The sequence below is a fragment of the Mauremys mutica genome, chromosome 12 (assembly GCF_020497125.1).
Source record: "Mauremys mutica isolate MM-2020 ecotype Southern chromosome 12, ASM2049712v1, whole genome shotgun sequence".
Classification (NCBI taxonomy): domain Eukaryota; kingdom Metazoa; phylum Chordata; order Testudines; family Geoemydidae; genus Mauremys; species Mauremys mutica.
The window spans coordinates 3,711,665-3,921,040 of record NC_059083.1 but is presented as its reverse complement, the minus strand read 5'-3'; the positions used below and the strand labels follow the sequence as shown (position 1 = coordinate 3,921,040).

The 209,376-nt window shown below is 69.8% G+C and overlaps 16 protein-coding genes and 1 long non-coding RNA gene across 31 annotated transcripts in view; 11 read left to right on the top strand and 6 right to left on the bottom strand.

Annotated features, from left to right (window-relative positions):
- Positions 1-3,423: 3,423 nt before the first annotated feature.
- ZBTB12 (zinc finger and BTB domain containing 12) lies at positions 3,424-5,048 on the top strand. Its single transcript, XM_044982682.1, is given in 3 exon segments — positions 3,424-4,261; positions 4,264-4,335; positions 4,370-5,048. Coding segments are annotated over 3 exon segments (1,260 nt in total). The 5' UTR covers positions 3,424-3,634; the 3' UTR covers positions 4,931-5,048.
- Positions 5,049-7,337: 2,289 nt separating this feature from the next.
- EHMT2 (euchromatic histone lysine methyltransferase 2) lies at positions 7,338-25,009 on the top strand. The gene is made up of 28 exons (XM_044981927.1): positions 7,338-7,423; positions 7,988-8,042; positions 9,814-10,098; positions 11,132-11,388; positions 12,169-12,241; positions 12,429-12,526; positions 12,605-12,781; positions 13,475-13,579; positions 13,698-13,809; positions 15,437-15,538; positions 15,617-15,762; positions 17,089-17,232; positions 17,377-17,600; positions 17,738-17,923; positions 19,317-19,399; positions 19,523-19,629; positions 19,732-19,854; positions 19,946-20,047; positions 20,268-20,372; positions 20,679-20,833; positions 21,723-21,890; positions 21,974-22,118; positions 22,444-22,521; positions 23,154-23,269; positions 23,438-23,524; positions 23,636-23,714; positions 23,964-24,139; positions 24,518-25,009. Exons 1-28 carry the CDS (start codon positions 7,400-7,402, stop codon positions 24,696-24,698), a joined length of 3,693 nt encoding a protein of 1,230 aa, XP_044837862.1. The 5' UTR covers positions 7,338-7,399; the 3' UTR covers positions 24,699-25,009.
- Positions 25,010-26,880: 1,871 nt separating this feature from the next.
- On the top strand, positions 26,881-46,757 carry SLC44A4 (solute carrier family 44 member 4). The gene is made up of 21 exons (XM_044981931.1): positions 26,881-26,977; positions 29,087-29,135; positions 29,714-29,787; positions 30,059-30,137; positions 30,800-30,899; positions 31,489-31,620; positions 31,744-31,804; positions 34,005-34,110; positions 34,988-35,071; positions 35,529-35,641; positions 36,057-36,179; positions 36,912-37,011; positions 37,492-37,584; positions 38,030-38,132; positions 40,252-40,511; positions 41,596-41,690; positions 42,691-42,794; positions 43,285-43,358; positions 44,133-44,298; positions 44,515-44,599; positions 44,676-46,757. Exons 1-21 carry the CDS (start codon positions 26,932-26,934, stop codon positions 44,780-44,782), a joined length of 2,154 nt encoding a protein of 717 aa, XP_044837866.1. The 5' UTR covers positions 26,881-26,931; the 3' UTR covers positions 44,783-46,757.
- On the bottom strand, positions 46,745-54,510 carry LOC123345219 (ciliary rootlet coiled-coil protein 2-like). Its single transcript, XM_044981932.1, has 11 exons — positions 54,392-54,510; positions 51,309-53,079; positions 50,798-50,926; positions 50,582-50,680; positions 50,356-50,508; positions 49,649-49,777; positions 48,969-49,148; positions 48,271-48,447; positions 47,495-47,674; positions 47,207-47,315; positions 46,745-47,059 (listed from the first exon to the last, which is right to left on the bottom strand). The coding sequence occupies exons 2-10, from the start codon at positions 52,188-52,190 to the stop codon at positions 47,217-47,219; spliced, it is 2,028 nt and encodes a 675-aa protein (XP_044837867.1). The 5' UTR covers positions 52,191-53,079; positions 54,392-54,510; the 3' UTR covers positions 46,745-47,059; positions 47,207-47,216.
- A 3,551-nt stretch (positions 54,511-58,061) lies between these two features.
- Positions 58,062-66,500, bottom strand: PPT2 (palmitoyl-protein thioesterase 2). Of its 2 annotated transcripts, none has more exons than XM_044981941.1 (9): positions 66,359-66,500; positions 62,921-63,117; positions 61,832-61,985; positions 61,174-61,269; positions 60,732-60,839; positions 60,564-60,647; positions 59,591-59,675; positions 58,972-59,026; positions 58,062-58,286 (listed from the first exon to the last, which is right to left on the bottom strand). In XM_044981941.1, the coding sequence occupies exons 2-9, from the start codon at positions 63,086-63,088 to the stop codon at positions 58,143-58,145; spliced, it is 894 nt and encodes a 297-aa protein (XP_044837876.1). In that variant the 5' UTR covers positions 63,089-63,117; positions 66,359-66,500; the 3' UTR covers positions 58,062-58,142. The 2 variants fall into 2 exon arrangements, with proteins under 2 accessions (XP_044837876.1, XP_044837877.1); XM_044981942.1 differs by lacking the exon at positions 66,359-66,500 and adding an exon at positions 63,814-63,905.
- Positions 66,501-68,676: 2,176 nt separating this feature from the next.
- On the top strand, positions 68,677-83,927 carry LOC123345220 (carnitine O-acetyltransferase-like). 2 transcript variants are annotated; one of them, XM_044981934.1, is made up of 14 exons: positions 68,677-68,764; positions 70,420-70,722; positions 71,116-71,234; positions 71,765-71,818; positions 72,413-72,578; positions 73,006-73,171; positions 73,662-73,840; positions 74,132-74,232; positions 74,900-75,019; positions 75,303-75,425; positions 76,207-76,342; positions 77,189-77,251; positions 77,576-77,713; positions 82,684-83,927. In XM_044981934.1, the coding sequence occupies exons 1-14, from the start codon at positions 68,699-68,701 to the stop codon at positions 82,930-82,932; spliced, it is 1,983 nt and encodes a 660-aa protein (XP_044837869.1). In that variant the 5' UTR covers positions 68,677-68,698; the 3' UTR covers positions 82,933-83,927. The 2 variants fall into 2 exon arrangements, with proteins under 2 accessions (XP_044837869.1, XP_044837868.1); XM_044981933.1 differs by having other exon boundaries at positions 72,997-73,171; positions 82,684-83,926.
- Positions 83,928-86,227: 2,300 nt separating this feature from the next.
- PRRT1 (proline rich transmembrane protein 1) lies at positions 86,228-97,339 on the top strand. The gene is made up of 4 exons (XM_044981947.1): positions 86,228-86,289; positions 93,431-93,855; positions 94,095-94,265; positions 94,691-97,339. The coding sequence occupies exons 1-4, from the start codon at positions 86,271-86,273 to the stop codon at positions 94,865-94,867; spliced, it is 792 nt and encodes a 263-aa protein (XP_044837882.1). The 5' UTR covers positions 86,228-86,270; the 3' UTR covers positions 94,868-97,339.
- Positions 97,340-101,062: 3,723 nt separating this feature from the next.
- Positions 101,063-107,126, bottom strand: FKBPL (FKBP prolyl isomerase like). Of its 3 annotated transcripts, none has more exons than XM_044981940.1 (2): positions 107,033-107,126; positions 101,063-102,182 (listed from the first exon to the last, which is right to left on the bottom strand). In XM_044981940.1, the coding sequence occupies exon 2, from the start codon at positions 102,086-102,088 to the stop codon at positions 101,168-101,170; it is 921 nt and encodes a 306-aa protein (XP_044837875.1). In that variant the 5' UTR covers positions 102,089-102,182; positions 107,033-107,126; the 3' UTR covers positions 101,063-101,167. The 3 variants fall into 3 exon arrangements, with proteins under 3 accessions (XP_044837875.1, XP_044837873.1, XP_044837874.1); XM_044981938.1 differs by lacking the exon at positions 107,033-107,126 and adding an exon at positions 103,442-103,486; XM_044981939.1 differs by lacking the exon at positions 107,033-107,126 and adding an exon at positions 102,710-102,779.
- On the top strand, positions 103,633-105,594 carry LOC123345227. The gene is made up of 3 exons (XR_006572754.1): positions 103,633-103,700; positions 103,858-103,947; positions 105,322-105,594. It is a non-coding gene; the product is annotated as an uncharacterized LOC123345227 (long non-coding RNA).
- Positions 107,127-107,278: 152 nt separating the features above from the next.
- On the top strand, positions 107,279-117,264 carry ATF6B (activating transcription factor 6 beta). 3 transcript variants are annotated; one of them, XM_044981930.1, is made up of 16 exons: positions 107,279-107,412; positions 108,042-108,118; positions 108,307-108,388; positions 108,810-108,901; positions 108,999-109,140; positions 110,342-110,518; positions 110,645-110,832; positions 111,374-111,559; positions 112,628-112,719; positions 112,939-113,103; positions 113,178-113,285; positions 114,108-114,195; positions 114,431-114,507; positions 114,622-114,733; positions 115,010-115,094; positions 116,287-117,264. In XM_044981930.1, exons 1-16 carry the CDS (start codon positions 107,328-107,330, stop codon positions 116,520-116,522), a joined length of 1,992 nt encoding a protein of 663 aa, XP_044837865.1. In that variant the 5' UTR covers positions 107,279-107,327; the 3' UTR covers positions 116,523-117,264. The 3 variants fall into 3 exon arrangements, with proteins under 3 accessions (XP_044837865.1, XP_044837864.1, XP_044837863.1); XM_044981929.1 differs by having other exon boundaries at positions 108,307-108,424; positions 114,437-114,507; XM_044981928.1 differs by having other exon boundaries at positions 108,307-108,424.
- Positions 117,265-117,340: 76 nt separating this feature from the next.
- On the top strand, positions 117,341-147,241 carry NOTCH4 (notch receptor 4). 5 transcript variants are annotated; one of them, XM_044981925.1, is made up of 24 exons: positions 117,341-117,542; positions 125,639-125,714; positions 125,827-126,095; positions 126,728-127,066; positions 127,877-127,999; positions 129,044-129,280; positions 129,825-129,980; positions 130,549-130,848; positions 131,338-131,536; positions 131,613-131,758; positions 132,713-132,865; positions 133,041-133,129; positions 133,477-133,630; positions 134,172-134,284; positions 134,462-134,886; positions 135,400-135,756; positions 136,277-136,440; positions 137,666-137,885; positions 137,985-138,045; positions 138,223-138,352; positions 144,743-144,996; positions 145,440-145,587; positions 145,881-145,978; positions 146,315-147,241. In XM_044981925.1, the coding sequence occupies exons 1-24, from the start codon at positions 117,341-117,343 to the stop codon at positions 146,612-146,614; spliced, it is 4,713 nt and encodes a 1,570-aa protein (XP_044837860.1). In that variant the 3' UTR covers positions 146,615-147,241. The 5 variants fall into 5 exon arrangements, with proteins under 5 accessions (XP_044837860.1, XP_044837859.1, XP_044837858.1 ...); XM_044981923.1 differs by lacking the exon at positions 117,341-117,542 and having other exon boundaries at positions 123,222-125,714; positions 144,746-144,996; XM_044981921.1 differs by lacking the exon at positions 117,341-117,542 and having other exon boundaries at positions 123,222-125,714.
- Positions 147,242-147,415: 174 nt separating this feature from the next.
- Positions 147,416-156,925, bottom strand: GPSM3 (G protein signaling modulator 3). 3 transcript variants are annotated; one of them, XM_044981946.1, is made up of 5 exons: positions 156,885-156,925; positions 153,114-153,335; positions 152,711-152,894; positions 151,223-151,413; positions 147,416-148,020 (listed from the first exon to the last, which is right to left on the bottom strand). In XM_044981946.1, exons 2-5 carry the CDS (start codon positions 153,330-153,332, stop codon positions 147,874-147,876), a joined length of 741 nt encoding a protein of 246 aa, XP_044837881.1. In that variant the 5' UTR covers positions 153,333-153,335; positions 156,885-156,925; the 3' UTR covers positions 147,416-147,873. The 3 variants fall into 3 exon arrangements, with proteins under 3 accessions (XP_044837881.1, XP_044837880.1, XP_044837878.1); XM_044981945.1 differs by lacking the exon at positions 156,885-156,925 and adding an exon at positions 153,860-154,123; XM_044981943.1 differs by lacking the exon at positions 156,885-156,925 and having other exon boundaries at positions 153,114-153,497.
- On the top strand, positions 155,988-164,631 carry PBX2 (PBX homeobox 2). 2 transcript variants are annotated; one of them, XM_044981937.1, is made up of 9 exons: positions 155,988-156,189; positions 157,030-157,103; positions 159,318-159,565; positions 159,694-159,884; positions 160,485-160,620; positions 161,072-161,120; positions 161,653-161,741; positions 162,919-163,005; positions 163,794-164,631. In XM_044981937.1, the coding sequence occupies exons 1-9, from the start codon at positions 156,056-156,058 to the stop codon at positions 163,884-163,886; spliced, it is 1,101 nt and encodes a 366-aa protein (XP_044837872.1). In that variant the 5' UTR covers positions 155,988-156,055; the 3' UTR covers positions 163,887-164,631. The 2 variants fall into 2 exon arrangements, with proteins under 2 accessions (XP_044837872.1, XP_044837871.1); XM_044981936.1 differs by having other exon boundaries at positions 155,991-156,189; positions 161,072-161,225; positions 163,794-164,630.
- Positions 164,632-166,749: 2,118 nt separating this feature from the next.
- RNF5 (ring finger protein 5) lies at positions 166,750-170,326 on the bottom strand. Its single transcript, XM_044983166.1, has 6 exons — positions 170,110-170,326; positions 169,550-169,568; positions 169,228-169,340; positions 168,293-168,347; positions 167,658-167,766; positions 166,750-167,076 (listed from the first exon to the last, which is right to left on the bottom strand). Exons 1-6 carry the CDS (start codon positions 170,244-170,246, stop codon positions 166,985-166,987), a joined length of 525 nt encoding a protein of 174 aa, XP_044839101.1. The 5' UTR covers positions 170,247-170,326; the 3' UTR covers positions 166,750-166,984.
- Positions 170,327-177,005: 6,679 nt separating this feature from the next.
- Positions 177,006-198,014, top strand: AGPAT1 (1-acylglycerol-3-phosphate O-acyltransferase 1). The gene is made up of 7 exons (XM_044983165.1): positions 177,006-177,131; positions 192,073-192,259; positions 192,948-193,081; positions 194,514-194,689; positions 194,988-195,083; positions 196,554-196,626; positions 196,873-198,014. Exons 2-7 carry the CDS (start codon positions 192,075-192,077, stop codon positions 197,031-197,033), a joined length of 825 nt encoding a protein of 274 aa, XP_044839100.1. The 5' UTR covers positions 177,006-177,131; positions 192,073-192,074; the 3' UTR covers positions 197,034-198,014.
- Positions 198,015-201,308: 3,294 nt separating this feature from the next.
- EGFL8 (EGF like domain multiple 8) lies at positions 201,309-206,911 on the bottom strand. 2 transcript variants are annotated; one of them, XM_044983437.1, is made up of 9 exons: positions 206,765-206,911; positions 206,074-206,213; positions 205,561-205,683; positions 205,029-205,141; positions 204,846-204,941; positions 204,371-204,535; positions 203,528-203,604; positions 202,964-203,126; positions 201,309-201,512 (listed from the first exon to the last, which is right to left on the bottom strand). In XM_044983437.1, exons 2-9 carry the CDS (start codon positions 206,154-206,156, stop codon positions 201,463-201,465), a joined length of 870 nt encoding a protein of 289 aa, XP_044839372.1. In that variant the 5' UTR covers positions 206,157-206,213; positions 206,765-206,911; the 3' UTR covers positions 201,309-201,462. The 2 variants fall into 2 exon arrangements, with proteins under 2 accessions (XP_044839372.1, XP_044839373.1); XM_044983438.1 differs by lacking the exon at positions 204,846-204,941.
- Positions 206,912-208,634: 1,723 nt separating this feature from the next.
- LOC123345812 (complement C4-B-like) overlaps positions 208,635-209,376 on the top strand; it is a gene marked incomplete at its 3' end in the record, with an annotated part of 4,246 nt that continues 3,504 nt past the window's right edge. Inside the window, exon 1 of the mRNA XM_044982868.1 lies at positions 208,635-208,760. Coding sequence (XP_044838803.1) covers positions 208,696-208,760 — 65 coding nt within the window. The remainder of the gene's footprint in view (positions 208,761-209,376) is intronic.

The window sequence follows — 209,376 nt, the reverse complement described above, 5'->3', positions numbered from 1 at the left end:
ATTAGTGAGCCCCGAGCCAGCCCCGCGGCCCCGCCCCCGCTGGGAGAGAACCCAGGAGTCCGGGCCCCCCCCATCTGCTCTAACCACCAGACCCCCCTCCCCGCCCCCGCCCGGAGAGAACCCAGGAGTCCGGGCCCCCCCCATCTGCTCTAATCACCAGACCCCCCTCCCCGCCCCCGGCGGGAGAGAACCCAGGAGTCCGGGCCCCCCCCCCATCTGCTCTAACCACCAGACCCCACTCCCTGCCCCCGCCCGGAGAGAACCCAGGAGTCCGGGCCCCCCCATCTGCTCTAATCACCAGACCCCCCTCCCCGCCCCCGGCAGGAGAGAACCCAGGAGTCCAGGCCCCCCCCCATCTGCTCTAATCACCAGACCCCCCTCCCCGCCCCCGCCCGGAGAGAACCCAGGAGTCCGGGCCCCCCCCATCTGCTCTAATCACCAGACCCCCCTCCCCGCCCCCGGCGGGAGAGAACCCAGGAGTCCGGGCCCCCCCCCATCTGCTCTAACCACCAGACCCCTCTCCCTGCCCCCGCCCGGAGAGAACCCAGGAGTCCGGGCCCCCCCATCTGCTCTAATCACCAGACCCCCCTCCCCGCCCCCGGCTGGAGAGAACCCAGGAGTCCAGGCCCCCCCCCATCTGCTCTAATCACCAGACCCCCCTCCGCGCCCCCGCCCGGAGAGAACCCAGGAGTCCGGGCCCCCCCATCTGCTCTAACCACCAGACCCCACTCCCTGCCCCCGCCGGGAAAGAACCCAGGAGTCCGGGCCCCGACCCCGTCTGCTCTAACCACCAGACCCCCCTCCCTGCCCCCGCCGGGAGAGAACCCAGGAGTCCGGGCCCCCGCACCCCCTCCCTTCAGAGTGGGAGATGGGGGAGGTGCACGTGTGGGGGGGTGGTTTCCATGGTGATTTTATGGGTAAAAAAATTCCCTCGTCCCCCCCCGCCCATCTGGTGGTTGGCGCCGCGTGATGACGTCACCGTTCTTAAAGGGGAGGATGCGAGGGGGGGCCCCTGGAGGGCGAGGTAGCTACCAAATCCCCCAGTGCCCCAGCTCCCACAATGCACCGGGGCTGCCCCCCTGTCGGGGTGTGCGTGGGGGGGGGGGGGTCGGGGCCCTGCACCCCCCCCTTCCCGGGGCATCCCAGGGACGGTTTGGGGGGCAGCAGGACGCAAGCTCCAGCAGAGCCTGTGGGTCCCAGGCCCCCTCGGCCGTGTCCTGGGGGGCAGGGAGCTCAGAGCCAGCCTGGGGGTTCGCTGCGTCCCCCCACCCCCCTCCTGGCTCAGCCCAGGGACCTTCCCATCCCCCGCGCAACTCCCCAGGTCAAATCCGCCCGGCTCCCCGGTGTGTCACCCCCCCACCGACCCCCGGACCCCACGGTGCACCGGGACAGCGTCCCCCACGCAGCCCCATTTCCCACGGTGCACCGGGGCCGCCTCCCCACAGGCCCCCCCATTTCCCACGGTGCACCGGGGCCGCCTCCCCACAGGCCCCCCCATTTCCCACGGTGCACCGGGGCCGCCTCCCCACAGGCACCCCCCATTTCCCACGGTGCACCGGGGCCGCCTCCCCACAGGCACCCCCCATTTCCCACGGTGCACCGGGGCTGCCTCCCCACAATCCCCCCCATTTCCCACGGTGCACCGGGGCCGCCTCCCCACAGGCACCCCCCGATCCCAAGGTGCACCGGGGCCGCCTCCCCACAGGCACCCCCCATTTCCCACGGTGCACCGGGGCCGCCTCCCCACAGGCACCCCCCATTTCCCACGGTGCACCGGGGCCTTGTCCCTCCAAACACCCCATATCCCATGGTGCACTGGGGCTGCCTCCCCACAGGCACCCCCCATTTCCCATGGTGCACCGGGGCCTTGTTCCCCCCCACGCACCCCTGTATCCCACAATGCACCGGGGCGGTGGAGCTGCCAATTCCCCCCTTGTTCTCTCCTCTCCCATCGCCGTTTACTTTTCATCTGGCGGACAATAATCCCTCCCGCCGGGCCCTGCCCCTTTAAGGGCCCCTCGCCTCGCCTGGCCCCTTTAATTCCCTTTCTCTGGAGTTGGCTCCTTGTGCAAAAATAGAAAAAAAAACCCCAAACCCCCAAAGCGAAGCGAGGGGCGGAAATCCCGGGGGGCGGGACCCGCGGCCGCCTGCAGGTGAGGGGGGGCCGCCAGGAGTGGGGGAGGGGCGCGGGGGGGGTGCACTGGGGGGCAATGGGGCACAGGGGGAGGGTGCAGTGGGGGCGCAAGGGGTGGGTACAATGGGGGTGGGTGCACTGGAGGGGCACAGGGGGGTGGGTGCAGTGGGGGAGGGGCGCAATGGGGCACAGGGGTGGGTGCAGTGGAGGAGGGGCACGGGGGGAGTGGGTGCAGTGGGGGAGGGGCGCAGGGGTGGGTGCAGTGGGGGAGGGGCGCAGTGAGGCACAGGGGGGTGGGTGCAGTGGGGAAGGGGCACAGGGGTGGGTGCAGTGGGGGAGGGGCACAGGAGTGGGTGCAGTGGGGGAGGGGCGCAGGGGTGGGTGCAGTGGGGGAGGGGCGCAGTGAGGCACAGGGGGGTGGGTGCAGTGGGGAAGGGGCACAGGAGTGGGTGCAGTGGGGGAGGGGCGCAGGGGGTGGGTGCAGTGGGGGAGGGGTGCCAGGGCCACTTTGCAGCCGCTCAGGTGGGTGCCTGGCCCCCTGGACGTGGGGCGTGCGGAAGGCTGGCGGGGGGGCTGGCGGGGGGCTGGCGGGGGGCCGGCGGGGGGGCCGGAGGGGGGTGAGCGGGGGGCGGGGGGCAAAGGGGGAGCATGACGGGGAAAGGGGCTGTCTGGCTGCTGCTAACTCCGTCCTTCCTGTCTGCCTGCAGCCCGGCCGGGCCTCTCGCCGCCCCCCTGCCGGCCCCCCAACTCCCCCCGGCTCCCCCTTCCAGCCCCCCTGCTGCCACGCCACCCCCCAGCTCCCCCCGGCTCCCCCTTCCGGCCCCCCCGCTCCCACACCACCCCCCAACTCCCCCCAGCTCCCCCTTCCAGCCCCCCCGCTCCCCCGCCCCCCCCCACGTCCCCCCGGCGCCCCCTGCCCGCCCCCCTGCTGCCCCGCCCCCCCCCCACTCCCCCCGGCCCCCCCTGCCCGCCCCCCCGCTCCCACTCCTCCCCCCAGCTCCCCCCGGCTCCCCCTTCCTGCCCCCCTGCTGCCACGCCACCCCCCAACTCCCCCTGGTTCCCCCTTCCGGCCCCCCCGCACCCACGCCCCCCCCCACCACCCCCCGGCTCCCCCTTCCAGCCCCCCTGCTGCCACGCCACCCCCCGGCTCCCCCCGGCTCCCCCTTCCAGCCCCCCTGCTGCCACGCCACCCCCCGGCTCCCCCCGGCTCCCCCTTCCGGCCCCCCAGCTTCCACAGGGTCCCTCTTCAAGTCCCCTGAGCCCCCCAGCTCCCCCAACTCCCCCTGGCTGCCCCTTCCAGCCCCCTAACTCCCCCTTCTGGCCATCCAGCTCCCTTTCCCCCCCACAACTCCCCTGGCTCCCCCTTCCAGCTCCTCCTCCACCCCACAACTGCCCCCATCTCCAGCTTCCAGGCCCCAGCTCGTCCTCCACCCCACAACTCCCCCTTCCAGGCCCCGCAGCTCCCCCGCGCCCCCCCGGCTCCCCTCCCAGCCCCCCGCCATGGCGTCGGGCGTGGAGCTGCTGCGGTTCCAGCTGCCGGGGCACGAGGCGGCCACGCTGCGGAACATGAACCAGCTGCGCTCGGAGGAGCGGTTCTGCGACGTGACCATCGTGGCCGAGAGCCTGAAGTTCCGGGGCCACAAGGTGATCCTGGCGGCCTGCTCCCCGTTCCTGCGCGACCAGTTCCTGCTGAACCCCTCCTCCGAGCTGCAGGTCTCCCTCATGCACAGCGCCAAGATCGTGGCCGACCTGCTGCTCTCCTGCTACACCGGCGCCCTGGAGTTCGCCGTGCGCGACATCGTCAACTACCTGACGGCCGCCAGCTACCTGCAGATGGAGCACGTGGTGGAGAAGTGCCGCAACGCCCTCTCCCAGTTCATCCAGCCCCAGATCGGCCTCAAGGAGGACGCCCCCCCGGCCAAGGGGGGCGCCGCCCGGGCGCCGGCCGGCCCCTCGGCCCAGGAGCGGGCCCGGCACCGCCTGCCAGCCTGGCCCCTGAAGCTGGAGCTGGAGGAGCTGGAGCTGAAGGACGAGGAGGAGGAAGAGGACTACGGGGACGACGACGGCGTCTCCGACATCTGCATCGTCAAGGTGGAGTCGGCCCTGGAGGTGGCGCAGCGGCAGAAGAAGCAGCAGGCGGCGGCGGTGGCGGCCTGGGCCAAGGAGGGGGCCCCGCCGCCCGGCTGGGCCAAGGAGCAGCAGCAGGAGGCCCAGGTGAACTCCACGGTGGCCGAGGGGCCGGCGCCGCCCGAGCCGGCCCCGCAGGGCGTGGTCAAGGCCTGCTACAGCCTGGCCGAGGACGCCGAGGGCGAGGGGCTGCTCATCTTCCCGGGGGGCACCTACGCGGAGGAGGGCGGCGGGCGCCCCGGGGCCGGGCGCGGGGGGCCGGCGGGCCCCCACCCGCTGCGCAGCATCCGCTGCGCCAAGTGCGAGGAGGCCTTCCAGGGGGTGGAGAAGCTGGTCTTCCACATGCGGGCCCAGCACTTCATCTTCATGTGCCCGCGCTGCGGCAAGCAGTTCAACCACAGCAGCAACCTCAACCGGCACATGAACGTGCACCGGGGCGTGAAGTCCCACTCCTGCGCCGTCTGCGGCAAGAGCTTCACCCAGAAATCCACCCTGCACGACCACATGAACCTGCACAGCGGGCAGCGCCCCTACCGCTGCTCCTACTGCGACGTGCGCTTCGCCCACAAGCCCGCCATCCGCCGCCACCTCAAGGAGCAGCACGGCAAGACCACCGCCGAGAACGTGCTGGAGGCCAGCGTCTCCGAGATCAACGTCCTGCTGCCCTAGGGGCGCCGGGGCTCCTGGGTTCTCGCCCCGGCTCCGGGAGGGGAGTGGGGTGTAGTGGTTAGAGCAGGGGCGCTGGGAGCCAGGACTCCTGGGTTCTCTCCCTGGCTCTGGGAGGGGAGTGGGGTGTAGTGGTTAGAGCAGGGAGGCTGGGAGCCAGGACTCCTGGGTTCTCTCCCCGGCTCTGGGAGGGGAGTGGGGTGTAGTGGTTAGAGCAGGGAGGCTGGGAGCCAGGACTCCTGGGTTCTCTCCCCGGCTCTGGGAAGGGAGTGGGGTGTAGTGGTTAGAGCAGGGAGGCTGGGAGCCAGGACTCCTGGGTTCTCTCCCCGGCTCTGGGAGGGGAGTGGGGTGTAGTGGTTAGAGCAGGGAGGCTGGGAGCCAGGACACCTGGGTTCTCTCCCCCGCTCTGGGAGGGGAGTGGGGTGTAGTGGTTAGAGCAGGGGGGCCTGGGAGCCAGGACTCCTGGGTTCCCTCCCTGGCTCTGGGAGGGGAGGTGGGTCTAGTGGTTAGAGCGGGGGGGGGGCAGGGGCTGGGAGCCAGGACTCCTGGGTTCTCTCCTCAGCTCTGGGAGGGGAGTGAGGGCTGGTGGTTAGATCTGGGGGTGTGGGCTAGGAGCCAGGACCCCTGGGTTCCGTCCCAGGCTCAGGGAGGGGAGGGAAAGGGAGGGGGGCTACTAGGTTAGAGCCGGGTGTGTTTTCCCAGCAACCAAAGAACGGACGTCCCGGCGGGAATTGGAGCCCAGGATGCGCCGAGCGAAAGGCCGCGGGCGGGGGGAATCTCCAGTAGCTGGTAGTAGTAGGCTTTTATCCATCTCTCCTTTCCGCCGGCAAGACGGGTTAGCACCCTTCAGCTGGCCGAGCGCAGATTTAGCCACTAGGAATTAGAGGGGGACGGGCGGGGATGGGGCACGGGACCTGGCCTCTCTGGGGGGTGTCGGGTCCCCTCTGGCCCCAGGGCGGGGGCTGCTGAGGCGGCTGTTCCCCTCTGGGGGGCGCCGGCGCTGGGGCTCACCCGCCACGTCCACAACCAGTTTTTAGATCGTTTAAAGCTTTTTTTTAATTAAAAAGAAAGAAAAGAAAAAAGTGTCAAAGTTGTTTTATTTGGGAGTGGGGGCTGGTGGGTTAGAGCAGGGGGGGCTGGGAGCCAGGACTCCTGGGTTCTCTCCGGGCTCTGGGAGGGGAGTGGGGGCTGGTGGTTAGAGCAGGGGGAGCTGGGAGCCAGGACTCCTGGGTTCTCTCCGGGCTCTGGGAGGGGAGTGGGGGCTGGTGGGTTAGAGCAGGGGGGGCTGGGAGCCCGGACTCCTGGGTTCTCTCCCAGCTCTGGGAGGGGAGTGGGGGCTGGTGGGTTAGAGCAGGGGGGCTGAGAGCCAGGACTCCTGGGTTCTCTCCCCGGCTCTGGGAGGGGAGTGGGGGCTGGTGGGTTAGAGCAGGGGGGGCTGGGAGCCAGGACTCCTGGGTTCTCTCCCCGGCTCTGGGCGGGGAGTGGGGGCTGGTGGGTTAGAGCAGGGGGGGCTGGGAGCCAGGACTCCTGGGTTCTCTCCGGGCTCTGGGAGGGGAGTGGGGGCTGGTGGGTTAGAGCAGGGGGGCTGAGAGCCAGGACTCCTGGGTTCTCTCCCCGGCTCTGGGAGGGGAGTGGGGGCTGGTGAGTTAGAGCAGGGGGGGCTGGGAGCCAGGACTCCTGGGTTCTCTCCCAGCTCTGGGAGGGGAGTGGGGGCTGGTGGGTTAGAGCAGGGGGGGCTGGGAGCCAGGACTCCTGGGTTCTCTCCCCGGCTCTGGGAGGGGAGTGGGGGCTGGTGGGTTAGAGCAGGGGGGGCTGGGAGCCAGGACTCCTGGGTTCTCTCCGGGCTCTGGGAGGGGAGTGGGGGCTGGTGGGTTAGAGCAGGGGGGGCTGGGAGCCAGGACTCCTGGGTTCTCTCCCCGGCTCTGGGAGGGGAGTGGGGGCTGGTGGGTTAGAGCAGGGGGGGCTGGGAGCCAGGACTCCTGGGTTCTCTCCGGGCTCTGGGAGGGGAGTGGGGGCTGGTGGGTTAGAGCAGGGGGGGCTGGGAGCCAGGACTCCTGGGTTCTCTCCCCGGCTCTGGGAGGGGAGTGGGGGCTGGTGGGTTAGAGCAGGGGGGGCTGGGAGCCAGGACTCCTGGGTTCTCTCCCCAGCTCTGGGAGGGGAGGGGAGTGGGGGCTGGTGGCTTAGTGCAGGGGGGGCTGGGAGCCAGGACTCCTGGGTTCTCTCCCAGCTCTGGGAGGGGAGTGGGGGCTGGTGGGTTAGAGCAGGGGGGGCTGAGAGCCAGGACTCCTGGGTTCTCTCCCCGGCTCGGGGGGCTGGGTGGGGGACGTTCCCAGGGAAGCGCCAATGGGGATCGCTGGGGGGCGGGAGGGGGCGGGGTTTGCTGCGCTGGGGGCGGGGCCTCGGGCTCTCCGGCCGCCCCGTTGGTGACGTCACTGCCGGGCGCTGCCGCCGCGCGGCTGCCGGGACCGAGCCATGGAGGCGGCGGGAGCGGGCGAGGTGGGGGAGGGGCGGAGGGGCGGAGGGACCCAGGCGTCCGGGGTGGGCGGGGCGAGTCTGTGTGAGCCCGGGGCTAATGGGGGGGCGGGGTCGGGCCCCAGCGCGGGCTGGGGGGCAGTGGGGGGGGTTGCTGGCTGGGGGGGCCGGGCTGGGGGGGCCGGGCTGGGGGGCAGTGGGGGGGGTTGCTGGCTGGGGGGCCGGGCTGGGGGGCCGTGGGGGGGGTTTCTGGCGGGGGCGACGGGCTGTGGCGGCCTGGATGGTCCGCAGTGGGGGGCCGGGCTGGGGGGCAGTGGGGGGGGTTGCTGGCTGGGGGCTGGGCTGGGGGGCAGGGGGGGTTGCTGGCTGGGGGGGCCGGGCTGGGGGGCAGTGGGGGGGGTTGCTGGCTGGGGGGGCCGGGCTGGGGGGCAGTGGGGGGGGTTGCTGGCTGGGGGCCGGGCTGGGGGGGCCGGGCTGGGGGGCAGGGGGGGGTTGCTGGCTGGGGGCCGGGCTGGGGGGGCCGGGCTGGGGGGCAGTGGGGGGCCGGCCGGGGGCACTGGGCACCTCTGACCCCGTCTCTCTCCGCAGCGGGACGAGCCGAGGGGGGCGGCGCTGGTGGCGGAGAAGGAGCCGGGAGAGAAAGGTGAGTGGGGGGGGGCAGTGCCCCCCACGTGCCCCCCGGCGCCGGCCCTGGGAGCTGCAGACTCGTGGGGCCGGGATATCGCCCCGGCCAGGGGGCGGCGCTGGGGGTCCCAGGGGCTCCCGGCCCCATGGCTGGGACGCCTGGCCCCAGGGGTGAGGTCCTGGCTGGGGTAACGGCACCGGCCCCTTACGGGCTCCCGGCTCCGCCCCTGCACCGGTTACAGGGCCCCCGCGCCCCCCCTTTCCCTGCGCCCCCCTGACCCACGGCCCCCCCGATCCCCTTGGGGTTCCCGTCAGCCCCGCGCCCCCATGACCCACGGGCCCCCCGATCCCCTTGGGGTTCCCGTCAGCCCCGCGCCCCATGACCCACGGGCCCCCCGATCCCCTTGGGGTTCCCCTCAGCCCCACGCCCCCATGACCCACGGGCCCCCCGATCCCCTTGGGGTTCCCGTCAGCCCTGCGCCCCATGACACACGGGCCCCCCGATCCCCTTGGGGTTCCCGTCAGCCCCGCGCCCCCCTGACCCAAGGGCCCCCCGATCCCCTTGGGGTTCCCGTCAGCCCCACGCCCCCATGACACACGGGCCCCCCGATCCCCTTGGGGTTCCCGTCAGCCCCGCGCCCCCATGACGCACGGGCCCCCCGATCCCCTTGGGGTTCCCGTCAGCCCCGCGCCCCCATGACGCACGGGCCCCCCGATCCCCTTGGGGTTCCCGTCAGCCCCGCGCCCCCATGACGCACGGGCCCCCCGATCCCCTTGGGGTTCCCGTCAGCCCCGCGCCCCCATGACGCACGGGCCCCCCGATCCCCTTGGGGTTCCCGTCAGCCCCGCGCCCCCATGACCCACGGGCCCCCCGATCCCCTTGGGGTTCCCGTCAGCCCTGCGCCCCCCTGACCCAAGGGCCCCCCGATCCCCTTGGGGTTCCCGTCAGCCCCGCGCCCCCATGACACACGGGCCCCCCGATCCCCTTGGGGTTCCCGTCAGCCCCGCGCCCCCATGACCCACGGGCCCCCCGATCCCTTTGGGGTTCCCCTCAGCCCCGCGCCCCCCAGACACACGGGCCCCCCGATCCCCTTGGGGTTCCCGTCAGCCCCGCGCCCCCATGACACACGGGCCCCCCGATCCCCTTGAGGTTCCCGTCAGCCCCGCGCCCCCATGACGCACGGGCCCCCCGATCCCCTTGGGGTTCCCGTCAGCCCCGCGCCCCCATGACGCACGGGCCCCCCGATCCCCTTGGGGTTCCCGTCAGCCCCGCGCCCCCATGACGCACGGGCCCCCCGATCCCTTTGGGGTTCCCCTCAGCCCCGCGCCCCTCAGTCACGGGCCCCCCGATCTCCTTGGGGTTCCCGTCAGCCCCGCGCCCCCATGACCCACGGGCCCACCTATCCCCTTGGGGTTCCCCTCAGCCCTGCGCCCCCATGACCCATGGGCCCCCCGATCCCCTTGGGGTTCCCCTCAGCCCTGCGCCCCCATGACGCACGGGCCCCCCGATCCCCTTGGGGTTCCCCTCAGCCCCGCGTCCCCCTGACCCACGGGCCCCCCGATCCCCTTGGGGTTCCCCTCAGCCCCGCGCCCCCATGACCCACGGGCCCCCCGATCCCCTTGGGGTTCCCCTCAGCCCTGCGCACCCGGGGCCCCGCGGGGCGGGCTAGGGACAGACCGGCCCCTCCCCTTGCTTTGGGGGGTTGCCCCCACCAGCGTCAGCCCCACGGACGAACATGGGGCTGCTGAAACATGGACAGTCCCCCCATCTCTCCTCTTCTCCCCCCCAGGTCAGCATCCCATGGGGCAGGTGCCCCCCCGGGACCTCCCCACCGGTGCCGGGCTCCCGCCAAGGGCCCTGGGGCCGGAGGAGAAGTGGAAGCCGGGCCGGGACGGGGAGAGCAGTGGGGGAGGGGACGGGGAGAGTCCCCCCACAGAGAGGAACAGCGGGGACGAGGTGGTGAGGACCCAGGTGTCCGGGAGCCCCAAGGAGGTGGCTGGAGCGTCACCCGAAGAGGAGGGGACCCCAGCAACTGTGATGGTCACACCCGGCTCAGGGAGCAAGGGGCTGCCAGGTGAGTGGGGGGGCCAGGGGGAAGGGTCCGTGGGGTGGTGCTGGGGGGGAAGGAAAAGGTGCCGGGGGCTGTGGGTCCGAGAGGAGCTGGGGGGGCTGCGGATCAGAGGGAGGGGAGCAGCCCTGCGAGGAGGACACCAGGGGGCTGCGGGTCTGGGGGAGGGGAGCTGGGGGGCGGCGGGTCAGGAGTGAGGGGCCCTGGGGGGCTGCGGGTTGGGGGGAGTGAGGGGCCCCGGGGGAGAGGAAGGACACCGGGGGGCTGCGGGTCGGGGGGAGGGGAGCTGGGGGGCGGCAGGTCAGGAGTGAGGGGCCGCAGGAGGGAAGGACACTGGGGGGGCTGCGGGTCAGAGTGAGGGGCCCCGGGAGAGAGGAAGGACACCGGGGGGCTGTGGGTCGGGGGCAGTGAGGGGCCCCGGGGTGCTGCGGGGGGAGGAGGGGCCCCGGGGGGCTGCGAGTAGGGGGGGAGAAGGACACTGGGGTCTGCGGGGTGGGGAGATTGAGGGGCCCCGGGGTGCTGCGGGGGGAGGAGGGGCCCCGGGGGGCTGCGAGTCGGGGGGGAGAAGGACACTGGGGTCTGCGGGTTGGGGAGAGTGAGGGGCCCCGGGGGGCTGCGGGTCGGGGGGAGGAGCCCCGGGGGGCTGCGGGTCGGGGGGGAGAAGGACACTGGGGTCTGCGGGTTGGGAGTGAGGGGCCCCGGGGGGCTGCGGGTCGGGGGGAAGGAGGGGCCCCGGGGGGCTGTGGGTCGGGGGGGAGAAGGACACCGGGGGGCTGCGGGTCGGGGGGAGTGAGGCGCCCCGGGGGGCTGCGGGTCGGGGGGGAGAAGGACACCGGGGGGCGGCGGCTTGGGGAGAGTGAGGGGCCGCGGGGGGCTGCGGGTCGGGAGTGAGGGGCCCCGGGGGGCTGTGGGTCGGGGGGAAGGAGGGGCCCCGGGGGGCTGCGGGTCGGGAGTGAGGGGCCCCGGGGGGCTGCGGGTCGGGAGTGAGGGGCCCCGGGGGGCTGCGGGTCGGGAGTGAGGAGCACCGTCTCTCCCCCAGGCCACGCCAGCAAGACGCTGCCCTCGTCGCCCAGCAAGGCCGGCGGGGGGCCGAGCCGCGCCAAGATGTCCCTGACGGGCACCAGCAAGTCGCCCCCGTCGGTGCAGAGCCTGGCCATGCGGCTGCTCAGCCTGCCCGGCGCCCGCCTGCCCCCGGAGGGGGGGCCCGCGGGGGAGCCCGCGCCCCCCGCCCCCCCGGACCCCAAGCCCAAGGTCCACCGGGCCCGCAAGACCATGGCCAAGCCCAGCAACGGACAGGTGGGTTCTAGTGGGGCAGGGGTGTCGTCCCGGACGCCTGGGTCCCCTCGCGCCCCTCCCTTGGGGTGTCGTCCCGGACGGATGGGTCCCCTCGCGCCCCTCCCCTGGGGTGTCGTCCCGGACGCCTGGGTCCCCTCGCGCCCTTCCCCTGGGGTGTCGTCCCGGACGCCTGGGTCCCCTCGCGCCCCTCCCCTGGGGTGTCGTCCCGGACGCCTGGGTCCCCTCGCGCCCCTCCCCTGGGGTGTCGTCCCGGACGCCTGGGTCCCCTCGCGCCCCTCCCCTGGGGTGTCGTCCCGGACGCCTGGGTCCCCTCGCGCCCTTCCCCTGGGATGTCGTCCCGGATGCCTGGGTCCCCTTGCGCCCCTCCTTGGTGTAAGTCCCCCCAGGGTGTCGTCCCGGACGCCTGGGTCCCCTTGCACCCCTCCCCAGCGTAAGCCCCTCCCCTGGGGTGTCGTCCCGGACGCCTGGGTCCCCTTGCGCCCCTCCCTGGCGTAAGCCCCCACAGGGTGTCGTCCCGGACGCCTGGGTCCCCTTGCACCCCTCCCCAGCATAAGCCGCCCTAGGGTGTCGTCCCGGACGCCTGGGTCCCCTCATGCCCCTCCCCAGGCTAACCCTCCCCCGAGGTGTCATCCCAGCTGCCTGACCCCATCCTCTCACCTCCACTGCAGCCCCTAAGGACAGTGTCTCGGACGCCTGGGTTCCATCAGCGCCTTAGGGAGGGGCTGCTCCAGGTTTCAGCGCCGTGTCTGACCCCCCCCTCCCCCCCAATCCTGTCCGCAGGTCCCCGAAAAGCGAGTCTCTGAGATGCTGCATTTCCGAGTCTCTGACGACCTGCGGAGCATCGAGGAGCCAGGTATCCGGGGGGCTGCGGGTCGGGAGTGAGGGGCGCTGGGGGGGCTGCGGGTCGGGAGTGAGGGGCGCTGGGGGGGCTGCGGGTCGGGAGTGAGGGGCGCTGGGGGGGCTGCGGGTCGGGAGTGAGGGGCGCTGGCGGAGCTGGGGGGCATCTCCCGCCCCCCCTCGTTCATTCGCTCTCCCCCCAGAGCCGGCCAAGCGGCAGAAGCTGGACTACAGGACGGATTCGATTCACAAGCGGCTCCCGTCCTCCCTGCACAGATCCAGCCCCCGGGCCAGCACCGAGGTACGGCCCCACCCGGACGCCTGGGTCCCTCCCTCCCTCCTGGGGCGCGGTGCAGCTCTGACCCATTGTCCTCCCCAGATCACGGTGACGGAGGAAATGGCGGCTCCGCCCAGCGAGTCCCGCCCCCTGGGGGACCCCTCGGGGGCCCGGGGTGCGGGGGGGCCCCTGGAGGAGTGGGAGACCGAGGTGGGCGAGGACTTCAGCCTTTTCTACGACAGCTACTCCGTGGACGAGCACGGTGACTCGGACAGCAAGGTGGGCTGGGCTGGGCTGGGCTGCACACACGGGGACCTGGCGCTCAGATGCGGCTGGCTCTGGGGTGGGGCGCGGGGGCTGGTTATCCGGGGACCCCTGGCCCTGCCCTGAGGTGCGGCTGGCTCTGGGGTGGGGCGCGGGGGCTGGTTGGGTGGGGACCCCTGGCCCTGCCCTGAGGTGCGGCTGGCTCTGGGGTGGGGCGCGGGGGCTGGTTGGGTGGGGACCCCTGGCCCTGCCCTGAGGTGCGGCTGGCTCTGGGGTGGGGCGCGGGGGCTGGTTGGGTGGGGACCCCTGGCCCTGCCCTGAGGTGCGGCTGGCTCTGGGGTGGGGCGCGGGGGCCGGTTGGGTGGGGACCCCTGGCCCTGCCCTGAGCTGCGGCTGGCTCTGGGGTGGGGCGCGAGGGCTGGTTGGGTGGGGATCCCTGGCCCTGCCCTGAGGTGCGGCTGGCTCTGGGGTGGGGCGCGAGGGCTGGTTGGGTGGGGACCCCTGGCCCTGCCCTGAGGTGCGGCTGGCTCTGGGGTGGGGCGCGGGGGGCTGGTTATCCGGGGACCCCTGGCCCTGCCCTGAGCTGCGGCTGGCTCTGGGGTGGGGCGCCCTGTGTTCGGGAAGGGGAGTCGCTGCTCATTCGGGGCCGGGGCCGGATGCCTGAATTGGCTTCTCCCCCCAGCTGAGCTTTTCTCTTCTCGTGTCCAGTCGGAGGCCGACAGGGCAGGGGAACAGATGAGCGAGGAAGAGGAGGAGGAGGAGGAGGAGGAGGAGGATGACGAAGACGAAGAATCCGGGACCATGTCGGACAGGGTGAGCCCCCGGGGGGGGGGCAGGATGGGGGGCCGGGGGGGGCAGGAGAACTTCCCCCCTTCTCTTCCCCCATGACCGTTCCGTGTTCTCGCCCCCCCCCACCCGGCTCCGCCCCCAGAGCGCCTCCAGCACCAAGCGCAAGGCCAAGAAGCGCTGGAAGAACGACAGCCCCTGGGTCAAACCGTCCCGCAAACGCAAGAGGAAGGAGGCTCGGCCCAAGGACGGGCGAGGTGAGGGGGCCCGTGGCGGCGCGTGGCGGCGCGTGGCTGCGGAGCCGAGGCGGGTGGCGCCGGCGGAGAGAGGAGGGTCTGGGCTTGGCGGCGGTACCGGAGCCGTGTCCGGAGCCCCCCTGGCCTGGGAGATATTCCCCACCCCCCTGCTGTGTTCCCCCCGGGCGGGATTCCGTGGTGGTTTCGGTGCCTGCTCCCTCTCCGGGCATGGGGACGCCAGGGCGGTGCCGGCGCCAAGCCGGGGCTTTGGGCTTCCTGGCGGCGCCGGCGCCTCGTTCCTGCCCCAAACGGTGCCAGAGAAAGGGGCCAGCGAAGGCGGCGCTGGGATCCTGGGGTGAGGCCGGGGGGCGCCTGGGGGGGTGTCGGCCGGACCCGGGCAGGAGGGGAACCGGCGGGCTGGGATCCGGGGGTGAGGACGGGGGGCGCCTGGGGGGGGGTGTCGGCCGGACCCGGGCAGGAGGGGAACCGGCGGGCTGGGATCCGGGGGTGAGGCCGGGGGGCGCCTGGGGGGGGGTCGGCCGGCCCCGGGCAGGAGGGGAACCGCCGGGCTGGGATCCTGGGGGGAGGAAGGGTGGCGCCTGGGGGGGGGGTGTCGGCCGGACCCGGGCAGGAGGGGAACCGGCGGGCAGGGATCCGGGGGTGAGGACTGGGGGCGCCGGGGGGGGGGGGTGTCGGCCGGACCCGGGCGGGAGGGGACCCGGCGGGCTGGGATCCGGGGGTGAGGATGGGGGGCGCCGGGGGGGGGTGTGTCGGCCGGACCCGGGCAGGAGGGGAACCGGCGGGCTGGGATCCGGGGGTGAGGCCGGGGGGCGCCTGGGGGGGGGGTCGGCCGGACCCGGGCAGGAGGGGAACCGGCGGGCTGGGATCCGGGGGTGAGGCCGGGGGGCGCCTGGGGGGGTGTCGGCCGGACCCGGGCAGGAGGGGAACCGGCGGGCTGGGATCCGGGGGTGAGGACGGGGGGCGCCTGGGGGGGGGTCGGCCGGACCCGGGCCGGAGGGGAACCGGCGGGCTGGGATCCGGGGGTGAGGACGGGGGGCGCCTGCGGGGGGGTGTCGGCCGGACCCGGGCAGGAGGGGAACCGGCGGGCTGGGATCCGGGGGTGAGGCCGGGGGGCGCCTGGGGGGGTGTCGGCCGGACCCGGGCAGGAGGGGAACCGGCGGGCTGGGATCCGGGGGTGAGGCCGGGGGGCGCCTGGGGGGGGGGTCGGCCTGACCCGGGCAGGAGGGGAACCGGCGGGCTGGGATCCGGGGGTGAGGACGGGGGGCGCCTGCGGGGGGGTCGGCCGGACCCGGGCAGGAGGGGAACCGGCGGGCTGGGATCCGGGGGTGAGGCCGGGGGGCGCCTGGGGGGGGGGACGGCCTGACCCGGGCAGGAGGGGAACCGGCGGGCTGGGATCCGGGGGTGAGGCCGGGGGGCGCCTGGGGGGGGGGTCGGCCGGACCCGGGCAGGAGGGGAACCGGCGGGCTGGGATCCGGGGGTGAGGCCGGGGGGCGCCTGGGGGGGGGGTCGGCCTGACCCGGGCAGGAGGGGAACCGGCGGGCTGGGATCCGGGGGTGAGGCCGGGGGGCGCCTGGGGGGGGGCAGCCGCGGCTCCCTGCACACGTGTCCCTGTCGCCCCCTCGGCCAGGTGTCAACGGGGTCCCCGCGGCCGGGCACAGCGAGTACACGGAGGTGCCGCTGGGGTGTCTGGAGCTGCCCGGCGAGGGGGCGCTGTCCCCCAACAACGCAGGTGAGACCCGGCCCCCCTCTGCTTCCCCCCAACCCGGCCGCCATCCCCCCTCCCCCACTGACCGGCTCCCCCCCCCAGGCGTGTCCAACGAGACGAGCTCGCTGGAGACCGAGCGCTTCGAGGAGCTGCCCCTCTGCTCCTGCCGCATGGAGGCCCCCAAGATCGAGCGGCTCAGCGAGGCCGCCCGCAGCCACTGCATGGCCACCGAGAGCGCCGACGGGGAGGTGAGGGGCGGGGGCGGGGCCGGCGGGGAGGGGAGGGGCGGGGGCAGGGCCGGCGGGGAGGGGGTGGGGCTGGCGGGGAGGTGAGGGGGCGGGGCTGACGGGGAGGTGAGGGGGCGGGGGCGGGGCCGGCGGGGAGGTGAGGGGGCGGGGGCGGGGCCGGCGGGGAGGTGAGGGGGCGGGGGCGGTGGGGAGGTGAGGGGGCGGGGGCGGCGGCGAGGTGAGGGGGCGGGGGCGGGGCCGGCGGGGAGGTGAGGGGGCGGGGGCGGGGCCGGCGGGGAGGGGAGGGGTGGGGGCGGGGCTGGCGGGGAGGTGGGGCGGGGCTGGCGGGGAGGTGAGGGGCGGGGCCGGTGGGGAGGTGAGGGGGCGGGGGCGGGGGCGGCGGGGAGGTGAGGGGGCGAGGGCGGGGCCGGCGGGGAGGTGAGGGGGTGGGGAGGTGAGGGGGTGGAGCTGACAGGCAGGGGCGGGGCTGACGGGGCAATGAAGAGGCGGGGCTGACAGGCAGGGGCGGGGCCGACAGGGCGGTGAGGGGCAGGGCCAACGGGGCAGTGAGGAGGCGGGGCTGACAGGCAGGGGCGGGGCCGACAGGGAAGCACAGCTGGTGGGGTGATGTGGCCACAGAGTGTTTGAGACAGGAAGGGACCCCTTGCCCGGCACTGAGCTGCGGCTGGCTCTGGGGTGGGGCACGGGGGGCTGGTTATCTGGGGATCCCCAGCCCTGCACTGAGCTGCAGCTGGCGCTGGGGTGGGGCATGGGGGGCTGGTTATCTGGGGACCCCCAGCTCAGCACTGAGCTGCGGCTGGCTCTGGGGTGGGGCACGGGGGGCTGGTTATCTGGGGACCCCCAGCTCAGGACTGAGCTGCGGCTGGCTCTGGGGTGGGGCATGGGGGGCTGGTTATCTGGGGACCCCCAGCTCAGCACTGAGCTGCGGCTGGCTCTGGGGTGGGGCACGGGGGGCTGGTTATCTGGGGACCCCCAGCTCAGCACTGAGCTGCGGCTGGCGCTGGGGTGGGGCACGGGGGGCTGGTTATCTGGGGATCCCCAGCCCTGCACTGAGCTGCAGCTGGCGCTGGGGTGGGGCATGGGGGGCTGGTTATCTGGGGACCCCCAGCTCAGCACTGAGCTGTAGCTGGCTCTGGGGTGGGGCACGGGGGGCTGGTTATCTGGGGACCCCCAGCTCAGCACTGAGCTGCGGCTGGCTCTGGGGTGGGGCACGGGTTGTTTGGGATGGGAAGGGACCCCTTGCCCAGCGCTGAGATGCGGCTGGGTGAGACTCTGGGGAGGGACGGGACCCTGGCGTCCGGGCTGACCTCCCATCCCCCTCCCCAGCTGAGCGGCTGCGGCTCCAGCGTGCTGAAGCGGGAGACCATGCGCCCGTCCAGCCGGGTGCCCCTCATGGTTCTGTGCGAGTCCCATCGCGCCCGGATGGTGAAACACCACTGCTGCCCCGGCTGCGGGCACTTCTGCACGGCCGTGAGTGCGGGGGGGCCGCGGGTCGGGAGTGGGGGGCGCCGGGGGTGCCGGGGGGCCGCGGATCGGGAGTGGGGGGCGCCGGGGGGCACTGAGGGGGCGCCGGGGGGCCACGGGTGGGGACTGAGGGGCCCCGTCTCCCCGCAGGGCACCTTCCTGGAGTGCCACCCCGACCTGCGGGTGACCCACCGGTTCCACAAGGGCTGCGTGTCCCAGCTCAACGGGCTGATCTTCTGCCCGCACTGCGGCGAGGACGCCTCGGAGGCCCAGGAGATCACCATCGCCCGGGCCGACACCTCTACCCCCGCCCCCCCGCCCCCCGGCCAGGAGCCCCCCGACGCCCCCGGCCGCGCCGACACCACCCAGCCCAGGTGAGCCGCCGCGGGGCGCGGGGGGGGCGGAGAGCGCGTCAGTGGGGGGGGGGAGGGGCACCGCGGGGGCCAGGCCGGGGAGGGGGTGTCTCGGTCTCTGACCCCCCCACCCTGCTGCCCCCTCCTCTCCCGTTCAGCGCCCGGATGCGGGGGAAGGGCGAGGGACGCCTGGTCCCCCACGACCCACTGGCCGACGGGATCGACAGCTCCGGGGGGCCCGTGCTGACCCTGCCGTCGGGCGCCGCCATCTCGCCGCTGGGGCTGGGCCCGGGGCCGGGCCGCGAGCAGCTCGAGAAGGCCTTGATCGTGCAGGAGGCCGAGAGGTGGGACCCCCAGACCCTCCGCCCGCTTCCCACGACCCTCCTGCTCTCTGTGATCCCACTGCACCCACCAATACACCTGTCCCCGCCTCAGCCACTGAGATCCCACTTCACCCACCAATACACCTGTCCTCACCCCAGCCACCGAGATCCCACCGTACCCACCAATACACCTGTCCCCGCCCCAGCCACCGAGATCCCACGGCACCCACCAATACACCTGTCCCCGCCAGAGCCACCGAGATCCCACGGCACCCACCAATACACCTGTCCCCGCCCCAGCCACCGAGATCCCACTGCACCCACCAATACACCTGTCCCCGCCTCAGCCACTGAGATCCCACCGCACCCACCAATACACCTGTCCCTGCCCCAGCCACCGAGATCCCATCGCACCCACCAATACACCTGTTTCCGCCCCAGCCACTGACATGCCACTGCACCCACCGATACACCTGTCCCCGCCCTAGCCACTGAGATCCCACCGCACCCACCGATACACCTGTCCCCGCCCTAGCCACTGAGATCCCACCGCACCCACTGATACACCTGTCCCCGCCCCAGCCACCGAGATCCCACCGCACCCACTAATACACCTGTCCCCGCCCCAGCCACCGAGATCCCACGGCACCCACCAATACACCTGTTTCCGCCCCAGCCACTGACATGCCACTGCACCCACCGATACACCTGTCTCCGCCCTAGCCACTGAGATCCCACCGCACCCACCAATACACCTGTCCCCGCCCCAGCCACCGAGATCCCACTGCACCCACCAATACACCTGTCCCCGCCCCAGCCACCGAGATCCCACGGCACCCACCAATACACCTGTCCCTGCCCTAGCCACTGAGATCCCACCGCACCCACCAATACACCTGTCCCTGCCCCAGCCACTGAGATCCCACTGCACCCACGAAGATCCCACTGCACCCACCAATACACCCGTCCCCGCCCCAGCCACCGAGATCGCACGGCACCCACCAATACACCTGTCCCTGCCCCAGCCACTGAGATCCCACCGCACCCACCAATACACCAGTCCCCACCCCAGCCGCTGAGATCCCACCACACCCACCAGTACGTTGTCCTGCCCCTTGAAATCCAACACAATCCTCCCCCTGGCATCCACCATCCTCCCAACCCACCTCTCTCTCTGCCGCCTGGTATGGCCCATCTGTGACTCATGGCACCCACTCATTTCCCCCCACCCACACACGTCCCTGTGGTCCCAGGGAAACCACCAGTCCATCTCCCTCTGGCCCCCCAGGGCTCCCTCCGCCACACACCTGTGATCCCACCGCACCCACCAATGCTCCGTCCCGTGGCCTCCCCTTCCCTGTGCGTCCCCCGCCAGCCCTGCCACTGACCCCGTCTTGTTCCCTCGCTCCGCCAGGCGGAAGAAGCTGCGGTTCCACCCGCGCCAGCTCTACCTCTCCGTCAAGCAGGGCGAGCTGCAGAAGGTGCTGCTGATGCTGCGTGAGTGGGGGCCCCGGGGAGGGGGGCTGGGGGGGGATGTGGGGGCAGGGAGGGCGTGTGGGGCTGTGACCCCGCTCCCGGCTCTGATCCTGGTCCCCGATTCTCTGCCTCCCCCTCCCCCAGTGGACAACCTGGACCCCAACTTCCAGAGCGACCAGCAGAGCAAGCGCACCCCGCTGCACGCCGCCGCGCAGAAGGGGTACCTGGAGATCTGCCACGTGCTGCTGCAGGTGGGGCGGCGAGGGGGGCGGGGCGGGGGGGCAGGGGGATTCCTGCCTGGCAGGGGGCGAGCTCAGAGTCTGGCTGTTAAACCCCCCCCCCCCCCACCCCAGGCTGGCGCCAACATCAACGCGGTGGACAAGACGCGGCGGACGCCGCTCATGGAGGCCGTGGTGAGCAACCAGGTGGAGACGGCGCGGTACATCGTCCGCCGGGGCGGCTGCGTCTACAGCAAGGTCAGCGCGGGGGGCGCAGGGCGGGGGGCGCAGGGCGGGCGGGGGGCTTCCTGCCTGCCAATCACAACATGGTCTCCCCCCCGCCCCCCAGGAGGAGGATGGTTCGACCTGCCTCCATCACGCGGCCAAGTGCGGGAACCTGGCCATGGTCTCTCTGCTGCTGGCCACGGGGCAGGTGGACGTCAACGCCCAGGTGAGTCGGGGACCCAGGCGTCCGGCTGCCAGCAGGGGGCTCTGCCCGGGCCGTCAGGGCTCCCCATGGCCCCAGGCGGGCACTAGGGGCGGGGGCAGCCGGGCGGGGAGCAGGGGGCTCTGCCCGGGCAGTCAGGGCTCCCCAGGGCGGCGCTAGAGGCGGGGGCAGCAGGGGGCTCCCCCCCGTCCGGCAGCGCTGACCCCCGTGCTCCCCCCGGCAGGACAACGGCGGCTGGACCCCCATCATCTGGGCTGCGGAGCACAAGCACATCGAGGTGATCCGCATGCTGCTGACCCGCGGCGCCGACGTCACCCTGACGGACAACGTGAGTGGCGGTTTCTCGCTCCCCCGGCGCTCTCGGGGTCTTGGCTTCTCAATGCCCCCCTGCCCCACAAATCTGTACCTGTCGCTGTCTCTGCATGTGTCTGGTTCCAGGCTCCCTCCACGTCTCTGTCGGTTTCCAGGCTCCCCTCCCAGTCTGTGTATTGGTGTCTTGGCTCCACCCCTAGCACTGGCCGCTGTCTCTACTGCCCCTCGATGTGTTTGCTGGTTTCCAGCCCCCCCCCCCGCCCCCCCCCGGTCGGAGCTGGGTTTGCTGGTTTCAAGGCTCCCCGTAACCCCTCCCCCGCAGGAGGAGAACATCTGCCTGCACTGGGCCTCCTTCACGGGCAGCGCGGAGATCGCCGAGGTGCTGCTGAACGCGCAGTGCGACCTGCACGCCGTGAACTGCCACGGGGACACGCCGCTGCACATCGCCGCCCGCGAGAGCTACCACGACTGCGTCATGTGAGCGCGGGCTGGTGGTTAGAGCCGGGGGGGCGGCGCCTGGACTCCTGGGTTCTCTCCCAGCTCTGGGAGGGGAGTGGGGCTGCTGGGTTAAAGCAGGGGGGGCTGGGAGCCAGGACTCCTGGGTTCTCTCCCGGCTCTGGGAGGGGAGTGGGGGCTGGTGGTTAGAGCAGGGGGGCTGGGAGCCAGGACTCCTGGGTTCTCTCCCAGCTCTGGGAGGGGAGTGGGGGCTGGTGGGTTAAAGCAGGGGGGGCTGGGAGCCAGGACTCCTGGGTTCTCTCCCCAGCTCTGGGAGGGGAGTGGGGGCTGGTGGTTAGAGCCGGGGGGAGGGGGAGGGGAGCCTGGACTCCTGGGTTCTTTCCCAGCTCTGGGAGGGGAGTGGGGCTGCTGGGTTAAAGCAGGGGGGGCTGGGAGCCAGGACTCCTGGGTTCTCTCCCAGGCACTGGAAGGGGAGTGGGGCTGCTGGGTTAGAGCAGGGGGGCTGGGAGCCGGGACTCCTGGGTTCTCTCCCCAGCTCTGGGAGGGGAGTGGGGGCTGGTGGTTAGAGCAGGGGGGGCTGGGAGCCAGGACTCCTGGGTTCTCTCCCCGGCTCTGGGAGGGGAGTGGGGGCTGGTGGGTCAGAGCAGTGGGGGCTGGGAGCCAGGACTCCTGGGTTCTCTCCCCGGCTCTGGGAGGGGAGTGGGGGCTGGTGGGTCAGAGCAGTGGGGGCTGGGAGCCAGGACTCCTGGGTTCTCTCCCCGGCTCTGGGAGGGGAGTGGGGGCTGGTGGGTCAGAGCAGTGGGGGCTGGGAGCCAGGACTCCTGGGTTCTCTCCCCAGCTCTGGGAGGGGAGTGGGGGCTGGTGGTTACAGCGCAGGACTCCTGGGTTCCAATCTCCCCCCCCCCCCCAGGCTGTTCCTGTCGCGAGGGGCTGACCCCGAGGTGCGGAACAAGGAGGGCGACTGCCCCGTGGACCTGACGCTGGAGAACTCCGAGGTCTGGTTCGCCCTGCAGCTGAACCGCAAGATCCGGCAGGGCATCCTGAACCGGGCGCTGCGGACCGAGCGCATCATCAGCAGGTGGGTCTGGGCCCGGGGTGGGGTGGGGGGACGAGGGGCCCCAGCTGGCCAGCTCCGGTCTCACCCCTCCTGCCCCTCCCCAGGGACGTAGCCCGCGGCTACGAGAACGTGCCCATCCCCTGCGTCAACTCGGTGGACGATGAGCCGTGTCCCGACGACTATAAATACATCTCGGAGAACTGCGAGACCTCCACCATGAACATCGACCGCAACATCACACACCTGCAGGTAGCCGCCCCGGCGGGCCTGGCAGCCCGGAGCTGCCCATCTGGAGAGGGGAGCCTAGAAACCGAGAAATGCAGAACATTTTTGGAGGGAGGAGAGCATAGAACCTTGCAAATGCAGTAGGGGGGGGGGGGGGGCTAGAAACCGACAAATGCAGAATTGTTTTTTGAGGGGGGAGCCTAGAAACTGGCCTGCGGTGGCTTGGAGGGGAAATGGGGTTGCTGAGAAACCAGGGAAGGTGCAGACTGGGTGGGGGTGTCTGGAAACTGACAACTGCGGTGGGGGTCAGGCCCTGCTAAGCTGTGTCCCCCCCCCCCCACTTCTGCAGCATTGTACCTGCCAGGACGATTGCTCCTCCAGCAACTGCCTGTGCGGCCAACTCAGCATCCGCTGCTGGTACGACAAGGTGAGACACACACACCCCCCTTCCCGGGTAACTGCACGGTCGGGGGGGCATGAAACTGGCATGTCTGGATGCCATGGGGGGCCTGGAAACTGCTACATTGACACTATGGGGATGGCGGAGAGCCTGGAAACTGCCATGCCAGACCCCATGGGGGGGGCGGGGGGGGGCTGGAAACTACTTGGATTGGGACTGATAGACACTGAGGGTATCCTGAAAACCACCAAATATGGCAGTGGAGGGCCTGGAAACTGACGAGAATATGGGGGTGGGGGAGCCTGAAGGCAGACAAATAGAGCCATGGGGCTGGTAGGAGGGAGGAGCTTAGAAACTGACTCTCAGATGAGAAGAAGGAGCGGGTAGCCTGGTAACTTCCCCATTGGGTGTGAGGGAAGCCCAGAAACTGACTGTGCAAACATGTGATGGGGGAGCCATGAAACTGACGGGACGGGGGAGCCTGGACACTGTCAAATGAAACTGACAGATTCCCCCCCTCTCATAGGCTGCATGGCTGCCTCAGCCCCCCTAGAATATTCAGACCCCAGTTCCCATGGGCCTTCCCCCACTCCCCCACCCCATCTGGGGGAGGCAGAATTTGGGAGCTATTCAGAGATTATGACCCCTCCTCCCCTCAGGATGGGCGCCTGCTCCAGGAATTCAACAAGATCGAGCCGCCCCTCATCTTCGAGTGTAACCAGGCGTGCACCTGCTGGAGGAACTGCAAGAACCGGGTCGTCCAGAGCGGCATCAAGTGAGTCCCCAGGGAGGGGGCATCACCCCCTATTCCTGAGAGTCCAGTAGCAGGGAGTTCCCCAGGCTAACAGGAATCAGTGTTAGGATTGCTGGGCTGGAACTGGTGGGCTGGGGTGTCATGTGGCAGGGAGTTCCGCGGGTTAACAAGAAGCTTCTCCCCTGGCAGGGTCCGACTGCAGCTCTACCGGACGGCCAAGATGGGCTGGGGGGTGCGAGCCCTTCAAACCATCCCCCAAGGGACCTTCATCTGCGAGTGAGTGAGCCGGGGCGGGGGCACGGGGGGGGGGACCAGCTCGGCTGGGGGGCGGGGGCAGGGCTGGGAGTCGCCGGGACGTGACGGCTCTGCCCCCCCTCCCCGCCGCAGGTACGTGGGGGAGCTGATCTCGGACGCGGAGGCCGACGTGCGGGAAGATGACTCGTATCTCTTTGACCTGGACAACAAGGTGCGGGGGCCCGGATGCCTGGTGCTCGGGGGGGGGGGTGCTGGGAGCCAGGACGCCTGGGTTCTCTCCTGGCTCTGGGAGGGGGTGGCGGCTGGGAGCCAGGACACCTGGGTTCTCTCCTGGCTCTGGGAGGGGGTGGGGGCTGGGAGCCAGGATGCCTGGGTTCTACTCTGAGCTCTGGGAGGGGAGTGGGGGATAGTGGTGAGAGCTGGCGGCCCGGACTCCTGGGTTCTCTCCCCTCCCCCGCAGGACGGCGAGGTGTACTGCATTGATGCCCGTTACTACGGCAACGTGAGCCGGTTCATCAACCACCTGTGCGAGCCCAACATCATCCCGGTGCGAGTGTTCATGCTGCACCAGGACCTGCGCTTCCCCCGCATCGCCTTCTTCAGCAGCCGCGACATCCGCGCCGGCGAGGAGCTGGGGTCAGCCGGGGGCGGGGCCGGGGGCGGGGCTGGGGTCAGCGCCGGGGGCGGGAGCTGGGGTCAGCACCGGGCGGGGCCGGGGGCAGGGGTGTGGGGAGGGGCTGGGGTCAGTCCTGAGCTGGGGTGGGGCCAGGGGCGGGGCCTGGTGAGTATGGGCGGGGCTGAGGAGATGGGGGTGGGGCTGGCTGGGGAGTGTGGGAGGGGCTGGGGTGGGACCAGGGGCGGGGATGGGGCGGGGCCGGGTGGGCGCTGGGGGAGGAGATTGGGGCAGGGGCTGGTGAGTATGGGAGGGGCTGAGGAGATGGGGCGGGGCTGGGGCAGGCCTGTCGGGGGGGTATTGTCCCCCCCAGTGACACCCCCCCCTCCGTGCCCCCCCAGGTTCGACTACGGCGACCGGTTCTGGGACATCAAGAGCAAATACTTCACGTGCCAGTGCGGGGCGGAGAAGTGCAAACACTCGGCCGAGGCCATCGCGCTGGAGCAGAGCCGCCTGGCCCGCCTGGAGGCGCACCCCGAGCTGCTGCCCGACGTGGGGGGGCTGCCCCTGCTGGGCCCCTGAGCCCCCCAGGGACCCCGATTCCCGCCCCTGAGCCCCCCGGGGGATACTCCCCACCCTGCCCCTGCTGGGACCCTGAGCCCCCTGGCAGAGCCCCCTACACTGTTGGGTCCCGGAAACCCCTAGACGACCCCACCAGCCACACTGGGCCCCTGAGCCCCGTTCCTGGGGCTCCCCCAGGGCTCAGCCGCCAGCGACCCCTTGGCGGTAACGGCAGCGCTGCAGGAACCCCGGGGACCCCCCGGCTCGGGCCCTTTTTAACTGTAACGTCCTGGGGGGCTGAACCCAATAAACGCCGGCGCCGCCGGGAACACGGCCAGGGTGTGCGTTGTCCGTGCGCTGCCGGGGGGGTGTGCGACCGCTGCCCCCTGCTGGGGGGGGGGTGTGCACGTGCAACCGCTGCCCCCTGCTGTGTGTGTGTAACCACCACTCCCTGCTGGGTGTCTGTGTGCATCTGCGATCGCCATCCCCTGCTGTGTGTGTATGTGCAACCGCCGTGCCCTGCTGTGTGTGTGTGTGTGTGTGTGCGACCGCCGCCCCCTGCTCTGTGTGTGTGTGTGCGCGTGCAATCACCGCCCCCTGCTCTGTGTGTGTGTGTGTGTGTGCGTGCACACATGCAACCGTCGCTCCCTGCCGGGGGTGTGTGTGCGTGTGCGACCGCTGCTCCCTGCTGGGGGTGTGGGTGTGCACGCGATGGCCCCCCCCTGCTGGGGGGTGTGTGCGATCAGTTGGTGCTGAGGGTGAGGTCCAGGGCTTTACCTGGTTGTGGGTTTCCCTGCGGTTGCTGAGGTCAGTTGTGGCTGTGTGAGATTTGTGGCGGTGTCTCGAGTGGGTGTTTGTGTGTCAGCAGATTGGGTTGTGGTGTCCCTGGGTGTGACTGTCACGGAGTGTGGGGGAACCAGGCCCTGCACCCCCGGGCTCCCTGCGATTCCCCAGGACTCTCAGCCAGCCAGCAAAGCAGAAGGTTTATTTAGACGACAGGAACACAGGCCAGGACAGGGTCTTGCAGGCCCAGATAACCGGATCCCCCCAGGAGGTCCATCTTGGGGGCCTCCCAGCCCCCCCCCCCTCGGGGATCAGAGCCCGGTCTCCCTGCTCCCCTGTTTCCCCAGCCCACAACAGTCTGCCCCCCCCCTCCGGCCCCTCCTCTCTTCTCCGCTTCCTTCCCGGGCCAGGAGGTCACCTGACCCCTTTGTCTCCCACACCTTGAGATGCACCTTTGCAGGGAGGGGCCGGGCCATCCGTTGCTAGGAGACAGTGTCAGGCATTCGGCCTTCTGCTTTGCTAGATACTTAGGGGCCTGCCCCCAGCACTCCCAGCCCCCAGTGCGACCAGTCCCACTTCGTCCCAGGGACCCTTTGCGCTGGGTGCGATTGTGTGTCTGTGGCCTGCGGCTGTTGCAAGGGTTGTGTGTGGTGCTGTCTGCTTTGTCTCACCCACGTGTCTGCACACACGGCTGGGGGGGGGGATTTGTGCTGTGCCTGCCCGGGGCGGCGGGGCAGGTTGTGGTGTCTGCCGGCCAGGGGAGGCTGTTTGCCTGGTGGGGGTTGCAGGTTCAGGGTTGTCGTCTTGTGTTCGAGTTACGTTGTGGTGTGAGTGGGGGGTGAGGACTGGCTGCTTGTAGGCCTGGCGGTGGGGCACTGTGTTGCTACCCCCTTTTGCGGTTGTGTCTGGGTGATTGCGTTGGGGTGTGAGGTCCGGGTGCATCTGTTCGGTAGTGTTTGTGCGTCAGGTGAGTGTGATTGTGGGAGGGGCGTTGATGCTGTTGTGGGCGGTTGCGAAGTTGGGTTGGGGTGTTGGCTTGGGGTTGTGATGGCAGGGGCTGAGTGTGATTGTGTGTCGGGTTGTGTCAGTGACGGAGTAGGGAGTGGGGTGGATTGCACATTGTCGGGTTGTGTTGGTGTGGGGGGTGTCGGGGATGGGTGGGGTGTGGGTTGGGGTGTCGGGTTGTGTTGGGGGTGTCGGGTTGTGTTGGTGTCGGGTTGTGGGTGTGTTGGGGTTGAGGTTGGGGGCTGAGTCCTTAAGCTCAAGGGCCCGGAGATGGACGTGGCACCTGGGCAGGTGCGAGGGGGCGTGGCCTGGTACGCAGGGGGCGGGGCTTGCGGTCAGGTGCAGGGGCGTGGCCCGGGGCAGGTGTCTGTGACGTGGGGCAGGTAACCGCCGGCCCCGCCCCGCCCCAGTTCCAGCCGCAGCCTCCGGCCGCCGCCACAGGTGCCCCCGCCCCGCCCCGCCCGCCATGGGCCGCCAGGACAAGGGGGAGCGGCCGGACCCGGCGCCCTACGGTGAGGGGGGGCCGCGGGGGGGCCCAACCTGCCCCCATGGCGCGGGGGGGCCGCGGGGTCTCCCCAAAACCGGGCAGCGTCACTGGGGGGGAGCAGCGCGGGGGGGCCGGGACCCGAGAGTCTGACCCTGCCTGGGGGGGCCCAGGGGGGTCCCCCCCCGCTGGGTCTGCGGGGCTCAGGGGAGACAGCGGCGCGGGGCCGCCCGGTCCCCCCCCCCCCGGGCCAGCCCCCCCCGGGGACAGGCCCGTTCCCGGCCCGGCTCGGCACCGCGGGCGGGTTTGTTTGCGGTGCCCGAGGAACTAGGAAACAAACTCCCCAGCCCGGGGGGGCCGGGGGGGGTCGGGGGCTCCGCTGGGGCTGGACTGACCCCCCCGGGCCGTGTGCTGGGGAGGGGCCCCCCTCACCCCCCCTCACCCCTGGGTGTCCGCTGGGGGGGGTCTGCCCGGAAACCCCCGTTCAGTGACCCCCCCCATCCCCCCCCCGTTCTCTGCCAGCCTCACCTGCCCCCCCCCATGCCGGCCCCGGCCCCCCCCTTCACCTGCTCACCCCGCTCATGTCGGGCCTGGGCCGGCGGGGGCTGCGGGTCGGGAGTGAGGGGCACCGGCTGGGCTGGGCTGTCAGGGGGGCAGACAGGGGATTGGGGGGCAGGGCTGGGGGAGGTTAGGGGGCAGACAGGGGATTGGGGGGCAGGGCTGGGGGAGGTTAGGGGGGCAGACAGGAGATTGGGGGGCAGGGCTGGGGGAGGTTAGGGGGCAGACAGGAGATTGGGGGGCAGGGCTGGGGGAGGTTAGGGGGGCAGACAGGGGTTTGGGGGCAGGGCTGGGGGAGGTTAGGGGGGCAGACGGGATTGGGGGCAGGGCTGGGGGAGGTTAGGGGGGCAGACGGGATTGGGGGCAGGGCTGGGGGAGGTTAGGGGGTGCTGAAGCTCCATCCTGGCTCCCAGCTGGTCTAGAGTCGGGGTGGGGGAGCCCCGGATGGAGCTGGACCTTGTGGTTTCGAGTGGGGCAATAAGGAAGTGGGGGGGGGGATGGGTGCACTGGGGGTTTCCCCACTGGGGGGCGCTGTCCTGGCCGCTCCCTGGCCCCACCCGGCCCTTATCTCTCCTAATTGCTCCTGATGGCTCAGCTCCTATCAGGCCTGGCCCTGACCCCCCCCCCCAATAACCTTGACAGCCCCCCCCCCCCGCGTCACTCGCACCCGCTGACTGGGAGAGCGGCTGGGAGCTTCCTGCAAAGGGAGGCAGGACACCTGGGTCCGATTCCCCCAGATCCACTCTATACCCACCCCCCGCACAGCCAGGGAGAGAACCCAGGAGTCCTGGCTCCCAGCCCCCCCTGCTCTAACCCACCAGCCCCCACTCCCCTCCCAGAGCTGGGGAGAGAACCCAGGAGTCCTGGCTCCCAGCCCCCCCTGCTCTGATGCACCAGCCCCCACTCCCCTCCCAGAGCTGGGAGAGAACCTAGGAGTCCTGGCTCCCAGCCCCCCCTGCTCTGACGCACCAGCCCCCACTCCCCTCCCAGAGCTGGGAGAGAACCCAGGAGTCCTGGCTCCCAGTCCCCCCTGCTCTAACCCACCAGCCCCCACTCCCCTCCCAGAGCCGGGAGAGAACCCAGGAGTCCTGGCTGCCAGCCCGCCCTGCTCTCACCCCCCAGCCCCCACTCCCCTCCCAGAGCCGGGAGAGAACCCAGGAGTCCTGGCTGCCAGCCCCCCCTGCTCTAACCCACCAGCCCCCACTCCCCTCCCAGAGCTGGGCAGAGAACCCAGGAGTCCTGGCTCCCAGCCCCCCCGCTCTAACCACCAGCCCCCACTCCCCTCCCAGAGCCAGGAGAGAACCCAGGAGTCCTGGCTCCCAGCCCCCCCTGCTCTAACCACCAGCCCCCACTCCCCTCCTGGAGCCGGGAGAGAACCCAGGAGTCCTGGCTCCCAGCCCCCCCTGCACTAACCCACCAGCCCCCACTCCCCGCCCAGAGTCGGGGAGAGAACCCAGGAGTCCTGGCTCCCAGCCCCCCCTGCTCTAACCACCAGCCCCCACTCCCCTCCCAGAGTCGGGGAGAGAACCCAGGCGTCCGGGCTCCCAGCCACCCCCCTCTGACCGCCCTCTCTCTGCAGGGGAACAGTGTAAATATGATCCCTCGTTCCGGGGCCCAATTCGGCAGAGGTGAGTGACTCCCCCCCTCCCCCCCCGTTCCCGCAGCCGGCGCAGCCCCCGGGACCTCGCTGTCAGCCCCCCCCCCACAGGGCCCCCCCGACCCCCCCGTTCCCGCAGCCGGCCCAGCCCCCGGGACCTCGCTGTCAGCCCCCCCCCGCAGGGCCCCCCCCGTTCCCACAGCCGGCCCAGCCCCCGGGACCTCGCTGTCACCTCCCCCCCGCAGGGCCCCCCCGCCCGCCCCGTTCCCGCAGCCGGCCCAGCCCCCGGGACCTCGCTGTCCGCCCCCCCCCCGCAGGGCCCCCCCCAGGGCCCCCCCCCATTCCCGCAGCCGGCCCAGCCCCCGGGACCTCGCTGTCACCTCCCCCCCGCAGGGCCCCCCCTCCCCCCCCGTTCCCGCAGCCGGCCCAGCCCCCGGGACCTCGCTGTCAGCCCCCCCCGCAGGGCCCCCCCTCCCCCCCCCGTTCCCGCAGCCGGCCCAGCCCCCGGGACCTCGCTGTCAGCCCCCCCCCGCAGGGCCCCCCCGGCCCTTTCCCCCCAGTCCCGGCTGCGCTCATTTGTGTCCCCCCCTCATTCTGCCCCCCCCCCAGGAGCTGCACCGACATCATCTGCTGCGTCCTCTTCATGGGCTTCCTGGCCGGCTACATGGTGGTGGGAATCCTGGGTGAGTGACCCCCCCCCGGGGCCTGGCCGGGGGGGGTCAATGGGTCCCTGGGGGCTGGGGTAGGAGTGGGGAGGGGGTTGGTGGAGCCGGGGGGGGCTGGGGTTGGAGGAGTGGGGAGGGGGTTGGTTGGGGGCAGCAGGGGCTCAGCGGGGGGGGGTCGGTGGAGCCGGGGCAGGCGGGGGGGGGGCTCGGAGGGCAGGCGCTCGGGGGGGCAGGCGGGGGGGGCTCGGGGGGGATCCCCACCGTGGCTCAGTTCGCCCCTTGCCCCCAGCCTGGCTCTACGGGGACCCCCGGCAGGTGATTTACCCCCGGAACTCGACCGGCTCCTACTGCGGGATCGGCGCCAACGCGTGAGTGACCCCCCCGCCGCAACCCCCCCAGCTCAGCCCCTCAGCCCCCGCCCTGCCCCCGCCGCCGCGACCCCCCCGGCTCAGCCCCTCTGCCCCCTCCCTGCCCCGCCACGACCCCCCCTCAGTCCCTCTGCCCCGATCCCCCCTCCCTGCCCCTGCCCTGACCCCCCCCTCAGCCCCTCCCCCTCCCTGCCCCCACCCCGACCTCATCGCCCCTCCCCGCCCCGACCCCCCCCTCAGCCCCTCCTCGCCCCCTCCCTGCCCCCAGCACGATCCCCACCAGTGCGATCCCCACCTCATCCCCCCTCTCTGCCTCCACCTCATCCCCCTCCCTTCCCCCCGAACCCCCTTCTGCCCCCTGATCTCCTCTCCTGACCCTCCTCTGCCCCCCCACTGCCCCTGACCTCATCCCCTCAGCTCAGCCCCCGGCCCCCTCCCCGCCCCGACCTCATCGCCCCTCCCTGGGACGTGTCATCCCCAGGGGGCTGCGTATGGGGGGCGCCCACTGGCTCTCACCCCTTCTGCCATCTTCGATCGGCCCCCCCACTCCGGCCTTCTGCTCCCCCTCGCTCTGCCCCCCCATCTCCCTTCATCTCCCATCTCTTCCGTCCCCCTGGCTCCTTGCCTCATCCCCCTCTCTCTGACCCCCCCTCTCCCCCCAGGGGCAAACCCTACGTGCTGTATTTCGACCTGCTCCAGTGCGTCACCTCCCTCAACGTCCTGGCAGCCGCGATGAACGGGCTGCAGTGTCCGACCACGCAGGTATGGCCCGGACGCCTGGGTCCTCGCCCGGGAGCGCTCAGGGGAGGGGGGGCTGGGGGCCAGGGCTCCTGGGTTCTCTCCCGGCTCTGGGAGGGGAGTGGGGGCTGGTGGGTTAGAGCAGGTGGGGCTGGGAGCCAGGACTCCTGGGTTCTCCCCCGGCTCTGGGAGGGGAGTGGGGGCTGGTGGTTAGAGCAGGGAGGGCTGGGAGCCAGGACTCCTGGGTTCTCTCCCCGGCTCTGGGAGGGGAGTGGGGGCTGGTGGTTAGAGCAGGGGGGGCTGGGAGCCCGGACGCCTGGGTTCTCTCCCGGCTCTGGGAGGGGAGTGGGGGCTGGTGGGTTAGAGCGGGGGGGCTGGGAGCCAGGACTCCTGGGTTCTCCCCCGGCTCTGGGAGGGGAGTGGGGGCTGATGGGTTAGTGCAGGGGGGGCTGGGAGCCAGGACTCTTGGGTTCTCTCCCCGGCTCTGGGAGGGCAGTGGGGGCTGGTGGTTAGAGCAGGGGGGGCTGGGAGCCCGGACGCCTGGGTTCTGTCACTTCCATTCGCCCCCCCTAGACGTGACCCCCGCTGTGTGATGTTCTCTGATGTGCCCCAGGTCTGTGTCGCTTCCTGCCCCGACGCCTTCTGGGTGGTGCCGCCCGCGGGATACCTGCCTGGGGCGAAGCCGGCGGCCGTGCTGAACCAGACCTGGTGTGACCCCAGCCTGAACCTCTCCGACACCAGCCTGGTGCGTGCGACCCACCGGTGCCCCTCACTCCCGACCCGCAGCCCCTGCCAGCCCAGGGCTCCCTCTAGTGGCCAGATTTGTCCCGGCGCCTGATCTAACAAACATTCAATGTCTCTTCCTCAGACAGTGTCGGAGATTCTGAACCGCGAGCTCTGCCCTCGATACACCATCGCATCTGTGCCAAGTGAGCCCGGACGCCTGGGTTCTCAGCCAGCCCTGGGAGGGGAAGGGGAGCTGGGAGCCAGGACTCCTGGGTTCTCTCCTGGCTCTGGGAGGGGAGTGAGGGCTGGTGGGTCAGAGCAGGGGGGGCTGGGAGCCAGGACTCCTGGGTTCTCTCCCTGTCTCTGGGAGGGGAGTGGGGGCTGCTCTGTTGCCATCCAGTGGACACAATGGGAACTGCACCCTGTGTCAGATGCCCCCCCCCACCCCCCCGCGTAGATTTAATTAACAGCCTCGTAGGACTGTAGGGAAGGGGCCTCGGGAGGGGTCTGGCCCGGCCCCCTGCACGCAGGGCAGGACTCAGTGTTCTCCAGCCCCTCCCCGCAGGCGTCTGCCCAACCTGCTTGTAGCCCCCCCCGACGCGACCCGGCCACTTGTTCCAGCCGGAGCCTCCCGCACGCCCAACGTCCGGCCTGACCCGGCCTGAGCCCATTGCTGCCCGGCCCGGCCTCAGAGTCCCCGAGAACCACCCCCCCCCCTCGCACCGACCGACCGCTCGGGTACCGAACCCTGCGATCCCGGCCCCTCGGCCGCCTCGGCTCCAGCCTGAACCAGCCCCGGGCTCCCAGCCGGCCCTGGCGGCTCAGGGCTCCGAGCCCGTCGCTCTCCCCGGCCTCTCCTGGAACGCGGCGCCCAGAACGGGCCCAACCCTGCGGCTGAGCCGGAGCCGCGCGGAGCATCACTGCTCGGGTCTGGCTCCCAGCGCTCCTGCGGGCACAGCCCAGAAGGGCGGGCGGGCGGGCGCTTTGTTCTGCCAGCGTTACACTGCTGGTTGTGACCCACTCTGACCCCCAGCCCCGTCCGCAGCCCCTTCCTGGGGGTCACTGCCCAGTCCGTGTGCAACTGATGGGCCCTTCCGACGTGCAGCCCTTTGCATTGTCCGGATTGAATTTCATCCTAGTAACTTCAGGCCATTTCTCGTTTGTCCAGATCAGTTTGAATTTGAACCCTCCCCTCGGAAGCCCTCGCACCCCCCAGCTTGGCATCGGCCCCACACGATCAGTGGACGCCCTGTGCCGTTAGCTCAGTCACTGAGGAAGAGGGGGAGGGATGGCTCAGGGGTTGGAGCATCGGCCTGCTAACCCCAGGGGTGCGAGTTCAGCCCTTGAGGGGCCACTTAGGGATCTGGGAGAAAATCCGTCCTTGGTCCTGCTAGTGAAGGCAGGGGCTGGACTCAAGGGCCTTTCAGGGTCCCTTCCAGCTCTAGGAGATTGGCAGATCTCCAATTATTAATTAATTAACCGATCCCCGCGGGCCCCCACTCGTTATGTGCTTCCAGCCTGACTGGGAACGGCTGAGAGCTGCTCTCTGGGAGCGGTTTCCAGCCGGGTTGCATCTCCCTGGTTTGTCCCGTGAGACGGCAGGAAAAGCTTTGCTACGGTCCAGAGACCCCTAGACACTAAGGCCAGAAGGGACCATGATGATCGTCTAGTCGGACCCCTGCCCAGCGCCGGCCACGGACTCTCACCCGCCCACTCCCGGAACAACCCCCCGACCTATGTCTGAGCCGCCGAAGCCCTCGAATACCCCCCCCCCTCCGCACCAGCCTGTGAGCCCGTCGTGGGCGGCTCTCGGGCTGCTCGGCAGCTCCCGGGGCTTTGCAGGCCGATCGATTTCGGCCCCGTTTTCTCGCAGGCCGGGACGTGCAGCCGCCGGGTCTGGGATTTCCCCGCTCTAGAGCCGGGTTTGGCCTCTCCCGGCCCTTGAGATCTGAGCGCAGGTGGCGAAGGGCTCGGGGACCCTCCGGCCGGCGCCGGCCGGGCTGCAGCAAATTGACCTCCCCCGAGTCGTTCCCGACTCGTTCTTCCCGCGGCTCCAACCGCGCGACCGGCTCGCGGGTCGGTGAAAACGGAACCAAACGGCCCTTCAGCCCCGGCCGCTCGCGTCTCTTTGTCCCGCGTCGCTTGCTGGGCTCCCGCTGCTCGGGGGGCTCCTGCTCGGCACCTCGGGGGGCTGCAGGTCCCCGGGGGGGCTCTGCTGCCAGACCCCCCCCGGATCTCACCAGCCAGTTCCCGGCGTTCGCTGACGTCCCGTCGCGAGGTCCGTGCTGCGTCCAGCCACAGCCGAGGGGGATTTTCCTGGGGCTGGGGGGGGCTGTCCCTGCCGGTGCCTTGAAGCCCCCCCGTGACTGTACCCCAAGGTGACCCCCCCCGCTCTCTCTCCAGCCTTCAATCGCTGCTTCCCCGATTTCAACACGAGCGGCCTGAGCAGCTTCGCCCTCCCGGGCCGGACGCCCAACGAGACCAAGGAGCTGCTCTCGTCCGGAGCCCAGTGAGTGCGGGGACCCCCCTGCCCCCCCGGGGTCCCGCCCCGCTGCCCCTCCCAGCCGGGGACCCCCCTGCCCCCCCGGGGTCCCGCCCCGCTGCCCCCTGCCCCTCCCAGCCGGGGACCCCCCTGCCCCCCCGGGGTCCCGCCCCGCTGCCCCTCCCAGCCGGGGACCCCCCTGCCCCCCTGGGGTCCTGCCCCCCCTGCCCCTCCCAGCCGGGACCCCCCCGCCCCCCCGGGGTCCTGCCCCCCTGCCCCTCCCAGCCGGGACCCCCCCGCCCCCCCTCCGGGGTCCTGCCCCCCTGCCCCTCCCAGCCGGGGACCCCCCTGCCCCCCTGGGGTCCCGCCCCCCTGCCCCTCCCAGCCGGGACCCCCCTGCCCCCCCCGGGGACCTGCCCCCCTGCCCCTCCCAGCCGGGGCCCCTCCCCTGCCCCCCCGGGTCCTGCCCCCCTGCCCCTCCCAGCCGGGGCCCCTCCCCTGCCCCCCCCGGGTCCTGCCCCCCTGCCCCTCCCAGCCGGGGACCCCCCGGCCCCCTTGGGGTCCCGCCCCCCTGCCCCTCCCAGCTGGGGACCCCCCCTGCCCCCCCCGGGGTCCTGCCCCCCTGCCCCTCCCAGCCGGGGCCCCCCCCCGGCCCCCCCCGGGTCCTGCCCCCCTGCCCCTTCCAGCCGGGGACCCCCCCGCCCCCCCCCGGGGTCCCGCCCCGCTGCCCCTCCCAGCCGGGGACCCCCTGCCCCCCCTGGGGTCCCGCCCCCCTGCCCCTCCCAGCCAGGGCCCCTCCCCTGCCCTGGCTGGGGCCCCTCCCCGACCCACAGCCCCAGCCCGGCTGGGGCCCCCCTCGCAGCCCCCCACTAGCCCCGCCCCCCTCACTCCGTCTCACCCCCAGGCAGATCGTGGAGTCTCTGAACGCCAAGGACGTCGGGATGAAAATCTTTGAGGATTTTGCCAGCAGCTGGTACTGGATCCTCATGTGAGTGAGGGGCCCCGGGAGACGCTGCAGGGGGTGGGGGTGCGGGAATGGGACCCAGGTGTCCGGGTGATGCTGCGGGTGGTAGGGGTGGGGGTGCGGGAATGGGACCCAGGTGTCCGGGTGACGCTGCGGGTGGTAGCAGGGGGGCGGGCAGGGGCGGAATGGGACCCAGGTGTCCGGGTGACGCTGTGGGTGGTAGGGGTGGAATGGGACCCAGGTGTCCGGGTGACGCTGCGGGTGGTAGGGGTGGGGGTGCGGGAATGGGACCCAGGTGTCCGGGTGACGCTGCGGGTGGTAGGGGTGGAATGGGACCCAGGCGTCCGGGTGACGCTGCGGGTGGTGGGGCTGGGGGTGTGGGAATGGGACCCAGGTGTCCGGGTGACGCTGCGGGTGGTAGCGGTGGAATGGGACCCAGGCGTCCGGGCGGTGGTTCTCACTCTCCCCCCCTCCCCCCCAGCGGGCTGCTGATCGCCATGGTGCTGAGCCTCCTGTTCCTGCTGCTGCTGCGGCTGGTGGCCGGGGTGCTGGTCTGGGTGCTGATCCTCGGGGTGCTGGCCGTCACCGCCTACGGTGCGAGGGGCGGGGCCTGGGAGGGGCGGGGCTAGGGGCGGGGCCGTCACCACCTATGGGGCGGGGCCGTCACCGCCTACGGTGCGAGGGGCGGGGCCTGGGAGGGGCTGTCACTGCCTAAGGTGCGAGGGGCGGGGCCTGGGAGGGGCGGGGCTAGGGGCGGGGCTGTCACTGCCTATGGTGCGAGGGGCGGGGCCAGGGGAGGGGCTGTGTGGGTGGGGCCTGGGGGGAGGGGCTGTGTGGGGTGGGGGGAGCCCAGGGGTTTTCTCCTGGGGGGTTGGGGGCAGCGTTCCCAGGAGATGGAGCCTGGAGCTTGTACTGGGGGGGCAGGCGCCAGGGCCCGTGGGGCGTTCAGGGATCGGGGGGGCTCTTTGGGAGTCCGTGTCCCCCATGTGACCCCATCTCCCCCCCCCAGGGATCTACCACTGCTGGCGGGAGTACAGCACCTTGCGCACGGCCGGCGCCACCATCAGCAACGTCGGCTTCACCACCAACCTCAGCGTCTACTCCAACGTGCAGGAGACGTGGCTGGCGGCCCGTGAGTCCCGCCCCCCTGGGGCTCTGCTGGGGGGCCCCCCGCCCCCCTGGGGCTCTGCTGGGGGGCCCCCCGCCCCCCTGGGGCTCTGCTGGGGGGCGCTGATAGGAGCAGGGATCAACTCCCCCAAGCATGGGGTGCCGCTGTGCTGACCCCTAAATTTGGGGGATGCACCTTTAATTCCGGGGAGCTTCCTTGCTGCCCCCCAAATTCAGCCTCCCCCTTGATTTAGGGGGATGTCACTGAATTCCTAAACCACCGGGACGTCCTGACTTTGGGGGGCATCTTTCAGCACCCTAAAATTCAGGGGTTCCTGAATGCGGCTGCCTGAACATGGGACCCCTTTAGAAAGATCCCCCTAAAAACATGGGTGTTGTCCCTTCCTCCCTGGGGAGCATCCCTGACACCCCCAAAATCTGATTCTTTCATAAATTGGGGGGCTTTCTGAACCCCCTAAACTGCAGGGTTGGCTGAGCCTGGGGCCCCCTGTGGGAATGGGGGAGCTGGATCGACACCCCAGTTCTCTGCCTCAGTCCAGGCCCCCCTTCCGCTGGGGGAATTTGGGGGTACGCCTCATTTTAGGGAGTCAGTAAATCCCACTGTGGGGGTCTTTATTGACTCCTTAATCAGTGGGGTGCCCCAAATCTGTTTCCTCTTGAAGTAGGGGGCGCCCATCTCTCTCCCAGCAGCCCCCCAGCCCTGCCTGTGCACCCCCTAATGTCTCTGCCCCCCCAGTGATAATCCTGGCCGTGGTGGAAGGCGTCCTCCTCCTCCTCCTCATCTTCCTCCGCAAACGCATCCTCGTCGCCATTGCGCTCATCCAGGAGTCCAGCCGGTGAGTCGTCCCCCCATGCCCCAGGAGGGGGGCAGGGCAGCCCCTTGGGGGGTGGCGGGGGGCAGGGCAGCCCCTTGGGGGAGGCACCGGGGCTCTGATCCTCCCAGGGACACCTTAGCAGCCCTGCCTCCTGTCCCTTCAATGAGGGGGCAGGGGAGAGAGCGGAATCGGGGGTGCGTTAACCTGTGGAACTGCCCGACACATGATCGGGGGAGGGAGAGAGGGTTAAAAGCAGGAGGGCCCCAGGGGTCTGAGCTGTGGGGGGTGGAAATGGGGCCGGATGGAGCCGTGGGTCTGACCTGGGGGAGGGGAGGAGGCCAGGCGAGCTAGGCCTGATCTCCAGCAGGCGGGACGCCAGGTTAGATGGGCCCGTGGCTCTGGTGGTGCGGGGAGCTCTAGGTCTCTATGGGGAGTGGGGGACTCTGGAGGGTCCCCAAAACAGGAACTAACATGGGCCCCCCCTTTTGTCTCCGCCTCCAGAGCCATCGGCTACATGATGTCCACCCTGTTCTACCCCCTGGTCACGTTCCTCCTGCTGCTCGTCTGTGTGGCCTACTGGGCCATGACGGCTCTGTATCCTCCGGGCCCCCCAGCCGCCCCCTGACTGCCCCCCAGCCGCCCCCCGGCCGCCCCCCGGCCTCCCCTGGTCACGTTCCTCCTGCTGCTCGTCTGTGTGGCCTACTGGGCCATGACGGCTCTGTATCCTCCGGGCCCCTGGTTGCCCCCCGGTCGCCCCCTGGCTGCCCCGTTCGCCCCCCGGCCGCCCCCTGACCAGATCGGGTCCGGTGCCCCCCAGAGGGGCCAGGCCCCTGCCCCATTCCCACCCCCCGGAGCCAGCCAGTCCCTGCCCTGGGGCCGGGTGGGAGCCGGTGCCCCCCAGAGGGGACAGGCCCCTGCCCCATTCCCCGCCCCCCTGAGCCAGCCAGTCCCTGCCCTGGGGCCGGGTGGGAGCCGGTGCCCCCCAGAGGGGCCAGGCCCCGTGTGCTCCTGTTGTCTCCCCTTGACTGCTGCCCCCCAGCTATCTGGCCACGTCCGGGACTCCCTTGTATCGTGTCACCAGCGGCAACTCCAGCGACCCCAGGTGCTCCGGCATCTCGGGCAACGAGACCTGCAACCCCATGGTGAGAGACCAGGAGAGAGAACCCAGGAGTCCTGGCTCCCCCACCCCCCCGCTCTGACCACCCGCCCCCACTCCCCTCCCAGAGCCGGGAGAAAACCCAGGAGTCCTGGCTCCCCCACCCCCCCGCTCTGACCACCAGCCCCCTCTCCCCTCCCAGAGCTGGGAGAGAACCCAGGAGTCCTGGCTCCCCCACCCCCCCGCTCTGACCACCAGCCCCCTCTCCCCTCCCAGAGCCGTGAGAGAACCCAGGAGTCCTGGCTCCCCCCCCCCCCCGCTCTGACCACCAGCCCCCTCTCCCCTCCCAGAGCCGGGAGAGAACCCAGGAGTCCTGGCTCCCCCACCCCCCCCCGCTCTGACCCCCACCCCCCTCTCCCCTCCCAGAGCTGGGAGAGAACCCAGGAGTCCTGGCTCCCCCACCCCCCCGCTCTGACCACCAGCCCCCTCTCCCCTCCCAGAGCCGGGAGAGAACCCAGGAGTCCTGGCTCCCCAACCCCCCCCTGCTCTAACCACCAGCCCCCACTCCCCTCCCAGAGCCGGGAGAGAACCCAGGAGTCCTGGCTCCCCCCCCCCCCCGCTCTGACCACCAGCCCCCACTCCCCTCCCAGAGCCGGGAGAGAACCCAGGAGTCCTGGCTCCCCCACCCCCCAGCGCTGGCCACCCGCCCCCACGCCCCTCCCAGAGCCGGGAGAGACCCCAGGAGTCCTGGCCCCCAACCCCCCCCTGCTCTAACCACCAGCCCCCACTCCCCTCCCAGAGCCGGGAGAGAACCCAGGAGTACTGGCTCCCCCACCCCCCTGCTCTGACCACCAGCCCCCACTCCCCTCCCAGAGCCGGGAGAGAACCCAGGAGTCCTGACTTCTATGCCCTGTAGCGGAGCTGAAATTGGGGGGGCCGTGGGGTGACCCCGTTTCTCCCTTCGTGTCCCCCCGGACTCCTGGGTTCTGCCCTCTTCGTTCTCAGGCTCCTGCTCCCGGCTCGTTCGTTCTCCTCTCGCTGGTTCCTTCCCTCCCACCCGCCGTCGGGTCCCTTCTCCGGCCTGTGGCTTCGCCCGCGCTCGGGCGTCCCTGGGCCTCTCGTTCCTTCTTCCCACGGTTGTTCCTCGGCCGCCTCTCCCCCGGGGGCTCCGTCGCTGTCAGGTTCTTGTCGTTTATTTCCTCGTTCCCTCCTTCCTTTCCTCCAGCCGTTCTCAGGGCTCTCGTTCCTTCACCTCCTTCTCTCCGTCCCGTGTGTGTGTGTCCCGCCGGGTTCCTGTTCCCTGATCTCCTTTATTCCTTTATCTGCTGCTTTTCTCCTTCCTTCGTTTGTCTGGCCAGTCTCGCCGTCGTTCCTTTATCTGAGCGTTCGCCCGACCTCTCCTTTGCTCCTCTGTGGCCGTTCTCCCGTCCCTTCACCGGCTGGGGGTCTCGCGTTCCTTCACCGGGTGGGGGTCTCGCGCTACTTCACCGGGTGGGGGTCTCGTTCTCGCGTTCCTTCACCGGCTGGGTCTCGCGCTACTTCACCGGGTGGGGGTCTCGATCTCGCGTTCCTTCACCGGCTGGGTCTCGCGCTACTTCACCGGGTGGGGGTCTCGATCTCGCGTTCCTTCACCGGCTGGGGGTCTCGCGTTCCTTCACCGGCTGGGTCTCGCACTACTTCACCAGGTGGGGGTCTCGATCTCGCGTTCCTTCACCGGCTGGGGCTCTCGCGTTCCTTCACCGGCTGGGTCTCGCACTACTTCACCGGGTGGGGGTCTCGATCTCGCGTCCCTTCACCGGCTGGGTCTCTTGTTCTCGCGTTCCTTCACCGGCTGGGTCTTGCGCTACTTCACCGGCTGGGGGTCTCGATCTCGCGTCCCTTCACCGGCTGGGGGGTCTCGCGCTCCTTCACCGGCTGGGGGGTCTCGCGCTCCTTCACCGGCTGGGGGGTCTCGCGTCCCTTCACCGGCTGGGGGTCTCGCGTCCCTTCACCGGCTGGGGGTCTCGCGTCCCTTCACCGGCTGGGGGTCTCGATCTCGCGTCCCTTCACCGGCTGGGGGTCTCTCGTTCTCTCGTTTCTTCACCGGGTGGGTCTCTCGTCCCTTTATTCCGTTCCCGGGCGGGTCCCCGGCTCGGCCCGGCTCACGCTCCCCCTCGGCCCCGCAGACGTTCAACGCCTCCCGCTACCAGCCCTGCCCGGCCGCCGGCTGCACCTTCTACAAGTACAACGACGAGGGGCTCTACCAGCGCAACCTCTTCAACCTGCAGCTCTACAACGTGCTGGGGCTGCTCTGGGCGGCCAACTTCGCGCTGGCGCTGGGGCAGTGCGTGCTGGCCGGCGCCTTCGCCGCCTACTACTGGGCGCGGGACAAGCCCCGGGACATCCCCGCCTGCGCCGTGGGGAGCAGCTTCCTGCGCACGCTGCGGTGAGCCCCCCTGCCGGCCCCCTGCCCGGCCCCCCAGCCCCCTGCCTAGCCCCCCATCCCCCTGCCCGGCCCCCCATCCCCGCGCTGGGGCAGTGCGTGCTGGCCGGCGCCTTCGCCGCCTACTACTGGGCACGGGACAAGCCCCGGGACATCCCCGCCTGCGCCGTGGGGAGCAGCTTCCTGCGCACGCTGCGGTGAGCCCCCCCCATCCCCCTGCCCGGCCCCCCAGCCCCTCGCCCGGCCCCCCAGCCCCCTGCCCGGCCCCCCATCCCCGCGCTGGGGCAGTGCGTGCTGGCCGGCGCCTTCGCCGCCTACTACTGGGCGCGGGACAAGCCCCGGGACATCCCCGCCTGCGCCGTGGGGAGCAGCTTCCTGCGCACGCTGCGGTGAGCCCCCCCGGCCCCCCATCCCCCTGCCCGGCCCCCCAGCCCCTCGCCCGGCCCCCCATCCCCGCGCTGGGGCAGTGCGTGCTGGCCGGCGCCTTCGCCGCCTACTACTGGGCGCGGGACAAGCCCCAGGACATCCCCGCCTGCGCCGTGGGGAGCAGCTTCCTGCGCACGCTGCGGTGAGACCCCCGCCCGGCCCCCCAGCCCCCGCTGCAGGGAGCTGGACACCTGGGTCCCCCAGCTCGGCTTCAGAGCCTGGATCCTCCAGAGGAAAGGGATTCTGCAAATGAGAAGTGTAAGAAGCTGCCTGTATCTTCTGAGGGGGACAGGGCTGGGAGCCCGGACTCCTGGGTTCTCTCCCGGCTCTGGGAGGGGAGGGGGGGCTGGTGGGTGAGAGCAGGGGGGGCTGGGAGCCAGGACTCCTGGGTTCTCTCCCGGCTCTGGGAGGGGAGTGGGGGCTGGTGGGTGAGAGCAGGGGGGGCTGGGAGCCCGGACTCCTGGGTTCTCTCCCAGCTCTGGGAGGGGAGTGGGGGCTGATGGGTTAGAGCAGGGGGGGCTGGGAGCCAGGACTCCTGGGTTCTCTCCCCGGCTCTGGGCGGGGAGTGGGGGCTGGACACCAGGACGCCTGGGTTCTCTCTCTGCTGCTCTGTCTGCCTCACTAACTCTCCCCCCCCCATGCCGGGGGCCTCTCCCTGCAGGTACCACACGGGGTCGCTGGCTTTCGGGGCCCTGATCCTCACCATCGTCCAGCTGATCCGCATCGTCCTGGAATACCTGGACCACAAGCTCAAAGGTGGGGTGCCCCCTCCTGGGGGGAGTCACCCCTGCCCCCCATTTCCCAGCCACACTCCTTCACGCTTGCCCCCAGAGCCCCGTCCGCCCCACAGCTGCACTTTGGGGTCTACCAGAATCTGACCCCCCCGAGCGCTCCCCACGTCTCCGAGCACCCCGACCTTTGGGCCTGCTCCATGCGACCTGCACCCCAATTTTCTGCTTTCTCCCCAACACGTGACACGGTGGAAATCTTCACCCTCAAAATATTGACACCCCCTCCCCGATTTTGCACTGGTTTGTTCCAGGATTGCCACCCCCCCAAGTGGAGCTGAGCCTCCGAACTGGGATCCTCACCCCCAACATTCAGCACTCCCCCCAATGGGCCCCCCAAACCGTGAGCCCTCCTGCAAGCGCCCCAAATTCCGGGGCCTGGCCCAAGAGCCATCACCCTGCATGGGCAGCATCTCCCCGTACACCCCCCTGCGTTTCAGCGTCCCCCCAACGCCCAAACCCTGCCCCCCATTGCCTGTTACCCCACCTTCACCCCCACTTCCCCATATCCCCAGTCCCTGAGCCAACTCGGGCTTTGGGGATCCCAAGACATTTGGGGGTTCAGAAGTGTCCCCAGATGCCTCACTGTTCCCCCAGGCCTCAGATGTCCCTGAGTGTGCACCCCCCATATTTCATTGTTCCCCAAGATATTCTAGGGTTCAGGGAAACACCCCAATATTTGCACACAGACCCCTAAGCGTTTTAGGGTGCTGGGATGTGCCCCCCAGTCTCCCAATACATTTGAGCATTCAGTGACGCCCTTGCACCCCCAAATCCAAGACATATTGGGGTTTAGGAATCTCCCTTGGCCTTGTACCCCAATATCCTGGCCTCCCCCCGGCCCCGGAGACCTTTGGGGGTTTGGGGACACGGAGGGAGGCTCTTCCCCCTTGGGGGGCTCTGGCAGGGGACTGGGGGTGTTTGGGGGGGCACGACAGGGGGTGTCTGATTGGCTCCTGCCCCCCTAGGAGTGCAGAACCCCTTCACCCGCTGCCTGCTTTGCTGCCTCAAGTGCTGCTTCTGGTGCCTGGAGAAATTCATCAAATTCCTCAACAGGAACGCCTACATCATGGTGGGGGGCGTGGGGGGGGATGGGCCCTGGGGCGGGTGTATAGGGCTATGAGATGTGGGGGGTCATGGGGGTGGAGGCATAGGGGGATCATTGGGGTATGTGGGGCGGGCCCTGTCACCGGGGTGTGGGGAGGTCCCTTTGCAGGGGGGCTTCTTGGGGTGGGTGCTGGGGGGGTGCCCTCCTGGGTGTGGGGCTTTGGGGGAGGGGAGGGGTGGGGTCCCTGGGCTGTTGGAGGGGCTATTTCTGGGGGGAAGAGTTTGGGGGGTCCCATGCTATGGGGTGAAAGGGGAGAGCTGCCTGTCCTACCAGGGGGGACCCTGGGGTGGTTTGAGGGGCGTTCCGGGGGAGCCAGGGGTCCCTGGAAAGGGGTGAGTTTGGGGGAGTCCCGGTGATGGGAGCAGGGGGGAAGGGTCTCGGGGTGGGTTTGGGGGAGCAGAGTTGGAATGTGTCTCTCCCCCCGTTATGGGGGTGTCCCTGTCGCCCCCCCCAGATTGCGATTTACGGGAAGAATTTCTGCACCTCCGCCAAGAACGCCTTCAAACTGCTCATGCGCAACATCGTTAGGTAACCGGACGCCTGGGTTCTTTCTCCGGCTCTGGGAGGGGAGTGGGGGCTGGTGGGTTAGAGCAGGGGGGCTGGGAGCCAGGACTCCTGGGTTCTCTCCCCGGCTCTGGGAGGGGAGTGGGGGCTGGTGGGTTAGAGCAGGGGGGCTGGGAGCCAGGACTCCTGGGTTCTCTCCCCGGCTCTGGGAGGGGAGCGGGTTCTAGTGGGTCAGAGCAGGGGGGCTGGGAGCCAGGACTCCTGGGTTCTCCCCCTGGCTCTGGGAGCGGAGTCTGGGGGTCAGGTTCCCGGACTCCGGGGTTCTCTCTCTGGCTCTAGGACGGGAGTGGTGTCTGTGGGCCGGGGGCCCGGACTCTGGGGTTCTCTCCATGGTGCCGGGAAGGGAGGTGGGGCTGGGTGCCAGGACTCCTGGGTTCTCCCCCCGGCTCTGGGAGGGGAGCGGAGTCTGGGGGACAGGTTCCTGGACTCCGGGGTTCTCTCCACGGCACCGGGAGGGGAGGGGGGGGCGGGGGACCAGGACTCCTGGGTTCTCTTCCCGGCTCTGGGAGGGGAGCGGAGTCTGGGGGACAGGTTCCCGGACTCCGGGGTTCTCTCCACGGCACCGGGAGGGGAGGGGGGGCTGGGTGCCAGGACTCCTGGGTTCTTTCTCTGGCTCTAGGAGGGGAGCGGGGTCTGGGGGCCGGGCGCCAGGACTCCTGGGTTCTTTCTCTGGCTCTAGGAGGGGAGCAGGGTCTGGGGGCCGGGCGCCAGGACTCCTGGGTTCTCTCCTCCCTGCAGGGTGGTGGTGCTGGACAAGGTGACGGACCTGCTGCTGCTCTTCGGGAAGCTGCTGGTGGTGGGGGGCGTCGGGGTCCTGGGGTTCTTCTTCTTCTCGGGCCAGATCCCGATCTCCGACCCCCGGTTCCGCTCACCCTCCCTCAACTACTACTGGCTGCCTATCCTGGTACGTGCCCCCCGCCGTGTGGGGCTGGGCTTTGGGGGGGAGAGCTGGGACCCGGGGTGGTGGCATCTCAGCGCTAGGGAAGGGCCTCCCTTGGGGGCTGGGATCTGGGGGGGCCTCCCTTGGGGGCTGGGGCCTGGGCCGCGATCTGGGGGGGCCTCCCTTGGGGTCGGGGCCTGGGCTGCCACCTCCCCGCTGACCCCCATCTCCCCCTTGCAGACGGTGGTGGTGGGCGCCTACCTGATCGCCCAGGGCTTCTTCAGCGTCTACAGCATGTGTGTGGACACCCTCTTCCTCTGCTTCCGTGAGTGCCCCCCGCCCCGCCCCCCGGCCGCCCCCCGGCGCCGCGCGGGGGGCTGACCCGCTCTCTCTCCCCCCAGTGGAGGACCTGGAGCGGAACGACGGCTCGGTGGAGAAGCCGTACTACATGTCGTCCTCCCTCATGAAGATCCTCAACAAGAAGAACAAGAAGGCGGAGACGAAATAGCCCCCCCCAAATGTGGGGCGCTGCCCCTCCCCCGTCACTCCATTTCCTGTCGGGGGTCCCCCATTCGTCCCCCTGCCCGGTGGCCATCTTGCATTGCAGGTTCCTTCCCCTCGATGGCGTCACTTCCTGTCTTCCATATCGTAGCGTAGGCCTGCTCCCCTCCCACCATTGCCAACCTTCCCCTCGATGGCGTCACTTCCTGTGGGCCATATCGTAGCGTAGGCCTGCTCCCCTCCCACCATTGCCAACCTCCCGCTCGATGGCGTCACTTCCTGTGGGCCATATCGTAGCGTAGGCCTGCTCCCCTCCCACCATTGCCAATCTCCCGCTCGATGGCGTCACTTCCTGTGGGCCATATCGTAGCGTAGGCCTGCTCCCCTCCCCCAGTCCTGCCAACCTCCCGCTCGATGGCGTCATATCCTGTCGGCCATATTGTAGTGTAGGCCTGCTCCCCTCCCACCATTGCCAACCTTCCCCTCGATGGCGTCACTTCCTGTGGGCCATATTGTAGCGTAGGCCTGCTCCCTTCCCCCACCATTGCCAACCTTCCCCTCGCGGTTGTCACTTCCTGTCTTCCATATTGTAGCCTAGGCCTGCTCCCCTCCTCACCATTGCCAACCTCCCGCTCGATGGCGTCACTTCCTGTGGGCCATATCGTAGCCTAGGCCTGCTCCCCTCCCCCAGTCCTGCCAATCTCCCGCTCGATGGCGTCACTTCCTGTCGGCCATATCGTAGCCTGGGCCTGCTCCCCTCCCCACCATTGCCAACCTCCCGCTCGATGGCGTCACTTCCTGTGGGCCATATCGTAGCGTAGGCCTGCTCCCCTCCCACCATTGCCAACCTCCCGCTCGATGGCGTCACTTCCTGTGGGCCATATCGTAGCGTAGGCCTGCTCCCCTCCCACCATTGCCAACCTCCCGCTCGATGGCGTCACTTCCTGTCTTCCATATTGTAGCCTAGGCCTGCTCCCCTCCCCCAGGCCTGCCAACCTCCCGCTCGATGGCGTCACTTCCTGTCGGCCATATCGTAGCCTGGGCCTGCTCCCCTCCCACCATTGCCAACCTCCCGCTCGATGGCGTCACTTCCTGTCTTCCATATTGTAGCGTAGGCCTGCTCCCCTCCCCCAGTCCTGCCAACCTCCCGCTCGATGGTGTCACTTCCTGTCGGCCATATCGTAGCCTGGGCCTGCTCCCCTCCCCACCATTGCCAACTTCCCGCTCGATGGCGTCACTTCCTGTGGGCCATATTGTAGCATAGGCCTGCTCCCCTCCCACCATTGCCAACCTCCCGCTCGATGGCGTCACTTCCTGTGGGCCATATTGTAACGTAGGCCTGCTCCCCTCCCACCATTGCCAACCTCCCGCTCGATGGCGTCACTTCCTGTCGGCCATATTGTAGCGTAGGCCTGCTCCCCTCCCCCAGTCCTGCCAACCTTCCCCTCAATGGCGTCACTTCCTGTCGGCCATATCGTAGCCTGGGCCTGCTACTTAAGTGACTGCAGCCGAGCTCCGTCACATTAGCTCCACTTCCTGTCGGCCATTTAACTGGGGGGGCCGGGGCCGGGGCCGTAGTCCCGGCCGCCGCCTCTCCGGCCTGGTTCCTCCATGTCGTGTGCCATCCGCCCCACTTTACTTCTCCAACCCCCACATCCTCCAGTCCCAGGCCCACTTCCTGTCTCAGCCCGGGTCACATCCTGTCCGCCCGCAGCCCGCCCTCTATCCCGCCGATGGCCACTGTGCTTTCAATCCCAGGCCCACTTCCTGTCTGTAAGTGTGTCACTTCCTGTCCCTGGCCAATCCAGGCCATGCCACCTGCTTTAGGAATTACCATAATCGAGCCATCTCCCCTATATACCAACCCCCCCGTGGCCTAGCCACGGAAATGCTGCAGCTAGAGCCTCTCAGGGCGTCTCTCCGCAGAGACCAAGGGCATTATGTAGGAAGAAGAGATTTTATTAAAGATGATTTATTGATTGATGGGGCCGGTTCGTTAATTAATCCAAAGCGGGCTGGGGCAGGGCAGCACCGCATAGTGGTGGGAGCATCCCTGCCGGCCCGGGGAGCGCCCCCTGCTGGGAACCCCGAAGAAACGCAGCCAGCCGGCCACGCGGGCCAGAAACCGCCCCGAGCCGGGGAGTGCCCCCCCGGCCCCCAGCCCAGTCAGGCTCCCCCTGCTGGGCACGGCCGGGGCTGGCGGAGCCGGGATCCCCCCGCAGCGCCCACGTCGGTCCCAGCTTAGGGTGGGGGCAGAGCCGGCCCCACACGCCAGACCCCAGATCTGCAACACAGACAAAGGCAGAGCTGAGCTGTAGCCCAGGAGAGAGAGTTGCCCCCCCCCCAGCTGCTCCCTCCTCCCTGCCCCTCCCCTTCACCCCCCCAGTGGTTTCTCTCCCCCCTTCCCCCTCTGCCAGGTGCCCCCACTCACCCTCCTCTGCTCACAGCGTCTGCTTCATGCCCCCGGCCCCGCGCTGCAGCCAGCACCTCTGCAGCTTCTGCAGCCCCCGGTCCTTCTCCTCCGCCTCCCGGGCAGCCTCCTGCGGGGGGGGGACCCACCAGATCAGCCCGAGACCCCACACAACTCAGTGCAGCGCTGAGCCGGCCGCTGGAGTTCCCATGGCAGCCAGCGGGTGGCGCCAAACCTGCCCCCGGCTGCAGCCACGGGGTGGTGCTAGTGGGGTCCCTCCCATCCGCCCCCCTTGGGCCCCCCTCTCACCGCCAGCGCCTGGTCCCGCTCCTCCAGCAGCCCCCGCAGTCGGGCCAGCTCCGCCCGGCACCGCGCCAGGGCGGCGGCTCCCTCGGCCAGCGCCCCCTGCTGGCGGGCCAGGCGCCCCCGCAGGGCCCCCGCCTCCCGCGCCCGCTCGGCCAGCGCCCGGGTGCAGCCGCGCAGCTGATCCTGGGGGGGGGATGAGAATTAGTGCCCCCTCTGCTCTGCCCCCCAGCCCTGCCCCCCAACTCCTGCCCCCTCTGCTCTGCCCCCCAGCCCTGCCCCCCATCTCCTGCCCCCTCTGCTCTGCCCCCCAGCCCTGCCCCCTCTGCTCTGCCCCCCAGCCCTGCCCCATCTCCTGCCCCCACTGCTCTGCCCCCCAGCCCTGCCCCATCTCCTGCCCCCCCAGCCCTGCCCCCCAGCCCTGCCCCATCTCCTGCCCCCTCAGCTCTGCTCCCATCTCCTGCCCCCTCAGCTCTGCCCCCCAGCCCTGCCCCCCATCTCCTGCCCCCTCTCCTCTGCCCCCCAGCCCTGCCCCATCTCCTGCCCCCTCAGCTCTGCCCCATCTCCTGCTCCCCCAGCTCTGCCCCCATCTCCTGCCCCATTGCCTGCCGGATCTCCTGTCCCCTGCCCTGCCCCATCTGCCCCCATCTCCTGCCCCCTCAGCCCTGCCCCCAGCCCTGCCCCCATCTCCTGCCCCCTCAGCTCTGCCCCCATCTCCTGCCCCCTCAGCTCTGTCCCCCTCAACCAGCACCGACACCCCCCCCCCCCGCATCCTCCCTCACCTGCAGCTGCTGCTCTGCGGCCGCCTGCGCCGCCAGCGCCCCCTGCAGCCGGGCTTCCATCTCCGCAGCCAGCCGGGCCCGCGCGGCCAGCGCCTCGGCCAGGAGCCCCTCCTGCTCCTGCAGCCGCTGCAGCAGCACCGGGGCCGGGGCCGGGGCCGCCAGCGCCTCGGCCAGCACCTGCGGGGGGGAGAGACACGACGTGGCCCACGACACAATGACCCTGTTGCAACTGAGGCTCCAGCCCCCACCTGGCGGGGAGCAAACTCGAGACGCCGCCTGGGGCGGGTCGGGGAGGGGCCCCTGGCTGCACCTGAGGTGCTGGCCGGCCCCCGCCCTGCAAGCCAAGGGCGGGGGGGGGTGCAGGCCTGGGAGCCCGATGGTCAAACCCGCAGCTGCCCGGCAGGATCGACCCCAGCGGAGCCGCTCAGCTGGGACCCAGCACGTGAGTAAAACAGTGTGGTGGCAGCTGCCGGGGGAAACTGAGGCAGGCGCAGCCATTGGTGTAACCAGTGCTGCAGCCGTCAGCGATGGGGGGGGCACTGAACTCCCCAGGGAACGTCCAGCTGGGACCGGCCGGCCGGCGGGAACGAATTGTTGCACCGGGTGTTACACCCGGCACCTGCCCTGGGAACGCCGGAGCCAGGACTCGCTGGGGCACCCGCGGTTCCGCATGGCCCCCGGGGGAGGAGGCTCCCTACCGCCAGGTCCTTGGTGCTGCTGGCCAGGGCGGCCTGCAGGGCGGCGACCAGCTCCTCCATCTCCTTCCGCGCCAGCGCCCGGGTCTGGTCCTGCCGGCGCCAGGCGTCCTGGGCCATGGCGCAGAGCGATGCCAGCTGTGCCCGCTCCAGCTCCTTCTGCTCCAGCGTCTCACGCAGCGCCTGGAGACCCCCCAAAGGGTGTGTGGGGAGGGAGCTGGGGGCACAGAGCCCCCCCCGGTAGGGTGGGCGGGGGGAATGGGGGTGTCTATACCCCACGGGGCCCCCCCTCCCTGGGTAGGGTGGGCGGGGGGAATGGGGGTGTCTATACCCCACGGGGCCCCCCCTCCCTGGGTAGGGATCAGGGGGAATGGGGCTGTCTATACCCCACGGGGCCCCCCCTCCCTGGGTAGGGATCAGGGGGAATGGGGGTGTCTATACCCCACGGGGACCCCCTCCCTGGGTAGGGTGGGCAGGGGGAATGGGGGTGTCTATACCCCACGGGGACCCCCTCCCTGGTAAACGAGGGCAGAGGGGGAGGGGGGGTGTATATGACATGGGGAAAGGGGCTCTGGGGCGTCCAGCCAGTCCCATGGGGCAGAGGGGCGGGGGTCCCTGGGGGAAGCTCTTGGGGCGACACCCCCCGGGGAGGGTGTGGGAAATCCCGGCCGACCCCCCCTTACGTGCAGGGTCTGCTCCCCGGTGCGCAGCGCGGCCGCCAGCCGCCCCAGGTCGTGGTCCTTGTCCCGCAGCGCCCCCTGCAGGCGGCCCCGCTCCCGCTCCCGCTCCAAGAGGTGATCGGCGAGGAGGCGCTGGGGGGCGGAGAGGGGGCAGTCAGGGGCGCGGCGGAGGGGGGTGGACGGGGACCGGGCCGGGCTGGGGGGGGACACGCTGGGCTGAGTCGGGCTGGGGGGGGACACACGGGGACCGGGCTGGGGGGGGCACGCTGGGCTGAGTCGGGCTGGGGGGGGGACACACGGGGGCCGGGCCGGGCTGGGGGGGGGAACACACGGGGGCCGGGCCGGGCTGGGGGGGGGACACACGGGGGCCGGGCCGGGCTGGGGGGGGACACGCGGGGCCGGGCCGGGCTGGGGGGGGACACGCGGGGCCGGGCCGGGCTGGGGGGGTACACGCTGGGCTGAGTCGGGCTGGGGCGGGGACAGACGGGGACCGGGCTGGGGGGGGATGCAGGGGTGAGTCAGGCTGGGGGGGGGGGACACACGGGGCTGAGCCGGGCTGGGGGGGAGACGCGGGGCCGAGCTGGGCTGGGGGGGGACATGCAGGACCGAGCTGGGCTGGGGGGGAGACGCGGGGCCGAGCCGGCCCCACCGCCCACGAAGAAGGGAGCGCGGCGGAGCCGAGGGGGGGGGTGCGGCTGGGGGGCTCCTACCTCCAGCTCCTGGTCTCGCTCCTTCAGCCGCCCGCAGAGGTGTGGGGCCAGGCTCTGGGGGGCGGGCGGCTCGGCCCCCGGCGGGGCCAGGCTCTGGGGGGCGGGCGGCTCAGCCCCCGGCGGGGCCAGGCTCTCCAGGGCGGCCAGGCAGTCCTGGGGGGCAGAGGGGGGTGTTAGGGGCTGAGCCCGGGGTCTGCTCCCCCCATCCCCCCATTCCCCCCCCTACCTGCAGCGCCGCCTCCTTGCTGTGCAGACACTGGGCCAGCACCCCCAGGAGCCCCTCCCGGCTCGGCCCCTCCCCCGGCGTAGAGGGGACCCCGGCGTCCTGCGGGAAAGAGACGTGAGGCGGGGGGTGCTCAGCTGCAGAGATGGGGTGAGGCCAGCAGGGGGCGCTGTGCCCTGGCAGGGTGGGGCTGGGGGCGCTGCCCCCCAAGTTCCATACCTCAGGGGCCCAGCCCCCCGTGTTCCCCCGATGGCTCCTCAGCTCCTCCTCCGCGGCCGCCAGCCTCCCCGTCAGCCCCTCGACAGCCCCCGTCAGCTCCCGGCGCCGGAGCCGGCGCCCCCCCAGAGCCTGCAAGGAGAATGGGGAGAAGGAGGCACCCCAACATCTCCCAGAGAGAGAGACTCGGGGGCGGGGGGCTGGGAGCCAGGACTCCTGGGTTCTCTCCCCGGCTCTGGGAGGGGAGTGGGGGCTGGTGGGTCAGAGCAGTGGGGGCTGGGAGCCAGGACTCCTGGGTTCTCTCCCAGCTCTGGGAGGGGAGTGGGGGCTGGTGGGTTAGAACTGGGGGCTGGGGGCCAGGACTCCTGGGTTCTCTCCCCAGCTCTGGGAGGAGAGTGGGGGCTGGTGGGTTAGAACTGGGGGCTGGGGGCCAGGACTCCTGGGTTCTCTCCCAGCTCTGGGAGGAGAGTGGGGGCCAGGACTCCTGGGTTCTATTCCTCGTTCCCCTTCTTACCTGCACCCCTAGTGGTACGAATTCATCCTCAATTTCCTCTTCTTCCTCTTCCTCCTCCTCCTCCTCCTCCAGCTCCCGGGGGGGTGCCGAGGGGGCTGCCCTCCCCGCCAGCACCGGGATCCTGCTGCCGCGGGGCACCCTCAGCGCCCGCCGGCCGATGCCCCTGAGCGCCCGCAGCGCCTCCCCCAGCGGCTCCGGCTCAGCCAGGGACAGGAGGGAGCAGGAGCGCAGGGAGCACAGGGACCCGCCGGGCCCCCCGCTGCCCCCCAGGCCGGCGCGCAGCACCAGGGGCAGGCTCTGGGACTTGTCCCGGCAGAGGGGCAGCGCCGGGGACCTGGCGCCGAGCTGCCGCGGCGTCCCGCACACCCACTCGTAATCCGCGTCGGGCACCCGCAGCCCGTGGCAGCCGGGGCACCAGCGGTTCTGGCAGGGGCTCCCGCGGGCGCCCGGCTCCGCCCAGCACTCGAACCCGGCCAGCGCCAGGTCCTCCTGCAGCAGCCGCTGGTACGGCCCGGCCGGCCGCTGGGGGGCGCCCGCCGGGCTCAGGGGCAGGCTGCCCGTGGGGCTGCGGCGGGCGTGGAGGTGCCGGAGGCAGCGGGCCAGACGCTCCTTCTCCTCCAGGAGGCGCCGGAGCCGCTCGAGGGACAGCGCCTGCACCCGGGCGATCACCGTGTCGAAGCGGAAAACCCGCCCCAGCGCCTGGGCGCATTTCCCACAGAGGAACTCGCCCCGTCCGTCCCCCCGGCGCGGCGCCTCCCGGCACACGTGGGCCAGCAGAACCCGCAGGTCGGGGCGCTGGGGGCCCCGGTGGAAGAGCCACCGGCGCTGGCTGCCCTGCAGCTGGGAGCCGCACAGCCGGCAGGCGTCGCTCTGCTCCTCCATGGGGATCTAGAACCTGATCTAGAACCTCCGAGGGGCTCTGGGGCTCCCTGTGTTGGGCTGGCCCTTTCTGGAGCCCTACCCCTGCGTTCTAGACCCACAGCTCGCTGGCCCAACTGCTCTAGAGCAAGGCAGGACCTGGAACCAGCTCCCGGGGATGCGAAGGCTCCAGAACCGAGTGGGTCTTGCTGGAGTTTCCGGAGTCCACACTCGTCAGCTTGGCAGGTGTCAGCTCGGGAACCTGAGGGCGTCTAGAGCTGTGTCTGCTCTAGATCATTGTGAGGCTCTGGATCCGCTGAGCTGGTCCCTCCAGTGCTGAATCCAGAGCCCTATGTCTGGTCCCTCCAGCTGCCGTGGAGCAACGAGAATGTGACTCTAGATTGGCCTGTGCCTGGGTCTCCTCTCCAGCCTAGACCACCCGGCTCTAGACACACGTGGAATTCAGCACCCGCGTGGCCAGGCTAGACCCCCACAAGGATCTAGAACTGGGTGCCAGAAACCTGGGACAATCTAGAACCCAGTTCTCCCATCTGATGACTCCACCTCACGGTGTAACAGGCCAAAGGCTGGTTGCAGGCTCTAGAAGCCAGCACGGTCCAGATCCGTCACTGCTCAGTCACGTGGGGGGTTGGAGCTTTTCTGTTCCTCTAGCAACGCGCAGGTTCCCTGGGGCCTGATCTGGAACCTGGTGGAGTCTAGAACGTGGTGGGATCAGGAACCCGCCTGCTCTAGACCTGGATTGTTCGTCCTGTATCCCCAGACGTGGCCGCTCCAGAGGTCAGTGGAGTCTAGACCCCCGAGCTCGATCCCTGCAGTGTCTAGAACCCGGCTCGCAGGGCCGCACCGATCTGGAACCTCGGAGGAGTCGAATCGTGGGACGGAACAAAACACACTAGGAGAGCAAATACGGTAACGTCAGCCCAGCCCTGCCCCCGCCAGCCCTGCCGGAGCCCCTCACTCCCGACCCGCAGCCCCCTGCCAGCCCAGCCCTGCCGGTGCCCCTCACTCCCGACCCGCAGCCCCTGCCAGCCCAGCCCTGCCCCCCCCAGCCCTGCCGGTGCCCCTCACTCCCGACCCGCAGCCCCCTGCCAGCCCAGCCCTGCCGGTGCCCCTCACTCCCGACCCGCAGCCCCTGCCAGCCCAGCCCTGCCCCCCCCAGCCCTGCCGGTGCCCCTCACTCCCGACCCGCAGCCCCTGCCAGCCCAGCCCTGCCCCCCCCAGCCCTGCTGGTGCCCCTCACTCCCGACCCGCAGCCCCCTGCCAGCCCGGCCCTGCCAGTGCCCCTCACTCCTGACCTGCAGCCCCTGCCAGCCTGGCCCTGCCAACCCCCAGCCCTGCCGGTGCCCCTCACTCCCAACCCGCAGCCCCTGCTAGCCCGGCCCTGCTGGTGCCCCTCACTCCCGACCCGCAGCCCCTGCTAGCCCAGCCCTGCCCCTGCCAGCTCTGCTGGTGCCCCTCACTCCCGACCCGCAGCCCCCTGCCAGCCCGGCCCTGCCGGTGCCCCTCACTCCCGACCCGCAGCCCCTGCCAGCCTGGCCCTGCCGGTGCCCCTCGCTCCCGACCCGCAGCCCCTGCCAGCCCAGCCCTGCCGGTGCCCCTCACTCCCGACCCGCAGCCCCTGCCAGCCCAGCCCTGCTGGTGCCCCTCACTCCCGTTGCCTGCTGTGGCGGAGGGGGTCAGGGAAGGGAGGTGGGGCCGGGCCAGTGAGGCGTCAGGAGGGTGGCAGGGGTTCGAAAGAGGGAGGGGGAGTGGGTGGGAATTCGGGGCCTAAGGGCAGGGGCTGACGGGGGGGGGGGAGCCAGTTGGGGCGGGGTCCTGGCCTGACTCCAGAGATTGCAAGTACCCAGTGCTGCCCAGATCCGGGAGCGAACCCAGGCGTCCGGGCTCCCAGCCCCCACTCCCCTCCCAGAGCCAGGCAGAGAACCCAGGAGTCCTAGTTCCCTCCCACGCCCACCCGACTAGCCCCAGATCCGGGAGCGAACCCAGGCGTCCGGGCTCCCCCACCCCTGCACCCGTTCCCTGGGGGTGGGGCTAAGCAGACAGAGCCGCAGGGTTTGGACTTTAGCCTCCTCTGCTCCTGTCTCACCCCCTCCCCCCGCAGCCGCCGGGATAATCCCCCAGCCCCTCCCCCAACCCCCCCCCCGCCGGGATAATCCCCCAGCCGGGATAATGCCCCAGCCCCTCCCCCGACCCCCCTGGGTCACCTCTCGGTCCCGGGGCCTGAATGAAAACGGGTCCCGGCAGCTCAGGTGTCTCCGGCCCCACCCGCATCCGGGAGCCAGAGCCGCACACCTGCCGGGCCCGCCCCTCCCGGAGCCGGGCGGGAACCCAGGCGTCCGGGCTCCCAATCCCCCGCCCCCTGCTGTAACCACCAGACCCCACTCCCCTCCCAGAGCCGGGGAGAGAACCCAGGAGTCCTGGCTCCCAGCCCCCCCTGCTCTGACCCACCAGCTCCCACTCCCCACCCAGAGCCAGGGAGAGAACCCAGGAGTCCTGGCTCCCAGCCCCCCCTGCTCCAACCCACCAGCCCCCACTCCCCTCCCAGAGCCAGGGAGAGAACCCAGGAGTCCGGGCTCCCAGCCCCCCTGCTCTAACCCACCAGCCCCCACTCCCCTCCCAGAGCCAGGGAGAGAACCCAGGAGTCCGGGCTCCCAGCCCCCCTGCTCTAACCCACCAGCCCCCACTCCCCTCCCAGAGCCAGGGAGAGAACCCAGGAGTCCGGGCTCCCAGCCCCCCTGCTCTGACCCACCAGCCCCCACTCCCCTCCCAGAGCCAGGGAGAGAACCCAGGAGTCCTGGCTCCCAGCCCCCCCTGCTCTGACCCACCAGCCCCCACTCCCCTCCCAGAGCCAGGGAGAGAACCCAGGAGTCCTGGCTCCCAGCCCCCCTGCTCTGACCCACCAGCCCCCACTCCCCTCCCAGAGCCAGGGAGAGAACCCAGGAGTCCTGGCTCCCAGCCCCCCTGCTCTGACCCACCAGCCCCCACTCCCCTCCCAGAGCCAGGGAGAGAACCCAGGAGTCCGGGCTCCCAGCCCCCCCCCCAGGCTCCCACCTCTCTCTGTGGGGGGGGGGGGGAGGTGCCGCTGTCTCTGTCCTGCTGCCCCCCCCCCCCCCCCGCAGCCTGTTTACAGACAAGCCACTTAAAGGCAGCAGGTGCAGCTGGATTAACCCGCTAATCCCCCCCCCCCCCGCCTGGCTAACCTGGGGGGGGTCCAGCCTGAGCACGGGGGCGGGGCGCTGTGCTGGGGGGTGTCGCGGAGTGTGGGGGGCCCGGCCCTGCCCCCCTCTTCCTGGGACTCCCAGTGACTCTCCGCCAGCCAGTAACACAGAAGGTTTATTGAACAACAGGAACCCAGGATACAGCCCAGCTCGTGTTCAGAGCCAGGACCCCTCAATCTGGCCTTTCTGGGGGGGTTCAGGGTGCTTGGATCCCAGCCTAGGATCCCCTGAAACCCACCTCCCAGCTCCCCAACCCAAGACTGACCCAACCCTCCCCCTCCGCCCCTTTCCCTTGTCTGGCTCCTGGGCAGAGGTGTCACCTCCCCTCCCCCCGGCCTAGCTCATGTTACAGGCTGAATCCCTGCCCCCCCCCATCTCCCACAGCCCCTGCTCCACCTCAGGGGGGCGCTGACGGGAGGGGGCAGCAGGAGCTGGGGCCGCGCCCCCCCCCCGCACCAAGGCGTTGGGGGGGGGCAAAGCCTGGCTCTTTAATTCCGCCCCAGCGTCATGGTCAGGGGCGGGGGGGGGGGGGGACTGTGAGCCCGGACTCCTGGGTTCTCTCCCTCGCTCAGGGAGGAGAGGGGGGGCAGGACTCCTGGGTTCTCTCCCTCGCTCAGGGAGGGGAGGGGGGGCAGGACTCCTGGGTTCTCTCCCTCTCTCCGGGAGGGGAGGGAAGGGGGGGCAGGACTCCTGGGTTCTCTCCCCCACAGGAAGCCCCGACACACATTAGGGAACAAAGTGCTTTTATTGTTATAAATACACAGAACTTGGGGGCTGGAAGTGGGGGTGTAACTGACCCCCCGACATGACACCTCCCGGGGGGGTTCCCAGCTGCCCAGGCTGACCCCCCCCCCGCACCACAGTCCCATAAATATGTAAACATCCGCGCGGGGGGGGGGCCTGGGGAGCCCCCGTCAGGGAGCCCCAGACAGCCCCCCCCCGTGAGAGCCAGGGGGCTGCAGAGACCCCCTCAGACTGTGCTCCTGCCCCCCTGGTCACGCTGAGCCTCGGGGCCCCCCCCTCAACCTGGAGCCCCCTCAGAGTAGGGCCCCCCCAAACCTGCACCCCCAAGTCAATGCCCCCGTCACCCAAACTGTGCAAAGCTCCCCAGCCGGCTGCAGCCAGCTCGGCAGTTACCCCAACGCCCCCTAGACTGCAAAGGGGCTGGACCCCCCTAATCTCCCCCCAGAATCCCACACTTGGACACGAAGCTGGAGCATAAAATGCAGGAACCCTCCCCCCCCCAGTGCAGCCTGGTACCCCAATACTGACAGTGTGGCAGATACTGGAACTGAACCTCCCAGCTCGTGACACCCCAAATTATCCTAGAACCCCCAGACCCAGGGTCCAAGTCTCCAACCGTTTATAAAAACTGAACCCCGATACCTTATGCAAAACCAGCCACCCCCAAATTACCACCCGTCACCCCGAAAAGCAGCCCAAAAATTCCAGCGAACCCCCATATAAATGGAGCTCCCTGAACTTCCCTATGAATTAACACAAAATCTCTAGTGACCCCCCAAAAGTAGCAGCCTGCACAGGCAGGGAGCCCCAAAACGTAACCCCGAGTCCCTACAAATGTCTAGTGACCCCCAATTTAATGGGCTCCCCAAAATTCAACGCCCCGAGTGAATCGCCAACGTGCTTAACTGAGTCCACGCGACTCCCTTCCGGGGCGTGACCCCCAAAACTACAAACAAATTCTCTAGTGACCCCCCAATATCCACAGCCCTTAAGCTACTAAAATAAGTGAACCTCTAAAATTCATGCAAATGTCCCCGTGACCCCAAACTTCCCAGAGCGAAAAACCATCTGCTGAGACGTGAACCCCAAAATATAACGCACAATTCCTGCTGCCCCAACCAACAGGTCTCCCGGACACCCCAAAACCCCCAGCCCCAAACTGTCTCCTGGAAATGCACCCCCAAATTCAGTCACCCCAAAACCACCCTCAAGGCCCTAAAACTGCACCCCCAATTACAGCTGATGCCTCTCTCCAAGCCTTGGGGTTCACTAAGTTCTCCAGTTGAATCCGCACCCGTCTTTGGCACCCCAAAGTTTGGGCTCCCACGTCTAATCTTCCCCATAGCGAACCCCCAAATCCTTCACCCCAGTGTGGGGTCCTGCAGCGTCTCCAGGGACTTCCCCAAATCCCCTTAGATCCATCAGGCCCCCCAAATTCCTCTGCAGCTGAACCCCCAAAACTGACACATCTGGAAAAGTACCTAAAAAGTTCTGTGAACCCCCAAATTAACTCCCAGAGGTCAGTACCCCAATATTCCCCCTTTTGGGGTCCACTCCCTCCCCCTCCGAGCTAAGACGGGCTGGGTCTAGTTTTGGGGGTACAACAGCAGAGGGCTGAAGGCCCCCCCAAAATCCCTGAGTCCCACATGGCAGCGCGGCTCGGTCCCCTCGTGCCAGGCACGAAAGGGTTAATACTGGACACCGCCTGGCGGGGGGGCTGGGGCACCCCCAAACTGAGCGCCCCCAAACCAGGCAGCCATGACATGAACTACGGGCCGGTTCAAACCCTGCCACCCCCCAGCCCTGGCCGGGAAAAGGACCCCAGCCCCCCCAGGACCCAGGGTCCCATACGCCGCCCCCCTGGGATCCCAGCCCCCCTGGATCCTCCCCTAGGAAAGCCCCCTGCCCCAAACACCCCGTTGGTACCAAGCAGGATGGCATTGTCTGGGGGTTGGAATTAAAACGGCGGGGGGCCCCGCCCCCGGCCCCCCCACTAGGAGAGCCAGGGGGCCAGGCAGGCCTCGTAGACGGTGCGGTTCGAGTGCCAGGCCGTGTGGGGCACCCCGGGCACCTGGCACCGGGCGATGGCACCGCGGGCGTCCAGCGTCTTCAGCCCAAAACTGTCGTGCAGGTACACCTGGGGGGGGGGGGGGGGGGCAGAGCCGGGCGAGAGTCACACAGTGTAATACAGGGAGAGCCCCCCCAGCCCCCCCAGCCGGGCCTCAGGGCCACAGACAGGAGAACCCAGGAGTCCTGGCTCCCAGCCCCCGCCACTCCCCTCCCAGAGCCAGGAGAGAACCCAGGAGTCCTGACTCCCAGCCCCCCCTGCTCTAACCACCAGCCCCCACTCCCCTCCCAGAGCTGGGGAGAGAACCCAGGAGTCCTGGCTCCCAGCCCCCCTGCTCTAACCCCCATCCCCCACTCCCCTCCCAGAGCCAGGAGAGAACCCAGGAGTCCTGACTCCCAGCCCCCCCTGCTCTAACCACCAGCCCCCACTCCCCTCCCAGAGCTGGGGAGAGAACCCAGGAGTCCTGGCTCCCAGCCCCCCTGCTCTCACCCACCAGCCCCCACTCCCCTCCCAGAGCCAGGAGAGAACCCAGGAGTCCTGGCTCCCAGCCCCCCCACTCCCCTCCCAGAGCCAGGAGAGAACCCAGGAGTCCTGGCTCCCAGCCCCCACTCCCCTCCCAGAGCCAGGAGAGAACCCAGGAGTCCTGGCTCCCAGCCCCCACTCCCCTCCCAGAGCCAGGAGAGAACCCAGGAGTCCTGGCTCCCAGCCCCCCCTGCTCTGACCCCCCCTCCCCCAGGCCCCCAGCTCTGCTCACCAGCTGCTGCTCCATGTCCGTCACCGTCTCGTTGAGGTTGTAGAAAGCGAAGAGGCTATTTGGGGGGGAGGGGGGGTTACTGGGGGGGTCATTCATTGGGGGCGCCCGGAGCTGCAGACCCAGCCCTGGGCCGGCCCCCAATTTGTTACCCCCCCAGCACCTGGCGCCCTCCCCAGTACCCCAAATCTTCCCCCCGGGAGTGACCCAAACTGCAGCTCCTCCCGGCCCCCCGAATCCTCCGCTGGCCCCCAAATGCCATCATGTCCCCGCGACCCCTCCCCTCCCCCACGACCCTGCCCCCTCTGCATCCCACCCCTCCCCCACGACCCTGCCCCGCCCCCTCTGCACCCCACCCCTCCCCCACAACCCTGCACCCCTCTGCACCCCTCACCTCCCACACACTCCTGGCCCCCTCTGGACCCCACCCCTCCCCCACAACCCTGCCCCCCTCTGCACCCCTCCCCTCCCACCACAGCCCCAGCTCTGAACCCTCCCACCTCCCAGGACAGCCCCCCAAAGGCCCCCCAACTTCCAGTGCCCCCTTTCTCTGGCCCCCATCAATCATCCCCGGCCCCCCCAGCGACGCTCCCAGGGCCCCACCCTCCCCCCGGCGCGGCACCTGGACTGCCAGGGCGTGATGACGCCGTCGTCCGGACCCCCGACCAGAACCAGCTTCCGGATCCGCACGAGATTCCTCTTCCAGGCTGGGGGCACAGGGGAGGGGAGTTATGGGGCGCAGGGGGACCCCAGCTGCGAACCCCCCACTCTGCAAGGACCAGCCTAGGGAAATGGGGGGCTGCGGGTCGGGAGTGAGGGGCACCGGCAGGGCTGGAGGGGGGCGGGGGGCTGGGCTGGCAGGGGGCTGCGGGTCGGGAGTGAGGGGCACCGGCAGGGCTGGAGGGGGGCGGGGGGCTGGGCTGGCAGGGGCTGCGGGTCGGGAGTGAGGGGCACCGGCAGAGCAGGGGGCTGCGGGGTGGGGGGAGGGGCACCGGCAGGGCGGGGGGGCTGCGGGTCGGGAGTGAGGGGCACCGGCAGAGCAGGGGGCTGCGGGTCGGGAGTGAGGGGCACCGGCCGGGCTGGGGGGCTGCGGATCGGGAGTGAGGGGCACCGGCAGAGCAGGGGGCTGCGGGTCGGGAGTGAGGGGCACCGGCCAGGCTGGGGGGGGGAGGGGGGCTGCGGGTCGGGCGTGAGGGGCACCGGCCGGGCTGGGGGGCTGCGGATCGGGAGTGAGGGGCACCGGCCGGGCTGGGGGGCTGCGGGTCGGGAGTGAGGGGCACCGGCAGAGCAGGGGGCTGCGGGTCGGGAGTGAGGGGCACCGGCCGGGCTGGGGGGCTGCGGATCGGGAGTGAGGGGCACCGGCCGGGCTGGGGGGGCAGGGGGGCTGCGGATCGGGAATGAGGGGCACCGGCAGAGCAGGGGGCTGCGGGTCGGGAGTGAGGGGCACCGGCCGGGCTGGGGGGGGCAGGGGGGCTGCGGGTCGGGAGTGAGGGGCACCAGCCGGGCTGGGGGGGCAGGGGGGCTGCGGATCGGGAGTGAGGGGCACCGGCAGAGCAGGGGGCTGCGGGTCAGGAGTGAGGGGCACCCTCCCTTACCTGTGGCGTTGGGATTAACCCTTTCACTGTTGAGCAGGGCGAGGAAGTTGCTGCTGTTGAGATAAAGGTCCCGGTGATGTGGGTCTGGAAGGCAGGAGGGGGGGTCAGAGGCTGTGGGGAGCCAGCAGGCCCCACGTGCCCCCCCCGGCCCGGCCCCCCAGGACTCACCGTTCCAGTAGTTGCAGATGGAGACGTCCTGGCCCAGGCGGGTGTAACAGAACCGGTACAGGTTGGACTTCACGTACCTGGGGAACAGCCAGCGCAGGTACCGGGTGTCTGCGGGGGGCAGGGAGTCAGACGGGCCCCAGCCCCCCCAGCTCTCCCGACCCGCAGCCCCCGCCGGCGCCCCTCACTCCCGACCCGCAGCCCCCCCCCAGCGCCCCTCACTCCCGACCCGCAGCCCCCAGCCCCGCCGGTGCCCCTCACTCCCGACCCGCAGCCCCCCCCAGCGCCCCTCACTCCCGACCTGGAGCCCCCAGCCCCGCTGGCGCCCCTCACTCCCGACCCGCAGCCCCCAGCCCTGCCGGTGCCCCTCACTCCCGACCCGCAGCCCCCAGCCCCCCCAGCGGCCCTCACTCCCGCCCCCAGCCCCGCCCCCGGGCGCACTCACCCCCGTACTGCCCCATCTGGGGTGCGGAGAGGGAGATGAAGGTGTCGACGTTGTGATCAGGCATCGTGGAGAGCAGAGCTCGGCAGATGAGCCCCCCTAGGGAGAGGGAGAAATGCGGGGGGGGGGGTCACTCTGACGCTGTTGGGGGGCAGAGGAGAGAGAAACCTGCACGTCCCCCAACCACCACCAGGGGGAGACAAACAAAACCTGCCTAGATCGCCTGGGTCCAGGTCGGCCTCGGGGGCCGAGCGCAATTCCCACCGTGAGCAGCAGGGGGAGGCACCAAAGCCGCTCCCCCCTCGGCCCCGCCGGTGCCCCTCACTCCCGACCCGCAGCCCCTGCTCCCAGCCCAGCTCCGCCGGTGCCCCTCACTCCCGACCCGCAGCCCCTGCCAGCCCAGCCCTGCCCCCCCAGCTCTGCCGGTGCCCCTCACTCCCGACCTGCAGCCCCTGCCAGCCCTGCTCCGCCAGTGCCCCTCACTCCCGACCCGCAGCCCCTGCCAGCCCAGCTCCGCCGGTGCCCCTCACTCCCGACCCGCAGCCCCCTGCCAGCCCAGCTCTGCCGGTGCCCCTCACTCCCGACCCGCAGCCCCTGCCAGCCCAGCTCCGCCGGTGCCCCTCACTCCCGACCCGCAGCCCCTGCTCCCAGCCAGCCGTACCCTGCGAATAGCAGATGAGATGGACGCCGTCGGCCGCGTTCTGCATGATGGGCGAAATGGCGCGTCGGAAACCCTCCACCTGCACCCACAGCGGCTTCAGGCTCTGGCTGCGGTCGAAGAGATCCACGACCGTCACGTTGGTGCCAGGGTGGGTCTGTGCCAGGGAGAGACGGGTAAGAGCCCTGCCAGCCCACCCTGCCCCCAGCTCTGCCGGTGCCCCTCACTCGCGACCTGCAGCCCCTGCCAGCCCAGCCCCCCCCAGCTCTGCCAGTGCCCCTCACTCGCGACCTGCAGCCCCTGCCAGCCCAGCCCCCCCCAGCTCTGCCAGTGCCCCTCACTTGCGACCTGCAGCCCCTGCCAGCCCAGCCCCCCCCAGCTCTGCCGGTGCCCCTCACTCCCGACCTGCAGCCCCTGCCAGCCCAGCCCAGCCCTGCCTCCCCCAGCTCTGTTGATTCCTGTGTGGGTGCGGACTGGAGAGAACTGATTTCACTTGGCATCTCTTATCTTCAGAGTTTAAAACAAACTTTGCATTCAGACAGACTCAAACCGCCTGCCAGGCCCGGTCTGTGTGACAGGAAGGAAACTGAGGCAGGGAGAGAGGAGGGACATGCCTGGGGTCACACAATGCCCAGGTGTCCCAGCCCCCCCTGCTCTAACCCACCGGCCCCCACTCCCTTCCCAGAGCTGGGAGGGAACCCAGGAGTCCGGACTATCTGGTCTAACTACTACACCCCACTGCCCACGTTCCCTGTCCTCCCATGGGCGTATCCTGGTTGTTTTTCTACCTGTTGTTTTAGCCCCAGAGCCCTGAGTCAGCTGGGCTGGGGCTGGTGAAATCCACCATCTGCTCCAGTTAGTAGGAGAACATCTGCCCCTGTACCGCCCACAGCTGGGGAGAGAACCCAGGAGTCCGGGCTCCCAGCCCCCCCCCGCTCTAACCACCAGCCCCCACTCCCCTCCCAGAGCCAGGGAGAGAACCCAGGAGTCCTGGCTCCCAGCCCCCCTGCTCTAACCACCGGCCCCCACTCCCCTCCCAGAGCCGGGAGAGAACCCAGGAGTCCTGGGGGGGACCCAGGCGTCCGGGCTGACCTGGTTGATGAAGCGTAGCAGCTGGCTGAACTCCGAGGGGCTGTCGAACAGGCCGTGGACGACCACGACCGGCTTGTAGGAGGCGCCGAGGGTGAGGAGGAGGAGGAGGAAGAGGAGGAGGCAGAGGGGGGCCAGCGCCCCCCAGTTCCTCTGGGCTCGGCCCGTCATCCTGGAATCCCACCGCGGCGCAGGGGGGTCTGGGCAGGAGAGACACACATTTTGAGGTTCACCTCCCCTGCTGCACCCCCAGATCCCCCCGCTGCACCTGTTTTGCAAGCAGGGGGGAGAGAACCCAGGAGTCCTGGCTCCCAGCCCCCCCTGCTCTAACCCACCAGCCCCCATTCCCCTCCCAGAGCTGGGGAGAGAACCCAGGAGTCCTGGCTCCCAGCCCCCCCTGCTCTAACCCACCAGCCCCCACTCCCCTCCCAGCGCCAGGGAGAGAACCCAGGAGTCCTGGCTCCCAGCCCCTCCTGCACTAACTCACCAGCCCCCACTCCCCTCCCAGAGCTGGGGAGAGAACCCAGGAGTCCTGGCTCCCAGCCCCCCCACTCCCCTCCCAGAGCCGGGGAGAGAACCCAGGAGTCCGGGTCCCCAGTGGGGTGCGAGGCAGGTCACTTCACCCCCTTTCTCCGCCCCCCCCCCGCGCTATGGCGACGGGGCCCTTTGAGGGTCACCCCCCCACTGCAAAGTTTCTCCCCCCCCCCAGCAGCCAGGTCCGTCCCCCCCGGCCCCCCTGTAATGCACCCGGGGGCTCCGGGGAGGACCCCAGAATCCCTCGCCCCCCGGGGGGGTTTAAGCCCCCCCCTCCCCGGGGCCAGGACGCCTGGGTCCGCTCCCCCCCCCCCGGAATGCAGCGCGGCCGCCCCTCCCCCACAGCCGGGGGCGGATCTCACCTCAGCGGCCCCCCCCGCGATCCGCCCGGTGCCTTGTTTACTTCCCCTCCCGGGCGAGCGGCCCCCCCGCCCCCCCGCGTCAGTTCCGGAACTCGGCCCCGGCAACCGCGCAGCTTCCCTAGCAACGGATGTATGAGCATTCCATTCCCCCCCGCCCCTCCCCACGGGCCGGGAACCCAGGAGTCCGGGCTCCCAGATCCCCCTCCCGCCTCCGGGGGCCGAGAACCCAGGAGTCCGGGCTCCCAGATCCTCCCTCCCAGAGCGGGCAGAGAACCCAGGAGTCCTGGGTGCCCAGCCGGGGAGAGAAAGAACCCAGGCGTCCTGGCTCCAAGCCCCTCCCCCCCATCTAAACCCCTAGCCTCCCTCCCCTCCCAGAGTTGGGAGAGAACCCAGGCGTCCTGACACCCGGCCCCCCAGCTGGGCAGAGAGAGAACCCAGGCGTCCTGGCCCCCGGCCCCCCCAGCTGGGCAGAGAGAGAACCCAGGCGTCCTGGCCCCCGGCCCCCCAGCTGGGCAGAGAGGACCCAGGCGTCCTGGCCCCCGGCCCCCCAGCTGGGCAGAGAGAGAACCCAGGCGTCCTGGCCCCCGGCCCCCCCAGCTGGGCAGAGAGAGAACCCAGGCGTCCTGGCCCCCGGCCCCCCAGCTAGGCAGAGAGGACCCAGGCGTCCTGGCCCCCGGCCGCGCTCCAGGAGCCGGCTGGCACGCGAGCCCGTTTGCAGGGCAAACACTGGGCGCTGGAAGAGCTTGTCAAGAGGCTGCTGGAGAGGCTGGGAAGGAGAAGGCGGAACTGGCCCCGGGCAGAGTCCTGCGGCGCCGGCGTGGGGTGGGGGCTGGGCACCGTGGGGGCCGAGAGCCACTGGACCAAGCCGGAGCCCCGGGCGGGCTGGAAACCCGCCAAGCCGGAGCCCCGGGCGGGCTGGAAACCCGCCAAGCCGGACCCCCGGGCGGGCTGGAAACCCGCCAAGCCGGACCCCCGGGCGGGCTGGAAACCCGCCAAGCCGGACCCCCGGGCGGGCTGGAAACCCGCCAAGCCGGACCCCCGGGCGGGCTGGAAACCCGCCAAGCCGGACCCCCGGGCGGGCTGGAAACCCGGCAAGCCGGAGCCCCGGGCGGGCTGGAAACCCGCCAAGCCGGACCCCCGGGCGGCTGGAAACCCGCCAAGCCGGACCCCCGTCCCCCTCGTTCCAGCCGCTCTGCCCTGCGGGCCGAGAAATCCCTGGGCAGGCCCCAGGGGCCACCAGGGGCCCAGGACTTGCACAACCCCCAGCGGGGTCTCCCCTGACCCGGGCCAGGCCGGTGACTCGGTCGTCAGCGTCCTCCCGCCGCAGGGTCCCACGTTCATTCCGTGCCCTCGCCCGAGTGGGGGCTGGTCCCGGTAACGGAGCCGGGACGGTTACGGCTCCTGCAAGAACAGGGCGACCGGATTGTATAGGGAGGGTCCTGATCTCTGGGGCTTTCTTTCTAGATGGGCTCCTATTACCCCCCTCCTCTGTCCCGATTTCTCCCAGCTGCTGCCTGGCCCCCCTATGCGAGAATCACCCCCGAGTGTGACGCCGGCCGGCGGCGGATCCGGGGTGTCCGTTAGCACGACGTCAGAGTCGGGCCGGGTCAGTCTGGAAGCTGCATTCGCGCCAGAGAGCGGCACCAGAATCTACTCGGTACCCAGCGATGGTAACGGTCACAACCCGGGGGGGACACCACAACCGCCCAAGCTAAGAGAGCCGCCCACGGAGATTAACACAACGCAGCAAAACCGCAGCGTGATTGAATGCGACAGGGAAATCCGCAGCGCCGGTCCCTGCTATCAACGCACCGGCGCGACCAGCGACGAAATCCAGCGTCCTGCATTACTGTTCACGGCCAACAATCAGCTCCCGGATGCTCTGAAAAGCCTGAGGAACGAGGCTGATTATTTCGGCGCCCGAGTCTCAGAACTAAACCGAGGTGTCGATTGGAGCAGCAGCGAGCGACGGGGAACGATTCCTCCGCTGGCCGAGACTCGACCAGCCGCCCGCCCGGACGGGGCCAGAGCGGAGTGAAACCATTCGCCGACCGCGCCGAACAGAGCGATTCGGGATGTATTGATTAAGCACACGAGCCTGGCCTGTTAACGACTCTGTGCACGGTGGGATGAGCCGATGCACTAACGACGATGAGAATAAAACAGACTTTGACGAAGAGACGCTAACGAGGCTTTGCACAAGCAGCTCAGCGTTCTGGACGGGATCTGTTCACACGCTGACAGATCGAACACGATCTGCCCGTGAGCCAGGGGCGTCGGCTCAACTCGCTGGATGAACTCCGGGGCGGCCGGGACCTAACACCCCCGCGGCCACGTTCCTCTGGGCAGTGAGGAACCCGCCCGAAAGGCAGCGCCGCTGGGTAGCGGGACCGAGAGCTCCTTGGCCCAAGGAAGCTGCCGTCGCTCCTAGGACGGCGCCGATATTGGCCTGAGACGCCTGCGAACTCTGAGCTCGGCTCGCTAACGGCGAGGCGGCGAGCGGATACTGGTGACCCTCAGCAGCCGGGCCGGGCCGGGTCCTTACCTCTCCGGGCAGGGCTCCGGGGGGCTGCCAGGCTCTGCTCTGACCCAGCACCGCTGCGGCGTTCACAGCCGGATCTTCACAACCAGCTGCATTTCGCTGCCTCCAACTGGGACCAGGCTCGAAAAGGGGAACCGGGATCGCAAAGGGGAACCGGGCTCCACACCACATTAGAAACTTCCTCCGACTGCCATGTAAATGTGTTACATGCCCTGGGAGGGGAGTGGGGGCTGGTGGTTACAGCGGGGCGGGGGGGGAGGGCACCAGGACTCCTGGGTTCTTTCCCCGGCACTGGCAGGGGAGTGGGGGCTGGTGGTTACGGGGGGGGGGGGGCTGGGCACCAGGACTCCTGGGTTCTCTCCCCAGCGCTGGCAGGGGAGTGGGGGCTGGTGGTTACGGGGGGGGGGCTGGGCACCAGGACTCCTGGGTTCTCTCCTGGCGGTGGCAGGGAAGTGGGGGCTGGTGGTTACGGGGGGGGGCTGGGCACCAGGACTCCTGGGTTCTCTCCTGGCGGTGGCAGGGAAGTGGGGGCTAGTGGTTACAGGGGGGCGGGGCCTGGGCACCAGGACTCCTGGGTTCTCTCCTGGCGCTGGCAGGGGAGTGGGGGCTGGTGGTTACGGGGGGGCGGGGCCTGGGCACCAGGACTCCTGGGTTCTCTCCTGGCGCTGGCAGGGGAGTGGGGGCAGGTGGTTACAGCGGGGGCGGGGGCTGGGCACCAGGACTCCTGGGTTCTCTCCTGGCAGTGGCAGGGAAGTGGGGGCTGGTGGTTACGGGGAGGGGGGCTGGGCACCAGGACTCCTGGGTTCTCTCCCAGCGCTGGCAGGGGAGTGGGTTTTCTGACACTCACCTGCCCGTGAGAAGCAGGAACCGGCTCCGGAGGCACCAGTGGCCGGTCAGAGCTCGGGGAAGGGGCCGAGACGCAGGGTCGGGGCCGGGCTGGAACTTTCCAGGAGCCGCGTCGACCTTTCCAGGGTGTCACGAAGGGAAAACATGAGTCTGGTTCCCAACCAGCGCCCGAGGGCAGGGGGAGAAATTCCACTGCCTCAGTTCTAGGGTCATGATGGGGGCACTGGCCAAAATCAGCCCCTCGTCGGGCCGGGCGCCCCCCAGACCCCGGCCGGGATCGGGGCCCCGTCGGGCCGGGCTGTGACTCCGTGAGAGCCGCCCCCCCCACAGTCTCACTAGACACAGGAAGGATCCATCATCCCCACTTGGGGAAACTAAGGCAGGGAGCATGTCACAGAGTGTGGGGGAGTCAGGCCCTGCACCCCCGGACTCCCTGCCGATTCCCCAGGACTCTCAGCCAGCCAGTAAAGCAGAAGGTTTATTTAGACGACAGGAACACAGGCCAGGACAGGGTCTTGCAGGCACAGATACCGGATCCCCCTGGTTAGCTCCATCCTGGGGGGCCTCCTAGCCCCCCCTCGGGGATCAGAGCTCGGTCTCCCTGCCTCCCCTCTGTTCTTCAGCCCACTTTCGTCTCCCAGTCCTCTCCGGCCCCTCCTCCCTGCTCTGCCTCCTTCCTTTGTCTCCCCTGGCCAGAGGTGTCACCTCCCCTCCCCCAGGCCCAGCTCAGCCCACAGTTGAATTCCTGACACTCACCTAAACCTCTGGCTCTCCCCTCCCCCGCACAGACAGTCTGTGCTTCCTACTCCATTACAGAGCAATTCTGTGATTGGCCCAAAGTCCCAAAGACCGTCTGTGGCCGAGCCGGGGAGAGAACCCAGGAGTCCTGGCTCCCAGCCTCCCTTGCTCTCACCCACCAGCCCCCACTCCCCTCCCAGAGCCGGGAGAGAACCCAGGAGTCCTGGCTCCCAGCCCCCCCTGCTCTAACCAGCCCCCACTCCCCTCCCAGAGCCAGGGAGAGAACCCAGGAGTCCTGGCTCTCAGCCCCCCTGCTCTAACCCACCAGCCCCCACTCCCCTCCCAGAGCTGGGAGAGAACCCAGGAGTCCTGGCTCCCAGCCCCCCCTGCACTAACCAGCCCCCACTCCCCTCCCAGAGCCAGGGAGAGAACCCAGGAGTCCGGGCTCCCAGCTGCCCCCCAGCTGTGGAAAGAACCCAGGAGTCCTGGCTCCCAGCCCCCCCGGCTCGAACCCACCAGCCCCCCCGCCCCCCCCCCCCCGCGCGGCTGTGCCAACCCCGGCGTCCTGGGGTCCCCCCCCCCCCCCCCCCGTTCAGGGCTGCGCTGGGGGAGGGGCGCGGGGGGGTCTCGCCGCAGCGCCTCCTGCCGGCCCGTCGCGGGCTCTGCCGGCGGCTCCTGCAAACGGCCCCGCAGCTGCTTCCGGCCGGGATCGCAGCGGGTCGGGCCCCGCCCGCCCGGCCGAGCAACCCCCCCCCCGGCATGGGGTGCTGGCGGCTGCTCCTGCCCCCCTGGGGCGGCGCCCGAGCGCGGGGTCCGCGCGCCCCGGTGAGTGGGGGCGGGGGCGGGGGGGAGCAGAGCCCGGGGGGGGGAGGGGCAGCCCCCGCCCTTCGGTCGCAACTTTGCAGCGGGGGGGGCGGCAGCCTGCGGGGGGGGCCCTGCGCTGGGTCGCGTTTGCGGGGGGGGGGGCGGCGGCGGCGCGTTTCCCCGTTTCCGGGCGGGGGGCGGGAACCTGCAGCACGTGCCTGGCCCGGGGGGGGGGGGCGGGTTCGCGAGCCCGGGCCGCGCAGAGGATCCGGGGGGGGCGGGGGCCCTTCCAGGGTGCAAAGCTGCGAGACGGGAGAATCCGACACCCCCGCGGGGGACCGCCCCCCCCCCGCGGCCTGTCCCAAGCGGCCGATGCAAACTCCCCCCCTCCCCCCCGTGCAGGCCCCTCGCCTGCCGCAAGCGCAGCGTCCTGGCTCGCAACAGGGCGGGGGGGGGGGGGGCAGTGGGGCCCCCAGGGGAGTATCGGGGTCTCCAGTCTCGCAGCTTCGGGCCCTGCAAGGGGCCCCCGACATTGCTCTGCCCCAGGCCCCCTGGATCCTCCGGGCGCCCCGGCTCTGGAAGTGGGACCCCCCCCCCGTGCAGCAACCCCTGGGCCAGAGCGCGACTGGCCTGGCAGGCGGCTGCCCCGTGGCGGGTCCCTTGGGGCATTTCTGCCTTTGCCACCTTAACCGCAGGGTGGCAGCATCCGCCGGGCGAGGGGAGCCGCTGGGGCCTTCGTAGCTTTGCAAGCAGGCGGCTGGGTCTGCGGGTGCCACGGTGCGGGCGGGCGGCTGGGTGTGTGGGTGTGCGGGTGCCGCGGTGCGGGCGGGCGGCTGGGTCTGTGGGTTGCGAGTGCCACGGTGCAGGCGGGCGGGCGGCTGGGTGTGCGGGTCGCGGGTGCCACGGTGTGGACGGGTGGGCGGCTTGGTGTGCGGGTCGCGGGTGCCACGGTGTGGACGGGTGGGCGGCTGGGTGTGCGGGTCGCGGGTGCCGCGGTGCGGGCGGGCGGCTGGGTTTGTGGGTCGCGGGTGCCACGGTGCGGGCGGGCGGCTGGGTTTGTGGGTCGCGGGTGCCGCGGTGCGGGCGGGCGGCTGGGTTTGTGGGTCGCGGGTGCCGCGGTGCGGGCGGGCGGCTGGGCCTGCGGGTCGCGGGGTGCCGCGGTGCGGGGCGGGCGGCTGGGCCTGCGGGTTGCGGGTGCCGCGGTGCGGGCGGGCGGCTGGGCCTGCGGGTTGCGGGTGCCGCGGTGCGGGCGGGCGGCTGGGCCTGCGGGTCGCGGGTGCCGCGGTGCGGGCGGGCGGCTGGGTGTGTGGGTCGCGGGTGCCACGGTGCGGGCGGGCGGCTGGGTGTGCGGGTCGCGGGTGCCGCGGTGCGGGCGGGCGGCTGGGTGTGCGGGTCGCGGGTGCCGCGGTGCGGGCGGGCGGCTGGGTGTGTGGGTCGCGGGTGCCACGGTGCGGGCGGGCGGCTGGGTCGCGGGTGCCACGGTGTGGACGGGTGGGCAGCTGGGCCTGCGGGTCGCGGGTGCGACGGTGGAAGCAGGCGGTTGCATTTCCAGCGCTGGAAGCCTCGACCCGCGGCCGCTGTTGGTGCATTTCAGCGCCGGCTGCATTGTGTGGGCTGGCGCCGGAGGCCGCGTGGTGCCCGGGTCCGGGTGGCTCATTGGTGACGTCCCGTTTCAGTTGCAGCCTTGGCGGCAGCTGCACGTGCCCAGGGCGGCAGGGCCCGTTGGTGCATTGGAGCCGTTCCCGTCCCTGCAGCGGCCCCCGTCGCGGTGCCTGGCCTCGTCCTTCCCGCTGCCCCGGCAGCCCGTGCCCCCCCTGGCGCAGACGCTGGAGCGGTACCTGCGCTCGCTGGAGGTGCTGGTCACGCCCGAGGAGCTGGAGGAAACCCGGCAGCTGGTGCAGGAGTTCGGGGCACCCGGCGGGGAGGGGGAGCGGCTGCAGGCCCAGCTGGAGCGCAGAGCCGCCCGCATGGAGAACTGGGTAGAGCCGGGGGGACCCAGGAGTCCGGGGGTTAGGGAATGGGGGGGTCAGGAGTCCTGGGGAGGAGGGGAACCCAGGAGTCCTGGGCAGGGCTGGGAGCAGGCAGAACCCAGGAGTTTGGGGGAAGGGGTGAAAGGTGGGGGACCCAGGAGTCCTGTGAGGGTCCCTGGAGCGGTTTGGGGGGGACCCCGGCATCCGGGGCGGGAGATGGGAGTGGGGCGGCTGCCCCGGGACAGCGCCCCCTGCTGGTGACTCTGCTCACGCCCATCAGTGCAATGAGGGTGTGTCAGGTCTCCACCGGGGGAGGGGGGAGCTGGAGGGGGGAGCTCGGGTCAAAGGCCCCATAACCCCCCGCCCGATTCTAACCCTGCTCTGTCCCCCCCCCCCCCCCAGCTCTCGGATTGGTGGGTGCAGAGCGCGTATCTGGAGAGCCGCCTGCCCCTCGCCGTCCACTCCAGCCCGGCCGTGGTGCTCCCCAAGCAGGACTATAGCGACTGGAGGGGGCAGCTCCGGTGGGTATGGGGGGGAACCCAGGGCTGGGCTAGCAGGGGCTGCGGGTTGGGAGTGAGGGGCACCGGCAGAGCTGGGGGGGGCAGGAGGCTGCGGGTCGGGAGTGAGGGGCACCGGCAGGGCTGGGGGGGGGGTAGTGCTGGGCTGGCAGGGGCTGCGGGTCGGGAGTGAGGGGCACCGGCAGGGCTGGGGGGAGCAGGGCCGGGCTGGCAGGGGCTGCGGGTCGGGAGTGAGGGGCACCGGCAGAGCGGGGGGGGGGCAGGAGGCTGCGGGTCGGGAGTGAGGGGCACCGGCAGGGCTGGCCTGGCAGGGGGGCAGACAGGGGATTGGGGGCAGGGCCGGGCTGGCAGGGGCTGCGGGTCGGGAGTGAGGGGCACCGGCAGGGCTGGGGGGAGCAGGGCCGGGCTGGCGGGGGCTGCGGGTCGGGAGTGAGGGGCACCGGCAGGGCTGGGGGGGGAAGGGCTGGGCTGGCGGGGGCTGCGGGTCGGGAGTGAGGGGCACCGGTGGATCTGTGACCTCCCCCCCACCCCAGGTTTGCGGCGAAGCTCATCGCGGGGGTGCTGGATTTCAAGGCTAAGATTGATCAGTAAGTGCCTGACCCCCCCCCACCAGCATTGGGGGAGGGTTGGGGGAAGGGGGGTTATATTGGGGGGACTAGATATCGGGGGTTGGGGCCCCTGGGGGTAGGGGAGGGGGTGATGGGGGGCAAGCCGGAGGGGTGGGGGAGGGGTGATGCTGGGGGGTCCCTGGGGGGTGGGGGCTGGACGGGACGGGGGTAGGGGAGGGGGTGATGGGGAGCAGGACGGGACTGGGGCAGGATGGGGGGTGGGGGAGGGGTGATGGGGGGCAGGACAGGGGTGGGGGAGGGGTGATGCTTGGGGGTTCCGGGGGGGGCAGGATGGGGGGTCCCTGGGGGTGGGGTGATGCTGGGGGGGCCCTGGGGGTGGGGGTGGGACGGGACTGGGGTAGGGGAGGGGGTGTTGGGGGGCGGACTAGACGGGGGGTCCCTCGGGGTGGGACAGACCTGGGGGGTCCCTGGGGTTGGGGTGATGCTGGGGGGTCCCTGGGGGTGGGGCAGTCCTGGGGGGTCCCTGGGGGTGGGGTGATGCTGGGGGGGCCCTGGGGGTGGGGCAGGCCTGGGGGTCGCTCTGCCCCATGTCTCTCATGCCCCCCCCCCCAGGCAGGCGCTGCTGGTGGAGTACCGGGGGGGGCACCCCCAGTGCATGGCCCAGTACAGCCGCCTCTTCGCCTCCTGCCGCCTGCCCGGCCCCAAGCACGACGGGCTCCTGCTGCCCCCCCCGGGGCGCCGGGCCCCCACCTTCGTCACCGTCGTCCGCAACTTCCAGGTACCCCCGGGGCAGCTCCCCCTCTGACCCCCCAGAACAGCCCCGTGTCTGGGATTCCCAGGGTGGGGGGACTGGGGGGTGTCAGTGTAGGCAGGGGGCTGGCTGACTGCTGAGGGGTCCTGGGCTGGATGTGGGGGAAATGGGGCGTTTGGGGGGTGTCTGTGTCGGGGCCGGGGGGTCCTCAGGAGCTCTGGGGGCGTCCCTGTGGGCTCTGGGGGGTCCCCGGGTGTTGGGGGGTCCTCAGGAGCTCTGGGGGGTCCCCGGGTGCTGGGGGGTCCTCGGGAGCTCTGGGGGGGTCCCCGGGTGCTGGGGGGTCCTCGGGAGCGCTGGGGGGGTCCCCGGGTGCTGGAGGGTCCTTGGGAAGTCACTGGGGGGATTCCGGGGGGCCCTGCGGGTGCTGACCCCGACCCCCCCCCAGTTTTTCCAGCTGGAGGTGTACAACAGCGACGGGACCCCCCTCACCGTGGACCAGCTGCACCTGCAGCTGCAGCGCATCCGGGGGCTGTCGTGGAAGACGGACAAGGAGCCGCTGGGGGTGCTGACGGGGGATCACCGGCACACCTGGGGCCAGGCCTACAGCACCCTCATGAGAGGTACGGGGGGGGACCCCAGAAGCTGGGCCGGGCCTGCGGCGCCCTCGGGAGCGGTACGGGGGGGGGGGGACCCCAAAGGCTGGGACAGGCCTGCGGCGCCCTCGGGAGAGGTACGGGGGGGGGACGGGACCCCAGAAGCTGGGTCGGGCCTGCAGCGCCCTCGGGAGCGGTACGGGGGGGGGACCCCAGAAGCTGGGCCGGGCCTGCGGCGCCCTCGGGAGCGGTACGGGGGGGGGACCCCAGAAGCTGGGCCGGGCCTGCGGCGCCCTCGGGAGCGGTACGGGGGGGGCCCTGGGCTGGGGGACCTGCCTGGGGGTCCAGGTATATCTCAAGATGGAACGGGGGAGGGGGAAAGGAGGCGGGACTTCCTGCTTTGGAAGGGGCTGAAGGGGGACAGCAGTGAATGGGGTGTAACAAGGGCGGGTTCTGGGTTCGAATCCTGCTTGGTGCGAGGGGGCGGGGCTGACCCGCCCGGTGACCCCGCCCCCAGACCGGCTGAACCGGGAGTCGGCCCGGTGCATCCAGCGCAGCCTCTTCAGCGTCTGCCTCGACGCGCCGGTGCTGAAGGTGTCGGACGAGCGCTACCCCAGCCGCGTCGCCGCCCAGATGCTGCACGGGGGCGGCAGCTACTCCAACAGCGGCAACCGCTGGTTTGACAAGACCCTGCAGGTGAGGCGGGGGCGGGACTTCCTGCTTTGGGAGCAAGGGGGCGGGACTTCCTGTCTTGGAGTGTTGGGTGGGGGCGGGACTTCCTAATTTGCGGGAGGTGAAGAAAATGTAGAGCGGGAGGTGGGAGTTCCTAGTTTGGACTGCAGGGGTGGGACTGTGTGTAGGGAGGCAGAACTTCCTGTTTTGTGGCAAGACAAGGGGCGGGACTTCCTGTTTTGGGATTAGGGCGGAAGGGGCGAGGCGGGATTTCCTGTTGACCCTCACAGGCTCTCTCTCGTTCCCTGCCCCCAGTTCATCGTGGGGGAGGACGGCGTCTGTGGGGTGCTGTATGAACAGGCCGTGGCCGACGGGGCCCCCATAGCCACCATCATCGACCATGTCCTTGATTACTGGTAACCCCCAAACTACCACACTCGGGGTGCCCCCAGACCTTTGACCCCCGATCAATCCCACAGGGCCAGCCTGGGGGGACCCAATGGAAACAGGATTTGGGGGTCACATCTCCCTATAAGGCAGGCCCCCAATATTCTCCTGAATTAGGGATCCCCTTATAATGCAGCAAAGGGGGAGATTTAGGGGTTTCATCTCCCCACAAGGGGAGTGCAACTGTGCCAAAGTTGGGGCTCCCCAAGATGGGGTGCAGGGTTCGCCCTTCCCAATGGGATGGCGTTCCCTGTACCCCAAATTAAACCTGTGTTGGGGAGCCCCTGAACGGGTGGGGGGTCCATTCTCAGGGGACAGCAGCCCCAGATCCCCCATTTTCTCCTGTAGTGGAGGGACCCCAAAATGGGAAGCATGGGGGGGAATTGGGGTGAGGGACCCCGTGTACCATCTCTGTGGGGCTGGAGCAGGCTGGTGGGCCAGAGGGGCGGAACTTCCTGTTTTGGGAATGGGAAAGGGGTGGGACTTCCTGCTGGGGGGGTAGGGAAGGGGGTGGGACCTTCTGCCTTGGGAAGGGGAGGGAGGTTGTGGGGGGAGGCTGTTTCTGGGGTGCAGTGACGTGCCCCCAGCACGGTGATTTGGGGGGGATCCTCCCATCTGACCCGGGGTCTCCGGCAGCAAGGACCCCGACACGGCGCGCGCCCCCATGACGCCCCTGCCCCTGCCCCCCAAGCTGTACTTCTACATCACCCCCGAGATCAAGTGGGACATCGAGCGCGCCAAGCGGAACCTGGACATGTGAGCGCGGGGGGGGCTGTGGGGGAGCAGGGCGGGGGAGGGGGCAGAGGGCGGGGGGGGCGGAGGGGGGCTATTGGGAGGGCGGGGGGGTGGGACGGGGCATTGGGGGAGGGGGGTTATTGGGAGGGGGCAGGGGGGGACGGGGCAGAGGGGTGGAGAGGGATGGGGCAGAGGGGGGCTATTGGGAGGGGGATTGGGGGAGGGGGCTATTGGGAGGGGGTTTGGGGGCGGGGCATTGGGGGCAGGGGGCCCAGCCCCCCAGCTCACCTCTCTCTCCCCCCAGCCTGATCACGGACCTGGACATCAGCTGTTTCACCTACCGGGGGTTCGGCCAGGGGCTCCCCAAGCGCTGGGGGCTGCGCCCCGACTCCCTCTTCCAGGTGGCGCTGCAGCTGGCCTACTTCAGGTGGGGCCCGGCGGGGGGGCCGCGGGGGGGGGCTGCAGCTGGCCTACTTCAGGTGGGGCCCGGCGGGGGGGGGGGCTGCAGCTGGCCTACTTCAGGTGGGGCCCGGCGGGGGGCCGCGGGGGGGGGGGCTGCAGCTGGCCTACTTCAGGTGGGGCCCGGCGGGGGGGGGGGCTGCAGCTGGCCTACTTGCGGTGGGGCCCGGCGGGGGGGGCCGGGGGGCCGGGGGGGGGCTGCAGCAGGCCTACTTCAGCTCGGGCCCGGCGGGGGGCCGCGGCGGGGGGGGGCTGCAGCTGGCCTACTTCAGGTGGGGGGGCCGGGGGGGGGGGGCTGCAGCTGGCCTACTTCAGGTGGGGCCCGGCGGGGGGGGCCGGGGGGCCGGGGGGGGGCTGCAGCTGGCCTACTTCAGGTGGGGCCCGGCGGGGCGGCCGCGGGGGCCGGGGGGGGCTGCAGCTGGCCTACGTCAGGTGGGGCCCGGCGGGGGGGGGGGCTGCAGCTGGCCTACTTCAGGTGGGGCCCGGCGGGGCGGCCGCGGGGGGGGGGGGGCTGCAGCTGGCCTACTTCAGGTGGGGCCCGGCGGGGGGCCGGGGGGGGGGGGGGGGCTGCAGCTGGCCTACTTCAGGTGGGGCCCGGCGGGGGGGGGGCTGCAGCTGGGCTACTTCAGGTGGGGCCCGGCGGGGGGCCGGGGGGGGCTGCAGCTGGCCTACTTCAGGTGGGGCCCGGCCGGGGGGCGGGGGGGGCTGGGGGGGTGATGTGGGGCTGACTGACCCCGGTCTCCCCCCAGGACCCACGGCTCCCTCTGCGCCACCAGCGAGGTGGTGTCCCTGCGCCGCTTCCACCTGGGCCGGACGGACGCCGTGCGCCCCGCGGCCCCCCCGGTGCTGCGCCTGGCGCGGGCCATGGACGCGCCCCACGGCCAGGTACCCCCCCGCCCCCCCACTGCGCCCCACAGCCAGGTACCCCCCCCGCAACCCCCCACTGCGCCCCACAGCCAGGTACCCCCCCACAGCCCGCGGCCCCCCCACTGCGCCCCACGGCCAGGTACCCCCCCACGGCCCGCGGCCCCCCCACTGCGCCCCATGGCCAGGTAACCCCCCCGCGGCCCCCCCACTGCGCCCCCCCGCCAGGTACCCCCCCCCGGGCCCCCCCCCTGCGCCCCACGGCCAGGGAACCCCCCGCGGCCCCCCCGGTGCTGCGCCTGGCACGGGCCATGGACGCACCCCACGGCCAGGTACCCCCCCGTGGCCCCCCACTGTGCCCCATGGCCAGGTAACCCCCCCGGAGCCCCCCTGTGCCCCACAGCCCCCCCACTGCGCCCTGCAGCCCCCCCTATGCCCCACAGCCCCCACTTTGCCCCACAGCCAGGTAACCCCCCCCACAGCCCCCCCCGCACCCTCTGCAGCCCCCCCTGCACCCCGCAGCCCCCCGTGCCCCACAGCCCCCCACAGCCAGGTGCCCCCCCTGCGGTGCCCACACTGCACCCCACAGCCAGGTAATCATCCCCTGTGCCCCCCACTGCACCTCATGGGCCACCCCTGCGCCTCACTGCCAGGTAACCGGCCCCCCTGCCAGCCCCCTGGCGCAGCGCCTGGTGCAGCCATGGACACACCCCACAGCCAGGTAACCGGCCCCCCACAATCCCCCCACTGCCCTGCACTGCACCCCACGGCCGGGTAACTCCCCGCCCCCCACGGTCCCCTCGTTCTGCGCCTGGCCCCCACCCCCCCTGGCCCCCCCACGCTGACCCGGCTCCCCCCGCCCCCCAGGACGAGGAGACGCTGGCCCTGCTGCAGGCGGCTGTGGAATCTCAGAGCGCCAGGACCGAACAGGTGCGGCAACCCCCATCCCCTGCAGGGCTGGGACCTTCTCCCCACGTGGGCAGGGGTGGGGCGGGCCTGGGACCCAGGCGTCCGGGCTGGGACCCTCTCCCCACGCGGAGGGAGGGGACCCAGGCGTCCGGGCTGGGATCTTTTCCCCACATGAGCGGGATGATGGGGGTGGGGGTGCAGGGCCAGGACCCAGGTGTCCGAGCTGGGACCCTCTCCCCGCGTGGAGGGAGGTGCAAGGCTGGGACCCAGGCGTCCGGGCGGCGACCCTCTCCCCGCACGGAGGGAGGGGACCCAGGCGTCCGGGCGGTGACCCTCTCCCTGCAGGTGCTGGCCGGGCAGGGCATCGACCGGCACCTGCTGGGGCTGAAGCTGGCGGCCATCGGGGACGGGCAGCGGCTGCCAGGGATCTTCATGGACACGGCCTACGCCATCGCCACGCACTGCCGGCTGCTCACCGGCCAGGTACTGCCCCACGGCGCCCCCCAACCCGCCCCACGGCGCCCCTACGCCATCGCCACGCACTGCCGGCTGCTCACCGGCCAGGTACTGCCCCACGGCGCCCCCCAACCTGCCCCACGGCGCCCCTACGCCATCGCCACGCACTGCCGGCTGCTCACCGGCCAGGTACTGCCCCACGGCGCCCCCCAACCCGCCCCACGGCGCCCCTACGCCATCGCCACGCACTGCCGGCTGCTCACCGGCCAGGTACTGCCCCACGGCGCCCCCCAACCCGCCCCACGGCGCCCCTACGCCATCGCCACGCACTGCACTGCCGGCTGCTCACCGGCCAGGTACTGCCCCACGGCGCCCCCCAACCCGCCCCACGGCGCCCCTACGCCATCGCCACGCACTGCCGGCTGCTCACCGGCCAGGTACTGCCCCACGGCGCCCCCCAACCCGCCCCACGGCGCCCCTACGCCATCGCCACGCACTGCCGGCTGCTCACCGGCCAGGTACTGCCCCACGGCGCCCCCCAACCCGCCCCACGGCGCCCCTACGCCATCGCCACGCACTGCCGGCTGCTCACCGGCCAGGTACAGCCCCACGGCGCCCCCAACCCGCCCCACGGCGCCCCTACGCCATCGCCACGCACTGCCGGCTGCTCACCGGCCAGGTACTGCCCCACGGCGCCCCCCAACCCGCCCCACGGCGCCCCTACGCCATCGCCACGCACTGCCGGCTGCTCACCGGCCAGGTACTGCCCCACGGCGCCCCCCAACCCGCCCCCCAACCCGCCCCACGGCGCCCCTACGCCATCGCCACGCACTGCCGGCTGCTCACCGGCCAGGTACTGCCCCACGGCGCCCCCCAACCGGCCCCGCGGCGCCCCTACGCCATCGCCACGCACTGCCGGCTGCTCACCGGCCAGGTACTGCCCCACGGCTCCCCCCTACCCGCCCCACGGCGCCCCTACGCCATCGCCACGCACTGCCGGCTGCTCACCGGCCAGGTACTGCCCCACGGCGCCCCCCAACCCGCCCCCCAACCCGCCCCACGGCGCCCCTACGCCATCGCCACGCACTGCCGGCTGCTCACCGGCCAGGTACTGCCCCACGGCGCCCCCCAACCCGCCCCCCAACCCGCCCCACGGCGCCCCTACGCCATCGCCACGCACTGCCGGCTGCTCACCGGCCAGGTACTGCCCCACGGCGCCCCCAACCCGCCCCCCAACCCGCCCCACGGCGCCCCTACGCCATCGCCACGCACTGCCGGCTGCTCACCGGCCAGGTACTGCCCCACGGCGCCCCCCAACCCGCCCCACGGCGCCCCTACGCCATCGCCACGCACTGCCGGCTGCTCACCGGCCAGGTACTGCCCCAAGGCGCCCCCCAACCCGCCCCACGGCGCCCCTACGCCATCGCCACGCACTGCCGGCTGCTCACCGGCCAGGTACTGCCCCACGGCGCCCCCCAACCCGCCCCCCAACCCGCCCCACGGCGCCCCTACGCCATCGCCACGCACTGCCGGCTGCTCACCGGCCAGGTACTGCCCCACGGCGCCCCCCAACCCGCCCCCAACCCGCCCCACGGCGCCCCTACGCCATCGCCACGCACTGCCGGCTGCTCACGGCCAGGTACTGCCCCACGGCGCCCCCCAACCCGCCCCCCAACCCGCCCCACGGCGCCCCTACGCCATCGCCACGCACTGCCGGCTGCTCACCGGCCAGGTACTGCCCCACGGCGCCCCCCAACCCGCCCCACGGCGCCCCAACGCCATCGACATCGCCACGCACTGCCGGCTGCTCACCGGCCAGGTACTGCCCCACGGCATCCCCCAAACCCGCCCCACGGCGCCCCTACGCCATCGCCACGCACTGCCGGCTGCTCACCGGCCAGGTACTGCCCCACGGCATCCCCCAACCCGCCCCACGGCGCCCCTACGCCATCGCCACGCACTGCCGGCTGCTCACCGGCCAGGTACTGCCCCACGGCATCCCCCAACCCGCCCCACGGCGCCCCTACGCCATCGCCACGCACTGCCGGCTGCTCACCGGCCAGGTACTGCCCCACGGCATCCCCCAACCCGCCCCACGGCGCCCCTACGCCATCGCCACGCACTGCCGGCTGCTCACCGGCCAGGTACTGCCCCACGGCATCCCCCAACCCGCCCCACGGCGCCCCTACGCCATCGCCACGCACTGCCGGCTGCTCACCGGCCAGGTACTGCCCCACGGCGCCCCCCAACCCGCCCCCCAACCCGCCCCACGGCGCCCCTACGCCATCGCCACGCACTGCCGGCTGCTCACCGGCCAGGTACTGCCCCACGGCATCCCCCAACCCGCCCCACGGCGCCCCTACGCCATCGCCACGCACTGCCGGCTGCTCACCGGCCAGGTACTGCCCCACGGCATCCCCCAACCCGCCCCACGGCGCCCCTACGCCATCGCCACGCACTGCCGGCTGCTCACCGGCCAGGTACTGCCCCACGGCGCCCCCCAACCCGCCCCACGGCGCCCCTACGCCATCGCCACGCACTGCCGGCTGCTCACCGGCCAGGTACTGCCCCACGGCATCCCCCAACCCGCCCCACGGCGCCCCTACGCCATCGCCACGCACTGCCGGCGGCTCACCGGTCAGGTACTGCCCCACGGCGCACCCCCACCCGCCCCACGGCGCCCCTACGCCATCGCCACGCACTGCCGGCTGCTCACCGGCCAGGTACTGCCCCACGGCGCCCCCCAACCCGCCCCACGGCGCCCCTACGCCATCGCCACGCACTGCCGGCTGCTCACCGGCCAGGTACTGCCCCACGGCATCCCCCAACCCGCCCCACGGCGCCCCTACGCCATCGCCACGCACTGCCGGCTGCTCACCGGCCAGGTACTGCCCCACGGCATCCCCCAACCCGCCCCACGGCGCCCCTACGCCATCGCCACGCACTGCCGGCTGCTCACCGGCCAGGTACTGCCCCACGGCATCCCCCAACCCGCCCCACGGCGCCCCTACGCCATCGCCACGCACTGCCGGCTGCTCACCGGCCAGGTACTGCCCCACGGCATCCCCCAACCCGCCCCACGGCGCCCCTACGCCATCGCCACGCACTGCCGGCTGCTCACCGGCCAGGTACTGCCCCACGGCATCCCCCAACCCGCCCCACGGCGCCCCTACGCCATCGCCACGCACTGCCGGCTGCTCACCGGCCAGGTACTGCCCCACGGCGAACCCAACCCGCCCCCAACCCGCCCCACGGCGCCCCTGCGCCATCGCCACGCACTGCCGGCTGCTCACCGGCCAGGTACTGCCCCACGGCATCCCCCAACCCGCCCCACGGCGCCCCTACGCCATCGCCACGCACTGCCGGCTGCTCACCGGCCAGGTACTGCCCCACGGCATCCCCCAACCCGCCCCACGGCGCCCCTACGCCATCGCCACGCACTGCCGGCTGCTCACCGGCCAGGTACTGCCCCACGGCGCCCCCCAACCCGCCCCACGGCGCCCCTACGCCATCGCCACGCACTGCCGGCTGCTCACCGGCCAGGTACTGCCCCACGGCATCCCCCAACCCGCCCCACGGCGCCCCTACGCCATCGCCACGCACTGCCGGCTGCTCACCGGTCAGGTACTGCCCCACGGCGCCCCCCAACCCGCCCCACGGCGCCCCTACGCCATCGCCACGCACTGCCGGCTGCTCACCGGCCAAGTACTGCCCCACGGCGCCCCCCAACCCGCCCCCCAACCCGCCCCACGGCGCCCCTACGCCATCGCCACGCACTGCCGGCTGCTCACCGGCCAGGTACTGCCCCACGGTGCCCCCCAAGTAACCCTCACCCGCCCCACGGCGCCCCTACGCCATCGCCATGTGCTACCTGCTGCTCACCGGCCAGGTACTGCCCCACGGCGCCCCCCAACCCGCCCCACGGCACCCCTACGCCATCGCCACGCACTGCCGGCTGCTCACCGGCCAGGTACTGCCCCACGGCGCCCCCCAACCCGCCCCCCAACCCGCCCCACGGCGCCCCTACGCCATCGCCACGCACTGCCGGCTGCTCACCGGCCAGGTACTGCCCCACGGCGCCCCCCAACCCACCCCCCAACCCGCCCCACGGCGCCCCTACGCCATCGCCACACACTGCCGGCTGCTCACCGGCCAGGTACTGCCCCACGGCGCCCCCCCAACCCGCCCCCCAACCCGCCCCACGGCGCCCCTACGCCATCGCCACGCACTGCCGGCTGCTCACCGGCCAGGTACTGCCCCACGGCGCCCCCCAACCCGCCCCCCAACCCGCCCCACGGCGTCCCTACGCCATCGCCACGCACTGCCGGCTGCTCACCGGCCAGGTACTGCCCCACGGCGCCCCCCAACCCACCCCCCAACCCGCCCCACGGCGCCCCTACGCCATCGCCACGCACTGCCGGCTGCTCACCGGCCAGGTACTGCCCCACGGCGCCCCCCAACCCGCCCCACGGCACCCCTACGCCATCGCCACGCACTGCCGGCTGCTCACCGGCCAGGTACTGCCCCACGGCGCCCCCCAACCCGCCCTCCCCCGCCCCACGGCGCCCCTACGCCATCGCCACGCACTGCCGGCTGCTCACCGGCCAGGTACTGCCCCACGGTGCCCCCGAAGTAACCCTCACCCGCCCCATGGCGCCCCCCAACACGTCATCGCCATGTGCTACCTGCTGCTCACCGGCCAGGTATGGACCCCCCAGCCCCCCCCATACTGTTGCCATCCACTGATGGCTGCTCACCAGGCAGATATGGGCCCCTGCCCCCCAACTAACACCCATTCCTGCTCCCGCTCCTCTCCCTGCCCAGGCTGGGGGGGGGGGGAGCTCCCTTCAAAGGCGGCAGTAGTGGGCTCTTATCCTGCCTCCTCACTGGAGCTCATCAGCGGTGGGGGGTTCAGGTTGGGTGGCGGTTGGGGTGCAGGCTGGGGGAGGGGACTTGGGGGTGGCTGCCCCCCTCACCCCGCTCTCCCCACCCCCCAGGTGGCTTCACGCTCCGACTGCCTGATGGTCTACGGGCCGCAGGTGCCGGACGGCTACGGGGTCTGCTACAACCCGCTGGACGCCCACGTCAACTTCGCCATCACGGCCTTCAACTGCTGCCGCGAGACCCACGCCCAGCGCCTGGCCCACACCCTGCAGCGGGTCCTGGACCAGCTCGCCCGCCTGCTGGGGGAGAGCCCGGGGGGCGCCGGCGGGGAGGGGGGCGGGGACGTGGAGGGGCAGCCCTGACGGCCCCCCCATGCCCCCACACACTCCATGTACCCACAATGCCCCTCTGCAGCACCCCGCGTCGCCTTACCCACAATCCCCCCGGCCAGAGCCCCTCTGACCCTCCCCCCACCCAACACCCCCTTCTGTGCCCCGCATCGCCTTACCCACAATCCCCCCGGCCAGAGCCCCTCTGACCCCCCCCCACCCAACACCGCCTTCTGTGCCCCCTCGCTCCCTACCCAGAATCCTCTGTGTCCCCTTCCATCCTACCCAGAATCCCCCTGGCCAGAACCCCTCTGACCCCCCCCCAACACCCCCTTCTGTGCCCCCTCGCTCCCTACCCAGAATCCCCTTCTGTGCCCCCTTCCATCCTACCCAGAATCCCCTTCTGTGCCCCTCGTCCCCTTACCCACAATCCCCCTGGCCAGACCCCCTCTGACCCCCCCACCCAACACCCCCTTCTGTGCCCCCTCGCTCCCTACCCAGAATCCTCTGTGTCCCCTTCCATCCTACCCAGAATCCCCTTCTGTGCCCCTCGTCCCCTTACCCACAATCCCCCTGGCCAGAGCCCCTCTGACCCCCCCACCCAACACCCCCTTCTGTGCCCCCTCGCTCCCTACCCAGAATCCTCTGTGTCCCCTTCCATCCTACCCAGAATCCCCCTGGCCAGAGCCCCTCTGACCCCCCCACCCAACACCCCCTTCTGTGCCCCCTCGCTCCCTACCCAGAATCCTGTGTCCCCTTTCATCCTACCCACAATCCCCCTGGCCAGAACCCCTCTGACCCCTACACCCCCTTCTGTGCCCCCTCGCTCCCTACCCAGAATCCCCTTCTGTGCCCCTCCCCTCCTTACCCACAATCCCCTCTGCGGGGGGGCCGCCCCCCATTCACACAGGTAATTGGGAGACAAATCTAACTTATTTTCTGACGGATGGAAAATGAATAAAAATCATGGTGTGATTTGTAGCCATGTGGTGTCGGCTCTGAGCGGGGGACACCCCCGAATACCCCCTTCCCCGGGGTGCGGTGCCCCCAGTAACCCCCCCGAATACCCCTTCCCCGGGGTGCGGTGCCCCCAGTAACCCCTCCCCAAATACCCCCTTCCCCGGGGTGCGGTGCCCCCAGTAACCCCCCCCGAATACCCCCTTCCCCGGGGTGCGGTGCCCCCAGTAACCCCCCCCGAATACCCCCTTCCCCGGGGTGCGGTGCCCCCAGTAACCCCCCCCGAATACCCCCTTCCCTGGGGTGCGGTGCCCCCAGTAACCCCCCACCGAATACCCCCTTCCCCGGAGTGCGGTGCCCCCAGTAACCCCCCCCCGAATACCCCCTTCCCCGGGGTGCGGTGCCCCCAGTAACCCCCCCCGAATACCCCCTTCCCCGGAGTGTGGCACCTCCTAGTGACCCGCTGTTCCCAGGGGCACGGTGCCTATCAGTGCCCCCTGCACCCCCTCTTCCCAGGACGGCCAGGCCCACAGGGAATTTTGGGGGGCAGCACCCTCAGCCCCACCCTGCCTGGGCCGAGCCCCCTGCTGCCCCCCACCCCCTGCAGCACAGCCCCCTGGGGCCATGGGGAGCCCTGACTGCCCGAGCAGAGCCCCCCGCCCCACCCCTGCAGCCCAGCCCCCAGCGCCGCCCTGGGGCCATGGGGAGCCCTGACTGCCCGGGCAGAGCCCCCTGCTGCCCCCCCCCGCCCCCTGCAGCCCAGCCCCTAGCGCTGCCCTGGGGCCATGGGGAGCCCTGACTGCCCGGGCAGAGCCCCCCGCTGCCCCCCCACAGCCCAGCCCCCAGCGCCGCCCTGGGGCCATGGGGAGCCCCGACTGCCCGGGCAGAGCCCCCCGCTGCCCCCCCACAGCCCAGCCCCCAGCGCCGCCCTGGGGCCATGGGGAGCCCTGACTGCCCGGGCAGAGCCCCCCGCTGCCCCCCCCCTGCAGCCCAGCCCCCCGCGCCGCCCTGGGGCCATGGGGAGCCCTGACTGCCCGGGCAGAGCCCCCTGCTGCCCCCCACCCCCTGCAGCCCAGCCCCTAGCGCCGCCCTGGGGCCATGGGGAGCCCTGACTGCCCGGGCAGAGCCCCCCGCTGCCCCCCCCCTGCAGCCCAGCCCCTAGCGCCGCCCTGGGGCCATGGGGAGCCCTGACTGCCTGGGCAGAGCCCCCTGCTGCCCCCCCACAGCCCAGCTCCTAGCGCCGCCCTGGGGCCATGGGGAGCCCTGACTGCCCGGGCAGAGCCCCCTGCTGCCCCCCCGCCCCATAGCCCAGCCCCTAGCGCCACCCTGGGGCCATGGGGAGCCCTGACTGCCCGGGCAGAGCCCCCCGCTGCCCCCCCAGCCCAGCCCAGCCCCCAGCGCCGCCCTGGGGCCATGGGGGCCCTGACTGCCCGGGGATCCCTACATGAGAACACAAACCACCTCTGTCATGAGCTGTGTGGGTCTCAGCTCATCACCTGCAGGTGTGAAACGAGACACAAACAACTGTCACATGCTGCGGAGAGGCCAGGACTGGGCTGGCAGGGGCTGTGGGTCGGGAGTGAGGGGCACCGGCGGAGTGGAGGGGCTGTGGGTCAGGGGTCAGGAATGAGGGGTACCGGGGGGCGGGGGGCTGCGGGTTGGCAGTGATGGGCAGGGGCTGTGGGTCGGGAGTGAGGGGCACCAGCGGAGTGGGGGCGCTGTGGGTCGGGGGTCAGGAGTCAGGGGCACCGGGGGGGGGGCGGGGGCGGGGGGGGCAGGAGTGAGGGGCACCGGGGGGGCAGGGGGAGGGGGGGCAGGAGTGAGGGGCACCGGGGGGGGCGGGGGCTGGGGGGGCAGGAGTGAGGGGCACCGGGGGAGTGGGGGGGCTGTGGCTCGGGGGTCAGGAGTGAGGGGTACCGGGGGGGGCAGGGGCTGGGGGGGCAGGAGTGAGGGGCACCGGGGGGGGGGGCTGGGGGGGCAGGAGTGAGGGGCACCGGGGGGGCGGGGGCTGGGGGGGCAGGAGTGAGGGGCACCGGGGGGGCGGGGGCTGGGGGGTCAGGAGTGAGGGGTACCGGGGGGGGCAGGGGCTGGGGGGGCAGGAGTGAGGGGCACCGGGGGGGGCGGGGGCTGGGGGGGCAGGAGTGAGGGGCACCGGGGGGGCGGGGGCTGGGGGGGCAGGAGTGAGGGGCACCGGGGGGGGCGGGGGCTGGGGGGCGATTGTTCCTGCTCCATCCCTCCGGCCGGCGGGTCCCTGTCTCGGCAGCTCAGGCGCTGGGGGGGGGGGAGGGATCCGGGTACCAGCTCGGTTCGGGGGGGGGGCGGTGACGCTGTAGCCGCTGCCGCTAGTTCCTCCCCCCCCCCCCCCAGCCCGGCTGCTTCGCAGGAGAAGAGACGAGCGGAGCCACCCCCGCAAGATGAGCTCCGAGAAAACAGGTGCGGGGCTGGGGGGCAGGGATGGATTTGGGGGCAGTGGAGATGGGTCATGGGGGGCAGGTGAGGGTGCAGCGGGAATGGGGTGTGGGGGAGTGAGGAGGGGGCAGGGGTGTGTGGGGAGCAGGAATGGGGTGTGGGGGAGTGAGGAGGGGGCAGGGGTGTGTGGGGAGCAGGAATGGGGTGTGGGGGAGTGAGGAGGGGGCAGGGGTGTGTGGGGAGCAGGAATGGGGTGTGGGGGGAGAGGAGGGGGCAGGGGTGGGGGTGCAGCAGGAATGGATTGTGGGGGGCGAGGGAAGGGACAGGAATGGATTTGGGGGAGTGGGGGTCATGGGGGGCAGGTGAGGGTGCAGCGGGAATGGGGTGTGGGGGAGTGAGGAGGGGGCAGGGGTGTGTGGGGAGCAGGAATGGGGTGGGGGGGCGAGGGAATGGGGCAGGAATGGATTTGGGGGAGTGGGGACGGGGTCATGGTGGCGGGAATGGAGGGCAGGGGTAGTAGGGATGGGGAATGGGGGTAGGTGGGGGCATGAATGGGGGGGGTGGGAGTGAGTGGGGGATGGTGATTGGGGAATGGGTGGGTGGGGATGTGTAGGGGAGGGGATGGAGATGGGGCGAGTGGGAATGGGGGAGTGGCCATGCGGGGTGGGATTGTGTGTGGGTACATGGGGGGCGGAGGTGTGGGGGAGAAACGGGATGATGGCAGAACAGGTGGGGGAGCAGGGATGGGGCGGGCGGAGCAGGGGATGATGGGAGAACAGGTGGGGGAGCAGGGACGGGGCGGGCGGAGCAGGGGATGATGGGAGAACAGGTGGGGGAGCAGGGATGGGGCGGGCGGAGCAGGGGATGATGGGAGAACAGATGGGGGGAGCAGGGATGGGGCGGGCGGAGCAGGGGATGATGGGGGAACAGGTGAGGGAGCAGGGATGGGGTGGGCGGAGCAGGGGATGATGCGAGAACAGGTGGGGGAGCAGGGCTCTGGTGCGCGGAGCAGGGGATGATGGGAGAACAGGTGGGGGAGCAGGGATGGGGCGGGCGGAGCAGGGGATGATGGGCGAACAGGTGAGGGAGCAGGGATGGGGTGGGCGGAGCAGGGGATGATGGGAGAACAGGTGAGGGAGCAGGGATGGGGTGGGCGGAGCAGGGGATGATGGGAGAACAGGTGGGGTAGCAGGGAGGGGGAGGGCGGAGCAGGGGATGATGGGGGAACAGGTGGGGGAGCAGGGATGGGGCGGGCGGAGCAGGGGATGATGGGAGAACAGGTGGGGGAGCAGGGATGGGGTGGGCGGAGCAGGGGATGATGGGAGAACAGGTGAGGGAGCAGGGACGGGGTGGGCGGAGCAGGGGATGATGGGAGAACAGGTGGGGGAGCAGGGACGGGGAGGGCGGAGCAGGGGATGATGGGAGAACAGGTGAGGGAGCAGGGATGGGGTGGGCGGAGCAGGGGATGATGGGAGATCAGGTGGGGGAGCAGGGATGGGGAGGGCGGAGCAGGGGATGATGGGAGAACAGGTGGGGGAGCAGGGACGGGGCGGGCGGAGCAGGGGATGATGGGAGAACAGGTGGGGGAGCAGGGATGGGGAGGGCGGAGCAGGGGATGATGGGGGAACAGGTCACGGAGCAGGGATGGGGCGGGCGGAGCAGGGGATGAGGGGAGATCAGGTGGGGGAGCAGGGATGGGGTGGGCGGAGCAGGGGATGATGGCAGAACAGGTGGGGGAGCAGGGATGGGGCGGGCGGAGCAGGGGATGATGGGGGAACAGGTGGGGGAGCAGGGAAGGGGCGGGCGGAGCATGTAATGATGGGACAACAGGTGGGGGAGCAGGGATGGGGCGGGCGGAGCAGGGGATGCTGGGAGACCAGGTGGGGGAGCAGGGACGGGGCGGGCGGAGCAGGGGATGATGGGAGAACAGGTGGGGGAGCAGGGACGGGGCGGGCGGAGCAGGGGATGATGGGGGAACAGGTGGGGGAGCAGGGATGGGGCGGGCGGAGCAGGGGATGAGGGGAGAACAGGTGGGGGAGCAGGGACGGGGCGGGCGGAGCAGGGGATGATGGGGGAACAGGTGGGGGAGCAGGGACGGGGAGGCCGGAGCAGGGGATGATGGGGGAACAGGTGGGGGAGCAGGGACGGGGTGGGCGGAGCAGGGGATGATGGGGGAACAGGTGGGGGAGCAGGGATGGGGCGGGCGGAGCAGGGGATGATGGGGGAACAGGTGGGGGAGCAGGGACGGGGCGGGCGGAGCAGGGGATGATGGGAGAACAGGTGGGGGAGCAGGGACGGGGCGGGCGGAGCAGGGGATGATGGGAGAACAGGTGGGGGAGCAGGGACGGGGCGGGCGGAGCAGGGGATGATGGGGGAACAGGTGGGGGAGCAGGGACGGGGTGGGCGGAGCAGGGGATGATGGGAGAACAGGTGGGGGAGCAGGGACGGGGTGGGCGGAGCAGGGGATGATGGGGGAACAGGTGGGGGAGCAGGGATGGGGCGGGCGGAGCAGGGGATGATGGGGGAACAGGTGACGGGGGGTCATTCCCCTCCCGGCACAAGCTGACGCCTTGTTCCCAGGCCGGCTCTGCCCGGCTCCGGCTCCGGCTCCGGCTCCTGGCCAGGCTGGGGTTCGATCCCCTGCCGGCCTGAGCCCCCCGGGGGGGTGTTTGGTTTCCTTGGTCGGGGACACGCCCCCCCTCGCCGGCCGTGCTCAGCTCCTGGACCGAGCTCCTGGGGGGGCTCGCGCGGAGGCCGGTTTTCTAACCCTTCCATCGTCCCGGGGGCTCCTCCCCGAGTGCCCCACGTCCCCCTCGAATCGCGGGCACCGGGACGGAGCCAGGCTCCAGCCGGGGGAAAATCCCCGCCCCCCCCCGGCCGCGTCCCAGGACGGCGTTCGCCCCTCGCCCAGCGCCGCCCCGGCTGACTCCCCACCATCGCCCCCAGCCTGGCCCTACGCCCGCCACGCGCGGCTCCTCCACGGAGACGCTGCCCCGGCGCCGGAGCCACACCCAGACTGTTGGCTCCGGCGCAGCCGCCCTGCGCCCCACCGGCCCCTCGGGATCCGGGCCCTGCCCCTTCGCTGGTTCGCTCGCCGGGGTCGTGTCCTCGGCCCGTTTTATCCGCCGCGGTTTTGTGTTTTCTCCCAAGTCGTTGAGAAAAACATGAATTCGCGGAGGGCCAAGATGGATCCTTGCGGGACCCGCTGGACACCCCCGGCTGGGGGGGGCGTCCCCGTTTGCAGGGACATTTTGAGCCGGTATCTAGCCAGCTACCGATGACGCTTGGGCAAGGCAAAGTTATGGGGGGGGCGGGAATGCAAAATGGTCTGGAGCCCCGCGATGGGCTCCGAGGGCCGTGTCCAGCGTGACGCGCGTCGGCCGCATGCACAGGGGCTGTCCTGGATGCCGCAGGCACGGGCGGCCTTGGCCCAGAGAACCGCACCCCACCTGACCGTGTGCCGCTGGCGCCGCGGCAGCCCAAAGCCAGGGCCTTGGTGTGGGAGCCCCCGGGGGCAGCTGGGGCTCCCTCCCAGGCTGTGCACCCCAGAGAGCTGCTGCTGGGGGCGTGCAGCACCGTCCTGCTGGGAGTCCTGCTACGCTCGGGGCGGGCGCGTCTCCTAGCCCGGAGCCAGGGCCGGCTCCAGACCCCAGCGCGGCAAGCACGCGCGTGGGGCGGCATTTGCCGGCAGGGGCGGGAGGTGGGTCCGGTGGACCTCCCACGGTCATGCCTGCGGCAGGTCCACCGGAACCCCGGGAGCAGCGGACCTGCCGCAGGCATGACTGCGGAGGGGACGCTCGGCCCGCGGCTCCAGTGGACCGGCCGCAGGCATGACTGCGGAAGCTCCACTGGAGCCGCGGGACCAGTGAACCCTCTGCAGCTGCGGGAGGTCCAGCCGAGCCACGCAACCAGCGGACCCTCCGCAGTCATGCCCGCGAGAGGTCCGCTGCTCCCGGGGTTCCGGTGGACCTCCCGCGCATGACTGCTTGGGGCGGCCAAATTCGTTGAGCCGCCCCTCCCCGGAGCAGTGCCCTAGTCACGGGTGGCAGCCTCCTCAGCCTTTGGCGAGTCACGGCCCTGGAGGCCACCAGACGTCAGCGGACATGAGCCGGCTGGAGACGTCTTCGGCAGCTCCGTGGTGGATGTGTGGACGTGGTGCCAGCTTTGGGAGAGTCTGGTTTGCTGGAATCTCCAGGCGCTCGGAGTGGCCCAGAGCCACCTGGAAACATCGACCTCGGAGCATCAGCTCGGTTGCCATGATGAGAACCCGTCTTCGAGGAAGAACCCGTGATATCCTGTCAGCCGAGCGCTGGGCCGGCTGGTGCCACCGGCTGCTGTCACGTCCCACGAGAGCCCCGGTTTCACCTTCTCCTGGAATCCATTCTCGGCGCGCCGCGAGGGCCAGCACTGCTCAGCGGTGCTTCGCTTTGGGCGGAAATCTGCCGGAGCGCCGTGCCACCGCTGTTCAGCCCAGGCGGGAGCCTCGTGACGCTGCTGAGAGCTGGCTGCTGACCATGGCTGGCTCTTCACCTTGGCTTCCGCCACCTCGCGGGTGTCCCGCACCACGAGTGAGGCCACGCGGTGCTGGCCGGTGTCTTCCCAGCTCCGCAGCACTTCTGGGGCACCTTGGCAAAGCCGCAGGCTGGGCCCTGTTGTCACTGACTTTCTGTTTCTCCCCCCGAGCATGGCTGGCCCCGGTGTTATCCGGGTTGAACTGCACCGTGTCGTGTGGGACCAAGGCGGACGCCTCACGGCCGGCCGAGTGTCGCACAGCAGCACTAGGAGTAGGCTGGGCACACGGCGAGCTTGGCTTTTGGATAATATCCACGGTGGGTTTTAATTTTAAAAATATTTCCATCAAATTTTATATTCACATTTGTGCAACAGGATGGGATTGACGCACTTTGTAATGTTTATCGATTTCAGTGTTCGCAGTTGCAGGTAATGATCAGGGCGGCCAGACAGTAATGATTTAATGAGCGTAAAGGCTACGATTCAAAAAGTTCAAGCTTTGTTACAAGGAGGCGGGAGGTAAATTGTTCTCAACCTCTGAGGACAGGACAAGGTCTCTGATTCTATGATTTATAACCATTAAAACCGAAATCGCCAACATCATGCCAGAATATCCACCGTCAATGTTCCTAAAGCAAACGCGACTCAGTTCTCAAGCTGCATTTTCTTCTTACTCTGGCTGTCTGCACATTGTGGTTATGATCAGTGGAAATATCTGGTCTTCGGTTTGTGGGTGTGGTGAAATCGCCATTTACCAGTAGAAATAGGATCCTTCCAAGACGAACTATTACCTTTATCAACCAGATTTATAACCTCATCACGAAAAGATATCGTCAGTGTGAGAAGCTCTGCTCCCCATAACCCCTGCGCAGTGGCATTACTACATTACGCTAGTTTAATGCTGTATTACGGCAGTCCCCATATCCTACCTTTCATTCTCCTGCCTGGGATCAGGGTCAGGTGACGGGTCTGTAATTACTCAGGTCATCCCATGGACCCTTGTTAAATATTGGTGCAACATTAGCATTCTTCAGTCTTCTGGAACTTCCCGAATGTCCCCAGACATGTTGGACACCAGCATTAACAATCCAGCGATCTCCTCAGCCAGCTCCTTTAAACTTCTTGGAAGAAAGTTATCTAGACCCACTGATTTAAAAATGTCTGACTTTAGCAGCTGCTGTTTAACATCGTCCTGAATACTAGTGGAATAGAAAGTGATTCTTCACCATGATCATCTGAGATGACAACATCGTTTGGCTTTTTTGTCAAATAGAGAACAGAAATATTTATTGAACCCGTCTGCCTCATCTGGACTATTATCAATAATTCTACCATTTCCATTTAGCAATGGACAAATAGCATGGTCAGGATTCTCTGTAGTGCTAATATAGTTAAAATAGTCCTTATTGTCCTTAACTCTGCAGCCAAAGAGTTCACCTTGTGTCCTTTTGCTTCCCTTATCAATTTTCTACAATTCCTAGTTTCTGATTCATATTCATTACTATCAGTTTCCTCTCGTTTTATTTTATATAGCTGCCTACACTTCCCCTCTAAGCCAGGTTATTTTTTTTAACCGGTTCGGCCTCCTTTCCCAATTGTGGCTGTTTGGGCCTCTAGCAAACAATTCCTAATGAACATTAATGTTTTTCTGATGAAATTCTTCCTGCCCACTGCTTTGGCTCATCATGGCTTTCAGCGTTGTGAAACGCTGCCCCACGAGCACTCAAAGCGTTGTGCAGACATTGGGGTTCGGCTTGGAAACCTTGGGGGCTTGGCGGGGTGGGGGGTCTCCCAGCCCCAAACACCTACACAGCTGTTTGCAGCGTTGTAGCACAAGCTAGACCCGGGCTCTGAGCCTCGCTGATTTTTGCCGTGTAGCTGTAACCCCTAACGCTGCCCCCCCTCCACGTCGGCCCACTCCAGCCTTCCGCCATAGCCCCGGCCCAGTGACTGGTACCCCGACCCGTGACACCCCTGAGCCGTGCCCCATTAACCGGGGCTGGGGGCAGGGGCCATGGGGGAGCCCGGGGCTGGGATAGCAGGGGACTGTGGGGTGGGATTGAGGGGCACCAGCAGAGCGTTGTGTGTGTGTGTGGGGGGGTGTCAGCCATCCATCTCCCCCGCACACACATCCTGGTTCTCTCCATCTCTCGCTGTTTGCTCCCCCCGGCCCCCAGGCGCTGTGTCTCCTCCGTCTCCCTCTATAAATAGACCGAGCGACCGAGGAAGGTGACCTAAAAACCGAGAGCGGCGCCGGATCGGTGCTCACGAGAGAGAACCCCCGGGAACCGGCGCCCCCCGTTCTGGGGTGGGCGCCCCCGAGCCCCCCAGGATGAGGGGGCCCTCGGTGTGTGTATATAGGGGTGCCATGCAAATAGGGGGCACGCTGGGTGTGTATATAGGGGTGCTGTGCCTAGGAGGGTGCTGTGCATATAGGGGGCACGCTGGGTGTGTATATAGGGGTGCTGTGCCTAGGAGGGTGCTGTGCATAGAGGGGGCACGCTGGGTGTGTATATAGGGGTGCTGTGCATAGAGGGGGCACGCTGGGTGTGTATATAGGGGTGCTGTGCATATAGGGGGCACGGTCTGTGTATGTATATGTGGCCGCTGTGTATATAGGGGGGTCTCTAACCTTACCCCCTTTCTTTCCCAGGCTTACCGGACTCTGGGCCCCACACCTCCCCCCCTCCCTACAATGCCCCACTGCAGCCACCCCCTCCCCCACCTGATGCCCCCAATAATGCCCCCCTCATCCCCGGTTACAGTGACCCACCGCACCTGCCCCCCCACTCTGGCACTGCCACCCTGCCCCGCCTCGGGGGGGCCGCCACCCTGCCCCGGCCGCCCCCCACCTCGGCCACCCTGCCCCGGCCCCCCCACCACCACTCAGCCACCCTGCCGCGCCTGCCCCCCGACCCCTACATGCAGGAGACCCAGTTCAACGCCCCCCCCCAGGGGTACATGGTCCAGACGCACCCGCCCATGGGGACGCTGCCCATCGGGGGGTACATGCACCCCGGCTACCCTGTGCAGCTGCAGCCCTGCACAGCCTACGTCCCGGTGTACCCCGTAGGCACGGTGAGTGGGGGGGTCCCGGGGGAGGGGCTGCTGGGGGCGGGGCTTCCCTGGAGTGGGGCTTCCCTCTGCTGCTGGGGGCGGGGCTTCCCTGGAGTGGGGCTTCCCCTGCTGCTGGGGGCGGGGCTTCCCCGGAGTGGGGCTTCCCCCTGCTGCTGGGGGCGGGGCTTCACTCAAGTGGGTGTGGCTTCCCACCGGGCTGTGGATTCCTGTTTAACTCTCTCTCTCTCGACCCCCCCCAGCCATACCCCCCCGGCAACCCTCCCCCGGGGGTCCCCCCCCCGCAGATGCCCCCAGGAATCGCCATCCTGGAGCCGCGCCGGCCGCCCCACGACTACCTGCCCATCGCGGTGCTCACCACCATCTGCTGCTTCTGGCCCACGGGCATCATCGCCATCATCAAAGCCGTGCAGGTCGGCGGGGGCGGGAGTGGGAGATAGGGGGCGAGGGGGCTGGTTTGGTGTGCGGCAGAGGGGGGCTGGGATATGTGGCAGGGCAGGGGGCGATGGAGAGGGCGGGGGATTGGGGGTGGGGTGACGGGGTAGGGGAGATGGGGGGAGCGGGTGAATGGGGGTGTGGGGGTGACGGGGGATTGGGGGCGTGGGGGTGACGGGGGCAGGGGGTGATGGGGAGGGCGGGGGTGACGGGGTAGGGGCGATGGGGGGGAGCAGGTGAATGGGGGTGAGGGGGTGACGGGGGCAGGGGGTGATGAGGAGGGCGGGGGTGACGGGGTAGGGGAGATGGGGGGGAGCAGGTGAATGGGGGTGCCGGGGGCGCCGGGGGAGCGGGGCAGCGCCGGGAGCACACCGAGTCCCCCCCAACGCCGTGTCCCCCCCAGGTGCGGACGGCCGTGGCGCGGGGGGACATCGTGTCGGCCGAGATCGCGTCGCGCGAGGCCCGGAACTTCTCCTTCATCAGCCTGGCCGTGGGCATCGCCGCCATGGTGCTGTGCACCATCCTCACCGTCGTCATCATCATCGCCGCCCAGCACCACGACAACGACTGGGACCCCTAGCCCCGCCCCCGGCCCCGCCTACCGCCAGCCCTGCCTAGCAACCGGGCCCCGCCCACCACCTGCCAACCGGGCCCGCCCAGCACCACGACAACGACTGGGACCCCTAGCCCCGCCCTTGCCCCGCCCACCGCCTGCCCTGCCTAGCAACTGGGCCCCGCCCACCGCCTGCCAACTGGGCCCACCCAGCACCACGACAACGACTGGGACCTCTAGCCCCGCCCCCGGCCCCGCCCACCGCCTGCCCTGCCTAGTAACCGGGCCCCGCCCACCGCCTGCCAACCGGGCCCGCCCAGCACCACGACAACGACTGGGACCCCTAGCCCCGCCCTTGCCCCGCCCACCGCCTGCCCTGCCTAGCAACCGGGCCCCGCCCACCGCATGCCAACCGGGCCCGCCCAGCACCACGACAACGACTGGGACCCCTAGCCCCGCCCTTGCCCCGCCCACCGCCTGCCCTGCCTAGCAACCCGGCCCCGCCCACCGCCTGCCAACCGGGCCCGCCCAGCACAACGACTGGGACCCCTAGCCCCGCCCTTGCCCCGCCCACCGCCTGCCCTGCCTAGCACCTGGGCCCCGCCCACCGCCTGCCAACTGGGCCCTCGCACCACCACGACAACGACTGGGCCCTCTAGCCCCGCCCCCGGCCCCGCCCACCGCCTGCCCTGCCTAGCAACCGGGCCCCGCCCACTGCCTGCCAACCGGGCCCGCCCAACACCATGACAACGACTGGGACCCCTAGCCCCGGCCCCGCCCACCGCCTGCCCTGCCTAGCAACCGGGCCCCGCCCACCGCCTGCCAACTGGGCCCGCCCAGCACCATGACAACGACTGGGACCCCTAGCCCCGCCCCCGGCCCCACCCACCGCCAGCCCTGCCTAGTAACCGGGCCCCGCCCACCATCTGCCAAATGGGCCCACCCAGCACCATGGCAACGACTGGGACCCCTAGCCCTGCCCCAGCCCCCCGCTGGCCCTGCCTAATAACCAGGCCCTGCCCAGCGACCAGACCCCGCCCACCGTCTGTCCTGTCTAGCAACCGGGCCCCGCCCACCACCTGCCCTGCCTAGTAACCGGGCCCTGCCCAGCGCCCAGACCCCCCCCCCCGCCTGTCCTGCCTGCCAGCCAGGCCCCACCCACTGCCAGCCTCACCTGCCAACCGGCCTGATAATCCCCTGCAGATGCCATTACCCACAATCCCCTGCAGCCCTCGCCCACCAGACCCACCGTCCCTCAGGCTCCCCATGAGGCTTTGCAAGCCCTGCTCTAGCCAGCGACACCCACAATCCCCTGCAGCCGCCACCCTCCTGGATACCCAGAAGCCTTTGCAGCCCCACCCTCTCCTGGCTCCACCCCTGCAAAACCCCGCCCTGCCCCTCGGTCACCCCTGTATCCATGACAACACCCCCCCCGCCCAGCAGAACCTTTCCCATGATCCTCTGTAACCATTGCCCCCATCCCTCCCCGCTGGCATCGTTGGCTCCGCCCCCCAGCAGCCCCACAGCCCCCCCAACTGAGCAATTCCCATAGTCCTTTGCGACTGTCATTTCCCCCCTCGGCCTCTGGCCCCTAGGAACAAGCTCCGCCCCCTGGCCTCACCCCCTCCAATGGAATGCTACCCATAATGCTTTGCAGGCACAGCATCCCCCCTGTCCTGGGTCTGACGCCACGCCCACATCACTAGGCCACGCCCATTGGCTCAGGCCACGCCCCCTGTCTTGCCCTAAATATATTCCCGAGCTTCCCCATCAGACCACGCCCCTCCATATCAGGCTCCGCCCCCTCAGCCCCCAATAGCTTCATGCCTTCGTTGCTCCCCCAAAGCCCCAGTTGGCTCCGCCTTCTTCAGAACAGGCTCCGCCCTCTTTCTTCCCTCTGGCCTTTCCCCACAGCCCCACCCCTTTTAGCCCCTCCCCCATACACATTTGGCTCCAGGTTGGAGGGGGGGTGCAAACCCCAATACATCACCGAGCCCCCAGCTGTACATAGCAATGAAACACCCCCCTTGGCAAGGTGTGACCCCCCCAGCATGAGCCCCCCAAACCTGTGACGCAGCCCCCCCCCCATGAGACCCCTCTTTTCCCACGCCCCCAAGCGAGTGATGCTGCCCCTCCGGGACGCTCCCCTGTGGGGGATTCCTGGTTCGGGGGACAGTGGGGGCAGGGAGGGGAGAAGTTTGAGGGTCCAATGCTGCATTTCTGGGGTTCAGGGTGTTTGACGTCTGGGGGCAGAATCACTGGGGTGGGGGAGACACGGTTCATGATCAGTCTCCCCCACCCAGCACGCTGCCCCAAAGCCCAGACATCTGGGGAGCCCTTGCAGTGACCCCAGAACAGGACAGGGGCGCTGGGCTAGCCGGGGGGGCTGTGGGCTGGGAGTGAGGGGCGCCGGCAGAGCTGGGGGGGGCCGTGCTGTATGGTCCCTCGTAGCCCCCCTACATGGCCCTGGTCCCTGTGCGATCCGGCCCCCCGATTCCTCTCCCCGTCGGATGGCGACGTTCCTGTTTGCAAGTCACCCGGGTTAATAAATCTCTATTGATAATGACACCAGAGTCCTCCCTGGCCCTGGCCGGCTGCACGGGAACCGGGGTGGGGTGGGGAGGGTGGGGCAGGGAATGGTGCCAGGGCCTGTCCCCTCTAGGGGGCACCGGCTCCCACCCGGCCCCAGGGCAGGGACTGGCTGGCTCAGGGGGGTGGGAATGGTGCCAGGGCCTGTCCCCTCTAGGGGGCACCGACTCCCACCCGGCCCCAGGGCAGGGACTGGCTGGCTCAGGGGGGTGGGAATGGGGCAGGGGCCTGTCCCCTCTGGGGGGCACCGGCCCCGATCCAGCCCCAGGGCGGGGACTGGCTGGCTCAGGGGGGTGGGAATGGTGCCAGGGCCTGTCCCCTCTAGGGGGCACCGACTCCCATCTGGGGCTGGGGGAGGGGGACAGCGGGGGGGGGGGGTGTTACACTCCCATCACAGACGACAGAAGGAAATATCGAAGCCCATAGCGCTGCCCCCCTGTTCCCCATCCCGTCTCCCCCTTCCTGCCCCGATATCCCTCCCCCAGCCCCATTGGCCCCACCTTGCTGCTCCCCCACTCCCTGAGCAGCCTCCCTGTGCGGCTCCATCTGCCCCAGCTCCCCCCACCCCAACTTTCCCTCCCTGGCTCCCGGGTACCTCCTCCAGCCCCCCAAATCCCTGCCCCCATCCTGAGCCCCCCTCCCCCTCCCTCAGCTCCCTTCTCTGTGTCCCTGTAGGGCCACCCCCCCCCCGCCACCCCCAGCATCCTGGAGCTTTGATGTATCCACAGTGACGGTTGCCTGGCTACGGAAGGATGGAGGGACCATGTGATGACTCCAGGCATGTAGGGCCAGGGAGGGGGAGGCAGCTGGGGGGTGGGCACTTGTCACAGACAAACAGAGCTGGGGGGGGGGCAGGGCTGGGCTGGCAGGGGCTGCAGGTCGGGAGTGAGGGGCACCGGCAGGGCTGGGCTGGCAGGGGCTGCAGGTCAGGAGTGAGGGGCACCGGCAGGGCTGGGCTAGCAGGGGCTGCGAGTCGGGAGTGAGGGGCACCGGCAGGGCTGGGCTGGCAGGGGCTGTGGGTCAGGAGTGAGGGGCACCGGCAGAGTTCGGGGGGCAGGGCTGGGCTGGCAGGGGCTGTGGGTCAGGAGTGAGGGGCAAGGGCTGGGCTGGCAGGGGGCTGCGGGTCGGGAGTGAGGGGCACCGGCAGGCCTGGGCTAGCAGGGGCTGCGGGTCGGGAGTGAGGGGCACTGGCAGGGCTGGGCTGGCAGGGGGCTGCGAGTCGGGAGTGAGGGGCACCAGCAGAGCTGGGGGGGCAGGGCTGGGCTGGCAGGGGGCTGCGAGTCGGGAGTGAGGGGCACCGGCAGGGCTGGGCTGGCAGGGGCTGTGGGTCAGGAGTGAGGGGCACCGGCAGAGTTCGGGGGGCAGGGCTGGGCTGGCAGGGGGCTGCGAGTCGGGAGTGAGGGGCACCAGCAGAGCTGGGGGGGCAGGGCTGGGCTGGCAGGGGGCTGCGAGTCGGGAGTGAGGGGCACCGGCAGGGCTGGGCTCGCAGGGGCTGCGGGTCGGGAGTGAGGGGCACCGGCAGGGCCGGGCTGGCAGGGGCTGCGGGTCGGGAGTGAGGGGCACCGGCAGAGCTGGGGGGGCAGGGCTGGGCTGGCAGGGGCTGCGGGTCGGGAGTGAGGGGCACCGGCAGGGCTCGGGGGCAGGGCTGGGCTAGCAGGGGCTGCGAGTCGGGAGTGAGGGGCACCGGCAGGGCTGGGCTAGCAGGGGCTGCGAGTCGGGAGTGAGGGGCACCGGCAGGGCCGGGCTGGCAGGGGGCTGCGAGTCGGGAGTGAGGGGCGCTTGTGACTCCCGGCTCTCCCAGGCGTGGGGGGAGGGCTCCGAGGTGGATTTGGGGGCTGCTGCACCTCCCGCCGCCTGGTCCATGCGGCCCCCCCCCCAGACAGGCCCCGTTAACCGGAGCAGCGGCTGGGGGCTGCCTAGGGAGCCCTGCCGCCTGCCAGCGTCCCTCCATGACCTCTGACCTCTGACCCGGCCACACTACCCGTGCCTGTGACCTTCGCAAGGAGCTGAAGTTGGAGTGTCAGCCAGTGTCCGTGACCTCTGACCTTCGACCTGACAGCTTGACTGGCTCCCTCCTCAGAGCACGACCAATGAGGCTGGCCACTTCCTGTGACCTTTGACCCTACACGTGCCACCTGTCTTTGGTTCCGTCCACCCATGACCTTTGACCCAGCCCTGTCGGGGTTTGGCCAACACCTCTGACCTGAAATGGCACCTGAGGCCTCAGGCCTTTGACCTGGGTGCGAGCAAATGGTACAGACCAATGTTGCTATGGGTGACCTTTGACCTCTGACCCTAACCCTGCAAGCAGCATCTCGGCTAATGGGCTTGGCCGACACCTGTCAGCCCAGCTAATGGCTGTGACCTCTGACCTCTGGTCGATGAGCCCAGGGGTTTGATTAAAGCAGGAAAAGACCTCAACCCCCAGTGACCTCTGACCCCAGTGCGCTGCCCCGAATCTAGTACACCCCACCATCCAGGCAGCTGCAGGCTGACCTTTGAACTCTGTCAACCAGTGGCCAATCGGAACGTCCAGACCACGACCTTTGACCTGCTCCCAACTTCATGATGGGGGCTAATTTAGCTACAACGAGTCAGGAAAAAGATCTTGGAGTCATCGTGGCTAGTTCTCTGAAGATGTCCACGCAGTGTGCAGAGGCGGTCAAAAAAGCAAACAGGATGTTAGGAATCATTAAAAAGGGGATAGAGAATAAGACTGAGAATATATTATTGCCCTTATATAAATCCATGGTACGCCCACATCTCGAATACTGTGTACAGATGTGGTCTCCTCACCTCAAAAAAGATATTCTAGCACTAGAAAAGGTTCAGAAAAGAGCAACTAAAATGATTAGGGGTTTAGAGAGGGTCCCATACGAGGAAAGATTAAAGAGGCTAGGACTCTTCAGCTTGGAAAAGAGAAGACTAAGGGGGGACATGATAGAGGTCTATAAAATCATGACTGGTGTGAAGAAAATAAATAAGGAAGTGTTATTTACTCCTCCTAACACAAGAACTAGGGGTCACCAAATGAAATGAATAGGCAGCAGGTTTAAAACAAATAAAAGGAAGTTCTTCTTCACGCAGCGCACAGTCAACCTGTGGAACTCCTTGCCTGAGGAGGTTGTGAAGGCTGGACTATAACAATGTTTAAAAGGGGACTGGATAAATTCATAGTGTCTAAGTCAATAAATGGCTATTAGCCAGGATGGGTAAGAATGGTGTCCCTAGCCTCTGTTTGTCAGAGGGTGGAGATGGATGGCAGGAGAGAGATCACTTGATCATTGCCTGTTAGGTTCACTCCCTCTGGGGCACCTGGCATTGACCACTGTCGGTAGACAGATACTGGGCTAGATGGACCTTTGGTCTGACCCGGTACGGCCTTTCTTGTGTTCATGATTTTCTTGTTTCAACAACAAAATATATAAATTTTATTATTGAAACTGATGAATTATTGGGGCCCTAGACGCCATTCCCGCCCCCCTGAGCCAGCCAGTCCCTGCCCTGGGGCCGGGTGGGAGCCGGCACCCCCCAGAGGGGCCAGTCCCTGCCCCATTCCCTGCCCCCCTGAGCCAGCCAGTCCCCGCCCTGGGGCTGGGTGGGAGCCGGCGCCCCCCGGAGGGGACAGGCCCCTGCCCCATTCCCCGCCCCCCTGAGCCAGCCAGTCCCTGCCCTGGGGCCGGGGGGAGCTGGCGCCCCCCAGAGGGGCCAGGCCCCTGCCCCACCGCACACGCACGCTCAGGAGAACAGCTTGCCCATGGCCCGGGCCAGGCGGGCGTCCCGCTCCCGCGCCCGCTGCCCCACCCTGTCCAGCTCCCTGCGGGCGGCCGTGTTCCCCGGCTCGGCCGCCAGCACCCCCCGGAAGTCCTCGGCCGCCCCCTCCAGGTCGTTCATGGCGGCGCGGGCCAGGCCGCGGCGGTACTGGGCCTTGGCGTGTTGGGGCCGTAGTGCCAGCGCCTTGGTGCAGTTGCGGGCGGCGTGGGCCGGCTGGGCGAGCCGCAGCTGGCAGGCGGCCAGGTTGGCATGCAGGTCGGCCCGCAGGCGGGTGTGCTCTGGGGCCGGGGGGGCCGGGCCGGCGGCGATGGCCAGCTGCAGGGCCCGGGCGTAGCGCCGGGCGGCCGCCCCCACCTCACCGGCCCGGTAGCGCTCCGAGCCGCGCTCCTTGTGCCGCAGGGCCAGCGCCCACTTCTCCGCCGGGTCCAGCTGCCAGGGCTCCGGGGCCGGGGCGAAGGAGGCCAGGTGCAGCCCCAGGACGGCCCCGCCCGGGGCCCACAGCTCGGCCCGCTCCCCCGGCACCATGGTCTCCAGGCAGGCGTCCACCAGGCCGTCCCAGGCGCCGTCCCCCTCCCCCAGCTCCAGCTGGGCCCAGCAGTCGGTGGGGTACCCCAGGGGCGCCCCTGGCGGCGCCTCCAGGAAGACCTGGCACAGGGCGCCCAGCGTCGGCTTGTCCAGCCCCGCGCCCGGCTGCAGGATCCGCTTGGCGAAGGCGCCGTCCGGTGCCACCCAGGCGTCCGCCGGCTGATTGGGCGCCTCCAGGTTCTCTCTCTGGTCCTCTTCTGGCCCCGCGCCCTGGGGCTCAGCGCCTCTGCTGGCACCGCTCATCCCACTGGCCGCTCCGCCGCCCTCCGCCTTCCCGTTGGCCACCGCCGCTGCCTCCATCTGCCCTCGGCCAAGCGGGGAGTGCGGGGCTCTGGCAATGCACCCCCGAGAGGTGGAGCCAGGTGGGGCTGGGGGGTTCCGGGACGGGCAGCTCCTGTGAACCAGAGGGCAGGGGGAACGGGTCAGAAAGAACCCACGAGTCCTGGCTCCCAGCTCCCCCTCCCCAATCTGCTAGACCTTCCCCACAGAACTCAGGAGTCCCGGTTCCTAGCCCCCCCCGGAAACCACTAGACACCCCCCCACAAAGAACCCAGGCGTCCTGGCTCCCAGACCCCTCCCCTAATCTGCTAGACACCCCCCCCCCCCGGAGAATCGAGGCATCCGGGCTCCCAGCCCCTCCCCTCCAGAAAACCCAGAAATCCTGGCTCCCAGCCCCCCCTCTAACCCAGTAGATCCCCCCCTAAAAGAACCCAGGAGTCCTGGCTCCCAGCCCCCACACAGAGAACCCAGGAGTCCGGGCTCCAAGCCCTCCCCCCTCAAGAGAACTGAGGAGTCCTGGCTCCCAGCCCCCACACAGAGAACCCAGGAGTCCGGGCTCCCTCCCTGCTTGGGCTGTGCTGTCTGTCTCTGCCCTGCTCTCTTGCTCCTCCCCCTCAGCTGCGCCCCCTTGGCCCCCCTCACCCCAGGCAGGGGGCCCAGACTGGGGGGGATCCAGCTGCTCTGGCCCCGCTCCTCCGGCCTCCCCCCGCTTCCCCCCCTTGTCTTTGCATCACTTCCTGGGGGCGGCCCCGCTAGGCCGCAGCCTGCCTCCATTAGCCAGGCCGAGCCGTGTGGGGAGGGGCCAGGCCCAGACCCCCCTGCCCCCCACAAGGAAAGGGGGGGATGGGAGCCCCTGCTCCATCAGCATGTTAACAAGAAGCACACGATTGGGGGGTCTAGGGGCGCAGCTCGGGGGGCGGCACTCAGCCCAAATCCCCCCATCCCTGGGTGCCGGGGTTGGCCGAACAAGATGGCTGTCAGGGGCTGACCCCGGCATGGGGCGGGGGGGGGGGGGCTGGGTCGCAGCTGGGGAGATCTGGGGGCACCCCAAGATTGAGGGGGCAGACGGGGTGCAGATGGGGATGGGGCGGAAGGGGCTGTTGGGGGGATGGGGCAGAGGGGTGGAATTCGGGGGTGGGGGAGGGTGGGTTCTGGGGTGCAGGGGTTGGGGGGTAGATTGTACCCCAGCTGTGCAGGACCAGGGGGGAGGGGAAGCAGGCGCTGGAACCCCCCGGGGACCAGGGTAAGATGGGGTTAAGGGAGGGGAGACCGTGCCCCTAATTCAGGAGTGTGAACCCAGGTGTCCGGGGAAGATGGAGTTTTTTTGGGGGGGGCTCTGTACCCCCTAATTCAGGGTGAGGGAGGGGTGCGAACCCAGGCATCCGGGAGAGACAGGGTTACGTGTTCATTGGTTCACCCCTTGATGCAGGGGCTCGGGGGGGGGGAGGGGGAGGGGGAGGGGGAGGGTTATGAACCCAGGCGTCCGGGGGAGTGGGGGTGGCTAGCAGCGGGGGCAGCGTTGAAGACTACATTTCCCAGAATCCCCTGCTCTCCCTCCCCCCTCCCGCTTTATTTCCATCCCGCTTACGTCAGCGCCCAGCTGGGTCCGGCATGGTCTGACTGGTCATTGGGGGTGCGTGGGGGGCCCCGGGACAGAGGGGGGAGGGGGGACCCAGCCAGGGGGCGCGTGGGGGGCTCTAGGCTGGGCTGGGGGTGCTGGCGAGTGGGGATCGGGGGGTGCATTGCGCCCCCAGATCACCCCCCAATGGGCCCCGTCTCTCCCCCAGCAGCTTGCCGCTATGTGGGGCGGCAGATCGCCTCGGCTCTGCGTCGGGACGACCCTGGGGCGCCCCTGCCCCCCAGCCGGCGCAGGGACCTCGGTAAGTGCGCCCCCTTTCTTCGCCGGTGGGACCCCTGCCCTGCCCCCACGCAGCCCCCTGGAAGCCATGGGAGTCCCTGTGGGTGCCCCACCTCTGGGAACTTCCCAATCTGCCCCCTAAAATCCCCTCCTCTGTCCCCAGGAGGCTGCCCCTCTACTCCTGTACCCCCGACCTCCCGTGCCCCCTTGTCGCTACACCCCAACTCTTGGGGTCCCCAGTTCATGTCCCCAAATGGCCCTGAATTCCCTCACTGGATCACGCCTTTACCAGCACCGCAAACTGCCCCATTCTCCCCAGAGGTTCATTTCTAACACTGAACTCCACAAACTTCCCCTGCATACTTAGTAGGTACCCCCTTTTCCAGCACCCCAATTCACCCATAATCCACCCACCGGACACCCCTTTATGCAGTCACCCCTAAACAAGAGAGTGCACCCCACTGGCTGGATCCTAAGTCCACACCCCAAACTCCTCCACCTCCCTACGGCTCACCCCCAAAACTCTCTGATCTGCCCTTCCAATATGTAGCTGTTCTGTACCCCCATTTGGCCTTCACCTTGTCCAGCACCCCAGTTTTCACCCATTTTGTCCCCCAATCCCTCCTTGTGAGGGGCCCCTTTGTGCACCCCCAAAGTCACTGGTTTTGACCTCCCCAAATTCTCCTATCTATGGGCAGAGATTCCCCCTTTTCCGAACCTCCAAAATTCTCCATATTCATAAAGGGTTTTCCTGGATCTACCCCCCCCCCAGGTTTCTTTGTAGAGATTCTCCCTCTTCTGCACCTCAAAACTGAAGCTGTACCCCAGAATCCTTTAACATCTTTCTGGGGCCCACTGGCCTGTTCTGCATCTATTCTGTATCCCCAAATCTTTCCATAATTTGGGGGAGCCCCTTGTTCCAAACCCTCAGACTGACCTACACCATCCAGATCTTCGCTGGAGTTTCCCTCTCTAGTGTACCCTGATTTTTTGTCTCCCTGCACCACAAAATGCCTCCTAATCTCTGGGGTTCCCAATTCTGCACCCCAAAATCGCTCCACATCTTTGCAAATGGAATCCCTCTAGGTGTCTGTAATCACAGCCCCTCATGTCCTGCCACATCTGGAAATCACCTCCGTTCTAGAACCCGAAACTCCTCTGTTCTGCTCTTTGCATGCACCCCAAAACTTTCACTGCTTCAAGGTGCTAGCTCCTAGCACCCCCCACAATAGATCGGTGATTTCTGGGCTCCCCGCCAATATATTGGGGAAGCACATCCCACTGGGAGACTGTCAGGGACAATGTTGGCAGACACCATGGGAATACAGTGGATTTTGGGGGTGCCTGTTAACAACCCAAGTAACTCCCTAGGCACCCCTCTTTCTTCCCCCCATAGGTGACAAGAAGGATGTAACCCCCCGGCCAGTGGTGGCTCTATTGGACTCTGTCCCGCCGGGGCGCACTCCCCTGCTCCCAGCAGAACGGGGGGCACCGGGGCGGCCCTCCTGAGGCTCATGGTGGGGATAGCAAGGGGCAAATGACGGTTCATCTGGCAACTCCCAGAGTCGTGGGCAGCAGATGGACCTGAGACACCAACCCCCCCCCGACCCCACTGTACCCCAAAAAGGAATTCAGAATAAAGAGGTTTTGGAGGCCACGCTGCAAAGGAGCCATGTGAGGGGTTCTTGGTGGATTGAAGCTGCTGGGGGCCTGGCTGGCTCAGGGGGGTGGGGAATGGGGCAGGGGCCTGTCCCCTCTGGGGGGCGCCGGCTCCCACCCGGCCCCAGGGCAGGGACTGGCTAGCTCGGGGGGGCGGGTAATGGGGCAGGGCCTGTCCCCTCTAGGGGGCGCCGGCTCCCACCCGGCCCCAGGGCAGGGACTGGCTGGCTCCGGGGGGCGGGGAATGGGGCGGGGGCCTGTCCCCTCTGGGGGGCGCCAGCTCCCCCTGGCCCCAGGGCAGGGACTGGCTGGCTCCGGGGGGCGGGAATGGGGCGGGGGCCTGTCCCCTCTGGGGAGTGCTGGCTCCCACCCGGCCCCAGGGCAGGGACTGGCTGGCTCAGGGGGGCAGGGAATGGGGCAGGGGCCTGACCCCTGTGGGGGCGCCGGCTCCCACCCGGCCCCAGGGCAGGGACTGGCTGGCTCCGGGGGGCGGGGAATGGGGCAGTGGCCTGACCCCTGTGGGGGCGCCGGCTCCCACCCGGCCCCAGGGCAGGGACTGGCTGGCTCGGGGGGGGGCGGGTAATGGGGCAGGGCCTGTCCCCTCTAGGGGGCGCCGGCTCCCCCCGGCCCCAGGGCAGGGACTGGCTGGCTCGGGGGGGGGGCGGGTAATGGGGCAGGGCCTGTCCCCTCTAGGGGGCGCCGGCTCCCACCCGGCCCCAGGGCAGGGACTGGCTGGCTCCGGGGGGTGGGGAATGGGGCGGGGGCCTGTCCCCTCTGGGGGGCGCCAGCTCCCCCTGGCCCCAGGGCAGGGACTGGCTGGCTCCGGGGGGCGGGGAATGGGGCAGGGGCCTGTCCCCTCTGGGGGGCGCCGGCTCCCACCCGGCCCCAGGGCAGGGACTGGCTGGCTCCGGGGGGCGGGGAATGGGGCAGGGGCCTGTCCCCTGTGGGGGGCGCCGGCTCCCACCCGGCCCCAGGGCACGGACCGGCTGGTTCCGGGGGGCGGGGAATGGGGCAGGGGCCTGGCCCCTGTGGGGGGTGAGCTGATGATGTCATGCAGCCTTATGACATCGCTATTTGTGCTGTTGGCACAGTGTGATGTCACAGAGGCAGGGTGGTGATGTCAGCATACGGGATGGTGATGACATCACCCACCGGCTCTAGCCTATAGCTGGGGGCCGGGCAGGCGGGAACGAGGCTGGGGGGCGGCTGAGTCACTCTGGGAGCCGGCCTGGGGCATGAAGCGCTACTGGCCCTTTAAGGGAGCCCGGAACTACACATCCCAGGAGGCGGTGCGCCGCTGCGCACGCGTAGAACGGACATAGCACGGGGGGGGGAGCTGGGAGGGGTCTGTGTGAGTCTCAAAGCTACGCATGCGCCATTTGGAGTCCTGTCCTCGCGCCGCTCGTCCACCCCGCGTCGCGCATGCGCGTGGCAGTCTCCAAACTCACGCAGACGCGTCTCAGGCTCGTCCAACTCAGGCAGGGGCAGCGAGGGGCTCCCGCCCTGTGAGCATGCGCCGTGCTGCGCTCCGCCCCAGTGTCCCCGTTCCGCGCGTGCGCCGCTCTCGCCATGCTGCCGCGGCCACGCCCATTCCCGAACACCGGAGCGGAAGTCGCTTCCCCGTTGGCTGATCTCGCCCGGCCCCGCCTCCCGCGCGCTGTGATTGGCTGGCGCGGGCCGACTCGGCGCTGCGATTGGGTGGGGCGTTGTCATGGCAGCCGGAGGGGGCGGGGCCGGGGGAAGATGGCGGCGCTGGCCCCGGAGCTGCTGGTGCTCCACGACTCGGGCCGGTTCCTGGCCGACAACCTGCTGAGCAGCGAGGACTGGGGTGGGCGGGGCCGGGGGAGGGGCCAGGGGGTCTGAATAGCGGGAGGGTGCTGGGGCGAAGGGCGGGAGACTCTTTGGGGGCGGGGCCTGCAGGAGGGGGCGGGGCTGGGTGCATGGGGGAGGAGCGTGGGGAGGGGGCGGGGCTGGTACTGGAGGGGGAGGGACCTGGAGGAGTGGGCGGGGCCGGCACTGGAGGGGGAGGGGCCTGGGAGTGTGGGAGGAGCTGGTACTGGAGGGGGAGGGATCTGGAAGAGTGGGCGGGGCTGGTACTGGAGGGGGAGGGGCCTGGAAGAGTGGGCGGGGCTGGTACTGGAGGGGGAGGGGCCTGGGAGAGTGGGCGGGGCTGGTACTGGAGGGGGAGGGACCTGGAGGAGTGGGCGGGGCTGGTACTGGAGGGGGAGGGGCTGGTACTGGAGGGGGAGGGGCCTGGAAGAGTGGGAGGGGCTGGTACTGGAAGGGTGGGGCCTGGGAGAGTGGGAGGGGCTGGTACTGGAGGGGGAGGGGCCTGGAGGAGTGGGAGGGGCCTGGAAGAGTGGGCAGGGCTGGTACTGGAGTGGGAGGGGCTGGGTACTGGAGGGGGAGGGGCTTGGAGCAGCGGAACTGACTGCCCTGTTTGCTTCCCGCCCCCAGATGCTGCTCTCTACAGCTGCCTGGACGATGGGGAGGAGCCCGCCGCCCTCTTCCCCTGCCTGGAGCCCAGTGCATTGGTGAGCTCTTCCCTCACCCCGCCCTGCCTGGGGGGTGCCCCCAGTGACCCACCTACTCCATAGCACCCCCACCACCCATCCCCCTCAGAGCAGGGCCCTCTGTACCCTGGGGGCTGCCGGACTGGGCCCCGGAGAGATACACGGGTAACCCCCCACTTCACCCCTCATCTCCCCCCTTCCCCCTGCAGTTTGATGACGGTTTTGACCTGGGCATGGACACCAGCCCCCCAGAGCCGCCATGGGACCAGATGCCAACCAGCCTCTTCCCGGGTGAGCCCTGCCTCCCCCCAGCATTTGGAACAGATGGTGAGGTGGGGTGGAGGGATATCTGTGCCGTGGGGCTGCCCTCGGGTGGGTGGACGTAGGGGGCGGAGGGATATCTATGTGCATTGGGGCTGCCCTCGGCTGAGTGGACGTAGGGGGCGGAGGGATATCTATGTGCATTGGGGCTGCCCTCGGGTGGGTGGACGTAGGGGGCGGGGGGATATCTGTGTGCAGTGGGGCTGCCCTCAGGTGGGTGGACGTAGGGGGCGGAGGGATATCTGTGCCGTGGGGCTGCCCTTGGGTGGGTGGATGTAGGGGGCGGAGGGATATCTGTGTGCAATGGAGCTGCCCTGGGCCAGGTGGATGTTGGGGGCGGAGGGATATTGGTGAGGGACTATTTTCTAACCCCTTTCCATCCCCCGCGCAGATCTCCAGGTGAAGTCCGAGCCCGTGTCCCCCGCTTCCTCCCACAGCTCAGACTCCTCCATCCTCTCCATGACCCCTGACTCCCCGAGACAGGTACGTGCCCCCCTTGGCCTGGGAGACATCCCCAGCCCCCGCACTCAGCTCTGTGCCCCCCTCCCTGGCCCCGACACTCAGCTGTGGCTCTCCCCAGGCCGCAAGCCCGGACGACGTGATGGGAGTGAAAGCCGAGGACCCCCCGACCCCACCCTGTATGTTTGGGGACGTCCTGGCCCCCCCAGTTGGCACCGTCCAGATCAGCCTTCTGCCAGCGCCAGAGACACAGACCACGCCAGGTAATCAGTGCCGGAGGGCTGGCTGTGGGGGAGGGGCTCTGGCGACTCCAGGCCCGGCCAGCTGGGGGCGGTGAGGGGAGCAGAGCGAGGGGCTGGCTGTGGGAGGGGCGGGGTAGGGGGGTGCTGGGGGAGTGGGGCGAGGGGCTGGCTGTGGGGGCGCGGGGGAGGGGGCGCTGGGGCAGTGGGGTGAGGGGCTGGCTGTGGGGGGGGCGGGGGAGGGGGGCGCTGGGGCAGTGGGGAGAGGGGCTGGCTGTGGGGGGGGGGGGGGAGGGGGACCCTGGAGGAGTGGGGCGAGGGGCTGGGGGGGGGGGGAGGTGGGCTCTGGGGGAGTGGGGCGAGGGGCTGGCTGGGGGGGGGCGGGGTTGGGGGCGCTGGGGGAGTGGGGCGAGGGGTTGGCTGTGGGGGGGGCGGGGGAGGGGGGCGCTGGGGGAGCGGGGCGAGGGGCTGGCTGGGGGGGGCGGGGGCGGGGGCGCTCGGGGCGGGGGGAGAGGGGCTGGCGGTGGGGGGGCGGGGGAGGGGGCGCTGGGGGAGCGGGGCGAGGGGCTGGCTGGGGGGGGCGGGGCAGGGGGCAATGGGGGAGTGGGGTGAGGGGCTGGCTGTGGGGGGGGGTGGGGGAGGGGGGTGCTGGGGGAGTGGGGTGAGGGGCTGGCTGTGGGGGCGCGGGGTAGGGGGCGCGGGGGGAGTGGGGTGAGGGGCTGGCTGTGGCGGGGGGCGGGGTAGGGGGCCCCTGGAGGAGTGGGGCGAGGGGCTGGCTGTGGGGGGGGTGGGGTAGGGGGCGCTGGGGGAGTGGGGTGAGGGGCTGGCTGTGGGGGGGGTGGGGTAGGGGGCGCTGGGGGAGTGGGGTGAGGGCCTGCCATTGGGGGGCGTGCGGAATGGCTCGCTGGGGGAGTGGGGTGAGGGGCTGGCTGTGGGGGGGGAGGGGTAGCGCGCGCGGGGGGAGAGGGGTGAGGGGCTGGCTGTGGGGGGGCGGGGTAGGGGGCGCTGGGGGAGTGGGGTGAGGGGCTGGCTGTGGGGGGGGCGGGGTAGGGGGGTGCTGGGGGAGTGGGGAGAGGGGCTGGCTGTGGGGGGGCGGGGGAGGGGGGTGCTGGGGGAGTGGGGTGAGGGGCTGGCTGGGGGGGGCGGGGGGGGGCGCTGGGGGAGCGGGGCGAGGGGCTGGCTGTGGGGTGGGGGCCCTGGGGGAAGTACATTGCATTTCTTGCAGGGAAGCCGGTGACTCCCATCAAGGCTGAGTCGATCCTGAGCCGGAAGCCGCCCATCCAGCCAAAGCCGGTGGTGGTGGCCACCGTCTCCGTGCAGCCCGCGGCCACCCCCAGCCCCACCATCCTACTGCAGACGGTGCCGGGAGCCCAGCCCCAGCCCCTCAAGCCGGCCATCACAGGTACGGGGCCAGGGGCTGGGCGCCTCTAGGGGGCGCCCCAGGGCAGGCATTGGCTGGCTCGGGGCGGGGGCATGGGGCACGGGGCTCATGTGTGTGTGGGACACTGACCCACGTCCCTCCCCGCAGTCCCAGCACCGTCTGTCGTCATCTCCCAGAGCGACCTCCTGCACCTCCCGCTCTCGGGGCTCCTCAAGGTGCAGCCCCCAGGGAAGGAGGGCCCCCCGGCCAGGCTCCCCCCCAGCGCCCCCAAACCCGAGGCCAAAACCATCGTCCCGGCCCCGAGCCAGCTCGGACCCTGCAACCCAGAGATTGACGTGAGTAACAGAGTGCGACCGGTGCCCCTCACTCCCGACCTGCAGCCCCCTGCCAGCCCAGCCCTGCCCCCCCAGCTGTGCCGGTGCCCCTCACTCCTGACCCGCAGCCCCCTGCCAGCCCAGCCCGGCCCCCCGCAGCTCTGCTGTTGCCCCTCACTCCCGACCCGCAGCCCCTGCCAGCCCGGCCCCCCCCCAGCCCTGCCGGTGCCCCTCACTCCCGACCTGCAGCCCCCTGCCAGCCCAGCCCTGCCCCCCCAGCTGTGCCGGTGCCCCTCACTCCTGACCCGCAGCCCCCTGCCAGCCCAGCCCTGCCCCCCACAGCTCTGCCGTTGCCCCTCACTCCCGACCCGCAGCCCCTGCCAGCCCGGCCCCCCCCCAGCCCTGCCGGTGCCCCTCACTCCTGACCCGCAGCCCCCTGCCAGCCCAGCCCTTCCCCCCCAGCTCTGCCGGTGCCCCTCACTCCCGACCCGCAGCCCCTGCCAGCCCAGCCCCCCCCCTTGCCCCACACTCCTGACCCACAGCCCCCCCTTTCTGCCCCCAGGTGAAGGTGCTGAAGCGGCAGCAGCGGATGATCAAGAACCGGGAGTCGGCCTGCCAGTCGCGCCGGAAGAAGAAGGAGTACCTGCAGGGGCTGGAGTGCCGCCTGCGGGAGGCGCTGGCCGACAACGAGCGGCTGCGGCGGGAGAACGCCCTGCTGCGGCGCCGGCTGGACTGCGTCCTGGGCGAGGTGAGCGCCCCCCGCGGGTGACACAATGGTACATTCCAACAGCAAGCATACCCCCCCATATGTGATACATAATGGTATATCTCAGCAGTAAATATCTGACCCCCATAGGTAGCATAATGGTATATCCCAGCACTCAGCTCTCTCCTCCCATGCAGGGATCATAATGGTACATTCCAACACCAAGCTGCTCCTCATCTCATAATGGACAGGAGGACTTGTGGCACCTTAGAGACTCACACATTTATTTCAGCATGAGCTTTCGTGAGCTACATAATGGTACATTCCAAATCCCTTCCCCCTACCCTCAGAGGTGATGACTTTCTGCTGGGATGTCCCATTGTGATCCCTTTGAGGGGGGGAGCGCTTCATAGTGTCTGTTTCTGGGATGTTCCATTGTGGCCCATGTGGAGGGGGAAGGGAGCAAGCCCCTTGTGGGACATTCCATTGTCATCTGTGGGGTGGGGGCGGGTGCTATGGCCCCTGAGAGGGGAAGGGATTGTGAAATCTCCTCCTGGGATGTTCCATTAGCTCTACTGTGTGAGGGAGGGAATTTCTGGAGAATTCCATTAGAGGTGTGTCCTGGGAGATTCCATTATGAACTCTGGGGGGAGAGAGATTGAGAACCTTTAGGGATGTACCATTATATTCCTTGTAAAAGGGGAGTTTAGGCTGTCCCATTGGGACATTCCATTAGCACCCCTAGAGTGGGGGACACCAAATTTTTGCAGGGGTGTTGGAAAATTGTGTTCCCTGCTAGGAGGGTCCATTATAGTGTGTGGGGGTGTGTGTGTATCTCTGGTAGGATGTTCCTTTATGATAGCAATTTAGGCGGAGGGGAGTCAGTGGGACATACCATTGTAGGGTGGAAAGCTGTGGCTGGGATGTACCATTATGATATTGGGGGGAAGTTGGTGGGACATACCATCATGGCTGCCTGGTTTGGAGGGGGAGCTCTGCCTTTGGCTGGGATGTACCATTATGATATGGGGGGGGGAGGCAGCCCTTGTTGAGAGGGTGGTTTTGCTCAGACTGTACCATTCTGACACCCCCTTGCCCCCTCGTCTCCAGAGCAGGGAGCTGAAGTTCAGCCCTGGGAACCGGAAGGTCGTTTGCGTCATGGTCGTGCTGCTCTTCATCGCCTTCAACTTCGGGCCTGTCAGGTGAGGCCCTGGGGGATTGTGGGTAATGTCTCAGCTCTGTCTGAGCCCCTGAATCGCACTGCCTGCCTGCAGGGGATTGTGGGTAACGTGTCCCAGCATCCCCCGGGAGCTGCCCTCTTAGCCCCTGTATCACACTCCTGCCTGCAGGGGATTGTGGGTAATGTGTCCCAGTCTTCCCTGGGAGCAGCCTGGCCTGTCTGATCCCTTCCTACCCCCCAGCATCAGCGAGCAGAAGGCCGTGGAGACGGTGCCGCCCAGCCAGGGGGCGGGGGCCGGGCAGAGCCGTCGGCACCTGCTGGGTGTGGTGGAGCAGCTGCCGAAGGAGGCTCCAGGGGAGCTGAGGGAGGAGCTGGCCCCCGCCAGCGTGGGCAAGACCAGGTTCAGGTAAGGGCACAAGGGGCTCCCCCACCCCTGCGGACCCCCAAGGCCCCCGGTGAAGCTGCTCTCTGCTCCCACAGGAACCTCACGGCCGCCCTCTCCGGCATGAAGGATCTGATGCTGCGGGACCTGGACAAGCTGTTCCTGGCGTCCGACTGCCGCCACTTCAACCGCACCGAGTCTCTCCGGTGGGTTCCCCGCACCCCTCCGGCCTGGCCCCTGGGAAAGGGCCCCGGACGGGGACTGTCCATAACATATCCCACAATCCCCTGGGGGCTGCCAACGTATGCCAACGGGCAGGGCCCCCCTGGGTAAGGGATTGTGGGTAACGTCTCCCAGAAACCTCTGCAAACTGCCCTTGGATGGGCAGTAGCAGAGCTGCTGCAGTGAGGAATTATGGGTAACGGATCCCACAGTTCCTCTGGGGAGCAGCCCCTTTAGTCCTGTGCAGGGGCGGCTCTAGGTATTTTGCTGCCCCAGCATGGCAGGCAGGCTGCCTTCGGCGGCGCCTGCGGGAGCTCCCCGGTCCCGTGGCTTCGGCAGCGCCTGCGGGAGCTCCCCCGGTCCCGCGGCTTCGGCGGCGCCTGCGGGAGCTCCCCCGTCCCGCGGCTTCGGCGGCGCCTGCGGGAGCTCTCCGGTCCCGCGGCTTCGGCGGCGCCTGCGGGAGCTCTCCGGGCCCGCGGCTTTGGCGGCGCCTGCGGGAGCTCCCCCCTCCCGCGGCTTCGGCGGCGCCTGCGGGAGGTCTGCCAAAGCCGCGGGACCAGCGGCCCCTCCGCAGGCGCCCCGGAAGGCAACCTGCCTGCGGCCCTCGCAGCGACCGGCAGAGCACCCCCCGTGGCTTGCCGCCCCAGGCACGCGCTTGGCGTGCTGGTGCCTGGAGCCGCCCCTGGTCCTGTGCACACATGAATGGAGCCCTGGCTGTGAGGCATTGTGGGTCACCTATCCCACAATCCCCCGGGCACCGCCCCTGAGCCCCACTTTAACCCTGCCCCTCCCGCTTTGTCCCTCAGGCTGGCGGACGAGCTTAGCGGCTGGGTGCGTCGGCACCAGATCAACCGCAGGAAGCCCCTGCAGGCCCGCAAGCCACGGGCCAATCAGGTGAGGCCGGAGGGGTGGAGCAAGCCAGGGTGGCTCCACCCACTGGGGGAGGAGCCAAGTCGGTCCCTGTCTGGACTGCAGGGAGGGGGGGCTGGGAGCTGCCCGGGCCACAGGGCGTTACCCAGAATCCTGGGTGGTTTTACCCACAATCCTCTGGGGGTGCCGAGCGGCAGCCTTTGCTGGGCTGTTGTGGGGGTTCCCTGGTGCCCCCCACTGACCTTCTCCCCCATCTCAGTCACAGGAGTCGCTGCAGAGGGAGGCGCCCAGCCCGTCGCGATACGTCCCAGCCAGCCCCCCCGAACGCCCAGAGAGGTAAGGGGCCCCCGATCCCCCCAAAGCCAGCCAGGCCCCGCCCTGTGCCTGGATCGGGGCCGGCGCCCCCCGCAGGGACAGGCCCTGTTCCCTGACGCCCGTCTCCGGTTCCAGGGACTCGCTGAGCGAGCTGCAGGTCTACCAGCGCCCCGACCGCACGGAGCACCACTTCATGGACGCCATCGACCGGCGGGAGGACACCTTCTACGTGGTGTCCTTCCGTAGGGTGAGCTGGGGGGCTGGGCCCGGGCAGCCGGGGCTCCCCATGGCCCCAGGGCGGCGCTAGGGGTGGGGGCAGCGGGGGGGCTCTGCCCGGGCAGCCAGGGCTCCCCATGGCCCCAGGACGGCGCTAGGGGCTGTGCTGCAGGGGGAGGGGCGGGGGGCAGCAGGGGGCGGGGGCAGCAGGGAGCAGGGCGGGGTGGGGGTCAGTAGGGAGCGGGGGGGCAACGGGGGGCGCTCTCTGTTTGTCTCTCATTCTGGTCTGTCTGTCTCCCGACCCCAGGATCACCTCCTGCTCCCGGCCATCAGCCACAACAAAACCACCCGGCCCAAGATGTCGCTGGTGATGCCGGCCATGGCGCTGAATGGTACGGCCCTGGCTCCCTGTGCTTGGGAACCGCGATAACCGGCCCCCCACCCCAGAGCCAGCTGCGTCCTGGCGTCGGGCGAGGAATCCCCGTTTCACCCGCCCCACCCGAGAGCCACTCGCGTCCTGGCGCCGGGCGAGGGGTCCCCGTATCACCCGCCCCGCCCCAGAGCCGTCCGCGTCCCGGCGCCGGGCGAGGGGTCCCCGTATCACCCGCCCCACCCGAGAGCCACTCGCGTCCTGGCGCCGGGCGAGGGGTCCCCGTATCACCCGCCCCGCCCCAGAGCCGGCCGCGTCCCGGCGCCGGGCGAGGGGTCCCCGTATCACCCGCCCCGCCCCAGAGCCGGCCGCGTCCCGGCGCCGGGCGAGGGGTCCCCGTATCACCCGCCCCGCCCCAGAGCCGGCCGCGTCCCGGCACCGGGCGAGAGGTCCCCGTATCACCAGCCCCGCCCCAGAGCCGGCCGCGTCCCGGCGCCGGGCGAGGGGTCCCCGTATCACCCGCCCCGCCCCAGAGCCGGCCGCGTCCCGGCGCCGGGCGAGGGGTCCCCGTATCACCCGCCCCGCCCCAGAGCCGGCCGCGTCCCGGCGCCGGGCGAGGGGTCCCCGTATCACCCGCCCCACCCCAGAGCCGGCCGCGTCCCGGCGCCGGGCGAGGGGTCCCCGTATCACCCCCCCCCCCCCCCAGCGCCGGCCGCGGCCCGGCGCCGGGCGAGGGGTCCCCGTATCACCCCCCCCCGCCCCAGAGCCGGCCGCGTCCCGGCGCCGGGCGAGGGGTCCCCGTATCACCCCCCCCCCGCCCCAGAGCCGGCCGCGTCCCGGCGCCGGGCGCCGGGCCCCCGTCTCCCCCCCCCCCCCCCCCCCCGCCGGCCGCGTCCCGGCGGCGGGCGAGGGGGCCCCGTATCACCCCCCCCCCGCCCCAGAGCCGGCCGCGTCCCGGCGCCGGGCGAGAGGTCCCCGTATCACCCGCCCCGCCCCAGAGCCGGCCGCGTCCCGGCGCCGGGCGAGGGGTCCCCGTATCAGCCGCCCCGCCCCAGAGCCGGCCGCGTCCCGGCGCCGGGCGAGGGGTCCCCGTATCACCCGCCCCGCCCCAGAGCCGGCCGCGTCCCGGCGCCGGGCGAGGGGTCCCCGTATCACCCGCCCCACCCGAGAGCCACTCGCGTCCCGGCGCCGGGCTGACCCCCGTCTCTCCCCAGAGAGCCTGTACAATGCGTCGCGGGGCTTCGAGGTGATGATGCAGATCGACTGCGAAGTGATGGACACACGCGTGATCCACATCAAGAGCTCCACGGTGCCACCCTCCCTGCGCCGCCCCCCAGCCCCCGACAACCGCACCCAGGCACCCTCGGTTCCACCCCGCCCGGCCCGGGGCCCCCTGCGCTCCGCCCGGCGCCCCCGCACCTTCTACCTCGGGGAGCAGGGCGAGGGCTAGCCACGCCCCTCAGCGGGAGCCACGCCCATCCAGGCTAGCCACGCCCCTCAGCGGGAGCCACGCCCACCCAGGCTAGCCATGCCCCTCAGCGGGAGCCACGCCCACCCCGGCTAGCCACGCCCCTCCACGGGAGCCACGCCCCTCCACGGGAGCCACGCCCCTCAGAGAGGGCCACGCCCACCCAGGGCTGGTCATGCCCCTTGGTGACATTCAAGCTCACCTGGGCCTCGTCTTGCCCCCGATATGCCACCTTGGCAATGGCCACGCCCACATGTGGCTAGCCCCGGCCCTATTGGTAACAGCCCTGCCTGTGTTGAGGCTCATCCTGCCCCTTTGTGGATAGCTCCTCCCACCTGAGCAGCATTAACCCCGCCCCCTTTCAGAGAACCCCTCCTCCCCATGAGCCTAGCCCCGCCCCCTCAGGCACTGCCCCTTCCCCCCGGGTGAGGGCTGGCCCTGCCCCCTTAGTGACCACCCCTCCTACATGAGGCAGCACTTAGCCCCGCCCCCGAGGGAGACCCGCCCCCGTGCTAGTCTCTGGCCCCCATTCCCTTGGGGGGGGATCCTGCCCCCCCACCCCTGTACTGCACTATCTCCCCTGTGGATATTTATAGACTGGGGGGGCTCCCTGCCTGTGGGGTGCCTCGCCCCCACAGGGCCCCCCCTTTTGTGGGTCCCCCCCACTGGATCCTGCCCCGGGGGCTTTTTTAACAGCTATGAATAAAAGCGAGAGGTGACTGAAGCGCCTGGCTCTGTCCTGTGGGGGTGACCCCCGAACCCAGCGGGGCCCCAGGCTGGGGGAGGGTGACCCCTGGGGCATGGGGGCAGCCCCCGCACCCCCTCTGGCCCTGCCGCTCGCTCTGCCGCGGGGGCAGGAAGGGGGCGGGTCCCTCCCCGCATTGTGGGCTCAGGAAGCTCTGGACAATGGCCGGGGGGGGCCGGGCTCGGGGCTGGGGGGGCCGCGCTCAGCGATGGGGCCGCTGCTGCTGCTGCTGCTGCTGCTGCCGCCGCTGGCCCGAGGTACGGGGGGGGGCAGGGGGAGCAGGCTGGGGGGGAGCCCCCCCCGGGAGTCCCCTGGCCTGGCTGGGCACCTGCTGCCTGGGGGTGGGCGTGGCTGGCACCCTGTGTGTGTGAACCCAGCTGGCACTGTGTGTGTGTCTGTGTGTGTGTGTGTGTACCCAGCTGGCACTGTGTGTGTGTCTGTGTGAACCCGGCTGGCACTCTGTGTGTGTGTCTGTGTGTACCCGGCTGGCACTGTGTGTGTGTCTGTGTGTACCCGGCTGGCACTGTGTGTGTGTGTGTACCCGGCTGGCACCGTGTGTGTGTCTGTGTGTGTGTACCCAGCTGGCACTGTGTGTGTGTCTGTGTGTGTGAACCCAGCTGGCACTGTGTGTGTGTCTGTGTGTGTGAACCCGGCTGGCACCGTGTCTGTGTGTGTCTGTGTGTGTGAACCCGGCTGGCACTGTGTGTGTGTGTGTGTCTGTGTGTACCCGGCTGGCACTGTGTGTGTGTGTGTCTGTGTGTACCCGGCTGGCACTGTGTGTGTGTCTGTGTGTACCCGGCTGGCACTGTGTGTGTGTGTGTGTCTGTGTGTACCCGGCTGGCACTGTGTGTGTGTCTGTGTGTGTGAACCCGGCTGGCACTGTGTGTGTGTCTGTGTGTGTGTACCCAGCTGGCACTGTGTGTGTGTCTGTGTGTGTGAACCCGGCTGGCACTGTGTGTGTGTGTGTGTGTGTGTACCCGGCTGGCTGTGTGTGTGTCTGTGTGTGTGTACCTGGCTGGCACCGTGTGTGTGTGTGTCTGTGTGTGTGAACCCGGCTGGCACTGCGTGTGTGTGTGTGTGTGTGTGAACCCGGCTGGCACCGTGTGTGTGTCTGTGTGTGTGAACCCGGCTGGCACCGTGTGTGTGTCTGTGTGTGTGTACCCGGCTGGCACTGTGTGTGTGTCTGTGTGTGTGTACCCGGCTGGCACTGTGTGTGTGTCTGTGTGTGTGAACCCGGCTGGCACTGTGTGTGTATCTGTGTGTACCCGGCTGGCACTGTGTGTGTGTCTGTGTGTGTGAACCCGGCTGGCACTGTGTGTGTGTCTGTGTGTGTGTACCCGGCTGGCACTGTGTGTGTGTCTGTGTGTGTGTACCCGGCTGGCACTGTGTGTGTGTCTGTGTGTGTGTGTGTGTGTGTGTGTGTGAACCTGGTTGGCACTGTGTGTGTCTGTCTGTGTCTGTGTGTGAACCCGGCTGGCACTGCATGTGTCTGTGTGTGTGTGTACATGGCTGGCACTGTGTGTGTCTGTGTGTGTGTGTGTGTTGTGTTTGTGAGAAAACCCGGCTGGCACTGCATGTGTCTGTGTGTGTGTACACGGCACTATGTGTGTGTCTGTGTGTGTGAATCCGGCTGGCACTGTGTGTGTGTGTGTGTGTGTGAGAACCAGGCTGGCACTCTGTGTGTGTGTGTGTACACCCGGCTGGCACCCTGTGTGTGTGTACCCAGCTGGCACTGTGTGTGTGTCTGTGTGTGTGTACCCAGCTGGCACTGTGTGTGTGTCTGTGTGTGTGAACCCAGCTGGCACTGTGTGTGTGTCTGTGTGAACCCGGCTGGCACTGTGTGTGTGTCTGTGTGTGTGAACCCGGCTGGCACTCTGTGTGTGTGTGTGTACACCCAGCTGGCACCGTGTGTGTGTGTGTGTACCTGGCTGGCACTGCATGTGTGTGTGTGTGTGTGTACCCGGCTGGCACCGTGTGTGTGTCTGTGTGTGTGAACCCGGCTGGCCCCGTGTGTGTGTCTGTGTGTGTGTATACCTGGCTGGCACCGCGTGTGTGTGTGTGTCTGTGTGTGTGTGTGTACCTGGCTGGCACCGTGTGTGTGTGTGTACCCGGCTCACACCATGTGTGTGTACCTGGCTGGCACTGTGTCTGTGTGTGTGTGTACCCGGCTCACACCATGTTTGTGTACCTGGCTGGCACCGCGTGTGTGTGTGTGTCTGTGTGTGTGTGTGTGTGTGAACCCGGCTGGCACTGCGCGCGTGTGTGTGTGTGTGTACCTGGCTGGCACCGCTTGTGTATGTAGTGGGGGTGATTGGTTCTCCCCCCCACCCCCAACCGATTCCCACGCTCGGCACCGCCCCCCCGGAACCCCTCCCTGAGCTCCGGATGCCGCTGGGACAGAGTCAGAGTCGGGAACAACAGGAAAACAACAGGAACTGGGGGGAGCAGCGGGGGGGGCAGGACGGGGGGAGTGGGGGCGAGGGCAGGGGGCAGGACGGGGGGGCGAGGGCCGGGGGCAGGACGGGGGGGCGAGGGCAGGGGGCAGGACGGGGGGGCGAGGGCGAGGGCAGGACGGGGGGGCGAGGGCAGGGGGCAGGACGGGGGGAGCGGGGGCGGGAGCAGGGGGCAGGACGGGGGGGGCCGGGGGCGAGGGCAGGGGGCAGGACGGGGGGGAGTGGGGGCGAGGGCAGGGGGCAGGACGGGGGGGAGCGGGGGCAGGACGGGGGGGAGCGGGGGCAGGGGGCAGGACGCGGGTGGACGGGGGGGCGAGGGCAGGGGGCAGGACGGGGGGAGTGGGGGCGAGGGCAGGGGGCAGGACGGGGGGGCGTGGGGGCGAGGGCAGGACGGGGGGGCGTGGGGGCGAGGGCAGGGGGCAGGCGGGGGGGGCGAGGGCGGGGGGCAGGCCGGGGGGGGGGGGGGGGGCGAGGGCAGGGGGGGGGGGCAGGGGGCAGGACGGGGGGAGTGGGGGCAGGGGGCAGGACGGGGGGGCGAGGGCAGGGGGCAGGACGGGGGGGCAAGGGCAGGGGGCAGGACGGGGGGAGCGGGGGCGAGGGCAGGGGGCAGGACGGGGGGCGTGGGGGCGAGGCAGGACGGGGGGGCGTGGGGGCGAGGGCAGGGGGCAGGAGGGGGGGGCGAGGGCAGGGGGCAGGACGGGGGGGGAGTGGGGGCGAGGGCAGGGGGCAGGACGGGGGGTGAGGGGGCAAGGGCAGGGGGCAGGACGGGGGGGGGTGGGGGCGGGGGCGGGGGCAGGGGGCAGGACGCGGGTGGACGGGGGGGAGCGGGGGCAGGGGGCAGGAGGGGGGGAGCGGGGGCAGGGGGCAGGACGGGGGGAGCGGGGGCAGGGGGCAGGAGGGGGGGAGCGGGGGCAGGGGGCAGGAGGGGGGGAGCGGGGGCAGGGGGCAGGACGGGGGGAGCGGGGGCAGGGGGGTGGGCCCAGGCTGATGCCGGTTTGGGTGAATAAAGGATGAAAAGGCTGCGGGTGGGAGGGGGATAATTGGTGCCCGTTCGTTAGCGGGGCTGGAATCGGTGCCCAGTAGCGACGCGGGGGGGGGATGCCCGTTCGTTAGCGGGGCTGGAATCGGTGCCCAGTAGCGACGCGGGGGGGGGGTGCCCGTTCGTTAGCGGGCTGGAATCGGTGCCCAGTAGCGACGCGGGGGGGGGTGCCCGTTCGTTAGCGGGGTGGAATCGGTGCCCAGTAGCGACGCGGGGGGGGTGGTGCCCGTTCGTTAGCGGGGCTGGAATCGGTGCCCAGTAGCGACGCGGGGGGGGGTGCCCGTTCGTTAGCGGGGTGGAATCGGTGCCCAGTAGCGACGCGGGGGGGGTGGTGCCCGTTCGTTAGCGGGGTGGAATCGGTGCCCAGTAGCGACGCGGGGGGGGGGTGCCCGTTCGTTAGCGGGGTGGAATCGGTGCCCAGTAGCGACGCGGGGGGGGGTGCCCGTTCGTTAGCGGGGTGGAATCGGTGCCCAGTAGCGACGCGGGGGGGGTGGTGCCCGTTCGTTAGCGGGGGTGGAATCGGTGCCCAGTAGCGACGCGGGGGGGTGGGGCCCGTTCGTTAGCGGGGTGGAATCGGTGCCCAGTAGCGACGCGGGGGGGTGGTGCCCGTTCGTTAGCGGGGTGGAATCGGTGCCCAGTAGCGACGCGGGGGGGGGGGTGCCCGTTCGTTAGCGGGGCTGGAAACGGTGCCCAGTAGCGACGCGGGCGCGGTGCCCGTTCGTTAGCGGGGCTGGAATCGGTGCCCAGTAGCGACGCGGGGGGGGTGCGCGTTCGTTAGCGGGGCTGGAATCGGTGCCCAGTAGCGACGCGGGGGGGGTGCCCGTTCGTTAGCGGGGTGGAATCGGTGCCCAGTAGCGACGCGGGGGGGGTGGTGCCCGTTCGTTAGCGGGGCTGGAATCGGTGCCCAGTAGCGACGCGGGGGGGGGGGTGCCCGTTCGTTAGCGGGGTGGAATCGGTGCCCAGTAGCGACGCGGGGGGGGGGTGCCCGTTCGTTAGCGGGCTGGAAACGGTGCCCAGTAGCGACGCGGGGGGGGGGTGCCCGTTGGTTAGCGGGGGGGAATCGGTGCCCATGCGCGACGCGGGGGGGGTGCCCGGGGGTTAGCGGGGTGGAATCGGTGCCCAGTACCGACGCGGGGGGGGGGGTGCCCGTTCGTTAGCGGGGCTGGAATGGGGGCCCGTAAGCGACGCGGGGGGGGTGGTGCCCGTTCGTTAGCGGGGGTGGAATCGGTACCCAGGAGAGACGCGGGGGGGGGTGCCCGTTCGTTAGCGGGGTGCAATCGGTGCCCAGTAGCGACGCGGGGGGGGTGCCCGTTCGTTAGCGGGGTGGAATCGGTGCCCAGTAGCGACGTGGGGGGGGTGCCCGTTCGTTAGCGGGCTGGAATCGGTGCCCAGTAGCGACGCGGGGGGGGTGGTGCCCGTTCGTTAGCGGGGTGGAATCGGTGCCCAGTAGCGACGCGGGGGGGGTGCCCGTTCGTTAGCGGGGTGGAATCGGTGCCCAGTAGCGACGCGGGGGGGGGGGTGCCCGTTCGTTAGCGGGGCTGGAATCGGTGCCCAGTAGCGACGCGGGGGGGTGGTGCCCGTTCGTTAGCGGGGGTGGAAGGGGTGCCCAGTAGCGACGCGGGGGGGGTGCCCGTTCGTTAGCGGGGTGGAATCGGTGCCCAGTAGCGACGCGGGGGGGGGGTGCCCGTTCGTTAGAGGGGCTGGAATCGGTGCCCAGTAGCGACGCGGGGGGGGGGTGCCCGTTCGTTAGCGGGCTGGAATCGGTGCCCAGTAGCGACGCGGGGGGGGGGGTGCCCGGTCGTTAGCGGGGGTGGAATCGGTGCCCAGTAGCGACGCGGGGGGGGGTGGTGCCCGTTCGTTAGCGGGGTGGAATCGGTGCCCAGTAGCGACGCGGGGGGGGGTGGTGCCCGTTCGTTACCAGGGCTGGAATCGGTGCCCAGTAGCGACGCGGGGGGGGGGGGGTGCCCGTTCGTTAGCGGGGGTGGAATCGGTGCCCAGTAGCGATGCGGGGGGGGGGTGCCCGCACCCACCTGCAGTTCTTGCCGGTTAGTGAATGCAGATGCAGGAATTGACGGGGGCAGTTTAATTGCACGGGGGGGGGCGAGCGAGGGACGTAATGGCAAGGAAGGAAGGGAGGTTAATCAACGGGCAGAGGGAGCCGGTGCCAAGGCGGGCGAGGGAGGGAGGGGAGAACGGGCGCCAGGGGCAGTAACGGCAATGCGGGGGGGGGGGGGTTAATTAGTGCTGTTTAATTAAGGGGGGGTGGAGTGGCCAGTGTGTCAGGACTCCTGGGTTCTCTCCTGGCTCTGAGAGGGGAGTGGGGGCTGGTGGGTTAGAGCCGGGGGAGGGGCTGGGAGCCAGGACTCCTGGGTTCCATTCCCACCTCTGCCACTGCCGTGCTCGGTGACCTTGGCCAAGTCCCTTTCCCTGCCCCGTGCCTCAGTTTCCCCATCTGGGAATGGGGATTAAGATGCCGACCTCCTTTGTAAAGCGCCGGGTCTCCGTCCGTACAGCTCCGAGCACCTCATTCTCCCCAGTGTCCAGGTGGGGAAACTGAGGCACGGAGGAGTGACTTGGCCAGTGGCTGAGTCTGGGGGTCCCGGGAGCAGCCCTCCTTGAGCTGTTACCGTGCAGGTCTAATGCCGGATCACGATGCCCGTGTCCCCCCCCCCCCGGATGGTGAGAGCTGCCACCTCGAGGGCCCGAAACCCAGGAGGTCCGGGCTGATCCTGCACCCCTGGAGCCGGGCCGCTGGCCACGCGCTGAGCACCCGGGCACCTTTCCCGGCTGGGTGATCCTGGGCGGGTGGCATAAGACAGCGGTGGGCACTGGCAGGAGACTCCTGCGGGCACCGTGGCAAAGCAGGAGGCTTGTGAGGTAGCTCGGGTGTTTCTGGGGTTCTCGTGGGTTTTGAGGAGGTCCCAGGTGGGCGACGGACGCTGGCACCAGGGGCCGGAGGGGGGGCGGTAGCTCGCTGGCGAAGGACCGTGTCTGATGATTAAACGCTGGCCTTGTCCTCACGTGGCCCCTGGGAGAGCCCGAGTGTGGGGCCTTTGTCCCCGGATAAAGGGGCCTTTTGCCAGTGTTGGGGGGGGGCAGCGGTGGCCAGTCCTCGGTTGGTTTCAGGAGAAGAAATGGCACCAAGTCGTGTTTCCCAGGCGATTTCCTGGCTGCAAAATCCCCCGCGCCTGCTCGCAGCCAGCCCTGTGCCCAAGGAGCTGGGGCCGTGTGTGTCTGTGTGGGGCAGGGCAGCGGGGGGGCGTTCTCAGGCCTGGGCCGTACAGCAGGTCAGACTCGATGCACTAATGGGCCCGCAGGGCCGTGACCGCTCAGGGTCCCCCGGCTTTGGGCTCCAGCTGGGGAACAGAAATGCAGAGACCTCGAAATGCAGATGCTGGGGGGTGGGGAGCAGGGCCATGGCGGCGGGGAAAGGCCCATCAGGCTGTTTCCAACCGCTCCTTCCGCTCGGGTAAAATTGTGTCGCGTCCACGTGCTCAGGGGGTGTCACTTCGCTTCCGTTTACACGGCCTAGTGACCACCACTGCTAGCGCCATGTGACCGAGCCGGTGTCCCGCTCCGCTGGACTGAGCGATTGGGTGCAGTGCTAGTGAATGGTGCCCTGGGAAACCGCCCCCCGGGGGACGCTAGCGCGCTGGGTCGTTCATTCCTGACATGCTTCTCCTGGGGTGAGAGCGAGGGCCTTCCTCTTTCATGTTCTCTCTCTCTCTACGGCTCGATTCACAGAGTTCACGTGTTTCATTACAGCTGAGTAACATGCAATACAACTGTTAGAGACAATCTATACGGATATAGACCATCTTAGTGTTTTAAATATCTGCCTTCCTTCTGGAGAATGAGATGTATGTGCATTATTGAAGCTGTTATTTAAATATTGAATATACTATTACACTTAATGTACGTTATAATAAATATTCAATAGAATCACTGTTACAGAAGTATCCTATATTAAACCGGTCAATATAAAAATCTAATCTTACAATTAATTGTATATTTTACATTTCATATGATCTAGTCATATCGAGCTCAATATTAAATAGATCTGCTGTGTCAATATTATCTGTATCTATTATGTTGAAGATTATCTCTGAGGTATTAAAATATTGAATGTACTGTTTGCTGCATACAATAGTGTAATATATTTCATATACACAAGGATTTCAAATATGGTTCATATGAAATATCTGCGCATAGATTTCCATCGGACTCACGCTGTGATATTTAAACTTACTACAATGGGTTTGCGACCCTGAAGGTTGTTTTCATGCTTTCGGATTCTATGTGCTGTTAAATTAAAGCCTCCCGTAAGCTCGGCAGCTCTACGCGCTCGGCCCGGCATGTGCACTAGCTGAAATCCGAACCCGGCCGCACGCGCCACGTTTGAACGCTGGATCCTCGGTGATGGGCTGGATTTTCTGTCGCGTTGTCAAGCTCCCCCGGGCTACGTCACACCCAATATTCCATCACTTCATCCCATCTACAACTGGAAACCAAATAACAGAAATGCTGCCCGCCCCCCCCGCCCCAGGCAGCTGCCCCCCTGCCTGGCAGGACTCCTGGGTTCTCTGTGCCCATAGTGGGGCTGGCTGGCTCCGTCCCCATTGGGCCCCGGGCTGCGATTGTGCTGTAGGGGAGATTCCCCGGCTGGGGGGGCAGCGCGGAGCTGAAGGGGGACCGGCTCCTTTATCCCGGGATACGGGCGTCTGCACCGGGGGATTATCCCGGGATAAGGACCCCTGGGCGAGGTGCAGCCGGGGCTCGGGTAGGGGTGGAGGGCCGGGGAGAGGGGGTCTCCGTGTCTGTGGGTGTTCTGACCCCCCCGTCCATCTGTCCCCCCACTCAGGTCTGACCTGCGCCCGGGATCCCTGTGTGAACGGGGGCACCTGCCTGGCACACCCCGATGGGAGCCGCTCCTGCCTGTGAGTTGAGGGGAACCCGGGGGAGGGAGACGGTTGGTGGGCTTTGGGGGAAGGGGAAATGGGGGGCCTTAACTCCCCCCCGCCACCGGACTCCTGGGTTCTCTCTCCCCAGGTGCCCTCCCAGCTTTGTGGGGGAGTTGTGCCAGTTCCAGGATCCGTGCCGTCCCGGGCGCTGCCAGAATGGGGGCACCTGCTTCCCCCGGCTCTTCCACCCCTCGGAGCCCCCCACCTACACTTGCTCCTGCCCCCCAGGGTTCACCGGGGATGAGTGCCAGGGGGCCGTGGGCGACCCCTGCTTCCCCTCGCCCTGCCAGAAACGCGGCACCTGCCAGCGCCTGCCCAGCGCCCAGTACCGATGCCTGTGCATGGAAGGATGGACAGGTAGGTGCCCGGACGCCTGGGTTCTCTCCCCAGCTCTGGGAGGGGAGTGGGGGCTGATGGGTTAGAGCAGGGGGGGCTGGGAGCCAGGACTCCTGGGTTCTCTTCCCAGCCCTGGGAGGGGAGTGGGGGCTGGTGGTTGGGGGGGGCAGGAGCCCGGACTCCTGGGTTCTCTCCCCGGCCCTGGGAGGGGAGTGGGGGCTGGTGGTTGGGGGGGGAAGGAGCCAGGACTCCTGGGTTCTCTCCCAGCTCTGGGAGGGGAGTGGGGGCTGGTGGGTTAGAGCGGAGGGGGGGAGCCCGGACTCCTGGGTTCTCTCCCCAGCCCAGGGAGAGGAGTGGGGGCTGGTGCTTGGGGGGGAGGGGGCAGGAGCCAGGACTCCTGGGTTCTCTCCCGGCTCTGGGAGGGGAGTGGGGGCTGGTGGGTTAGAGCAGGGGGGGGAAGCCCGGACTCCTGGGTTCTCTCCCAGCTCTGGGAGGGGAGTGGGGTCTGGTGGGTTAGAGGGGGGTGGCGGGAGCCCGGACTCCTGGGTTCTCTCCCGGCTCTGGGAGGGGAGTGGGGGCTGGTGGGTTAGAGCAGGGTGGGGGAGCCCGGACTCCTGGGTTCTCTCCCGGCTCTGACGCGGGGTCCCGTCCAGGGAAGAACTGCCAGCTGATGGATTTCTGCCCCACCAACCCCTGCGCCAACGGGGGCACCTGCCTGCTCACCTACCCGCACATCGTGTGCCAGTGCCGGCCCGGCTTCGACGGCCACACCTGCCAGCACGATGTCAACGAATGCTACCGGGACCCCGGGCCCTGCGCCAACGGGGGCACCTGCCTCAACAGCCTGGGCTCCTTCCGCTGCCTCTGCCCCCCCGGCTTCTCCGGCCCCCAGTGCCAGCACCGCGCCGGGCCCTGCTCCGCCGGGCTGTGTCTGCACGGCGGGACCTGCCGCCCCCTGGCCGGCGGCTACCACGGCTGCCAGTGCCCGCCAGGTGGGGGCTGCGCCGCGGGGGGGGGGCGTGGCACGTGGGGCCCACGGTCAATATGGCCGACGAGGTGACGTATCGTCCGCTGGTGCCCAATATGGCCGCCAGGCCCTGGCCCGTCCCAGTGTGGCCGCCCCATCGATCCCTCATGCCCTGGACAGAACCAATCCAATATGGCCACCGCGTCGAGGCGCCTTCCCCTAGACAGACCAATCCAATATGGCCGCCCCATCGCGGCGCCTTCCCCTAGACAGACCAATCCAATATGGCCGCCCCATCGCGGCGCCTTCCCCTAGACAGACCAATCCAATATGGCCACCGCGTCGAGACGCCTTCCCCTAGACAGACCAATCCAATATGGCCGCCCCATCGCGGCGCCTTCCCCTAGACAGACCAATCCAATATGGCCACCCCATTGGTTCCTCATCCCCCGGACAGGGCCAATCCAATATGGCCACCGCGTCGAGGTGCCCCTAGACAGAACCAATCCAATATGGCCGCCGCGTCGAGGCATGTTCCCCGTGACGGACCCAATCCAATATGGCTGCCATGTTCTTGGTTCCTCCCGCCAGCGGTTATGGCCAGCGTGGCCGTTATGGGGCGGAGCTAATTAGAACCAGACCCGTTCCTGGGGGTGACTGGGAATGGGGGGGTCAGCAGGCACCCCTGGAGGCCGGTCTCCAAGATGGCCGACCTCCCCAGCCACTCCACCCTGGGTAACCATGGCTCCCAAGATGGCCGCCCACAATGGAGGAGGGAGACTGTGGCTGAATTCTCTCTCCCCCGCCGGGGGCATCTCTTTCTGTCCCCCCGCAGGGTTCACGGGGCAGCTGTGTGAGGTGAACCCCGATGACTGCGTGGGGCACCAGTGCCGGAACGGGGGGGCCTGCCAGGACGGGCTGGGGACGTACTCCTGCCTCTGCCCCCCAGGCTGGACGGGTGAGTAGGGGGCCCCCTACTGGGAACAGGACCCAGGCGTCCTGGCTCTCAGCCCCCCTGCTCTAACCCACCAGCCCCCACTACCCTCCCCTCCCAGAGCTGGGGAGAGAACCCAGGAGTCCTGGCTCCCAGCCCCCCCTGCTCTAACCCACCAGCCCCCACTCCCCTCCCAGAGCCGGGAGAGAACCCAGGAGTCCTGGCTCCCAGCCCCCCCCGCTCTAATCCACCAGCCCCCACTCCCCTCTCAGAGCCGGGGAGAGAACCCAGGAGTCCTGGCTCCCAGCCCCCCCTGCTCTAACCCACCAGCCACCACTCCTCTCCCAGAGCAGGGGAGAGAACCCAGGCGTCCTGGCTCCCAGCCCCCCTGCTCTAACCCACCAGCCCCCACTCCTCTCCCAGAGCAGGGGAGAGAACCCAGGCGTCCTGGCTCCCAGCCCCCCTGCTCTAACCCACCACCCCCCACTCCTCTCCCAGAGCAGGGGAGAGAACCCAGGAGTCCTGGCTCCCAGCCCCCCCTGCTCTAACCCACCAGCCCCCACTCCTCTCCCAGAGCAGGGGAGAGAACCCAGGCGTCCTGGCTCCCAGCCCCCCTGCTCTAACCCACCAACCCCCACTCCCCTCCCAGAGCCGAGGAGAGAACCCAGGAGTCCTGGCTCCCAGCCCCCCCTGCTCTAACCCACCAGCCCCCACTCCCCTCCCAGAGCCGGGAAAGAACCCCCGTGGCCTGGCTCCCAGCCCCCCCCTGCTCTAACCCACCAGCCCCCACTCCCCTCCCAGAGCCGGGAGAGAACCCAGGAGTCCTGGCTCCCAGCCCCCCCTGCTCTAACCCACCAGCCCCCACTCCCCTCCCAGAGCCGGGGAGAGAACCCAGGAGTCCTGGCTCCCAGCCCCCCCTGCTCTAACCCACCAGCCCCCACTCCCCTCCCAGAGCCGGGAGAGAACCCAGGAGTCCTGGCTCCCAGCCCCCCCTGCTCTAACCCACCAGCCCCCACTCCCCCGGTGGGGCTGGGCGGGAACCCCGGCGTCCTGACGTGCTCCCCGCAGGCTGGGACTGCTCGGGGGACGAGGACGAGTGCCTGGCACCGGGCCCCCCCCCTTGCCACCACGGCGGCACCTGCCACAACCTGCCCGGGGGCTTCCGCTGCGTCTGCGTCAACGGCTGGTCGGGCGCCAGCTGCACCCACAACGTGGACGACTGCGTCTCGGCCACCTGCTTCCCCGGCGCCACCTGCCTGGACCGCGTGGGCACCTTCCTGTGCCAGTGCCCCCCGGGGCGCACAGGTGGGGCCCGGCCTGCGGGGCGGGGAGCGGGGCAGGGGCCTGGCCCTCTGGGGGGCGCCGGCTCCCCCCGGCCCCAGGGCGGGGACTGGCTGGCTCAGGGGGGCGAGGAGTGGGGCAGGGGCCTGGCCCCTCTGGGGGGCGCCGGCTCCCCCCGGCCCCAGGGCGGGGACTGGCTGGCTCAGGGGGGCGGGGAGTGGGGCAGGGGCCTGGCCCTCTAGGGGGCGCTGGTTCCCCCTGGCCCCAGGGCGCGGACTGGCTGGCTCCGGGGGGTGGGGAGTGGGGCAGGGGCCTGGCCCCTCTGGGGGGCGCCGGCTCCCCCCGGCCCCATGGCAGGGACTGGCTGGCTCAGGGGGGCGAGGAGTGGGGCAGGGGCCTGGCCCTCTAGGGGGCGCTGGCTCCCCCTGGCCCCAGGGCGGGGACTGGCTGGCTATGGGGGGCAGCAGGGAATGGGGCAGGGGCCTGGCCCCTGTGGGGGGCGCTGGCCCCGATCTGGGTGCGGCTGGCTCTGGGTGGGGGTGTCTCTCACCCTGTCCGACGCCCCCAGGGCTCCTGTGCCACGTGAGCGACGCCTGCCTGAGCAGCCCCTGCCACGCGGAGGCCTCGTGCGACACCAACCCCCTGACGGGCTCGGCCGTCTGCATGTGCCAGCCGGGCTCCACCGGGCCCACCTGCCACCAGGACCTGGACGAGTGCCAGCTGGGTGAGTGGGGGCCGGGGCCGGGCATAGGCCGCGGGCTCCAGGCAGGGCACGATGAGCTGTGTGTCTCTGCCCACGTGTCACGGGAACGGCACGTTGTGAATGAAATCTCTGCCTGTTCCCGTGTGTCTGTGCGTGTGCTTTGCACGTTTATGTACCATCCTGTGTGGCTGCATGAACGTGCACGTGTGTGTTGTTTGTGCGTCTCTTCATTTGAATCACATGACGGTTTGTGTGTGCATTACATGTCTGGGCATATTTTCCATGTGTGTCTCTATTTGTTGTCTACATGTGTACATTGTGTGTTCATCGCATGTCAGTGCATTCCCCCCCCCCCGTGTCCAGGTGTGTTTGTCATGTGTCGGTGCATGGCCCCCCGTTTCCAGGCGTGTTCATCGCATGTCAGTGCGTGCCCCCCATGTCCAGGCATGTTCATCCTGTGTCTGCACATGGCCCCTGAGTCCAGGCATGTGCATTGCATGTTGGTGCCTGGCCCCCCTTGTCCAGGCGTGTTCATCGCGTGTCACTGCCGTGTCGGCCCCACACCAGCCCGCTGACCCCCCTCCCCCAGGCGCGGAGCCGTGCGAGCACGGGGGGCGCTGTGAGAACGCCGTGGGCTCCTTCCGGTGCCGCTGCCCGGCCGGCTACACGGGGTCCCGCTGCGAGGCCGACGTGAACGAGTGCCTGAGCCAGCCCTGCCTGCGGGGGGCGCCCTGCCTGGACCTGCTGGGCCGCTTCCAGTGCCTCTGCCCCCCCGGCTTCCAGGGGCCCACGTGCGAGCGGGAGGCGGACGCCTGCGCCAGTCACCCCTGCGGGAACGGGGGGCGCTGCCAGGCCGGGGCGGGGGCCTTCCGCTGCCACTGCCCCCCCGGTGAGATGCCCCCGGGGCCCAGCGGGGGTTGGGCATGGACCGGGATTTGGGGGGCTGGGGCCTGTCATGGGGGGCTGGGCATGGACCGGGATTTGGGGGGCTGGGGCCTGTCATGGGGGGCTGGGCATGGACCGGGATTTGGGGGGCTCAGGACTGTCATGGGGGGCTGGATATTGACCAGGGTTTGGGGGCTGGGGGCTGTCATGGGGGGGCTGGGCATGGACCGGGATTTGGGGGGCTGGGGCCTGTCATGGGGGGGCTGGATATTGACCAGGGTTTGGGGGCCAGGGGGCTGGGCATGGACCGAGATTTGGGGGAATCTGTCTCTGTTGGGGGATATTAGAAGTGGGGCAGGGGGAGTGTAGATTTGGGGGACAGGGACCCAGGGGACAGTGGCGGGGGGGCGTTTTGGGGGACTCCCCTGGGGGACATGGGGGAGGGGCTGGGGGGCTGGGTCGGAGCCCCCTGACCCCACCCCTGTCGCCGCAGGGTTCGAGGGGCCGCGCTGCCTGGAGGAGGCGGGAGCCTGCGCCAGCGACCCCTGCCGGGGGGGCACCTGCCTGGAGGTCGCGGGCGGCTTCTCCTGCCTCTGCCCCCCCGGCTTCTCGGGCCCCGACTGTGCCCCCTGGAGCGACGCCTGCAGCCGGCGGCCCTGCGCCCAGGGCACCTGCCAGACCCACCCGCAGGGGTAAGGGGGGCCGGGGCGGGCGGGGGGCGGGAGGGGGCGGAGCCTCACACTGACCCTGCCCCCCTGCCCCACACAGGGCTCTGTGCGTCTGCGCCCCCGGCTGGACGGGCCAGGACTGCTCGGCCGAGATCGACCCCTGCGATTCGGGGCCCTGCCCCCAGGGGGCGACCTGCCAGCCCCGGCCCCACGGCTACACCTGCACCTGCCCCCAGGGGTTCACAGGTAACGACCCCCATTCCCGACCTGCAGCCCCCCGGCTCTGCCAGTGCCCCTCACTCCTGACCCGCAGCCCCCCGGCTCTGCCGGTGCCCCCCACTCCCGACCCGCAGCCCCCGGCTCCGCCGGTGCCCCTCACTCCCGACCCGCAGCCCCCCCGGCTCTGCCGGTGCCCCTCACTCCTGACCCACAGCCCCTGGCTCCGCCGGTGCCCCCCACTCCCGACCCGCAGCCCCCCCGGCTCTGCCGGTGCCCCCCACTCCCGACCTGCAGCCCCCCCGGCTCTGCCGGTGCCCCTCACTCCCGACCCACAGCCCCCCCGGCTCTGCCGGTGCCCCCCATTCCCAACCCGCAGCCCCCAGCTCCGCCGGTGCCCCTCACTCCCGACCCGCAGCCCCCCCGGCTCCGCTGGTGCCCCTCACTCCCGAACCGCAGCCCCCAGCTCCGCCGGTGCCCCCCACTCCCGACCCGCAGCCCCCAGCTCCGCCGGTGCCCCCCACTCCCGACCCGCAGCCCCCCTGGCTCTGCCAGTGCCCCTCACTCCCGACCCGCAGCCCCCCCGGCTCTGCCGGTGCCCCCCACTCCCGACCCGCAGCCCCCCCGGCTCTGCCGGTGCCCCTCACTCCCGACCCAAAGCCCCCCCGGCTCCGCCGGTACCCCCCACTCCCGACCCGCAGCCCCCGGCTCTGCCGGTGCCCCCCACTCCTGACCCACAGCCCCTGGCTCCGCCGGTGCCCCCCACTCCCGACCCGCAGCCCCCCTGGCTCTGCCAGTGCCCCTCACTCCTGACCCACAGCCCCCCAGCTCTGCCGGTGCCCCTCACTCCCGAACCGCAGCCCCCAGCTCCGCCGGTGCCCCCCACTCCTGACCCGCAGCCCCTGGCCCTGCCGGTGCCCCTCACTCCCGACCCGCAGCCCCTGCCATCCAGCCCTGGGATCTCCCCACTGTCTCTGCCCCCAGGTGTGAGGTGCGCGGAGGAGCTGGACGGGTGCCGGGGGGGGCCGTGTCGGAACGGGGGCACCTGCCAGAACAGCCCCGTGGGGTACCTCTGCCTGTGCCCCCCGGGGTTCAGCGGGGAGCGTTGTGAGAGCGACCTGGACCAGTGCGTCCCCAGTGAGTGGGGGGTACCGGGGGGTGGGGCCAAGGGGGCGCGGGGGGCTCAGGGCTCGGGGGCATGAGGGGGGGCTGGGGGGGCTCAGGGCTGGGGGGAAAGGGAGCCCGGTACCGGGGGGGCCGGGCTGGGGAGCACCGGGGGGGGGGGCTGGTGCTGACCGCGTCTCTTCCCCAGATCCCTGCAGGAACGGTGGGTCCTGCCTGGATGGGGCCGGAGCCTTCGCCTGCCTCTGCCCCCCGGGGTTCAGTGGGGAGAACTGCCAGGTGAGGGGCGCGGGGGAGGGGTGCAGGGATGGGGGACGGGTGCAGGGATGGGGGAGGCAGGGGAGGGGGTACAGTGTCTCCCCACGGGGGGGCAGGGATGGGGGGAGGGGCGGGGGAGGGGGTACAGTGTCTCCCCACGGGGGGGGGGGCAGGGGAGGGGGTACAGTGTCTCCCCACGGGGGGGCAGGGGAGGGGGTACAGTGTCTCCCCACGGGGGGAGGGGCGGGGGAGGGGGTACAGTGTCTCCCCACGGGGGGGCAGGGATGGGGGGAGGGGCGGGGGAGGGGGTACAGTGTCTCCCCACGGGGGGGCTGGGGGTTCTCCCTGACAGTCTTTCTCTCCCCCAGACGCCGCTGCCCCCCCGCTGCCCCCCATGCCAGAACGGGGGGCGCTGCCAGCTGGGTGGCCCCTCCCCACCCCGCTGCCGCTGCCCCCCAGCCTGGGGGGGGGCCCTATGCCAGGAGCCGCAGAGCCCCTGCCAGGCGGCCGCCCGGAGACGAGGTGCCGGGGGGGCCGGAGGGGGGGGAAGGGGGGCTCTGGGGGGATGTGGGGGGCGGCTCGAGCCGGGGCTCATGGCCTGCTCTGCCCCCAGGGGTGCGGCTGGAGCAGCTGGGCGGGAACGGGGGGGGGACCCCGCGCTGCTCCTGCCCCCCAGGCCGGGGGGGCCCCTCCTGCCGCGAGGAGGCCGATCGGGGCCACCCGGACCCCTGTGAACACGGGGCCACGTCTGCCAGGGGAGCTCCCCGGACGCCGGGGTCCCTGCCCGGACGCCGGGGTCCCTCGGCCCTGCGCTGGGGGGGGACCCTGCCTGGGCTGACCCCTGACCTCTCCCCACTGCAGCGCCTGGCCAGGCAGCACGGGGTGAACGGCTCAGAGCCGGGGCCCGGGGGGGCCCTGCCAGAACGGGGGCACCTGCCCCCCCGCGCCCCCCGGCCCCCCCCGGCCCTCACGGTAAGGGGGGGGGCGAGGGCCGGATAGAGCTGCTGGGGGTGGGGGGGCTCCGGGGACGACCTGTTCTAACGCTCCTGTGCCCCCCCACCAGGGGCCCAGTGTGAGTCAGTGATTGACAGCTGCCAATCAAACCCATGTGCCAATGGGGGGACCTGTGCAGTGACGGGCAGCACCCCCTCCGACTTCACCTGCCGCTGCCCTCCGGTGAGCTCCCCCGGACGCCTGGGTCCTTTCCCCGCTCCCCCTTCCCCCATGCCTGGGTCCCTTTGCCCCTCCCTCGCCGGACTCCTGGGTCCTTTCCCCGCTCCCCCTCCCCGGCCGGATGCCTGGGTCCCTTTCCTCAGGATCCATCTGACCCCCACCTCTTTCCGCACCCCCCAGGGTTACAGCGGTGCCACCTGCGACGTCCAGCTGCCCCCCTGCGGATCCCACTTCTGCCACCACGACGGGGTGTGTGTCCAGCACCCGGCTGGTCCCCGCTGCCTCTGCCCGGGGGGCTACGGGGGCCCCGGCTGCCTCCAGCCCCGCCCCCCGGCTCCCTGCCCCCCCGGCGGCTCGGCATGCCCCCAGCCTGGGGCGGGGGGGCCCTGCGGGGAGCTGGCTGGGGACGGCGTCTGCCACCCGGCCTGCAGCTCCCCCTCCAGCGCCTGGGACGGGGGCGACTGCTCGCTGGGGGTGCTGGACCCCTGGGCGGGCTGCCCGGAGCCGTGCCAGCCGGGCTTCCGCGACGGGCGCTGCCACCCCCAGTGCGACAGCGAGGCCTGTCTCTACGACGGGTACGACTGCCGGCCCCCGGCCCCCTGCAGGTGAGGGGCCTCCGGGGGGCGCCGGGCCGGGGCGGGGACTCGCTGGGGGGGGGTGGATGGGGGGGCTCATCGGGGGGCTGGGGAGTGGGTGGATCTGGGGGGGCTGCGGGATGGGGGAACATTGGGGGCTGAGAGGGATTGGGGGTTCGGGGGGTGTCTCCAGGTGTAACTGGGGCCTGTGGGGGGTGGGTCCGGGGGGGCTCTGTGGAGGTGGATTGGGGGAGAAGTTGCGGAGTCCGGGGGGGCTGTGGGGGGTGGGTCCGGGGGGCCTCTGTGGAGGTGGATTGGGGGAGAAGTTGCGGGGTCCGGGGGGGCTGTGGGGGGTGGGTCCGGGGGGCCTCTGTGGAGGTGGATTGGGGGAGAAGTTGCGGGGTCCGGGGGGGCTGTGGGGGGTGGGTCCGGGGGGGCTCTGTGGAGGTGGATTGGGGGAGAAGTTGCGGGGTCCGGGGGGGCTGTGGGGGGTGGGTCTGGGGGGCTCTCCCGGGTACCCCCAACCCGTGTCTCTGCCCCCAGCCCGGCCTACGCCCACTACTGCCACGACCACTTTGCCAACGGACACTGCGACCGGGGCTGCCTGTCCCCCGAGTGCGGCTGGGACGGGGGGGACTGTGCCCCGGGGGGGGGCGGGACCCTGGGGCTGGCGGCCGCCCTGCCCCCCCCAGCCCTGCCTGGCCTGCTCTACGCCCTGGCGCTGGCCCTGCGTGTGGGGCTGAGCCCCCGGCACGACCCCCAGGGCCGGCCCAGGCTCCACCCCTACACGGGGCGCGAGGGGCCAGGCGGGGGGAACCGCACCGGCGGGTGGCCCCCCCTGGGGTCCCCCCACCCTGCACCCACCGCAGCCGGCCAGGAGGGGGAGATGGACCCCACCGGGTGAGTGAGACCCCCTGACCCCCCAAATCCCCCAATCTGCACAAACCCTGACCCCCAAATCCCCCATTCCCCCCATTCCCACACCCCCTGAACCCCCAAATCCCCCATTCCCACACCCCAACCTCCACAAACCCTGACTCCTAAATCTCCCATTCCCACACCCCAACCTCCACAAACCCTGACTCCTAAATCCCCCATTCCCACACCCCAATATCCACACCCCTGAACCCCCAAATCCTCCATTCTCCCACCCCCCAATCTCCCCACCCCCTGAACCCCCAAGCAACCCCAGGGACCCGCTGGGGAGAGGGAGACCATCAGGTGAGACCCCCCAAATCCCCCCCACCCTGATCCCCCCCCAATCAACACCCTGCCCCAAAATGGACCCCACCCCCATAGGGAGAGACAGCCCCATGTGGGGACCCTGCCCCCAAAAAACCTCCCTTTCCAGCTGCCCCCCAGGAGCTCCCTGTGGGGAGGGTCCCCCCTGTACCCAGCCTGACCCCACATCACCCCCCAGGTCCGTCGTGTTCCTGGTGGTGGATGGGTCCCGCTGCGCCGGGCGCTGCCTGACAACCCCTGAGAGCGCCCGGCGCTTCCTGGGGGCTCTGGCCGCCTCCAACGCTCTGGGGGCGCTGACCCCCCACCCCCTGGCGGCCGTGTGGGTCGAAGAGGCCAGCAGCGGTAAGGGGGGCTGGGGAGGGGTCAGGGCAGTGGGGGGGCAGGTGATGTGGGGGGCGGAGGCCTGGGGGGATCGGGGCGGGATACTGGCAGCGGGGCAGGCGGGGGGGTCTGGGAGGGGTCGGGGCAGTGGGGGGGCGGGTGATGTGGGGGGCGGAGGCCTGGGGGGATCGGGGCGGGATACTGGCAGGGGGGCAGGCTGGGGGGGTCAGGGAGGGGTCGGGGCAGTGGGGGCAGGTGATGTGGGGGGCGGAGGCCTGGGGGGATTGGGGAGGGGTCGGGGCAGTGGGGGGCAGGTGATGTGGGGGGCGGAGGCCTGGGGGGATCGGGGCGGGATACTGGCAGGGGGGCAGGCCGGGGGGGTCAGGGAGGGGTCGGGGCAGTGGGGGCAGGTGATGTGGGGGGTGGAGGCCTGGGGGGATTGGGGAGGGATACTGGCACGGGGGCAGGCCGGGGGTCAGGGAGCGGTCGGGGCAGTGGGGGCAGGTGATGTGGGGGGCGGAGGCCGGGGGGGTCAGGGAGGGGTCGGGGCAGTGGGGGCAGGTGATCTGGGGGGCGGAGGCCGGGGGGGATCGGGGCGGGATACTGGCAGGGGGAAGGCCGGGGGTCAGGGAGGGGTCGGGGCAGTGGGGGCAGGTGATGTGGGGGGCGGAGGCCGGGGGGGTCAGCGAGGGGTCGGGGCAGTGGGGGCAGGTGATGTGGGGGGCGGAGGCCTGGGGGGATCGGGGAGGGATACTGGCAGGGGGTCAGGCCGGGGGTCAGGGAGGGGTCGGGGCAGTGGGGGGGCAGGTGATGTGGGGGGCGGAGGCCTGGGGGGATCGGGGCGGGATACTGGCAGGGGGGCAGGCCGGGGGGGTCAGGGAGGGGTCGGGGCAGTGGGGGCAGGTGATGTGGGGGGCGGAGGCCTGGGGCGATTGGGGAGGGGTCGGGGCAGTGGGGGGGCAGGTGATGTGGGGGGCGGAGGCCTGGGGGGATCGGGGCGGGATACTGGCAGGGGGGCAGGCGGGGGTCAGGGAGGGGTTGGGGCAGTGGGAGGGCAGGTGATGTGGGGGGCGGAGGCCTGGGGGGATCGGGGCGGGATACTGGCAGGGGGACAGGCCGGGGGGGCAGGGAGGGGTCGGGGCAGCGGGGCCAGCTTGGGAAGGTGTCCCAAGAGGGGTGTGGGGGCAGATCCATTATTGGGGGTCAGCCTGTCCCCCCAGTTTCACCACCTGCCTCTCCCCCGCAGACCCCCAGGCCTCCGCCCCCCGGCTGCCCTGGCCCCTGCTCGGCAGCCTGCTGGCGGGGGGGCTGGCGCTGGCCCTGGGGGGGGTGCTCGGGCTCCGGCTGCGCCGCCGGGGGGCGAGGAAACAGGGGGGGCTCTGGCTCCCCGCGGGGTTCGCCCGCCCCCGGGACCCCAACGCCCGGCGCCGCCGGGACCCCGTCGGGGAGGACGCCATTGGCCTGAAGTGAGTGACACAGCGACCCCCACGGCCCCGCCCTGCTCCCCACGGCGCCCCCCCGGGGTGCCAGGCTGGGACACTCACCCCACTTCCCCCCGCCCCCAGGCCTCTGAAGCTGGAGCCCGAGTTCGAGGACGACGGGCAGCCGAGCCCTCAGCAAATCGAGGTATTGGGGTGACCCCGGCTGGGCTGGGGACCCCGGGGGGCCAGGCGGGGACCCGACCCTTCACATTGAGAGGTTGGGGGGCATCGCCCAGAGGGAGGGGCTGGGACCCCAAAGCCAGGGGTGGTGGGGAGGCGATAACACTTGGGGGTCTGTTAATCCCCATCCCCCTCCTGCCAGGCTGACGCCCCCCCCTCGGAGCAGGACTGCCGGCACTGGACACCCAAGCACCTGAGCCCACAATGCATCATGCTGACCCCGCCCCAGGAGGAGGACCCCGAGGGGCGGGACCTCGACGCCAGGGGGCCAGGTGAGGGGCAGGGCGGGGTCCCCCCTCCCTGTATCCCCAACCATACACAGAGCCAGTACAGCCTGGAAACCCCGCCCACGGGAAGTGGGACGTCCCACCCCACAGGGGTTAGATGATAGGGTGTTGTCCTGCCCCCAGGAAGTGGGACGTCCCACCCCACAGGGGTTAGATGATAGGGTGTTGTCCTGCCCCCAGGAAGTGGGAACACAGGAGTTCTTCTTCGAGTGATTGCTCCTATCCATTCCAGTTAGGTGTGCGCGCCGCGCGTGCACGGCTCTTCGGAACTTTTTTACCCTAGCAACTCCGGCGGGCCGGCTGGCGCCCCCTGGAGTGGCGCCGCTATGGCGCAGGATATATACCCCAGCCGGCCCGTCCGCTCCTCAGTTCCTTCTTCCCGCCCGTGACGGCCGTTGGAACAGTGGAGCACAGCTCAGCTGACCTCCACTTCCCGAGCTACTCGTAGTTTTCTCTCGTTCTGTTTCTAGTTGTAGTTAACTCTGTTTGTTTGTAGAATAGAATAGTGTATTTATTTTACAGGGGTCGGGGTTTATCCCCTTCCCCTCACCCGGGGCCGGGTCCGATGCCCGGTCCACAGGGTTTTCTACTGCTCGGCCGGCCACAAGCTGCTGCCGACAAGAGATCTTCTCCTAAGTGCCTCGAGGGATCTTACCTCCCAGATAAGTGCCGCATTTGTGAGGCCCTTAATCAGTGAACAAAGGGGAGCGGGGCTTTCGTTTTAAACAGCTCCTGAGGGAGGCAGCTCTTGCTCCTCCGCTCTCGGCGCCGAGCGCTAGTTAGTTTTCCCGGCGCGCTCCCTCGGCACCAGACCGCCGGTGCCGCCAAAGCCTCCTGGCACCACCGTCGCTGACTCCGACGTACCCTCGGCATGGACCTCTCTCCTGGAGGATGAAGAGTTACTCCGGCCAGGCAAGAGCCGTCGAGTCCGGTGCTGGAAAGCTCCCCGGTACGCACCGTGGTCGAGCTCGCCCGGAAGCTGCGTCCGAGCCGCCTGCTCCGCAGCCGAGCGCTATGCTCAGTCGGATCGCCCGGCACCGATGTCTGCCGCGGCACCGACAATATCCGCACCTTTCACTCCGGCCAGGCAAGAGCCATCGAGTCCGGTGCTGGAAAGCTCCCCGGTACGGACCGTGGTCGAGCTCGTTCTGAAGCTGCGTCCAAGCCGCCTGCTCCGCAGCCGAGCGCTATGCTCTGTCAGATCGCCCGGCACTGATGTCTGCCACGGCACCGACAGTATCCACACCGTTAGCTCCGGCCAGACAAGAGCCGTCGAGTCCGGTGCTGGTAAGCTCCCCGGTACGGACCGTGGTCGAGCTCGCTAGGAAGCTGCGTCCGAGCCGCCTGCTCCGCAGCCGAGCGCTATGTTCAGGGGGATCGCCCGGCACCGATGTCTGCCGCGGCACCGTCAATGTCCGCACCATTAACTCCGGCCAGGCAAGAGCCGTCAAGTCCGGTGCCGGAAAGCTCCCCGGTACGGACCGTGGTCGAGCTCGCCCTGAAGCTGCGTCCGAGCCGCCTGCTCCACAGCCGAGCGCTATGCTCCGTCGGATCGCCCGGCACCGATGTCTACCGCGGCACCGACAATGCCCGCACCATTAACTCCGGCCAGGCAAAAGCCGTCGAGTCCGGTGCTGGAACACTCCCCGGTATGGACCGTGGTCAAGCTCACTATGAAGCTGCATCCGGGGTGCCAGCTATGGTCGAGCTCACTATTCCCTCCACGCCGGAGACAGTGTCCACGGCGAGGGGGCTGATTGCAACGACAGCATCTACGCTGCCTCAACCCCCGGCACTGCCGGTGGGGGTTACATAGTCGATGGGCAAGCCTGCCTTGATCAGACCACCCTACCTCGGCACCGCACAGCGGCACCGTTCAGAGTCGCGGTTCTGCAGATGTTCTCGGTCCCGTCACCGATCTAGGTCTCGGCGCCGTTCTCCCTGTTGGTACCAGTAGTGCTCGCGGCACCGGTCAGCATCCCATTCGCCGGTCCGGGACACTCAGCTCCGATCAAGCCCCAGGCACCGGGACGCTCGTAGCCACTCCTGATCATCGAGCCTCGCACCCTCGGTCGACCGCCCGGCACAGCTTCGGTGGCAGGTCCCGTTCTCGGTACCGGTCTGTCTACCGGTACCGATCCCCGGTGCCACATCGAGCGACGTCAGTTACAGACAGAGACTCTACCAAGAGCTTTCAGCTCCTCCAGGGCCATCCAGCCACGCATCAGTGTCGTCCCGTGCGGACACTTCATATGCGTAGCACTCTGTTTTCCGATGTGCCCTCCAGGGTCTTCCAGGAGACCTATCAGTGGTCATTCTGGACGCCGTGGGTGTACTACCACGCCAGAGGCGTACCGATGATCCCATCTCGCTCCATTCCCTCCGAGCTCTAGGGGCCAGAGGTGACAATTAGTCGTCCCCATCCGACCGGTACAGAGCAACCCCCGGTTCGGCACCGGGCTCCCAGATCCCACCGGATCAGGAGGTCGTCCAGGAGCTCGAGCCCACACAGGACCCGCTTGTCCCTGGCCTTTCTTCTTCCTCCTCCCCAGATGAGGCGGGGGCAGGAACAAACCCCTCCGGCCCTCCTCTAATCGAAACGCAACCAGCCCCTAAATCCAAAGAGGCTGGGCGTGTGGTCTTACTGGACCATGAGATGTACCCGGAGGGGGCCCTGCAACTTCGTGTAGCGAACCAGCAAGCCCTGCTTATCCGCTACTGTGGGTGGCGGTGGGCAAATTTACAGAGTCGGTTCTTCAGAACTCCCATCAAGAGTTCGATGCCCTCCTGCAGCAAAGGACGGAGCTGGAGAGAGCTTCCCTCCAGGTCTCGTTGGACGCAGCTGACTCCGCTGCCATGACTCTGGCCTCGGGTGTTGCCACGCGGCGCGTTTCAGGACTCCAGTTATCGAGCCTTCCCTCGCAGCTGCGGCACGCTATACAGATCTTGCCCTTCAGTGGCACAGGCCTGTTCTCTGACAACACTGGCCCTAGGCTGCAGAACCTAAAGGGCAGCAGGGTCACTTTGCTCTCTCTCTCTCGGCATGCACACGCCGGTAATTCAGCGCCGACGCTTCCGTCCCCAACCTCCGCTCTTACCCTGCGGCTTGACAAGGTCAGGACATGGCCAGCGGGCGTGGCTTACACGGTCGTGGCCATCAATCCGCACCCCAAAGGAGCCAGAATTAGGGTCCTTCTGACCACCAATGGGGCAAAAGCCTACCCATCCTCGCCCCTCCTAAGGACCCCTCTCACGAGCGATTCCTCTGGCAAGAGGTGCGGACGCTCCTCCTCATCGGAGCTATACAGGAGGTACCTAAGGGCGAAACCTATTCCCCTAAGCGAAGGGAGGTCTCAGACCTATCCTAGGCCTGCAGGAACTCAACAAGTCACGATGCAGATGAGTTCCGCATGGTACCCAGGGCGACCGTCATCCCATCCTGGGATCCCGGAGACTGGTACGCCGCCCTCGATATGAAGGGCGCGTGTTTTTCACGTTGCCATTTCTCTTCCACACAGAAGGTACCCTCGGTTTGGGGCCTACCATCGTTATTCCCAGTATATGGCCCTCCCGGTTGGCCTCTATACAGCCCAGGGGTATTCAAGGTGCATGGCTGTAGTCGCCGCCTCTCTTCGCCACCGTCGCATACACGTTCTCTGTATCTAGACGAGTGGCTCATTCGAAGAACCCCCGGGCCCAAAGTACCAGTCATGTGGGCATCGACACGAACCTTTTCCTGTGTCTAGGCCTGATGATCAATAGTAAAATCCACTCTGATTCCCATATAGGGAAGGGAATTCATTGGGGCCGTCCTGGACTCCAGACTCGCCAGAGCCTGCTTTCCTCAGCCTTGGTTTCAGGCGAAGGTAACAATTGTACAAGGTCTACGGACCTTCCCGCCAACTTGGGCTCGCTCTAGCCTCGGTTTCCTGAGTCACACGGCTGTCTACACGTTTGCAACTAAACATACCAGGCTTTGCCTCTGTTCACTTCAATCGTGGCTCACCTGGGGGTGCCACCCGGGCAGAGATGGCATACTCGTGGTCGTCTCGTTTCCACCAAGCAGCCTAGGCTCCCTCGACCGGGAGTCGGCGTCCTCCCCGGTGTATCCGGGGATGCTGTCTCATTCACCCCTCGGGGTCCCTCGTGACAGACAGCCCATCTCTCGGCTGGGTGCGCACCTGGTGTAGTTTCGCACTCACGGCCTTCGGTCAGCGCAAGAGCTGGCCTTACACATCAATGTCCGAGAGCTGAGAGCAGTCTGCCTTGTGTACCAGGCGATTCAGCTGGCGGATCGTCTCAGCAGATCCTTCCTGTCTCACAAGTGGTGGTTTCCTCCCGTCTTTATCTATTCCGTTTTCCAGAAGTGGGTCTTCCCCCGCATAGCCCTCCTCGCTTTCGCGAGAACGGAAGGAGAGAGAGAAATTCTCCTCGTTCCAAGGCCTCTCCCCAGGCTCGGTCTTGGAGGATTTTCCTGAGGCCATGGATCAGCCATCTGCCGTATGCTGTCCACTGTCCCCGCTGGTTCACAAGGTCCTGCTCAAACTCCGCAGGGACAGAGCGCCCCTGATCGGGTTCGCTCCAGTGTAACCTGGGCAGCACTGGCACACCATGTTGCTACACCTGTCGGTAGCAACCCTCTTGGCACAGATCCCATGACGCGGAATCACGACAACCTTCACCACCCGGTCTTGTAATCCCTGCACCTCACAGCAGGACTCCTGCGTGGCTAAACCGATCCGAGTTACGTGGTTCGGCCTCGGTTCTACGGGATTCTCCGGGGTGGTAGAAAATCGTCCATTCGGTTAAAGTATCTGGCCGAGTGGAAGCGTTTCTCATGCTGCTCCGAAACGCGCAATGTTTCTCCCGCCGAGATCCCGCTCCGTTCCATCTGGTTCCTCAGGGCTTGGAGCGTTTATACACCCCCCCCCAAGTGGGGCCCCGCCATAAACCTGGCTCTTCAATCTGGTTCTACCCAGTTTTATGACTGCCCTATTCGAGCCAATGTCAACATGCTCATTGATATAACTGTCCTGCAAGGCAGTTTCCTGTAGTCTTTCCTGCGGCCAGACGAGTCTCCGAGCTTCAGGCTCTCACAATAGGCCCAAGGGATACTGTGTTCCTCAAGGACAAGGGCAGTTATTACCACGTCCAACCTGCCTCCCTAAGGAGGTGTCGGCCTTTTATATCCACCAGGATATCTTCCTTCCGGTCTTCTTTCCGAAGCCACTCTCTGTGCAAGGAGAGCAACGGTTGCCCTCCTTCGACATCTGCAGGGCGTCCGCAATCTATATCTAGCGGACTGAGCCCTCTCGTAACGCCCCCAAAACCTTCATCGTACTGGCATACCGGACGAAGGGCATACCTGTCTCCTCCTAGAGGATTTCATCTTCAATGACGTTGTGCATCTGCACCTCTTCTGTTTCGGCCCATGTTCCATAGAGCCACCTTGCTGCACATTCCGCCAGGGCTCACGCTTCTCAGCTGCCTTCCTGGCTCGCATTCCCTTTCGGGGGATGTGTTGTACACCTACCTGGTCCTCGGTCCACACCTTTGCCTCATTGGTCCAGGAGTCCAGAGCTGTTGCAGCCTCTGGCTTAGCGGTTGCGTTCTGCAACATCTAACTCCGACCCCACTGCCTACGTAAGGGTTGGGAATCACCTAACTGGAATGCATTGGAGCAATCACTCGAAGAAGAAAAGACGGTTACTCACCGTAGTAACTGTTGTTCTTCGAGATGTGTTGCTCCTATCCATTCCAGACCCGCCCTCCTTCCCCACTGTCGGAGTAGCCGGCAAGAAGGAACTGAGGAGCGGACAGGCCGGCTGGGGTATATATACAGCGCCATAGCGGCGCCACTCCAGGGGGCGCCGGCCGGCCCGCCGGAGTTGCTAGGGTAAAAATCTTCCGAAGAGCCGTGCACGCGCGGCGCACACACCTAACTGGAATGGATTGGAGCAACACATCTCGAAGAACAACAGTTACTACGGTGAGTAACCGTCTTGTCCCACCCACAGGAGCCAGGGGAAAGGAGGAAGTTCCGCCCACTAGATGTGGGAACTCCTGCCCTGCAGGAAGATGGTGAAAGGGGGGAGTCCTGCCCTGCAATGGAAGGGGAAGTCCCGCCCCCCATGGCAAGAGGAAGTCCCACGCTAGAGGTTGGGTGAGAGGGGGAAGTGCTGTCCACAGGAAGTGGGAAAACAGGAAGCCCCCCAAGGCAGGTGGGGAAAAGAGGAAGTCCCGCCCTATAGGGATTGGGTGACAGAGGCAAGTCCCACCCACAGGAAGTGGGAAAACAGGAAGCCCCACCCCAGGGCAGACAGGGAAAGGGGGAAGTCCCACCCCCGCACTGATGCTTGTCTCTCCGCCCCACGGCAGATGGGGTGACGCCGCTGATGGCAGCGGTGTGTGCGGGGGGCGCCGTGGGGGAGCTGCTGGCCCAGGGGGCACGGCTGGACGCCCAGACGGACGCGACGGGGGAGACGGCCCTGCACCTGGCCGCCCGCTTTGCCCGGGCCAGCGCCGTCCGCAGCCTCCTGGACGCCGGCGCCGACCCCAACGCACGGGACCGGGCGGGGCGCAGCCCCCTGCACAGTGCCATCGGGGCCGACGCCCTGGGGGCCTGCCAGGTGTGGGGGGAGGGCGGTGAGGGTGCGGGGAGGTGGGGGACAGGAATGGGGGAGCAGTCCCCCAAGTCCCTGTCTAGCCCTGCAGTCACTCTGCCCCACCACCTGCATTGGGCTGTTCACTCTGAGCCCTACTGATGGCTGGTGGAAACCACACCCCGACCGCTGCAGCATCCAGCCACCACCCCCTAACCTTCCCCTTCCAGATGGCCCCCCCAGTCCCGAACCTGCAGCCCCCCACTCCGGTACACCCCCCATTCCCGGGGCAGAAATCAAGGGTGAAATTCCAGGCAAGGGGCAGATCCCAGGGGGCCCTGGCTGGGGAATGGGGGGCAACTCAAGATGGCTGCCCCACAGAGCCATGCCCCACACCACATGGGGCAAGGGGGCGGGGAATGGAGCTGGAGGCCCCGCCCCTAATGTCCCACACCCCATCCCCCTCCCAGCTCCTGATTCGCTGCCGGCAGACGGACCTGGACGCCCGCATGAGTGACGGCGCCACCCCCCTGATCCGGGCTGCGCGCCTGGCGGTGGAGAGCGGGACGGAGGAGCTGCTGCGGGGCGGGGCGGCCGTCAACGCCGCCGACAAGTGGGGTCAGCAGGGGGCGCCAGGGGGCTGGGCGAGGGGATGGGGCCAGCAGGGGGCGCTGGGCTGGGGGAGGGGATGGGGCCAGCAGGGGGCGCTGGGCTGCGGGTGGAGGGTGCCGGGGGGCTGCAGACACGGGGCAGGGGGATATGGGCTGGCCAGGGGCACTGGGGGGGCTGGGCTGGGCGAGGGGACAGGCCAGCAGGGGGCGCTGGGCTGCGGGGGGAAGGTGCTGGGGGGGGGGATGGGTGGCCGGGGGTCCTGGCTCCGCTGTCTCACCCTCCCCGCCCTCGCCCGGCAGGGAAGACGGCCCTGCACTGGGCTGCGGCTGTGAATAACGCCCAGGCCGCCCTCGCCCTGCTCCGGAGCGGCGCCAGCAAGGATGCCCAGGACAACCGGGTAATGGGGCCGGGACGGGGGAGGTCGGGGTGGGGGGTCCTCCATTAGCACAGCCAGGGGAGAACCCAGGAGTCCTGGCTCCCAGCCCCCCCTGCTCTAACCCACCAGCCCCCACTCCCCTCCCAGAGCCGGGAGAGAACCCAGGAGTCCTGGCTCCTAGCCCCCCCTGCTCTAACCACCAGCCCCCACTCCCCTCCCAGAGCCGGGAGAGAACCCAGGAGTCCTGGCTCCCAGCCCCCCCTGCTCTAACCACCAGCCCCCACTCCCCTCCTAGAGCTGGGAGAGAACCCAGGCGTCCGGGTGCCCCCCAGCGTCCTGACCCCCCCCCGCCCGCAGGCACAGACCCCGCTGTTCCTGGCGGCCCGGGAGGGCAGTGCGGACGTGGCGCGGCTCCTGCTCCGGCACCGGGCGAGCCGGCAGCTCCCGGACGAGCTGGGTCACCTGCCCCGCGACGCCGCCCTCGCCCGCGCCCACCATGACCTGCTCCGCCTGCTGGACGACCCCCGCCTGGGCCCCCCGCCCTGCCGCCCCCCCAGGCTCCGCCCCCTCCCGGAGGAGCCGGAGCCGCCCGCCCCCTGCCTCGCGCCGCGCCGGCCCTGGGCTCCCGGCCAATCGGACGGTGCCCCGGTGCAGTGACTCCACCCCCAGGGCGCTGCCGGGGAGGGGGCTCGGATTGGACGGCGGAGGGGTGTGGCCGTACCGGCCTGTGACATCACCAGGCAGGCAGGTGAGTGCCGGAGGATGATGTCAGAGACAGGAAGTGATGTCACACGGAAGACGGTGATGTCATAACGTGCAACCCGATGGACAGGAAACGATGTCACCCGGGACACTGGCAGCCTCAGGGGCTCTGACATCATTGACAGGGCGTGAGAGCGCCCAATGGGACAGCACGACAGGCAGGAAGTGATGTCACACACCCAGGAGCTGATGATGTCACACACGGGGCCTTGCGATGATGTCACAGAGCAGGAAGAGGCGGGGCTTTGCAACCCCCCCGTCACCGAGGGACAGGTGGGGGGTGACCCCCCCAGCACCAACCCCTCCCCTGCCCCCTGCCCAGATATTTATACCCCCCTTTCCCCCCTCCCCGCGCCGCAGGAGAATAAAGGGAGTCGATGCCTCTGCCTCTGGCTGGGAGAAAATGTCTGGGGGTGCAGAGGGGGAAACTGAGGCACAGGGAGACGCTGCCCAGTCCAGACCCCGCAGTGAACCCAGGGGTCCTGGCTCCCGCCCCCCAAGCAGAGGCCGTCACCCCCCGTTGCCCCAGCCGGTTTTTTACTTTTTCACAAATATCAGGAATTAGCTTCGAAAACTCGGAGTCTCTGGGCCCATCCCCCGCCTGGGGCGGCTCTGGGGGGGGGCAGGAGCCCCCGTCTTTGGTCTTTGCCCGGCTCCGGCCCCACCGGGGGCCGCAGGAGTCGTGTCTGGTCTCGGGGGGGGGTTCCCCCTTCCTGCAGCGGGTTCGGCCTGGGCTCAGCCCCTGGTCGTTGCTGTGGTTGGGGGGGACGTGGCTGGGGTCCCCCGTCCGTGCACTGAGCTCCCCAGGCCCCCCAGAGCCTGCAGCGAGTTGGGGCCAGTCTCAGCCAGTGGCGTCAGCTGGGGGATCCTGGGGGGACCCCATTTCCGTCGTGAGCCGTGTCCATTCCCAGCCCCCAGGTGTAGCAGGGGGGCGGGGGACCCCCATTTCCGTCGTGAGCCGTGTCCATTCCCAGCCCCCAGGTGTAGCAGGGGAGCGGGGGACCCCCATTCCTGCAGTGAGTTGTGTCCGTTCTCAGCCGTCAGCGGGGGCTGGGGAGGGAACGAGGCCCCCTCACTTTCAGCTGGTGTCTGCCCCATTCCTGCAGCGAGCTGGGCCTGGCCTCGGCCCCCCTTCCCCTGCCCATGGGGGGGTCTCAGCAGGGGTGGGGCAGCAGGGCGGGGGGGAGCTCCGAGCGCTGCTCCTCCATGCGTCCCCCCTGCACCCGCAGCAGCAGGTCGAAGAGCTCCTGGGCCCCCAGCGGGATGGGGGGGTCGCTGCGCTGCTCCTCCAGCCGCTGGCTCTGGGGGGGGACGGGGGTTAGTGTCTGCGGGGGAGGGGGGCTCAGGGGGAGGTCAGGGGTCACGGGTGGGGGCGCAGGGGCTGGCAGGGCTGGGGGGAGCGACGTGGGGTCTGTGGGGGGGGGATCTCAGACACTGACTCCTGGGCGGGATCCTCGGGGCGGGAGGCCGGGGGAGCTGCTGGATTTTAAACCCTCCTTGGTGAGGAGCAGGAACAAAGCGTCCCGCTGTGCGGCCAGAACAGCGGCTGCGGCAGCCCTGGGATCCCGGCTGGGCGCAAACACAGAGAAGCAGCTTCCCCGACGGGCAGATTGGGCAGCGAGCAGGGAGGAGGGTCACGGCGTCACTCAGCCACGCCGGGGTGAAATCCGGAGGCCAGGGCCCACTCGAAGCTGCAGCGCCGAGCGCTGGTCAGAGTAACAGGAAGGGTTTCTCCAGGTGTGTCGGCAGCAAGAAGAAAGTCAAGGGAAGTGGGGGCCCCTCACTGAATGGGGGAGGCAGCCTAGTGACGGAGGATGTGGAGAAAGCTGATGGACTCAGTGCGATTTTTGCCTCTGTCTTTGCGAACAAGGGCAGCTCCCAGACTGCGGCACTGGGCAGCCCGGCATGGGGAGGAGGTGACCAGCCCTCTGTGGGGAGAGAAGGGGTTCGGGAGTATTGAGAAAAGCTGGACGCGCACCAGTCCATGGGGCCGGATGCGCTGCAGCCGAGGGTGCTAGAGGAGTTGGCCGATGAGATTGCAGAGCCATTGGCCATTATCTTTGAAAACTCCTGGCGATCGGGGGAGGTCCCGGATGACTGGAAAAAGGCTAATGTTGTGCCCAGCTTTTAAAAAAGGGAAGAAGGAAGATCCAGGGAACTACAGGCCAGTCAGCCTCACCTCAGTCCCTGGAAAAATCCTGGAGCAGGTCCTCAAGGAATCAATCCTGAGCGCTCAGAGGGGGGAAAGTGATCAGGAACAGTCAGCATGGATTCACCAAGGGCAAGTCCTGCCTGACTAACCTAATTGCCTTCTATGAGGAGATAACCGGCTCTGTGGCTGAGGGGAAAGCAGGGGATGTGCTAGTTCTGGACTTTAGCAAAGCTTTTGATACAGTCTCCCACAGTATCTTGCCAGCAAGTTAAAGAAGTCTGGGCTGGATGAATGGACTATAAGGTGGATAGAAAACTGGCTAGATGGTCGGGCTCAGCGGTTAGTGATCAACGGTTCCATGTCTAGTTGGCAGCCGGTATCAAGCGGAGCCCTAAGGGTCGGTCCTGGGGCCGGTTTTGTTCAATATCTTCATTAACGATCTGGAGGATGGTGGGGACTGCACCCTCAGCAAGTTTGCAGATGACACTAAACTGGGAGGAGTGGTTGATACGCTGGAGGGTAGGGCTAGGATACAGAGGGACCTAGACAAATTAGAGGATTGGGCCAAAAGAAATATGATGAGGTTCAACAAGGACAAGTGCAGAGTCCTGCCCTTAGCAGGGGCGGCTCTAGGCACCAGCAAAACAAGCTGGTGCCTAGGGCGGCAAAATCTAGGGGGCGTCCCCTGCGGCCGGGGGGGGGCGGCAGGCTGGGCCGGCGGACCTGCCGCAGTCATGCCTGCGGGAGGTCCACCGGAGCCCTGGGACAACTGGACCTGCCGCAGGCATGACTGCGGAGGGGGCGCTCGTCCCGCGGCTCGGCTGGACCTCCCGCAGGCATGACTGCGGCAGCTCAAGCGGAGCTGCCGGACCCGCGAACTGTCCGCAGCCGCGGGAGGTCCAGCCGAGCCGCGCGACCAGCGGTCCCTCTGCAGTCATGCCCGCGGGAGGTCCGCTGCGCCCGCGGCTCCGGGGCGCCTCCCGCGCATGACTGCTTGGGGCGGCCAAAAACGTAGAGCCGCCCCTGGCCCTTAGGACGGAAGAATCCCATGCACTGCTACAGACTAGGGACCGAATGGCTGGGCAGCAGTTCTGCAGAAAAGGACCTAGGGGTTACGGTGGACGAGAAGCTGGATAGGAGTCAGCAGTGCGCCCTTGTTGCCAAGAAGGCTAATGGCATTTTGGGCTGTATAAGTAGGGGCATTGCCAGCAGATCGAGGGATGTGATCATTCCCCTCTACTCAGCACTGGTGAGGCCTCATTTGAAGTACTGTGTCCAGTTTTGGGCCCCACACTACAAGAAGGATGTGGAAAAATTGGAGAGAGTCCAGCGGAGGCAACAAAAATGATTAGGGGGCTGGAGCACATGACTTATGAGGAGAGGCTGAGGGAACTGGGATTGTTTAGCCTGCAGAAGAGAAGAGTGAGGGGGGATTTGATAGCTGCTTTCAACTACCTGAAAGGGGGTTCCAAAGAGGATGGATCTAGACTGTTCTCAGTGGTGGCAGATGACAGAACAAGGAGCAATGGTCTCAAGTTGCAGAGGGGCAGGTCTAGGTTGGATATTAGGAAACACTATTTCACTAGGAGGGTGGTGAAGCACTGGGATGGGTTCCCTAGGGAGGTGGTGGAATCTCCTTCCTTAGAGGTGTTTAAGGCCCGGCCTGACAAAGCCCTGGCTGGGATGATTTAGTTGGGGTTGGTCCTGCTTTGAGCAGGGGGTGGGACTAGAACCGCCTGGGGGCCCTTCCACCCCTGATACCCTAGGATTATGGGGACATCACGTGAGCATGGACGCTGCACCCAGGCCCTGGGTGTGCAATCTGCATTCTAGGGAAACACAGAAAAACCAAGAACCCCCCCACTTCGTCATAGAGGGAACTGGGATTGTTTAGTCTGCAGAAGAGAAGAATGAGGGGGGATTTGATAGCTGCTTTCAACTACCTGAAGGGGGTTCCAAAGAGGATGGATCTAGACTGTTCTCAGTGGTGGCAGATGACAGAACAAGGAGCAATGGTCTCAAGTTGCAGAGGGGGAGGTCTCGGCTGGAGATTAGGAAACAACTAGGAGGGTGGTGAAGCACTGGAATGGGTTCCCTAGGGAGGGGGTGGAATCTCCTTCCTGAGAGGTTTTTAAGGCCCGGCCTGACCCTGGCTGGGCTGATTGAGTTGGGGTTGGTCCTGCTTTGAGCAGGGGGTGAGACAAGGTGACCCCCGAGGTCCCTTCCAACCCTGAGATTCTAGGATTCTGTGATCTCGGAGGGCCGGGAGGGAGGGGTTATGGGGTGGGGGTCTCGGGGACTGGGGGGTCAAGCAGGACTCAGGAGTGGGGGTCCCGGGGGGCAGCTCTTACCTGATGGGTGAGGATGGTGCTGTACAGCTCCTCCCCCTGGTCAGGGGGCTCCGGGGGGCCCTTGGCCCCCTCTTCGGCCCCGGGGTCCCCCGCAAAGTCGGCCCGCTGGTCGTCCAGCCGCCGGGCCTGGGCCGTGGCCACCAGCTCGAAGAACTGCTCAGCCTGCAGCGAGGTGAGCGAGCAGAACTTCCCTGGGGGCGGGGGGGTGAGACAGGGCTGGACGGTGCCCCCCTGATCTACCCCCCAGCTGCACCCCCTGCTACCCCTCCCCCACCTGCACCCCCACTTCCCCCACTGCACCTCCCAGCTCTATCCCCCCAGCTGCACCCCCTGCTACCCCTCCCCCAGCTGCACCCCACTTCCCCCACTGCACCTCCCAGATCCACCCCCCACTGCACCCCCTGCTACCCCTCCCCCAGCTGCACCCCCACTTCCCACACTGCACCTCCCAACCTGCACACCCTACTATCCGTCCCCCAGCTGCACCCCCACTTCCCCCCACTGCACCCCCCAACCTGCACCCCCTGCTACCCCTCCCCCAGCTGCACCCCCACTTCCCCCACTGCACCTCCCAGCTCTATCCCCCCAGCTGCACCCCCTGCTACCCCTCCCCCAGCTGCACCCCCACTTCCCCCCACTGCACCTCCCAGTTCCCCCCCCAACTGCACCCCCTGCTAACCCTCCCCCAGCTGCACCCCCACTTCCCCCCACTGCACCCCCCAACCTGCACCCCCTGCTACTCCTCCCCCACTGCACCCCCTGCTACCCCTCCCCCAGCTGCACCCCCACTTCCCCCACTGCACCTCCCCGCTCCACCACCCAACCTGCACCCCCTGCTACCCCTCCCCCACCTGCACCTCCCAGCTCCACCCCCCAACCTGCACCCCCTGCTACCCCTCCCCCAGCTGCACCCCCACTTCCCCCCCACTGCACCTCCCAGCTCCACCCCCAGCTGCACCCCCTGCTACCCCTCCCCCCGCTGCACCCCCTGCCAGACTGCACCCTTCCCCCCCCGGCTGGCAGAGGGATGGAGGTGGGGGGGAAGAGGAAGGAGGCTGGGAATGGGGGGGCTGAGAGGTGACAGGGGGAGGGGGGAGGGGACGGGGGCCATGGGGCAGGCAGAGGGATTGAAGGAGGGGTTGGAGGGCCGGGGGAGGGGAGGGTGTCGGGGGAGAGATTCAGGGGCAGGGTTCAGGGGAGGGGTTCGGGGGGGCACAGGAGAGGGGCAGGTTGGGGGGCGGGGCAGGGGGCACAGGAGAGGGGCCGGGGGCGGGGCCGAGGGGAAGGTTGGGGCCGGGGGCGGGGCCGAGGGGAAGGTTGGGGGCGGGGCAGGGGGCGGGGCCGAGGGGAAGGTTGGGGGCGGGGCAGGGGGCGGGGGCACAGGAGAGGGGCCGGGGGAGGGGCAGAGGGGCAGGCTGGGGGCGGGGCCGGGGGCGGGGCCGAGGGGAAGGTTGGGGGCGGGGCAGGGGGCGGGGCCGGGTCCCTTACCAGCGGCCCCCAGCAGCCCCTCGGTGGGGGTCCCGGGCAGCGAGCGCCAGGGCCGGGCGGGGTCGTGGCGGGGCGCCCCCCGCAGGCCGGGCAGGGGGCAGCGCTGCTCGTTCAGCCGCCGGCTCTGGGAGCGGAAGAGCAGGTCGAAGAGACGCTCCCGGTCGAAGGGGTCCAGGGGGTCGGCCTGGGGGAGAGCGGGGTCAGGACGCCTGGGTTCCCTGCCCGGCGCGGGGGAGGGGGGACGCCAGGATGCCTGGGTTCCCTGCCCGGCGCGGGGGAGGGGGGACGCCAGGACACCTGGGTTCCCTGCCCGGCGCGGGGGAGGGGGGACGCCAGGACACCTGGGTTCCCTGCCCGGCGCGGGGGAGGGGGGACGCCAGGACACCTGGGTTCCATTCCTCACCTCTGTCGGTGTGGGGGCGTCGGATCCGTCCGGGACGGGGGGGTCGCTGCTGCTCCAGTCCCGTCCCACCGGGACACCCCCGGGGTCCCTCTCTGCAACGGCCTCGTCTGCGGGCACCAGGGGGTCGGTCTTGGGGGCCGAGCCCCCCAAGGAAGCTGGGCTGGGGGGGCCCAGCTGGGCCTCGTCCCCTGCCGCCCCCTCACTCTCCAAACTAGCCATGGCCTGGAACAGGAAGGGGGCAGAGATGTGGGGGGCAGAGATATGGGGGTGCCCATCCCGCTGCCCCCCGGTGCTCACCTCGGCCGGGGCCGGCCCCATCTCTCTCCAGCTGCCCCCGTCCCCCTGGGGGGGTCACTCGCCCCCACCCTGCCCCTCAGGGGCTCCCCACATCCCACCGCCAGCCGCTGCTCCTGCCCAGCCAGGGGAGGAAATGGGGGGCCGGGAGGCCCGGGAGGCTGGGGGAGGGGAGAGGTCTGGGACTAGGGCCTGGGGCAGGCGGGGGCAGGGCAGGGCAGGCCGGGGGGGGGGCCGGGAGCCGAGCTCACCTGCCGAGAGTAACCAGCCCCCCACCGTGGGACCCCCTCCCCTCCCCTCCCCCTGTGACCTCCCATCGCCCCTCCCCTCCCCCTGTGACCTCCCCATCGCCCCCGCCCCCACCAGACCCCCATTGCCCCTCCCCCACCCAAACCCCACTGTTCCCGCCCACCGGCCCCGCGCCCCCAGGGGAGCCCCCAACCCCCCCTCACCGCGGCTCCTGGCTGGCCCCTCTGCTGCGCCCCGGTCGGGGCCCTGGCTGCCCCACCACGGCCCTTCCTGCCAGCGCCCCATTGGCTGGCGCCTGCCCCCCCGCGCCCCCCACGTCACAGGATGTGGCGCCCAAAGAGACGCGGTTTCCACTTTGCACAATCCCCCCCCGCCCCCAACAACCCACTTCCCCCCCAGCAACGACCAGCGCCGGGCGCGGGCAGCAGGGGGCGCCCTCCCCAGGCCGTCAGGGCCGCAGGGAGTGAGGGGCACCAGCAGAGCTGGGCTGGCAGGGGCTGCGGGTCGGGAGTGAGGGGCACCGGCAGAGCTGGGGGGGGCTGGGCCGGGTTGGCAGGGGCTGCGGGTCGGGAGTGAGGGGCACCGGCAGAGCTGGGCTGGCAGGGGCTGCGGGTCGGGAGTGAGGGGCACCGGCAGGGCTGGGCTGGCAGGGGCTGCAGGTCAGGAGTGAGGGGCACTGGCAGGGCTGGGCTGGCAGGGGCTGCGGGTTGGGAGTGAGGGGCACCGGCAGAGCTGGGGGGGGCTGGGCCTGGCTGGCAGGGGCTGCGGGTCGGGAGTGAGGGGCACCGGCAGAGCTGGGCTGGCAGGGGCTGCGGGTCGGGAGTGAGGGGCACCGGCAGAGCGGGGAGGGGGGCAGGGCCGGGCTGGCAGGGGCTGCGGGTCGGGAGTGAGGGGCACCGGCAGAGCTGGGGTGGGCTGGGCCGGGCTGGCAGGGGCTGTGGGTCGGGAGTGAGGGGCACCGGCAAAGCTGGGGGGGGCAGGGCCGGGCTAGCAGGGGCTGCGGGTCGGGAGTGAGGGGCACCAGTGATGCTGGGGGGGGCAGGGCCGGGCTGGCAGGGGCTGCGGGTCGGGAGTGAGGGGCACCGGCAGAGCTGGGGGGGCAGGGCCGGGCTAGCAGGGGCTGCGGGTCGGGAGTGAGGGGCACCAGTGATGCTGGGGGGTGCAGGGCCGGGCTGGCAGGGGCTGCGGGTCGGCAGTGAGGGGCACCGGCAGAGCTGGGGGGGGCTGGGCTGGCAGGGGCTGCGGGTCGGGAGTGAGGGGCACTGGCAGAGCTGGGGGGGCAGGGCAGGGCTAGCAGGGACTGCGGGTCGGGAGTGAGGGGCACCAGCCCTGGGAGGGGAGTGGGGCTAGTGGTTATGGGGGGCAGGGCCGGCTCCAGGCCCCAGCGTGTGCTTGGGGCAGCTGCTGCGGGGGGGGGGGCTCTGGCGGTCGCCGGGAGGGCGGCAGGCGGCGCTGGTGCACCTCCCGCAGGGGTGTCTGTGGGACCAGTGACCGGCAGAGCCCCCCGCGACGTGGAGCCCTGCTTGGGGCGGCGAAATTCCTAGAGCCACCCCTGCTGGCGGGGGGGGGATCCCCAAGTAACTGGGGGTGGGGGGTGAACTGGAGCCAGCCCCCCCCGGGCTTTCCCCCCATGGCAGGGAGGGGTCCAGGGAGCAGCCCCCACCCCCACCCCAGGCGCCTTTGAGGGGTCCGGTTACAGGCCCTCCCGCTCCAGGGGGCGGCGGGGGGAGGGGCCCTTGCTGCCTTGAACGTGATTGGCTGTTCCCTGCTCTCCCCTCCCCCAATCGCTGCTGGAGGGGGGGTGATAAGGGGCCCCGGTCCCCGCCCTTCTCCGGAGAAAAAGAAAGGAAATTCTCTGTCGGCTGGTCCCAGCTGGCTGAGAACCCAGGAGTCCCGGCTCCCCTCCCCCACCCAGAGCCGGGAGAGAACCCAGGAGTCCTGGCTCCCAGCCCCTCCCCGACCCAGAGCCGGGAGAGAACCCAGGAGTCCTGGCTCCCGGCCCCTCCCGCAACCACCGCTGGGGAGAGAACCCAGGAGTCCTGGCTCCCGGCCCCTCCCCCAGCCACCGCTGGGGAGAGGACCCAGGAGTCCTGGCTCCTGGCCCCTCCCCCACCCAGAGCCAGGGAGAGAACCCAGGAGTCCTGGCTCCTGGCCCCTCCCCCACCCAGAGCCAGGGAGAGAACCCAGGAGTCCTGGTCGCCCCCGGACATTCCTGGCCGGTCGCTTTAAGGCCCCTCCCCCCGCCGTTCCCCGCGCGGCCGCCAGGGGGCAGCACCGATACGCGCCGGCTGCAGCGAGCCCGGGCGAGCCCCAACGCCCCCCCCCGGCTCCGCCTCCCGCCCCGGCTCCATCTTGGCAGCCCCGGAGTCTCCCGGGGCCCCCCCGGCGCGCGTCGGGCCATGGAGGAGCAGGGGCGGCTGCTGCCCCCCCCCGGCCGGCCCGAGCCCGGCGAGCCCCGGCGCCAGGAGCTCGGCGAGATCCTGCAGCAGATCATGGGCATCACGGAGCAGAGCCTGGACGAGGCGCAGGCCAAGTACGGGGGGTCCCGGTGCCGCCTCCCCGCTCTGGGCCGGGCAGGGACCCAGGAGTCCGGGGTCACCCCTCCCCCCGCCCCTACTCCCCTCCCAGAGCCACGCAGGGACCCAGGAGTCCGGGCTCACCCCTCCCCCAAACCCACCCCACCAGCCCCCACTCCTCTCCCAGAGATACGCAGGGAACCCAGGAGTCCGGGGTCACCCCTGCCCCCGCCCCCACTCCCCTCCCCGAGCCAGGCAGGGACCCAGGAGTCCGGGGTCACCCCTCCCCCCGCCCCTACTCCCCTCCCAGAGCCACGCAGGGACCCAGGAGTCCGGGCTCACCCCTCCCCCACTCCCCTCCCAGAGCCAGGCAGGGACCCAGGAGTCCGGGCTCACCCCTCCCCCACTCCCCTCCCCGAGCCACGCAGGGACCCAGGAGTCCGGGCTCACCCCTCCCCCACTCCCCTCCCAGAGCCACGCAGGGACCCAGGAGTCCGGGCTCACCCCTCCCCCTCCCCCACTCCCCTCCCAGAGCCACGCAGGGACCCAGGAGTCCGGGCTCACCCCTCCCCCACTCCCCTCCCAGAGCCACGCAGGGACCCAGGAGTCCGGGCTCACCCCTCCCCCCGCCCCCACTCCCCTCCCCGAGCCAGGCAGGGAACCCAGGAGTCTGGGCTCCCCCCTCCCCGCCCCACCAGCCCCCACTTCCCACCTAGAGCTGCGGAGAGGACCCAGGAGTCCTGGACCAAAGGCTTGTGGGTCTTAGTGTGGAATTACGGGGGGGGGGCTGGAGCCGAGTTAACCCTTTGTGCCCCCCCCCGTATAAAGCTGCTTTATCTGTTCTCGCCCCCCCCCAGGAAACACGCCCTGAACTGCCACCGCATGAAGCCGGCGCTGTTCACCGTCCTGTGCGAGATCAAGGAGAAGACAGGTAGGTGGGGGGGGCGGCCCCCCCTGCCCCCCCCAGCCTGGGCAGCCCCTGCCTGGAGCCAGAGCAAGGCCGGGGGGGGCTCCGGGCACTGAGCATCTGTCCCACCCTCCCTGGGGGGGCACCACGGGGGGGGGCTGGGCAGCTGGGTCTGCGTGTGCAACAGGACCCCGCACACCCCTGAATTAAACTGTGTGCGCGTGTGTGCGTGTGTGTGCGCGGGTGTGTGTGCACGGGTGTGTGCGCGCGTGTGCACGGGTGTGCGCGCTCACATCCAGGCAGGCAGCGCCCTGTGTTGGGGGGGACCCGGGGGGGGCGGGTTCCTGGCTCTGGCTGGGAGTTTGCCCAGCCCGGGGGCCGCTGAGCCAGTCGGTGGCTACTGAAATGTGAGATTTTTGTTTGTATGTTGAACGTGCCCCCAGGTGTGTGCGGGTCGCTGGCGGGGGGGCGCGGGGGGCACGGGTGTTCTGGGGGGGTGTTTAAAACACAGAAATTGCGTGTCCATATGCGCACTGTTGTGTATGCGGGATTCACGTGGGTTGCTATGTGCGTGGAAGTTGTGTGTGTAGAGAGCTTGTGTGTGTCAAAGTACATGGAGGTACCGTGTGTGTGAGCGTCTCAGGGAACATGAGTAACACCGCGTGTGTCAATGTGGGTGTGTAGCTGCAGCCGCTGTTCATACAACGTGTGTAATATATTGTGCGTCTGTTTCGGGGTGTCCATACTTCAGGGGTGTTGTGTGGCTGTATTTCCATAACGTACCTGGGCCCGGGGTGTGTGCGTACAATCGTGCGGGTGAAACGTGTGCGAGCGGGATGTGCAAGCATGTCGAAAATCTCGGGAGGGGGGGACACCGGCCGGGCGGGGGGCTGTGGGTCGGGGGGAGGGGGGCGCCGGCCGGGCGGGGGCCTGCGGGTCGGGAGTGGGGGGGTGCCGGCCGGGCGGGGGCTGCGGGTCGGGGGGAGGGGGGGCGCCGGCCGGGCGGGGGGCTGCGGGTCGGGGGGAGGGGGGGCGCCGGCCGGGGGGGCTGCGGGTCGGGAGTGGGGGGGTGCCGGCGGAGCCGGGGGCTGCGGGTCGGGAGTGGGGGGTGCCGGCCGGGGCGGGGGGCCGGCGGGTCGGGGGGAGGGGGGGGCGCCGGCAGGGCCGGGGTGGCGGGTCGGGGGGAGGGGGGGGCGCCGGCCGGGCTGGGGGCTGCGGGTCGGGGGAGGGGAGGCGCCGGCCGGGCCGGGGGCGGCGGGGGGGGGGGGGGGGGGGCCGGCCGGGCGGGGGCCTGCGGGGCGGGGGAGGGGAGGCGCGGGCCGGGGCGGCGGGTCTGTGGGAGGGGGGGCGCCGGCCGGGCGGGGGGCTGCGGGTCGGGGGAGGGGGGACACCGGCCGGGCGGGGGCTGCGGGTCGGGAGTGTGGGGGCGCCGGCCGGGCTGGGGGCTGCAGGTCGGGGGGAGGGGGGCGCCGGCGGAGCCGGGGGCGGCGGGTCGGGGGAGGGGGGGGCGCCGGCCGGGCCGGGGGCGGCGGGTCGGGGGAGGGGGGCGCCGGCCGGGCGGGGGGCCGCGGGGCGGGGGAGGGGAGGCGCGGGCCGGGGGCGGCGGGTCTGTGGGAGGGGGGGCGCCGGCCGGGCGGGGGGCTGCGGGTCGGGGGGAGGGGGGGCCACCGGCCGGGCGGGGGGCTGCGGGTAGGGAGTGGGGGGGCGCCGGCCGCGCGGGGGGCTGCGGGTCGGGAGGGGGCGGGCGCCGGCCGGGCGCGGGAATGCGGGTCGGGAGTGGGGGGGCGCCGGCCGGGGGGGGGGGGGTCGGGAGTGGGGGGCGCCGGCCGGGGGCTGCGGGTCGGGAATGGGGGGGCGCCGGCGGAGCCGGGGTTGCGGATCGGGAGTGGGGGGGCGCCGGTGGAGCCGGGGGCTGCGGGTTGGGAGTGGGGGGGCGCCGGTGGAGCCGGGGGCTGCGGGTGGGGAGTGGGGGGGCGCCGGCCGAGCCGGGGGCTGCGGGTGGGGGGGGGGGGGGGCGCCGGCGGAGCGGGGGTCTGCGGGGCGGGAGTGGGGGGGGCGCCGGCCGGGCTGGGGGCTGCGGGTCGGGAGTGGGGGGGCGCCGGCCGGGCCGGGGGCGGCGGGTCGGGGGGAGGGGGGGCGCCGGCCGGGCCGGGGGCGGCGGGTTGGGGGAGGGGGGTCGCAGGTCGGGAGTGGGGGTCGCCCTGTGTCTCACCCCGTGTCGTCCCCCCCCCCCGGCAGGGCTCAGCGTGCGGAGCAGCCAGGAGGAGGAGCCGGTGGACCCGCAGCTGATGCGCCTGGACAACATGCTGCTGGCCGAGGGGGTGGCCGGGCCCGAGAAGGGGGGCGGCTCGGCGGCGGCGGCGGCGGCGGCGGCGGCGGCCTCGGGGGGCGTCTCCCCCGATAACTCCATCGAGCACTCGGATTATCGCAACAAGCTGGCGCAGATCCGGCAGATCTACCACGCCGAGCTGGAGAAATACGAGCAGGTGGGCGGGGCCTGGCTCGGGGGCGGGGCCTGGCTGCTGGCAGGTGGGGCTGAGGGGGGAGCTGGGGCGGGGCCAGGAGCCCGGCCGGGGGCGGAGTCGGGTGCCGTGCTGAGCCCCGCCCCCCGCAGGCGTGTAACGAGTTCACGACCCACGTGATGAACCTGCTGCGGGAGCAGAGCCGCACGCGCCCGGTGGCGCCGCGGGAGATCGAGCGGATGGTCGGGATCATTCACCGCAAGTTCAGCTCCATCCAGATGCAGCTGAAACAGAGCACGTGCGAGGCCGTCATGATCCTGCGCTCCCGCTTCCTGGACGCCAGGTACCGCCCCCCTGCTCCCGGCCCCGCCCCCTGCTCCCGGCCCCGCCCCCAGCACGCAGCCCCGCCCCCAACCCCCACCACTGACCCCAGAGCACGTGCGAGGCCGTCATGATCCTGCGCTCCCGCTTCCTGGACGCCAGGTACCGCCCCCCTGCTCCCGGCCCCGCCCCCTGCCCCTGGCCCCGCCCCCCGCCCCGCCCCCAGCACGCAGCCCCGCCCCCAACCCCCACCACTGACCCCAGAGCACGTGCGAGGCCGTCATGATCCTGCGCTCCCGCTTCCTGGACGCCAGGTACCGCCCCCCGCCCCGCCCCCTGGGCCTGGCCCCGCCCACTGACCCCAGAGCACGTGCGAGTCCGTCATGTACCGTCCCCTGGCCCCAGCCACTGCGCCCCCCAACACCCCCCCCGACCCCAGAGTACGTGTCATGATCCTGCGCTCCCGCTTGCTTGACGCCAGGTACCGCCCCCGGCCCCGCCCCCCGGGGCTGGCCCCGCCCCTCAGCCCCACCCCACTAGCACTAAGCTGATGGTGCCCCTGAGCCCGAAGCCCCCCGGGAATGGGGCCAGGCCCCGCCCCCCTCACCCCCTCGCCCCGCAGGCGGAAGCGCCGGAACTTCAGCAAGCAGGCGACCGAGGTGCTGAACGAGTATTTCTACTCCCACCTGAGCAACCCCTACCCCAGCGAGGAGGCCAAGGAGCAGCTGGCCAAGCAGTGCGGGATCACCGTCTCCCAGGTGTGTGTGCGGGGGGGGGTCACCGTCTCCCAGGTGTGTGTGCGGGGGGGGGGTCACCGTCTCCCAGGTGTGTGTGCGGGGGGGGTCACCGTCTCCCAGGTGTGTGTGCGGGGGGGGGTCACCGGCTCCCAGGTGTGCGTGCGGGGGGGGGCACCCTCCCCCAGGTGTGTGTGTGCGGGGGGGGTGTCACCGTCCCCCAGGTGTGTGTGCGGGGGGGGTGTCACCGTCTCCCAGGTGGGTGTGTGCGGGGGGGGTGTCACCGTCTCCCACGTGTGCGGGGGGGGTGTCACCGTCCCCCAGGTGTGTGTGTGCGGGGGGGGTCACCGTCTCCCAGGTGTGTGTGTGTGGGGGGGAGCGGGCGGGGGGCGGGCTGCATTGGCTGAGTGTGGTGGTGGATGGGGGGGGTCCAGCCCTGCTCAATGGTTCCTGTGTCTATTCCCCCCCCCCCCAGGTCTCCAACTGGTTTGGCAACAAGCGCATTCGCTATAAGAAGAACATTGGTAAGTTCCAGGAGGAGGCGAATATTTACACCGTGAAACCCGCCGGGAGCGTCACCCACGGGACCCAGAGCGGGGGCGACTCCCCGCCCACCCCCTCCTCCGCAGGTAACGGCCCCGCCGGCAGCCCCGCCCCCCTCCTCCTCCTCTTCGGGTAACTGCCCCGCCCCCGCCGGCTGCCCCGCCCACCCCTCCTCCTCTGCGGGTAACGGCCCCGCCCCCGCCGGCTGCCCCGCCCCCCTCCTCCTCTGCGGGTAACTGCCCCGCCCCCGCCGGCTGCCCCGCCCACCCCTCCTCCTCTGCCGGTAACGGCCCCGCCCCCCTCCTCCTCCTCCTCGGGTAACAGCCCCGCCCCCCTCCTCCTCTGCGGGTAACGGCCCCGCCCCCGCCGGCAGCCCCTCCTCTGCATGTATCTGCCCCGCCCCTGCCAGGCTGGGAGCCCCCCATAGCACCCCCTGCTGGCCAGGCGCTACTGGTGTTTAACCCGCGTCCGGCTCTGAGCGTCTCCCTCCCGTTTCTTCCCCCCCCCCCGCAGGGTCCGGCGGCTCCTTCAACCTCTCCAGCTCCAGTGACATGTTCCTGGGGCTACCCGGACTCAACGGGGACACGTACCCCCCCTCCCAGGTGAGCCCCCCGGATCGGGGACACGAGCCCCCCGTCACAGCCCCCCCGGATCGGGGACACGAGCCCCCCATCACAGCCCCCCCCGGATCGGGGACACGAGCCCCCCGTCACAGCCCCCCCGGATCGGGGACACGAGCCCCCCGTCACAGCCCCCCCCGGATCGGGGACACGAACCCCCCCATCACAGCCCCCCCCCGGATCGGGGACACGTACCCCCCCATCACAGCCCCCCCCGGATCGGGGACACGAACCCCCCGTCACAGCCCCCCCCCCGGATCGGGGACACGACCCCCCCGTCACAGCCCCCCCCCCGGATCGGGGACACGAGCCCCCCGTCACAGCCCCCCCGGATCGGGGACACGAGCCCCCCGTCACAGCCCCCCCCTGAGCGGGGACACGTGCCCCCCTTCACAGCCCCCCCGGATCGGGGACACGAGCCCCCCATCACAGCCCCCCCCGGATCGGGGACACGAGCCCCCCCTCACAGCCCCCCCCCCGGATCGGGGACACGAACCCCCCGTCACAGCCCCCACCCCCCCGGATCGGGACACGAGCCCCCCGTCACAGCCCCCCGGATCGGGGACACGAGCCCCCCGTCACAGCCCCCCCCGGATCGGGGACACGAGCCCCCCGTCACAGCCCCCCGGATCGGGGACACGAGCCCCCCGTCACAGCCCCCCCGTATCGGGGTGACGTGCGCCCCATCTCAGCCCCCCCGGATCGGGGTCACGAGCCCCCCATCTCAGCCCCCCCCGGATCGGGGTCACGTGCCCCCCGTCACAGCCCCCCCCGGATCGGGGACACGAGCCCCCCGTCACAGCCCCCCGGTTCGGGGACACGAGCCCCCCGTCACAGCCCCCCCCGGATCGGGGACACGAGCCCCCCGTCACAGCCCCCCCGGATCGGGGACACGAGCCCCCCCCCACAGCCCCCCCGGATCGGGGACACGAGCCCCCCGTCACAGCCCCCCCCGGATCGGGGACACGAACCCCCCGTCACAGCCCCCCCCCCGGATCGGGGACATGAGCCCCCCGTCACAGCCCCCCCCCGGATCGGGGACACGAACCCCCCTCCCAGGTGAGCCCCCCCGTCACATGCCCCTGGATTGGGGACATGAACCCCCCCCCCCCCGGTGGGTCCGGCTCCTCAGTCTCTCCCCCTCCCCCCACCCCCCCAGGTGGAGTCTCTGCGTCACTCCATGAGCCAGGGGCCGTATGGGGAGGGCCTGGCGCCCGGCCAGCTGTACAGCCCCCGGGACGTGAGGGTGAGTCGAACCCCCCCCCGCCCCCCATCCCCCGCCCAGCTGCTGCATCCCACCCCCAACCCCCCCCTGCCCCCCATCCCCCGCCCACCTGCTGCATCCCACCCCCCACCCCCCCTGCCCCCCATCCCCCGCCCACCTGCTGCATCCCACCCCCAACCCCCCCCTGCTGCCCCCTGCCCCCCATCCCCCGCCCACCTGCTGCATCCCACCCCCAACCCCCCCCGCCCCCCATCCCCCGCCCACCTGCTGCATCCCACCCCCAACCCGCCCCCCTGCTGCCCCCTGCCCCCCATCCCCCGCCCAGCTGCTGCATCCCACCCCCAACCCGCCCCCCTGCTGCCCCCTGCCCCCGCCCAGCTGCTGCATCCCACCCCCAACCCCCCTGCTGCCCCCTGCCCCCCATCCCCCGCCCACCTGCTGCATCCCACCCCCAACCCCCCCCGCCCCCCATCCCCCGCCCACCTGCTGCCCCCGCCCCGTCTGTCCTGCCCCCATCCCCCGCCCACCTGCTGCATCCCACCCCCAACCACCACCCTGCTGCCCCCTGCCCCCCATCCCCCGCCCAGCTGCTGCCGCCGCCCCCAGTCTGTCCTGCCCCCATCCCCTGCCCCAGCTGCTGATTCCTGTTCCCCCCCCCCACACAGCTGCTGCCTCCCGCGCATCCCAGGGCCGGTCCCTGCTCCAGAGCTCACTGTTCTCAGTGGGGTGGGGGGCAGGGGCTCCCCCATAACCACTGGGGGAGGTGGGGGCTTGTGGCCCAACGTGACCTGTGACCTTTGACCCCCCAGGCTAACGGCGGGTGGCAGGAAGCCGCTACCCCCTCCTCGGTGACGTCCCCCACAGAGGGACCCGGCAGCGTCCACTCCGACACCTCCAACTGACCCCGCCCCGTGGTGGTGCCCACGGGGACCCCCCCGCTGGCGTCTCTTTGTGGGCTGAACCAGGCTCCCTGGGCATCTCGGGATTGAACGAGCAGCACGGCCCCCCCGAGGCCCCCCCCGGGCGCTCTCACTCTGCAGGGGGTTCCCGTCTCGCCCCGGGCGCCGGCCTCGCCGTTCTCACTCCCATTTCGGGGGGTTCTCCCCGGTTTCTCAGCTCCCTCGCGCGGCCCGTGTCCAGCCGTCTCGCTAGCCCGCCCCGGCCCCTGCTCTGGCCGGCTGCCAACTGTGCCCCCCCGAGCCCCTGCGCACGTGGGGCTGCAGGGCAGGGTGTTTGGGGGAGCAGAGCCCCAGCCCCCTGCCACCGCGGGAAACGGGGGAAGGAACGACGGGATGGGGAGGGGGCAGCAGGGGGCTGCCCCGGGGACGCCGGCCGGCGGGAGAAGAGGAGCACAGAACACGGCGCAGACGGCCCAGTGGGACTCCAGCCATTGCAAGCCGGCGGGGGGCGCAGGGCCGGCCCGCGCGAGCCAGGCGCGAGTGCCGGGCCGAAGCCCCGAGGAGCAGGACGGGGACTGGGTTTCGCCCGGCACCGCCGGCCCCTTTTCATTTACCTCAATGCGACACCAATAGAGACTCGGACTCTGAGCCAGAGACCATGGAACCTTCTACCTCTGACCCCCAGCCCCACAGCGAGGTGGAGGGCGCTGGGCCCCACCCCCTCCCTCCCCCAGGGTGAGTCCTGCCCCTGCCCACGTTAGTCTGGGGGGGGTGAACTGGGGGGAGGTTGGAGAGGGGGATAGTTGAGGGAGGGGGGCTGGAGTGGAGGAGGGGGTTCCTGGGGGCAGGACTGGATGGGGGCTGTGGGGAGAGTTCAGTGGTTGGGGGGCTCGTCACACCAGACGCGTCTCCCCCAATGCAGCGGGGGTGGGAGGGGGAACATTTAGAATGTAAAAAACCTGGTTTGTCATTTTTCTGGGCATTTTGTTGTTTTTCTGGGTGTCTCCCTGTGGCTCTTGGGGGGGGATTCATGGGGGGGGGTCCCTGGGCATCTCCCCAGGAGTTACTTTGGTTTGGGCTGTTTGGTTTGTTTGGAGGCAGCTGGTTGGAATGTAACCCCCCCCCCCCCGCTGCTTCCCCCCTCAGACCTCCCCTCACCCCTCACCCCACTCCCACCCGATGCCCCCTCCCCCCAAACCTGGCACCACGCCCCCTTGGATCTCCTGTCCTGCCACCCCCCTCCCTGTGGCTGCCCCACCTTGATCCATCACCCTCCTCCCTCCCCTGATCCGCCCCCCAGAACCTCCCTCCCCTGATCCGCCCCCCAGAACCTCGCTCCCCTTCCCCCTCATGGGGCCATTGTCCGGGGTTCTCTCCTTGAGAAATGCCCCCCCAGCTGTGTGGGGGGGACCCTGCCCCCTCTGCTATCAGTTAATGGGGGGGTCTGTCCCCTACCCAACCCCTTTGGGTCCTCCCCCCACTCCTGTTTTGCTTGGCCCAGGGCAGCCATCTTGGCTCTTGCATCAGTGCTGGCTCCTGGGCCACTTTGGGGAGGCTGGAAGGGGGGACACGCAGGCCACTGCATGGGGGGGGAGCCCAGGAGCAACATGGGGGCCTCCCCTGCACCCCCCGTGTGGGGCTGGGGCCCAACCCAGCAGGGCTGGGCCTGCGGGATGAGCCTTACTCAAGAGCAGGCTTCTGAGGGGGGACTAGGCCTCCACCGAATGAGTGGGGGAGGGGGTGCAGCCCAGGCCGCCTGGGTTGGTTTGGGGCCCCCCCAGCCCAGGGTTCTGCCCCCCCCCCCTTTGCTGTTGTACAGACTTTTTTGCCTATATAATAAAATATATTTTTTCCACCTGCTGCTTATTTCAGCTCCATGGATTTGGGGGCGGGGGGAGGGTGGTTCCTTGGAACTTTGTCTCTCTCCAAATCAATCCCCCCCCCAAACCCCAAGCTGCTCAAAGGGGGCCCAGCTGCTGCTCTCCCTACCAGCCCCCCGACTTGGGGAGAGCTGGGGGGGGGACACCGGGGTGAGGGGAACTGCACCCCCCCCCCGGTGCCTGACTCTCTAATGGGCCCAGCCACATCTCCCCCCAGGACTCTGCCCCAGCCCTGCCGGTGCCCCTCACTCCTGACCCGCAGCCCCTGCCCCCCAGCTCTGCCGGTGCCCCTCACTCCCGACCCGCAGCCCCTGCCAGCCCAGCTCTGCCGGTGCCCCTCACTCCCGACCCGCAGCCCCTGCTGTTCCCATTTCTCCAGCTCCCCCGTGGTGCTCGTCCCCCTGTGCCGGCCGGTCGCGGCCCTTCGCCACAGGGGCCAGGGCTGATTCCCTGGGGAGCTGCCAGGGCCCCCCGTGGGCACAGCTGGACCCCCCCGGCTTGGCTCCATCTTGGGCTCCCCAGGGCTCAGCACAGATCCTCTCAGCCCCCCCTTTACTCTGCCCCCCGCCCTCCACCACCCCCTGCTTTGCCCTTCCCCCGGCCTCCTCCAGCTTCCCCTGCCCCCCGGCCTCCTCCACCCCCTGCTTTCCCCTTCCTCCAGCCCCCCACTATCCCCTGCCCACCACCTCCTCCAGCCCCCCACTATCCCCTGCCCACCACCTCCTCCCTCCAGCCCCCCACTATCCCCTGCCCCCCGGCCACCTCCCTCCAGCCCCCCGCTTCCCCCCACACCCTGGCTCCAGCCCCGGCGTCCTCGGGCCCAGGCCTGACCGTTGGCGGTTTCGGGCGCGAGGGCCGAGCCCCCCACACTCTTCGCAGGGGCCTGAAGACTCTCTGGTGTTTTAATCAGCGCTGGGCACGTAACACTGTGAACCCCACATCCCCCCCCTTCCCAGCGGCTCTTCCCCACCACCCAACCCCCCTTGTGTCAATAGCCAGAGCCCCCCGGGCTCCCCGGCTGCAGCTCCTGGGTCTGCCCGCGGGGGGCGCCGCAGACGGGCTCAATTATACCGTGTAGTGTAAGCGGGGGTCAGCCCAGCCCCTTGGGGGCCACATCAGCCCCCCACGCTCACCCCCTCCCCCAACTCCAGAGCTGCCCGGGGGCGGGGAGACCCCCCCCCGTCCATGTGGGTGGGGCTGGCCAGGGCCCCCCCCGGGGGGTCACACGCTGAGGAGCCAGAAGAAGATGATGATGGCCAGGAAGAGGAAGAGCGAATCCTGCCAGCCCGAGGGGCGGGGGGCACCGGCCTCATCTGGGGGGAGAGAGAGGTGAGTGGAAGGGGGGGTGGGGGGATCCAGCCCAGCCCCCCCCATGCCAAGCGCTGGGCTGGGTCCGGCACGGGGGGCAGTGCAGGGGGTGGGGGCTAGGATAGGATGAGTTGGAATGGGCAGCATGCGGTGGGGAGCTGGGGGAGGAGCAGGGGGGTCCGTGAGGGGTGGGGGATCTGGGGGTGGCAGCGGGGGGCTCTGGGGGGATTTGGGGGTGGCAGCGGGGGGGTAGGGGATCTGGGGGTGGCAGCGGGGGGCTCTGGGGGGATCTGGGGGTGGCAGCGGGGGGCTCTGGGGGGATTTGGGGGTGGCAGCGGGGGGCTCTGGGGGGATTTGGGGGTGGCAGCGGGGGGCTCTGGGGGTGGCAGTGGGGGGCTCTGGGGGTGGCAGCGGGGGGGTAGGGGATCTGGGGGTGGCAGCGGGGGGCTCTGGGGGGATTTGGGGGTAGCAGCCGGGGGGTAGGGGATCTGGGGGTGGCGTCGGGGGGCTCCGGGGGGCTTTGGGGGTGGCAGCGGCGGCGGGGGGTGCTCTGGGGGGACCGGTGCACGTTTGGGGGGCTCCGTACCCGCTCTGGCCTCGGGCCCCCGCAGGACGGTGGTGAAGACCCCGAAGGGGAAGGCTCCGATGCCAAAGGCCATGTGGAAGCCGGCGTCATGGTACGGCGGGCGCAGGCCCTATGGAGAGAGGGGGCATGAGCACCGGGGGGGGCTGGGGGGCAGGGCCGTGGGGAGAGGGGGCGTGAGCACCGGGGGGGGCTGGGGGGCAGGGCCGTGGGGAGAGGGGGCGTGAGCACCGGGGGGGGCTGGGGGGCAGGGCCGTGGGGAGAGGGGGCGTGAGCACCGGGGGGGGCTGGGGGGCAGGGCCGTGGGGGGAGGGGGCGTGAGCACCGGGGGGGGGCTGGGGGGCACGGCCGTGGGGAGAGGGGGCGTGAGCACCGGGGGGGGGGCTGGGGGACACGGCCGTGGGGAGAGGGGGCGTGAGCACCGGGGGGGGGGCTGGGGGACACGGCCGTGGGGAGAGGGGGCGTGAGCACCGGGGGGGGGGCTGGGGGACACGGCCGTGGGGAGAGGGGGCGTTAGCACCGGGGGGGGCTGGGGGGCACGGCCGTGGGGAGAGGGGGCGTTAGCACCGGGGGGGGCTGGGGGGCACGGCCGTGGGGGGAGGGGGCGTGAGCTCCGGGGGGGGCTGCCGTGCACTCACCCCACGGCTCTCGGGCTCCGGGCGCTGCCCCCGCGGCCGAGGGGGGGTCTTCAACCTGGGGAGGGCAGAGACAGCGGCAGCGACAGCGTGGGGGATGGGTCAGCATAACACCCCCCTCCCTGCCCCCCATCTGCCCCATGCGTCTCCTCCACCCCCTCCTCTCCCCCCCCGCCCCAAATCTGGGTTCTGCCCCCCTCCCTCCGCCCCGCCTCCCCTACCTACCTCCTGCCGCCCCCCCCGGGCCCGGGTCCTGCCAGCCCCCTCCTACCCCCCCCGGGTCCTGCCGCCCCCCCCCGGGCCCGGGTCCTGCCAGCCCCCTCCTACCCCCCCCGGGTCCTGCCGCCCCCCCCGGGCCCGGGTCCTGCCAGCCCCCTCCTACCCCACACCCGGATCCTGCCGCCCCCCCCGGCCCTGGGTCCTGCCAGCCCCCTCCTACCCCACACCCGGGGTCCTGCCGCCCCCCCCGGCCCCGGGTCCTGCCAGCCCCCTCCTACCCCACACCCGGATCCTGCCGCCCCCCCCGGCCCTGGGTCCTGCCAGCCCCCTCCTCCCCCACCCCCGGGGTCCTGCCGCGCCCCCCTGGCCCCGGGTCCTGCCAGCCCCCTCCTACCCCACACCCGGGGTCCTGCCGCCCCCCCCGGGCCCGGGTCCTGCCAGCCCCCTCCTACCCCACACCCGGATCCTGCTGGACCGCACTGCCCCCTCGCTCCTGCTGCCCCCCCCTCTCCTGCCCCCAGGGTCGTGCCACCCCCTCTCCGGCCCCCCCCCCGGGCCCAGCCGGCCCCCCCCCGCCCCCCCCCCGGGGCCCTGCCGCGCCCCCCCCCGCCCCCCCCCGGGTCGTGCCGCCCCCCCTCCCGCCCCCCCCCGGGTCGTGCCCCCCCCCGGGTCGTGCCGCCCCCCCTCCCGCCCCCCGGGGCCCTGCCCCGCCCCCGCACCTGGGGTCGCGCTGGCCCGCGCTGCCCCGGCCGTACAGCGGCACCACCTGCTCGCGGCTGATGCCGGCTTTGCAGACCGGACACTCCTGGCGCTCGGGGCGGGTCTCCAGCCACTGCGGGGGGGGGGGAGGTTAGCAGCAGCCCCCCGCGTCTCCGCTGCCCCCCGGGGAGTTCAGGGGGCGGGGCCGCTGGGGGGCCGCGGGCGGGGGGCACTGGAGGGTTCTGGGAGGGGGCGGGGGCGGCTCCAGGCCGATTCCCCCGCGGCTCCGACACTCGCTCCGGCCCCACTGCCGGGGATTGGACCCGCCCCCCCGGAACTCACCTGGTGCAGGCAGGGCCAGCTGGGGGGGGGAGAGAGAGAGAAGGAATTAGGTGTGTCCGGCCCCCCCGCCCCGTACCCAGCCCCCTTAACCCGCCCCAACCCCCTTCCCCCCGCCCCGTACCCAGCCCCCCGCCCCCTTAACCCGCCCCGCCCCCGACACACCCCGCCCCAACCCCCTTCCCCCTCCCCCAACCCCCCGCCCCGCCCCCGACACACCCCGCCCCAACCCCCCTGCCCCGCCCCACCGCACCCCAACCCCCTCCCCCAACCCCCCTTCCCTGCCCCCAACACACCCCGCCCCAACCCCCTTCCCCTCCCACAACCCTCCTGCCCCCCCGCCCCGTACCCAGCCCCCTTAAGCCGCCCCGCCCCTGACACTCCCCTCTCCAACCCCCCTGCCCCGCCCCCTTAACCCACCCCAACCCCCCTTCCCCGCCCCCAACACACCCCTCCCCCTGCCCCGCCCCCGACACACCCCGCCCCAACCCCCTTCCCCCTGCCCCGCCCCCACATGCCCCTCCCCTCTCCTAGCCCCGCCCCCCGCCGTGCCCCCCCCTCACCAGTACAGGTGCCCGCAAAGCCCGATCACCGCCTCCCGGGCCGGCTCCAGGCAGATGTTACATTCGAAGGCGCCACGGTCGCGGTTTGGCACCTCGGGGCCCCCGTCCGGGACCCCCGGGCCCGTTCCAGCCGCCATCTTCCGCCCCCCCGGAACGGTAATGCCTCCTCCTTCCTCTAGATAATCCCATTGGCCACGCAGACGGCCAATCAACGGTCCCGCTCGCTCAATGGACACAGCTGCTGTCAATCAAAGATAGAGCCGAATTCCATTGCCTGCTGTCTGCAAAACTTGCCTTTTTCCACTAGCTTTCTATTGGGTCTTATGGCTGTCAATCAGAATCTGCCTATCTCCTATTGGGCAATGCTGTTTAGAACCCCCTTTCACGTTTCCGGGACTCAGACTATTACTATTGGCTTCTACTCTTGTCTATCAAGACTCAGCTTTATTTGATTGGCTGATTAGGAAAGAAGCGGGCATTTGCTCTTGGCGAGGGGGGGATCTTGATTGACAGCACCGATCCGATGGCCATCACCGACCTGAAGGCGGGGCCTCGCTCCTGCCAGAGGGATTTTTATTGGTCACTGCTTCTGTCACTCTAACAGCCAGAAGACTAATTGGCTGCACCAGGGTAATGGGCCGGGACACAGATTGATCGACATTCTCTTGATCCAATCAGCGTCAATTGCCTCAGGGACCCAGAAGAGACGGGTGGAGGGTTTTGATGGCAGAGGGGGAGGGGTGTCTGGTGAGAGATGCTCTGATTGATTGGGAGACACTTCCGGTTTGGGGCCTAGTGCCCAGCGCGAAGCCTGAGCCCCTCAATGGCCAGAATGGCCTGAGTAAAATGGTGCTCTGCAACCATGGCAACCACACACCCCCTGCCATGTCACTATGGCAACCACCAATTCCAACATGGCAACCGGTCATCCCCTCCATGTCACCATAGCAACCACCCACCCTGCCATGGCAACCGCCAACCCCACCATGTCACCTTGGTCACCGTTAACCCAGTCACGTTACCGTGACAACTGCCAGCCCCATGCCCATCAACCCAACCCTACTGCCATGGTCTGCGGCAACCAGGCCAACACTGTCAGAGTAACCAGCCGCTCCGCCCATTGCGCCCCCGCCCCCGCCTGTCATGGTAAACCCCGGCCCCCCAAACCTCCAGCAACCTCAGCCCCCTCTGTCTGCCTGGGGCCCCCGGCCGGCTGCGGGGAGAGAACGAAAGACGGAGGTGACAGAGGAGAGAGAAGGACCGAAGCACAGAGACCGGGCGAGGATACAGACTGGACGGGAAGCACAGAGACCGGGCGAGGATACAGACTGGACGGGAAGCACAGAGACCGGGCGAGGATACAGACTGGACGGGAAGCACAGAGACCGGGCGAGGATACAGACTGGACGGGAAGCACAGAGACCGGGCGAGGATACAGACTGGACGGGAAGCACAGAGACCGGGCGAGGATACAGACTGGACCCGAAGCACAGAGACCGGGCGAGGATACAGACTGGACCCGAAGCACAGAGACCGGGCGAGGATACAGACTGGACCCGAAGCACAGAGACCGGGCAAGGATACAGACTGGACCCGAAGCACAGAGACCGGGCGAGGATACAGACTGGACCCGAAGCACAGAGACCGGGCGAGGATACAGAATGGACCCAGAGGACAGAGACCGGGCGAGGATGCAGACTGGACCCGAAGCACAGAGACCGGGCGAGGATACAGGCCGGACGGGAAGCACAGAGACCGGGCGAGGATACAGACTGGACCCGAAGCACAGAGACCGGGCGAGGATACAGAATGGACCCAGAGGACAGAGACCGGGCGAGGATGCAGACTGGACCCGAAGCACAGAGACCGGGCGAGGATACAGGCTGGACGGGAAGCACAGAGACCGGGCGAGGATACAGACTGGGCCCGAAGCACAGAGACCGGGCGAGGATACAGGCCACACAGGAAGCACAGAGACCGGGCGAGGATACAGGCTGGACGGGAAGCACAGAGACCGGGCGAGGATACAGACTGGACCCGAAGCACAGAGACCGGGCGAGGATACAGGCTGGACGGGAAGCACAGAGACTGGGAGAGGATACAGACTGGACACGAAGCACAGAGACCGGGCGAGGATACAGACTGGACCCGAAGCACAGAGACCGGGCGAGGATACAGACTGGACGGGAAGCACAGAGACCGGGCGAGGATACAGACTGGACGGGAAGCACAGAGACCGGGCGAGGATACAGACTGGACGGGAAGCACAGAGACCGGGCGAGGATACAGACTGGACAGGAAGCACAGAGACCGGGCGAGGATACAGACTGGACCCGAAGCACAGAGACCGGGCGAGGATACAGACTGGACCCGAAGCACAGAGACCGGGCGAGGATACAGACTGGACCCGAAGCACAGAGACCGGGCGAGGATACAGGCTGGACGGGAAGCACAGAGACCGGGCGAGGATACAGGCTGGACCGGAAGCACAGAGACCGGGAGAGGATACAGACTGGACACGAAGCACAGAGACCGGGCGAGGATACAGGCCACACAGGAAGCACAGAGACCGGGCGAGGATACAGACTGGACCCGAAGCACAGAGACCGGGCGAGGATACAGACTGGACGGGAAGCACAGAGACCGGGCGAGGATACAGGCTGGACCCGAAGCACAGAGACCGGGCGAGGATACAGGCTGGACGGGAAGCACAGAGACCGGGCGAGGATACAGGCTGGACCCGAAGCACAGAGACCGGGCAAGGATACAGACTGGACGGGAAGCACAGAGACCGGGCGAGGATACAGGCCGGACGGGAAGCACAGAGACCGGGCGAGGATACAGGCCGGACGGGAAGCACAGAGACCGGGCGAGGATACAGGCTGGACGGGAAGCACAGAGACCGGGCGAGGATACAGGCTGGACGGGAAGCACAGAGACCGGGCGAGGATACAGGCTGGACGGGAAGCACAGAGACCGGGCGAGGATACAGACTGGACCCGAAGCACAGAGACCGGGCGAGGATACAGACTGGACCCGAAGCACAGAGACCGGGCGAGGATACAGGCTGGACCCGAAGCACAGAGACCGGGCGAGGATACAGACTGGACCCGAAGCACAGAGACCGGGCGAGGATACAGACTGGACCCGAAGCACAGAGACCGGGCGAGGATACAGGCTGGACCTGAAGCACAGAGACCGGGCGAGGATACAGACTGGACCCAGAGGACAGAGACCGGGCGAGGATACAGACTGGACGGGAAGCACAGAGACCGGGCGAGGATACAGACTGGACTTGAAGCACAGAGACCGGGCGAGGATACAGGCTGGACGGGAAGCACAGAGACCGGGCGAGGATACAGACTGGATGGGAAGCACAGAGACCGGGCGAGGATACAGACTGGACCCAGAGGACAGAGACCGGGCGAGGATACAGGCCGGACGGGAAGCACAGAGACCGGGCGAGGATACAGACTGGATGGGAAGCACAGAGACCGGGCGAGGATACAGACTGGACCCAGAGGACAGAGACCGGGCGAGGATACAGGCCGGACAGGAAGCACAGAGACCGGGCGAGGATACAGACTGGATGGGAAGCACAGAGACCGGGCGAGGATACAGACTGGATGGGAAGCACAGAGACCGGGCGAGGATACAGACTGGACGGGAAGCACAGAGACCGGGCGAGGATACAGGCTGGACGGGAAGCACAGAGACCGGGCGAGGATACAGGCCGGACGGGAAGCACAGAGACCGGGCGAGGATACAGACTGGACCCGAAGCACAGAGACCGGGCGAGGATACAGACTGGACCTGAAGCACAGAGACCGGGCGAGGATACAGGCTGGACCTGAAGCACAGAGACCGGGCGAGGATACAGACTGGACCCAGAGGACAGAGACCGGGCGAGGATACAGGCCGGACAGGAAGCACAGAGACCGGGCGAGGATACAGACTGGACGGGAAGCACAGAGACCGGGCGAGGATACAGACTGGACCCAGAGGACAGAGACCGGGCGAGGATACAGACTGGACCCAGAGGACAGAGACCGGGCGAGGATACAGACTGGACGGGAAGCACAGAGACCGGGCGAGGATACAGACTGGACGGGAAGCACAGAGACCGGGCGAGGATACAGACTGGACGGGAAGCACAGAGACCGGGCGAGGATACAGGCCGGACGGGAAGCACAGAGACCGGGCGAGGATACAGGCTGGACGGGAAGCACAGAGACCGGGCGAGGATACAGACTGGACGGGAAGCACAGAGACCGGGCGAGGATACAGACTGGACGGGAAGCACAGAGACCGGGCGAGGATACAGACTGGACGGGAAGCACAGAGACCGGGCGAGGATACAGACTGGACCCAGAGGACAGAGACCGGGCGAGGATACAGGCTGGACCCAGAGGACAGAGACCGGGCGAGGATACAGACTGGACGGGAAGCACAGAGACCGGGCGAGGATACAGACTGGACCCAGAGGACAGAGACCGGGCGAGGATACAGGCCGGACAGGAAGCACAGAGACCGGGCGAGGATACAGACTGGACGGGAAGCACAGAGACCGGGCGAGGATACAGACTGGACCCAGAGGACAGAGACCGGGCGAGGATACAGGCCGGACAGGAAGCACAGAGACCGGGCGGAGGCGGGAGCCGGCCCAGGGCCCGAGCGAACGGAGGAGAAGGCAGAGGCAGGAACACGTGGACACAGGGAAGACAGAACGGAAGAACGTCCAGGCTGGGTCCGAGCGAGGGTCCATCTGGCCCCGTGTCCTCTCTGCCGACAGAGGCCAGTGCCAGGTGCCCCCGAGGGAAGGAGCAGACGGGAGCAGCAGGTGATCCAGCCCGTGGCCCATTCCCGGCTGCTGGCAAACAGGAGGACGTGGGAAGGCAGGAGGCTGGACGGGCAGGAGACCAAAGGCGGACGGAGGAGGGGAGGGAAGCAGCAGACCAAGGGCGAGGGGAAGCGCCATGGCCAGCGAAAGCCGCGGTGCCCGCAGGAGGCCGGGCGAAGGGCTGGAGATGGAGCCGAGATGGGCGGGGATGCAGCCCCGGCGGCCCCCGACGCCCCGAGCGCCCGGCACCGGGCTGGGAGGTGGGGAGGGCGGGGACGCAGCCCCGGGGGCCCCCGATGCCCCGAGCGCCCGGCACCGGGCTGGGAGGTGGGGAGGGCGGGGACGCAGCCCCGGGGGCCCCCGATGCCCCGAGCGCCCGGCACCGGGCTGGGAGGCGGGGTGGGCGGGGACGCAGCCCCGGGAGCCCCCGACGCCCCGAGCGCCCGGCACCGGGCTGGGAGCCGGGATGGGCGGGGACGCAGCCCCGGGAGCCCCCGACGTCCCGAGCGCCCGGCACCGGGCTGGGAGCCGGGATGGGCGGGGACGCAGCCCCGGGGGCCCCCGACGCCCCGAGCGCCCGGCCCCGGGCAGGGAGCCGGGATGGGCGGGGACGCAGCCCCGGGAGCCCCCGACGTCCCGAGCGCCCGGCGCCGGGCTGGGAGCCGGGCTGGGCGGGGACGCAGCCCCGGGAGCCCCCGATGCCCCGAGCGCCCGGCGCCGGGCTGGGAGCCGGGGTGGGCGGGGACGCAGCCCCGGGGGCCCCCGACGCCCCGAGCGCCCGGCGCCGGGCTGGGAGGTGGGGAGGGCGGGGACGCAGCCCCGGGGGCCCCCGACGTCCCGAGCGCCCGGCGCCGGGCTGGGAGGTGGGGAGGGCGGGGACGCAGCCCCGGGGGCCCCTGACGCCCCGAGCGCCCGGCGCCGGGCTGGGTGGTGGGGTGGGGGGGGACGCAGCCCCGGGGGCCCCTGACGCCCGTAGCGCCGGGCGCCGGGCTGGGAGGTGGGGAGGGCGGGGACGCAGCCCCGGGGGCCCCTGACGCCCCGAGCGCCCGGCGCCGGGCTGGGAGGTGGGGAGGGCGGGGACGCAGCCCCGGGGGCCCCCGACGCCCCGAGCGCCCGGCACCGGGCTGGGAGGTGGGGTGGGCGGGGACGCAGCCCCGGGGGCCCCCGACGCCCCGAGCGCCCGGCACCGGGCTGGGAGCCGGGCTGGGGGGAGGGGTAGATGATGGAGGGATGGGGCCGGAGGAGGGACAGAGCGGGGAAGGATCGGGGGCTGGAGGGACGGAGGGAGGGGGGGAGGACCGGGGGGAGGGGGGGCTGGCTGAGGGGACGGAGGGAGGGGGGAGGACAGGGGGGAGGGGGGCTGGCTGAGGGGACGGAGGGAGGGGGGAGGACAGGGGGGAGGGGGGCTGGAGGGACGGAGGGAGGGGGGGAGGACAGGGGGGAGTGGGGCTGGCTGAGGGGATCGAGGGACCGGGGGAGGACGGGGGGGAGGGGGGCTGGCTGAGGGGATGGAGGGAGGGGGGGAGGACGGGGGGAGGGGGGCTGGCTGAGGGGACGGAGGGAGGGGGGGAGGACATGGGCGAGGGGGGCTGGATAAGGGGACGGAGGGAGGGGGGGAGGACAGGGGGGAGTGGGGCTGGCTGAGGGGATGGAGGGAGCGGGGGAGGACGGGGGGAGGGGGGCTGGCTGAGGGGACGGAGGGTGGGGGGGAGGACAGGGGGGAGGGGGGCTGGCTGAGGGGATGGAGGGAGGGGGGAGGACGGGGGGGAGGGGGGCTGGCTGAGGGGATGGAGGGAGGGGGGGAGGACAGGGGGGAGGGGGGCTGGCTGAGGGGATGGAGGGTGGGGGGGAGGACGGGGGGGGGGTAGAAGGGGGGCACAGGGGGGCTGGAGGGGCGGGGCGGGGGGCTCAGGGAGGCCGGGGGATAGAAGAGGGGGGCGGAGGGGGGAGGGGCGGGGTGGGGGGCTCAGGAGGGGCGGGGCGGGGCCCGGCGGGCGGGCGCTGATTGGCTGCCGGCGCTGCCCGTCTCCCGCCCCCCCACTTCCTGCCGGGCCCCCCAGCGCGGGGGGAGGCGGCGCCGCAGCAGCATCCGGAGGCTCCGCATCCTGCACCGGCCGCAGCCCGGCCCCGCGCATGGCCCGGCCCGGGGGGTAGCGCCGGGGGGGCCCCACCGCAGCCCCAGGTGCGGGATGGGGGGGTGCGGGGCCCCCAGCGGGGGAGGGGCGGGGGGGGTCACCGTCTCCCCATCCCCCCCCCGGGCCCCCCGCCGCCTCCCGCCTCTTCCTCTTCCTGAGTCCGCTCCTGCCCCCGCCCCGCTCGGAGACTGCCCCCCCGCCCCCCCAGCGCCCCTCCCCCGGCCTGTGGCACAGAGCCCCCCCGGCCCCCCCCCCCGAGCCGCCCCCCCCGGCCTGTGGCACAGAGCCCCCCCAGCCCCCCCCAGAGCCGCTCCCCCCGGCCTGTGGCACAGAGACCCCCCCCGCCCCCCCAGAGCCCCCCCGGCCTGTAGCACAGAGCCCCCCCCCGGGCGCCCCAGAGCCCGCCCCGGGCGCCCCAGAGCCCCCCCGGCCTGTGGCACAGAGCCCCCCCGCCCCCCCCAGAGCCCCCCCCCGGGCCTGTGGCACAGAGCCCCCCCGGCCCCCCCCAGAGCCGCTCCCCCCGGGCCTGTGGCACAGAGCCCCCCCCGGCCCCCCCAGAGCCGCCCCCCCGGGCCTGTGGCAGAGGCCCCCCCCCGGATGGTGCCCCTGGTGCGGGCCGGGCTGGGCCGGGGGGGCAGCTGGGGGGGCAGCCGGGGGCCTGGGTGCGGGTGAGGAGCTGCCCTGGCCGGGGGCTGTGGCACAGCCTGGGCGATGGACACACGGGGCTGTACCAGGCGGGCCGGGCGTGTGTCTGCCCTGCGCCGGGGGGGGGCGTGTGCCGGGCTGCGACGTGCCCCTGGCTCTGCGGTTGGCAAGGCCTGGGGGGGGCTCTGCCCGTCTGCCCTGCGCGCCGGGGGGGCGTGTGCCAGGCAGCGACGTGCCCCTGGCTCTGCGTTTGGCAAGGCCTGGGGGGGGGCTCTGCCCGTCTCCCCTGCGCGCTGGGGGGGCGTGTGCCAGGCTGCGACGTGCCCCCGGCTCTGCGCTTGGCAAGGCCTGGGGGGGCTCTGCCCGTCTCCCCTGCGCGCTGGGGGGGGGGCGTGTGCCAGGCTGCGACGTGCCCCCGGCTCTGCGTTTGGCAAGGCCTGGGGGGGCTCTGCCCGTCTCCCCTGCGCGCCGGGGGGGGGGCGTGTGCCCGGCCGCGACGTGCCCCCGGCTCTGCGTTTGGCAAGGCCTGGGGGGGCTCTGCCCGTCTCCCCTGCGCGCCGGGGGGGGGGCGTGTGCCAGGCCGCGACGTGCCCCCGGCTCTGCGTTTGGCAGGGCCTGGGGGGGCTCTGCCCGTCTGCCCTGCGCGCTGGGGGGGGACGTGCCCCCGGCTCTGCGTTTGGCAGGGCCCGGGGGGGCTCTGCCCGTCTCGTGGCGGCACTGCCAGGGACTGGCCCGCGGCGCTGCCCGGCCCGGGGTGGCTCCTGTGCTTGGTTTCTCTCCGGTCCCGTGCGGTGCTCCCGGCCTGGGCTGCCCGGCGTCCTCGAAGCCCCAGCTCCTGGAGTCAGGGCTGGCGGGCGGCACCTCTCGCGTTCCCTGCCGTGCGGGCGTGGGCGCGGCCTGGCACCGCGCAGCCCCAGCTCGGGAATGCGGAGCCTCTGAGCGTGGGCCAGGCGGCTCCCCCGGCGGGACGTGGGGCGAGCTGCTCACCCCATTCCCCGGAGCCCCCCGTCTCCACCACCCGGCTGCCCCCTTCTGCGCCAGCCTCGGCTTCTCCTCCAGCCGCAGGCGAGGAAATTCCCCGTCCCTCCGCTCCGCGCGCGTCTCCATCGGCCGCGCCCTGGGGGCACCCGCTGGGACTGGGAAACCGCTGGAAATTCTCCGCCAAACAGCTTGGTGTGCCTGGGCGAGAGGTGTGTACAGGGCGTCTGTGTGTGTGTGTAGGGGGTGTTGTGTACAGTCTCTGTCGGTTGTACACACACCCTGCGTTTGGCCAGCTCCTGAGAGCGTTTGGCTGTTCAGTGTGTGTGCTTGTTACACTCGCACACAGTGGGTAGGGAGGTATGTTACAGTGTGTGTGTGTGTGTAGGAGGGGTTGTGTACGGTCTCTGTCGGTTGTATACACACCCTGCGTTTGGCCAGGTCCTGAGAGCGTTTGGCTGTTCAGTGTGTGTGCTTGTTACACTCGCACACAGTGTATTACACTGTGGGCGTGTGTAGAGACAGGATATTATCTATCCTCTGGGTGTGTTGTGCTGTCTCTAGATACGCACACGGGTGTATATCGCATGCCGTGCAGATGGCTGTATAGACAGTGTGCTATATGCAAACCCTGTGTGTGAGTACGTAGGCAGTATCATACACCCTGCGTGTTTGTGTGTACATTGTATACTGTGTGTGCGGGCGGGGGGAGAGCACGTATAGCACCCGATAATACCTACTCGGCGTGTGTACTGACACAATATGACATACTCGGTATGTTTGTGTGTGTGTGAGCACGTGTGTGAGACTGTCAACATATTATATATACCATGTGTATAGACAGTGTGTTACACGCCCCGTGGGTGTGATCCACGCTCCGTGTGTTAGGTACGGGTGTGGGGTGTGTCTGTACGGTGTGTTAGGTACGGGTGTGCGGCGTGTCTGTGCGCTGACGGCGTGTTACACGCCCCGTGGGTGTGCGCCACGCTCTGGGTGTTAGGTACGGGTGTGGGGCGTGTCTGTACGGTGTGTTAGGTACGGGTGTGGGGCGTGTCTGTGCGCTGACGGTGTGTTACACACCCCGTGGGTGTGCGCCACGCTCTGTGTGTTAGGTACGGGTGTGGGGCATGTCTGTGTGCTGACGGTGTGTTACACGCCCCGTGGGTGTGAGGCACGCTCTGTGTGTTAGGTACGGGTGTGGGGCGTGTCTGTACGGTGTGTTAAGTACGGGTGTGGGGCGTGTCTGTGCGCTGACGGTGTGTAACACGCCCCGTGGGTGTGCGCCATGCTCTGTGTGTTAGGTACGGGTGTGGGGCGTGTCTGTGCGCTGACGGTGTGTTACACGCCCCGTGGGTGTGCGCCACGCTCTGGGTGTTAGGTACAGGTGTGGGGCGTGTCTGTACGGTGTGTTAGGTACGGGTGTGGGGCGTGTCTGTACGGTGTGTTAGGTACGGGTTAGGGGTGTGACGGTGCGCTGACTGTGTGTTACATGCCCCGTGGGTGTGCGCCACGCTCGGTGTGTGTTAGGTACAGGTGTGGGGCGTGTCTGTACGGTGTGTTAGGTACGGGTGTGGGGCGTGTCTGTACGGTGTGTTAGGTACGGGTGTGGGGCGTGTCTGTACGGTGTGTTAGGTACGGGTGTGGGGCGTGTCTGTGCGCTGACAGTGTGTTACACACCCCGTGGGTGTGAGCCACGCTCTGTGTGTTAGGTACGGGTGTGGGGCGTGTCTGTACGGTGTGTTAGGTACGGGTGTGGGGTGTGTCTGTGCGCTGACGGTGTGTTACACGCCCCGTGGGTGTGCGCCACGCTCGGTGTGTTAGGTACGGGTGTGGGGCGTGTCTGTACGGTGCGTTAGGTACGGGTGTGGGGCGTGTCTGCACGGTGCGTTAGGTACGGGTGTGGGGCGTGTCTGCACGGTGCGTTAGGTACGGGTGTGGGGCGTGTCTGCACGGTGTGTTAGGTACGGGTGTGGGGCGTGTCTGCACGGTGTGTTACGTACGGGTGTGGGGCGTGTCTGCACGGTGTGTTACGTACGGGTGTGGCGCGTGTCTGCACGGTGTGTTAGGTACGGGTGTGGGGCGTGTCTGTACGGTGTGTTAGGTACGGGTGTGGGGTGTGTCTGTGCGCTGACGGTGTGTTACACGCCCCGTGGGTGTGCGCCACGCTCGGTGTGTTAGGTACGGGTGTGGGGCGTGTCTGTACGGTGCGTTAGGTACGGGTGTGGGGCGTGTCTGCACGGTGCGTTAGGTACGGGTGTGGGGCGTGTCTGCACGGTGCGTTAGGTACGGGTGTGGGGCGTGTCTGTGCGCTGACGGTGTGTAACACGCCCCGTGGGTGTGCGCCATGCTCTGTGTGTTAGGTACGGGTGTGGGGCGTGTCTGTGCGCTGACGGTGTGTTACACGCCCCGTGGGTGTGCGCCACGCTCTGGGTGTTAGGTACAGGTGTGGGGCGTGTCTGTACGGTGTGTTAGGTACGGGTGTGGGGCGTGTCTGTACGGTGTGTTAGGTACGGGTGTGGGGTGTGTCTGTGCGCTGACGGTGTGTTACACGCCCCGTGGGTGTGCGCCACGCTCGGTGTGTTAGGTACAGGTGTGGGGCGTGTCTGTACGGTGTGTTAGGTACGGGTGTGGGGCGTGTCTGTACGGTGTGTTAGGTACGGGTGTGGGGCGTGTCTGTGCGCTGACAGTGTGTTACACACCCCGTGGGTGTGAGCCACGCTCTGTGTGTTAGGTACGGGTGTGGGGCGTGTCTGCACGGTGCGTTAGGTACGGGTGTGGGGCGTGTCTGCACGGTGCGTTAGGTACGGGTGTGGGGCGTGTCTGCACGGTGTGTTAGGTACGGGTGTGGGGCGTGTCTGCACGGTGTGTTAGGTACGGGTGTGGGGCGTGTCTGCACGGTGTGTTACGTACGGGTGTGGGGCGTGTCTGCACGGTGTGTTAGGTACGGGTGTGGGGCGTGTCTGTACGGTGTGTTAGGTACGGGTGTGGGGTGTGTCTGTGCGCTGACGGTGTGTTACACGCCCCGTGGGTGTGCGCCACGCTCGGTGTGTTAGGTACGGGTGTGGGGCGTGTCTGTGCGCTGACGGTGTGTTACACGCCCCGTGGGTGTGCGCCACGCTCGGTGCGTTAGCTACGGGTGTGGGGCGTGTCTGTACGGTGTGTTAGGTACGGGTGTGGGGCATGTCTGTACGGTGTGTTAGGTACGGGTGTGGGGCGTGTCTGTGCGCTGACGGTGTGTTACACGCCCCGTGGGTGTGCGCCACGCTCGGTGTGTTAGGTACGGGTGTGGGGCGTGTCTGTATGGTGTGTTAGGTACGGGTGTGGGGCGTGTCTGTACGGTGTATTAGGTACGGGTGTGGGGCGTGTCTGTGCGCTGACGGTGTGTTACACGCCCTGTGGGTGTGCGCCACGCTCTGGGTGTTAGGTACGGGTGTGGGGCGTGTCTGTACGGTGTGTTAGGTACGGGTGTGGGGCGTGTCTGTGCGCTGACGGTGTGTTACACGCCCCGTGGGTGTGCGCCACGCTCGGTGCGTTAGCTACGTGTGTGGGGCGTGTCTGTACGGTGTGTTAGGTACGGGTGTGGGGCGTGTCTGTGCGCTGACGGTGTGTTACACGCCCCGTGGGTGTGCGCCACGCTCGGTGTGTTAGGTACGGGTGTGGGGCGTGTCTGTACGGTGTGTTAGGTCCGGGTGTGGGGCGTGTCTGTACGGTGTATTAGGTACGGGTGTGGGGCGTGTCTGTGCGCTGACGGTGTGTTACACGCCCTGTGGGTGTGCGCCACGCTCTGGGTGTTAGGTACGGGTGTGGGGCGTGTCTGTACGGTGTGTTAGGTACGGGTGTGGGGTGTGTCTGTACGGTGTGTTAGGTACGGGTGTGGGGCGTGTCTGTGCGCTGACGGTGTGTTACACGCCCCGTGGGTGTGCACCACGCTCGGTGTGTTAGGTACGGGTGTGGGGTGTGTCTGTACGGTGTGTTAGGTACGGGTGTGGGGCGTGTCTGTACGGTGTATTAGGTACGGGTGTGGGGCGTGTCTGTGCGCTGACGGTGTGTTACACGCCCTGTGGGTGTGCGCCACGCTCTGGGTGTTAGGTACGGGTGTGGGGCGTGTCTGTACGGTGTGTTAGGTACGGGTGTGGGGCGTGTCTGTGCGCTGACGGTGTGTTACACGCCCCGTGGGTGTGCGCCACGCTCGGTGTGTTAGGTACGGGTGTGGGGCGTGTCTGTGCGCTGACGGTGTGTTACACGCCCCGTGGGTGTGCGCCACGCTCGGTGCGTTAGCTACGGGTGTGGGGCGTGTCTGTACGGTGTGTTAGGTACGGGTGTGGGGCGTGTCTGTACGGTGTATTAGGTACGGGTGTGGGGCGTGTCTGTGCGCTGACGGTGTGTTACACGCCCTGTGGGTGTGCGCCACGCTCTGGGTGTTAGGTACGGGTGTGGGGCGTGTCTGCACGGTGTGTTAGGTACGGGTGTGGGGTGTGTCTGCGCTGACGGTGTGTTACACGCCCTGTGGGTGTGTTGTACTGAGCAGGAGGCCGTGGGGGATGGGGCCTTACAGCCTCTCCGCTCCGGTTGACAGCGAGCGTTAAAACCAGGCGGCGTTCCCCATCCCCCCCGTGGTGCTCCGGGCGGAGGCCGAGCCGGACGTGAGCGCTGACCCGAACGGAGCCAGATTCCAGGGCAGCCTGGGGGTACTGCCCGTCCGGCCCCCGGTACCCCCAGCGTCTGCCTGCCCTGCCGGCGGGCACAGGCCAGCGCACGGCAGCCTGGGGGTACTGCCCGTCCGGCCCCCGGGGGCCCCCAGCGTCTGCCTGTCCTGCCGGCGGGCACGGGCCAGCGCACGGCAGCCTGGGGGTACCGCCCGTCCGGCCCCCGGGGGCCCCCAGCGTCTGCCTGCCCTGCCGGCGGGCACGGGCCAGCGCACGGCAGCCTGGGGGTTCTGCCCGTCCGGCCCCCGGTGACCCCCAGCGTCTGCCTGCCCTGCCGGCGGGCACGGGCCAGCGCACGGCAGCCTGGGGGTTCTGCCCGTCCGGCCCCCGGTACCCCCAGCGTCTGCCTGCCCTGCCGGCGGGCACGGGCCAGCGCACGGCAGCCTGGGGGTTCTGCCCGTCCGGCCCCCGGTACCCGCTGCGTCTGCCTGCCCTGCCGGCGGGCACGGGCCAGCGCACGGCACCCTGGGGGTTCTGCCCGTCCGGCCCCCGGTACCCCCAGCGTCTGCCTGCCCTGCCGGTGGGCACGGGCCAGCGCACGGCAGCCTGGGGGTACTGCCCGTCCGGCCCCCGGGGGCCCCCAGCGTCTGCCTGCCCTGCCGGCGGGCACGGGCCAGCGCACGGCAGCCTGGGGGTACTGCCCGTCCGGCCCCCGGGGGCCCCCAGCGTCTGCCTGTCCTGCCGGCGGGCACGGGCCAGCGCATGGCAGCCTGGGGGTACTGCCCGTCCGGCCCCCGGTACCCCCAGCGTCTGCCTGCCCTGCCGGCGGGCACGGGCCAGCGCACGGCAGCCTGGGGGTACTGCCCGTCCGGCCCCCGGTACCCCCAGCGTCTGCCTGCCCTGCCGGCGGGCACAGGCCAGCGCACGGCAGCCTGGGGTACTGCCCGTCCGGCCCCCGGGGGCCCCCAGCGTCTGCCTGTCCTGCCGGCGGGCACGGGCCAGCGCACGGCAGCCTGGGGGTTCTGCCCGTCCGGCCCCCGGTATCCCCAGCGTCTGCCTGCCCTGCCGGCGGGCACGGGCCAGCGCACGGCAGCCTGGGGGTACTGCCCGTCCGGCCCCCGGGGGCCCCCAGCGTCTGCCTGTCCTGCCGGCGGGCACGGGCCAGCGCACGGCAGCCTGGGGGTTCTGCCCGTCCGGCCCCCGGTATCCCCAGCGTCTGCCTGCCCTGCCGGCGGGCACGGGCCAGCGCACGGCAGCCTGGGGGTACTGCCCGTCCGGCCCCCGGTACCCCCAGCGTCTGCCTGCCCTGCCGGCGGGCACGGGCCAGCGCACGGCAGCCTGGGGGTTCTGCCCGTCCGGCCCCCGGGGGCCCCCAGCGTCTGCCTGCCCTGCCGGCGGGCACGGGCCAGCGCACGGCAGCCTGGGGGTTCCGCCCGTCCGGCCCCCGGGGGCCCCCAGCGTCTGCCTGCCCTGCCGGCGGGCACAGGCCAGCGCACGGCAGCCTGGGGGTTCTGCCCGTCCGGCCCCCGGGGACCCCCACCGTCTGCCTGCCCTGCCGGCGGGCACAGGCCAGCGCACGGCAGCCTGGGGGTACTGCCCGTCCGGCCCCCGGTACCCCCAGCGTCTGCCTGCCCTGCCGGCGGGCACAGGCCAGCGCACGGCAGCCTGGGGGTTCCGCCCGTCCGGCTCCTGGTACCCCCAGCGTCTGCCTGCCCTGCCGGCGGGCACAGGCCAGCGCACGGCAGCCTGGGGGTACTGCCCGTCCGGCCCCCGGTACCCCCAGCGTCTGCCTGCCCTGCCGGCGGGGGGCACAGGGGCATCGCTGGGGCACGGCCCGTGCAGGCTGCTAGCGGGGAGAGAACCAAAGGGCTGGAGGAGGGTCCCTGGGGCGCCCCAGAGCTCAGGGCTGGCGACGCACGGCGGGTTCCAGGCCGCTGGGCACAGGCTGTGTGGATGGCACCGGCTCCGGCTGCACACGCTGCGTGCGTGGGAATGTACAGTGAGTGAAGAGCTGCACTGGGCTCCGTAGTGGGGACGCACGGCGTGTGCAGATCCAGCGTGCGAGAGACGCTTGTGAACATCCCGCCCGTGAGTGCATCGTGCGCTGCAAAGGGACGCGCTCGACGGACTGATCGGCTGCGGGGTGACGTTCCCTGCAGTAGTTTAGCTGAATTTTAAACAATCCTTAGTGAGGTTGAAGGAACAAACCATCCCGATGTACAGAAAGAAAAGCAAATATGGCAGGCGACCAGCTGGGCGTCACCGTGAGATCCTGGCTGATCTTAAACACAAAAAGGAAGCTTCCAAGAAGTGGAAGATTGGGCAGCGAGCAGGGAGGAGGGTCACGGTGTCGCTCAGCCACGCCGGGGTGAAATCCGGAGGCCAGGGCCCACTCGGAGCTGCAGCGCCGAGCGCTGGTCAGAGTAACAGGAAGGGTTTCTCCAGGTGTGTCGGCAGCAAGAAGAAAGTCAAGGGAAGTGGGGGCCCCTCACTGAATGGGGGAGGCAGCCTAGTGACGGAGGATGTGGAGAAAGCTGATGGACTCAGTGCGATTTTTGCCTCTGTCTTCGCGAACAAGGGCAGCTCCCAGCCTGCGGCACTGGGCAGCCCGGCATGGGGAGGAGGTGACCAGCCCTCTGTGGGGAGAGAAGGGGTTCGGGAGTATTGAGAAAAGCTGGACGAGCACCAGTCCATGGGGCCGGATGCGCTGCAGCCGAGGGTGCTAGAGGAGTTGGCCGATGAGATTGCAGAGCCATTGGCCATTATCTTTGAAAACTCCTGGTGATCGGGGGAGGTCCTGGATGACTGGAAAAAGGCGAATGTTGTGCCCAGCTTTTAAAAAAGGGAAGGAGGAGGATCCGGGGAACTACAGGCCAGTCAGCCTCACCTCAATCCCTGGAAAACTCCTGGAGCAGGTCCTCAAGGAATCAATCCTGAGCGCTCAGAGGAGGGGGAAGTGATCAGGAACAGTCAGCATGGATTCACCAAGGGCAAGTCCTGCCTGACTAACCTAATTGCCTTCTATGAGGAGATAACCGGCTCTGTGGCTGAGGGGAAAGCAGTGGATGTGCTAGTTCTGGACTTTAGCAAAGCTTTTGATACAGTCTCCCACAGTATCTTGCCAGCAAGTTACAGAAGTCTGGGCTGGATGAATGGACGGTAAGGTGGATAGAAAACTGGCTAGAGGGTCGGGCTCAACGGGTAGTGATCAATGGTTCCATGTCTAGTTGGCAGCCGGTATCAAGTGGAGTGCCCCAAGGGTCGGTGCTGGGGCCGGTTTTGTTCATTAACGATCTGGAGGATGGTGTGGGCTGCACCCTTAGCAAGTTTGCAGATGACACTAAACTGGGAGGAGTGGTAGATACGCTGGAGGGTAGGGCTAGGATACAGAGGGACCTACACAAATTAGAGGATTGGGCCAAAAGAAACCTGATGAGGTTCAACAAGGACAAGTGCAGAGTCCTGCACTCAGGACGGAAGAATCCCAGGCACTGCTACAGACTAGGGACCGAATGGCTGGGCAGCAGTTCTGCAGAAAAGGACCTGGGGGTTACAGTGGACGAAAAGCTGGATACGAGTCAGCAGTGGCCCTTGTTGCCAAGAAGGCTAATGGCATTTTGGGCTGTATAAGTAGGGGCATTGCCAGCAGATCGAGGAATGTGATCATTCCCCTCTATTCCACACTGGTGAGGCCTCATCTGGAGACCGTGTCCAGTTTTGGGCCCCACACTACAAGAAGGATGTGGATAAATTGGAGGGAGTCCAGCGGAGGGCAACAAAAATGATCAGGGGGCTGGAGCACATGACTTATGAGGAGAGGCTGAGGGAACTGGGATTGTTTAGCCTGCAGAAGAGAAGAATGAGGGGGGATTTGATAGCTGCTTTCAACTACCTGAAAGGGGGGTTCCAGAGTGGATGGATCTAGACTGTTCTCAGTGGTGGCAGATGACAGAACAAGGAGTAATGGTCTCAAGTTGCAGTGGGGGAGGTCTAGGTTGGATATTAGGAAACACTCTTTCCCTAGGAGGGTGGTGAAGCCCTGGAATGGGTTCCCTAGGGAGGGGGTGGAATCTCCTTCCTTAGAGGTGTTTAAGGCCCGGCCTGACAAAGCCCTGGCTGGGCTGATTGAGTTGGGATTGGTCCTGCTTTGAGCAGGGGGTGGGACTAGAACCGCCTGGGGGCCCTTCCACCCCTCATACCCTAGGATTCTGGGGACATCACGTGAGCATGGACGCTGCACCCAGGCCCTGGGTGTGCAATCTGCGTTCTAGGGCACGGCCCCTGGGCACATGCATACAGTGCAGGCGCAGTCCGGGCGTGTCGATATTACACACACTGCAGACAAGCCGTGCGTGTGTACAGGTGTACACACGCTGTGTACGCATGCTCCGGACAAGCCGCACGTGGTTACAATTGTAGACACGGTGTGTACACATACCGCAGACAAGCCGTGCGTGGTTACAGTTGTTCACACGGTGTGTACGTGTACTGCAGACAAGCTGTGTGTGTGTACAGTTCACACGGTGTGTACGCGTACGGCAGACAAGCCGTGTGTGTGTATAATTGTACACACGGTGTGTATGTGTACCGCAGACAAGCCGTGCGTGGTTACAGTTGTACACACGGTGTGTACACGTGCTCCAGACAAGCCGTGCGTGGTTACAGTTGTACACACGGCATGTACGCGTACCGCAGACAAGCCGTGCGTGGTTACAGTTGTACACACGGTGTGTATGTGTACCGCAGACAAGCCGTGTGTGTGTATGTGTACCGCAGACAAGCCGCGCATGGTTACAGTTGTACACACGGTGTGTATGTGTACCGCAGACAAGCCGTGTGTGTGTACAGTTGTACACACGGTGTGTATGTGTACCGCAGACAAGCCAAACGTGATTACAGTTGTACACACGGTGTGTATGTGTACCGCAGACAAGCCGTGTGTGTGTACAGTTGTACACACGGTGTGTATGTGTACCGCAGACAAGCCACACGTGATTACAGTTGTACACACGGTGTGTATGTGTACCGCAGACAAGCCGTGTGTGTGTACAGTTGTACACACGGTGTGTATGTGTACCGCAGACAAGCCACACGTGATTACAGTTGTACACACAGTGTGTATGTGTACCGCAGACAAGCCGTGTGTGTGTACAGTTGTACACACAGTGTGTGTGTGTACCGCAGACAAGCCATGCGTGATTACAGTTGTACACACGGTGTGTATGTGTACCGCAGACAAGCCGTGTGTGTGTACAGTTGTACACACAGTGTGTATGTGTACCGCAGACAAGCCGTGCGTGGTTACAGTTGTACACACGGTGTGTGTGTGTACCGCAGACAAGCCGCGCGTGGTTACAGTTGTACACACGGTGTGTATGTGTACCGCAGACAAGCCGTGTGTGTGTACAGTTGTACACACGGTGTGTATGTGTACCGCAGACAAGCCGTGCGTGGGTACAGTTATACACACGGTGTGTATGTGTACCGCAGACCAGCCGCGCGTGGTTACAGTTGTACACACGGTGTGTATGTGTACCGCAGACAAGCCGTGCGTGGGTACAGTTGTACACACGGTGTGTATGTGTACCGCAGACAAGCCGCGCGTGGGTACAGTTATACACACGGTGTGTACGCGTGTACCGCAGACAAGCCGCGCGTGGGTACAGTTGTACACACGGTGTGTGTGTGTACCGCAGACAAGCCGCGCGTGGGTACAGTTGTACACACGGTGTGTGTGTGTACCGCAGACAAGCCGCGCATGGGTACAGTTGTACACACGGTGTGTATGTGTACCGCAGACAAGCCGTGTGTGTGTACAGTTGTACACACGGTGTGTACGCGTACCGCAGACAAGCCGCGCGTGGGTACAGTTGTACACACGGTGTGTATGCGTGTACCGCAGACAAGCCGCGCGTGGGTACAGTTGTACACACGGTGTGTATGCGTGTACCGCAGACAAGCCGCGCGTGGGTACAGTTGTACACACGGTGTGTATGTGTACCGCAGACAAGCCGTGTGTGTGTACAGTTGTACACACGGTGTGTATGCGTGTACCGCAGACAAGCCGCGCGTGGGTACAGTTGTACACACGGTGTGTATGCGTGTACCGCAGACAAGCCGCGCGTGGGTACAGTTGTACACACGGTGTGTGTGTGTACCGCAGACAAGCCACGCGTGGGTACAGTTGTACACACGGTGTGTATGCGTGTACCGCAGACAAGCCGTGTGTGTGTACAGTTGTACACACGGTGTGTATGCGTGTACCGCAGACAAGCCGCGCGTGGGTACAGTTGTACACACGGTGTGTATGTGTACCGCAGACAAGCCGTGTGTGTGTACAGTTGTACACACGGTGTGTACGCGTACCGCAGACAAGCCGCGCGTGGGTACAGTTGTACACACGGTGTGTATGCGTGTACCGCAGACAAGCCGTGTGTGTGTACAGTTGTACACACGGTGTGTACGCGTACCGCAGACAAGCCGCGCGTGGGTACAGTTGTACACACGGTGTGTATGCGTGTACCGCAGACAAGCCGCGCGTGGGTACAGTTGTACACACGGTGTGTATGCGTGTACCGCAGACAAGCCGCGCGTGGGTACAGTTGTACACACGGTGTGTGTGTACCGCAGACAAGCCACGCGTGGGTACAGTTGTACACACGGTGTGTATGTACAGTTGTACACACGGTGGGTATGCGTGTACCGCAGACAAGCCGCGCGTGGGTACAGTTGTACACACGGTGTGTACGCGTACCGCAGACAAGCCGTGTGTGTGTACAGTTGTACACACGGTGTGTACGCGTACCGCAGACAAGCCGCGCGTGGGTACAGTTGTACACACGGTGTGTACGCGTACTGCAGACAAGCCGCGCGTGGGTACAGTTGTACACACGGTGTGTACGCGTACTGCAGACAAGCCGCGCGTGGGTACAGTTGTACACACGGTGTGTACGTGTACCGCAGACAAGCCGCGCGTGGGTACAGTTGTACACACGGTGTGTACGTGTACCGCAGACAAGCCGCGCGTGGGTACAGTTGTACACACGGTGTGTACGTGTACCGCAGACAAGCCGCGCGTGGGTACAGTTGTTCACACGGTGTGTACGTGTACCGCAGACAAGCCGCGCGTGGGTACAGTTGTTCACACGGTGTGTACGTGTACCGCAGACAAGCCGCGCGTGGGTACAGTTGTTCACACGGTGTGTACGTGTACCGCAGACAAGCCGCGCGTGGGTACAGTTGTTCACACGGCGTGTCCGTGTACCGCAGACAAGCTGCGTGTGGGTACAGTTGTACACACGGTGTGTATGTGTACCGCAGACAAGCCGCGCGTGGTTACAGTTGTTCACACGGCGTGTCCATGTACTCGTCGGCAGTCCCTCAAGGATGATCTTTCACAGGTTTTAGTTTTCATGGGTCCTGTGGTGCCTGAGGAGTCGGATCCGTGGCAGACGTTGCGGGTGGTGGTGGAAGCCAGGGCTGGCCCGCGGTCGCCGCGTGGCCGGTGTGTTTCCTTGCTTGGCCGGTGTGTTTCTGCGAGCAGGGCAAGGCAGTTTTCCTCAATAGCGGATGTTCCTCCCTGACAAGTCTTGGCCGGTCACCCCTCCCCTGGGCTGCCGTGTCCCAGCGTGCGCTGCCGGTGCCACAGCTGGTGAGGTTTATCTTGCACGTGTCTTTGCAGTGTTTCTCTGGCCTCCCGTGTACTTTCTCCTGGTGAGCTGGGCATCCCGCCGTTGTTCTGGTGAGCGCACGTCAGGCGTGCACACGCGGGGCCCGCTCCGCCTCAGCCGGGGCTGGAGAATCACCGACGCTGTGGGTCTCTGGAGACACTGACACTAGTGCCACGAGCCTCCCGCGTTATGTGCAGGATCTTCCCAAGGACGTGCTGGTGCTGGCGCTGCAGGTTGTCCAGGTGTTTTCTGTTGCTCACCCACGTCTCCCAGCCAGGGAGGGGAGTTGGGGTGAGCACCACTTTGTGCGCTAGGAGTCTCGGGTGCGTTGTGAGGTTGTGATTGTCGAACGCCCGGCGGGCAGCCTGTGCCGAGTGTCGACGTCTCTCGCTGCCCTCCCTGAGAGCCGGCTGCCAAGACAGGCAAAAGTTCGACATTCTCCACTTCCTCTTTGTCACGGTGGCTCTTCCCTGCCGGGTCTGGTGCCTGGTTTGCCCATGTTCAGAGTCAGCCCGAGGCTCTTGTTACGGGCTGGTTGTAGGTCCTCCCTTGAGTGCGCAGCTACCGCACAACCCCCTGCGTAGCGGAGTTGGGTCATTGTTGCCGATATTCGCTCTGGCCCGGGGACGAGAGCGGCTGGAGGAGGCCGCTGGCTGCCGATGCCCTGCGGTGACGGGCTGGGTCCGTGTTTTCATTGCTGCCAAGAAAACGGAGAGAAGGCTGGTGCCGGGACACGGCCTCGTCTCACGCCAGTTCGTCTGCCGCAGGGCTCAGGGCGGAGCCGCTGCCCGGGATGGAGGCAGCGTCTGGCCTCGGAGGAGACTTACCGAGCCGAGACCTTGGCTCGGGCAGCCAGACTTTGACGTGATTTTCCACAGAGCCTCGCGGCTGACAGAGTCGCCGACCCGCAGCCCCTGCTACCCCAGCCCTGCCCCCCCCCGCCCTGCCGGTGCCCCTCCCGACCTGCAGCCCCCTGCCCCCCCCGCCCTGCCGGTGCCCCCCCCCGCCCCGCAGCCCCCGGCAGGCTGCTGACGGCCGTGTCCCCGCAGGCATGGAGCTGTCGCTGGCCCAGTGGGCGCTCGCGCTGCTGCTGCTGGCGGTGCCCCTGCTCTACGAGTGCAGCGCCTCCTTCCGCTACTTCTGCAAGATGGGCTTCTACAACGGCTGGATCCTGACGCTGGCCGTGCTGGTCATCCCGCTCTGCGCCCTGCGGGGCCGCAGCGTGGAGAACATGAGGTGAGCGCGGCCGGGGGGCTCTGCCGGGGGGGGGGGCGGAGTGCCAGGGGTGCCAGGGGCTGGGATACAGCCGGGGGGTCAGAGTGCCGGGGGTGCCAGGGGCTGGGATACAGCCGGGGGGGCGGAGTGCCGGGGGTCCCAGGGGCTGGGATACAGCCGGGGGGGCAGAGTGCCGGGGGTCCCGGGGGCACGGGGGGGCAGAGTGCCGGGGGTCCCAGGGGCTGGGATACGGCTGGGGGGGGCTATATGGGATCGGGGGTCCCGGGGGCGGGATACAGCGGGGGGGGCAGAGTGCCGGGGGTCCCAGGGGCTGGGATACGGCTGGGGGGGGGGCAGAGTGCCGGGGGTGCCAGGGGCTGGGATACAGCCGGGGGGGGCAGAGTGCCGGGGGTGCCAGGGGCTGGGATACAGCCGGGGGGGGGGTCAGAGTGCCGGGGGTCCCGGGGGCCAGGGGGGGCAGAGTGCCGGGGGTCCCGGGGGCTGGGATACGGCTGGGGGGGGTCAGAGTGCCGGGGGTCCCGGGGGCCAGGGGGGGCAGAGTGCCGGGGGTCCCGGGGGCTGGGATACGGCTGGGGGGGGGGCTGTAGCCGGCGGGGGGCTGGCCCCGTCTCGGTGCAGCCTGGGGCTGGAATCTAGCCCGGGGGGGGGGTTGCTGCCCCCAGCCCCCCAGCGTGTCTCTGCCCCCCAGGATCATCCGGTTCATGCTGCACCACGTGAAGTATCTGTACGGGATCCGCATCGAGGTTCGCGGCCTGGAGCATTTCAAGCTGCCCGAGCCCTTCGTCGTGGTGTCCAACCACCAGAGCTCGCTGGACCTGCTGGGTGCGGCCGCCGGGGCGGGGCTACGGGCGGGGGGCGGGGCTACGGGCTGGAGGCGGGACTCTGGGCTCAGTGCTGGGGGCGGAGCTACGGGCGGGGCTATGGGCTCAGTGCTGGGGGCGGAGCTACGGGCTGGGGGCGGGGCTACGGGCTGAGTGCTGGGGGCGGGGCTACGGGCTGGGCGCACCCAGCTACTGCAGTCCCTGCTGGGCCCAGCAGAGGGCATTGTGGGGAGTGGGTTGGGTCAACTGCTGGGGGGTCTCCTGGCCCGTTAACCCCGCACTCCCCGCAGGGCCGGTGGGGGGGGGGGTCTCCCGGCCCGTTAACCCCGTGCTCCCCGCAGGGCCGGTGGGGGGGGGTGACCCACCCTGTTAACCCCGCGCTCCCCGCAGGGCCGGTGGGGGGGGGGTCTCCCAGCCCGTTAACCCCGCGCTCCCCGCAGGGCCGGTGGGGGGGGGTCTCCCAGCCCGTTAACCCCGCGCTCCCCGCAGGGCCGGTGGGGGGGGGGGTCTCCCAGCCCGTTAACCCCGCGCTCCCCGCAGGGCCGGTGGGGGGGGGGTCTCCCAGCCCGTTAACCCCGCGCTCCCCGCAGGGCCGGTGGGGGGGGGACTCCCAGCCCGTTAACCCCGCGCTCCCCGCAGGGCCGGTGGGGGGGGGTCTCCCAGCCCGTAACCCCCGCGCTCCCCGCCGGGCCGGTGGGGGGGGGGTCTCCCAGCCCGTTAACCCCGCGCTCCCCGCAGGGCCGGTGGGGGGGGGGTCTCCCCGCCCGTTAACCCCGCGCTCCCCGCAGGGCCGGTGGGGGGGGTCTCCCAGCCCGTTAACCCCGCGCTCCCCGCAGGGCCGGTGGGGGGGGGTCTCCCAGCCCGTTAACCCCGCGCTCCCCGCAGGGCCGGTGGGGGGGGGTCTCCCAGCCCGTTAACCCCGCGCTCCCCGCAGGGCCGGTGGGTGGGGGGGGTCTCCCGGCCCGTTAACCCCGCGCTCCCCGCAGGGCCGGTGGAGGGAGCGGGGGGGGGTGTCCCGGCCCATTAACCCCGCGCTCCCTGCAGGGCCGGTGGAGGGGGCGGGGTGGGTCTCCCGGCCCATTAACCCCGCGCTCCCCGCAGAGCTGGCGGGGGGGTGTCCCGGCCCGTTAACCCCGCGCTCCCCGCAGGGCCGGTGGAGGGGGTGGGGGGGGTCTCCCGGCCCGTTAACCCCGCGCTCCCCACAGGGCCGGTGGGGGGGCGGGGAGGTCACCCAGCCCGGTAACCCCGCGCTCCCCGCAGGGCCGGTGGAGGGGATGGGGGGGGGTGTCCCGGCCCGTTAACCCCGCGCTCCCCGCAGGGCCGGTGGAGGGAGCGGGGGGGGGGGTGTCCCGGCCCGTTAACCCCGCGCTCCCCGCAGGGCCGGTGGGGGGGCGGGGAGGTCACCCAGCCCGTTAACCCCGCGCTCCCCGCAGGGATGATGGAGGTGCTGCCCGACCGCTGCGTGCCCATAGCCAAGAAGGAGCTGATGTACATGGGCACCGTGGGCCTGGCCTGCTGGCTCGGCGGCATCATCTTCATCAACCGCAGGAAAACGGACGACGCCATCGGCGTCATGTCGGAGACGGCGCAGACCATGCTGCGCGACAACGTAGGGGTGCACGGCTGGGGGGCTCCATGGGGTGTCTGTGTGTCGGGGGGGGCTCCATGGGGGTGTCTGGGGGGGCTCCATGGGGGTGTCTGTGTGTCTGGGGGGCTCCATGGGGGTGTCTGTGTGTCCGGGGGGGCTCCATGGGGGTGTCTGTGTGTCTGGGGGTGCTCCATGGGGGTGTCTGTGTGGAGGTGGGAGCTATGGGGGTGTCTGTGTGGAGGTGGGGGGTATGGGGGGCTCCATGGGGGGGTGGGGGGCACTGGGGGGGTCCCTGCTCTCACCCCAGGCTCTCTGGCAGGTCCGGGTCTGGGTGTTCCCCGAAGGAACCAGGAACCACAATGGCTCCATGCTGCCCTTCAAACGCGGGGCCTTCCACCTGGCCGTGCAGGCCCAGGTACGTCCCCCCCCGGGCCCCCCCTCCTGGCCGTGCAGGCCCAGGTACGTCCCCCCCCGGGCCCCCCCTCCCGGCCGCGCGGGCCCAGGTACGTCCCCCCCCCGGGCCCCCCCTCCCGGCCGCGCGGGCCCAGGTACGTCCCCCTCCCGGCCGCGCGGGCCCAGGTACTTGCCCCCCCCCGGACCCCCCCGCCCGGCCGCGCGGGCCCAGGTACGTTCCCCCCCCCGGGCCCCCCCTCCCGGCCGCGCGGGCCCAGGTACGTTCCCCCCCCCGGACCCCCCCGGCCGCGCGGGCCCAGGTACGCCCCCCCCGGCCGTGCAGGCCCAGGTACGTCCCCCCCCAGCCCCCCCCTCCCGGCCGCGCGGGCCCAGGTATGTTCCCCTGAGGGCCCCCCACCCCCTCTTTGGCTCCTGACCCCCCTGTTCGGGCCCAGGTACGTTCCCCCGCCCCCCCAGGCCCCCCCCGACCGTGCAGGCCCAGGTACGTCCCCCCCGGCCCCAGGTAGCAGGTTGATGGGGGGTGGGTACTGGGGAGATTCTCAGCCCTATGCTGGCTGGGCTGGGTGCAGCGAGTTACTGGGGGGGGGGTGACGGGGTCCCCGGGGTGCAGCCTGGGCCCGTGGCACCGCTGGGCCCCATTCCCTCCCCAGCCTGCGCTGCCTCTCCCAGAGCCGGGCCAGTGACCCCCCCCATGCTGTGATCCCTCAGCCCCACGGGGAGCCCCACACCCGGCTTGAGCCGCTCCCGACTCACACTGCCAGGCCCCCCCAGCCCCGGCCTTGCACCCCTGAGCCTGCCCCCCCCCTCGCTGTGGGGAGGACACGCCCCAGCCCCGGCCCCACACCCCAGAGCCTGGCCCCCTCCGCCCCCCTCGCTGTGGGGAGGACACACCCCAGCCCCAGCCCCACACCCCAGAGCCTGGCCCCCCCGCCCCCCTCGCTGTGGGGAGGACACGCCCCAGCCCCGGCCCCACACCCCAGAGCCTGCTCCCCGCCGCCCCCCCTGCTGTGGGGGGACACGCCCCGGCCTCGCACCCCCGAGCCTGCCCCCGCCCGCCCCCTCGCTATGGTGAGGACACGCCCCAGCCCCGGCCTTGCACCCCCGAGCCTGGCCCCCGCCCGCCCCCTCGCTGTGGGGGGACACGCCCCGGCCCTGGGACGGAGCCGAGCTCCCCAGCAAACCCCCTGTTGGGGGGCAGGAGGAAGCAGGTTTATTAACACGGAGCCGCCCCGGCGTGTGGGGCTCGGGCAGGCGTCGGGGACTTGCAAACCCGGGTGCCTGGGGGTGGGTCAGCGCCGGTCCCAGTAACCCCCCCCCCCGCAGCAGCTCCTAACTCGCTGCCCCCCAGCGCTGCCCACGCGGGGCCAGGCCAGCGGGCCCAGCAGCTCCGGGTGTGAGACGGGACGGAGACGGGGGGCAGGGCGCTGCTTTGGGGCACAGGCTGGGATTCTGACCCCCCCTCCCCTCCCAGGTGCCCGTGATCCCCATCGTGATGTCCTCGTACCGCGACTTCTACAGCAAGAAGGAGAGAAGATTCACAACGGGTGAGCGACCTCGGCTCAGGGAGCGGCTGATGGAGGGGGGTTGGGGAGGGGCTGTAGGCGGGAGAAGGGAGCTGTGGGGGGCTGGAGGTTACAGAAGGGGGCCGTGCGCGGTGGGTCGGGGGGAAGGGAGCTGTGGGGGGCCGCAGGGGGGGAGGGGGCCGTGGGGAAGGGAGCTGTGGGGGGCCGCAGGTGGGGTGGGGCGGGGCAGGCCCCCCTCGCCCCGCTGACGTGCCCCCTCCCCCGCAGGGCGCTGTCTGATCCAGGTGCTGGCGCCGATGCCCACGCGGGGGCTGGGCCCGGAGGCGGTGCCGGCGCTGACGGAGCGCGTGCGCCAGGCCATGCTCGAGGCCTTCGACAGCCTGTCGGGGGAGCTGAGCCCCGGCCGGGACCCCCCTGCCCCACAGTGACACCCCCGCCAGCCAGCTGGGGCGGAGCCTGTGCTGAGTGGGCGGGGCCAGCACCAGCCACGCCCACCAGGCAGGGCAGCCACGGACCAGACGGAGTAACCCAGCGTTCTGACACCCCCCTCCTGGTTTAGCCACTTGGTATCTCCTGCTCCCCCACCATCACCTCCCCCCAGTCTTGTCAACATGGATTGATCCACTCCAGCCTGAACCATGGACTGATCCATTCCAGTTTCCTAAGGGGGGGAGGAGGATTAAACAATGGACTGATCCATTCCAGCTTGAACCTTGGACTGATCCATTCCAGTTTCCTAAGGGTGGAAGGAGGATTAAATAATCCACTCCAGCCTCCTGCTGGGAGGAAGAACCGAAGCTGTGGACCAACCCATTCCTCCCTCCCACTGGGGGGAGCCAGGGGGAAAAAAGGACCTCATGGACTGTTCCACTACAACCTCCCCCAGGAAGAAAGTAAGCTGCGGACTGTTCCACTTCAACCTTTGGGGGGAGCAGAGAGAGAAAGCCAGGGACCGTTCCACTCCACCCTCCTGCTGGGGGGGAGGAAGCCAGGGACTGTTCCACTCCACCCTCCTGCTGGGGGGGAGGAAGCCACAGACCGTTCCACTCCACCCTCCTGCTGGGGGGGAGGAAGCCACGGAAGAGAAGTTTGTTCCTGCCCCACATGCTCTCTGCCCCCCAGCTGTGGGCGCTCCGTGGAAAGGAGTCCGTGCCAGGGACACGATGGATGGTGCCGTGTGGCGGGGGGGAGTGGGCACAAGAGAGACAAATTCCCCCCCTCCCAGATTCGCTCATCAGTGGAAGAATCTTACCCGGGGAGGGAGGGATGTTTATTACCCCCCCCCAATCTGGATGGATCCTGCCCAGGAAGGGGGGGCCGTGCCCCCTGTCGATGCCCCCAGAGGCAGAGATGCTGCGGGATGGATGGGGGGGGAGGTGGCATAACCCCCCCCAGGGAAATGGGGAGGGTGGCCCAGGAGTCCCCCCTAACTGGGGGGAGGGGTTTGCTCCATGGACGGGAGGGTCAGAGGAAGGAAGGGGGTCAGCGGGGTGGAGGGAAGGGGATTGGAGGGGGTTGCGAGGCTAGTGGAGGGCAGGAGATCAGGTTGTGGGGGCTGGGTGGGGGAGGGATGGGGAGGGAAGGAGGGGCGCTGGGGGCTGGGTGGGGTGATGTGGGCTGGTGGGGGAATGGGGGGCAGAGAGGGGGTGGTGGGGGCTGGCTGGGGGAATGGGGGGCTGGTGGGGGATAGGGGGCTGGCCGGGACCCCTGGCTTCTGATGGGGGGTTTTCATTTGTGCAGGGGCTCCATGGTTCAGGTTTTTTTTGTGGGGGTGGGGGAATGCTAGCTTCTGATTGGCTGTCAGGATAGGCCACGCCCCAGGAGCAGGGGGCCATGGGATGTATTTATTAACTGTTTCTTTGTAACTTGTGGGGCGGGGGGGGGGGATCTTGCCAATTGTTCCCCTCACTCCATCTGCTCCATGGGGGGACCTGGGGTGAGGGGGGCACCCAGCCCCCTAAGGATCCCCCAGGGCACCCTCTCCTGGGGGGGTTGTTGGGAGGGCGTCGGGTCCCTGCGCCCGCGACCGTTCTGCTTTTAATAAACACCATAGAATGTGGCTGCCCCACGGTGCCTCCCCCTGGTCACTGCAGGTGGCGTGGGGTGGGGCTTGGGCTGGGAGCTCCTCCCCCTGGTCACTGGGGGTGGGGCCTGAACCAGGAGCTCCTCCCCCTGGTAGTGGACCTCCAGGCTCTGCTCTGTGCCCAGGCTCCTGGGATAGCAGACTGGGCCCACGGTGCCCCATAGCTGCCCAGGTCCGGCTGTGGGGCTCTGTCACGGAGTGTGGGGGAGTCCGGCCCTGCCCCCCTCTTCCTGGGACTCACAGTGACTCTCAGCCAGCCAGTAACACAGAAGGTTTATTGAACACCAGGAACCCAGGATACAGCCCAGCTCGTGTTCAGAGCCAGGACCCCTCGATCTGGCCTTTCGGGGGGGTTCAGGGTGCTTGGATCCCAGCCTAGGATCCCCTGAAACCCACCACCCAGTTCCCCAACCCAAGACTGACTCAACCCTTCCCCTCCGCCCCTTTCCTTTGTCCAGCTCCTGGGCAGAGGTGTCACCTCCCCTCCCCCAGGCCTAGCTCATGTTACCGCTGAATACCTGCATCTCCCCTAAAATCCTCCCTGCTCTCCCCTCCCCCACACAGACAGCCCCTGCTCCACCACAGGCTCGCTGCAGCGAATGGGCCGCGCCGCTGGAGCCCTGTCACCCCCCTCGCTCCCCTGCCAGGGCCCTGCTCTGCCTCCGGGGCTGGGGGTGCCGGCCGGGCCAGGGGGGCTCCCTTGGCTTTCCGGCCCCCTGGGGTCGGTCCCAGCCTGGCCGTTAATGCCCCCAGCCAGTGGCGGGGCCCACACGCCGCCCCTCACCTGCCCCCAGAGCCTTTGCCGTGGTGAGTACCAAGGAGGGAAACTGAGGCACGCTTCGGGGCCATAGAAATGTTACAGAAAATCCCCCCCTCCCTTTGTCACGCCCCTTCCTGTCCATCCCAGGCCAATATGGGGCAGTCAGCTGAGAGGGGTGGGGCCTTGGCCCTGTGGGGCACACCAGGGGAAGGGGGCGTGGCCTCTGCGTTCGCTTCCAGGCCCTGTCTCCAAGGGAGACTGTGACATCACCCCGATTAAGCGCTGTCAGGGGGCAAAGGGGCTGATGATGTCACAGGGGGTGGGGCACTGAGGTTACGCAGAGTGGTGACCTCATTGGCCCGGAGGAGGGGAGTGCTGCCATTACACACAGACTGGTGACATCACACAGAGGGGATGATGTCACGCCGTGGGCGGGCCCGCCTGGGGGAAGGCTGATGAGGTCACAGGCTTTGGGGTCATGACCTCCAGAGAGGGCTGTGACATCACGCAGGGCTGATGATGTCACCCTGGCGGGGACAGCAGGCTGTGATGTCACACAGCAAAGGATGATGTCATAGCTCTGGGGTGACATCCTACCCCTGGATCAGGGAGGGGGCGGGGGCCTGTGCAGAGCCCCATTGCCAGGGGGAGGGGGCTCGGGCACCTGCAGGCTGGGGGCTGCATGTCGGGAGTGAGGGGCACCGGCAGAGCTGGGGGGGCAGGGCTGGGCTGGCAGGGGCTGCATGTCGGGAGTGAGGGGCACCGGCAGAGCTGGAGGGGGGCAGGGCTGGGGGCAGGGGCTGCGGGTCGGGAGTGAGGGGCACCGGCAGAGCTGGCGGGGGGCAGGGCTGGGGGCAGGGGCTGCAGGTTGGGAGTGAGGGGCACCGGCAGGGCTGGGCTGGCAGGGGCTGCGGGTCGGGAGTGAGGGGCACCGGCAGAGCTGGTTGGGGGCAGGGGCTGCGGGTCGGGAGTGAGGGGCACCAGCAGAGCTGGGGGGGGGCAGGGCTGGGCTGGCAGGGGCTGCGGGTCGGGAGTGAGGGGCACCGGCAGAGCTGTGGGGGCAGGGCTGGGCTGGCAGGGGCTGCGGGTCGGGAGTGAGGGGCACCGGCAGAGCTGTGGGGGCAGGGCTGGGCTGGCAGGGGCTGCGGGTCGGGAGTGAGGGGCACCGGCAGGGCTGGGGGGGGCAGGGCTGGGCTGGGCAGGGGCTGCGGGTCGGGAGTGAGGGGCACCGGCAGAGCTGTGGGGGCAGGGCTGGGCTGGCAGGGGCTGCAGGTCGGGAGTGAGGGGCACCAGCAAAGCTGGGCTGTGGGCCGGGAGTGAGGGGGTGTCACGGACTCACAGATGGTGCCCACTCGTGGCCCCGTGCAGCCCGTGGGGGGGGCCCTTTCAGTGCGACAGCCCCTCTCGGGGGGCCCCTCTCCTGGGGTCAGGCCCCTCCACCTCCTGGAGCCGCACCGGCAGCGCTGGGGGGGCACTGAGAGGCGCTGGCCGCTGCACTCACCCCCCCCCCGACTCATTCCCTCTGCCCCCGCCCTCCCCCCTCCCCCGCGGCGCCGGGCTGGGCCGGGCCAGGAAAATGTGAGAACAATGAGGGGAGGAAAGAAACCGGCCAGGCCCTGAGAGCAGGGAGAGTTGGCAAGAGAACCCAGGAGTCCGGGCTCCCACCCCTCCCCCCTGCTCTGCCCCCACCAGCCCCCACTCCCCCCCAGAGCCGGGGAGAGAACCCAGGAGTCCTGGCTCCCACCCCTCCCCCCTGCTCTGCCCCCACCAGCCCCCACTCCCCTCCCAGAGAGAACCCAGGAGTCCTGGCTCCCAGCCCCCCTTTGCACCCAACAAAGGCGCTGGGGCTGGAGGTGGGAATCCAATTAACTGTTTAATTCACCTGCGCTAATTAGCAACGTCCTGGCATAAATTAGAGGCGTTAACAAGGATTTAAATTGCCGGGGGGGGGACACCCCCCCATGCTCTGCCCCCCCCCCCGTCAGTTTTCCTCCGGGCGCGGGGGGTGGGGGCGTCACCGGTTCACTTCGTAGCCGAACCCGTTTCTCCCGTCCTGGCAGGAGCCTGGGGGGCAGAGAAAGGGTTAAATTGGGGGAGCCCCCGACCCCCCCCCCCGGGCAAGGCTCCGAGCCCGGCAGGGGTCACTCCCTGGCGGGGGGATTTGGGGGGCCGGGGTCACTCCCCGGCGGGGGGGGGATTGCCGGGGCGGGGTCACTCCCTGGCGGGGGGGGCAGGGGGATTTCGGGGGCGGGGTCACTCCCCGGCGGGGGGGATTTGGGGGCCCGGCGGGGGGGGATTTGGGGGGCGGGGTCACTCCCTGGCGGGGGGGGATTTGGGGGGCGGGGTCACTCCCCGGCGGGGGGGATTTGGGGGCCCGGCGGGGGGGGATTTGGGGGGCGGGTTCACTCCCTGGCGGGGGGGCTGTGGGGGCCCGGCGGGGGGGGGGATTTGGGGGCGGGGTCACTCCCCGGCGGGGGGGATTTGGGTGCCCGGCGGGGGGGGGTTTGGGGGGCGGGGTCACTCCCTGGCGGGGGGGGCAGGGGGATTTGGGGGGCGGGGTCACTCCCCGGCGGGGGGGGGATTTGGGGGCCCGACGGGGGGGTTGGGGGGCGGGGTCACTCCCCGGCGGGGGGGGCAGGGGGATTTGGGGGGCGGGGTCACTCCCTGGCGGGGGGGTTTTGGGTGCCCGGCGGGCGGGGATTTGGGGGCCCGGCGGGGGGGGATCGGGCGCGCACGTCACTCCCCGGCGGGGTCGGGAGGTGGGCGCCCGGCGGGGCAGGGTGTGGGGGGCGGGGTCACTCCCTGGCGGGGGGATTTGGGGGCCCGGCGGGGGGGGTTTGGGGGGCGGGGTCACTCCCCAGCGGGGGGGCAGGGGGAGTTGGGGGGCGGGGGCACTCCCCGGCGGGGGGGGATTTGGGGGCCCGGCGGGGGGGTTGGGGGGCGGGGTCACTCCCCGGCGGGGGGGGATTTGAGGGGCGGGGTCACTCCCTGGCGGGGGGGGCAGGGGGATTGGGGGGGCGGGGTCACTCCCTGGCGGAGGGGTTTTGGGTGCCCGGCGGGCGGGGATGTGGGGGCCCGGCGGGGGGGGGGGTTGGGGGCCCGGCGGGGGGGGATTTGGGGCCGGGGTCACTCCCCGGCGGGGGGGGGATTTGGGGGCCCGGCGGGGCCGGGTTTGGGGGGCGGGGTCACTCCCTGGCGGGGGGATTTGGGGGCCCGGCGGGGGGGGGGTGTGGGGGGGGGGGACACACCCTGGCGGGGGGGGGGTTGGGGGCCCGGCGGGGGGGGATTTGGGGGGGGGGGTCACTCCCTGGCGGGGGGGCATTTGGGGGCCCGGCGGGGGGGGATTTGGGGGGCGGGGTCACTCCCCGGCGGGGGGGGATTTGGGGGGTGGGGTCACTCCCTGGCGGGGGGATTTGGGGGGCGGGGTCACTCCCTGGCGGGGGGGCATTTGGGGGCCCGGCGGGGGGGGGATTTGGGGGCCCGGCGGGGGGGGTTTGGGGGGCGGGGTCACTCACACGCCCCCAGTCTCTCCTCCAGCAGCAGCAGCTGGTCGCTGAGCGAGTCCAGCCGGTCCAGGTACCGGAGGCGGCTCCAGAGCTCGGCGACCTCGGCGGGGCCCAGCTCGGCCAGCGGGGGCGGCAGCAGCCGGCGCAGGGTCCCCAGGGCCCGATCCACGCGCTGGGGGGCAGCGTGACGGGAGTGGGGGTGAGCCCCAGACCCCCCCCAGCGCCCCCTGGGCCCCCAGCGCCCCCTGATCCCCCCGACACCCCCAGAGCCCCCCCAGCGCCCCATGTCCCCCCGACACCCCCGAGCCCCCAAAGTCCCCCCAGCGCCGCCTGAGCCCCCCAAAGTCCCCCCAGCACCATGTCCCCCTGCCAGCCCATAAGCCCCCAAGCTCCCCCCCCCAGCGCCCCACATCTGAACCCCGAAACTCCCGCCGGCCCCTCCTATCTCCCACCCAGCTCCCCCATAGCGTGTCACCAGCCCCCTGCACCCCCTATCTCCCCTCGCCTCTCCCTCCAAGCCGGTAACTCCGCCCCCAGCCCCATAAGCTCCGCCCCCAGCCCCTCCCCCCTCACCTCCTCCAGCTTCTCCATCTGCTGCTGCAGCTCCTGCACCTGCCGGCTCAGCCGCTCCGGGGCGGGGGGGCCCCGCACTGTGCGGGGGGGAGAGGAGAGGGCACTGAGAGAACAAACAACCCCCGCAGAAAACCCAGGAGTCCGGGCTCCCCCCTGCTCTAACCACCAGCCCCCACTCCCCTCCCGGAGCCGGGAGAGAACCCAGGAGTCCTGACTCCCAGCCCCCCTGCTCTAACCACCAGCCCCCACTCCCCTCCCGGAGCCGGGAGAGAACCCAGGAGTCCTGGCTCCCAGCCCCCCTTGCTCTAACCACCAGCCCCCACTCCCCTCCCGGAGCCGGGAGAGAACCCAGGAGTCCTGGCTCCCAGCCCCCCCTGCTCTAACCACCAGGCCCCACTCCCCTCCCGGAGCCGGGAGAGAACCCAGGAGTCCTGGCTCCCAGCCCCCCCTGCTCTAACCACCAGCCCCCACTCCCCTCCCAGAGCCGGGGAGAGAACCCAGGAGTCCGGGCTCCCAGCCCCCCCGCTCTAACCACCAGCCCCCACTCCCCTCCCAGAGCCGGGGAGAGAACCCAGGAGTCCTGGCTCCCAGCCCCTCCTGCTCTAACCACCAGCCCCCACTCCCCTCCCGGAGCCGGGAGAGAACCCAGGAGTCCTGGCTCCCAGCCCCCCCTGCTCTAACCACCAGCCCCCACTCCCCTCCCGGAGCCGGGAGAGAACCCAGGAGTCCTGGCTCCCAGCCCCCCCTGCTCTAACCACCAGCCCCCACTCCCCTCCCAGAGCCGGGGAGAGAACCCAGGAGTCCGGGCTCCCAGCCCCCCCCCCCCAGTGGTGCCCCACATACCTGGGGGGGTGGGCAGTGGGGCGGTGTGGGCGGTGGGCAGCGGGTGGCAGCGGGTCCCATCGGGCCCCAGGCCGGCCCCGGGGTCACACTGGCACTGGTAGCTGCCCGGGGTGTTGAGGCAGCGCTGGGGGCAGAGGGGGGTGGGCGAGCGGCATTCGTCCACATCTGGAGAGAGGAGAGACCCCCACAGTGAGCCCGGACGCCTGGGTTCTCTGGCAGGGGAGTGGGGCCTGGTGGGTTAGAGCAGGGGGAGGGGGGACCCGGACGCCTGGGTTCTCTGGCAGGGGAGTGGGGCCTGGTGGGTTAGAGCAGGGGGAGGGGGGACCCGGACGCCTGGGTTCTCTGGCAGGAGAGTGGGGCCTGGTGGGTTAGAGCCGGGGGAGGGGGGACCCGGACGCCTGGGTTCTCTGGCAGGGGAGTGGGCCTGGTGGGTTAGAGGGGGGGAGGGGGGGCCGGACGCCTGGGTTCTACTCACCCACGTGGCAGTAGCGCCCCCCCCAGCCGGGGCGGCAGTGGCACCGGTTGGGGCTGGCGCAGACGCCCCCGTTCTGACAGGGCTTGTGGCACACGGCTGTGGAGGGAGAAGGGCATCGAAGGGTTAACGGGGTGGGGGAGGGGTTGGGGGTCCCACCCCCCCAACCGGGCCCCCCAGACTCACCCTCCTCGCAGGTGTTGGCCCCCACGTGCCTCTTCTTCCAGCCCTGGCAGCAGATGGCGCTGGTCTGCAGCACGTCCCTGGTCACCTGGCGCATGGCCACGCGGTACGTGGTCCTGGGGGCAGGAGGGGACCCAGGAGTCCGGGCTCCCACCCCCGGCTCTACCCACCGGCCCCCACTCCCCTCCCAGAGCCCAGAGAGAACCCAGGAGTCCGGGGTCCCAGGCCCCCCCCCCCCGTTTTAACCCACTAGCCCCCTCCCCTCCCAGAGCCGGGGAGAGAACCCAGGAGTCCTGGCTCCCAGCCCCCCGTTTTAACCCACTAGCCCCCCTCCCCTCCCAGAGCTGGGAGAGAACCCAGGAGTCCGGGCTCCCAGCCCCCCTGCTCTAACCACCAGCCCCCACTCCCCTCCCAGAGCCGGGGAGAGAACCCAGGAGTCCGGGATCTCAGCCCCCCCGCATTCTAACCTACCTGCCCCCCCTCCCCTCCCCTCCCCGAGCCAGGAGAGAACCCAGGCGTCCTGCACGGGGGGTACCTGTAGGTGCTGCAGACGCGGCCCCCGTGGCACAGGGTCAGGTAGGGCTGGTGCAGGGGCCGGGCGAAGGTCTCGTTGTAAACCAGGGGGACCCGCAGGGTGTGACGGGCGCAGACACCCCGGCTGGGGGGAGAGATGGTGAGAGCAGCCCCCCCACATCTCCAGAGCCCCCCCAGAGCCCCCATCAGCTCAGAGCCTCCCCAGAGCCCCCCGTCTCCTCACAGGCCCCCAAAACCCAACCCCCATATCCTCATAGCCCCCCCGAGCCCCCAGTCCCTCTGTATACTCACAGCCCCCCCAAAACCCCTGTCTGTTCAGAGCCCCCCAGAGCCCCAGTATCCTCACAGCCCCCCCAAAACCCAACCCCCATATCCTTACAGCCCCCCAGCCCCCCTCTATCCTCGCAGACCCCCCAGAGCCCCCCAGCACCCATATCTCCAGGGGCCCCTCCCACCCCAAGGAGACCCCCGTACCCCAGGGCCCCACATCCCCACCCTAGAGCTCCCCTCTCACCTCTCCGGCTTGGCTCCCTGTCCCCCGGCCCCCAGGATCCCCCCCCACAGCACAGCCACAAGGGTGGGCAGCACCCCTGACATATTGGGGGGCTCCGGCCGCAGCGCTCAGAGAAGGGGGGGTGATTCCAATGGGGCTCCCTGCAGGGGAGAGAGGCAAAAATTACTGAACCCAGGTATGCGGGACACCCCAATGGGGGCAGTACAGAACCCAGGAGTCCTGGCTCCCAGCCCCCCCTGCTCTAACCCACCAGCCCCCACTCCCCTGCCAGAGCCGGGGAGAGAACCCAGGAGTCCTGGCTCCCAGCCCCCCCCCGCTCTAACGCACCAGCCCCCACTCCCCTCCCAGAGCCGGGGAGAGAACCCAGGCGTCCTGGCTCCCAGCCCCCCCTGCTCTAACCACCAGCCCCCACTCCCCTGCCAGAGCCGGGAGAGAACCCAGGAGTCCTGGCTCCCAGCCCCCCCTGCTCTAACCCACTAGCCCCCACTCCCCTCCCAGAGCCGGGGAGAGAACCCAGGAGTCCGGGCTCCCAGCCCCCGCTGCTCTAACCACCAGCCCCCACTCCCCTCCCAGAGCCGGGGAGAGAACCCAGGAGTCCTGGGGGTGGGAGTTTGTTAGGGAAAGCAGGGAAATGCCCTGGAGATGGGACACCCCATAGACCCCCCCCCTTTCCCCCCCCCCCCGCACTCACCTGTTCTGCTGGTCCCCGGGCCCGGCCCTGCTCCTTCCTCCTGGCCTCTGAGGCGGCCTGAGCCCAGAGCCTCCCTGTGGCCTGGGGGGGCTGGAATCCCCTCCCCCCACCCCCCGCGTCGGCAAGGGACCCCCCCCGGCCCAGAGCCCCTCCCCTGAGAGAGCCCCTCCCCCCAGCATCAGCCCCCCCTCCTTGGAGCCAGCAGGGTGGGGTCCCCCCCCGGTGCCCCTTGGCATTTCGGCCTCCGAGTCCGATTCATGCACCCGGCGCCCCCCACCCCCAGCCCCCGACCGAGAAAGGCCCCATTGTGCCCCCTGCCCCCCCCCGAATCCGCCCCCCGGGGCCCTGATGCTGCCGCTTTGTTCCCTGCACCCAGAGGGGGGGGGGGGGCAGGCACTGACATCACCGGGGCCAGGCTGGGGGGGGCCCCAGACAGCTCCCCCCCCCCGCGCCCGGCGGGGACACACAATGGCCTTGTTTGGAGCCGAATCGTGGGCGAGATTTTTCCATCCGCAACAAGCGATTCCTGCCTTTGTCCCATTGTGACGGCCGGGGCGCCCCATAGCCCTGCCCCACAGCCCCCCTGGCCCGGCCGGTGCCCGTCACTCCCGAACCGCACCCCTCCCTGGCCTGGCCGGCGCCCCACAGCCCTGCCCCACAGCCCCCCTGGCCCGGCCGGTGCCCCACAGCCCCCTGGCCTGGCCGGTGCCCCACAGCCCCCTGGCCTGGCCGGTGCCCCACAGCCCCTCCGGCCCGGCCGGTGCCCCACAGCCCTGCCCCACAGCCCCTCCAGTGCCCCACAGTCCTGCCCCACAGCCCCCCTGGCCCGGCCGGTGCCCCACAGCCCTGCCCCACAGCCCCCCCGGCCCAGCCGGTGCCCCACAGCCCTGCCCCACAGCCCTTCTGGCCTGGCTGGCGCCCCACAGTCCTGCCCCACAGCCCCCCCAGTGCCCCACAGTCCTGCCCCACAGCCCCCCTGGCCCGGCCGGTGCCCCACAGCCCCCCCCGGCCCGGCCGGTGCCCCACAGCCCTGCCCCACAGCCCCCCCGGCCCGGCCGCTGCCCCACAGCCCCCCTGGCCCAGCCGGTGCCCCACAGCCCTGCCCCACAGCCCCCTGCCTGGCCAGCCCCCCCTCACTGCTGAACCACAGCCCCTGCCCCCCAAGCCCCATCAGTGCCCCCCATTCCTAATCTGCAGCCCTCCAGCTCTGCTGGTGCCCCTCACTCCTGACCTGCAGCCCCCTGCTATTGTAGTTCCCCAGATCTTTCAATTCCCCCCCCCCACAGTCCTGTTACCAGCCCCCCACCCACAGGTCAGAGACCCCCAGGCCAGGGTGCTCAGCTCCTGCCCCCTTTGATTGCGTGGGGCAGACCCTGGGGGTCCCAGCCCTGGGGCCATGGGGAGCCCCGACTGCCCGGGCAGAGCCCCCCGCTGCCCCCCCTGCAGCCCGGCCCCCAGCGCCGCCCTGGGGCAGATCTCCGGGGTGAGCCGGGGTCACGCTGTGATTTCCCAGCAGTCACGTGGTTTCCTTTCCTGGCACCTGGGAGGGGGCGGGACCCAGCCAGGACCTCAGGGTCAGTGACCAGCTGGGGGGGGTGGGGGGGCTGGGGGACGGCGCTGGGGGGCCACAGGCTGCTCCCCTGACACGCCAGGCCCCTGCTGGTCCCGGCCCAAAGGCTGATCCCAGGGACAGGCCCCGTCGGGGAACCCCCAGACCTAGAGGGGGGAGGGGCCCTTTGGGGCTGGGCACCCGACCCCCCTCTCCGTCCCCTCCCTCTGTCCAGCCACCCCCCCCCCGTTACTGCAGCCGGACCGGGGCCTTGGCGGGTTAATAATTAACCCAGGAGATAAACAGCAGCGACCCCCCCACGTCTCCCCAGCGCAGCCCAGACCCCCAGGGACAGACGGGGCAGAGACGCACCCGGAGCAACATGCACCTGCTGCTCTGCCTGGCCTGCGTGGGGGCCCTGGTGTGCACCAGCCACCAAGCCCCCGAGTATGAGCGGGGCTGGGGGGCTGCGGGTTGGGAGTGAGGGACACCGGCAGAGCGGGGGGCAGGGCTGGGCTAGCAGGGGCTGCGGGTCGGGAGTGAGGGGCACTGGCAGAGCGGGGGCGGGGCGGGCTGCGCTAGCAGGGGCTGCGGGTCGGGAGTGAGGGGCACCGGCAGGGCTGGGCTGGCAGGGGCTGCAGGTCGGGAGTGAGGGGCACTGGCAGAGCGGGGGCGGGGCGGGCTGGGCTAGCAGGGGCTGCGGGTCGGGAGTGAGGGGCACCGGCAGGTCTGGGCTGGCAGGGGCTGCAGGTCGGGAGTGAGGGGCACCGGCAGGGCTGGGCTGGCAGGGGCTGCGAGTCGGGATTGAGGGGCACCGGCAGAGCGGGGGGGGGGGGGGCTGGGCTGGCAGGGGCTGCGGGTCGGGAGTGAGGGGCACCGGCAGGGCTGGGCTTGCAGGGGCTGCGAGTCGGGAGTGAGGGGCACCGGCAGGGCTGGGCTGGCAGGGGCTGCAGGTCGGGAGTGAGGGGCACCGGCAGGGCTGGGCTAGCAGGGGCTGCGGGTCGGGAGTGAGGGGCACCGGCAGGGCTGGGCTTGCAGGGGCTGTGGGTCGGGAGTGAGGGGC

What these genes read in the sequence shown, in the direction of transcription:
- PBX2 (XM_044981936.1), top strand. Translation starts at nt 156,056, where the DNA reads ATGGAGGAGCAGGGGCGGCTGCTGCCCCCCCCCGGCCGGCCCGAGCCC. An exon ending in AGCTGGAGAAATACGAGCAG is followed by an intron (nt 159,566 to 159,693) that starts GTGGGCGGGGCC and finishes CGCCCCCCGCAG; the next exon opens with GCGTGTAACGAGTTCACGAC. An exon ending in GCGGGATCACCGTCTCCCAG is followed by an intron (nt 160,621 to 161,071) that starts GTGTGTGTGCGG and finishes CCCCCCCCCCAG; the next exon opens with GTCTCCAACTGGTTTGGCAA.
- PPT2 (XM_044981941.1), bottom strand. Translation starts at nt 63,088, where the DNA reads ATGACGGGCCGAGCCCAGAGGAACTGGGGGGCGCTGGCCCCCCTCTGC. An exon ending in TCTCATCTGCTATTCGCAGG is followed by an intron (nt 61,270 to 61,831) that starts GTACGGCTGGCT and finishes CCCTCTCCCTAG; the next exon opens with GGGGGCTCATCTGCCGAGCT. An exon ending in CCAGATGGGGCAGTACGGGG is followed by an intron (nt 60,840 to 61,173) that starts GTGAGTGCGCCC and finishes TGCCCCCCGCAG; the next exon opens with ACACCCGGTACCTGCGCTGG.
- SLC44A4 (XM_044981931.1), top strand. Translation starts at nt 26,932, where the DNA reads ATGGGCCGCCAGGACAAGGGGGAGCGGCCGGACCCGGCGCCCTACG. An exon ending in GCCGGACCCGGCGCCCTACG is followed by an intron (nt 26,978 to 29,086) that starts GTGAGGGGGGGC and finishes CTCTCTCTGCAG; the next exon opens with GGGAACAGTGTAAATATGAT. An exon ending in ACGAGACCTGCAACCCCATG is followed by an intron (nt 38,133 to 40,251) that starts GTGAGAGACCAG and finishes TCGGCCCCGCAG; the next exon opens with ACGTTCAACGCCTCCCGCTA.
- AGPAT1 (XM_044983165.1), top strand. Translation starts at nt 192,075, where the DNA reads ATGGAGCTGTCGCTGGCCCAGTGGGCGCTCGCGCTGCTGCTGCTGGCG. An exon ending in CGCAGCGTGGAGAACATGAG is followed by an intron (nt 192,260 to 192,947) that starts GTGAGCGCGGCC and finishes TCTGCCCCCCAG; the next exon opens with GATCATCCGGTTCATGCTGC. An exon ending in ACCTGGCCGTGCAGGCCCAG is followed by an intron (nt 195,084 to 196,553) that starts GTACGTCCCCCC and finishes CTCCCCTCCCAG; the next exon opens with GTGCCCGTGATCCCCATCGT.
- LOC123345219 (XM_044981932.1), bottom strand. Translation starts at nt 52,190, where the DNA reads ATGGAGGAGCAGAGCGACGCCTGCCGGCTGTGCGGCTCCCAGCTGCAG. An exon ending in TCGTACCACTAGGGGTGCAG is followed by an intron (nt 50,927 to 51,308) that starts GTAAGAAGGGGA and finishes TTCTCCTTGCAG; the next exon opens with GCTCTGGGGGGGCGCCGGCT. An exon ending in CGGGGGGCTGGGCCCCTGAG is followed by an intron (nt 50,681 to 50,797) that starts GTATGGAACTTG and finishes TCTTTCCCGCAG; the next exon opens with GACGCCGGGGTCCCCTCTAC.
- RNF5 (XM_044983166.1), bottom strand. Translation starts at nt 170,246, where the DNA reads ATGGCGGCTGGAACGGGCCCGGGGGTCCCGGACGGGGGCCCCGAGGTG. An exon ending in CGGAGCCCGAGAGCCGTGGG is followed by an intron (nt 167,767 to 168,292) that starts GTGAGTGCACGG and finishes CTCTCTCCATAG; the next exon opens with GGCCTGCGCCCGCCGTACCA. An exon ending in GGGGCCCGAGGCCAGAGCGG is followed by an intron (nt 167,077 to 167,657) that starts GTACGGAGCCCC and finishes CTCTCCCCCCAG; the next exon opens with ATGAGGCCGGTGCCCCCCGC.
- EHMT2 (XM_044981927.1), top strand. Translation starts at nt 7,400, where the DNA reads ATGGAGGCGGCGGGAGCGGGCGAG. An exon ending in GCCGACACCACCCAGCCCAG is followed by an intron (nt 17,601 to 17,737) that starts GTGAGCCGCCGC and finishes TCTCCCGTTCAG; the next exon opens with CGCCCGGATGCGGGGGAAGG. An exon ending in ACGTCACCCTGACGGACAAC is followed by an intron (nt 20,373 to 20,678) that starts GTGAGTGGCGGT and finishes CCTCCCCCGCAG; the next exon opens with GAGGAGAACATCTGCCTGCA.
- PRRT1 (XM_044981947.1), top strand. An exon ending in CGGTGTACCCCGTAGGCACG is followed by an intron (nt 93,856 to 94,094) that starts GTGAGTGGGGGG and finishes GACCCCCCCCAG; the next exon opens with CCATACCCCCCCGGCAACCC. An exon ending in CCATCATCAAAGCCGTGCAG is followed by an intron (nt 94,266 to 94,690) that starts GTCGGCGGGGGC and finishes TGTCCCCCCCAG; the next exon opens with GTGCGGACGGCCGTGGCGCG.
- GPSM3 (XM_044981943.1), bottom strand. Translation starts at nt 153,431, where the DNA reads ATGGGGCCGGCCCCGGCCGAGGTGAGCACCGGGGGGCAGCGGGATGGG. An exon ending in GGGGCTGCTGGGGGCCGCTG is followed by an intron (nt 151,414 to 152,710) that starts GTAAGGGACCCG and finishes CCCCGCCCCCAG; the next exon opens with GGAAGTTCTGCTCGCTCACC. An exon ending in GCACCATCCTCACCCATCAG is followed by an intron (nt 148,021 to 151,222) that starts GTAAGAGCTGCC and finishes GTCCCCCCCCAG; the next exon opens with AGCCAGCGGCTGGAGGAGCA.
- NOTCH4 (XM_044981921.1), top strand. Translation starts at nt 125,197, where the DNA reads ATGGGCTGGATTTTCTGTCGCGTTGTCAAGCTCCCCCGGGCTACGTCA. An exon ending in CCGCTGCCACTGCCCCCCCG is followed by an intron (nt 130,849 to 131,337) that starts GTGAGATGCCCC and finishes CTGTCGCCGCAG; the next exon opens with GGTTCGAGGGGCCGCGCTGC. An exon ending in ACGCCCTGGGGGCCTGCCAG is followed by an intron (nt 144,997 to 145,439) that starts GTGTGGGGGGAG and finishes TCCCCCTCCCAG; the next exon opens with CTCCTGATTCGCTGCCGGCA.
- LOC123345220 (XM_044981933.1), top strand. Translation starts at nt 68,699, where the DNA reads ATGGGGTGCTGGCGGCTGCTCCTGCCCCCCTGGGGCGGCGCCCGAGCG. An exon ending in GCCAAGCGGAACCTGGACAT is followed by an intron (nt 75,020 to 75,302) that starts GTGAGCGCGGGG and finishes CTCTCCCCCCAG; the next exon opens with CCTGATCACGGACCTGGACA. An exon ending in AGAGCGCCAGGACCGAACAG is followed by an intron (nt 77,252 to 77,575) that starts GTGCGGCAACCC and finishes CTCTCCCTGCAG; the next exon opens with GTGCTGGCCGGGCAGGGCAT.
- EGFL8 (XM_044983437.1), bottom strand. Translation starts at nt 206,156, where the DNA reads ATGTCAGGGGTGCTGCCCACCCTTGTGGCTGTGCTGTGGGGGGGGATC. An exon ending in CCCACTGCCCACCCCCCCAG is followed by an intron (nt 203,605 to 204,370) that starts GTATGTGGGGCA and finishes CCCCCCGCACAG; the next exon opens with TGCGGGGCCCCCCCGCCCCG. An exon ending in GGAGGAGAGACTGGGGGCGT is followed by an intron (nt 201,513 to 202,963) that starts GTGAGTGACCCC and finishes TCTGCCCCCCAG; the next exon opens with GCTCCTGCCAGGACGGGAGA.
- ATF6B (XM_044981928.1), top strand. Translation starts at nt 107,328, where the DNA reads ATGGCGGCGCTGGCCCCGGAGCTGCTGGTGCTCCACGACTCGGGCCGG. An exon ending in CCTGCAACCCAGAGATTGAC is followed by an intron (nt 110,833 to 111,373) that starts GTGAGTAACAGA and finishes TTCTGCCCCCAG; the next exon opens with GTGAAGGTGCTGAAGCGGCA. An exon ending in GTGGGCAAGACCAGGTTCAG is followed by an intron (nt 113,104 to 113,177) that starts GTAAGGGCACAA and finishes CTGCTCCCACAG; the next exon opens with GAACCTCACGGCCGCCCTCT.